Source organism: Nannobrachium achirus (genome assembly GCF_963921795.1).
Source record: "Nannobrachium achirus genome assembly, chromosome: 18".
Lineage (NCBI taxonomy): Eukaryota > Metazoa > Chordata > Actinopteri > Myctophiformes > Myctophidae > Nannobrachium > Nannobrachium achirus.
Window position 1 is genome coordinate 51,193,371 of NC_137825.1, and position 279,769 is coordinate 51,473,139.

General features: G+C 42.3%; 5 protein-coding genes across 10 annotated transcripts; 3 read left to right on the top strand and 2 right to left on the bottom strand.

Moving 5' to 3' along the window:
* The first annotated feature begins 45,253 nt into the window (after nt 1-45,253).
* On the top strand, nt 45,254-121,152 carry tmem94 (transmembrane protein 94). 2 transcript variants are annotated; one of them, XM_080747990.1, is made up of 33 exons: nt 45,254-45,388; nt 49,865-50,150; nt 50,829-50,982; nt 68,141-68,266; nt 69,700-69,827; nt 70,274-70,410; nt 71,540-71,748; nt 73,851-74,002; nt 75,557-75,659; nt 76,142-76,228; nt 77,038-77,154; nt 78,886-78,942; nt 81,748-81,852; nt 83,735-83,908; nt 87,033-87,266; nt 91,598-91,898; nt 93,807-93,980; nt 95,906-96,008; nt 96,905-97,113; nt 102,436-102,617; nt 103,800-103,935; nt 105,188-105,303; nt 106,941-107,040; nt 108,730-108,838; nt 110,346-110,535; nt 111,878-111,955; nt 112,827-112,912; nt 113,563-113,644; nt 114,933-115,081; nt 115,906-116,000; nt 116,753-116,846; nt 119,232-119,402; nt 121,014-121,152. In XM_080747990.1, exons 3-33 carry the CDS (start codon nt 50,959-50,961, stop codon nt 121,084-121,086), a joined length of 4,101 nt encoding a protein of 1,366 aa, XP_080604116.1. In that variant the 5' UTR covers nt 45,254-45,388; nt 49,865-50,150; nt 50,829-50,958; the 3' UTR covers nt 121,087-121,152. The 2 variants fall into 2 exon arrangements, with proteins under 2 accessions (XP_080604116.1, XP_080604117.1); XM_080747991.1 differs by lacking the exon at nt 78,886-78,942.
* Nucleotides 98,931-100,490, bottom strand: LOC308303817 (E3 ubiquitin-protein ligase TRIM47-like; the record flags this gene model as incomplete). The annotated part of the gene is made up of 2 exons (XM_080748316.1): nt 98,931-98,995; nt 99,278-100,490. 2 exons carry the CDS (start codon nt 100,488-100,490, stop codon nt 98,931-98,933), a joined length of 1,278 nt encoding a protein of 425 aa, XP_080604442.1.
* Nucleotides 121,153-126,091: 4,939 nt separating the features above from the next.
* tdrkh (tudor and KH domain containing) lies at nt 126,092-150,214 on the top strand. Of its 3 annotated transcripts, none has more exons than XR_013962976.1 (16): nt 126,092-126,156; nt 132,503-132,648; nt 133,339-133,430; nt 134,435-134,636; nt 136,624-136,763; nt 137,996-138,100; nt 138,659-138,890; nt 139,643-139,809; nt 140,648-140,823; nt 141,422-141,486; nt 142,185-142,336; nt 143,231-143,335; nt 145,088-145,142; nt 148,386-148,463; nt 149,342-149,550; nt 149,999-150,214. XR_013962976.1 is itself a non-coding variant. In XM_080747624.1 (15 exons), coding segments are annotated over exons 1-14 (1,695 nt in total). In that variant the 5' UTR covers nt 126,092-126,154; the 3' UTR covers nt 148,442-148,463; nt 149,342-149,749. The 3 variants fall into 3 exon arrangements, 1 of the variants encoding a protein (XP_080603750.1); XR_013962977.1 differs by having other exon boundaries at nt 137,996-138,094; XM_080747624.1 differs by lacking the exon at nt 149,999-150,214 and having other exon boundaries at nt 149,342-149,749.
* Nucleotides 150,215-152,351: 2,137 nt separating this feature from the next.
* On the top strand, nt 152,352-178,054 carry mbtd1 (mbt domain containing 1). Of its 3 annotated transcripts, none has more exons than XM_080747670.1 (17): nt 152,352-152,467; nt 156,016-156,220; nt 157,141-157,274; nt 157,630-157,744; nt 157,825-157,907; nt 158,922-159,039; nt 159,858-159,992; nt 161,459-161,547; nt 162,292-162,526; nt 165,911-165,966; nt 168,804-168,908; nt 170,340-170,487; nt 170,901-170,983; nt 172,015-172,249; nt 173,498-173,569; nt 175,499-175,651; nt 177,781-178,054. In XM_080747670.1, the coding sequence occupies exons 1-17, from the start codon at nt 152,447-152,449 to the stop codon at nt 177,897-177,899; spliced, it is 2,106 nt and encodes a 701-aa protein (XP_080603796.1). In that variant the 5' UTR covers nt 152,352-152,446; the 3' UTR covers nt 177,900-178,054. The 3 variants fall into 3 exon arrangements, with proteins under 3 accessions (XP_080603796.1, XP_080603798.1, XP_080603797.1); XM_080747671.1 differs by lacking the exon at nt 152,352-152,467 and adding an exon at nt 154,226-154,333; XM_080747672.1 differs by lacking the exon at nt 175,499-175,651.
* A 10,605-nt stretch (nt 178,055-188,659) lies between these two features.
* LOC308303250 (nucleoside diphosphate kinase A-like) lies at nt 188,660-193,171 on the bottom strand. The gene is made up of 5 exons (XM_080747578.1): nt 193,070-193,171; nt 191,414-191,543; nt 190,344-190,445; nt 189,637-189,749; nt 188,660-189,127 (listed from the first exon to the last, which is right to left on the bottom strand). The coding sequence occupies exons 2-5, from the start codon at nt 191,537-191,539 to the stop codon at nt 189,013-189,015; spliced, it is 456 nt and encodes a 151-aa protein (XP_080603704.1). The 5' UTR covers nt 191,540-191,543; nt 193,070-193,171; the 3' UTR covers nt 188,660-189,012.
* Nucleotides 193,172-279,769: the final 86,598 nt, after the last annotated feature.

The following is a 279,769-nucleotide window of genomic DNA, read 5'->3' on the forward strand; positions in this document are numbered from 1 at the left end:
TACATTTCTCATACCTGAGACAAGGTTTATTACACTGGTGGCAGCGGCGGGATCTTGTATCTTCCAAATTTAACACTTGGTAAAGTTAGCCCTTAGAATGCCGGAGGCAGACGATAACCCGTCACAAATGGAGAATAGAGGGTATGCACGGACCCGCCCCCCTAATCTAGACTGAGTGGCAAAACATTGAGCAGCATGGAGCATTAGAGTTTGGAAGTGCTAGTTGCAAATCACTCAATGGCCCTGCATACCACCTGTTTCTAATTTGCACATAATGCAGGAGGCAGCAGGATGTTGTGTTGTTGAAAACGAGTGCTTCCAAACTCTGACACTTGGAAAAATAAAAACCTGCACAGAATGTCTTGACAGAAAGTAGCTCATAACATGCCTATGGTGGATTTTTATGAAACAAAAACTTTGCAGATAGAAAGAGGATAATTCAAGCTTTCAGTATAGCCGCAATGTTGGTGAGTTAACTTTGTTTAATACAATCAGATAGGACTTTTCTGTTTGGATGTATGGGCTGTCAATGGCAGAAATGAGTTTTTTGCCACTCAGTAGGCGTTCCCACATAACTTCCAGCAACAGTGATGTCACGCGCATACCCTCTATAATGGGGAAGTTAATGAGAACGCACCTTCGACTAGTGCTAGTCACTCTGGGCGTCCTGCGGGTGGGCAGACCCCTCGTCCGGTCTTTATGCCTGAGACATTCACGGGAACAGGCCGTGAGTGGTCTGATTGGTCAGAACAGTTTGACTTAGCAGCTGAAGTGAATAATTGGGATGAGGGGCTCAAGCTCAAGTTCATGTCTCTCTTGCTGTCTGGGCGTGCCCGAGACATGTATAGTGGCTTGCCTGGGGAAGCTAAAAACAACTATGCACTGTTAAAAGCAGCTATGTCACGTTGTTTTGAGCCCTGTGACAGTGATGATTGGGGTAGGGCTAGTTTCACTTCCCGGCGTCGACGCCCAAACGAGACTGCCAGGGAGTTTGGTAATGCTTTGAGGAGGCTCGCAAATAGAGCCTACCCGTCAGCGGATGACCGTACCCGCGATATGTTGGCCAGAGACCAATTCATATTGCATCTAGCTACAGGTGACTTTCGGGTCAGTTTACGAGCCGCTAAGCCTAAAACATTAGAAGAAGCCATTGATTTGTCCTCCGAAATGGAGCTACTTAGAGATTTGGAACAGTGTCACGTGACTCCAGAGGCCAAAGTAATGGGTGTGTCAGTGGGAAAATCCAGCAGTGAGGAGCAGATGGGTGTCTTATTGGGGGTGGTGGAGGGATTAAGACAGGATGTTGCAAGTCTGCAAGCAACTGTTAAAAACATGCAATTCCCTCCAAGGGCACCTAAACCCTTGCAGCCCACAGAACACCCCGGTGGGGAACGTGGGCGTAGTGTGCCACCTAGTGGGGCCGCCAGCCAGGGGTACAGAGACAATGGAGGGGGATGTTGGGAATGTGGGTGTACCAAACACATCAGACGTAACTGTCCATACCTGCAGGGAAACTAGAGGGGGCAGGTACCGCAGGCCAACTGCCTGCCCCCGAACGCATTAAGACAACTGTGGCCGTTGCAGGTAATCATGGGAGTGCTGGGTATATTTCTGCAAAATTAGGAGGGGTTGACTCATGCCTATTAGTTGACAGTGGCGCAACATGCTCCGTGATTCCTAAAGAAATCTGGTTGAATATCACTAATGGAGGGGCAAAATTGGAGGGACACCAAGGGGAGGTCTCTACTGCAAATGGTGGGGGGATGGGAATTCTGGGGAAATGGCAAACTGTTTGTCAGTTTAATTCACTGGCAGTAGTTGCTGAGTTCTTAGTGGCTGATGTCCCATCTCAAGAAATCTTATTGGGATTTGACTTTCTCCACAAATATGGAGCTGTAGTGGATTTTGAAAAGAACGAATGTAGAATAATGGGCAAGTGTCTTCCCCTTATTCTGCCAGCAGACCTAGACAAACCCCAAGTCGTCACCATCCCGGTGGACACCGTAATTCCCCCCCGCAGTGAAACCATCATTGAAGGTAGAGTAGGAAGCATTGTGGGGTCTGGGCGAGAGGGGATGTTCGAGCCTAATGAATCTGTGTCCGAACATTGCAATGTTATGGTGGCCCGGGTGGTTTGTAGAGTAGAGCAGGGCTCCCTACCGGTCCGGGTCATCAATGTAACTGACGAGGCTCTCACTTTGAAGGGAGGGGTTTAAGTGGGTATGTTGCATACTAATGTTGAAGTGGGGACGAAGGCAGAACATTTGGGGATGGCGGATAAGGGAGGGGGCTTACCTGTACCCTGGTCCACAGACTCACTATTAGACCAGTTCGGGTTAAGACAGAAAGGTTTTGAGGCCCCAGAGTTGACAGTTATCCAGGATTTACTGCACCAGAATTTGGAAGCATTCAGTACGGGGGATAATGATTTGGGGAGAACTCACTGTATTGCACATCAGATTGACACCGGTGAGGAGAGGCCAGTGAGGTTGCCGCCACGGCGTGTCCCACTCCATTTACAACATGAAGTGTCAGGACAGGTGAAGCAGATGCTCGACAATAATATTATTCGTCCCTCTCACAGTCCCTGGGCAGCCCCTGTAGTTTTGGTTCGCAAGAAAGACGGAAGTCTACGCTTTTGCGTTGATTACCGCAAATTGAATGATTTGACTCGAAAAGATGCATACCCTTTGCCACGTATTGATGATGCCCTTGACATCTTGAGTAAGTCGTGTTGGTTTTCCACTCTCGATTTAGCCAGTGGGTACTGGCAGGTCGAGATGGATCCCCAAGACAGACCTAAAACGGCATTCACTACACGCCAAGGCCTTTTTGAGTTTAATGTTATGCCTTTTGGTTTGTGCAATAGTCCGGGCACATTTCAGAGATTAATGGACCTGGTGTTGGCCGATCTGCAGTGGGTAACTTCTTTGGTTTATTTGGACGACATTATTGTGTTTGGTCGAACCTTTCATGAACATGCTGCAAGGTTAGGAGAGGTGTTGACTAAATTACGGCAGGCAAATCTCAAAGTAAAACCAGCCAAGTGTAACCTATTTGCTACGCAGGTTAAATATTTGGGTCACATTATCTCTGAGCAGGGGGTGCAAGCTGATCCAGCCAAGGTGGATTGTGTGCGACAGTGGCCAGTGCCAAAGAACCAGACTGAGGTCAGAAGCTTTGTTGGGCTTGCGTCGTACTATAGAAGATTCATAAAAGGTTTTGCAGACATTGCTCGCCCTCTGCATCAACTTACCGAAAAGGGTAGACGGTTTAAATGGTCTGATGGCTGTCAGGCAGCCTTTGAGTCGTTAAAACTTAGCTTGATGTCAGCTCCTGTCCTTGCCTACCCTGACCCCCATAAACCATTCATTTTAGACACAGATGCTAGTGATACAGGCATCGGGGCGGTAATATCACAGGAAGAGGGAGGGCAGGAGCAGGTCATAGCTTATGCCAGTAGGGCGTTGTCCAAAGCAGAAAGGAAGTATGCAACCACCAAGAAAGAGTTGCTGAGCATGGTCATGTTTACTCAACACTTTAAACACTACTTATTGGGCAAAGAATTTGTGCTCAGGACGGACCATAACTCTCTGAGGTGGTTGCATAATTTTCAGGGAGTTGAAGGACAGCTAGCTAGGTGGTTAGAACAGTTGGCCAGGTTCCAGTATAAGATTGTGCATCGTCCAGGACGAGTACATTCTAATGCAGATGCACTCTCTAGGTTGCCTGCATTTATGCCAGATTGGGAGGCTCCAGTAACCCAAGCCATACGTGCAGTACATCAGGCTCGTCCCAAGGGGCCGCCAGTTTCAGAGGAGGGAGATGAGTTGGTGCAGGCTCAAAGAGAGGATGTTGAGTTACAGCAAATTATTGCTCTTAAGGGGGGGAAGAAGGAGTGTGTGCAGCCCCCTCGAGAGTTACAGAAGTTTGCACCAGTATGGTCACAGCTGCAGGTGCAAGGTGCTAGGTTGGTGAGGGTACCCCCTAGGAATACAGATGCAGCTAATCAGGTTCAAGTTGTTCTCCCTAGAGCTCTGGTGCCTAAAGTGTTGGAACAGTTGCACAATTCAGTTACAGCAGGCCATTTGGGGGTACAAAAGTTGCAAGCTAAAGTGAAGGACCGGTTCTATTGGCTGGGGTGGTTCGGGGATGTAAAACGATGGTGTCAGGAGTGTGTCGATTGTGGTTCCCAGAAAACATCCGGCCCACAACGGCGCGCCCCTCTCCAGACATCAGTGGCCTCCAGGCCATTCGAACGGGTGGCATTGGACATCTTGGGGCCACTGCCTGAAACTCCTAATAAGCATAAGTATATCTTGGTAATTGGGGATTACTTTTCCAAATGGACAGAGTCCTTTCCCCTCCCTAATCAGGAAGCTCAGACAGTGGCCAAGGTGTTGGTAGAGCAGTGGGTTTGTCGATTAGGGGCCCCGCGTACTATTCACACAGACCAAGCTCGGAACTTTGAGTCTAATTTGTTTAAGGAAGTGTGCCAGCTGTTAAAAATGCATAAAACTCGCACGTCACCTTACAGGCCAGAGTCTGATGGAATGGTTGAAAGGTTTAATAGGACATTAATATCCATGTTGGCTTTATTTGTGGAGGATAATCAGACGAATTGGGATGTGTTATTACCTTATGTAATGTTGGCATATAGGAGCAGTGTACACTCAAGTACAGAGTTCACACCCTACAAGGTTGTGTTTGGCCAGGAGATAATTCTCCCCGTAGATCTGATGTTGAATCTTGGTGGGGGGGAGAAGTTCTCTACAGCTAACGAATATGTTTCTAGGTTGGCTGACACACTGTCCACCGTGATAGGTGCAGTAAGGCGACACCAGGTCAGGGCCTCAGGTAGGCAGAAGGAAGCCTTTGACGTTAGGGTCAGGTGGCAGTATTATTCAGAGGGGGAGCTGGTATGGGTCCGGTCTAAGGCTAAAAAGAAAGGTGTCTGTCCGAAACTGCAAAGGCGGTTTAAGGGCCCTTATAAGGTCCTAGAGAGAGTGACAGAAGTGTTATATCGGCTAGTGTTAGTTGAGGGAGGACCAGAGGTTGTTTTGCACTTCAACCGACTCAAACCCTGTCCTTCCCCCTTACCAGAGAGAGATGACCAGAGACAGCAGACGGTGCCTGCACAACCGGGGACATCTGGTGGTGCTGGTTGGACCCGCTGGCAAACACCAAACTCTGCAGCAAGGTCGGGAGGGGGAGACACAGACACACAGCGGCCAGAGAGAGCAGCAGTCCCCAGTCAGGGGGTCGGGGAAAGAGAGCGACAGACAGGAGGAGCCCGGTTGGGAGACCAGCCTTCAGCAGAGCCAGGGGCGGCGACTCCAGGAACCAGCAGTCGTCAGGCCGTGGCAGGGCGAAGTATGAGACCCCCCTCGGTGGAGAATGTACAGACCCCCAGTCCGGGGGTTGGAGAAGGTTCGAGGGGGCGGCAGGTGCTATCATCCTCTCGTCAAGGACGACAAAGAAGGTTACCCGGGTGGGCCAGTGACTACGAGCTCTGGTGACTCGGGGACGAGTCTCCTTTAAGGGGGGGAAGAGTGTAGTGAACCTGCAGATGGGAGATGACGTAAGCAATGACAAGTGTCACTCACAGACTGATGGCACACACCGGACTTGAATGAGAGACGGAGCGCTGATCAGTCACGGGTGGACATGATTGCGTGGGGTGAAGGGACAATACAAAATGGTTTGTTCAGTACGACAGAGTCGTGTCTGGAGAGCGGAGCTCAGTCCACGTTAAAGAGGCTGCTAGCCTGCTGAGCTATATCAAGTGAACTTGCACTCACTACTGGGGGGTGGGTGCCGTTCGCACGCTGTTTAGGGCTGCCGGCGGTGAAGATAGTCAGTGGGTTTAGGGCCAGGTTCCTGCGTTAGGCAAGGCAAGAAGTTTGTAGCGGGGCTAATATAGGAGTGCTTTAAATCCGCTCTCCAGTTGGCGCGAGTGGTTTCCTATTGTTGACGGAGACTGCTCATACGGCGTTGGATGGCACTGACGCTGACTCCCACAACAATTGTCTAAAGCGGCCGTCCCACGCCAAGCTCAGACCCTGTGGGGGGTCTCCGACCATGGGAAAGTTAAGTACTGAATGTCAATGACTGAATAGGCTTATGAATTATGCGGCTGATGATGAATTGTAATGTTGATGAATTAATGGGGTTGAATTAATGCTGATGAAATGTGTTTAGGTTTTATGAATTAGACTGTGATATGGTTATGAATTCATGCTTTTAGAATATAGGACTATCTGCTGGCAGCTCTGGTATTAGGGGTGGGAATTAATTAACTGGGTTATGAAATTAATTGTGTGCATTGCGCTTTGTACCTTTTTGTAGTTTTATTGTTGTACCACTTTACTCTCTGGCTTGTGTTTAATAAAGTATCCTGGACGGGTAATTGTGACAATCTAAGTTCTGCCTCCTCATTAATATTTACAGTAGAAATATTCTGTGAATGGGCTCTTTACATTTCTCATACCTGAGACAAGGTTTATTACAGTACCATGTGATGTTGTTGTAGTTTATGTTGTTTGTGCTTCCAGCACCTTCAGAGACAAGAGGGAGAACCATTTCCAAGGATTTGACTTTGAGGAACAACTGAACAAGAAGGTAAGAGGATGCACATTGTAATTGTGTCGTTTTACTGTAGTAATGGGAAACGAGTTGTATTGTTTGATACGTTCTTCTACCCTTGGAGAGGACTGTCTTATTAGAGATTAGATTTGAAGAGCCACTATTTTCTACGCCTTGTTTTTAATACCAAGCAATTTATCATTACACATGAACCAACAGGGGGAAGTTGAGCAGTCCTGTAGGGAACCCAAAAGGAGGAAGATTGAGCACCAGGTTTGTTATGTTTGTTTTATTGCATCTTATAACTAATATACCATTTATTATCTTTGTTGTGTTTGGTGTTTGTTGAGTTTTTGATCACAAATGTAATACATTTGTAACCCAGTTAAGAAATGGTTTACTTTAAATGGTATTAAAACATTTAAATAATGTTTTGTTTAACAATGTTAAAAGCCTTTAAAAGGTGTGATGAGGTTTGGTTTAAAAACGTAATCTGTATTTCATAATTAATTCATTAGGAGTTTTGTTTTTGTTTTAAAAGCAATGTTTTCATGTTATGTTCTGTACCAGCATTTATGGGTTTAACATACTGCAGGGACAGCTTTGAGTGTAACACAGCCCGGACGAGTGAGAGGAGGGAGAGATCACGTGAGCGGAGGGAGGAGAGAGAGAGAGAGAGAACACAAGAGTGATTCTGCGACGTTCTGCATTGCGATATTTCTGGGTGTTTTGCTCTGCAGTAACCAGTGTTAGTTTTAAGTCCTGCGACGGTTTACACAGCCTTCTGAGAGGAGAGAAAACTACAAGACAAGAGGAAGTTCTGCACGAATTTCCAAGACTGTTTTTGTTGTGCAACAGTGCAAGCTGAAGCTAACGCTAAAGCTAACGCTAAGCTAACCAGCTCGTTGGTTTGGAGTCTGTTCATCACACATGAACAGACGTTTTCTAAACGCAGTCTAGTTTCCACGGTTGGACTGATTGAGAGTGGTGGCCTGTTGTTTGACTGGAGGACACAGAGAGGACGATCCAGATATAGCTTGAACAGCCGGAGTTTCACTCTATAGCTTTCTGGCAACGTGGGAGGAGAAGATGGTGTCTGGACTGTGTTGCTGACCTGCTGCTGACCTTGTGCCTGAGTGACTGTGTTTGGAGCATACAGGAACATTAAGGTATCATTCTTTTATTTCTGCTCACCGAGGAGCGAAGGGGCCATTGTGATTTGAGGCCACAACGCACACAAGCAACGACCAGGCCTGCAACTAAAAGGTTTTGGGGGGTTAACTAGTTACTGTTAGGTAGTAGTTAATGTTGCCGGCTTTTAGTGACTAGGTGTGAGTGTGAGAGTGTGTGTGTGGGCCCACAAATTATCTATTTGGTTTCTAAGTGACTGAAGGGTGACAACTAAAGGGTATTCTTTTTTGAATAGTAACTTTTGAGAAGGTTATATATTTTTTGCACTACATTATTGTGATTTATACCTGAAAGAAGAGGTTTATTGTTCACATTTCAAGGTTTTGAACCTAATGGTTTACATTTCATTTTATATTTCATTATTCTTATTTCTATTTTGCACAATCATTGCTAACTAAATCATTGAGAATTATTTTTCTACAACTGAGTTGTGTGAATTTATTGTGTGCCTTTTCTGGTATTTGAAGGGTCCATTTGGTTACTAGACTTTAAGTCAAGGATACTGGTTAAATACGAAGCTAAGTAATACTCATTTTATATTACTTTGAGGTTTAAAAGGCTTTAAAAAGGTAATTCATTGACATTGTGACTTTAAAAAACTGCATGTGCGTGTATTAGTTAAAAAGAGATCCAAGCTATTTAAAATTGAGTTAATCGGAGTTAAGTTAAATATATTTAAAAGAACTCAAAAGCCCTCCCCTTAATACCTGATCACAGGGTTTCCGCCACCGTTATATAGGCCGGGCGCCCCGCCCGGTCTGATATCGCCCCCGCCCGGCCAGACGTCCAGGGAAAATGATGCAAAATTCCTCCTAAAAGCGTACAGGCAGGCGACACGGCTCTGGAATGTGTTCAAGAATGTGCATGCATCCTGCCTCGCTGCGCTGTCTATCAGCGCACATTAACACCAGATAGATTTGTGTTACATAGTTGTTATTTTTTATTCTTTTGTGCTGTGCTGTATGGCTGCAGCGTGCAGAGCATACACCATACCCCTTTTTTGCAAAGAGACTTCACGTCGTCGTCATTAGACACACACACACACACACACACACACACACACTTGCAGAGAGAGGGAGAGCTATATTATTAGCCGACATGCTAACAGTGCCGCTATGTGTCCGATGGGACGCGATGCCAGATGAGAACCACAACAAAAAGTTTTCATCATCTTCACCTCCCAGCGAGTCAACAGTTTGCAAATGCGGATCCTACATGCTGCCTGCATTAACATTGGATATGTTTCTTTAGCCTACTTGAACGGGGCAATAGTGTTCCGTTTCTCTCTCTCGCTCTCTCTCTCTCTCCCCCCCAGTCCCTCCCGTACGAACGTTGTGCAGTGCAGGCTTGCTGGCGTGTGAGCTTGATGAAAACCGCTAATCTACAGGCTCACATTATGCAAAAAAAAGACGTGCATCCGGACGCGATGAGCGCTCAACTGCCTGCAACTAATTCAAAATCGCGCAATGCAACCCGTAAAGCGACATGCCTCATTGTGCGAACATGAAGTGACTGTTATGGAGAAACTAGTCTTTAGCTGTGAGTTTTCTCAATCCCCCAAAACAGGCACAGGAGTAGCGCTAGGTAGAGAGGCGCGTGTGTGTCTTTGTTTTCAAAGAGTCAGAACAAACTCCTGGGCTGGTGATCAACACTGCTTTTCCGACGTTTCCTCCCAACAGCGACACATATCCACACGTTACTGAGCTGCATGTGTGTCCAGCCTGCTTGCAAGTGTTTGTGTGTTAAGATAAACACATCTCCAACTCCGACCGTCTAACTTTGCTCAGCGTTGCCATGTTTTGTTTGTGAGAGAAACAAGCAATCAGGTCTATGCAAATAAAATGTATGTTTTTGTAGTGGAGTAAAGGTACAATATTTGGATCCGAAATTGTGGTGGAGTAGAAGGAATCAAAATACTGAAAACTGGAAATAGATAAAAAGTAAAGTACAAATACCTTGAAAATAATTAAGACACTTCTCTTTACTTCTTTAGGCCAAAAATGATAAATGTTCTCTTATTATTTTGAGGGCAAAAATAAGAATTAATATTAAAAATTAAGTGAATTAATTACTGGAATTAATTAATTAATTATCAAAAAAATTCGGCGCGAGATCCCCCCCTGGTCAAGACTTTTTCCTGCAGGAAACCCTGCCTGATCACAAGGGGACCGCTACACATTTAATGTAGTAACCTATGTGTTGATGGCATGTTCCATTCTTCCCCATTTTTAATTGATAACTATAAATATTACTATGTTGATGATCATCTTTTGTATTTTTTTGCCTTTTATGTTTCCACAATTCATATATTGTCTTTTCTGCATGTAATTTTACAGGTGAACGCAACAGTGGTAGTGTTGAAGGCCTTCTTTGTCCCTCTATCACGTGTAAGGTTTAACAGTGGACTGTTGGATGTAAAGGATGAACTGGTTCCATTGGATATTTCTAAAAAGGTAATTTGATTATACATTATATTGGTTGGTTGAGGCCTTATTACACCATATTGAACAATAGCAAAACAACACAGTGTCAATGCATTTTCATGTGTCCAGAGCTTTTATATCAATTGTTTTTGGTCAAGAGATTTGAGGTATTGGTGATAAAAGGAGATGGACAATAATAGTTGGATCAAATCAGTGAAGGAAATACATATTTTGTTGCCTATAATGATGTTAGAAGATTAACAGAAATCTGCTACCTCCAAGAAGAGACTGTACCACATGTATTTATGGATTTTTTTTGTAGGTTAAGGAGTTAAGCCCGTATCAGAGTGTACGGTGGAGAGATCTCCACCGCAAATTTTAGGTGGAAAGCTTTCCACCGCAAGTCAGAAAATAAGTGCAGGACATCATAGTCACGGGGCCCACGGTGAAGTCCTCCCCCGCCTCCCTCTGGTTCAGACGCAAACTCCGTTCAGGTCGACCAATCAGTGAATGGGGTGTAGAGCCTGTCTGTCTGATAGTAAAAACAGAGAGATGTGTTGGGACTCGCGGTGTAAAGCTCTCCACCGCGAGGAATGACGTAACGTTGTAGTTTCATGCCTCAAAAAGACTCGAAAAGACTACACCGCGGTGTAAAGCCTTCCACCGCCCAGGCGACTATGATGTCGGCTTTAAAATTGGGTGTTGTGGCAGTGTCCTCAAAGCCATCACCTGACAGAGATGTGAAACCACCCATAAAGGAAGAGAGTCTTTGTATGCCATGCACAAGATACACAAAAAGGTGAGAGCGATGATGATCCTAATGCTTGCTTGCGCTCAGAAAAGAGTGTCCTGACTGAATTATCATTTATTTTCCTCCTCCTAGACTGTGTCCCTCTTTGTAAAGAAGAGTCTTCACCAGAACAGAAGGAGCGGGGTTCCAGACTGATCCAGAAGGAACCAGAACCTCCACAGGTTAAAGAGGAACCGGAGGAGCTATTCCAAACACAAGAGAATGTCCCCTTAGAGGCTGATGGGACAATGTTGACATTACTAACAGTGAAAAGTGCAACTGATGAAAACAGAGAAACAGACCCTCCAGCCAGCACCTCCTACACACACAAACAAATGCAAGCTCGTGCAGATGACTGTGAAACATCACAAGCAATTAGTGATGCTCAGCTCTTCTCTTCACACAGTTCTGAATCTGATACTGAAGACAGTGATGAGTGGGAGGAGACCAGGGAAGCCCAGCCCATTTTAGACACACACAAATCACACAATACACAGCATGTGGAAGGACAAATACCGGCTATGAGCAATAAGCTTTTCCACGCTGTGAAATCATCAAAACATTGTCCGTCTACGAAGACTCATAGAGGGGTAAATCCCTTTGTATGTACATTTTGCAGCACCAGCTTTAGCAACAAATGTCTTCTGGAGCGGCACATGAGGGTTCATACTGGGGAAAGACCCTTTAGCTGTACAGTTTGTGGCAACTGCTTTAGTCGAAAGCCTAATCTGAAACAACACATGCTAATTCATACAGGGGGGAAACCCTTCAGCTGTACATTTTGTGACAGCAGCTTTACTCAAGCGGGTGGTCTGAAGCGGCACATGAGGATTCATACACAGGAAAAGCCCTATAGCTGTGAAATCTGTGGCAACAGCTTTAGTTTGAACTATAATCTGAAGATGCACATGCGGGTTCATACAGGGGAAAAACCCTTCAGCTGCACAGTCTGCGACAGCAGCTTTAGTGAAAATAGTAAACTGAAGCGGCACATGAGGGTTCATACAGTGGAAAAGCCCTTTAGCTGTACAGTTTGTGGCAAGAACTTTGTTCACGAGGGTAGTCTGAAGCAGCACATGGAGATTCATGCAGGGGAAATAGTCAAGAGGGTAATTTGAAGCAACACATGCTAATTCATACAGGGAAAAACCCTTTAGCTGCACAGTTTGTGACAGCAGCTTTAATTGTATTGGTTACTGTGAAGAAGCACATGATAATTCATAGCCTATACAGAAAAGCAAAAAATGTTTCCTGAAGATACACATGCAGATTCAAACAGGGGGGAACCCTAGTTGTACACTTTGTTGAAGCTTTCGTCTAAATAAAACTTTGAAGCAACATGCACATGAGGGTTCAGTTAGGGGTGAAGCCTTACAGTAAGCAGAAGCTTTGTCTTTTTCTGAACTGAAGTCTGGAAATTTGCATTACATTCGTTCTAATCACAGCATGACAAGCCACAGAGGCCACAGTGTGCCTCACCACAAGCAGAACTTTTGGTTCCTTTGATTCTATGCCTTGCCTAATTATACCTATTGCATATAGTTATACGCATGGGGGTTTTGAGCCACTGTGAATGAACCCAGTCAGCACTTCCTTTCTTATGTTTTAAATTGACAAGATAACAATGTCAATGTTTTCCACTTTTTACGATGTAAAATGTTTGCAATGTTTACAGTGTGTAGTAAGTGAATGGGTGAATGTGAGGAAAGTTTTCTTTTTTGCTTTCTTTTGAAAATAAAAGTTTGGAATCAGGATACTATATCCATTAATGTCTAACCTTTCAGGTCATCACCTTGAAAGGCTGTATAATTTCTTAATTCACAGTTGTGATAACATAAACATGGTCTAACATTGTGACTGGGTGGGAACAGCAATATTTCAATCATGATAGAGGCATTGGAGGTGGTGAGCTTAATGAAGAGATTATTATTTATTTATTTTTTGGTTCAAAAAAGTAGTTTTTCTAAAACATGATGTTGTAGGACAACATGCCTTGGCCTATGCAGAGCTGCTCCAATGTTTGGATGACAAAAGTGTGTCGCTTGTTATGCGGGCAGCGGCTGACGATGGATGCAAAGCGCTCATAATCCTCGCAGAGTACTATGCAAGCAAAGAGCCAGTGCCTTTCTATGAGTCCAGGACCAAGCTCAAAGGTGAGGACATCGAGAAGAGGCATGCGGCGGCAGCGGAGGAGGGCGACTGCGCCATGGCGAATCATACGCGGCCAAATGTGAAGAAGGCGGCTACTAGTACAGCGGATAATAGATGCAATCGTTCACTTAGTGTTACAAGCGTGAAAATTGGTACACATCATCTTTGGAGGCCACTCTTCGATTTAAGAAACCGGGCCACTTGAAAATCAAAGATGGCGGCCCCCGAATTCCAAGATGTCCGTCCAAAAACGTGGTTTTTCCTTTATAACTCCAAATGCATTGATGTTACGACCCATAAATGTATTAAAGTTGAATATAAAGTTGGACATTGCGGATATTTTGGTACCAAGTACATGTCTGTATCTATTTCATTTCTTGTGATACAGCATATAGGTTCACCTGAGTCCGTAAAAGTACCCAGCTCTTCTGCCCACGTGAGAGTCCCTAGTGGACTCTGATTGGTGCTCTTCTGCCCACGTGAGTCGCTAGTGGACTCTGATTGGTCCGTGAAAACTGTCATGGCGGAGTCAGACTTGACTCGAATTCTTTTAATAAACTATACAATAGTGCCGTTTCATTACGTTTTAATACCATTTTGCTCTAACGTAAACATGCAATCATATAATATGTTATGAGAAATAACGTATTTTTGCAATGTCACGCCACGTCGCCGTCGGGGGCTCTAAGCGCGTGTGTGTGTGTGTGTGTGTGTGTGTGTGTGTGTGTGTGTGTGTGTGTGTGTGTGACGTCAATAGGCTTTAGCCCGCCCCCGCAGAAGTAGAATGTCTCCTCGAAGGATCAGACTCTTTCCCTAAACGAAAACGTGAAACGTAGTGTGTGAAGAGTCTGACGCTTGCAGTCAGGCAATGTCAGTACACCCCTATGTGAAAATGTCCAAAGTGTCAATATTTTTGTAACCACCATTACTTTTCAGCACTGCTATAACCCTCTTGGGCATAGAGTTCACCAGAGCTTCACAGGTTGCCACTGGAACCCTCTTCCACTCCTCCATGACAACATCACAGAGCTGGTGGATGTTAGAGGCCTTGCACTCCTCCACCTTCCATTTGAGGATGCCCCACAGATGATCAATAGGGTTTAGGTCTGGAGACATGCTTGGCCAGTCCATCAACTTTACCCTCAGCTCCTTTATTAAGGCAGCGTCGTCTTGGAGGTGTGTTTGGGGTCGTTATCATGTTGGAATACTGCCCTGCGGCCCAGTTTCCGAAGGGAGGGGATCATGCTCTGCTTCAGTATGTCCCAGTACATTTTGCCATTCATAGTTCCCTCAATGAACTCATTACATTTTGTATGTCCCAGTACATTTTGCCATTCATGGTTCCCTCAATGAACTCATTGAGGGAACCATGAATGGCAAAATGTACTGGGACATAATGAAGCAGAGCATGATCCCCTCCCTTCGGAAACTGGGCCGCAAGGCAGTATTCCAACATGATAACAACCCCAAACACACCTCCAAGACGACGCTGCCTTAATAAAGGAGCGGAGGGTAAAGTTGATGGACTGGCCAAGCATGTCTCCAGACCTAAACCCTATTGATCATCTGTGGGGCAATGGGGCATCCTCAAATGGAAGGTGAAGTAGTGCAAGGTCTCAGTGGCAAACTGTGAAGCTCTGGTGAACTCCATGCCCAAGAGGGTTATAGCAGTGTTGAAAAGTAATGGTGGCCACAAAAATATTGACACTTGGGCTCAATTTGGACATTTTCACTTAGGCGTGTACTGACAGTCCTCCTTGAGAAGCTTCTCCTTTGAGGGTTCAGCAGAAGAAGAGTCCTGACTGAAGAGATCAGCTTTGTTTGTTTTTTTTAAGTGAAAAACCGTTCACTTGGTGATGTAAGCATGAAATTTGGTGCTCTTCAAATCCCACTCTTTTCAAAAAAGAGCTGGAGTGGACACGCAAAATTCCAATATTGCGGCCTCCGAAATCCAGATGTACGTCCGAAAACATGTATTTTCCTTTATAACTCTAAATGCATTGATTTTAAGACCCATAAACATATTAAAGTTGAATATAAAGTTGGGCATTGTGGATGTTTTGGTACCAAGTATGTATCTGTATCTATTACAGTTCTTGAGATACAGCATATAGGTACTTTTACGGACTCAGGTGTACCTATATGCTGTATCTCAAGAACTATAATACAGACATGTACTTGGTACCAAAATATCCGCAATGTCCAACTTTATATTCAACGTTAATACATTTATGGGTCGTAAAATCAATGCATTTGGAGTTATAAAGGAAAAAACACGTTTTTGGACGGACATCTTGGATTTCGGGGGCCGCCAACTTTGATTTTCAAGTGGCCCGGTTTCTTAAATCGAAGAGTGGCCTCCAAAGATGATGTGTACCAATTTTTACGCTTGTATCACCAAGTGAACGATTCTCCCAAAATACTGCTGTTAGCCGCTGTACTATACAGGTGACCGGCGGCGGTGTTACCGATGCAGTGTGCGAGGCCATATCGCAAAGATGTGTGATCACCAGCAGCAGTGGTGCGGCCACTGTCACAGTTCCACACACCGGTATTCAGCCTGCAGAAGTAGACGGCAGCGGCGCCAGCGAGACGACGTCCAGGCAGTCTCGGAGGGGTACAGCAGCAGCGGCGGGGGCGCACGCGGCGGCGGGGGCGCACGCGGCGGCGGGAGCGACGGCGGCGGCGGGAGCGACGGCGGCAGCAGTCGTGAGTACTCATTCCGAGTGAGTGACTGTGATGTCGGGCCAGGCGGGCTTCAACGAGGACATCGTGTTAAGAAGACGGGTCTGATGGTTGATACGAGAGCGACGTCTCACATCATCACAGACATTAAAAAGTTTAAGAGTTTCGACAAGTGTTTCCAGCCAAAGGTTCATTGCATGGAGTTGGCTGATGGTACGAGATGCAGGGTCAGGGGAATGGCTGAGAGCAGAGGTGATGCGCAGGTGACGCTGATCGACAGCAGGGGGCAACGTCACACAGCTACTTTGTGTCAAGCCTTGTATGGGAAGCTAAATCTGCCGTATATAGAAATAAATAAATACATGAATAAATGAGATTATAAAGACAGAAATGCAAAGTTAAATAAATAAATATGCAAAGAAATGTAAAAATGTATAATGAAATGTATATATTTTATGTAACATTTTATTTAATTATTTATTTATTTAAGCATTTATGTATTTATTTATATATATATTTATTCATGCATTTATTTATTTATGTATATATTTATTTGCATATATATATATTTATTTATTTATGCATTTATTTATGTATGTATTTATTTATGTATTTATTTATTTATTTATGCCTGTATTTCATTGTGTATTTCATGAACCGTATGTTAATGAGGGGGTGTGTCTTGCCCATTCAGGCATTTGCAATCAAACCCAGATTGATCAAACCCCTGACTAACCCTAATCCTAAAACCCTGGGTTTGTGTCGAAGTGTCCTTGATTGATTGAAGAGTTTATTAGCAGTTTGCAATAGAACAAAGTACAGTTTCATAACAGCACAAATCACTGGTACAAAGTCAACTAAAAGGAGATCCTAGTAAGCTTTACAGCTTATTTACATAGGAACCGCTTTATGTATCTCATATAACATTGAAAGACAGAAGGATAGAACAGGAGAACATCAATTACAAAAGCAGAAAAAAAAACAAGAGAAGGGGGCTTAGTCTCGAGTAGCAGCTGTGGTCTGAAGGTGACTTTTCAGATTAATTTTGAAGGAGGTTAGGGATTTGCAGTTTGCACTCCTTTAAGGCCTGTGGTGTTCCACATGCTGCTATACGCTTTGATTTGTTATTGGAAACTAGCCCTTACCCGTTCAAAGATATGAGCTCCGAAATGATGTGCAGTGTGTGGGTTATGGGATGTGCACTGTGCACACAGTATATGAGGGATGGAAAGTAACTTTAACTGGTGCTTGCATGCTAATATGTAGGAGCATCAATGTAAGAAATACCCGTTCCATTTAACAGCTACAGAGATACTGTGTACCGATCTGCATGATGTTTGGACAACATCTGTAACAGGGCCAGACCCCCCCCCCCCCCCCCCCCCGCCCCCCCGCCCGCCTGCTCACATTCCCCCCCCCCCCCCCCCCCCCGTGTGTGTGTGTGTGTGTGTGTGGGTTTGTGTGTGATTGTGCATAGGCTGAACAACAGCGCCCCTCCCTTAACATGTGTGGTCACAAAAGGTACTGTAGGCTAATATAGATACACCCTAAAAATGCGAATATACAGTATATGATTTGTGAAAGTGACAAACGGGCTTCACAGTTATGTCAGGTGTGTTCATATGCTGATGGTGATGCGATTTCAGATCAATTGCTCCAGCCACTGAGGAGAAACGCTGTTTCAGACAGACAGACAGACAGACAGACACTCACTCACTCAGACAGACAGACAGACACTCACTCAGACATTCGCAAAATTATAGTATAGATAAGAAAAAAAGTCCCCCCACTTCTGTGTTGCCTAAAACTGGAGGATTGATTCTGGGGTTTGGCTTGCAAAATATACACTGTGATGTTTCTCCCCTTTTAAACTAGCAAAATAAAAATATTCTCTTGCCATCTTGATCCACAATTAAGAATAATAGGATGTTCATGTTCAATATGTTTCAATATCTAAGTAGTTGGCTGGGTAGGTGCAACTTTTGTACACAAATGAGCTTGTTCAGATGGGTAACTTCAGTTAAATTTTTATTTCTACAAATGTATCTTCTTTGCAAATGTGCTGGTTTCATGTCAATATGTATTTTCATGTTCAGCACACCAGTCCTTAGGAGGTGCCAGCTGATGCAAACTTTTTTCTTTTCTTTTCTTTTTAATTCTTTTGTTTAATGTGTATTTTCAGACATTAGAACATCTATCATTGCCACCCCTGCAGTAACTCTGCAGACCCCCTAGGGCCCACAAGGTTATCAATCAACTGTTGATGACCTCTGCCCTATAACAATGATTACTATCAGAATATATTTGAACACAGACAATCACTGCATTTAAGCTATTAAACCCTATATACCGGTACTTACTTTACCAGTCAGGGTCTCTGAGGTCTCTAGGTCTGCCAAATATAGCTGATCTCCAGCTAGGACCACAATGGAAACAAGCCCTTATAACTTCTTGTGTTATCCTTGTAGCATCATTATATAACCGTACCACTGTAGGCTACTATTTTTCAAACTATCAATCAATATACAATTTAGGCATATCATACAGTAGTCTTACACAGAATGACTTATGAGTGCAGGATCATGTTAAATGACACAAAGCCTAGCGGTTCGTTTAAATGTATTTTATTTGTGTTATCAGTCCTCCTGGCATGTGGTAGATGGATGTAAAGTATCTTCAGGAGTCAATGGCCTTGGCCGCTGTGGCAGGGAATGCGAGTCCTTCGTAGAAAGGTAGACTCCTCCACTGGCTCTGGGGCATCTGCAAAAAAGGATAGGCAATTTTTAAGGCAAGCTTCCAGAATTTTGAAGCACATTTCCGTCTGCGTCACAGAAACAAAAGTTTGGTAGGCCAATCAGAGGCAGTTGGGGCTGGGTATAAAAACACAACAAAAAGAAGCCCTTGTGAGTTTTATATTATCGAAATCTGCACAGTAGTAGTACTTTGTTCAATATTTAGGTCCCCTCAATGAATAGAAATGAATGAGGACCATGACACCTGGTAGCAGACAATTGTGAAAGCAGTGGTCACTAGCTTAGAACTTAGATTTATCATCATTATCATGTCCTCTAAATGGCATAGGATTGGGGCTGAAGTTTCAAGAAAACTACCTTTTTGTGGTTTTCTATAAGTATTAGGTGAAGTATAGCCATACCGTATTCATTTCTGGTTGCCATCTACAGTATATGTCATTGACTGTAGGAGATGACACAATAGGATCTGCTTCTCACAGTCTGCTGCTGTAGTGTGTGCATCTGAACCCCATGTGGACCACCATGCATTGATCCTTGCACACATGGTTCTCCAAGAAAAACTGGGGGAAAGAGAGGAAATTTAAAAGGGTGCTTCACCCATGTTGGAATCACTTCTAATAATCACAACATATAATTAGGCTATTGGTCATGTCAATTCATAGGATTCAGAGGTGAGTTGAGCAATGTACAGTATACACATTTGAAAGTTATAAGAGGATAGATAAAATGACAAGAGTTTAGGCTTAAGCTGAAAGATGAGCAATGATCACTTACTTTGAACCTGTATGCCTTGTGTCTCATCATCTTGTAGTCAGTATTTGGAGGAAGACCAAGGATCTCACAGACCATTGCATCCAATTCATCTTCGCCAGTGTTGTCAGCCACCCTTAAAAATAAGATTTGATTGTGTTAACAAACACAACTTACTTTAATAGTTTATCCAGAGCATCGTTTCCCAAACAGTGGGTCACAAACCAATGTTATGTGTCATGACTCAAGTAAAAATCCTGTTCTCCTTTCTTACAAACCAGTAAGACTCCCTAATCGGGAGATAAGCGACCGTTGGTCGCTTATCTCCCGATGAGTGTGATGATGAAGACCAGTGTAATGGATGTTTCCGATGTTACAATATGCATAAAGTTGAATCGATGTGTTATGCCTACATGCAGGATAAGAATACACGTGATTCAAGATGTGATAACAGTGTTAAAATGCAGAAGCACAGGTTGATTAAATGTGTAACGCAGCAGACACAGACAGACAGGTGTGTTTAGTTTGAGGCTGCATTAGTTGCACCTAAGAGAGGGCAGATGAACTTTTATTATGAAAAGAAAAGCTGGACAGGAAGTGCTTGTTGTTGCCCCGGAAGTGCTTGTGTGCCTTTTGTATTTAAGGAGTGTCAATAAAACCATTGTCTCAGTTGTGAGTCACTGAGTTCCAGCAGAGCTGATGCCTCCCGTGTGTTCTGTAATATTTCCTCCGTCTGTTTTATTCACTTTGAGTATTTTTGGTCAAACGTGTACATCGCTGCAGTGCTAAACTTAACAGCTACAGTGTGGTGCTTTATGTGCAGCCATGCTCAAGCTCCCTCAGCCTTATATTCATTCAGCCCTATGTTCCCTCAGCCCTATGTTCCCTCATCCCAAAATAGGACCCTATGTTCCCTCAGCCCTATGTCCCCTCAGACCAAAAATAGACCCTATGTCCCCTCAGCCGGGACTAAAGGCCTGTCCATACTATGACCGAAACCGCCGTTTTCGGTCAAAAGGTCCTTTTCAACTATAAAATTTAATTCCTCGAAAGTTCTGGAATGCTTTTTCTAGTTAATAGTTCTGAAATTTGCACTACGAGATGTTGTCACTCGCCGAAATCATGTTCGGTTAAACGGCCAACGTGATTGGTCGGTTGGATCACGTGTGTGTCTCCCCCCCCCCCCCCCCCCCCCCCCCCCAAGCTACTGTACATTGGAAAGCCTGGTGACGCGAGGCTACTGTAGCCTACATTGCTTTTTTTTTGCTTTGCGACCTGCGAAAACTACTATACTGTGTGTGTGTGTGTGTGTGTGTGTGTGTGTGTGTGTGTGTTATTATTTCAATATGTTTCTCCTCGTCCATGCCCCTCATCCCCTGAACGAGAGTCTGATACAGGCCATCCTGGGGACTTGTCGTATTTAGCGGGCGGACATACCACCGACGGCTAGATGTGATCGCCTCCACCTCTGCCTCCTCTAACATTTCCTCCTACTCCATAACCTCCACAATACGTGCCACCGCTTCCAACTTCCAACGTGCCAACCGAACAGGAGCGAAGTATGAACATCCGACGCTTTTTTTTCGGAAAAGATAAAAAAATAAAAAAGTTTATTTTTCAACCGAAAAGTTCGGTTCTGTCGAAGTATGGAGATGCCTTTATGGGCAGTCCCCCATGGCATTGGTCCGACGTCTCATTGTTCTCAGCCCCATTCGTCCGATGCTGGTGAATGCTAACCTGCCGACACTGTTGAATGCTAACCTGGTGAATACTAACCTGGTGAATGCTGACCTGCCGACACTGGTGAATGCTGGCGAATGCTAACCTGGTGAATGCTGACCTGCCGAAGCTGGTGAATCTAACCTGGAGAATGCTAACCTGACGACACTGGTGAATGCTAACCTGGTGAATGCTAACCTGACAACACTGGTGAATGCTAAACTGGTGAATGATAACCCTAACCTCAGTAAAACTATGCCTAAACCTAACCCTGCAGGGGTAGCCAGATAAGTCAACCTCTTTCAAAGTCGAACCAGAGTCGTTTCCCAACGGGTCTGAGGCCTTAAACTAGATGCAGATTAGACTAAAATCAAATCTGTGCTTCTGGGGGTCCCTGGAACAAAAAAGTTTTCAATAGGGGTCCATCCGTGGAACAACCTATTTTGAGATGGGGGTCCATGGCCAAAAATACATTTTGGGGGTCCTTAACCACTGATAGGCACATTCTACAAATGTCTTCTAAATCATAACAATTTTCTGAAAAAAACTTATGTGGCCATCAGTGTTTCTCAAACTTTGTCATGTGAAGGACCCCCAGAATGATATGTATTTGGCTACGGACCCCCATCACAAAATATTTTGTTCCAGGGACCCCCAGAAGCAAATATTTGATTTTTGTCTATTCTGCATCTAGCTAAGGCCTCAGACCCGTTGGGAAACGAGTTTGGGGTCGACTTTGAAAGAGGTCGACTTTTCTGGCATTCCCTGCAGGATGTCAGACTTATGGGCAGTCCCCTAATAGGCCCTATGTTCCCTCAGCCCACACATTTTTCTTTACACCTGTGTTGATGGTAACCACAACATCAAATTATACGTGCACTGTTGAAAGCACATGTTCTGGGGGTACTTACACGTGTACATCATGTTGCAAGGGATTATCCGTTTTGGTTAGAACTGATTCATAACTTTGTATTTAACACAAAAAGTAGGCTAATAGCGACCATCAGGTCGCAGTTACTATCAAAACCTCCACCCGCTGTCTGTTAGTCAGTCAATCAGTCAGTCAGTCAGTCAGTCAGTCAGTCAGTCAGGCTGTCAGTCAGTCAGTCAGTCCGTCACACGTCACGTCACACTTTTGCCCTACTCATATCTCCGCCATCGTTGTCCCTATCCATGCCAAACTTTGTACACACACTCCTTGGCTGCCAAACCACAACCAGGACCCCTTGCCGCCGCCGCCAAAAAGTGCAAAAATGGGACGTCGGAACAATGAGACGTCGGACCAATGCCATGGCACTGTCTATTTTGGGCTGAGGGAACATAGGGCTGAGGGAACATAGGGTCTATTTTGGGGCTGAGGGAACATAGGGCTGAGGGAACATAGGGTCTATTTTGGAATTGAAGGAACATAGGGCTGGGGGAAGTATAGGGTTGAGGGAACATAGGGTCTAATAAATTGTTAGGGATTGAGGGAACATAGGGCTGAGGGAACACAGGGCTGAGGGAACATAGGGGTGAGGGAACATAGGGCTGAGGGAGCTTGAGCATGACCCCGATGAAACAAGTCCACACATGTTCACTTGTGTTTGCTAACAGCTAATGCTAACTTCATTCATAAATACAGTAGCTAACAGCTAGCACACTGTTTACACATGCGAAAACCCTGTTGGGAGAGAACAATCCAGACGTCGCCAGTGTTTGAGCATTGGATGTGATTCGGTGAGAGATATTTTGCTGTTGAAATGTTGCTGCTATAACTTAATGGTGTTGTGGGGAAATATATTATTTGATGGTTATTTTACTAAGTGACAAAAACGGGATTTAATCCTACTAAGATGCACTGTAAGAATTGTACACTACTTTGAATGGGAAATGTTACTAACCACTTCTTATGGTGAAAATGCATTTTAAAGGTGCATTACACATCTTTTGGCCTTAAATGGTAAATGACTAGAAGTGTTCTACTGACACTGTTGAACACAGTGAGAGTTTAATTTGCCTTTGGGTGCTGTATTATGATAGAAATACACTTCATGTGTGTTTATTTTGCACTAAGATGTTATTTTGAGTTCATGTTTGATGAGAGGTATTTGATATTTTTCTACATGATATACTGGTTAAACTGAAGCAGTTTAATTCATTTATTTTCTATCTAACCAGTTATTGGTTAAAAATATGCCAAGCATATGTGAATAATTAATTCTATAATTCATTAATTTAGGTTTAGAGTTAAATACTAAGTTCATGGAGTGTTTGCATTCAGCAATACTCAGTTGATATTGATATTAAAATGTTGTACAACGAGAAGAGAACAGAATAGAATTGAATAGAGATACAGAAGTTATTTAATTCATAAAGAATTAGATTATAGATTAAAAGACCTGTTTCAAATACAGGTCAGGTTTTTTGATGAGGTTGGAGATCCATGGAAACAGATGGCGGGCTACCCAGTTGATGATCCCAGGACCAAGACCGACATCAACCACAATCTGTGAGAGAGAGCAGACGGACTGTCTGTTGTGGTAGGATTGTGCCAGTCGCCCGACTGGTACTGACTGGAACACGCGTGATAACGAGTGCACTCCAACGAAAACTGACTGACTATTCCTGTCGTGAGGAGCGCAGGAACTGAACCAGACCTCTTGTCTGGCTCCGACCGGTTCCGACTGAACCATATGACCATTGAGTTGACTATTGAAGTGAACAGAGCTCTAAAACGGTGATAAGATCACTAAAGACATTTTTCTTCTCTTTTATTATTTTTGGGGGTTATTGTTTTGCCGGCTAATGTACCTTTGTTTAATTATTTCATGTGCACATATTTACAAATTGCTAAAAACTAAAAGGGTGCCCGTTGGTTACCCAAACAAAGCATACTGTGTCGTCTGATGTGTTGTGTGGTCATTGTACAATTATCTGTTAAACACTATCCCAACGGACCTAGATGTGTGATAGCCGCACCCCACCGTAATACGCTAGCCATAAATTATAACTTCCAGGAGAGGGCGGTAATATTCGGACGTTATGTCTCTCCTGGAGTTATAAGGCAGAGTCATATGGCTCTCGCTGGTTGAGCCCCAAAGTCCATACTAGGCTCAAAACATGTACAAATCAATAAGTTGCTCACCGAGTCGTCGAAACAGCTTTATATCTACCGGCCGGCACACTCGTTGGCATGTGTTAGTCCATATGTTTCTAATAAATTAATGTTTACTAAAACTTCACCGAGTCTCATCGCTTTCCTTGTTTTTGAACTGCTTGGGTAAAAATGGCCGAACATATCACGTGACGTTGATCGCCGTTGCGATTCGCTCATACTAGGACATGACGTTTTTGTATGCGAAAGTATTCCAACGTTCTGTAGTTCTGAAGCGTTCTGAAGGCGACGAGGAAACGTGAGTCTCGGAGAAGTTTTAGTAAACATTAATTTATTAGAAACATATGGACTAACACATGCCAACGAGTGTGCCGGCCGGTAGATATAAAGCTGTTTCGACGACTCTGTGAGCAACTTATTGATTTGTACATGTTTTGAGCCTAGTATGGACTTTGGGGCTCAACCAGCGAGAGCCATATGACTCTGCCTTATAACTCCAGGAGAGACATAACGTCCGAATATTACCGCCCTCTCCTGGAAGTTATAATTTATGGCTAGTAATACGCAGCGAGGGGTACAGGTGGGGGGTTACGTAAGCAATTTACCCCGAGTGAGAGGACATTATGCTCTCATAATGTCCGCAGTGAGGGTGTTATCGGACGAGGCGCAGCCGAGTCCGATAACACACTCACTCAGGACATTATGAGAGCATAATGTCCGACCCCGAGTGGTAAATAGCTTTTCTACCACTTTTTCCCGTATACATGAAAGAAAACACATAGTTGTAACTTGCAAGGATCTTAAGTTACAATCATTATTGCCTATAAAACTTCCGCGAGACAGCAGATAGTTCCACCAACAACATCTTCTACTCACCAACAGATGGCGCCAACTCCATACTAATCCATGCGTCTAGCTTACAGCTAAGCTAACGTCAGTTAAAAGCACCGTTCCGGCCGTAAATAGAGGCTGTTCGCTTCCAGAAAGGCATAGGTTCAGAGAAAAGGGGCTTTAAAGTTGGCGGATTGCATTGGATCCAAATAAATCGGCGACGATAGTACGCACGTTAGTAAACATAGGACCGCTGCGACCTTCATTTGTTGGTTGGGGGACTACCTCCTGAAGTCCCCGGATGTACACTGAGGCGCATTGATCTCGGACACACAACTTTGCGGCAGTTGTCCTCTCATAACCTCCGGAATTTAGCCAATCAGAATCCAGTATTTGAACACGTGACTCGAAAAAGTGGTAGAAACATGCATATATAAAAGTATATTTTAAGTATATTTTCTGGCCCGTTTTCACCCGTCAACACGGGTCCCCGACTCCCCGTAGGGTATCCACGGGTACCTGGCCCGTTGCAGGACTCTGCCACAACCCAGAATCACCACCCCAGTCACAGAGGGAGCTGCCCATAATTCAGGTGAGTCTTCTCCCCAGAGGTGTCAATATGGCAAGGTATGGCAGCTGCCATACCTTGGCTAAAAGGGAGAAAAAATAAATTAATCATGCCTGTTGCTAAGGTGTGGCAACATGACTGGTGTCTTGAACGCGCGCCTTTGTGCGTGTGCAAGACACCAGTCATGTTGCCACACCTTAGCTTTAGCTGAACTGATGCCACTGGTTCTCCCACTGGAAGAATGTTCCCAGTAACCTCCAGTGGAGGTGAAGTAAGGTGATGTCTCCTCCCTGTCTGCAGGGACACACGCACAATTACACACTTAAACCTTTCACATACCAGAAAAACATATTTTACATTCCTTCTCAGGTTTACTGCTACTGCGATTGATGTGATGAGTGATTAATGAACTGCATGGCATGATTTAAAGGAGCTCAGTGTCACGACATTTGGTGCTGTATCCTGACAGTCAGCAGCCACCCAAGAGAGAGGGAGGGTGGAGAAAGAGAAAGACTAAGTAATAACATTGTTATTCATGTATAACATATATATCATTTATGTCAATGTATTTGGGTGGGTGACGTGACGTAACGTTTTCGCTGTCCTCGGTGTCAAACATGTATAAATAAAAAATATATTTGTCAAAAACCTTCTGAATATTGTGCAGGACATTAAGCTTTATGTGAACTTACTCAAGATTAAAACATTTCATTCCTCATTTCTTCAGAATCTTCAACCAAACATGGCAAAACTCATATGGTGTGACTGTCCTGACCTTGTTTCTCAAAGTGGGAACTTGAATAAAACTAAGAAAAAGAATTGCTAAAAATCATTTGAAAATGAATTTAGGCTAAAAAAAATGTCTATTTTGAGCCTATATCTTTTCAAAGTCAAAGCATAATGTTTTCAGTCATTTCTGATCAAAAACATTTTGTCCCCCAACCCAAAATCATTTGGTGTGACACTAGTTTGGAAAAATTAAACAGGCAATTATTTGGACACCTATTGGCTAGAGAGGTCCTTCTTCTGTAAGGCTATTCAGCACTCCCAGCACAACTGCAAGACAGGTGTCTGAGGTGAGTTATGATTTTAACATTTTCATGAAATGCCATCTTGTTGAAACGTTCACAAACTCACCATTCTGGATGTCTTTTGGTGTGACACCTTTTCTTTAAAAAAAGCTTAAGTTATTTGAAGTTTTGGTCATATTTCCATGTAGATCTAGGCTGCTTTGTTATAGCTAGCATGCTGTTAGCATGCTAATGTGTACATAGTAGCCTCAAGGTAAACCTAAATGCAGAAAACAGTAATATGGTGTGACACTTAATCATATGGTGTGACAGGTCTGCTTGTCACGCCATATGACTTGATTGTCACACCATATGATTTATACTGTATTTAACTACAGATATAACAATAAATAACAAAGTTCCATGTTTCTTTTGTACATTTAAACATTTGTTTTAAACATTTTTACATAAAATGTAATTTAGCTTCATTCAGTGATACTTCAAATTCATCAGACAGAGCAGAAACCCCTTCACAGAAACCTTAACATATTGTTTCAATCTAAACAATATTTTCTCTTTGTCTTAAACTATACATTCCATTTTCTTTTGTCAGCTGGGAAATGACAAGTGCTGAGAGAACGAGAAAGTACAGGGAGAAACTAAACAATGACCCAGCAAGGAGAGAGGAGCCAAAGGGGCGAGACTGCATTTTCTAAGAAGAGCAGGAGGTTGTCTGTGGCATAGCAGAACCACAACAAGGCAGCCGGTTTGCTACCCTCACCAAATACGACTGGCTGATGTACAATACAGTCTAAATGTATAATCTAATCTGATCTAATACTTTTGTACTTTCACTCACTGGACTGGACAGTGGACAGTGTTAAGGTAGGACCCGAGACAAAACTAGCGAAAATAGCTGATCTACAAGCGCTCAACACGTTGTGCTTGTAGATCAGCTATTTTTGGAGTTGCGCAACCCAGCACTCTTTAGCTAGTGGAGATGTGGTGTAATGTCATGATTCCTAATTACATTTGTTCAACACAAAATGCTGTGTTCAAGTTCAGGAGACTTCGGAAAAAAGCAATTTACCTGAATGCTGAGTTCTGTTTCCACTAATTGGTGTTAATAAAATGTTGCCTTGGCTCCAAGTGTGGCTATGCGCCTTATTGTCTCTTTAGGATCCTTCTGCCGTGGGCCGGCAGAAGACTTAGGTGTGTGTAGCATTCCTGTGCACATCCTCATCATCCATCTACTACTACAATTCTTTCTTATCCCATGTTAAAGCCCTACAATAATATCCTGTTCAGAAATATTAAGGCCATGTTATCCTGGGTAATTGTTTAATCAATCAGTAAAGTTCAGTACTCACTAATAGGTAGGTTAAACACAGTTTGTTTTGACACATGAAGATATGATCATACGGTGTGACACTAAATCATTTGGTGTGACATTCCAAATAGTGAAAAATCATACCTTTATTAATGATTAAACCAAAAAAATGTTTATGCATTACATAGAGAATATTATCAGGAAGAGTCACAAATATTTGTGTAATTTTAGAGAAAGTTTTGACAGAATACATTTAAAATATGTTGTAAGATCATGAACATGGGCCTCACACAGAGTGTCGATTATGAAAAAAACATACAGATATAATTAATTTTCAAAAAACTATAGTGGATCACTGGTTAGTTATGATAAAGGACTTTGATAAAGTGAGTAACTTAAGAAAGATGTACTCCATTTTCATTTTATGAACAATTATTTTCATGTCACACCATATGACGATTTTAGGCACAAGTACAACAAACTGCTGAATAAAGTCTGATTCCAATAAAATATCTAAAAACAGAATGTATTTCCATAAGGTTGAGAGTGAGTAGAACAAAAGTAAATAACTTTTATGCCTGCAATTTAAAGTTTTTTTAAAAACACATTTTTTGGGGCGTCACGTCACTGACCCATTTACATTGTTGTCCTGCATCATTTACTTAGTGCAGCGCAGCAATCAGTTCGAAACACATACAAGAACAAGAAAAGCATGTTAAGGGAGGATAACACGGGAATCGGCTGTTTAAAAATTAGATTAATAGGATATACATCATGATATATATTCCTTTTCTCATTTTTTTCCAAACAAATTATAGGCAAATCTCTCAGTTGAACCATGTAAACAAATTAAAAAACATTGGTAGTCGACTAAAGACTCCCTTGATCAATTAGATGACTATTCGACTAATCAAGCCCTATGCAGTACATCCGCATCATTATCTTTATTAAAATCTGAGCCCCTATGCCCTTCATGCCCTAAGAATGATGCATTGCCAGGAGTCTCATTCTAGGGTTGGTCGAGGTCTCACAAATCACTAATAGTCAGGGGATATTTCAAAAAACGTAGAATAAATTCCTTGCCTATAAAGTTCTTCAATGTTTTTGTAAAGGTGTTTAGAAACACATCTCACAAAGATTGAAATTTGTGGTACCGTTAAAAAACAAAATCTGCTTTAAGTAGCATGTGCAGGTTAAACTAGGGGTTTTTCATGATTCTGAATCCATTGCAAGCATTTGTTTTCGCATGAAAAACACTCCTTGGGCCAAAAAATGGACCAACAAAAAATGGTTTGTGATGACCTGGAAAAGTGTCTATGCCCAAGGAGTTTTATAGGTATGGTTATTATAGAGGCTTTGCAGACGACAGTGTTACATAAGGACATGAGCAGATCTAGTTCTACCAACTAAACTGGTCTTTGTTTTTTTGGTTCTGTATTTGTTTCCAACAAGGGGCAGGGTTAAAGCGCTATCGGTGCTATAAGGTGACACACTTGACTCACACATGAATGAAAGGCATCCAGATTCCTAATCACCACAAGCTCCGAGCAGCAAGAGCAGAAAGCCTGCTGACACGCGAGGTCAACCAACCAACAGGTGGCTATGACAAGATCTTTGTGCGTTATAAAAAGTTTCATTTTTAGGCTGTCTTCATTTTGTCCTCATTCAAGCTTTGTGATTTCCATCCTCAGAAAACTGTCAGGAGGATGAATGATGCTGCACCTGATAGGAGGCCCCAAAAGCAACGCAAAGAGACCCGAAAAGCAGAGGACCCAGATCCTGATGCTGACCCAGATGCTGCACCTGATAGGAGGCCCCAAAAGCAACGCAAAGAGACCCGAAAAGCAGAGGACCCAGATTGTACTGAGAAGTTGGAAAAAGTCTTGAAAAAAGCCTGGAAACAACTACTACTATATGTTGTACAATGGGTAAGACAATTTGTGTGCTTGTGTGCAAATTGTGTTTTTATTTTTATTTTTATTTTGTTTCTCAATGTATGGTCCACAGACCACATGGACACTTACGGATCTGTAACCATTACCAATGGAACCAAATGGACCGTTGCGGGTTGTGAGGGTCTATTTGGTTCCATTTGTACTAACACAACGTAAAATTAGTGTAAAAGCTTTGAGCCTACATTAAAATGTAAAAAGAAATGTGTTACCTCCAAGCTATAAGGGTAATAATAATAATAATACACTTTATTTGTATAAACACTTTAACGGCAATCGGACACTGCATTCATGATTTGAGGTATTTTGTTCCAAAAATGTGTTTTACAAAAGTCGACCTGCTGGTGACGCTATAACAGGCCAATGTGAAAAGGGTGGCATTTTGTTCCTCGACCTAGTGGGAATGTGCGTGCAAAAAGTCACAGAAATTGCACGCTGCGTTTGAGGCATTTTGTTCAAAACGGACCAATCCAGCACACTTTGGAAGCCAAAGTTAGCCAATTAAAATGGACTATGAAATATTAGACAGATCTGAGAGAGAGAAATACTGTGTACTGATTTGCGTAAAAATTGGATAAAATCTGAAGGAGTAATATAAATAATGTTTTACATAAGTCGGTGGCGCTACAAAAGCAGTGGTGTAAAGTAACTAAGTACATTTACTTAAGTACTGTACTTAAGTACAGTTTTGAGGTATTTGTACTTTACTTGAGTATTTCCAGTTTTCATTACTTTTACTTCTACTCCACTACATCTCAGAGGCAAATATTGTACTTTTACTCCACTACATTTATTTGAAAACTTTAGTCACAAGTTACTTTGCAGATATAAATTATTATATTATTAAACCTACATTAATGCACCTAAGCCCTATTTTATACCTTGGCTATTTGAAAATAGCCGATCTACGACGCGTTGTGAGCTTGTAGATCTGCTTTTTTCAAACATTTTGTACTTTTACTTTTGGTACAAGTTCATTTTGATGCCAATACTTTTGTACTTTTACTCAAGCACATTTTGAATTCCAGACTTACTTGTAACAGAGTACATCTACATTACAGTATTGATACTTTTACTTAAGTACAAAATGTGAGTACTTTTTCCACCTCTGTATAAAAGGCAAATGTGAAAAATGCAGGGCAAAGGTTTGTCCTTGGCCTCTAGGCTGGAGTGCACATATACGTTTTCCACTGATCGGTGGAGTTAAAAGTAAAAATATAAAATCGACCTGTTATAGCGGCACTGTGAGGCTGAAGTGGCATTTCATCCTCTGCCTAATGGGAATGTGCGTGCCCAATTTCACCAAGATTGCACGCTGTGTTCATGATTTGACGCGTTTTGTTCAAAACGGACCAATCCTGCAAACTTGGAAGCCAATTTTAGCCAATCAGGATGGAATATGGAAAGTCGGACAGATTCATGTCGATCACATGACTGTAGAGATACTGTCTACTGATTTGCTTTTTGGACAAAATCCATGGGAGTAGTGTCCAAAAATGTGTTTTGCATCTGCCTCATGGTGGCACTAGAACAGGCCCATGTGAAAAATGTGGGCAGAGTGATAAATAAGAAATACACATAAAAGAAAGATAGAACTTTCACTAAAAATAGAAAAGAATAGGAATCCAGGAGGTGATGAGGTAGTATGTTCCTTGCAGCTTTATTCAGAGAAGCATCAAAAACAAAGTCCAGGATAGCATCAGAATCAAGTAGAAAGTCAGAGCAGTCAGAGAGAGTCCTCCGGCACTGGCTCACCTCACGGCTGCCAGGCCAATACTGAGTCCCTCATGTCAATTTAGTGTCAGGTTAAATACAGTATAGGAATACACAAATCATGGTCTGCTCAGACAGACAGATGGTTTGAACCGGAGGCAAGACATTGATCAAAGGACAACAATAGATCAAAGAAGTTTAGGCAAAGATACTGTAGGTGTGATCAGATACAATCAACGTCAAGACAGACAGATATGACACCTCAACATTCATTGTGAATCAAAGGATAGGCCTATGACACCTCCCGATGGAACAGCTGGCCACAGCTGCTGCTGTAGCCCTACTTTTAGCAGACTGAATGTCCAAAATAGTTTCACAGTTCATATTAATATAAATCAAAATACATACATTTGTTTAAACAGAAACCTATTTATCACAGAGGTTCTGAATTGGCATCCAGTGAGTGTGGCTGCACAGGTTACTTATAGCAGTGGTTCTTTCCTTAAAGAAGTGGTGCCTAGGAGGTTGACAATACTTCATTAGACCCCCTGGTGTGGTTCTTATGAGCAATTATATATTCAATTTCCTGGAGGCACCTTTGACACCTTGTGTGTCAAAAGTGCCCGGGGCTGGATTAACCATTGGGCCGGTGGGGCCGTTGCCAGGGGCCCTTGGCTCTCAGGGGCCCTTGGGGGAACTGGGCCGCGTGGTCATTGACAATTTACTCAAATTAAATGTATACGTTAATTACAAATCAAATGTGTGGGCCCTTCCTCTGTTGTCTACAGGTGCTTTCTGGTTCCACAGATGATCATCATGGCTTAAAATCCGAGCTGGGTAGTGCACGTCGGGAAGGAAGGGGGGTTATGGTGGAGGTTGGGAGGGCCCTAAAATGTTTTTGGCCAGGGGCCAATAATGGTCCATGAAAGTGCCGATCCAAAAACAGTGATTAAATGACATCATATAATCATCCCCTTTTACCATTCACCCAACACTGTGGGTGTGGCTAACTTCAGCTGGGTCACCACCCACCATGACAACCAGGCATACTTAATGAACTGGTGGGTGTGGCCACATAAAAACCTAATTTTAACTCTTTCTGTACACTTTTGGAAAAAAATCTTCCTCCTTGTATAATCATAATACTTGATAATCATGTTTTAGTCATGGCACTGCATCTTTAATGTGTCACTTTAGAAAATTGCAGATACCATGTATACACTTATCTTGGTCTGTTTACTGTTGATTGAGAAAACAATGTTAACATTAAGCTAAACATCTGGGGACCCCCCCAAAATAATTTGGGGACCCCCTGGGGGTCCCGACCTACAGGTTGAGAACCACTGACTTATAGCTTAGAAATAATACATAAGAAACGTATGTCTTGGTGGTTATAAGTACCATTAAGACACCTAAGGGCGAAAAGCGACCTCACCCTAAAGGGCAAGGACCAGTTACCATATGGAGATCCCTGATACCCATACAGTATTATGTAGATCCATGTATGGAGATATGGGCATATAGGTTGGATCGGCGGTTCTACAATAGAATGTTGTTTCATACTTTCAAACTGTTCGCAAAAATCTGAGCTATCCGTGTGCAAAGGTTGGAGTCTGTAGAACCAACCCTATGCTGTGAGACCCCAGACATGCCAACTCGGTTACTCGTTATGTGAAAGTCCTATGACCTCTATGACGCCTGACATCCAAATACAATCCCTTTTATGCCCATATATGGAGATCCCTGTCTGTAGAACCAACCATGTGCTGTGAGACCCCAGACATGCATCTGTGCGTGTCAGTCTCTCAGTCCTTGTCCCCTTTTATGGGCATATTGGTTGGATCTGCGGTTCTACTGAAAAATGTTGTTTTGTACAACTGTACATCAGGGATCTCCATATATGGGCATACCCGTTTCATAAATGCTAGTAACAACATATCAAAAGTCCTAAGAAATCCCAGTTGTGGAACATATTGAAAAAGCTGCTGAAAGTTTGTATCCCATTAACTTTAATATACAGGAAAAAAATATATAATAATCTGCTTTAAGTAGCATGTGAGGGGTCAAACTAGGGTTTTTTCATGGTTCTGAATCCATTGCAAGCATTTGTTTTGCACCAAAAACATCTAATCTTTCATTCCATGTCTCTGTTTCTACAGGTGTTTTCAGTCATTGCCTTTGCCAAAACAGCAGGCTACTCCGGGAGAACCCACTTGAAAATCAATTGCACAGCACACATTCCATTGATTACTGAAGCTGAGTTTGGTTACCCATTCAGGTAAAGCATTAGCCTATATGACATGCACTCAAAGACGTTATATATTATTCTAGTGAGTATACAACATCTTGCATTGATATTCACACAGTGGCAATCATTCCTCATCCTACTCCGGGGGGGGGGGGGGGGGGGGGGGTTGAGGTTTAGGCTTGCACTGTTGGCTCAACCAGTTTGCATGTACAGTATACAACAAGATCATGGCACCCTGTCACTCTCCACTGACTAGCATATGGTCTTTAAAGACTACCTTTAAAAGATTACATTCATTTGTTCTTCTATATCTCTATAACTTAAAATGAATTAAAAAAAAATAACATATGAGGACACTTATTCAGTTCAATGTAGGCCTTTGGCAAAGTGTTGAAATTATCTCAATGTTTTATTATGTGACAATAAATAAATAAATAAATAACCAACCACAAAACCAAGTTAAAATAAAAAATTGAAAAAAGAACGAGACCATTAGAGACAAAAGAGAGGAATTTAACACATCCATTTCTCGGATTTCAAATGCAGTGTCGTCTGGAACGGGTTTACAGGTTTACTCTTATTTCATTCACGATTCATGAAACCAGTGCTCTCTGTCCTCAATTCAATGAATTCTATAATGTTGACATTAATGAGCTTGATCTTGTAGCTTCTGGAGGTCTTTGACATGAACAAAGTCATAGTGGGACATGTCTCTGCCTCCAGGCTGCCACTACATCCCTACAAGCTGGCATACTGTGACGGCAGCCATAGTGATGATCGCCACCTCAAGGGCGACTTCTCCATCCCAGCAGAGTTTTTCCTGTGTATGGGAGTGATCACCTTCCTCTACTGCACTGTCACACTGGTCTTCTACATGTCGAAATGCTACAGTGGGACCCCAGTGAAGCCCATTGGGCTCATCGGTTTGGTATGGTAACACTTGCTATGCAACCCATGTCTATAATGCATTATAAACATATACATAAAAATACATAAAACGTCTTATGTACCGAAATGTATGTAAGGTCGGCAACCTTTGACATGAAGCCCCGTGTTTGTATTCATTTTAGTCAGTGTTAGTCAGCATTAGTCAGCATTAAGTATAGTTACAGTATAACACCACATACAAATAACATATTTCCAAAAGATTTACATTGTCCGTATGCAAAACCTTCTCCTTCTTTAGAAATATGTTTATTGCACTGTTCAGGATTTAATGACCAATAGATTTTTGGGGGAATATAAAGGGGCAATTCTCACCAGGGAAGAGAGCATTCCCCACTAGCTGAGTATCTTAAGATGGTTGGATGTGATGATAAGCTATAAGCTTAGTTGATCCTGGCGATAAGTTCTGAGTCGAGGAATGCTCTCTTCCCTGGTGAGAATTGCCCCTTTATATAGGGCTTGTTTGTGTATTGTATGACATCACGCCACATCATCAGCTGTGGACTGTGATGTCATCGTATCTCCATATATGGCCATCTCCGTATATGGAGATATAAGTCGTCCATGCCCAAGTATGGGCTGGTGAGGTCAGACTTTGTGTGATGCGTAGGTTATCTCCATATATGGAGATTCAACATTCCAGGTGTAACTATGGCTGCCCGTATGACGTGAGAGGTGGAGGTTGTGATATTTGTGGAGATCTCCCGATTAGGGAGTCTTACTGGTGCTTTTACTTAAGTACAACATGTGATTACTTTTTCCACCTCTAGATGTGAGTAATTTTTATTTGGTACTGTACATTTGGTACAGTATATTTTGATGCTCTTTGAGGGCAGTGAAGGATGGGAATGATGGTAAGGATGGGAATGTATACTTGATGTTATGGAGTGAGTTGCACAAGGAGGAGGCAACAACTGAAAATGTTCCATAACTACAGGCTCAGCTCCTGTGGAAGAAGTGCAGCAGTTGTACTGCTAATGAACAGCCTGCTGCTGGTGCTGCTCCTGAACAGCCTGCTGTTGTAGATCCAAAAACATTGGCATTATTTGACCAGGAACACACACACACACACACACACACACACACACACACACACACACACACACACGCACGCATGTGCCCCATGTGTAAGGAACATGTATTTGTGACTGGGTCACTAATACGAATTATGCAAAATATCAGGAAATACAGTAATAATGCTTTGGAAGGAAACAGAAAGCAAGTTTGTATACATTTTATCGCAGTATCATGCTATGTACAGTAGACTGTAGGACCTACAGTTTAGGTGTTCATTAAATCTATTTGATTGTGCCTAAAACCTTGAAAGATCATGAGGGTTACTACAGAACTGTTGTGCAACTGCATTGAGCTAATCTCAATGCAGGGTAATAGTAATAATGACATGGACCAAGTTATTACACAATCTCCATTAGTGTAACACATGCAATGCACTACATTTATGGTGTGAAATTGAAAAACAAAACTGCAAGAGAAAAAAGGCATGCGGGACCCCCCAAAAAGTCTCATGGCCGTGCACGACAAGTGTGAACCCATAAATTCATAGCTATTTAGATATTTGGCATAGATATGGTATTCAGTGTATCTGACACCTTGTATTGACTGATTCAGGTTCAGTTTTATTGTCACACATATCCATACAGGTACAGATACAATGAAATGCTTGTGCCAGGAGCACTCTCAGCCTTATTACACAAAGACATGGTCACAGTGACCGACAAGAGTGTGGACCCACATACCATGCAGGCCACACAAGACAAGCCCCAACAATGACAATACCATACAGTGTAACAGTGCACAGTTTAAAAATGCGTACAGTGCCCATGTTTACCTACGTTTCACTTTCATTCCTTCGTTGAGCAACCTGACTGCCTGGGCAAAAAATATATATATTACTGAAACGAGTGGTGTGCGATTTGATGCTCTGGTAAAGTTTTTTGGATGGGAGGAATGAGAACAGGGAATGGGCGGGATGGCTGCTATCTTTCAGGATGTTCTGAGTCTTTTTCTTGCGGCGTGTGGTATAGATTGTATGGAGCTGTGGCAATTCTGTTCTGATAATTTTAGCTGCTCGCTTCACAATCCTCTGCAGCTGTTTACCGTCCTGGACAGTCAAGTTACCAAACCACACTGTGATACAACCTGTCAGAACACTTTCTATGCCAAATCTCCTGAGGCGCCTCAGAAAGTACAGTCGCTGCTGTGCTTTCTTAATGATACCTTTGGTGTTTAGAGACCGTGTGAGTGTGTTTGTGATGTGTACACCCAGGAATTTGAAGCTGTCCACTATATCTACAGATGAACTGTTGATGGTTAAGGGACTGTGATTAACTTTTGACTTCCTAAAGTCAACGATGATTTCCTTAGTCTTACTGACATTTAGGGAGAGGTTGTTATTCTGGCACCATAGCTCTTCAATTTCCCTCCTATAGTCCCTCTCATCATCGTTGGATATTAATCCTATCACAGTGGTGTCATCTGCGAACTTGATGATGGTATTATTGCCACACCTGGCAACACAATAAAAGGTGAACAGACTGTACAACAGGGGACTGAGGCAGCAGCCCTGGGGCGCTCCAGTCCGGGTCAATATCTTAGATGAATGGTTATTTCCTATTCGCACAGATTGTGGCGTGCCTGTCAAAAAGTCAAACAGACAGTTACAGATACTACTGCCAAGACCAAGACCCCTAAGTTTCAACACCAGCTTAGATGGTACAATAGTGTTAAACGCAGAGCTATAATCAATAAACAGTAGTCTGACATAGGAGTTCTTGTTTTCGAGATGTTCCAAGGCAATGTGTAATGCGAGTGAAATAGCATCATCGACTGATCTATTAGAACAGTAAGCAAACTGTAGTGGATCAGTAGTAGCAGGAATAATATAGTAGTAGCAGGAATAATATGCATTTTTTTGCCATGTTGTGCAATAATATAGAACATTTTGATTGATCGCAATGCATCATACTGTATAATCGAATCGAATTCTTACCTGGTGAATCGAATCAAATCATGAGGGCAGTGCCAATGCACGCCTCTAATATATATATATATATATATATATATATATATATATATATATATATATATATATATATGTTACAGGACGTTTGGGTAACTCAGTACGTTCATTGTAAGAGCGCTTGTTTTGTCGTTCACCACCAGATGGCGACGACAGCCATTCACTAGTGAAGGCGCTGACGTCACTCGTTTGCGACTCTCTTTCTTTATTTACTAGCCTAGCTCGGCAGTGTTTAGCCATTAGCTTACTATGAGTTAGGGAGTGCTCCATTGTAGTCACTTGGACAGGGCGTTTATCGTGGGCTTGCCTAGGCCTTACGGCCTGGGCATAAATATAACGATTGCATTCACCACGGCTTCGTAACTCGCGCGGCCGGCCCTGGCCCGCTCTTCGCGGCCACTCGCGCCTGCGGCGCTCGGGGGCGAAGAGCAGGACCAAGGTCCGCTGGCCTTCGCGCCGCTTGCAATGTCGTGGACAATCGAGCGGCTCCGCCTGGAGGACGTTGTTGTGGCTCAAAGCGACCGCTTGTTCCGCCCCGTGCCGCACGACGAGTGCTCCGTTTCTCGACCGTACTGTTTCTCTATCAAACCGTGACATATATACTCACTGTTCCCTGTGTTTTCCATCAGATCATAATGGGTGTCTTTGCCTTCCTGTGGCTGGTGTGTTCGTCCATGTGGGCAAAGGGAGTGGTCGACATCAAGTGGGCCACCGACCCACATCGCTTGGCAGAGAGCTGCGTGGACGTGGTTCAAGGCTGCACGGCAGGAGACCCTCCATTACTGGGCCCCCTCTATACTTCTGTGGTAAGTATACAAATTGTGGACATTTATTATCATCTTCTTTTTATAATATACTGTATTCTTTTTATTATTATTATTAGTCAGGTTCATACAGATTCTTAAAATGATCCCTGGATAATCCCTGCCTAAAATGTCTAATAATAATACATTATAATTGCCCTCTATAAATAAAATGTAAAACATTTTGGATGTTGTATTCATTTTTAGAAATATATTTTACTCAAGGGGGACAATGCCTGTCACAAATCGATGATGTAATTTGTAGTTGTTTGCTCCAGCCCTATATGGAATTTTGGAATGTGTTAATATAATAATAAAATAAAATAAACTACTTAATACTTCCTGAGGTTAATATGAGCGTCAAAACAATAGTTTGAATATGAATATGTTTTATTAGCACATGCATTCCAGGTGTTGTCCCCCTTGAGTAAAAGATGAACTGTTTCTACAGTGTTTTTAATTTAAATGTTTAGTTATAGAGGGCAATTATAATGTATTAAGGCATATATGTCTTATTTTCCATGGGATCCTTTTAAGTGGGTTAGGATCCATGCCCAGATACCTGGGCTACTTCTCTAGTGACTGATGCCCATGGGCATTACACCAGAGGGATCTGACCTCTTTCCCCCAGAATTTGGCGCAACATGGGGAGGAAATGCATTGTACTATGCTGTCACCAAAATGTGGAACAGCCTACCAAAGTCCATAAAGGTTCTCAACAGCCTACCCAAACTCAAAATGTATCTAAAGACACAACAACACAGGGTTACATGTCAGCACTCCGACATATTGCCATTCCGACCACCAAAACCTTACCTTAACCCAGTAAAACTAACGCAGGTAAATGCTAACCTGGTGAAATGCTAACCTGACGACCCCGGTTGAATGCTAACTTGGTGAAATGCTAAGCTGCCGACACTGGTGAATGCTAACCTGGTGTGCCCCCCCCCCCCCCCCCCCCCCCCCCCCACACACACACACACACACACACACACTGTAGAAAAAGGGGAGATATAATGGACCGAAGTCAAGTTTCCTAATGTTTTGTGTGTAGTTTTAGTTTAACGCCTTTGAACAGTTGGTAGGTAATGGCATCCTCTGCCCCCACCTCTTTCTCTGTAATATGATGTTTGATGCTACAGATTTTTTATATATTTATATTTTTTAAGATATTCACACACTGTAAAATGTTGTTGGAACAGGTACATTTGGTTACTGTACATTTGTACAATGAACAGAGTTAATTAACATTTAGAATTTAACGGTGTATTCAACATATGACACCACCCAGTTATAGAAAATCACACTCATGTGAACTGAGCGGTGGAGGCTGTGTGTGTGTGTGTGTGTGTGTGTGTGTGTGTGTGTGTGTGTGTGTGTGTGTGTGTGTGTGTGTGTGTGTGTGTGTGTGTGCGTGCGTGCGTGCGTGCGTGCGTGCGTACGAGTGAGCCTGTCCTGAACAACAGCGCCCCTCCCCTAACATGTGTGGTCAGCAAAGGTAATGCAGACTCCATCAGACTCAGGCTACATACATGCACGCACGCATACCCACACACACAGCCACGTATAGGAGACGGTGTGACCACCGCTCAAAAATATGTTATTTGCAACAAGCTATCCACAAGTTTCCTGTGTCCCATGAGCCCTTGCGTGAAAGGTGGGCATCACTTCCTGCTCCTCAGCCGTTTCATTCTGACTGCTGTGAGCCTGTCACACCTGAATCACTGCAAGTTGATTCCTTGGTGCGTGAACAGCTGTGTGGAGGAAGTGGAGCACACATTTTTCCCCAGTAAGCTCACTGGGAAACTTGTGGATAGACAAGTCGGAATGTAGAAAGTATTATCTGGAACTTGTCTACATGTTGGATTACTAAACAAATCTGGGAACGTTTGTTCCCAGATCGAGCAGAGTTTACAGCGTGCCTAACAAAAATATCTGATCTACAAGTTCACAACGTGTCGCAGCGTGATGCGTTAGTGAGCTAGTTTATAATAAGGTATGTTTGGTGTATGACAAGAATTTATACTATAAAACAGTCATAACTATGAAAGCTACCGTGGCATGAAAAATGCCACGTGATTAAATTGAAATGTTGTTTTGTTCTGTGTTGTCTACTGAAGCCTAATCCACCATCTCTGTGCAGGCCTTTGGATTTCTTTGTGTGATCCTGTGGATATTGATGATTATTCACTCCTACTGCCAGAGAGGATGGGAGGAGGATGACAACTTGTGTGTGATTGCATGAGAACCAACTATATAAAGTCGCTGAGAGGCGATGAGATGGGCCATTGTCTATTGTCTGACTCTCTCCACAAACAAAAGGAAGAGTCGCTGGATCCAAAGTATGTGTTTTAAGGGGTTTAAACTTTAAAGCAACATAAAGAGCAAAGCAAAGTAATCACAGCGATCAAAACAATAAAGCAAAAATAAATAAGCAAATAAAGCGAATAAGCGCTGAACAAAAGAATTACAGTATATTATAATGGGCCTATGTATTTTCCAATTCATGGTATTGTTGTACGTGTTTTATGTCATTTTCACATGGATGTGTATATGGTTGATTATATAGGCTATATACTATTATAGCATACTCATGCTGTTGTTGGTTTTGTTATGGTTGGTTGTGTGATGTTGTTTTTACTTAAGTAATTTGCTCTATCTAATTAATATGGTAATGAGACTATGATTTAGCCTATCTTATTTGTTCCTCACTTAATGTTTAGTCACCCTGCTGAAGTCATAACATTTGTTTGTTTTTTCTTTTACTTTTGTCTTACTTTTTTCATGCATTAACAATAATAATAAAGGACAATCTAAACAATTAACTATATAGCCCAGTGTTTCTCAACATGAGAAAGGGGTCCAAATGGGCCTGGAACAAATGGAACCAAATGGAGGTTATGGAACCCCTTGTACGCTCAGAGTTGCTGGTGTCCAGTATCAAACCCAGGACCTTTCAAAGGCAAGCACTTCACTAGGCTAATGCGTTGCATCACATTATTACCCGGCTTGTTTGAATGCTTGATTCTGATTGGTCAGTTGCTGAAATCAGCGGTCTGTTATTTCTGGATAACAGACCGCTCCGCTCTATAACAGACCACTGTCTAATCAAAGACTCAGAGCACCTGCTGCAGTCAAGCTGCACTGCGTTAATCTTGTGCTGTATCCAATATGTCAGCCATGTAAACAAACACAGCGACATTTAGAACTAAACGTTGCTCTCAAGAATGTTTTTAAAAATATTTTAAGCGAGAAATAGACAACGTAGTGTCAGAAAATGGATTCTATCTAATCAGCACTTCCTTGTTTTCCAAGGCGACCGTGTCTCGCTAGGGGGGCGCCCAGCGCAACACTTGTGGAACACTTCCAGCCGTCTGTAAACAAGGAAATACTTTGTTTTGTTTTTTGTTTTGAGTCAAATTATTAATTTTATTTAGTAGCCGGGTAATAAGCGGGATAATGAATGGCTCCTTGGTGATATATAACATCCCTTCGGCCTGATAACTGGCGCCCCGGGAGTTATCAGTCCGTCGGTCTGTTATATATCGTCATTCACCACGGATCCATTCATTATCCCTTACATATAATGCCTCATTTGCATAACTAAACATATAATTTCAGAAGACTTGTAATTCAAATATTCTTAGTCTTGATGTAAAACTGGAAAAGTGTTGTAGCTATTAGTTTTTTTTACCCTATTCACCAGTAGTGTCTCGCCTTAAAACACTTAAAGTCACTTGCATTGCTCAAGCTAATTATATACCACTGTATACATTTCAGCTACACCGTCAGTTGACAGTATCAATTGCTTTGTTTTTGTTTAGGTTGAATGTGTAATTGTTAAAGCTATAGAAAACATGTCCTCAACATAAAGGACCCAGACAACAGAAAACAATTCTGGTATTTGAGGCAGAGTCCAGCAAAACTGTTGTCTGATTTGTTGTCACATTCTTAAGTAGTAATAACAATTAAGACAATATTAAATTATTAGCAGTGTAACGATACATTTAACAGTGATACAATACAGTAACTATTTAGCAAAGAAATTGAATGTGTGAATAGTGTAGGTTTTTTAAGGGAACATCTATTATTATGGATATAAATAAGTAGGCTAAACACTGATTCTCAAATACATGTACATTAGACCTATATTTCCATTTTGAGCTTGTATAGATCGGATATTTTCGAAACATTTTGATGAATCTTGAAAAATCTTCCCTGGCAGAAGATATTTTCAGGTAGGGGTCTGCAGAATGCACGTCAATTTGGGGGTCCTTGACATGAAAAGGTTTAGAACCACTGTTTTCAACAGGTCTGAAAATTACAAACTCAAACAGACCCGATTAAGTTGATGCCCAAGCCCATACCCACTCCACCCCGCCCCATTGATGTCTAGTGGTGATAAGTTGATTTAATGTCAGAGAAATGAAATAAGTACCTCCACAGTCCACAGAAGTATTGATAGATATATATATTTTTTATGATTGAGTCTGATGGAGTTCCACCATCTTTAGGCTGTAGGTATTCTTGACTTCATTCTCTCAACTTTATTTCTGTGAGTGATTTCCTGTGATTTCTGTGTGCAGCACTCACACACAGGTGTGACTGGTGCACCGACCCTCCTATAGTATTTTTTTGTTCTATATCTACTGCATAGTACTGTGTTCTATCTGTCTGTCATTCAATGTTCTGAGTTAAAGAGAAGGATCTCAACGGAAATAAGCATCGCCTCACATGAGTTTCCTTTTAGTTGACCTCGTATCAGTGAATGGTAGCCTATTGTCATGAAACTGTACCTTTTATGCACAACTTCTAATAAATAGATAAATAATCAATCAATCAAATTGTGAGCTCGGAGATCAGCTATTTTAAAATAGTGATTATAATGTCAAAACTTTTAAATTCATGTTGACACTATATTAACTAATTTAGTTGGGGACCCTGTGGAACCCTGCTGTGGGTCCCCGGACCCCACTTTGAGAACCTCTTCTGCTCTATGTGTCCTAGTGGGATTGCATATTAAGAAGTATCGCTGCATCTTAATATTTGACCAGGATCTGTTATAGTCTAGTAGTGAGGTTGAATACCTTTTCCATATGGGAGAAGTTTGTCTCACCACTCCCCATACGGGAGAGGAGGGTCCGAACAAATGCAAAAAGAGGATCACTCTGTAGGCTAGGACTTTTTAATAATTATATTTTCAATCATGCCTGCTGCTCCTGGTGTGTATTGAGTAGAGAAACTGTTTGGGTTTCCTTTTTTAAGTTTCACGATCAGTGCTTATAGTGCTCTGTCATATGCAGAGTCGAGGTCTGCTTGGCATAAGAGAAATTGGCAGATGGGACTGTTACTTTTGGGTGGTTACTTTTTATATACATATATTATACATTCTGGGTTGTTCCATTATGAAAAAAAATATCTATTAAAAGTGACAATAAATATGTTAAAAGCTTTATATAACACAAGGTTTAGGTAAAAAGTATATAATGTTGTGCCAATTGTGAGTTGACAGCTTCTCTCTGACCATGTCAGAGTGAAGCTGTGAATCAAGTCAGAAGATCCAGAACAGAAACACAGGCTTTGAGCAACTGAAGCTGCAGTGCTGCACTGTCACCCACAGAGGGCAGCATTGATCAGCGTACAGCTCTGCAAGAGACATAGGCCTACTGGGTGGTTTACATTACTCGTCCAGCTGCATTCAGGTGGTGAATAGGCATATATTTTTATATATATATATATATATATATATATATATATATATAATTACAGTCATAGAAAAGTACAATTCAGTTTTTCACTATTAGGCCTATATCCCCACACACACACACGCACGCACGCACGCACGCACGCACGCACACACACACACACACACACACACACACACACACACACACACACACACACACACACACATATAAATGCATAAAGATTGTGCTAGAGGTTTTGTTCTAAAATGCTCTTTTTAATAAGTTTCATAAGTAGGCTACACATTAATTCATTTACTCATTCCACGAGCTTTTCTTTTTTGTTTTACTTTTACAACTATTACTATTATTATTATTATTATTATTTTACCAAAGACAAACAAGAGAGGAACTCTCAAGAAGCAAGGTTAGGTTTCCAATTTCAAAATAGAGCTGAAGAACTTTGCTAGGCGATCTCGCCCCTCTCCTATCCACCAATCAAAACAGAGCAAACCTCCAATCCTCTCCAATGAGAGCACCGGAACACTGCTTTGCGTCAGCAAAACGCCCCGCCCCCCTGCCTGGGATCAGTAGCATTTCGAGGTTATGATCCGGTCGGGAGCGGAAACAACCTACGTCATGTTGTAGTCCTCAGACGGACTACACTTTGGCCGGAACTATCAAACCGAAACACGGGCCTACCCAAACACCTTGATACTGCGTATTTTTTTTTATTTCATTTATTTTATTTTTGAAAGGTTCTTTTGGTATACCCATCTTCTAGTCCAACTCGTAGCGACTGGCAAGAAAGACTACGCTTCTCGAGCATTTAAATAGGGATTGGGGAAACAAACAGGGGGGGACGGGGACCAAAACAAAGCGACGCCGCTTCCGCCTGTTTCCGGTTTAGGCCACGCCTAGACCGGATCACACGACCCCGTTGCAAACGAATACCAGGCTTTCCTTTCGTGGAAAGCCATGGTGACGCGAGGATAGGTTGCTCTTGCTTGGTTGCTCAAAGTATGAACGTAACATGGCTGTTCCGTGGGGTAGCGTCAGGCTGAGTGGATGTATGTCCGAGACACAGTAAAGTGAACATTAGAGGACATTTCCCCCAACGGTGAGTGTGGACTCATATTATTATATACAACTCGAGTTATTTATGAATAAAACTAGTGTAATTTTGCTGTTGCAGCCCACGACGCAGCATCTGCTTGTGACACGACCGACTCGTCTCCTCTGGCTAGCTTGTGCAAAGGCTACTATATAGCAAAATACTGAGTGGAGACCGTGGTGTTTGGAGTTGCTTCGACTGTCTCCGGTTTAAAGTGTCTTGACAGCTGTGTTGTATCATTTAAAGTGATGTTGGGTAAATCACACACACAGCCTCGTGCTGTCAGCCTTTCAAAGTTGGAGCAAATCACTCAAAACAGGACAGAAATCACTCGCTAGCTAAAGCTGGCAGGACAGCTATAACTAAGGCTAATGGTGCTTGCAAGCCATAAAGCTTGACCCTAGACAGGGAAAGTGACACCTCACCTCTCAGACAGCCACAATAATATCACTTTAAATCATGTCAATGTGACGGGCACTGGAGACGAAGTTAGCAGCAGTTGCCTGCAGAATGTCTATTATTTGGAACGCTTTAACTATTTAGAATGTGGTTTTGTAGACATGCATACATTGATTGATTGAAGACTTTATTAGAAGTTTGCTTAGGAAAAGGTACAGCTTCATGACAGTACAGTGGTACAAAGGTCAACTAGAAGTGTGGTTGCCTATTTATTACACATGGATTGTGTATTGAACTCAACTGCAATCAGAATCAGTGACATCACTGATGACATCACTGGATTGTGAATCCAAGATTGTACTCAATTACAATCAGAATAAATTACATCACTGATGACACCAGGAAAATATGAACAATAGGCTCATGGCAACCACACTAACAAAAACGATCAAAGACATTTTATTTACATAGGAAACCCTTAAAAAACCCTCATATAACATTGAATGACAGATATAACACAGTACTATAAAGTCTACAACTACTTTATTACTCTATTTTAAGTCTTTCGGTAGGGTGTTCCACAACCACATGTTAGTGGTATAGCAGGGGAGCACATTTGATCCTTTTTTAGAGCCAAATCTGGGTTTGAACGTGATCTGTGGAGCTGCCTCTGGTGTTGTGATTTTAAACATCTTTGACGTTTTGGAAGTATTTTGTCAGGTACATGGGTATCTTGGTGGTGTAGTGTATCTTGTACACCTGGGCCCATTGCAAGATGCTGTACTCTGTCAGTTACCGTGAGCCGCCCCACACTTAGAAAGTGATTAGCGGTAAGGTGAGCCCGAGAAGGAAGGTTAAAGGCCCACTTCACCTCTGGGACAACCCTGTCTTATTTTATTGTTGTTTGGGACACGATCAACACAATCCTGAGTTATTTTTTGTGTTCAATCTGTGTTTTTAGATATTTTGGTATTTCAGCATGTACTAGTGATGCATTTTGCATCATCAGTGATGCGTTTTGCATCATATGATTTAAGCAGGACCTTTATTTAGTTTGTTTTAAACTACATACATACACGTTGTGCCAATAGGGCAAGTCTTTGGTCTTAATTCTGTCATCTAAACAAGGCGTCACTGCTTGTGTTGTACAGTTTTTACAAGTATTGTGTTTAATATTACTAGCAATACCATACCATATTTACTCATCAGTTTCTTGGCCATGCAAAGGCATTTTAATTGATTAAGATGTTGTCTTTTTTTAGCTGAAACTCCTATTGTTCTCGTGTTTCTGTCTGGTGGTCTTTTTTTCTCCTCTGTTTGGCTGAGCACTGTCATCTCTGAGCCAATGGAGACTGCTGACTCTGGGGTTCAGTGGGTTTTTTTGTGTGTCAGAGCAGAGGACGCTGCTTATGTGGTCAGCCAGTGAGGCTACCATCAGTCCATCCTGGGCCCCTTGGTACCAGTGGCGTCAGTTCAGAAAAAGCTAAGGTATGGTAACATGACTGGTGTCGCGCGCGTACAGGCATGATGCATTTATTTTAAGAAGAACATTTAAAAATTTCCCCTGTTTCTACGGTTTCTTGGGCTGGATATGGCAGCCTGGAACGGTTCAAGTGCAGCTAAACTTGGCATGTTAGTAAACGTGGCGGTGCCACAATTAACAATAATGCATTGCACCTGTGCAGCCGACCTGCTGAACCTGGGAATATACCATTTTGTCAAGATGGGGAGAATACAAGTGTGGAGAATATAATTATAATACCTTGTTAAATTTTGCATTTGTAGTTATTTTACTGTAATTTAACAACATAATAACCAGCACAGATAGACAAAGAGACATTCACGGATTTATATTTAAAAGTAACTTTTATTTTCCCCCCCTGGACCCAGGGTATGGCAGCTGCGCATACCCCTGCCATACCCAATTGACGCCCCTGCTTGGTACCCAGTTTCAATGCAACTATTATGTTGCCACCTGGGTTCGCCTGGAGCAGGGGTGTCCAAAGTGCGGCCCGGGGGCCAAATGTGGCCCGATGACAAATATTATACGTCCCGCGGCTTCATTCCTAAATTGTGTTATAAACGGCCCGCCAGCACCGTCAAACAAGAATATTTTATAGTATAATTTGTCAGGATTCCTTGTTCCCGGTTGTCTCATTCTGAAGGGGTCAAAGAAAGGCTTATTGTACTTTTTTTTGGAGCGGTGAAAGCGATCCCAATAGACAGGTATGTCCGTGGGTATGTGGCTGGGTGGCTGGCTGGCCGTGTCCGTCCGTAGCCTGGCAATACCTTGAGTGGCCACACACAACACACTAGTTAAAGGAGGGGCGCTGTTTTGTGCAGGTCAGGCACACTCACCACTCACTCACAGGCACAGTTTACAGTTTAGGCATTTAGCAGACGCTGCTCAAATTCACCGCTCCACTTCGAACCAAGGTTTGATTTTTTTACCTTGCACGGCTGGTTACATTTGGTAATGTGATTTATTTGTGTTGTGTTTTGTTCAGAGCACACACCTGACAAAAGACCATTGATATTAAATATTGATAGTTAAATAAAATGTTGTAATTGCAATGCATATTGCAATTACAACATTGGGTGTTTTAATATTTTCTAATGTGGCCCCCTTTGAAAAAATCACACTCGTGTGAACTGAGCGGTTGTGTGTGTGTGTGTGTGTGTGTGTGTGTGTGTGTGTGTGTGTGTGTGTGTGTGTGTGCAACAGCGCCCCTCCCGTAACATGTGTGGTCAGAAAAGGTTACTGCAGGCTACGGACACGGAGACAGACAGACATACATACCCACACACACGGCCACGTATAGGAGCGTTGTGACCACCGCTCAAAAAGTTTGGACACCTCTGGCCTAGAGTCTCTTGTTATGTCAAGACTGCCTGAATGTGCTATAGAAGTAGATCAGACTGGTTTGGCAAAGGTGTGGATTGTGGAACCCAGTGGCAAAAAAGACATGCCACGTGCATTAACCTGACCCACATTTCAAGGGTCTGGCCTGGGCGCGGGCGGGTGTCTGTTTGCCTCTATAGTTATGTAATTCTTCTTTTCTTGTCTTTGAAGCATGTAGTTATGTGAGTGAGTGATTGATTGATTGAAGTATTTATTAGAAGTTTGCATAGGAAAAGCTACAGTTTCATGATAGTACAGTTCACTGGTACACGGTCAACTAAACGAATAAGCTTATGTAAACTGTGGCTTGTTTCCATTAAGATCCTTTTTTTAACTCATAACTTTGAATAACAGACAGATGGAACACAGTACTATGCAGAAGATACAGTATCATCAGATGCAAAAACAAAAGTCAGTTTCCCATTTCTTTAGTTTACACAGACCTTGACTCTTATTAGGTATGCTAACAATGAATCTAAAATGGACTAATTGCCGTTAAGAAATTATCCGATTAAAATAAACAATTATAATTAATCGTTTTATTTGATTTTTTTGAATGAAAATTATCTATTTGGTCCTAAAAAAACGCAGCTTATCAATTAATGAATTAATTAATCCCACACTCCTAATGCATTGTTATTGATCCTTTAAGCTGCACTGGTTCGGTAGTAGGGGGCAGACAAGGCAGCACTGAATGGTATGGTCCTCTTCTCATGCATCATATGGTCCTCTTTAAGGATGGGACGTTATGAAAATGTCGTATCATGATTATTGTGACTATTGCAATAATCAAAATCCATTATCACGGGGCGGAACATGTGCCAAAAAATAGCCGATCTATGTGAGTTTGTAGATCTGCTATTTTTTGGCAAAGACATTTGATAGATTGGGGAAAGAAAGACTGTATCAAGTACGTATATTATAAGTACCTTTTCTCAATTATAGAGGGTTTAAGTGGTACCAGATATGTAGCTCGGCAAATAAAAGGTGAAGTGAACCCAGTGCATGACGGAAGGACGATATCACGATAAATTAAATCTCCGCGATACGATTATCGTGAGTGTTTTCTATCACGCTAAACGATAATATCGCTTATTTTCCCATCCCTAGTCCTCTTCTCCACAAAACCGTATCGGTAATAATTTGCACTCTAAATATTCTTTTGCCCGTTTCATCCGCAGATCCATAAATGCACGTAATGAAGAGGACACCCACACTTTGGCCAGACCTGAACTACTACAGTTAATCTCTCCCAAGGGAAAAGAGCTCATCGTCTCCCACAGTTCCTGGGTTTCTCTTGTGGCGGCTCCTGCAGGTCGGAGTGTCCCTCCCATCAGACTGGCAGAGCAGGCTGGGAGAGAGGCGGTGCTGCCAGCCAGGACCGAGGCTGCTCCGTCTTCCTCCGTCCTCGGCCGGGAGGCGCGTGCAGCGGCTGACACCGACGGACGTTCCAGGAGGACCGCCCAGGTAGGGCAGGCTGTCACGATTACACATTTTAAGATGACGATTAATTAACCTTGCGTCACCCGACTTTCCACCTCGGAGGAAAGCCTGGTATTCGTTTACCGCGGGGCTGTGTGACAGCCACACTTTCGGTTCGCTTTGTTTTGGTCCCCGCTGTTTGTTTCCCCAATCCCTATTTAAATGCTCGAGAAGTGTAGTCTTGCCAGTCACTGCCAGTTGGACAAAAAAGATGGATATACCAAACAAACTTAAAAAAAAAGAAGAAAAAAAAGCGAAACTATGCCACATCAAGGGTAGGCCAGGCTAACGATTAATTGTCGCACAAAATAATTAACAATTTAATTTTTGGCATTGAACATTGGAACGTATGAATACAATACAGTTCATATTCATTTCTGTTTGGTTTTTAGGCTTCGTAATCACAAATTGGACAGGGCAGATAAACAAATAAACTACAAATAACTTAAATATTCAAAGAAATTACTGACATTTAATAATATTATACTTTCAAAAACCTAAAAAAATTGCAGAAACGGCTGATTTGCAAGCGTGTGACGTGTTGTAAGCTTGAAGACTTTTGGAAAATGTTTGAAAATGTATGATAATTTTTCGACTTAAAACCATGACGATTATGCAAAATAATGATCTCAAATAATTGCGACCATGTAATATTTGTGACAGGCCTACACCCAGGACGGTTCTGCGTGCCGTGTCCAGCTCGGAGAGTGAAGACTGGGCATTGAGAGAGGGCTCTCTGCCTGGTGTCGCTGGCCGCTAGCGGAGCAGAGCATGTGGAGTGCTCCCCGTCGCCATGGAGCAGCAGGATAAGAAGCAGGTGCGTGTGAGCCAGGGGTGTCGCTCCAAATTCTGGGCCCTGGGTACAAGGATTCACTGCGGGGCCCTGCACCAGTGTTGTTTTTGACAGCAAATTTGTATGTATATATTATATATATATATGTTTTTAAGATTTGTTTTTGGGCTTTTTAGGCCTTTATTTGATAGGACAGTAGACTGACAGGAAATGGGGAGAGAGATGGGGAATGACATGTGGCAAAGGTCGTCCGGATCGGGAATCGAACCAGCGACGCCAGCAGGCATCACAGCCTAGTATGTGGTATGCGCCTTGACCACTAGGCCAGCGGGCACCCCATTTGTATTTAGTTTTAGTCATAATCTTTTGAATAAAATGTCTTTTAGTTTGTCATAATTTAGTCACCTGAAAAGTTTTAGTTTTAGTCTAATTTTAGTCGACTAAATATCATATGATTTTAGGCGACTAAATCTACAGTTGATTTAGTCAACTAAAATGCATTTTGTCAGGCCTTGATGACATTGTAAGCTCACAACTTGTTGTGAGCTTGTAGATCCAGGGACCCCCCCAGAAGCAACATTTGAGTTAAACAAAAGTTCGCTTAAAAATACATTATATTCAAAGATTTGCACACATTTTCATGACTTTTCAAAAATAGCAGATCTACCTACGTGCTCGGTGCCGCGCTGCGAGCTTGTATATCTACTATTTTTCAATAGCTAAATAATTAAGGCCCTTCCACCTTGGGCCCTAGTAACTCAGTCCCACTCCCCCCCCTTGTGACGCCACTGTTGCTGAGAGCCATCTGTCGACATCTGCTAATGATGACTGCCATGTGCCCGGGGCGGCTGGGTGTTTATGAAACAGGTCTTGGCCCTTTGGGTTTTTTTGCCTAATCTGAGGAGTGCACTCTAGGGCTGTCACAATTATTACATAATCGTCTAATCGTGATTATTTGACATTATCGCAATTATTTTGTCATAATCGTCATAATCGTGAATGTTGAAAAATGTTAGAAATAGTGGAAATAGCAGATCTACAAGCTCACAACGCGTCGCATCGCGACGCGTTGTGAGCTTGTAGATCGGCTATTTCCACTATCAATGTTATTTTTTAAGTAGTAAGTTGTCAAATATGTCAGTAATGTATTTGTATATTTAGGTTATGTGTCATATCTACCATATGCAACTTCAAAGCCTAAAAGCCAAACAGAAATGTAATTATCAACGACAAATACACAATTAAATCGTTAATCGCCAATTATTTGAGTGACAATTAATCGTCATGTAAAATGTCATATCGTGACAGCCCTAGTGCACTCTGCTAATCGACAAATCGCACGGGGAACAGTGCTTGGCAATATTTCAGTATAGGGCGTGGTCTGTCCGGTGCCACTCAGAACCCATAGAGATTTACAACTAGTAAGACGCCTCAGGGCGACATGCCCTAAAGGGCGAGGTCGCGCCAATTCTTGGCCATCTGGCCAGTGATGTATATCGGACCAGTTACCCATATATGGAGACCCCTGCATGATAGTCAACAATGTGATGTCAGTACATGCCCATGTATGGCCAGGGGTCGACATTATAAATGGCCCGCTGGCCCGGATGTACGTTTTAGAACGACAGGGCCAGCAGAACTCACCAGGGACTTGCCCGTTGGGGCCAGCGAATTTAATGCCTTGAAAATAAAAGTGAAAACTAATTTCACATGTATTCCCTGTGGTACTGTGTTTTGTAATGATTTCTGTGAAATCGTCTCGTAATTACCGCTAAAATATAGCGTTGCGTGATTCCGATCAAAGACAGAGAAAAGTTGCCTTCTGCGTGCAGCATGCGTGCATACAGAAGCTGCAGTTAATAATACGTTCCAGGTCTAAATGGGTTAAAGCTGCACTATGTAACTTTCCTGTTGTACCCCGGATTTGAACCCGGGTTTCCGGTGCAAGTGATGCAATTTTCTTTTACCGCTGAGCTAATAGAGCCTTCGTGCTTGCTCAGGGGAGAACTAGCAGTTTTACCTGCAGGCCAAAATTCGGCTCAAACCACAAACGGGATAGCTTGACACATTATCTAAATGTCTCAATAGAAAAGCAGGGAGACCATATCGTCGTTGTCGGGTGGAAACCTTGTATGTCCAAAACCGTTCGTTTTTATCATTTAAAAAAGAATGTACTAAACCAGTGAAAACAGCCGATCTACAAGCACACAGCGCCTCGCGGTGCGTTGTGTGCTTGTAGATCTGCTGTTTTCACTACTTTTGTGCTTTACTTCGCGAAAAGACTTACACATTTGAAACTTCGAGATACGAGGTTTCTGCCCGACAGTGATGATATACTGTACAACCACCGCAATTGTGTAAGTTATATAGTACTAACACATTTTAGTAAGGTAAATGTTTATTCAAAGGTCGACGAAGATAGTGCCACCAAGCCAACACAAAGTTCTAGATTTGTGCAAGTGGTCATGGTATAAGGAAGATAAGCCAAGAGGTTATTGAAAAAATCCCCCATTCAACAGAGGTGATTAACGTTTTGAGAAAATGTGGCGATATTGAGAAATATTTTCCTGTGGTCAGTAAATTATTGCGATACCGCAAATAGTCTAATCAGGCAGCACTATATCGCAATATATATATATATATATATATATTATTTGTCCCAATGCTCCTACTGACACACACATGGATACAATGACACATCAGATACATTTTTGTTTCTTTTTTACTATTTTGAAAAACTAGTATTTGCATTAAAAATACTTCAAATAGACGATCTACATTGTCACGTTGTGAGCTTGTAGATCAGCTATTTATAAACGGTTTAAAAAAAAATCAAAGAGGTTTAGGGATAAGTAGGGCTGTCACGATTATAAGATTTTATATGACGATTAATTGTGACTCAGATAATTGCGATCAGCGATTTAATTGTGCTTTTGTCGTTGACAATTACATTTCTGTTTGGCTTGTAGGCTTTGAAGTTGCACATGGCATATATGACACATGACCTAAATATACAAAGAAATGACTGACATATTTGACAACTTTAATCTTAAAAAAGAATATTGATAGTGGAAATAGCCGATCTACAAGCTCACAACGCGTTGCATTGTGACGCGTTGTAAGCTTGTAGATCTGCTATTTCCACTACTTTTTGAAACCATATGAACATTTCTCAACATGCGCTTACGATTATGACGATTAATCAAAATAATTGCGATTGCCTCAAATAATTGCGAATAGACGATTATATGTAATAATTCTGACAGGCCTAGGGATTGTAAGGCATGGACAGAAATAGGGCCCGATGAGTATTCACTGTACTGGGTGATACAGATCTATAAATGTATAAGTGGAGCTTGCTTAAAGAGTAAACAAGACTCCTGCTTATTGTTTAAAATAGATGACCAAGAGGAAGGTCGTCATGAAGTTACGTGATATCGTCCTCCGTCATGCACTGGGATCAATTCACCTTTTATTTGCCGAGCTGCATATCCGGTACCACTTGAAACCCTCTATAATTGATAAAAGGTACTTATAACAGTACTTGATACAGTCTTTTTTTCACTCTCTAACAAATCTATTTGCCAAAAAACAGCCGATCTACAAGCTCACAACGCGTCGTGAGCTTGTAGATCGGCTATTTCTTCGCCCCAGGATAATGGATTTTGATTATCGCGATAATATTGTAAATCGCGATTTCTTTTGTCACAATAATCGCGACATGAATTGTTCATATCGTGCCATCCCTAGCATACGCGTGTAACCGGACCATTGCAACACTGCTCCTCCTCCTCCGTTTCTGTCATTTCAGATTAGTCATATGGAGAAAGGGTCAGTCGATCAAACCATTCTATAGTTAAACATAGATATTATGTAGGAGAACCTCACTGAGTCAGCAGCACGCCGCCACGCACAGGAATGGAAAAAAGAAAGATGGCCTGCCCTTTTCCAGTTATTGAATAAGTTCAACAATGAGGCCACCGCTTTTCCCTCTCTCTGTGTTCCACACACCTGTACGCAGCTTTCCATTTATGTAATCATTAACTCTCGGCAGTACAAGCTAGAACATGTCGCCGGTTGCCACACTGGCTCTCTTCCCCAGGGAAACATGAATGTCCTAGATGTCGTGGAGGTAGAGTAGAGGCTGCGCTTTCACTTTTCTGTGCGTGAATGACTTTGTTTAAGTATGTGTTTGTTTTGTGTTTGTCAGATCATATCTATTTAGAGGGGACGGTTCTCTATTCCGAAACCCCCCCTTTTCGAAACCCCCCCTTTTCGAAACCCCCCCTTTTCGAAGCCCCCCCTTTTCGAATTTTGATTTTCGGAAAGGGGGGGTTCCCGAATTGCGGTCGAGACCTCACCATTCCGAAAATCTGAATTTGAGCAGATTTATTCCACCAGCAGGGCTTAAAGTGAGCCGGAACGGCCGGAACCCCCGTCAACACTAGGGCTTTGCACATAAAGAGTGCTGCTGCATTATATCCTATATTAATTATATTATGGACGTATAATTGCAACATGTTGATAATAAAGTGAATAATAGGCCTATTAGTTATATGGACGTATAATATGCATGACGCACTGTGCGTCCTGTGCGTCTGGGAACACATTGCCAAATGGCACCAAAAAAAAAAAAAAAAAAAAAGGCCAAGCAGATCATCATCATAGATTCAAAGCTCCGCCTAAAAATAAACACGGAATGCATGCCAAACTATTGCGTGATGCCTGATCAATGGTTGTGAATGTGATAATCGATTTGGGTGCACGGTGGTCGCCCACAGTGAGTGCACCTGCTGGGCTGGCTGTGCTGCTCCTGCATTATTCAGTCTGAAAAGTCATCCAATAAACTGAAAAAAGACTACTATGTGAATTGTGAATAACTCTTTACCTATAGGCTACTGTGCTGCTACTGTGATGCATTTTGAAGGTCCATGAAGAAGTAATCCGTTATTTGGGGTGACGACAACCAGAATGCAGAATAGACTATCATTAAAGTTTGGCTGAGAATGTAATATGGTTTAAATGATCTAATGTAACTTTGAGAAGCGCAGAGCTGGTCAGAGTCAATCAGACCAGCTGCGGGACTGCTGCGCTAATTGGGTTGACTCGTTGACCTAGGCCTACTTGCGCTATTCGGTTTATAATTGAAAAATGGAAATGCATTGACAGTAGGCCTATTAATTCATTTATCAAAATATCAAAATTCATTAAATTTGTCCACACAGCAGTGTGGAAGGAAGACAGACAGACAGACAGACAGACAGACAGACAGACAGACAGATTTCATTTTCCCATTGCAATCATCTGGGGACCCCCCAAAATAATTTGGTTCCCAACCCACAGGTTGAGAACCACTGATAGGATAGCCCAGCTCCCAGTTACAGCAATGCACAAGCCAGATGACCCCTAGCTGGTGATTTTTTTCTCTCTTTTTCCCTGAGATAAAGGGTGACAATTACATTGCTAAGGCTAATCCTAAAAGAAAAACCTATCTTGCCTGTTTCTCCTTTCATTAAAGTAAATGGCACTGCTTATGTCTAACACATTTAGAGAGGTTCAGTTTTAACCTATTCTCTGAGGATGCAGGACACCGAGCTACGTTTAGCCTCTATGGGCAAATGCACTGCTTTCAAGGAAAAACAAACAAAGGTGTGAACTCCAGTCAATGAATCAATTAGCGCCGGTCATTATTTGCTTTCAAGGAAAAACAAATAATAGATGTGTGAATTGCGCCGGTCATTAGCTCCTGCTGTGCCATCAAACAAATATGGTACACCAATTAAGGATCAAAGCAAAGGCAATTGGTGGTGATCGAGGGTTTCGGTCTCGGGAGGTTTGAGTGTAGTTTTTGGTGTGGGGATTCGACCAGAGATGACATCTGCTAATTAGACTACAGTCTCACAGCTGAAAAAGGGAAATTGGTCTATCAGCTCATAGCGCTGCAGCGCACGGCGGTGCACAGACTTCGCCGATGCTCTGTGTGTGTGTGTGTGTGTGTGTGTGTGTGTGTGTGTGTGTGTGTGTGTGTGTGTGTGTGTGTGTGTGTGTGTGTGTGTGTGTGTGTGTGTGTGTGTGTGTGCGTGCGCGTGCGGTGCGTGCGTGCGTGCGTGTGTGTGAGTGAAGCATCTGCTGTTTGTATATTGTGAGTTGTTTGTCATAATTTAAATAAACGTGTTGACACAGGACAGTAAGCTACAGTAGGCTACAGTTCAGATGCAAGTCTAGCCTAGCCTATCCTATACTAAAATAACTGACCAAAGCATTGCTATGTGTTTACGTCAATGTTCATAGTGTCACCTGTAGCCTAACTGTAGGCCTACATCGGGGGGTTCAAAGTAGCCTATACTCAATCATGAACTTCACCTCTATAGGTCGGGAACAAAGTACTCAATCATTAACTTCACCTCTATAGGTCGGGAACAAAGTACTCAATCATTAATATACACCTCTATAGGTCGGGAACAAACTCAATCAATTAATTGAGAGGCCAATGAAAAAAATAGTATAAAAGGAGTCAATCAAACAATCAAATTTGTTTGAAGCAAGTGAGGCGAGGACGGCAAGACTGTGTCAGTTGAGATTAAACATTTAAATTAAAATAAAATAAAATATAGTAGCCTACAAATGGCTTATTTGCAAGTTGGGAACGCTAGAGGAGGGAAAGCCCTCATCATTGATGAATACCGTTATCTACGGAATAGAGAAATTATAGGGGAAAAGATTTACTGGAGGTGCACCCGTTGCAACATGTACGTCCATACCCGCTGGCTGGACGTCCACGCGGACCCACCAGCGGAGATAGTGGTGTTGAGGCCTCCGGGAGACCATGGGCACGCACCAGAGGCCGAACTGGTCCGCTGCACCGCCCTAATCGAGCGGATGCTTCAACGGGTGGCAGCGGACCCCACCATCCCTATCAAGCGCGTCTATGACGAGGCTGTGGCCCAAGCCGCTGCTGCTGAGCTGCGTTTCATGCCGCCCTGGAACTCGGTAAAGTCGCGGCTGGAGAGGCATCGGGCAGGCCTCATGCCCCCCATTCCAGCTACTGTCCAGGAGGTGCAGGTGGAGGGCGAATGGGCCCTAACATGGTCAGGCCACGAATTCCTGGCTAAACACCATCTCCAGCAGGGGTTCGTGGCGTTTGGGACCGAGGTCAACTACACCAAATTGAGCCAGTGTAACCAGGTTAGATCTGTTAAATTGAAATGTAGCCTAATAAATAATTTACAGAGTATTTCCATGATACTATAATGTCTAATTTATATCAGTATGAACAGTGGTGTAAATTAAAGCAACTAAGTATTAAGCAACTAAGTACAGTGTAGCCTACTTAAGTACACTTATGAAGTATTTGTACTTTACTTGAGTATTTCCAACTTCCAATAGCCTATTACATCTACTCCACTACATCTGGGACTTTGCAGATATAGCCTACATTAAAACATACATAAACCCTAGTTCAAGCTTTTTGAAAACAAGCTCATAATGCGACGCGTTGTGAGCTTGTATCTGCTATTTTCAAACATTCTGTACGTTTTGGTAGGCTACTTTATGTACATTTTGATGCCAATACTTTCATACTTTTACTCAAGTTCATTTTGAATTCTGGACTTTTACTTGTAACGGAGTAGCTACATCTACAGTGCAGTATTGATACTTTTATAAGTACAAAATGTGAGTACTTTTTCCACCTCTGAGTATGAATAGAAATACGGTTATTGTGTTGTTTCAGATATATATGGACGGCACATTTAAAACCTGTCCTCGGCCATTTTACCAAATGTGTGCCATACACGGCCTCTACTTGGGAAGGGTGGTCCCATTCATCTTCGTGTTGATGAGCGGCAAAACGACGGAGATGTACAGCGCCGTCCTCCGGCACGTCAAGAGGAGGGTTGCGCGCCTCACAGGGCGACCGTAAGTGTGTGTGTGTGTGTGTGTGTGTGTGTGTGTGTGTGTGTGTGTGTGTGTGTGTGTGTGTGTGTGTGTGTGTGTGTGTGTGTGTGTGTGTGGACCCTCATAGGCCTATTGTTGTATCTGCACCAATGTAAATATTTTGTTGAAACTATACTAGAATAATCTTTTTTCTCTCATCTATCATTTGTCTGTCTGTCTGTCTGTCTGTCTGTCTGTCTGTCTGTCTGTCTGTCTGTCTGTCTGTCTGTCCATGCGTCATCCCTCCATTCACACATAGATGGAACCCTACCAGAGTCTTAACTGACTATGAAATGGGCCTGATGAACGCCTTCCGCCAGGAGCTGCCAGCAACCAGAGTCACTGGCTGTTATTTCCACCTGTGCCAGAGCTTCTGGCGGAAAGTGCAGGACATTGGCCTTGCAGGTTAGTGATGGTGTATTAACACAACCCAACAAATAGACATTCTCTGTGATTTATTGACAGGATAAAGGACAAATGATTAAATGGATGTGTTGTATGTCAAGACTGTATGGTTATATGCAAATTAAATGTATAATAATGTTAAGAGATGTCATTTTGTTGTTGCCTGGCTAAGCCCAGTTGGCAGGAAAGATTCATAACAATATACTGCTTGCAAATCTGACTTATTGGATTTTAGCCAGTAATCAATAATTATTACTGACAAATAAAATAAACATTGATGATGATAATTATATTATTATTGTTATTATTACTATCATTAGTAGGCCTAGTAGTAGTAGTAGTAATTGTAGTAGTATCATAGTTCTAATAGTATTACTATTCATTCATTCTTGATTTGAAGCTTTTTGTTCTTTTGTAAACAAATATTAGTATCGAGCATTGAGTGCTTATGAAATTAGTATGATTTTAGTAGTAGGTTAACTTTTTAACTATTTCTTCACTTAATGTTTGCAGGTCCATATAGGCAGGACCAGAACCTCCGGGAGTGGGTGAGGAAGGTTATGGCCACTGGCTACCTCCCTGTTGCCCTCCTGAGGGTGAATTTCAGGGCCTTCACCAGGAGCCCAATGACCCGACGCCTTCTCCGCCAATATCCCACACTGGGTGACTTCATACAGTACCTGGAAGACACCTATGTGGGGGAACAGGCATTGTTCCCCCCCGATGTGTGGTGTGTGTACGGCCGCAACTCAGACTGCAGGAGCAACAATTGGGTGGAAGGTTAGATTTTTATTATTATTATTACTACTATCGATGTTGTTGTTATTCTTATTACTGTATGTTCTGTTTGCAATAGGACCTAACACTGATCAATGTGGAATGAAATGTCAATGGGCCATGTGCTATGTGTGCTTATGATTCTATGATTATTTCAGCATGGCATCACAGGTGGAATCTGCGGGTGGAGAGGCGCCGCCCCTCCCTCTGGGTCTTCATCCGCAAACTGAAGGATGAGCAGAGGACAGTGGAGTCAAATTGTCTCCATGCGGACCGCGGGGAGCAAGCACCGCCCCAGCGGAGAAAATGGCGGGTCATGGAGGAGAGGTTTGAGAGTTTCTTTATACAAAGAATAATGAAATAATAAAAGACTGTAGGCCTATATAGGTCCAGGGAGCAGGTGGAGGCTTTGGCCTATAGATGTATTGGTCATTTGAGGAGCATCCACAGGGGAGTTATACCTTATTGAACTTATTGTGCTCAACAAAAATGTTTTCACTTATTAATATTATATATTAATTAATTACTAATATTAATGATATAATGATTTTGTCAAACAGGCTTCGGAGGATCCGGAGGCAGTATACAGGAGGAGCAAGGACCCTGGACCAGTATTGGGAGGCAGTCCAATACTGCGTCCATAATTTTGTGTAGGCCTCTGCGATTTTTTCCCTTTTTTTTTTTAAATTTCTAATTGAATTTAAGTTTGTGTTTGGAATTGGAACAGCTGAATTCAAATCATTTGTATACATTAGACATTTTGAAATGGGACATTATGCAAATGAGTATACTTTAGTTAGTACAGTGGTTCTCAACCTTTTCAGGCCATGACCCCCTATACCCTGATGAGCTCTAAGAGTTGAGGCAGTACATTTTGTATAGGCCTAAGCCTAACACTGTTTTATTTGAAAATAGCAATTGCCCGGGTTAATTTAATAATTTCTGCCTCTAATATTTGATCATTTGGCCAATGTTTAATTTGTCATTTTAGAAGCATTGGAGTCCTTTTATTGTCATCAGAAATGTGCATTTATATACACTTAAACTTTATTTTGGTTTGTCTACTGTTGAGTGAGAAAACAATGTTGCACATTAAGTTAATCATCTGGGGACCCCCCAACTTAACCCTCAGGTTGCAGAACCACTGCTGTAGTAGCCTATAGGTAATTACTTTTGTTTCGTTATACATCTTGATGTCAAAACTTTTGTGTGTTTAATTATTATTGTTATTTAATTATTGTTATTTAAAACTGATGTCATCATAAATAAATATGCCATCTCAGCTGTTACAGAACACTTAACGCCTGGGCTTTGTTTAATTTATCGCAAGAAAGTGCTAATTTGGTTTGAAAAGTAGGCTATGAATGAAGAATGAATGAGTTGCATAAAACAAGTTCAAGAACAACGAAATTGGAGCAAACCTTTAATGTTAAGATAAACAATAAGTTACATTTATAAAAAAGTATAGATAGCCTATAAGTAAAAAAAAAAAAAAAGTCCCGTCTCACAGCTAATAGTGCCTGATGAGCGCATGCAGCTATATAACAAGCTGTTGTTTAAGCCTGTTGGGTCTTTTAAAACGCCTGTCAGAAGGCAGTAGTTCCAACAGTGGGATAGGTCTTTGAGGATGCTGCGGGTCTTCCTGAGAAGTAGCCTACATAACCGGAGAAATACAGGTAATTTCTGTGCTTTTCATCACTTGAAAGCAATAGCAGCCGCACCACATTGGCATCAGGCCGGAAAAAGTAGCTGCTGCATTGTGAGCTTGTAAAATGGCTATTTTCAAATGGCCATGTATGGTTGAAGTGGTTAGACTACTGTAAGTTTTGTATGCAAGCACAAACGCAAACATTCGTTTAGAATTAGGCTAAAGGAGAGAGAGAGAGAGAGAGAGAGAGAGAGAGAGAGAGAGGCGCGCGGCGCGTAATGAAGGTTGGGGAGGCTGAGCGCCTTCCCAAATGCTGCTGGGTTCCAAATGATATAACCTAATATAAAGTAGGCTACGGACGCAGCATTAGGCCTATATAGACGGCGGCGCTGAGAACAGCTGGCTGCACAAGCTTCAGTACAGTATCCTACACATTCACATCGCGTCGCTGTGACTGAGCTTGGAGATCTGCTATTCTCTGCACGCAACATCGTCGCGGGACGGAGATAAATTATGCTTGATCATGATGGGCTGCAGCTGATGTGATCATAGCCTACTCGAGCGCTTTCTAGTCTGTCTCTCCGTTCCCAGTGGAGGAAAACGTTGGCTACTCCGATTTTTTACTTAGGTAAAAGTATCAATAGCCTACTGCATTATTGAAATACTTTGTTACAAGTTAAAGTCCGGAATTCAAAATGCACTTGGGTAAAAGTAGGCTACGAAAGTGATGGCATCAAAATAGGCTCACAACGTGTCACAGCGCAGCGCGACGGGTTGTGAGCTTGTAGATTGGCTATTTTCAAATAAAGGCTAAAGGCACTATGTTTTATAATAGGCCTATAATAATTTACATCTACAAAGTAACTAGTAGCTATGTTTTCATATAATTGTAGTGGAGTAAAAATACAATATTTGGATCCGAGATGTTGTGGAATAGCCTATTGAAGAAAAAAAAAAGAAAAAAAAATAGCCTCCCCAAACGTTTGGCTCACCCGCCGCCTTGAGAGAGAGAGATGTTCTCTCATGCGAGAGAGAGAGGGCTACAGTCAGATATAAAGATAGTCTTATATAGGCTATATTCGGAATAGAGGGGTGCTATAGAAGAAGAGCAAACACCCCCATTTCGAATAATGGAAGTCAGTGTTCGGAAAGCGGGTGCGTTTTCATTTCGGAAAAGCGGGGCTTATATAACATTTGGAGACACCGCTATTTCGAAGAATGCAAGTCAATGTTCGGAATAGCGGGATTTCGGAATAGCGGGGTGAACCCCTATTTAGATCAGTGCCTCTCAAACTTTGACATTTCAAGGTCTCCCCTTAACTCTGACAGTGTACAAAAGGAACCAAATGGACCCTGACGGGTCCATTTGGTTCCATTTGTACACTGTCAGAGTTACAGACTTGTTTGGGTCAATTTAGACCCCTCTGAAAGAACCTGGAATCCACTTTGAGAAACACTGATTTAGATGACTGGACATGATGTGACCATCATATTGCGTAATGATTCCACGTGCCGGGAGATCAAGCGTGCAGAATTACGTTATGATCGCGGAGCCAATAGCTTGAATGTCTTTCCTATGCAGTGGCAGTCAGTATTTTTGTCTGCATTTATGGTTATGTGATCGCGGCAGAGTGCAGTTGTTGTGCAGAGCGTGATTGAGGTTAAGTGCAGAGAATCTGTACTTTTCTCCAGGCTCCCGTTTCACAATCTTTGTCAAGATATCGGGCGAGGGGGTTCAGTAAAGGACACTTGTGCTGCATTTCTTACCCTCTCTCTCTCTCTCTTTCTCTCTCTCTCGCTCTCTCTCTCTCTCTCTCTCTCTCTCTCTCGCATGCAGCTTCTTATATTCATGCTCCTCTTGCCCTTCTCTTGTTTGCCATCTTTCTCCTCTTTCTTTTTTTTTTTTTGAGTCCCAGGGTTTTTTTAGCTAATTATCTTTACCCCTTTTCACCCCAATTTAGTCGTTATACCAATTGATTCCTCCCCACACACGTTTCTGTGTTGTCACTGCTGTTGTATCCTACTGACTCACCTGCCAGTGAGGAGCCCCCACCAGGAGGACGTAGAGCCTTTGTCCTACTCCTCCCGCCCAACACTCCCTGCTGACAGGTGCCACCCCCAGCCCATAGGAATACATGCAATGACCAGTATCACCCTCCCCGTCCGGCTTCCCTCCCCCAATAGACCCTATTCACGGCTCGCCCACGCACGCGCACTCAGCAAATTTCTCAGCAACTTCCTGGTGCTGGTGCCAACAAATCATTATTTCGAACGGTAAAGTAAATTATAACACTTTGTGCCTTTTACTATCTTGTGTTCTTGATCATGCTAGCCGTATTTTATACTTTACTATTCGGAAATTGCATTACATTTGCGATTTCTGTGTTAACTCTGTGGGCTTGAATTCGGTCAATTGTGTTCGCACAGACGCCCGACATAGCCGGTTGCACCACATGGGATTCGAACCCACAACCTGCCAGGGTGGTGGGCAGGGACTTAACCACTGCGCCACCCGAGCGCCTTGTTTCTCCTCTCTTTCATACAATTTCCATCCCTCTCTTCGCTGGACCTTCGTCCCGCATCCCTACCTCACTGCAGGAATGCGCTTCGCTGGCAAAAAAAGTGGAACAAAGCCCTACTAGGGTAATACCGCACGGGGCCAGGTTGGCAGCGGTCCTCTTGTTTAAAAAGAGCCTCTTTGGCTTTCTCTCCCTCTTCTCTGTCCATCCTGCCTTTTTTCTATTTCAGCTGCTCTCCTCTCCTGTCCCCCCCCACCCTCTCCTCTCCCTCTCCCTCTCTCTGCCTCTCTCTGAGCCAGCTGCTGAGCTGAACTGAAATGAACCGGAGGTTTGTTTGGCCGCTGGATTTGGCGACCTGTGCAGGCACTATGTGGGGGTCCAGAGAGGAGAGGGAATTGGTTGAGGTCTGAAGCATCGTTGGCTGTTTTCCTGTCTATAGAAATGAGTCCTATGAAATGACTAAGCATTTTTGTTCTCCTACAGGGACAATGTTTAACCCATTTAGAACGGGTACACAGTATTATGTATCGTTATTTTATGCTTTAACTATTGAAAAATAGTAGATATACAAGCTCACAGCGCGGCACCGAGTGCCGCGCTGCGAGCTTGTAGATCTGCTATTTTTGAAAAATCGTGAAAATTCGAATTTTGACACGATTTTATGAGTGTCTTTTGAATCCTTCTAAAGGTTTTTTGAAAAACCTATGTTTCTATGTCAGCAATCTGGCTATAGCCACGTCAAAGAAAAGGTCCTTTTCGCTTAACTGGAGCTCAGTTAGTCTGTTCTTGAGAGACTACTATGTCAGTGGTTCTCAAACCTTTTCATGTGAAGGAGGCCCAAAATGATATGTATTTGGCCACGGACCTGCATCTCAAAAAAATCTAGTTCCAGGGACCACCCAGAAGCAAAATTTGAGTTACAAACTCACGTTCGCTTTAAAAATACACATATTCAAAGATTTGCACACATTTTTGTCACAGCTTTTTCAAAAATAGCAGATCTACAAGCTCGCAGTGCGGCACTCGGTGCCGCGCTGTGAGCTTGTATATCTGCTATTTTTCACTGGTTAAAGCAGTCAATAAGTCTAGGCCTAAATGGGTTAAAAAAAAATAATAATATATAAATATTCTCCTCGCACACTGTGGCTTTTAGCTCTGACGTGTGTTTAGTAATAGTGTTGAGAGAGAGAGAGAGAGAGAGCTAGAGGCGGAGGAAAGGCGAGGTTGTCATGGTGCTGAAGACAGGAGGCGGTTTCTTTGTCAGGAGAAAGAGGACGGTAAGTCGTTGTCTTGATGATGATGATGATGTTGTTTCCGCGGCCGCGTCTGTCAGCCTATTCTATTGGTCATCTTGGCAGGCGTGTCTGTCCGAGAAATGAGGCTGAGGTAAGCCTCCGGGCGCTGCTAAGTAAGTGCGCTTGTGGGCGAGGAGTGCATGTGCCTGTGTAATCCGCACGAGGCACGTGCTCGTGCTCTGCTTGTGGGTATATCCGAGGTCAGGTAGTGAGCGTGCGCTATTATGCTAAGACGGCTTAGGTTCCCTGTGTGTGTGTGTGTGTGTGTGTGTGTGTGTGTGTGTGTGTGTGTGTGTGTGTGTGTGTGTGTGTGTGTGTGTGTGTGTGTGTGTGTGTGTGTGTGTGTGTGTGTGTGTGTGTGTGTGTGTGTGTGTGTGTGTGTGTGTCTTTAAGTCAATCTTGAGGATTTTCTTTGTTCCTCTGGGGAATTGGGCTGTTATTACTAGTGTAGTGTAGGGATGGGACGATACGCGATATTATCATTTATCGTGACAAAAAAACACTCACGATAATCATATCGTGGAGATTTAATTTATCGTGAAATCGTCCTCCGTCATGCACTGGGATCAATTCACCTTTTATTTGCCGAGCTGCATATCCGGTATCACTTAAACCCTATAATTGGTAAAAGGTACTTATAATATACATACTTGATACAGTCTTCTTTTCACTCTCTATCAAATGTCTTTGCCAAAAAAAAACAAACAGACGATCTACAAGCTCACAACACGTCGCAACGCAACGCGTTGTGAGCTTGTAGGTCTCCTATTTTTTTGGCAAATGTTTCGCCCCAGCATAATGGATTTTCATTATCGCGATAATATCGTAAATCGTGATTTCTTTTGTCACAATAATCGTGATGTGACATTTTCATATGGTCCCATCCCTAGTGTAGTGTAGGAGCTGGGATGTGACGTTTGAAAGCTGAACCCTGAGAATGTGTGTGCGTGTGTGCGTATGTGTGTTTGTGTTCCGCGATACACATGTCATAGACGGAGGGGCATGAGAATGTAGGAAAGGCCTGCGTTCCTATTTACATTAGATAAGTGTCCCCCCTGCCCACCCATATGTTATCACTTAATTGCAGGCTAAACTATTTTCCCAGTATGGATAGATTATAGCCAGCCACATATCAGCATCAGTCAATCAGAAAGCATTACCGTATTTCGTATTTAATTGCTAGTTTGATTGCGACCGAAGGAACGGCACTCATGTCCGTGTCCGTGTACGCTTTTTTACAGTCTATGGGTTTGCCACTCTGACATCACGTTCTGACATCACTGTGATGTCACTAACAGAATCCCACATCGGCCACATACCACACATAACAGAATCCATATATGGGCGTAAGGAGATCCCTGTGATGCCAGGGGAATGAAATCCAAATTATGCCCATACATGGAGATCCCTCATATCTGTGCCACATCACTGTGACTCAGACTCATATATAAATATCCCTGTGATGCCAGGGGAACCAAATCCCTTTTATGCCCATTTATGGAGATCCCTGTGATTCCAGGGGAACCAAATCCCTTTCATGTGACTTTCACATAACGAATAACTGAGTAAGCATGTTTGGGCTCTCACAGCATATCTTCATATATGGGTACCAGGGGTCTCCATATATGGGTAACTGGTCTCCATATATACGTCTGATATATTAACTTAATCGTGGTACGTAATTGTTATTATTTATTTCCTGGACTGTCAACGTTAGATGTCTTGTGCACACTGCCATTAGGTCCACAGAAGTACCTACATACATTTTGTACTTTCTAATTTTCTAGTTTTATGCTTTTTGCAATATTAAACTTACATTTTATAATGGAAGTCATTGGTGCTCTGATTGAGCTGGAACATTTCCCAAAGTTTGAGTCATTAAATGCAATTGATTTAGGTAATAATACTGGATATGTTTTCTGTTAAAGTGTATTTGGACTCTATTTCAGTCAAATAAAAAGTTAACGATCACGCAAAAGTTTGGCATCCCCCCCTGTTGTAACTTGTAACTGATGCCCTTGGGGGTCCCCTGCCCTAAGACATTCCCACATTCAATTAACTAGAACAACAATGCGTTTCCGCTGACCCAAATCCTACATCCTGGAAAATATCCAAATATAGACAGCACTATTTCTTTAACGTAATCTTCATAACTTGGCTAAAACAATATTTAATGCTTTAACTATTGAATAATAGCAGATATCCAAGCTCGCTGCGCTGCAAGCTTGTAGATCTGCTATTCTTTTTTTTAAAAAATGTTTTAAATGTGATTTTCTTTCTTTTTTTTCTTTTTTTTTTAAGCGAATATTTGTAACTCAAATATTTGCTTCTGGGGGGTCCCTGGAACAACATATTTTGAGACGGGGGGGTCCGTGGCCAAATACATGTAATTTTGGGGGTCCTTGACATGAAAAAGTTTGAGAACCACTGATTTAGGAGACATTTATAGAATCGGGTCAAAAATATTCAAAGACGATTTTTCCAAAATGTATATCTGCTATTTTTTAATAGTTAAAGCATAAAATAACGGTTAAAGTGGTTCAATCTTAAGTGACACAGATTTGCGTTCAGGTCTAAATGATTACGTTGTTGGTGTGTTGCAGGAGGAGGGGGCTGTGATCGCGGGCCTGTCTACAGGCCAAGCCCTGACCACGCTCAGGGATCAGCTGACCAGTCTACTGGAACAGGATCAGAAGACCACATCTAGAGGCAGACGAGTCTCCTTACAGGTACACACACACACACACACACACACACACACACACACACACACACACACACACACACACACACACACACACACACACACACACACACAGAGGGGGGGGGGGGGAGGCTTTCTGTTTGCATGTTCTCCCCGTGTCCCCTAGGGCAGTGGTTCTCAACCTGTGGGTCGGGACTCCCAGGGGGGTCCTAAATTTATTTTGGGGGGTCCTCAGATGATTAACTTAATGTGAAACATTATTTTCTCACTCAAAGGTAAACAAACCAACATAAAGTTTAAGTGTATGGAGAGTATCTGCTCATTTCTAAATTGACAATTTAAGGACTTTTTAATACCTCTGAAATGACATATTAAACATTGAGCAAATGGTCAAATATTAGAGGTAGAAATTGTGAAAATAGCCGATCTACATGTTTGCGGGGGTGTTGTGAGCATGTAGATCTGCTATTTTCACAATAGAACCGTGTTATATAAAAAGTAATGCCTCAACTCTTAGTGCTCATCAGGGTGCGGGGGTCCCCAGATTAAATATGATTATTATTATTTTGGGGGTCACAGCCTGTAAAGGTTCAGAACCACTGCCCTAGGGTAGGTACTCTCACAAAAACATACTGTAATTGCGACCGTCAGGTCGCAGTTACTATCAAAACAGACAGACAGACAGTCAGTCACGTCACGTCACGTCACATCGCTCCTACAGATTTTGCCCTAAAATCATGCAAAGCGGTACACAGTATGTCTAGAGTCCTGTCATCAACATGGATCTGTCCCATTTAGCGCCACCATCAGGCCGATCTTTTTCGAACACATTTTTGGACACTGCCCCTACAGATTTTGCCCTAAAATCACACAAATTGGTACACAGTATGTGTACACTCATGTCATCCACATGGATCTGTCCCATTTAGTGGCCACCATCAGGCCGATTTTTTCAAACAAACTTTTGGACACTGCTGACCTGACGGTCGCTTATCTCCCGATTAGGGAGTCTTACTGGTCCTGGTTTCTATACTGCCTCCCCCTGGTCACTTCCTGCTCACTCCTCATGCACTGAAGGAAGCATGAGCTCAGTTCGGGGCTCTCCCCAGGTTGGCAGAGGGAGAGCAGCGCCCAGCTACAGCTTAGGTAATTGGCACTGGGGGGAAAAATGGGTTACGAAATCGTGGGATAAAAATGATAGAGAGAAAAACAGACACACACACACACACACACACACACACACACACACACACACACACACACACACACACACACCTAAATGATTAAATCAACTCTGCGTAAGCCTGCAAGGTATTCGAGGCTCGGATAAGTGGTACGCCAAGTGCAACACCCCCTTACTGTATCTCCCCTGCAGGGCTCTTCATCCAAATACCTAAAACACAGTTGTTACATAAGTCTCTGCTAAATCATAGTTTTCTGTTGTTTGTGTAACCATAGGAACGCTGGCTGAAGAGCTTCCTCTACCATGGCAACCGTCCCTCCTGTCTCCATTGGCCAGGAGCTGCCCTCACTCTACTGGTGGTACTGGGACTGGTCTGCTGCCCTGGGAGCCAGCCGCAGGGCAGGTGGGTCAGCTGAATGGAAATGTCTTTACATTAGCATTGAAAACCTATGAAAGCTGTGTCCCGGCTAAGAAAATGTTAAAAGACTCATCCGTGTGAATACCCACAATTCCATGCTGTATCGATGTTGTACCATAGGCGAGATAACAGGCAAAACAATGATCAAAATATCAATTCTTGTACAATTGTGTAGACTTCTTGTAAATTAAGTAATGCAGATGTTTATCAGTAATTTAACAAAATGAAACCAACACTAGAGAGTTTTCTTTTACGCTCTCAAGAGTTAAAGATCTACATTTGGTTACCAACACTCCATCATTTAGCCGGGGGCCACCTGGAACACCCTCCAGGCCCACTGGCTGAGAACCACTGACACAGACAATTGCCTCTGTGTGAATGGGCAAAATTGATCTTCTGGATCCTGTCCTGTCCGTCTCCTCTGCTCTCAGTACTGGCATGGAGCTGATGAACGCTGCCGCTCTTCTCCTGCTCCTGGTCCTCAACCTGCTGCTGGTCGGCCGCCAGGAGAAGCTGAAGAGGAGCGAGATGGTCAGACGCCTCAAGTTCATCATCGCACAGCTCAACGGTGAGTTGAGTCAACCCAATAGGATAGGTTTTGATCAACAGTTTTATAGGTCATTGCCCCCCAATCACCAAATGCAAATGATACACACACAATCCGCTAACGCTGACGAAGGCCTGCGTGCCAAAATGCATGTGTTTGGTAGACTGCTGAGGTCGTGATTTCGGCATGTTTCTCCTCCCATGACCCCTTTTGTTACTTGAACCAGATTCTGGACAGTATTTGTCATTGTTCCAATAATAATAAACGTTTGCATAAAGCAAGCTTTTGTCTACTTCCATGACCCATATTGATAAGAGTATAACATCGTTTCTGTTTAAGGCAGATGCCCTGTGCCAGGGCAGCGTTATCTCGCCCACAGACGAGTTAACTGCTGCCATGGTTACCAGGTAAACGGGCCGCGGTAGCGGGCCAGTGAGCGAAAACACTACATTTCCCATCATGCAACTCGGCCGCCAGCATCACAGAGTGTGTATTCTCCATAGGCTCCGGTTCTATGCTGATGCAAAGAAACGGCTTCATCTCGGAATCTGCTTCCAGAAGGCCGAGAGCCGCTCTTTTTCACAGCGACACTGGGCCGTGATGATAGGCCGCGGTTAGGATTTTAGTTTTGCGACCGAATGCAAACAAACTGACGTCCATTTTAAAATCGTCAGATTACACAACATGCACACGCACGTGGCTTCCGGGGCTCTTCAAAATAAGGCGTAAGTGAACGGCGGCTCTCTACAGCACATATCATTTTCAAAACAATAGCAGCCCATGTGTTAAGTATGTCTGGTTTTCAGGTGGGTGGTGACCCACCTGAAGTTAGCCACGCCCACAGCTGTTGTTTATGTATGGTAAAAAGGCCAGGGGATGTTTTGTGTCACTAAAGCGGTTTATTTCGAGTGGGCCTTTTGAGACCGAGGCTTTCAGCTTTCAGCAAGAAACCAAAAATACACAGGGCAGACATATTTGCATATTATAACCACACCTGGGGGTCTGTTAGAGAAACATTAACTCCATAGACATATACCAAACAGAAAAATTACAAATCTATGGCACCACCTGTTTAACGTTGTCTTGTTATATCTTCCTCCCCCCTCCCTCTCTTGTCGTCTTGCCCACCTTCCTCACTTCCACACTAAAGACTACACTTCAGGGTGTGCAGTCGAGGCCATACGGTGGTCTCCGTCGCTCTACCCCGACCTGTACACTCCCTCGTCCCCGTCCTGGTCCCTCCACTGGACATACCGAGACTCCCAACTGGTCAACCTGCCTGTCAGTCTGCTCGTGGAAGGGGACATTATCGCTCTAAGGCCCGGGCAAGAGGCGTTCGCTTCCCTCAGGGGCGTCAAGGTTGGCTCACTCACTCACTCACTCACTCACTCACTCACTCACTCACTCACTCACTCACTCACTCTCACACTCGCACATAGGGCTGTCACGATTATGACATTTTACATGACGATTAATTGGCACTCAAATAACGGCGATTAACGATTTAATTGTGTTTTTTGTCGTTGACAGTTACATTTCTGTTAGGCTTGTAGGCTTTGAAGTTGCGCATGGCAGATATGACACATAACCTAAAGATTTAATTTTGAAAATTGTTTGTGAGCTTGTAGATCTGCTATTTCCACTATTTTTGAAAATGTTTGAAAATATATGAACATTTTTCAACCTGTGAACGACTGTGACGATTATGATAAAAATAATTGCGATCATGTTAAATAATTGCGATTAGATTATTACAGTATGCAATAATTCAGGCTTTTGCAAATCCCGCCCCATTCTGCCCTGTTACTATGCTGGGACATTAACCCTGGGCAGATTGTTTTTATAGTGGCAGTGAATGGGATTTTTTTTTTTTCATAGCCTCATTATTGCAATTTAAAGTATCAAAGGAAAAACATCTAGGTGATATTAATAAAAAGGGAAGACAAAGGTACAGTAGTTACATTGCAAAACAGGGGGTTTCCCCGAAAATATATGTTTTAATTTGTTTAATCCCAGTGGGACAGAATCACTATTGCAGATTCTTTTATAGTGGAAGTGGATGGGATTTTTTTTTCCGTCATAGCCTCATTACAGCTATATAAAGTACCAAAAAAAACACATCTACGTGATATTAATAAAAAGGGAAGAAAAAGGTACAGTAATTACATAGCAAAACAGTAATTTTCCCCCGAAAATATATGTTTTAATTAGTTTAATCCTCTGGATCAGAGAGAGAATAGAAATAGAAAAAGAAGGCGCATTGCATCTTGGGTAGGAAGAGGAGAACTATAATCTGTTCTCCTCACATAATAGGCTGGCTTTTCGTAATTCTGCCCATTTAAAATATATGTACCCAATCGTAACTAGTTAGACCATTGATAAGGTCCATGTGAACTAGTTTGTTGAAGCTTATTCATTATGATGAGCGAGATCGCGCCGTACTGCCGCGGCCGTACTGGACGAAGGTCGTGCTCCGCACTGCGGACAGTTGCTGAAAGCCTGAAACAACATTCTCCACTGCACAAACTCCACCCCCGATAGCAAAAAGTGAATGGTTTTTTCTGGTTGGCCAGTCAGGGAGTCTCAGGGACCAATCAGAAGGCTGACAAACGGTGAATTGTGACAGGCCCACTCACACTGTCACTCACTTGCGAACTCACCCACTCACACGCTCTCTCTCTCTCTCTCTCTCTTTTGCCACTTTTCCACCGGGGTTGAACCAGTTCAGAGTGTTTCCACTGAAAATGAATTGGTTTCCGAACCGTAAAAGTTGGTTCGGAACTGGAACCCCCAAAATGGCCACCAGTTCAGTGAAAACACCAGGGTTCCAAGAATCTAGAATGAAACCAGTTCTAGAACCAAAGATAGTTTGGTGGAAAAGGGGGCCTTTGTGTGACTTACTCAAATCTATACAGTCCAGAGATCTACAAGCTCACAACACATTGCACAGCGATTAGGGATGGGAAGATAAGCAATATTATCGTGATAAAACAACATTCACAATAATCGTTTGGTGGAGATTTTATTCATCGTGAAATCGTCCTCCGTCATGCACTGGGATCAATTTACTTTTATTTGCCGAGCTGCATATCCGGTACCATTTTAAACCCTCTATTGGTAAAACGTACTTATAATATACGCACTTGATGCGGTCTTTTCTTCACCCTCTACCAAATCTCTTTGCCCAAAAAAAATAGCCGATCTACAAGCTCACCGATCGGCTATTTTTTTGGCAACTGTTCCGCCCCAGGATAATGGATGTTGGGGAGATTTTGATTACTACTTGATTATGGCGATAATATCGTAAATCGCGATTTCTTTGGTCACAATAATCGTGATATGACATTTTCATATCGTCCCATCCCTAACTGCGATGCGTCGAGAGCTGGTAGATTGGTTATTGTCAGTGCATAACTCAGGCTTTCGCTCGTCTCCTCCGTGTCCTCTGACTCTGTGCCCAGGATGACGAGCACATCGTTCTGGAGCCAGGAGACGTGTTCCCCCCGGTGTCGCCTCCTCCCTCGCCGCTGGCCAATGAAAAGAGAGGCCCCCAGAGCCCCCAGCAGCACCGGCTGTTCCGAGTCGTCCGCACACCAGTCCTGGACATTGTCAGGTTGGTGACTCGACTATGTTAGATGGATGTAAATTGTCAAATATTATAGTCAGAGATTGTGAAAATAGCAGATCTACATGCTCACAACGCCTCGCAACGAAAGTGTCCAAACAGTCAATGTTAGTCAGTGCTACACAAGTACAGTCACTTTGATTTGCAAGTTGTGCTGAATGCGAATTCTCAACCCAAAACATGATTTATTAGATTTTGGTGGCTTGTGTGGGACAACCAAGGCATGGATGTGTTTGTAATGACAAATAGTAACACATTCATGTAAAAAGAAATCACTTTTCCCTCAACAAATAGTGTAAAGGCGATAGGCTTATAGGCTCCACTCTATGCTATGAGAGCTGCTGGGAAAACTGGACAACAGGGGAATTTCTGCCTAATAGACCCCATGGACAGTAATTTTATTTTGGATCAATATACTGTAAGTAGGAAAATGAACCTAGACGTGATTTAGGGCGGAGTTGTCCTTTAAGAACTACTGGTTTGTGTTTTGTTGCTGTATTGCTGATTATTATGACGTGGCAATGTTCTTCTCTTCAGCGTATACTAAGCATAGGATAAAGAAAGGTTGGACTGAGCTGAGTGTGTTGGTTGGTAGAGAGTGTTAATTATTTCTCAAAAGTAATGCTTTTGGGTAAATGTTTTTTTGCGCATCGTCCAAATGATTCTCCAGACTTTGTTTTACCAAATCAAAGTGGTCAATGATTACAGACTTCCTTTGTCCTAAATCCTGGTCGTTTCTTGCACTCTGCATATCTCCAGTATAATATAATGTTTTACAACTAAAATCTGGTATTTTTCAGACACTGGCACGCCACTCAGACAGCGTGTGATGTCACATGCCAAACACCAACCTCACTAAAAAAGACAGGAATCAATTAGGAAGTGGAAGAATTAATTGGTTTAAACCAGGGGTCTTCAACAGGGGGTCCGGGACCCCTGGGGGGTCCTCAGAGTTACTACAGGGGGGTCGCCAAATCTTTGTGATAGGATCATTCTTTTAAATTAACAACTTGAACCCTCGCATCCCTATTCTGAGGAGAACTTGGCAGATAAAAAAGCTTGTAGATCAGCTATTTTCGGCAAATGGGTTTGGTGTAGATGGGAATGGGAGTGAAAGGTCAAGTTAACTAAAAACACGAATCCAACAGACTGATGACAGTGCTGTCAAACAAGTCTATGAATCTATCTATGAAATGTATGAAAATCAAATCTACCTCACACTTATAGACTTATCCTCACTTATAGATTCTTTTGACTGTTGTACTTCCGACTGTAGATGGGACAACTGTCACTATTTCTGCACGACGCTCTTTTGCTATGAAGTAGGGCATTAACCTAAGAAAAAAACAAACATAAAACTTTTAATATGGAGATTTCTGCCCGACAACAACGACATTCAAAGTTATAAACAGTAGCAGCCTGTACAATACCCCCTCTACAGTATGTAGTGAGGGTCCCTGCTTCAACTCTCTCTCAGCCAAGGGGCCCTTGGCCTGAAAACGTTGAAGACCCCTGGTTTAAACAATCTGTTTCTCTCAACAGGAAAAGTTTGGAGATGGCCCTGTCTCGGCCCATCACAGCTCTGGACAACGAGAGGTTCACTGTGCAGTCCGTCATGACCAAGATAACCTGTCCTGTTGTGCTGGTGAGCACTTAGATGAGTTTGAAAAAATGTTCCTTCTAGGGATGAGACGATAAGTGATTTTATCGTGATTAAAAAACACTCACGATAATCGTATCGTGGAGATTTAATTGATCGTGATATCGTCCTCCATCATGCACTGGGATCAATTCAGCTTTTATTTGCAGAGCTGCATATCCGGTACCATTTAATCCCTCTATAATGGTAAAAGGTACTTATAATATACGTACTTGATACAGTCTTTTTTTCACTCTATCAAATGTCTTTGCCAAAAAATAGCCGATCTACAAGCTCGCTTGTAGATCTTCTATTTTTTTGGCAAATATTCCGCCCTAGGATAATTGATTTTCATTATCGCAATAATATCGTAAATCGTGATTTATTTTGTCATAATAATCTAATTTTCATATCGTCCCATCCCTAATTCTTTCTGATAATTGGCATTGCGTGCTCTACCCGTTTTTAAAACAATCAATTTGCTTTAGGTGGCGTTTTTGGTGGTGAATATTGTCCGCTACTTCTGTGATGCACCCAACCTCACGCCTCCCTGTTTCAACTTTTTCCAGTTGCAGGTACAGACTGTTTATATATAAATTATATAGTTATATGGACAGTATACGCGCGTGTGTGTGTGTGTGTGTGTGGGCTGCAGCGATTAATCAATTAATCGTAATCAAATCGCTTATTCAATTAGTTGCCAACTAATTTAGTAATCGAATTGGCAACTAATCACTGGAATTTGTATTAATACCGTGCAGGAATATAGGATCAAGAACAACAAATATGACTCGAATATTTATTTTTAAATGACCTATTTGAAATGAGTACTGTTACCCAAATGTGTAGCTATTCTTCAATCAGTGTGCAGTCAGAAAAGGGTATTTATTTTTTGTCTTTTATTAGGAACCCAATCGGCAGCTGAGCAAAATGTAATAAATGATGTGTTTTAATGAATTATTCATCTTTAATGTCTTTTTTGTCAGTTAAAACATGTCTACAAGAAACTCAAATCGAATATATAAGGTAATAGCTAAACAAATGCCGCAATCTGATTAATCGATTAATCGATTATGAAAATAATTGTTAGTTGCAGCCTGTGTGTATGTGTGTGTGTGTGTGTGTGTGTGTGTGTGTGTGTGTGTGTGTGTGTGTGTGTGTGTGTGTGTGTGTGTGTGTGTGTGTGTGTGTGTGTGTGTGTGTGTGTGTGTGTGTGTGTGTGTGTGTGTGTGTGTGCGTGCGTGCGCGTGTGTGTGCGTGCGTGCGTGTGTGTGTGTGTGTGAAATAAATAGATAAATTACATTACTGTCAGTACTCGGTTTCAAATTAGGTTTAAAAAGAAGCTGAACGAGATCTACTGTAACTGTTTTTGTTTGTTTTTCAGTTGATGGGTGTTTTGCCGATCCTGCCTCTGGTCTTTCCTTTCATGTGGGTGCTGGTCAATGCTTACGGAGAGGCTCGCGTTCTAGCCGAGTCCAGCCGCGCCTCACCCACGGGCCTGGTGAGACAAAACACACTTAACACACACACACACACACACACACACACACTCACTCTCAATCCCTTGTAACTTTGTGTGCACTAACAGGAAGAGTGAGTTACAGTATAAGCTCCTAACAGAGAGAGGGTACATGCCCTTGTGTTGTAGCCTATGTCGTAACACAGTGGTTCTCAACATGTGGGTCGGGACCCCCCAAATGATTTGACCTCTTTCTGCAGCTCTGTGAAAAAAAGTAATCAGAGTAAATGTAATCCGAGTATGTCCGGGATTTTTTCACAATAGTATTTTCTTTCACTCAGGACAGAAAAATGACAATTGCGGGCATCGTTGCTTTTGTAATGGCCGTTAGAGAATTGCCATGTTCTGAACATTAACGTGATTTAAAAGGGGGAAATCTCGCTTTTGCGAACGCCCATCATTTCGACCGGAGGGTTAGCGACTCACTCCACGGAGGTTAAGGTTAGGGTGAGGGTTAGAGACGGGTGTCGAAAAGATGAGATGTAGTAACAGAAAAGTTAGATCAGAAGATAAGTGCACTTTTGTGCAGCAGCTTAAAGGACAACTCCACCCTAAATCACTTCTAGACTCATTTTCCTACTTATATTGATCCAAAATGACTGTCCATGGGGTCTATTATAGGCAGTTGTCCAGTTTCTCCAGCAGAACGCAGCAACTGTCATAGCATAGAGTGGAGCCTATAAGCCTATCGCTTTTACACTATTTGTTGTGTTCAAAAGTGATTTTCTTTTTCATGAATGTGTTACTAGTTGTCATTACAAACACATCCATGCCTTGGTTGTCCCACACAAGCCACCACAATCTCATAAATAATGTTTTGGGATGATCATTCGGCACAAGTGCCAATCAAAGTGACTTTACTGGCCAATCACAGGGCATCTTTTCCGGGACTTGGCAAAACACATAAAAAGCATAACATCTATTTAGCAAAGTGTGATGGCTTGTGTGGGACAACCAAGGCATGTATGTGTTTGTAATGACAACTAGTACCACATTCATGAAAAATAAAAACACTTTTGACCACAACAAATAGTGTAAAAGCAATAGGCGTATAGGCTCCAGGGGCATTTCAGCCTAATAGACAGTGGACAGTCATTTTGGATCAATATACGTAGGAAAATGAGCCTAGAAGTGATTTAGGGCAGAGTTGTCCTTTAACACTGCTCCCTACGAGGGAACAGGATCTCCCGGTCATGTGATACCCCGTTGCATTTCGGGAAATGGAGTGTTTCTCTTCACAGGCGGGTGCCTTGTACAGTAAACTTCAGTTTACTGTAAGACCCCTCCCCCCCTCCCCCCCCCCCGCGCGACACGTACATACATACATACATCAAAGAATTTGACGTGTTGACACGTCATGGGCATCTGCTTAATACCTCTAAAATTACAAACATTGGCCAAAATCGTCAAATATTAGAGGCAGAAATTGTTGAAAATAGACGATCTTTGTCGCGAGGCGTTGTGAGAAAGTTGATCTGCTATTTTCACAATAGAACCGTGTTATACAAAATGTAATGCCTCAACTCTTAGTGCTCGTAGGGTGGCGGGGTCCCCAGTTCAAATATGATTATTTTGGGGGTCGCGGCCTGAAAAGGTTGAGAACCGTTGTCGCAACGAACCGTCCACACAAACCACATCGCACACACACACACGGAGGAGACACAGAGAAGGGGTCTCCCTCTGTGTTTTAACTAGACTCTTCTCTCGCCCCAGCTTGCTAAGTTCTCTGAGGATACTCTAAGCAGCTACACGGAAGTGGTGTCCTCCCAGGTATAACCTCTCGCTGTCTCCCCCCCTCCCCCCCCCCCATCGCTCTCCCTCCGCTCGCTCACTCCCAGTGGTGGAAAGTAGCTTTTACTTAAGTGCCGTGCTTAAGTACATCTTGAGGTATTTGTGCTTTACTTGAGTGTTCCAATACTTTTGCTTCTACTCCGCCACTTATCGGATCTAAATGTTGTACTTCTTCTCCACTACAATTATTCTCTAATTTCAATCTAAAATATGAACACTTGTTGTAAAAAAAATCTAATTGTCAATTTTGAAGTGTTCTGGAATATTTCAAATTTTCCATAATTAAACTTTTACTCCACTACAATTATTTGAAAACTTTAATTACTTGCTACTTATTTTTATTATTATCACAAACGTACATTCACCACTTCTGTCGTATATACAATTCGACCATTTGAAAATAGCCGATCTACAAGCTCACAATGTGTCGTGTCGCGACACATCGTGAGCTTGTAGATGTGCTATTTTCAAGCGATTGTTGTACATTTGAAAACTTGAAATGGGACAATTCTGCACAACGAGTACTTTGATACATTTACAGTACATTTTGATGCCAATACTTTTGTACTTAATTCTGAACTTTTACTTGTAACACAGCAGTTCTACATTGCAGTATTGATACTTTTACTTAAGTAAAACATTTGAGTACTTTTTTCCACCACTGCTCACTCCCCCGCCCGCCCGCTCGCTCGCTCGCTCCCTCTCGCCAGTCGCTCGCTGCCCACACCCCCCACCCCCCCCCCCCCCCACCCCCTCCCACCTCCTCTGTGGAACCCTGTGCACAGCGCTCACTTTACCCTGTCCTCCATCTTATTGACAGTGGAAACCTTCATGGACATCTTTGATTATGATCACCACTTCGATTGTTCATCTGTCTATCCTCTCGTCTAGTTTTGTTTATTTATTTATTTTTGAGCGGTGCTAACCGCTCCTATGTCTGGCTATGTATGTATGTATGTATGTATGTATGTATGTATGCATGTGTGAGGACGGATCTCATGTATGGAGATACAGTTGTTTCCTGTTGAGATTGGCACATTTCACCCAGGTTTTTTCATCTCACTCACGCCCAGTGGTGTGATATGGATTTTAGAAGTGGTGCCCCTCTAAATTCGTGACGTGCGCGTGCTTGCACGTGAGGCGGCGAGGCGCGCGCGCGTGCAGCCAAATAAGTCTGGTCTCGCCGAGCCCAACCGAGCCCACGGCATCTCACCCCTGCTCACGCCACTTTTTCTGCTGACCTCACTCAGCAATAAACAGAACAAAAAAAATGTTTAAATAAAACAATTCACCGAAGGCAAGCAGTGATCACGCCATGATGTGCACTGCAATGTAGTTTCAAATGCACTGCATTGCAGGTGATTTTTGAGAGTGAAAAAATAAGTGTGACATGTGTGATCTGGGCAGCTTGCCCCAGGAAATGTGCCAAGCTCAATAGGGAACGACGGTAGCTGACATCATGGACAGAACGAAAAATGCATGTGTGTCTTGTTTGATACCACACAATTTTTTAAATATACCTGTTATTCTCATTCTTCATTGTATGGACTCTCTATGAACTTTTGGATGTGAGATTGCACAAATCATTCCTATCATCTTTGTCATGTTATTTTCACAAATCGGGACTGCCATTTTCTCACTTCTAAACTCACAGATTGTCTCAGATTGTAACTGAGCAAACCCAGTCGTGTAATCCCTTGCCTGCTAATCTTTGGTAATCTGAGAAAATTTGAAATCAATACAGTAAATCCCATTCTGTCTGTTGTTTCTGGTTATTGTATTGTTTCTACAGAACAATAAACTTGGGGAAGTGGCAGGCTAGAATGAATAAAGCAAGGATTGGACAGTGATGTCACAAATTGGAAGTGTCGCCTGTTACGCAACCCTTCTTTTCATCACTCGATGATGTTTCAACTGAAAATGTCACGAAAGAGAAATGTATCAGTTGAAATGCACATACCTTTTGTCAAGCAAAATGTACGCTTGATGAGTAAAGCGTAATTCATCAATCATGTGACAACATTGTGGTTTTTAGGTTCAAGCGAGTCTGAAGCATTTCCGCTTTATGGCGCTTAGTGGTGACGTTACTGACCTGTCCTTGGTATCTTTAACCACATAATACTGGTGTACCTAGTTTGGCCAAGTGTTCTAAACTGTATATAACATTTGTATTGTATTTTATTACAAAATAATTATAATGATAAAAAAAAGAAAACAAGGAGGCTATAGTTGCTATTTGTCATGAGACAAAGAACATAATATCTGCCAGATAAATGGTAATAGGTGTTTCTAAGAAGGGTTTTAGTGCAGTGGTTCCCAAACTTTTCAGCTCGGGACCCAAAAAGAGAAATGAGATGTTTGCCCAGGAACCAAACTAGTGAAAACAGCAGATCTACAAGTAGATCATGTAGATCGGCTATTTACAAGGGGAAAAAAGGGAGAGGAAATAATCAGGGAGCTGCCCTCGACTGTGTCATGACTGAGCAGTAATGTCATGGACTCCCATCACACAAAGCCAGGGAGAGCATAGCTGTGAGGGAATTTTGCCACAAATCATGAAAATCGTTTTTTGATGTTTGGCATAGTATGGGACTGGGTATTAGGTTTTCAAAACTCATCGCAAACAAGTTGGGCTCAACGCCTAGTGTGTGTGTTGTTTTTAACAGAGGGCGATGGTCTTACAGTGTGTGTGTGTGTGTGTGTGTGTGTGTGTGTGTGTGTGTGTGTGTGTGTGTGTGCGTGTGCGTGTGCGTGTGTGCGTGTGCGTGTGTGTACTGTACACAGGAAATGCTGCGTTCCGTGTGGAGACATCTGGTGAGCGTCTTGAAGGGAGAATCTCACACTCTCTGCTACACCTCCAGTCTGCTCCATATCCTGGGATCTGTCACTGTGAGTAGCGTCTACTAGGGCTGTCAACATCATGATGATTAACTGTCATTCAAATGATTGCGATAAACGATTGTGTTTTTGTCGTCGACAATTACATTTCCGTTTGGCTTTTAGGCTTTGAAGTTGCACATGGCAGATATGACGCATAACCTAACCCATTTAGGCCGTTTAAGTCCGATTTGAAAAAAGCCTTTAATAAAGACCTATGTCCGATTTGAAAATTACCAACTGTTTTACTAGAAAATATATTACTCAGCCTCTGTAGCAGCTAGAAACAAAATTCCAACACTATTTGATAGCTTATACCTTTGGCTTTTCATAGAAAAAAATATTTACATTTATTTTTACTGTACTACATACTGTACATGTACTGTAATACACTAAAAAGTGTTCCCGGCCTGAGGCACACTTTAATGTGTACCCGTCCAGAATGGGCTAAATATACAAAGAAATTACTTTTTACTTTAAAAAGAGCATTGAGGTTAATATTTTTGAAAATGTTTGAAAATATAATGTTATTAATATTGATGTATTGATAATTACTTGCACCAGCAGAGTGCGCAAGTACTGCGTTCTGTGTTTCTGTCGCGTATCTGTCTGTGTTTACCCCCGTAGCCAATCAGGGACCAGCATTCCTGGTGACGTCACCATAAACAAGTGCGACCGATATAAATAACAAGGCGCGCTCTGCTGGATTGGCCACGAGCGCACAAGACGCAAGTTGGCACCTTGACAGAGTGCAGTCTAGTTAATCACTGAATTACCACCAGTAAGACTCCCTAATCGGGAGATAAGCGACCGTAGGTGGCGCTAGAAGATGGCCATGTGAGAAATGAGGGGTGGGGTCTCCGCGTTGCCTTGGCGGACGAATAGGTACCGGCCCCGGCTCTCCCGGATGCTCCTAGCCCGAGTTACAGCATTTTATGTGAGCTGCAGTGGAGGGGGTCCTCCACTGGGGGCGCCACCACTTTTGCATCCATTCTGGAGCACCAGGAGTGGGTGGTCCCCGGGAATTCCCCGTGAGCAGCCCCGTTGGGGTGGTCATTTGGTCATTTTTGCACATTTGGTAATCTTTTACACCTGGGGGTCCCCCAGGGACCTGGGGGTCCCTGAAGCTCCGGGGGTCCTTGGAGGTTGTAGTTTGGCAGGTAAGGAGTGTGTGTGCAAAATTTGGCATGGATGGGGGCAACGGTTGTGGAGATATGAGCAGGGCAAAAGTGTGACGTGTGTGACGTGTGACGGAGAGACAGACAGACAGCCGGTGGAGGTTTTGGTAGTAAATGCGACCTACGGTCGCAACTACCAGTAAGACTCCCTAATCGGGAGATAAGCGACCGTAGGTGGCGCTAGAAGAGGGCCATGGGAGAAATGAGGGGTGGGGTCTCGGCGTTGCCTTGGCGGACGAATAGGTACCGGCCCCGGCTCTCCCGGATGCTCCTAGCCCGAGTTACAGCATTTTATGTGAGCTGCAGTGGAGGGGGTCCTCCACTGGGGGCGCCACCACTTTTGCATCCGTTCTGGAGCACCAGGAGTGGGTGGTCCCCGGGAATTCCCCGTGAGCAGCCCTTGTTGGGGTGGTCATTTGGTCATTTTTGCACATTTGGTAATTTTTTACACCTGGGGGTCCCCCAGGGACCTGGGGGTCCCTGAAGCTCCGGGGGTCCTTGGAGGTTGTAGTTTGGCAGGTAAAGAGTGTGTGTGCAAAATTTGGCATGGATGGGGGCAACGGTTGTGGAGATATGAGCAGGGCAAAAGTGTGACGTCGGACGGACGGACGGAGAGACAGACAGACAGACAGACAGACAGACAGCCGGTGGAGGTTTTGGTAGTAAATGCGACCTACGGTCGCAATTAACACACTGTACACATTGTGTGTCTGCAGGTGCTGTGCTGTGTAGACAAGCAGGGCATTCTGTCATGGCCAAACCCCAGTCCGGAGACGGTGCTCTTCTTCAGCGGGCGAGTGGAGCCTTCTCATGACAGCCAAGACGACCTTCAGGATGACCTGTCCATGAACTCCTTCTGCCGCATGGACGGGGATGATGACAGGGATGAGGTAATGCATGTGCCAGTGTACTATTAGTCAGGGAATGTTATCAGAATACCTGTCAAAGCTGGGAATAAATTCCTTACCAAACGATTTATTTGCCCATGTGTTCGTAAAGGTGTCTAGTAACTTATCTAACACAGATTGAAATTCAACATCCCTAGGAGAATCTTTGTCAGCTAGGGTAATTCTGGGTCTCATTCACTTACTATAGTATACACTATACTGTAAGGGGAAAAATGACTCCCAAAAAAATCAGCTTTAAGTAGCATTTGAGGGGTCTAACTAGGCGTTTTTAATTATTCTGAATCCATTGCAAGCATTTGTTTTGCACGAAAAACATTCCATGGGCCAAAAAAACAAACAAAAAACATACGACTGTGAAAAGTGATGACTCATCACTAAACCAACATTACCTCTAAAATGACAAATTAAACATTGGTCAAATTGTCAAATATTAGAGGCTGAAATTGTGAAAATAGCCGACCTAGATGTAGATCGGCTATTTTCACAATAGAACTGTGTTATACAAAATGTAATGCCATCAACTCTTAGTGCTCGTCAGTTCCCCAGTCCACAGTGTTTTTACTTCTTTATTGCACAGCTGCTCTGACATAACCAAAAGGCTCATTCTAAATAAGCCTTTTGGCTTCTTCCTCTCCTTGCGCAGTATTTTGTATCCTCAATATGTATTGTTCTATTTTTTATAATAATGCGTTAATAAACTAAACTGAACAGTTAAAATATGATTATTTTGGGGGTCGCGGCCTGACAAGGTTGAGAACCACTGACCTAGACAGTAGCCTAACAAAGAAGAGGAAGAGTAAAAATAAAGAAGGGGAGAAGGGTATGCTACTTTTCACGGATGAGCAATTGGAATGGAAGCCATAAGGTTTTTGTCTCATTCACTTTAATCCAAACTTAACTCATTGCATGCCAGGCCCGATAGTCCCGAGATTATTTCAATGTCTTTCCCTGCCAGGCCCGATAGTCCCGAGAATTTCCCGTTTTTGAAAAAAAAAAAATGTTTTGACCCCAAAAAATGTAGTAGGCATGATAGCAATCGCGAAATTGCATGTTTAACCCCCATAGCAACTAGGAATGTTACCGATCAATCGGCAATGGATCGGATCGGGCCGATCAAAGCGTGATCGGCGATAATCGGTGGTTTAGATCAAAAGGTAAATTCACCGATCCGATCCGATCGGTGCATCCGATCACTTGAGGCCATTTTGGGGTATTGATTTCCACAGTGCTGAAGGAATAATGAGTTACTGCTATGATAATAAATACATAGTAATGCTGGTAAATAACTATAAGGCAAATATATAAGTGAATTAATTAATTAAAGTTAAAACATTAACATTTAGAAAATATAAATAATATATAAATAATAACTTGATCGGATCGGTGATTGATCGGTATCGGGTGATCAAACTTTTGTGATCGGTGCTCGGTGATCGGTTCCAAAAAACCTGATCGGACCATCCCTAATAGCAACCCCATCTTTCAAACATGGCAGCCATCTTTGTTTACATTTTAGGAAAACATAATGGCTGCTATCTCATGAATGCCTGAATGGATTTCCATTCGGATTTTTTTGGTTGAAAGCTGTGAGCAATGTGGACACACGTGGTGCATTATCTAGGCATGGGTGTGCATGATCCGTGCACTATGAATTACATGGAAGTCTATGGCGACAGGGGCATATGAGAGTACGAAGGTATTGTTAAATGGCAGGGTATGTGTTAAAGGAATTAATTTAGGACACTCAATGTGACACACATAAGATAGAGAGAAAACAGGACCTCATTCAGAACAACATCTCAACTCCAAACAATTTAAAACAATATTGAACAAAACATATAGCACTATTTGTCCTCACTTTTAACGGTAAGGTCACACCTTTTTGTTTTGCTGGCAGAACAATCTTCATCCTCTCTGTGTTTTCTTGGCCAAATTTTCCGAACAGAAAAGGCATAGAGAAATGGGTCTATGACTGAACAGAACAAGGGGAAAATGTAAACCATTTTCGCTTCTTCTGTGAATCGTTCCACTCTATATGTCACATCAGGGTGCGAAGCATGAAGTAAAGCTCCCACTAATCCCACGATGGCAACAATCTGGTTTGGAATCCGGAGAACAAGGAAAGTTACGATGATCCTTGAGATCAGCTGGCTCGTTCGCTTGTTGCTGGTCAGAGCGGTCTCTTTCACCTTCCGGTACAGGCAGAGGTAGAAAGATGTCATGACTGAAAAAGGCACAATGAAACCCAAAGATAGCTCAACCAATATGGCAGCCAGAGTTTGCCCTTCCATCTGTGGTGGTCTATAGTGCAGATGAAACGTCCTTCCTTCATCACGCCAAAGGGGGCAACTGATGGCCATGTCAGAAAGCAAGACACCCCCCACAGTCCCACTAGCAGAGATCTCTCACCCTTTCTACCGATTTGCGCCCACATGCGATGATGAAGTACCTTCACAAAGCGCTGGATGCTCATCAGAGTTATGATGAAAATGTTGGCATAGAGGCTGCAAAAGGTCAGGAACGAGATGAACTTACAAACTCTGTAGTTTATCTCCCATATTCGTTAGTTTGACCACGATCCACACGGGCAGGGTGATCAGACACAGCAGGTCACAGCAAGCCAAGTTCAGCATCAAGAGATGAGTGAAGTTGTTCTTTTCCAGTTTGCGTAATAGAAGCACCAGCACGGCCACGTTCCCAGGAATACCCAGGACACCGCACAGGATCAAAAGAAGCGCTTGGTTCAGTTCTGCTGGTCTTGTGGTAGATTCCACTCGACTGGATGGTGTGGTTGGTGAAGTTAGGAAATGTGAGTTGTTGGAGATGAAAAGCTCTTCCATGTTGTTCTATGAAAAGTGTTGAAACCTATTTATTCCGGGAACGCATTATTACGCTTTATTTTATGCTTTTAACTATAAAAAAATTGCAGATTTACAAGCTCACAGCGCAGCACCGAGTGCCAAGACACAGCAACCAATGGGTGTGAAGAGGGGCATAACCATGGGCAGGACTTGACAAAGGGTGAATTCCTATGCACTCCACGTTTGGGTGTTTTTTGAAGTTGTCAAAACCGTTCTGATTGGTCATCCCTCCTGTCCATCATCAGGTCCAGGAAGCGGAGGCCCTCCTCTGCCTGCAGATGGAGTCTTCCATGCAGCTGGGGGAGGGGCCCGAGCCCAGCGAGACGTCCCACGACACGGCCCGCTCCTCCGACGTGCTGCGGCCGCGTCCGGTGGGGGCCCCGCACGCGGTCCACGCGCGCACCAAACACCACTCAGGGTCCAACGTCAGCTTCAGCCGCGACACCGAGGGCGGGGAGGAGGAGGAGGACCAGGAACAGGTAGCTCTTGCGCACACGCGCACACACGCACACACAAAAATATTTTCCCAGAATTCCTTGTTCCCTGTTGTCTTATTCTGAAGGGGTCAAAGAAAGGCTATTTTACCTTGCACGTCTGGTTACATGTGGTTATGTGAAATAAGGCTATTTGTGTTTTGTTCAGAGCACCCACCTGACAAAAGACCATTGGTATTAAATATTGATGATGATAGTTAAATAAAACCGTTGACTTTGTCATGGCCCAACCAAAAGTACATTATGTCAGGAGATATAGTTGGCCCCTGGGTGTTTTAATAGGTTTTAACATGGCCCCCTTTGAAAAAAGTTTGGACACCTCTGCATTAGTTGCGCTCCCTTTTTTCCGTCTTTCTTTTTTCCATCCCGTTCCTTTCTCTCATCACCCCAGTGTAAATTTTTCCAGCAAATTTTGATTTAGTCTTAGTCTTAGTCTTTTGAATAACACAACATTTAGCCTTATAGTGTGGTATGCTATGTCCAAAATACAGCTCCTGTAGGATTTTTGTGCCAAAATTGATTTTTCTGCAGATTTTGGTTCTATAGGGTCCAAACTATCAGAAAATGACGGGGGTCAAATTTTCTGACCCCTCCCTTATTTCCTGGGGGCGGGTCACTTCAGTTTTGGCCTTATTCGGCTATGTATTCCCAATTTCCCATAGGATCTTTTGCTAATATTGATTTGTGTGCTGTTTTGGCTTCTATAGGGACCAAACTATCAGAAAATGACGGGGGTCACATTTTCAGACCCCTCCCTCATTTCCTGGGGGCGGGTCACTTCAGTTTTGGCCTTATTCGGCTATGTATTCCCAATTTCCCATAGGATTTTTTTTGCTAAAATTGTTTTGTTTGCTGTTTTGGCTTCCATAGGGAACAAACTATCAGAAAATAACGGGGTTGAAATTTTCAGACCCCTCCCTCATTTCCTGGGGGCGGCTCACTTCAGTTTTGGCCCTATTCGGCTATGCATTCCAATTTCCCATAGGATTTTCCCCCTTTTTTTGTTTGCTAAAATTGTTTTGTTTGCTGTTTAGGCTGTTTAGGCAGAAAATGACAGGGTTCAAATTTTCACACCCCTCCCCCATTTCTTGAGGCGGCGAGGGGGGGAGGGGGGTTTCAGTTTTGGCCCTATTTGGCTCTATATTCCCATAGATTGTTGTTTTTCTTCTTTTCTGTCAGAAAATGAGGGGGTTCAGATTTTGCATTCAATTGAAGATGCCAGGGCAGAGCCCCTGTAGGAAGATCTTCCATGTGTCCCATAGCATGATCTGACGGAGGACGATTATTCTGTCAAAGTTCTTATTGTTGATGCCATGGGTGTGCTTCAAAACATGAAAAAGACAAAAAGCTGTCAGATCTTCAGGATGCATTCAACAAACGCATCATAACGATGATGCCTGGCTATGTTGAGGGTTGAGTTGTCTTTGATAGGTAATATTAGTTGTATATGGATCAGTCATTAAAAAATACGAAGTCTTCATCCAGAGATGAAGCTCACTATGTCCATCAAGGAACTCCTGACTGTGTGATCAACCAAGGAGAAGTTGACATGTGTTAACTTAGGACAGGGACTGCTTGAGTATTTCTCAAGGGACAGTTCTTTCATGCTCTTTGTCATATATGATACCTTCATCAAGGGATATGATTTTGAGGAGGTGCACACATCGAAGAGGCTGCTGATACCGATGTCCAATTGCCCTGAGCTCTGAGCTTCCACCAATTGAAGAGAATTGATGGAATTCAGAGAGTGGAGGGTATGTTCCAGTCAGGTGTCTTGCCCTCCCTGCTCCAAAGGCAATACTTGAGATCATCACATGTAGCTGCAAAGCAGGTTGCAAGGGACAGTCAGTCTCTGCAAGTGCTATGGCACTGGACTGGAAACTTTGCCAACAGTATAAAGGCCCATTCCCACTGGGCCAGATTAACATACGGTATAAAGAAATATAATTCCCCATTCAAGTGGATGGTAAGACACAGCTAAAAAATATCTGTGACAGATATTTTCTTTTATCTGTATCTTACCATCCACTTGAATGGAGAAAGATATTTTTGTATCTGTTTATCTGGCCCAGTGGGAATGAGACTTAAGGGAGGATATAGATAACATTGATGATGAATAGATCCTGTATTTGACAAGAATAATAACAGGTCAGAAGTATAAATGCTACCCCATCCTCCTCACTTGAACTGTTCCTACCTAAACTATTGAACAGCCTCGGAATATACTGTGAAGTTGTTTATAAAGTACTGTAAAGTACTCCCCCCAGGAAATGAGGGAGGGTCTGAAAATGTGTACCCTGTCATTTTCTGAGTTTGGTCCCTATAGAAGCCAAAACAACAATAGAAAAATAATATTTTAGCAAAACAATATATGGGAGATTGGGAAAACATAGTCGAATAGGGCCAAAACTGAAATGACCCTCACCCAGGAAATGAGGGAGGGGTCTGAAAATTTGAAACCCATAGTTTTCTGATGTTTGGTCCCTATAGAAGCCAAAAGAGCAAACAAATCAATTTTAGCAAAAAACTCCTATGGGAAATTGGGAAAACATAGCCGAATAGGGCCAAAATTGAAGTGACCCGCCCCCAGGAAATGAGGGAGGGGTCTGAAAATTTGACCCCCATCATTTTCTGATAGTTTGGTCCCTATAGAAGCCAAAACAGCAAAAAAATATCAATTTTGGCAAAAACATCCTTTGGGAAATTGGGAAAACAAGGCCGAATAGGGCCAAAACTGAAGTGACCCGCCCCCAGGAAATGAGGGGGGGCTCTGAAAATTTGACCCCCGTCATTTTCTGATAGTTTGGTCCCTATAGAAGCCAAAACGGCAAAAAAAATCAATTTGGGCAAAAAAATCCTATGGGAAATCGGGAAAACAAGGCCGAATAGGGCCAAAACTGAAGTGACCCGCCCCCAGGAAATGAGGGAGGGGTCTGAAAATTTGACCCCCGTCATTTTCTGATAGTTTGGTCCCTATAGAAGCCAAAACAGCAAAAAAATCAATTTTGGCAAAAAAATCCTACAGGAATACATAGCATACCACACTATTAGTCCTGTCTTAGTCCTCTGAAATTGTTTTAGTCTAGTCTTGGTCGACGAAATATCAAAATATTTTAGTCTTAGTTTTATCTTTTGGAATTAGTCTTAGTCTTTTAGGCTATACTAAGTCTTTGGGGCTAAATATAACCACATAACTCTGAACAAGTCATTGTCTGCTACTGCCTGTTACTTGGTCAAAATAAACCATACATACAAGATGTATTTGGCATTTCATTGCAGTTACATACCAGTGTTCATTTTTACAGCCATTAGTCTTAGACTTAGAATTCGTCTTAGTCCTAGTCTTTTGAATAACACAAATAATAGTCTTAGACTTAGTCTTCTGCAATTGTTTTAGTCTAGTCTAGTCTTATCGACAAAATATCAAAATCTTGTAGTCTTTTAGTCTTTTGGTCTTAGCCTAAAGGTGCCTCCACACCGAAAATACTACAGGAGACTTGTTCAAACTGTTCACAGACTGCAAAGAACTGCAAAGAACTGCAAAAAACTAAGCACATTGAATTTTCCAGCCGACTGTATACCGACTGTAATTACTGTACAGTTTTGCGCATGCGCACTGTGTTGCCATATCGGCTCGTTACAAGCGACTTTGATCCTGTTTTCCTATAATGTTTCTAGTTGTGGGTTACTTTTGTTTGGGCATGTTTCTGAATTGTAGTTGCTTATTTGGCCTTGCTTTCAACATTCTTTTCGAAAATAGCTAATGTAATAGAGCTCAATAGGTGAAACTGGACGCTTCTTTAGGCTTTGTTTTCATAGACCTGGTCGCTTGTTTAACTCACAGAATCTGGCAACCGGGGAGCAGAAGCGGAGATGCTTCCTGTCCCAGTGTTTTCTTCTCCTCACACCAAAACAACACACATCACTATTACTAGCGTTGCCTTGGAGTTGATTAGTATAGGAAATTGAGAGTTGAGATTGTGAATATGCTATTTAGTTAAAATGTGCAACAGGAAAATGTCTCTGGCTTATTTAGGCTTGGTTTTGCTGCAGCAGTAGCAAACTAATGGTCCATTTACAACTCGCTACAATTCACCGACGTCAAGGGGCGACTCAACAAAACTGAGCAAGTCCAGTCTTCCAGTTTTCCGTCGATAGCGTTCCCGACCCGCTGCCGAAAACCTACCGATGAGCTCCCGTTCGGCAACAGACGCTTTCCGCCGCTATCCGCCGCCGATTCGGCCACGAATCTGTTTGGTTAAAAGTGGCCTTTAGTCGACAAAATTAACACTGCGTCACCCATTTGTCTTTCCAAGGACCTGGGCTGCCCGGAGGCGGACGACTTTGTGTGCGACTACCACCTGGAGATGCTCAGCCTGTCGCAGGACCAGCAGAACCCCGTGAGCATCCAGTTCGACGACCTCTCCTGGCAGGGCCACCTGCCCTCGCTCAAGCCGCTGGGCCTCAACATCATGCTCAACCTGTGCAACGCCGGCGTCACGCAGCAGCTCTCCTGCTTCTCGGACCACCTGTCCAACCTGGCGCTGCAGGAGAGCCACGGCGCCGTGCTGCCCGTGCACGTGCCCTGGGGCCTGTGCGAGCTGTCCCGGCTCATAGGTGGGCGGACCAGTGTTGCCAGATGGGAAATGTTAGAATTATCGTACCCGGAGGCCCTGAACGCAAATCTGTGTCACTTTAGATTTGAACCACTTTAGACGTTATTTTATTTAACAAAACAAAAGAAATAGCAGATATACAAGCTCACAGTGCAGCGCCGAGTGCCACGCTGCGAGTTTGTAGATCTGCTATTTATTTATTTTTTTAAATTGCGATCATTTGTGCAAGTCTTTGAATATGTTTGACCTGATTCTATAAATATCTCTAAATCCTTCTTCTAAATCAGTGGTTCTCAAACTTTTTCATGACAAGGACCCCCAAAATTACATGTATTTGGACGTGGACCCCCATCTCAAAATATGCTGTTCCAGGGACCCCCCAGAAACAAATATTTGAGTTCATAGAGAAAAAGTCAGTCAGATTGACTAATTTCCTGACTTAAGAGTTTTCTTTTTTTAAATAAAATAATAATAATAATCATATTTGAACTGGGGACCCCCCCCCACCACCATGACATGCACTTGGAATTGTGCTTGCCAAAAATAATTTGCAGACTCCCCCCAACCCCCAGTTTGGGAACCACTGCTGTAACTAACGTTGTGGAAAGTCCCCCTCCAGTGCATTGTGCTTCCTGCTTTTCCACCATTTCAATCACTTTCACATGCACTTTGCTCCCCTCTGGTAGTTCAGTGTAAACACTGAGTCACAGTAGGAAATGAGAGTGCTCTTTGACTTGTAAGCCAAGAACTGCAGCCTGACACTGTGGCGTTTATTTTAGCTGTGTGATAGACTGTCGGATCCATCCATATCAAGTATCAAAAGTCTTTAGCTTAGCTTCCGCATTGACGTACATCGGGAATGACGCCCAGTCCTAATGGCATGGCACTTTTCTGGTTAGCACAGTTTTTATAATTTCATACTTCGTTATTCATACGCTTTTAGCAGTTCATTAATACATTAATAATTAATCGTTTGACTCCTACACACAGACTGAACACATTCTCTTTCTCGCACAGATACACAAATATATATATATACCGGTATGTGTATATATTATTTTTCAAAATATCTATAATATTTTAGAAAAATCTTGAAAATGTCTGCAACTCTTTGAATATATCATTTTCCAAGCAAACCTTTGTAACTCAAATCTTTGTTGCTACTGAGGGTCCCTGGAACAACATATTTTGAGATGGGGGTCCGCGGCCAAATAACTATAATTATTATAGAGTTAAAAAAAAAAAAAACCTTAGAAGGATTTAGAAGACATTTATAGGATCGGGTCAAAAATATTCAAATACCAAATTTTCAATATTTTTCAAAAATAGCAGATCTAGAAGCTTGCAGCGCGGCACTCGGTGCGTGGCACAGTGAGCTTGTATATCTGCTATTTTTCAATAGTTAAACCACAGAATAATGCTTAAAGTAATAATGCGTAATAATTAGGGGTGTGTATCCATCCCTTACAAGGCGATTCGATACGTATCCGATACATGGGCTACGATTCGATTCAGAGACGATACATCTTACATACAGAACGATTTGATTCGATACGATTCGGTGCAATTTCGATACGATTTCGATTTTGTGGAATTTTATGCGATTCGATACGATAAGATGCGATACGGTGTGATCTGATACATACGTTTAATGAAACATTCATTTTCCATTCAATTAAGAAGCTATAATCTATAAAGTAGCATTGCTGACCTTCAAATAATGGATATCTCATAAAAGACCAAGGAATAACAGAAAATTGTAAAGAAAGATGGATGACAAATCATTTTAGTATCATGTCATTGTTGTGTTCATTCTAAATAGACACAGACATGTATGCGTTCCAGGCCTTAAAGGGTTTTAAATGTCTAATTTCCATTTCCTGTGTGTGTGTGCGTGTGCGTGTGCCAGGCTTTACCCCCGGCGCGAGGGAGTTGTTTAAGCAGGAGAACCACCTTGCCTTGTACCAGCTGCCCTCCGGCGAAAAGAACAAGGAGTCGTGTCCGAGGCGCCTGCAGCACTTCATCAAACGGCAGCCTCCCATGTCCCACCTCATGTCCCTTTTTGTACGAGACTCCTCCTCCAGTGAGTAGGCACCACCCGTTTCCCCTAGAATGGAGTTGGAGCAGAGTGGAGGAGGTGGAAAGGACTTTGTGTGCGTTTGCAAACCGTGCCCTTCCAGGAGGTTTCTATAGCAGTGTTTCCCAACCTTTTTTCTGCATGGGCCCACTTTTCATGTCCCAAGAATCCATGGGCACACCAACATAATACGGGGGTGTGAATATCGTCACTGTCGGGAAGAAACCTTGTATCTCCCAAGTTTCAAATGTTTACATGTTTACAAAAACAACACACAGCAACAGTATCAGTGAGAATGGATGCAGTTAAGAGGTTAAGTAAGCCATTTACCATGAGAGGGAGTGGGTTGTTGGCTGATTTACCACTTTGCCTCGTGCCACAACCCTGAAATCAGCCAACAACCCACAACCCTCGAATGGTAAATTGCTTTTCTACCACTTCTACCATATAAATGAAAGAAAGCACAGTTGTAACTTGCAAGGTTATTTAGTTAACAATCATTAATTGTTTCAGCAACACAACAGTGCGCGGGGTCCATGAGCCAACTCAAGGTTGTTGACTGATTTACCACAGTTTTAAGCCAATCAGAATCCAGTATCTGAACATGTGACCACAAAAAGTGGTAGAAAAAAGGCCTTTCTATATAAACGAGTTTTTAATTTAGACTAAAAATTGTTACAGAACTAGCAAGTCTGAGGTCTCCTGGAAGGCTATTCCAGAGAGTGGGGGCCCTGACTGCAAAGGCCCCGTCACCTTTGGTCACTCTGTTTGACCAGGGAACCTCTAGAAGTGCCAGATCAGAGGACCTCAGTTGACGGACAGGCATGTGGGGTTCCAACAATGCAATCTTAAAATCAATTCTAAAAGTTACTGTCGGGCGGAAACCTTGTATCTTCAAGTTTCATATTTGTGCATTTTTTTGCAAAGTAAAGCACTGCTTCATCATATGGCCATCGCACAAAAGTAGTGAAAACAGCTGATCTACAAGCACACAGCGCCTCGCGGCGCGAGGCGTTGTGTGCTTGTAGATTGGCTGTTTTCACTAGTTTCGATCATTTTTAAAATGATGAATGCAAAACGAACGGTTTTGAACATACATGGTTTTCACCCGACAACGACGATATGGATCCTTTACTGATGTTGGAGTAGAGAGCTTTACAGTAGTCCAGCTGGAAAGTGGAGGTTGGGAGTGGAAAGAACTGTTCTGATTCTGTAAATATATTACGCACCACACTTTTTCATATATGGGGACATACAGTAAATGTCTGACTAGATTATTAAAACGGCTGTTTGTTTTGATTCCCTGCTCTGTTGGGGAATGTCCTGTGCCTACCTTCACCTGTTTCCAAAAAACAGTGAAATGTGAAATTTATGACTGGCAAATCCATATTATGAACAGTGTTGGATTTGTCAGCTTTGTTAACCCTCAAATACCTGGAACGCGCCTGCGTCAAATTAGATTTTAACCAATTTAACCATCATTTTATGCTTTAACTATTGAAAAATAGTAGATATACAAGCTCACAGCGTGGCACCGAGTGCCGCCCTGTGAGCTTGTAGATCTGCTATTTTAGAAAAATCGTGAAAATGTGTGCAAGTCTTTGAATATCTTTGATCCGATTCTAAATCCTTCCTCTAAATTAGTGGTCCTCAAACCTTTTCTTGTCAAGGACCCCCAAAATTACAGGTATTTGGCCGCAGACTCCCATCTTGTTCCAGGGACCACCCAGAAGCAAATATTTGAGTTACAAATGTTCGCTTTTAAATAGATATATTCAAAGATGGCAGATCTACAAGCTCGCAGCGCGGCACTCGGTGCCACGCTGTGAGCTTGTATATCTGCTATTTTTCAACAGTTAAAGTATTCAATAATTCTAGGCCTATAAATGGGTTAAAAGGAACAGGTAAATGCCTCCCCCTCTGTTCTACAGATAACGTCCAGATGCTGTCACACGGTTCGGCTGACCTCATCCTGGAGGCTTGCACTGACTTCTGGGACGGGTCGGACATTTACCCCCTGTCCGGTTCAGACAGGTAAGCTAAGCACAACAGGATAGATTTTGATGGGGGAACATACTAATCTACGTGCCTTTTTAGCTTGCATTCCTTACTGAGAAAAGTGTCTGTCACGGGTGCCAGTTGATGAGTGGATAGTGCATTGACCGTTATGTTTGCAACAATGTACCCAAGTTGGATTTCGGCTATACTGCGTTGCAGGCCCTTACCCCTGCGGTGTTCTCAATTTACTGACTGTACTATTCCATCGGTTTACAAGAAGTCCGAGAGGCTAAATCTCATTAAATTGTGGTCCGTGGCTCAAATGCCCAATAGGTAAAGGACCTTGAAAGGGGTTGAAAACCACTGATCTAAATAAAACTGCTCATTGTTTTTAGCGTGTTTTCCAACGGCGATCACGCGCGCGCTCAAGTGCCTACTTTTTGAAAAAATCACACCCAATGTGAAGTGAGCGGTGGTCGTGCTTGCATAACGTCTTCAATTGGTAATTGGTGATGTAATACAGGCTACACACACACGCACATTGCTATGGCAAAACGCTGAGGAAAAGTGGCTACAGATAGTGGCTAGAGATAATTGGTGATGTAATATGATGTAATATGGCTACGCACACACACATTGCTATGGCAAAACGCTGAGGAAAACACATTGCTATGGCAAAACGCTGAGGAAAAGTGGCTACAGATAGGTCTAGGATTTTGCAATATGATGTAATATGGCTAGTGGCTACTCACACACACAAATTGCTATGGCAAAACGCTGAGGAAAACACATTGCTATGGCAAAACGCTGAGGAAAAGTGGCTACAGACACACGTACAGCCACTTGTACGGCACAAAATGTGTTAAAATGAGAGAGGTTCCGCTGGCAACAATCCACTAACTATCATTTTACCCTATTCCTTTTTTTGGCAGAAAAAAGGTTCTGGACTTTTACCATCGTGCCTGCCTGTCGGGCTACTGCTCTGCCTTTGCCTACAAGCCCATGCAGGTGTGTCTGTCCAACAAGCTGAACGGGAAGTGCGTGGAGCTGGCCCCCGGCCCCTGCCTCTTCTCCGGGGTGGAGCTGCCCGCCACCACCCCCATCAAACACAGCTCCCGCAGGAACAGCTGGAGCTCGGACGGTAGGAAGGGGAAGGGGAAGGACCAGGGGTGTCGCGCCAAATTCTGGGCCCTTGGGTAGTGGGTACTTTGAACCCATTTAGGGCCTAGAATTATTGAATGCTTTAACCAGTGAAAAATAGCAGATATACAAGCTCACAGCGCGGCACCGAGTGCCGCGCTGCGAGCTTGTAGATCTGCTATTTTTGAAAAAAGTCGTGAAAATCTAAATGTGTGCAAATCTTTGAATATATGTATTTTCAAAGCGAACATTTGTAACTCAAATTTTGCTTCTGGGTGGTGCTTGGAACTAAATATTTTGAGATGGGGGTCTGTGGCCAAATACATATCATTTTGGGGGTCCTTCACATGAAAAGGTTTGAGAACCACTGGCATAGTAGTCTCTCAAGAACAGACTAACTAAGCTCCAGTTAAGTGAAAAGGACCTTTTCTTTGACGATGGCTGGCCAGATTGCTGACATAGAAATGGCGTGTTTGCAAAAAATCTTAGAAGGATTCAAAAGACACTTATAGAATCGGGTCAAAATTCTAATTTTCACGATTTTTCAAAAATAGCAGATCTACAAGCTCGCGCTGTGAGCTTGTATATCTGCTATTTTTCAATAGTTAAAGCATAAAATAATGATACACAATAATGTGTACCCGTTCTAAATGGGTTAACTATTGAAAAATAGCAGCTATACAAGCTCACAGCGCGGAGTGCCGCGCTGCAAGCTTGTAGATCTGCTATTTTTTTGAAAAACCTTGAAAATGTGTGCACATCTTTGAATATTTCAAATCCTCTGAAGGCTTTTTGAAAAACCTACGTTTCTATGTCAGTGGTGCTCAGACCTTTTAATGTGAAGGACCCCCAACATTATATGTATTTGGCCACGGACCCCCATCTCAAAATATTTAGTTCCAGGGACCCCCCAGATCTAAAATTTTCATTTTTAGAATTAGCATTAGCATTTTTAGCATTAGCATCTGTTGACATTAGCATTTTTAACATAAGCGGAAGTAGCGGTTAGCCTTAGCGGTTAGCCGTTGGGACTGTGGGACCACCCACCGAGTTTGAGACCAGTAATTACAGCTCGTCCCTATTGGCAGGAAAAAGTCCAAAGTCGTCATGGTAACGCGGATCGTCAAGAAAAGTAATAGCACACCATTCCTGGCCGAGCCGCACGTTTTGATGTATATATTGCGGGGGTGGCGTAAATTGTGCGGCAGTTATTACGACGTGCCGAAATTTGTGGGATCATTATTAACTACTAAGTATGGCGGATTACAATAAGTGTTTTGCCATTGCATGGCAGGCACACTTAATTAACTCATACCCTGCCAAACCCGAGGAACCCGAGAATTTCGCGATGTCCCTCCCTGCCACGCCCGAGGAACCCGAGAATTTCCGCCATTTTTTCAAAAAAAAAATTTTTTCAAAAAATGTTTTGGGACCCCAAAAACGTTAGTAGGCATGATAGCGATCGCGAAATTGCTTGTTTAACCCCCATACAACCCCCATACAACTCAGGTAGCAGACCTCCAAGCTCACAACAGTGTAAAACATAATGGCTGCTATCTCATGAATGCCTGAACGGATTTCCATTCGGATTTTTTTGTTTGAAAGCTGTGAGCAATGTGGACACACGTGGTGCATTATCTAGGCATGGGTGTGCATGATCCGTGCACTATGAATTACATGGAAGTCTATGGAGACGAATGGCAGTTAAAGAGTACGAAGGTATTGTTAAATGGCAGCATATGAGTTAAGTTTCTAGGGGTAATACTAGACTGCAAACTTTCTTGGAAGCCGCAGGTAAAATATGTAAGAACTAAATTATCAAGGAGCATTGCTGTGTTGGGGAAAGCTAAACGTTCCAAAACAGGAACAAAGGGTGTTGTAAACTAAGCACAAACAGAAAGGAAACTTGACTTTGGTCCATTATATATCCCCTTTAATAATACCAAATTGTATGTGTGTTTTATATCATTGTTATCGTTGATTTGTCACCTTTACAACGAGGTACAGCTTGTAAGCATTGGGCATTCGAGGCATGAGCTACACAGCCAAACGTGTGGGTACCGCCAACCAAGATTTTGCCAAAATGGCTTGCAATACTGTTCTGCTGGCATTTACTCTCGTTTTGGGCTTCCCTTTTTGCTTTCTTTTTTTTTGCTTTCCAAAACCTTTCCAAAAAGCAAAGATCAGCCTCTGCCCGATGCCTTCCGGGATGCCTTCCGTGTCCTGGATTTTGGCCTTGACGTTCCCAATGGTATCACTTGGCTCAACCTCCAGGATAATGGTCTTGTTGCCACTGAAGAGGGTCTTCACATAAATAATATGCACGTCTTCAAGAATGTCCTCTAGTTTGTCCCTCATCTTTGACACAGACGCGGTCACGCCTTCAAAGTCTCTCAGAGGACGGTTGCTGTAGAGGCTGTTAGATTCACTGGTCCTTGAGAGGGAGTTGTAACTGTGTAGAAAATGGACGTGATCCTCTGTGTGTGAGATCTGCTCCAGTTCAGCGTGTCTCCTCCTCAGCTCAGTGACCTCCTGCTCCACACGCTTCCTCAGTCCTTCAGAATGACTCACCTCGTGTTCCTGCCGGCCTCTGATCAGCTCCGTCACCTCAGCTCGTCTTCTCTCGATGGAAGAGATCATCCCCTTGAAGATGGCGCCACTGTCCTCCACTGCTCTATCAGCACGCTGATTGATGGATTCCACCTCCTGGTGAAGCTCCTTCACGTCCTTCCCTCTCTGCTGGATTTTCCGCTGACCCGTAACGAGCTCTTTCTGTTTCTCAGTCCTCTCTGCTGCAGCCGAGACAATATTGTGACCTTTGTGTTCTTCCACGAAGCACAGGGAACAGATGCACTGCTGATCGGTACGGCAGAAGAGCTTCATCACCTCGTTGTGATGAGAGCAGATGTTCCCCTGAAGCTCGCTGGAGGCTTTGACCAGCTTGTGTTTCTTAAAGGCAGGAGACTGATAGTGGGGCTGGATGTGAGCGTCACAGTAAGAGACCAGGCACTGAAGACAGGCCTTCACAGCTTTCCGTTTTCTCCCAGTGCAGACATCACAGGCCACATCTCCAGGTCCAGTGCAGACATCTCCAGGTCCAGCGTAGCAGTGATCAGGAGGAACATCTTGGAGTCCTGTCCTCGTCAGTCTCTCCAGCACCTCAGCCAACAAGTTGTTTTTCTTCAGAACAGGTCTTGGGATGAACGTCTGCCTGCACTCTGGACAACTGACTCTTTGATCGCCCTGACTCCAGTATCCCTCGATACACCTACTGCAGTAGTTGTGTCCACAGGGAACCGTCACTGGATCCCTCAGTAGATCCAGACAGATAGAACAGCAGAACTGATCCCGGTCCAGTTGAACTCCCTGCTGTGCCATTTTACAGTTGGCCGACTGACTGGCGCGTGTTTGTTTGTGTTTTGCGTGTGCACAGTTTACGAGGACCTTGAGCCTGTAGAACCTCTGAGGTCTTAACGAGACTCTTAGACCTGTCTAATCCTATAGGGAAGGTGGATATATTGAGGTCCTTTGGAGTTCTAGAACGCTGCTAGGATAAATATTCCAGTAGCTTAGTGACGTGTTCGGGTGTGAACCGGAGTCTGCCTCTGCCCTAACCGAAGGGCGTGTTTATATAAGTTAAGTTACGTTGCAGCAGTTCGGAATCTCCTTATGTGGAGCTGATTTCCTGACATCAGGCTGTTCCGGAGGAAATCGGCGCAAGCGCTGACTCATTGTGACATCACATCATAAAAGGCTCTGAGATCACGTACGCCACATGAGTCAACAAAAAATGCCATGGTTACGTATTCTGATGTTCCTATATGGGCATAAAAGGACACAGGCAAACATATGGTCAAAACGGCTCTTATGACAGCACGAAAGGTTCGGATTCTGATGTCTGACATCAGGATTTTCCGGAACTGGCACTGTGTCTGCATAGGTATAATGGGGTTTGCATTAAAGGGGGAACCGGCATTGTGTCTGCAACACAGTCGGAGGCACAGACACATACTCCATATATGGGCATAAATGGAAACAGGCAAACAGATGGTCAAAACGGGTCCTATGACAACAGGTATAATGTGGTTTGCATTAAAGGGGGAACCAGCACTGTGTCTGCAACACAGTCGGAGGCACAGACAGATACAGAGATCTCCATAATGGGCATAAAGGGACACAGACAAACAGATGGAGGAGGAGACAAACATAAGACAAGCAACAAAGAGTGTGACTGGGAGGACATCGATGATGCAGATTTAAATTACTTTACAGCTTTTGCGGAAGAGAACAAGGATCAGTAGTGGAGATCTGGGTTGGCTGAGGTGCAGACGGAGGAGACAAACATAAGACAAGCTAAATCAACAGCACAAGACTGAAAAAAAAACAAGTTCTCCAAAAAAACTCAAGCTGAATTCACTCTCCCGCTCCAAAAAAGAAAAAGAAAATAAACGAGACAAAGACAAACATAAGACAAGCAACAAAGCGTGGGACTGGGAGGATGACTTGAATGATGCAGATTTAAGCAGGCTGCATATTCTGCTTAAAGAGGAAACAAACAAAAAGCGACCGAGATCTCATATATGGGCATAAAATAGACGCAGATAAACAGATATCTCCATATATGGGCATATATGGGCATACAATGGACGCAGAATCACAAAGATGTCCATATACGGGCATAAAAGGGACACAGACAAACATATACAGAGATCTCCATATATGAGCATAAAATGGACGCAGATAGACAGATAACTCCATATATCCCTATTTACATCGTTCCCGAGTTGGCCAGGTTGCCGACTAGACGCTGGGCCGCCCGAAAATTTAATCCAAGTATCTCCTGTTTATTTCACGATAATCTTTTCTTTCAGTCAGAACCGCTTTTTAACAATTCTGGGCCACAGCGTTTGTGTAACGGCCGGTAGAAAAGGCCGCGTTTTGAACATGAAGTTGATTTAAAAGCTAGATTAGGAGAAAAATGCACTTTTGTGCACCAGCGTAACACTGCTCTGGATGAGGGAGACAGCACTTCCCAGTCACATGATACCGCACTGCATTTTGGGAAATGGAGTGTTTTTCGTCACCGCGGTAGTACAGTACAGTAGCTACAGTACAGTATAGTTTACTGTACAGCGCGGCAAAGGGCACACAGATGCCATCAAGGCCTGCCAAAATGCACTTTAGTCGACTAAATCAACTGTAGATTTAGTCTCCTATAAAATCTTATGATATTTAGTCGACTAAAATTAGACTAAAACGTAATACTTTTCAGGTGACTAAATTATGACTAAAACTAAATCTAAAAACAACACTGTCCTTGCAGAGGGCATCGGCGAGGGGCTGGAGCGGGAGGACTGCATCCAGGCGCTGAGCGGTCAGATCTTCATGGGCATGGTGTCCTCTCAGTTCCAGGCGCGCCTCGACACGGTGCGCCTCATCGACGCCCTGGTGACCGCCTGCATCCGCTTCGTCTACTTCTCCATGGAGGACGAGCTCCGCAGCAAGGTCTCTCTCACACACGCACGCACGCACACACACACACACACACACACACACACACACTAGGGCAGCGCTATTCAACCTGCGGCCCGTGGGCCACATGCAGCCCCTGCGGCATGTCTATGCGGCCCCTCATGCCCTCATGGTCATACCAATAAAAATATATTTTGTCTACTTTCAGTGTGGACAGAAGAATTCTGATGTATTTTTTTTGTTTCTCTCCAAAACCACTAGGAAACAATTTTTTCTTGTTCTATACAAGACATTTTTGCTGTTTTGTTTGTTTCAAAAGAAGACACTTAATCATTTCATCATTAGTCATTCCATGATAATATTTTTGTTCAATGAGGTTTGGATTTTCAGTGTAAAATCAGGCATGAAGACTCCATCAAGGCCAGGCCAAAATATGTTTTTGTTAACAAAATCAACTGTAGATTTAGTTGAAAAAGTTGAACATTTGACAGAAAGGAAAACATTACAGATGACAAATATATGACTAAATGATTATTCAAAAGATTGACTAAAACTAAATCAAAACTTCCTGTCAAAATCAACACAGACACACACACACACACACACACACACACACACACACACACACACACACACACACACACACACACACACACACACACACACACACCACAGACTTGTGCATGCACACAGTGATCTGAGGAGGTCATAATGGGTTGCCACTTTCACAAAAGTCACTTTCATTGCAAATGATGCATGTAGAAAATCCCTCTAAAGCATACATGGGCAACTGGCGGCTTAATTAGCAGCTTAATGACTACTAGTATTACATTTTTTTTTTTTTTTTTTTTTTTTGTATGTCCAATTATTTGTGTTTAGGTTCATAAAGTTAACATGAGTATAACTAAATGCATTTGACATTAAATCAAAATGTGAAATGTGACATTTCAGGATTCCAAAAGATTATTCAGGATTCCAATTCAAAAGAAGCAAAAATAGCCGATCTACAAGCTCAAAACGCGTTTTGAGCTTGTAGATCTGCTATTTTTGCTTCTTTTGTATGAGATACCAGAATGACAAAGTAGGACTTGGCAATATGTAATGTGGCCCTCTGGAGTGAGTGTGGAAATATAGTGGCCCTCTCCATCATTAAAGTTGCCCACCCCTGCTCTAAAGCTTGGTTTTAAACGGCGGTTCTATCCAACCCCCGTGCAGGTGTTTGCAGAGAAGATGGGTCTGGAGACAGGCTGGAACTGTCATATCTCCCTGACTCCCAACGGAGACAGCCCCTGTGAGGGACCGGTGCACTCCAGTCCTAGCCAGGGCTCCCTGCATGACGACCTGCACCACGGTAAACCAGAGTCCCACACACCAGACCTGAACGTAGGGCTGTCACAATTATTGCATAATCGTCTAATCGTGATTATTTGACATTATCGCAATTATTTTGTCATAATCGTCATAATCGTGAATGTTGAAAAATGTCAGAAATAGTGGAAATAGCAGATCTACAAGCTCACAGCGTTGTGAGCTTGTAGATCGGCTATTTCCACTATCAATGTTATTTTTTAGTAGTAAGTCAGTAATGTATTTGTGTGTTTAGGTTATGTATCATATCTGCCATATGCAACTTCAAAGCCTAAAAGCCAAACAGAAATGTAATTATCAACGACAAAAACACAATTAAATCGTTAATCGCCAATTATTTGAATGACAATTAATCGTCATGTAAAATGTCATATCGTGACAGCCCTACCTGAATGCAAATCTGTGTCACTCGAACCACTTTAACCACTATTTTATTGCTTTAACTATTGAAAAATAGCAGATATATACAAGGTCAGAGCGCGGCATTTTCACTATTTCTGCCTCTAATATTTGACTATTTGGCCAATGTTTAATTTGTCATTTCACAGGCATTAAAAAAAGTCCTTAAATCGTCACTTTAGACATTTCAATTTGCTATATTCTTAATACTTTGTTGGTTTGTTTACTGTTGAGTGAGAAAACAGTGTTGCACATTAAAGTGATCTCTGACTAATACGACAAATATGCCTTAATACATTATAATTGTCCTCTATAACTACAATGTAAAATTAAAAACACCTCAATTATTTTATTTCTTCTAGAAATAGCTAATCTTTCACTCAATAGGGGAAATGCCCGGCGCAAGTTGATGATGTCATAAATGTCAAGTGTGATCTATCCCTATGGAATTTATGGCATGCATGTGAAAATAAAAACAAACTTAATACTTCCTATGGTTAATATGAGCATCAAATCAATATTTCAAATGTGTTTGTGTTTTGTTTTTTTGCACATGCATGCCATAAAGATGACACATGACATTTATGACATCATCAACTTGCGACAGGCATTTCCCCTACTGAGTGAAAGATTAGCTATTTCTAGAAGAAATAAAATATTTAAGGTGTTTTTAATTTTACATTGTAGTTATAGAGGACAATTATAATGTATTAAGACATATTTGTCGTATTAGTCAGGGATCACTTTAAGTTAATCCTCTGGGGACCCCCCCCTGGGCCCACAGGTTGAGAACCACTGCTGTAGATGATGACGCGGTGTGTGTTTTGTGAGCGCAGATTCTCGAGACGAGGCAGAAGGGCCGCTGCTCCCTGAGGAGGAGCTCCAGTCTGACCTGGCCAGCTTCCAGCCCACAGACAGTGACGTTCCCAGCTTCCTGGAGGACTGCAACAGGGTGAGCGTGACCGACCGCTGTTGTTGAATGGCTTCACCCAGGGGCGTCACACCAAATTCTGGGCCCTGGGTACAAGAATTCACTCCGGTTCCCCCCATGAATGTTAACTATTGAAAAATAGCAGATATACAAGCTCACAGCGCGCTGCAAGCTTGTAGATCTGCTATTTTTGAAGAAAACATTTTTTTTTGAAAATGTGTACAAGAAACCTATGTTTCCATGTCAGTGATGCTCAAACTTTTTCATGTCAAGGACCCCCAAAATGATATGAATTTGGCCAGAAGCAAAATTTGAGTTACAAATGTTCGCTTAAAAAATTTTCACGACTTTTCAAAAAATAGCAGATCAAGCTCGCAGCGCGGCACTCGGTGCCGCGCTGTGAGCTTGTATATCTGCTATTTTTCAATAGTTAACATTCATGGGGGGCCCGCAGTGAATCCTTGTACCCAGGGCCCATAATTTGGTGTGACGCCCCTGGCTTCACCTCACGATGAGATGAGATATATATATATATACTTTATTAATCCCAGAGGGGAAATGGAATTGAATAGGGATGAAACGAAGCTTCACTACACAGAAGATGAATGTTTTTTTGTTTTTTTGTTATTAAATTCATTTTTGTGATGTGTCATTTAGACCGCTGGTTCCCAAACAGTGGGTCGGGACCCATTTGTGGGTCACGGACCAATTTCTTATGGGTCACAACACAATGGGAAATGGGAACAAACATGGAAACAAACACATCTAAGAAATTCCACAAATAAAATATAGTAATGAAGAAGTGAAAATAGCCTAGTTTGGGTCCCCGGCCGAATGTCTAATCACTCTTTTGGGTCACAGCTAAAATGTTTGGGAACCACTGATGTAAACCATATAGTACAGTATGTGCTTTTAACTTTTTTGGTGCCATGATTTTTTCTCTTCAATGTCCCGCGATGCCATGGTCTCCATAGACTTCCATGTAATTTATAGTGCACGGATCGTGCACGCCCATGCCTAGATGATGCACCACGTGTGTGCCCACTGTTCACAGTGGGCATTACTGACATATTTGACGACTTACTTTCCGCTTGGAAATCCGTTCAGGCATTCATGATTTATCAGCCATTATGTTTTCTTCAGATGTAAACAAACATGGCTGCCATGTTTGAAAGAATGGGTTGGTATGGGGGTTAAACATGCAATTTCGCGATCGCGATCATGCCTAACACATTTCTGGAGGTCCAAAAAACATTTTTGAAAAAAAAGATAAAAAAAAAAAAAAAAGAGTCTTCAAAAACGTCCCAAACTCGGGAAACTCGGGGTTGGCACAGCGGTGGTACTAATACAAACTCGGGAAACTCGGGGTTGGCACCATATGTGTTAACAGCTTGACCAAATGTGAATGCTTGTTTTTGTTCCGTGTTGAAAAGTTATGTCTTTGTGACTGCAGGTTCGGATCATCTGACCATAATTTTGTATTTCGTTAGCCTTTACCATGTTATGGTCTAAATTAATTCATGGTGTGTTCATTGAATGATAAAAGATAATCAACAGACCACACAGCTACGGTGGTACAGTTCCTACATTCTTGCAGTAATGAGCAGCTTTCTCTCTCAATGAAATCCTTCTACCCTTCATTGCCTTCCTCTCACCAGGCCAAGCTACCTCGTGGGATCCATCAAGTTCGTCCACATCTGAAGAACATCGATAACGTGCCTCTTTTAGTGCCGCTGTTCACTGACTGCACACCTGACAGTGAGTCTAAACGTTTTGAATGTTAATGTTATTTATTTATTTTTTATTTTTTTTCAATTTGAATTCATCAGGGTTGTCCTCTCTGTTTTTATATACCATTCCCACCAGGGACGCGCTGGCCATTTGGAAAAGCGGGACAACTCCCGAACGGCCGGTTCATTCCCGGCCGGTCCAGGCCGGCCATTAGGAAAAGATTTAAGATAAAATGTCGGCCTTCGTTCCATTTTGGGGGCTGGGCGGCCAACAAAGTAAATCGTCACTGTCGGGCAGAAACCTTGTATCTCCAAGTTTCAAATTTATAAATTTTTTCGCAAAGCAAAGCCCTGCTTCATCATACAAGGCCGTTGCACAAAAGTAGTGAAAACAGCCGATCTACAAGCACACAACGCCTCGCGGAGCGAGGCGTTGTGTGCTTGTAGATCGGCTGTTTTCACTAGTTTAAATCATTGTTAAAATGATAAATACAAAACAAACGGTTTTGGACATACAAGGTTTCCACTCGACAACAACAAAATATAAACTCATGTACAGTAATTGGCCCACTAGCTTGTCACTTGTCATGATCTGAAATGGCAAATCTTTGAGTAGCAGCAGCGCTATAGAGAGAGATCTCTCTCTCTATAAGGCCTTTACAACTTTTTTTCCCAGGCTGAATCAGGGGGCCCAGCACGTCCCTGTTTCCCACAGAATCTTGGGTATACAGTATTTACTAAAACAACATAAGACAAAACTGTGCAGACCTCCACCAAGGAGTCCATGAAGTGTTACCACATCCCCTTTGGGGGAAGTTTCAACTTCCATTTTTTTTGCCATGCCCCATTTTGGTCATTTAGTATCAAATGTAGATCAGTCCTACTCTACCTTGTAAATAAATAACGACAATTACAAAATGCTGTATCTCAACAACATGTTCCCAGTGCACCATAAAGTCGTTTTTCCAGATTTATTTTCCATTATTTCCAAATTAACATCCCTCACGATCAATAAAGGCCAACTATCTGTGTTTATAGTATCTGGCAGTGAAAACTAGATTGTAAAGTTTTATGAATGAACTGTGGTTGCATTTTTTTCTTTTCTTTGCAGTTCTTCAACTATCATGTAGCCATTGTTTATTTTAGCTATGAGTAAAAAAAAAATCACACCCGTGTGAACTGAGCGGTGGTCGTGGAGGCTGTGCAACAGCACTACTGGGTGGGTGCAGCGGGGTTAGTGTGCTTTACAATGCTGTAGTTTCTTCACACACTCTAATTTATTTGACCCTAAAACATTCAGTTTGTTAATAATAATAATAATACTTGACCACACATGCTGACCCACCCTTCCCCCCTGTGTGTGTGTGTGTGTGTGTGTGTGTGTGTGTGTGTGTGTGTGTGTGTGTGTGTGTGTGTGTGTGTGTGTGTGTGTGTGAGTGAGTGTGAGAACAACAGCGCCCCTCCCTTAACATATGTGGTCAGAAAAGGTACTGCATGCTTGAGGCTACATACACGGACGGCCGGAAGGACGGCCGGACGGACGGCCGGACGGATACCCACACACACGGCCACGTATAGGAGACGGTGTGACCACCGCTCAAAAAGACTACCAGTTAAATTGTGTCACCCGATTTAGCCCATTGTTTTTACCGCTGCAAAACCATCCAGAATCCCACGTATACGTGACATGTAGCGATGTAACGATGTGTGTCCACAGCAATGTGTGAAATGATGAAGATCATGCAGGAGAACCGAGAGGTCACATGCTGTCTGGGGAGCTCTGCCAATTTTCGTAACAGCTGCCTGTTTCTGCAGAGTGATCTCAGGTACGCACACGCACGCACGCACGCACGCACGCACGCACGCACGCACGCACGCACGCACACACACACACACACACACACACACACACACACACACACATACACACACACGGTACCACACACAGACATGTCCCTTAACAGCTGTTGTTTTGTTCACAGCATTTATAAATAGATTGTTCTTGATACATCACATGTCTATATGCAGTGGTGGAAAAAGTACTCCTATTCTTTTTACTTAAGTGAAAGTATCAATACAGCAATGTAGAAATACTCTGTTATAAGTAAAAGTCCGAAATTCAAAATGTGAGTATTGGTATCAAAATGTACTTAAAGTGCCAAAAGTTGAAAGTACTCGTTATGCAGAATATCCCATTTCACAGGATTCAAATGTATACAAAAATAAAATAAAAAATAGCAGCTCTACCAGCTCACCGCACGTCGGTCTTGTGAGCATGTACAGTAGATTGGCTCTTTTCAAATGGCCAAACATGTCTACAGAGCTGAAGTGGTTAATGCATGTTTTGTAATAATGATCAAAATCTATGAACTAACTGAATTAACTGCAGTGGTCAAGCAATTTTTAGTGGAGTAAAAGTACAACATTTGCCTCTGAGATGTAGTGGAGTAGAAGTAAAAGTACTGACAATTGGAAATGCTTTGGTAAAGTACAGAAATGCCTCAAAATTGTACCTAAGCATACTCCTCTTCAAAGCCAGATTGCAGTAACTACGTTTTTTGGACACACCAACTTAACCTATTTGCTGCGATTTTAAACATAGCTGAACTCGGCAACTGCCAAATTGTCCTTACCTTTTAACGTCGGCACGTGCACGCATCGTGCAAGATCTGTGTGCAGCTCATGTAGCAGGCACGTAGACTCGAGCACAGCTTTCGATTAAAAACATTCCATTACAGAAAAACTAATGGAAAAGCCGAGCTGTGCGTTATGGTCCTGCGTGGGCACGTTCGCGCACATAGCACACGATCTGTGCGCAGATGATATGCCATAACAGTTTCCAAATAAAATAAATTGTGTGAAAAAAGACCATTCTATGGCCGTGCAGCTCCTTCCTTTGTTTACATGCAAACCTATGGAAGCGGAGCTATGACGCGGCCTCAGACCGGATACGGAAACCTAGATCCGGTCAAAACAGTTATCCAGATTTAACATGAAACAAACCCGGAACTGTTAACCCATTTAGAACGGGTACACATTTTGTGTATCATTATTTTATGCTTTAACTATTGAAAAATAGCAGATATACAAGCTCACAGCGCGGCACCGAGTGCCGCGCTGCGAGCTCGTAGATCTGCTATTTTTGAAAAGTCGTGAACGTTAGAATTTTGACCCGATTCTATAAGTGTCTTTTGAATCCTTCTAATTTTAGGCCTAAATGGGTTAAGGGGACCCCGTTGGTGTTAAGGGGAGACCTTGAAATGTGAAAATCTGAGAAACAATGATATATGGCGCACAAACGGACCAGTCTACTCCTTTGTTTCTCCTCCCCAGCATTGCTCTGGAACCCCTGTACCCGTCGCGCTGCTCTTGGGAGACCTTTGGCTACGCCACCGGAGGAGGGTTCAGCGGAAACTCGGAGGGCCTGTCTCCTCTGGGCCTGTCGGGTCAGCTCAACACGCTGGGCTGTTCCGTCACCTTCCACCAGGGGGAGAGCGTCAGCATTGTCAAGCTCATAGAGCAGGTGAGGAACTTGCATTCCGTGTCACTCTAGATTTGAACCACTTTAAACATTATTTTATGCTATTAAATGAAAAATAGCAGATCTACAAGCTCAAAGTGTGGCACCGATGATTGGATCCAAGATGTAATGGAGTAGAAGTGAAAGTACTGGAAATTGGACATTCTCAAGTAAAGTACAAATATCTCAAAATTGTACTTGTAAGGTGTATTCCACTTTAAAAAAAAAAAACTTTTGGTCATTTTATCGTCTACTCAGGCTTTTGTGATCACCCTGGACAGTTTTTAATTTGCTTGATTCAAAATTTAGATATTTGATATTCATTTTATCAGACAGGGCCCATTCCTATACTAAACCATTTTAACTTCAAACTCCATTTTAACCATGATAGATTCATAAAAAAAAACACCTGTGTTTTTACGATAACCTTTTTCATTTATTTGTAATAATTGTTTGGGAAAATGGAAAAACAATTAAATTATTAAAAATAAATGAAAAAGGTTATCGAAAAAACACTGCCAGCTCACAAACTAGGAGTAGTTAGACTAGTATGGGTGTTTTTGATTAATCTATCATGGTTAAAATGGAATTTGAAGTTACAGTGGGTTTGTATAGGAATCTAGGAATGGGCCCTGGATTGGGAGTGTCTCGTAAAATGAATATCAAATATATAAATATTGAATCAAGCAAATTAATTTCACAAAAAAGTAGACGATACAATGACCAAAAGTTTTTTTGAAAGTGGAATATCCCTTTAACTCATTTAACGCTGATCCCGAGTATACTCGTGAAAAATACTCGAGTATTTAGAGTGCCGATCCCGAGTATACTCGCGTAAAATACTGTATATAGAGTAACGCCGGCACCCTTACCCTACGGTCCGTTGGAAAGTCCTGGCACGATTGGACTCGCCGATTCATCATCATCATCATCACGGATCCACGTGCACAAAATAGTAATCCCTTAACATGGAGGCCGACGGTGGATCTCATCTTTAATGTCCATTTTCTCCAAACAACACTTTTAAAGCCAAGGATGGCATTAGATTCTCGCTACAATAACGTAATAACAAAGGCAACGATCGGCCATTTTAGCAACGGCATGGGGTGACGATCGCTTCCATTGAATGACGTCATGACGTCAAACCGGAAGTGTTTACGCAATGGCCTTCTGGCCTTCAAAATAAGAGAATGGCAGCGTATGGAGCCTGCGAGAGGCACGCTGGACATTTAACCCGTTCATGTCTGGAGCACTAAATGGGTTAAGTACATTACCTGAGTAAATGTTATTTTTTTAATCTTACTTTACATCACTGCAAATCTGTTTACGATTGAATTGTTTCCAGGCACGACACACCACCTATGGCATCCGCAAGTGCTTCCTTTTCCTGCTGCAGTGCCAGCTTTGTCTAGTCATCATCCAGGTGAGAGATAAAACACTAAAGCTCATATCAAAGTATCAAACAATTAGCCTTATTCACGGCCCGCCCACTCAGCAAATTTCTCAGCAACTTCCTGGTGCTGACGTCAGTTTAGAAGGGGAAACTATAACAGAAATAGCTGGACTTAAAGCCAACAGATCATTATTTCGAACGGTAAAGTAAATTATAATGCTTTGTGCCTTTTACTATCTTGTGTTCTTGATCATGCTAGCCGTATTTTATACTTTACTATTCGGAAATTGCATGAAACTTGCGATTTCTGTGTTAACTCTATGGGCTTTTAGCAGGGTTTTACCCTTCAAAATGTGACTTCAGCACCAGGGGGATGCTGAGTGGGCGGGCAGTGAATAGGGCTAATATGGCACTTGAACTTGGAAAATACAAAAAAAGGGCTATAAATACTGGGTTTTGATTAACGCCATCTTGTAGCTGTTGGTGGCTGCTCAGATGGTTATGATGAGTTAGGGGATAGTAAGTATCTTCTCCAAAGGACACTTTAACACACAGATCCAGGCTAAATGGTGACCTTCTTGGGGGCAGCTACAGCTGCCCCCAAGATGGTCACCACAATTTCGAGTGCCATAAAGCTTGCCTTGTATAAATGATTTTCTATGTGTATATTGTAAGGATTAACAGCATTCTTTTGGATGGTATGGGGTATATCCTGTGACTGACTTAATTTAATTTATTTGGACCCATTTTGTGTGTCATTGACTAACTGAATGTTATAGACAACATAATGTTCTTTATATGTCACATAATGTATCACAAATATGCATGAATCATACATGTGTAAAAGCAGGTTTCAGGTCAGGTTTGAATAAGTGTGTCTTCTGTCTCTGCTGGTCTGTAGTTCCTAGCGTGTTTAGCTCAGCTCCCTCCTCCCATCAACACAACGGACATCCTCTGGCTGTCCTGCTTCAGCTGCCCACTGCTCAGGTAGCACACGTGCACACACACACACACACACACACACACACACACACACACACACGTGCACACACGCACCCGCACGTTTGTCTCTTTTTTCTTTCTTTATTATACTTACAGTATACCTTAAAGCAATCATTTCTCTTGTGAGGACCAGGGAAATTGTCCTCACAATGTGGCGACATTTGACACTCACAAGTATATTAACACACACACACGCACGCACGCACGCACGCACACACACACACAGACACACACACACAAAAGCATGCTCCTAATCAGAATTAATCACTGCCAACATGGGTTAATAATAATATCTAGAACTGCACTTTGTCGAGGTGCCAACTTGCGCCTTGTGCACAAGTTGGCATACTTGTGTGCCAGCAGAGTGCGCCATGAGGTGTGCTCACCACTGACATCACCAGGAATGCTGGTCCCTCATTCGCTGTTACTGACGACGTTGCCAGAAATGCTGGTCCCTGATTGGGCTAAAGCTTAAATGCACACACAGACACCGACGTACCTACAAACATACGCACCCGAACGCAGTACCAGCACACTCTGCTGGCGCAAGTAATAATGGGAATAATAAGCCGATGTGTTGTTTTGCTGTGCAGAGAAATGTCCTAACTAATGCTGTGTATGTGTTGTGTTGACAGTATGTCGTTTTTGGGGAAGCCTCCAGACAGTTCGGTCATGAACGTGGCCACGGGGAAGAACCTAGACTCCATTCCTAGGAAGGTAGGACAACCTTTATAATGGCTGCTGAGCTGGACCTTGCTTAATATGTTCTTCAGCTGCTGAAGGGTCCATAAGCACCACTTTTATTAAGTTGTTTATTATTAAAGGGATAGTTCACCTGGGGCGCCCGCTGGCCTGGTGGTCAAGGCGCATGCCACATACTAGGCTATGATGCCTGCTGGCGTCGCCGGTTCGATTCCCGATCCGGACGACCTTTGCCACATGTCATTCCCCATCTCTCTCCCCATTTCCTGTCAGTCTACTGTCCTATCAATAAAGGCATAAAAAGCCCAAAAACAAATCTTAAATTAAAAAAAGGGATAGTTCACTTAAAAAAATTCTTTCGATAACTCACCCCACAGAGACTTGAATGCATGGATATTTCTTTTCTTTTTCGTTTTTGTCGCATTCCTAAGCCAATAATTTGACGACCAGCAGTGGTTCCCTATGTAGACACAAAGAGTCTGCTTTGTTCCCTATGGAGACACAAAGAGCCTGCTTTGTTACCTATGGAGACACAAAGAGCCTGCTTTGTACCCTATGGAGACACAAAGAGCCCGCTTTGTTACCTATGGAGACACAAAGAGCCTGCTTTGTTACCTATGGAGACACAAAGAGCCTGCTTTGTTACCTATGGAGACACAAAGAGCCCGCTTTGTTACCTATGGAGACACAAAGAGCCTGCTTTGTTACCTATGTAGACACAAAGAGCCTGCTTTGTTACCTATGGAGACACAAAGAGCCTGCTTTGTTACCTATGTAGACACAAAGAGCCTGCTTTGTTACCTATGGAGACACAAAGAGCCTGCTTTGTTACCTATGGAGACACAAAGAGCCTGCTTTGTTACCTATGGAGACACAAAGAGCCTGCTTTGTTACCTATGTAGACACAAAGAGCCCGCTTTGTTACCTATGGAGACACAAAGAGCCCGCTTTGTTACCTATGTAGACACAAAGAGCCTGCTTTGTTACCTATGGAGACACAAAGAGCCTCCTCAAATTATTGGCTTAGGAATATGACAAAAACTAAAGAAAATGTATACATGAAAGTGTCCATGGGGTGAGTAATCAATAGGAGAAAAAAAAATACATTCTAACGGTGATCCCTTTAAGAGTGTTAATTTAACTTGGGGTGTAAAAAAATCTATTATTTACCCTCTGTGAGGTCAATTAACACTCACTGCACAGCACTGTACCTTTTTCCAAATTCAACGCCCTTTTGTTTTGTTTATTGTCTTCTTCATAACCGTTTGTCCGATAATGTTGCCATCATGTCTTCACTCCTCAGACGCAGAACTACTTCCTGGGATGTTTCCTGTTGAAGTTCGGCCTGACGATGTGTGCCTACCTGCTGGGCTTTGGCTTCACGCTGCAAGGCTTCTGTGAGAACATGAGCGGCAACACCACGTTCAACTGCTCTCACATACTCATAGCCAGGTAGGAATTACCCTCCTTCATTGGCAACTTAATTGCTGCTCTAGCATCCCTATTCTGGGGCAAACATTCAGGAAAAATAGCTGATGTATAAGTTCACAACATGTTGGTGTTGAGGTAAAAATGAGGGGACCATGTGTACTCTGTCAAGTAGGGTTTAAATGGTTAAATATCTATTTTGTGTTGTTATTGCTGCTACGATGTTAATGAGACAAAACCATAGAATTCAACTTATTGTGTACAAATCTCGAATCTATTAGTCTGCAAATGCAAGTTATAGATGTCTTTACAGTAACGATGATGTGCAAGATTTTACCTCTCAAGTCCTATATACTTAGTATGAGAAAATAACTGATCTGTGCACTTATAGATCTGCTATTTTCACTGTGGGACACCACTGTATAATGTAGGGATGGGACGATAATCATTATTATCGTTTATCGTGACAAAAAAACACTCACGATAATCGTATTGTTGAGATTTATATGTATCGTGAAATTATCCTCCGTCAAGCACTGGGATCAATTCACCTTTTACTTGCCGAGCTGCATATCCGGTACCACTTAAACCCTCTATAATTGCTAAAAACGGACCTGGAAATAACAAAATAGTGTTGCGACGTGTTGTGAGCTTGTAGATCTGCTATTCCTTTGGCAAATGTTCCGCCCAAGGTTATTGGATGTTGGGGATATTTTGATTATCACGATAATGTCGTAAATTGCGATTTCTTTGTTCACAATAATCCTGACGTGAAATGTTCATATCGTCCCATCCCTAGTGTGATGAATTAATACCATGACTATGTTGTGTGTGTCTTTTGAATGCAGCTCATCCGAGGACGCCCCCAAGTGGTTCACTCAGCTTTCTAATGGTCTGTTGCTTACTCAGAAGGTCATGGCGGGATTCCTGGCCTTGCACATAGGTAGGAACACGCACGCACGCACACACGCACACACACACACACATACACAGAGACAGCAAATTCTGACTGTAAAGGCATTTATAATAAAGGCCAACTGTGCTTTTTTTTTTTTTAACCCGAATCCTTTGAGAAGGGCATAAAAAAATGGATTAACGATTTTACTTAGGCTGGCAATTATTCTCAGCGCCATTCTCATATTTGAGAGTGAGCGCTGAGACAATGACACAGAATGCATTGGGAAGATTTGTATCAGATCTTTTTTCCCCACTCACAATAACAGGATTCAGATAAAAAATGTACTAACATTTTTCTTTGTCTTTAACCCATTTAGGCCTAGAATGATTTAATGCTTCTATTGAAAAATAGCAGATATACAAGCTCGAGCTTGTACGAGGCTACAAGCTTGTAGATCTGCTATTTTTGAAAAGTCTAGATGTTTTTTTTCTTTCTTTTTTTTTTGAGTCTTTGAATATATCTTTTTAAAAGTGAATATTTGTAACTAAAATATTTGCTTCTGGGTGATCCCTGGAACAACATATTTTGAGATGGGGGTCCTTGGCTAAATACATGTAATTTTGGGGGTCCTTGACATGAAAACGTTTGAGAACCACTGATTTAGAAGAAGGATTTAGAAGACATTTATAGAATCGGGTCAAACATTATTCAAAGAATTGCACAAATGTTTAATGGCTTAAAAATGGACTAACCTTTTTTCTTTGTCTTTAAAACCTGTCCCCGTCCGTTTGTTCCAGTGGTGCTCTCCCTGAGCTATGTGCACCGCTCTCAGCCCCTCTGGAAGAAGAGCCCCTTCAGCAACACATGGTGGTGCCTCTCTGTACCTGTGGTGTAAGTCATCATCTACTCTGTATACTGTAGGCAGTGAAAGTGTAGACCCACACCATCTGCTGGTTGTATAAAGAAGAAATAATGTAATCACCATTAAAGGGCCATTTCACCTCTGGGACAACCAGATCTTATTGTATTGTTGTTTGGGACACGATCAACACAATCCTGAGTTATTTTTTTGTGTTCAATCTGTGTTTTGAGATATTTTAGAATTTCAGAATGAATGATGATGCATTTTGCATCATATGATGCAGCATGATGAGTCATATGATGCAAAATGCATCATCGTTCATGCTGAAATACTAAAATATCTCAAAACACAGATTGAAGACCCTTTAATTTCCCCATAACGACACTTTTTGATTGTGTGTTAAAAAACAGTTAAAGCTTTTGCGAAACCATAATTTTGTCACAATTGAAGCACATGAGACATTAATTACAGCAGAATCGTCAGCAGCACATGGCCGATGCTTTTTATATACCCATATGTTTTAGTGCTGTTTTGTGTCACTAGTCGAAACAAACTAAAAATAAGATGGTGCAGTGCATTGCTTTTTCTTTTTTTTATCAGATCCAAAGCATTCAACAAGGCAAGTTTAAATACCCCCCTGCTTCATGTGTTGTGATAGTGGCAGCATCAACAAGACAGGCTTTGCAATCCGATTTGGGGAAAGAAATGCTAATTTAAATAATATTTCTATCATTAACACTTTCTTTTTTATTAAGATTTGTTTTGGGGCTTTTATGGGGCGCGACGTTGGTGTAGTGGTTAGTGCATATGCCCTTCGTGCGGAAGGTGAGTGGTTCAAACCCTGCCTAAGCCGACGTCAGCTAGGGGGGAAGACAACAGCCAGCCCCATGGCCTCCCCTAAGTAACAAGAAATCTTGTGAAATACAATGTTGTCAACCAATCATCAAGGATGATGATACACGAAAGAAGAAGAATGGGGCTTTTATGCCTTTATTGGATAGGAGGAAATGGGGGGGTAGAGATGGGGAGTGACTTGGGGCAAAGGTCATCCGGATCGGGAATCGAACCGGCGACGCCGCCAGGCATCCATGCCTATCTGGCAATGCCTAAGTGGTATGCGCCTGGACCAGTAGGCCAGTTAAAATAATTTTCAAAATTCAAACATTGACATAGTGTCCAATGTAACTGAAGAGGCACAACCCAATGTAACTCTGTCTGGTACAACCTGAAATGTGCACTAGATCAGTGGTTCTCAACCTTTTCAGGCCGTGACCCCCAAAATAATCATATTTTAACTGGGGACCCCCACCCAGACGAGCACTAAGAGTTGAGGCATTACATTTTGTATAACACGGTTTTATTGTGAAAATAGCAGATCTACATGCTCACAACGCCTCCGTTGTGAGCATGTTGATCAGCTATTTTCACAATTTCTGCCTCTAATATTTGACAATTTGGCCAATATTACATTTGTCATTTTATAGGTATTAAAAAGTCCTTCACTTTGGTAGCCGCGGCAGAACCCCCTGAACAGAGGTACTGCCGAAGAAATAAGCTATTTATTTACAAACATATGTATAAACATGTTTTCCCACATGATAACACACGTAATGGAGGGCTCAGTACGAGCGTGTATATTGATCCTAGAGGTCGGCGATCTTACTTTGGCGACGCGGAGGGGAGATCTCTTCCATTCGTTTACGTGCGGCGAAACAGCGAAAATAGCGATAGGGAAGCGGTGCCCGAGCGTGATTGAGACCGCGATCCAAGTACAGAAACATAGACGATTGTAATCCAGCCATTTTGGGTGTTGTTGTGGTCCATTGTCTGCTCCGTGGAGGGAGGGAGCAATTGGCCAGGCATGCATGCAGCCTGAATGTAAGTGAACGCTGCGGCCTGCTGGATGCTACGAGTAGCACACCCACTTGCAGAAAAGGAGTCAGGAGGATGTTAACCCTTTCAGATGGCTCCAAAAAGACACAGAGAAGAATGGCCGATCGTTTTTTTTTTGATTATTATCATTTATATCAAAAGTACGGGAATGTACGGGAATAGACGACCGGCGCACTGGGTGGTCCGGACAAGTACGGGCAAGTACGGCCAGGCTAACAAAGTGTTAAATTGTCACTTTAGAAATTTGCATATACCCTCTTTAAACTTCAACTTTATGTTGGTTTGTTTACTGTTGAGTGAGAAAACAATGTTGCACATAATCATCTGGGGACCCCCCAAAATAATTTGGGGACCCCCCTGGGGGTCCCGACCCACAGGTTGAGAACCACTGCATTAGATCATCAGTAACTTATAACAGCAGGGAGCAATCTCACGACGTTCCCTCTCTCTCTCCATCGCACACATTCCCGCTGTCATCTTTTCAGTCCATATCTATTGAATGCATGTCTTCTCTCGTACAGGTTGTTTGGGCAGTTGGTCCAGGCTACGGTGGACTACCACTTATGGCGTGACCAGAACAGCCGCATGACCTTCAGCATGGGGGACATTCCCTTGCAGGCCTGGCTGCTGGTGTCACTGTCCACACTACTGGTGGTGTTGGTCAATGAGCTAGTGAAGCTCAATGAGATACGGTAAGAAAGGACATATGCTTGCTGCTTGTTTCTGAGGGGCGGCATAGCTCAGGGGTAGAAAAAAACGTCATTAGAGCATTAAGGGTTCCCGAAGGGTTCCCAGTTCAAATCCGGGCTCCCCCTGAGTTAATCTCGAAGAGTCCTTGAGCAAGACTCTGAACCCCTAGTTGCTCCCGGTGAGCAGGTTGGTGCCTTGCATGGTTTCCTCCGCCATCGGTGTATGAATGTGTGTGTGAATGGGTGAATGACTGTAATGCACAATCTATGTAAAGCGCCTTGGATAAAAGTGCTATATAAATGCACCATTTATCATTTTTAAATGCACCATTTACGAGCGCTGTGTAGGGGTGGGCGATATGGTGATAAATATCGCTGAGACAATACAATGTCTCCACGATATGCCTTTTCAGAGATATCGTATATATCGTGATACAATGAGGGAGCCTTTAAGATCCTGTTGCATTGTTAATACAGAGATTCACTGCAGAATTAATTTAAACCTGCATTTTGGTCTAAATCAGTGGTTCTCAAACTTTACAAGGTCTCCCCTTAACTCTTGACAGTATACAAATGAAAGCAAATGGACCAAACCTCCCAAAAGTATATTTTTCTTTTAGTTATTGTTACCTTGTAGGTGGTTGTACTGTTAAGTAACTTGAAAAATAACCATAAAAAACAACATGAAAATAATCTAAACTGAAATATCTAAGGAACTATTAACATATATCAGTGTTAAATAGTCCTATTAAAAGTATTGCATATGGAAAGGCAGAATCCAAATGGTACTGTCCATGTTAACCCATACACAATGACAGTGTGGGGCTATCCCGCAGATTCATGAGCACCAGATGGTAGCGAGAAGGAAAGGGACAAAACTGAAGTCAAAGAGGTGATTGGTTTTAAGATCACAGAGAAAACATGAGATTGAGAGTGAGATTACAGGGGATTAGTTTTAAACGAGATCCTTCTATCCTTTTCTCTCAGCCTACAGTACATTGAAATGGGTTGATACACAGCCGGGATGGAAGGACGCTATGAACTAGAGTGATAATGCCGAGTAAATGTTTGATTTTTATTAAAATGTTATATAAAAAATCCATTTGTACATCTGTACAATCACACACATAAATGAGCACTGTAGGAAGAAAGTAAATGTCTCTGAAATATAGTTAAACACCCTGCCTAAAAGGAACATCCCAAATAAGACCGTTTAAGGTATTTTTTTTTTACGTTGGAAGCCCTCTGTATTTAATTTGTGGACATAATAAATAGCAAGCAAAGAAAACCTTCAATAATATCGCAGTTATAAAACACTATATGTACAGGATAGGGGCCTTCTCGCCTGTCTGAAGTGATAACTACCTCCTTCTCTGGCCTCCTGAAAGGTGAGTTTTCAGGGCAGTTTTGAAGGATGCCAGCGAGCTACATGTTTTAAGGCAGGTAGTCAAGGAATTCCACACCAGGGTGGCAGTGTTGTAGAAGGAGAATTTACCCCTTGTTCATATTTTGTCATCTTCAAGGGTTAGCCCTCAAGTTCAAGGTAATTGTTGATGGGCTCATCTTGTTTAAGGAGTCTTAGTAAAAATAGTTTTTCTCCTCTCTCCAATACAGGGTGCGAGTTCGCTACCAGAAGAGGCAGAAGCTCCAGTTTGAAACCAAGTTGGGAATGAACTCTCCGTTCTGATTGGTTTCTTGCAAGGGACTGAATCATGTGACTACACTGGGAACCAATAGGCGTTCTGGAAAAGAGGAAGTGGTCACTATACGTGACTCGTTTCAAAGGCACTTGACCCATTTCAACTCAAAAGCACTGTTAGGTGGAGTAGGTATCAACCAAATTGCATCGGTAGGGCTTCAAGATGCAAATATTTGAGATTATCAGTTTCTATTTTATTGAAAATTATCTATATATTATTTTATCATAGTAATTTATCTCTTCTTTTTTAAATAGAAAAGAGCCCAAAAAAGCTGTACATATTTATTTTATGAATCCAAGTTTGTTTTAAAGGCATGAGGAATGTTTTTTAAAGAGATTGTGCTCTTTCACCTTTATTCTTCCTCTTTGGGTTTGAGCACCCTGCATGGTCCTACTCATCCCGTGCTTCACCATTGTCTTGGAAATAGCGCCTCAAAGGAGGCATTTGCCTAGCTACCTTGGCCTCATTTAGGTTAATCTTGGTTCCATTGTGATCGTTTGTGCTCCTCTTGAGGACTTCTAGCTGTAGTGGTTTGTCCTCAAACAGCCACATTAGAACTCAGCGGAGCGATGTTAAAGGCCTCTCCATACTTCGACCGAAATGTTCGGTGAGTTGTGTTTTCCGACGTGCAAATTTCCGAACTCCCGTTCGGTCCAATGCTTTTCAGAAGTCCCGAGGGATATAATTTTATGGTAGAAAAGGACCTTTTGACCGAAAACGGCGGTTTCGGTCGAAGTATGGAGGGGCCTTAAGACTGTGACATGTTTTTTGTGTCCGCCAGAGACTGTCTGTCGGTCTGTTGTGTCTGTGAACAGCCAATCTCCGACACCTGTAGACTGATTGCCGTGAAACTTTGCACACCCAAATCAGCTAATGGTGGCGCTTTAACGGGCTGATTCACATTTTGGTCTACAACTTTTCAACCGTAGGTCGTACAATCAAAATCTGCCTTCTAAATTTTGCGGCCGCTGTGTAGGCAACCGGGCCTGGCAGGGAGACACTCTTAGGAGCACACTTTTTTTTTTCTTTTTTTTTTAAAGCTTGGCACAACAAGCAGGCTTCATTTAACTGACCTACTATTTATGAATGTAGTCACTACCATTCAAATGATTTAGTCTTTTATGTCCACCATGCAGGTCTGGCAGCAAAAGATAGGCAGATGAAGACGGTGTTGAATACAGTATGTGTGTAAGAATGACGTTTGTTATCGGCCTGACATGCATGTAGCTGCATATAGGAAAGGCCCCGGGTGAGAAGCTACCTCTTGCCTTTCAGGCAGCTTGATACCAGTTACAAAGAAGCATTTATGAGCTGGCAGGCCCTTTTCTAATCCAAAAAGTCCACCAAACTGATTCATACCCGAAAAACTGCCCGAAAACAACATTTCGACCAAACGGTTGGGTCTTCATCAGGTTAGTATGATTACAAGCGACCCTGGGCCCCTTATCTAGGCTTAACGCGTCACATGACCAGAGTAGTGACGCAATAGGGAAAGGTATGTAAAACAGCAAACACTTTATGCATCTAATACAGGGAAAGCTCCATGCCATATTTTGCAATAACTCCCATTAAACCAAGATACAAATAGAAGAGAACGGATATAAAGACTAAAGAACATGTTGGGCATACACGGTATTAGTACAAACAATCTCACTGCTGTGTTAAAACGGTCAACAGTGTAAAGTATTCAGTAAGAACCTGTTTGACTGTACACACCTTTCCCAGTTGCACCACTACTCTGCTTTGGTCGAAATGTGTCTTTGCAAAGTAAAATAGTTTTAGTATTTAGTATTTACTGCCATTAAAAAATGGCAACTTTCGGGGTTGACTGACGCGATTTTCTTACCTTTTAACGTGGGCGCGTGGGTGTCCATCGTGCACGACGGTGCACGGATCGTGCACGGTCCGCGTGCATGCAGTGGTCCGATCGCAACCACTAAGTTCACTCCACTAAGTTACAATATATTTGTCTTTGTCTCTTTTTTAACCCCATCTCCCACAAACTAACTGCTGAGCAAAGCCACAGCCATTTATGCTGTATAAGGAATGAAGATTAATTTAAATTTTATATGAAGGATTAAGTTTCATTTATCTAATTTGTATAAACCTATCAAAGGAATGTGCAGGAATGCCACTGCAAATCTTGTGCTTGTTTATTTGACAGTGAGAATTATTTAAACTGCTAGTACAGTGATCCTAGCAAGGCTTTAGCAGAATACTGTAGTGAACATTCTACTGAAAAGAAATGACAAGGTTACATCTGTGGTAATTGCGACCGTAGGTCGCACTTACTACAGAAAGCTCCACCAGGTGTCCGTGCGTCAGTCCGTCACACGTCAGACGTCACACTTTTGCCCTGCTCATATCTCCGCAACCGTTGCCCCGATCCATGCCAGATTTTGCACACACACTCCTTACCTGCCAAACTACAACCTCCAAGGACCCCCGGAGTTCCAGGGACCCCAGGTCCCTGGGGGACCCCCAGGTGTAAAAAAAATACCAAATGTGCAAAAATGACCAAATGACCACCCCCACGGGGCTGCTCACGGGGAATTCCTGGGGACCACCCACTCCTGCTACTCCAGAACGGATGCAAAAGTGGTGGCGCCCCGAGTGGAGGACCCCCTCCACTGCAGCTCGCATAAAATGCCCTAACTCGGCCTAGGAGCGTCCGGGAGAGCCGGGGCCGGTACCTATTCGTCCGCCAAGGCAACGCGGAGACCCCACCCCTCATTTCTCACATGGCCCTCTTCTAGCGAGACCTACGGTCGCTTATCTCCCGATTAGGGAGTCTTACTGGTAATATCACAGTATCCTGAAAGGTGCTTCGTATCGTCCAATTGCCTTCTCTTGCAGCCTGCCTGCCCTTTTCACCTTTAAACCTAGGGGGTCCTCAGAGTTACTACGGGGGGGGGGGGGCCCGCCAAATCTTTGTGCGATAGGATGATTATTTTAAATTGACAATTTGAACCCTCGCATCCCTATTCTGAGGAGAACTTAGGACAAAAATAAGCAGATATATTGAAAATTGAAAGATTGAAGATTGAAAATCTAGTAGTGCTGATCAGAGCACAAGCTTGGCCAATCATACATGTGTGTGTGTGACCGGATTGGGCCAATCAAATCTGAATGTTATTTTTGTGGCGCCCACATGGCAATTTGCATAGGATGCACATGGATAGCTAGTGATTTCAACCACATATTTCTATTAATATTAAAAACGTTGAATTTATCCCTTGACCAGCAGAAGCCAGTGTTTGTTTATTACCCTGATACGGATCCAAGTATCCTTCCTAGCCTGCAGCTTGTTCCATAAATGGCCAATGTCTGTAGCGTTCATTGTCTTCGCAATGAAACTAGCCTTCTCTGCTGTACTCCGATTGCATCTGATGTCACCAAGTACTGCCATACGAATTGGTTTACGTTGTCACCCACAGAACTTGGCTACCATGTGATTTGATATCACTGAACCCTCTTTGCACGAATGTTAAATGTATACTGAAACCAAGATGGCAAAAATCAAGGGTCTGACTCTGACATTAACCTCTTCTATTACTTGTACCCTAATCCCATTTTTGATTGTGTGCCCTCGTAAGCACACACGTTCAATCATATCTGTGTACATGGACTAGCTGAGGGAGAAACGGTTGAGAATGTGACGTAAAAGCACTGATTGGTAATCATGGTTTCCAAGGCACTAAAGCTGAGCTTGGTGAGGGGGAAAAAAAGATGGATGCATTTTTAACAGATACATTTACAATATGTTATGACACATTTCTCCTGGCCCCTGTTTTATGTTGGTTGATTTTACATACCGTAACTAGCATTCAGTCTACGCTGCATGAAAAATCACACCCGTGTGAACTGAGCGGTGGTCGTGGGGGGGGGGGGGGGTGGGGGGGGGGGTGCCTGTGTGTGTGGGGTGGGGGTGTGTGTGTGTGTGTATTGCAGTTGATGCTCAGGGCAGGCTAGACTCAACAGCACCTCTCTGGTCACCCAGGGTACTCAGGCTACACCAGAGGCTACATACAGACAGACCCACACACCAGAGGCTACATACAGACAGACACACACACCCACACACACGGCCACGCTATGGAGACGGTGTGACCACCGCTCAAAAAGAAATGATGGATTGCTCAATGTTATACATTATTTTACCGTTCTGTTATGGTTTGTTCGCTGCACACTGTGAATTGAATTCAGTTAAAGTGTGTGCCAACTAACTGCAGAGTTTTTCCTCACCCTGCTATGTAAATGTGACTCGGTTCTTCGCATCAGCCATTGACGTGTGGTTGATAACAGACATTCTTTTGATAACGTATCCATGCATATGCTCCGAGCAGAAACCTTCTGTCAGTGGATTTGGGAAAGAAGTTATAATGGACTATTTGGTTGTTCACAAGATACATTAAGGGTATATTTTGTATTTTTTTAAGATTGTCTGTAAAATTATTTCAGGTTTTTGCCTAATTTTGTTTGTGTATATCATTGATTACGTCATGTTAATAAATGTATTTTTTATTTATATGACTGATGTATCTATGTTGTGCTGTGGTGGTAAGCTCTGCGTGTCAAGAGAGATTAGACATTTGCCCAGGACCCCAACTAGTGAAAACAGCAGATCGCAGATTCGCTTTTTTCACTACTTCTTAATTATTTATTATATTTATGGAATTTCTTAGATTTGTTCGTTTTTAAAATGCATACACATCTTTTTTTTTTAAATATATATAAAAATTGAATTGAAATGCCGTATATAGATTTTTCTAAAATGTCTTTACTTATCTACAAGCTCACAATAGTTAATGTGGGAAAAGAATGGGATTTGTACTTGAGTCATGACCCATACAAATTGGTCCGTGACCCACAAATGGGTCCCCACCCATCGTTTGGGAAACCAGTCTGATTGGCCAGAGATGAGGAAGGGTCCAGTCTCTAGCCAATCGCAGCCGGTGTTGTGAACGAAGCATACCCTTGGTGCGTGATTTGCAAAGGGGGGCGTTCTGTTCTGTGGAAGACACTGACAGCGGTCGCAGGAGAGGAAAAGTCTACATGTAAGTATTTTAAAAGATATATTTATCCTTGGCGTCGTTAAATATACAATCAACGTCCGTGTTTCATTGACCTTGATCGTGGTGGTACCTCCTGGGGTCGGATCATTTTCTGTGCATCTCTAAACCAAGCATCATGCACTGTAGCTGTTAGCTGGACATGTTAGCACAGCACAGAATAGTTTGTGGTCGTTCGGAGACTGCGGGGACACCCACAAAATGAATGACACATTGACACAAACCAAATGACATAATCCTATTCACAGCTAGCACTCATCCAGTAACATAACGAAGGGGTTTATTTACATTTTGCACCCACATGCAGGCTGCAATCCCAGGCAAGATATGCCAGAAGCCATTGCTCTTCTGGCAAATTGGCAATTAAGAAGAATCCCCCTCAAATCGTTTACACCAATAACCTATGATTGTATTAAACGTCTAAATAAATGTACCGCCCACGCTCTGGTTTCTTGTAGGCCTATCCCTGTCAAATATGTTGAGCTTGGGCTGGAGGAACAACATTATTCTGACTCGAGGGAGATGCGAAATGTTTGTGGTGCACCGAATGGCATCTCTGGCTCTATGGCAATAAATTGGGTCCTTTTCCTTACTTCCTTTGCATGTTGCCCATGTTACTGATGAAGGCTCTGTTCCATTTAGTGTAAAAACAGTGGTTCTCAAACATTTTAATTTCAAGGGGTACTGCTATTCTGCATGTTGGCTCACTGGAAACACACTGCCAAGCCATTGGGTCTCAAAGTGGGGGTCCAGGGACCTCTTGGTTCCTTGAGAGGGTTTCCAATGTGTGTAACGGGTCCATTAGGTTCCATGTGTACACTCTCAGCGTTATGGGGGTCCTTGAAATGAAAAGGTTTGAGAACCACTGTGAGATGCTAAATGGAAGGGAGCCTTCATAAGTGTCAGTGTGAAGAAGGAACTCATTTCTTGACAATAATATGGCTTGCCATAGAGCCTATGTCAAGGATCAGATGTGGTATATTCTGTTCTACCAGCAAGGGCAGCTGCCTCAGTCTAAACAGCAGGCAGGTTGGGTCCTATATTTTTACTCTTGCTACTTTAGTCTGCAGCAGGGCTTCCTGCCAGGCTTGTGGAGTGGAGCGGAGTCTGCACCTGGACCCAGTATTCTTGACTCAAGTCATACCGCCATCTAATGTATGAACCTGAGCATTATAGGGGACTACAATTTACAACACACACGTATCTATCATTGCTATAGAGAGTGTGTGTTACTGTTACTTGAGTGTCAGTAATAATAATCCCAATAATGTTGCTATAGAGCAGGGGTCTTCAACAGGACCTAGGGGGTCCTCAGAGCTACTACAGGGGGTCCTCCAAATCTTTGTGAAACTTGAAACTTTTTTTTTCTCCCTTTTTCATAGTAATCTCCTTTTTCATATTAACCACTTAAACCATGTGTCAGCGTCCATATTCTGAGAACTTATTTTTGGCTATTCTGAGAAGCCAAAAATAGCAGATCTACAAGCTCTCTTGTGAGCTTGTAGATCGGCTATTATCGGCAAGGGGAAAGAAGAGCAGAGTGAAAGCTCAAGTTATTTAAGTATTGATGGTTCAAGTGGTTAACATCTGAAAAAAACAAATTGACATGAATCCTAAAATACACTGATTATTATGCTGTCAAACGATTAAACTATATGGAATCTATGATAAGGTTGTGGGGGTCCCTGCTTCATCTCTCTCTCAACTGAGGGGTCCTTGGCCTGAGAACGTTGAAGGCCCCTGCTATAGAGTGTTTGTTCAGTAACAGTGGTCTCTTACCTCTTTAGTTTAGTAATCCGAAATTCCAGTACATTTTCAAGTGGGTTGCCAATTATAGCCAATCAGGAGAGAGTACCTGTTTATCAGCTTCAATTCAAGTCTCTTAGTTGTGTGACTTGTCATCACCTCCAATTTCACTAGTTTATCCATAATTAATTTATCTGTATCCTAAAAGTGATTGGATAAAAATTGGTATCCTGACCTTAAAATTGATTTTATCAAAGACACAGAGACAAAAACTATACAGAGAGCTATTTAACACTTATTTTGATATATGGATATCACTTACTGCACCTTTGAAATAAATCATACTCCCAATCCTGTGTTATTTTTAAAGGGCTTTCTATCTGCCTGTAATGTTCTCTACTACTACCAAAAATATATAAAAAATGGTGTCCTCAAATCCCACTTTCCTCAACTCGTCCACCCTTACCTTTTGTTTTCTGGCATCTCCTTGTAACTATTCATGGCGTGTTCCACTGACCCTTTCCCCTGACAGAATGGTTCCAAAGAGAACAAATCAGCAGTGCAGTAGAAATAAAGTGTCAACCAAAAGAGGGCGATGTAACCTTTTTTTAATTATTATTATTGAATTTCAATTATTGTGTGACCATAGACAAAATGCAGTACACAATCATAGACTGTAAAAATATATATGGACAAAGCGAAGCCATTGGTTTCTATGCAGCGCAAATTACACATTTTGGGTCCTTGGCATGGGTGTCGCCATCATAGATTGTAAAGGCACCAGAGGATGCTATTGGCTGCCAACGGTCACGTGCAACCGCAAGGATACTTGGGAGAATGTGGTCGGAGCCTCCCGAAATACAGCACACGGAGAACAACACAGCCGGCTGGTATCAGCTTAGTTGGCCACGTCCCCCGCAACTTTATCATCAATTTTAACATAAATGGGACCGTATTTTCACAAAATGCATATGATGGTGATTGAAAGGCAATTTTTAACTAGTGATAGGAACCATAAAGTATTTATGAAAATGTTAATTAAGGTTAGAAAATGAATGGGGTCCAATGGAGAACAATTCTTTTTGCGATCGGCCGGGGGGGAAAACAGCGCAACTAGCGGCCAACCATAGGAAGTTTTAGTTCTGTATTGGAGTCATTTTAAATCGGCGGAACTATGCCCCTGTACACAATGCAAGTGCAACTCATCCATATCAACAAATTGTTAACTTAACCCAATGTTGCCCATTTAGGCAAGGTATGGTTTCACATTCTAAGCACTTTTTAATGTAAAATATCTCTTTAACCACTTAAGTCCTCAGTGGTCCTCAAACCTTTTTCATTACACCCTTTTCTTACATTTTCAAGATCCTTTGGAAATTGCAGATCTACCAGCTGTTAATGCTAGATAAACACATTTTGCTGGGGGCCCCTGGAACCCCCTCCACCCGAGACCCCACGTTTGATAACCATTGCTCTGTACTTAAACAGACAGTAAAACAAACCTGTCTGCTTGCTGGTGCTCTACAAGCCTCCAGCTCAAAAAGGGTGTCTCAGTTTGAACAGTAGTTGTTCCGGCTTGTGATAGAATCATAAAAGTAGAACAGGATACAGATTGTTCTGCAAACAGGCCGTCTGATCTGGTCTAGGCGTGGCCTAAACTGGAAACAAGCAGAAGAAGCGGTGTCGCTTTGTTTTGTTATCCCCATTTAAATGTTCCTGAAGTGTAGTCTTGCCAGTAGATACGAGTCAGACTAATACATTAAGCAAAACTAAAAATAAGCAAAACTACGCCACACCAAGGGGTTTTTTACTAGGCCCTAAAACTAAACTATGCCCATTTGTGTTAAAACTGTTTCCGGTTTGATCTTTCCGGCCAAAGTGTAGTCCTTTGACTACAACATGACGTAGGCTGTTTCCGCTCCCGACCGGATCAGAAACCCGAAAATGGTACTGATCCCGGGGACTGCCCATAAGTCCTACATCCCAATAGTCCTACATCTCATTAGTCCTAATTTGGTTAGGGTTAGGTTTTAGGGTTAAGTTTAGGCATAGTTTTACTGAGGTTTGGGTTAGGTTTAGGCATAGTTTTACTGAGTTTAGGTTTAGGTTTAGGCTTGGTATTTTCACCAGATTGGGACTAATGGGATGTAGGAACAATGAAATGTCGGACCAATGCCATGGCACCCTGATCTCAAGCTGCATCTCGTTTGAATGCTGCCAACATTTGCTATTATTTTTTTACTGAAACAGTTAGAACCTCGATCCAATAAGATCTGGGTAATTTTGTCCCAGGTCTTCCAAGATGGACGTGGGAGTGTCCAAGTCCCACATGTTCCTGCAGCGCAGCCCCAGAGCCCTCTTCTCCCAGTGAGACACGCCTCTGCATGCTGGTGGTGTTGTGTCCCGCTCGGTCCCTGGTTCTGAGCGGGCAAATGTTCACTTAAGTGTTGGATAACCTCCAGCTGGGGGTGGGCGATATGGTGACGATTATCGCTGAGACGATACAATGTCTCCACGATATGCCTTTTCAGAGCTATCGTATATAATGTGATACAATGAGGGAGCCTTATAAAAAAAATCCTGTTGAATTGTTAATACAGAGATTCATTGCAGAATTCATTTAAACCCGCATTTTTGGTCTAAATCAGTAGTTCTCAAACTTAACAATGTCAAGTCTCCCCTTAAAGGGTAAGACCACCCATTTTCAATATTGAACTATGTCATTAATATACCTTAGAGGAGTTGTGTGGAAATAGAAAAAAAGTCCCCCCCTTCTGTGTTGCCTAGAACTGGAGGATTGATGTTGGTGTTTGTATTGTAAATTACAACTTGATGACATCACACATTGTACTTTACAACCCCAAAATCAATCCTCCAGTTCTAGGCAACACAGAAGGGGGGGAACTTTTTTTCTATTTCCACACAACTCTAAGGTATATTAATGACATATTTCAATATTTAAAATGGGTGGTCTTCCCCTTTAACTCTGACAGTAAACAAATGAAACCAAATGGACCCGCAAGGGTCCATTTGGTTTCATTTGTAAACTGTCAGAGTTACATACTTGTAAGGGTCAATTTAGACCTCCCAAAAGGAACCCAGAGTCTCCCTGGACCCCACTTTGAGGACCACTGGTCTAAATGGTCTGTTACTCCTTTTTCTTTTAGTTACCTTGTAGATGGTTGTACTAACCATAAAAAAAACAACATGAAAAAGAATTGTGATAAGTTTGTGTATCGTGATACCGCTTGGGAAAATATCATAATATTGTATTTTTCCATATCGCCCACCCCTACCTCCAGCTCATTGTCTTGTCATACCCTGAGTTATAGTTAGAGCAGTATAATGATAAAAAGCCCTGTAAAGAATTGGGGCTGTATGCATCCTGTGCTTTTAATGGACTGACTGGAGGTTTCCCAACTCTGGTATTTAATGTGTGTGCTGCAGCTTTGGGGTTGTTGTCTCCTGCAGTCTGACTCAGGCTTGAGGTCGCCTAATTTTGGCTTGTCGCCTTTAAAGGCACCATAGCACTAAATGTCCAGTTGTTTTGTGTGTGTAGTGTGTGCTTCTGCCCTTGTATGTTGGTGACTGACATTTTGCCAATTGAAGAAGTACTGACGGAGGTACTTGAGTAAATTAAATTATATTTGACTGGCTAACTTAAATGTTTGATCTGTATGATGAATACTTTTTGGATGAAAAAAAGCCAGCAACAAATTAATAAGCTCTAGAGACTGATGCAGTCTGAGTGCAACGAAAAGACCTGCTTTTAAAGTGCGGGTGCCATGATTTCCCCCCCTCTAAAACATGATTATCAGGTATTATGATTATACTAGGAGGAAGATTTTTTCCAAAAAAGTGTACAGAAAGAGTTAAGATGATGTTTTTATGTGGCCACACCCACCAGTTCATTGGTATGCGTGGTTGTCATGGTGGGTGGTGACCCAGCTGAAGTTAGCCACACCCACGTATGTTGGGTGAATGGTAATTAGGGGAGGGGTTGATTCTGTGATGTAATAAGTGTCTGTGTTTTTGGACCGGCACATTTAACCCCACAAGGTGGCAGCCTCCAGCTAAAACCCAAATAGAAAGGCAATACATAATTGCTCATAACAACCACACCAGGGGGTCTAATGAAGTACTGTCAACCTCCTATAGACACATGAAAACCAGAAAAAGTACAAAACTATGGCACCGCCTCTTTAACACAGACTAAATTTGAAGTTGCTGAATATGCCCACAGGTTTTAGTAATTGAATAGTCATCTCAATCACGTTTGTATTGCAATGTGTGTTGTTGTGGACAATGTTACCATAATGTGAATGCTCCCATATCACTACAGGCATGGTCTTGACTGCTGATATTAATCAATTTTCGGATGTCTGTATGGTTTCAGAAAAGGTGTAATTAGCATTTACCATAATTGTTTGCTTAAATTAACATCATTTAGAGATTAATCAAATAATTGCAACGTTGGTTGCAGGCAGCCCTACTCACAACACATACTGAATGACGTTGATGTTTTTATGGTGGTCATTGGACAAACATTACAAGTGGAAGGTTACCCCCACATCTCTCCCCTCAGGTGGAGTCTTCCACAGCGGGTCATGGATGCAGTGAAGGAGAGCACCGCCATGAGCTCAGGCAAGATGGTGGCCCTGGCCGCGGGGCTCTCCGTCGGGGCCACCGTGGGCTACATCGTCTACAGACAACTTGGCAGCACCGACAACTGTGAGTTTATTCCCATTAACCCATCAAGGCTGGGAATGCATTATTACTTTAACCATTATGTTATGCTTTAGCTATTGAGAAATACCAGATCTACAAGTTCACGGTGCTGCACTGCAAGCTTGTACATCTGCTATTTTTGAAAAAATATTGAAAGATGTTCTTTGAATATTTTGACCCAAAGTGTCTTCTAAATCCTTCTTAGGTTTAAAAAAAAAACAAAACAAAAAAACGTGTGTTTCTATTTCAGTGGTTCTCAAACTTTTTCATGTCAAGGACCCCCAAAATGATATGTATTTGTCCACGGATCTCATCTCAAAATATTTAGTTCCAGGGACCCCCAGAAGCAAAATTTCTATTACAAATTACATTTTCACATCTTTTAAAAATAGCTAAAGTATAACATCATTTTATAGACCATGTCTTCTAAATCCTTCTGAGGTTTTTGAAAAACGTATGTGTCTATGAACAGTGGTGCGCAAACCGTCGAAAGACCCCCAAAATTGTATGTATGACACTGAGTGCCATGCTATGAGCTTGTATATTTGGTGTTATTGAATAGTCGAAGTATAAAACAAAGGTGAGTGGTTAAAATGTAAAGGGTTATTTGACGTCCTTAGTCATTAGATCGATGTTATTATTATTATGCCAAAGGATTAAATGCAGCTACTGCATTTGTTTTGTCATTGACAGCTCGAATGGTGAATGCTGAGGAGTCCAAGATGACGATTCCCATTGAAGTTTACAGAAATATTTGCAAATGCCAAGCCACATTTATGGATACGGTGAGTGGAAATGCTAAACAATTCTTGGAAGTGAGTTTAACAGACATTTGAAAGGTTCCTCTGCGGTCCTGTCTTTGGATCTTACACTTCACTTTAAAGCCCCCTTCCATTATTTTGAACATTTTCCCATGCCCATACATTAATTCCAGGGGCACCATAGACCAATAGTGGCCAATTATTTTTAGCCCCTTTTTCTCCCCAATTTAGTTATGCCAATGTATTCCTCCCCACACACACACTTCTGTGTTGTCACTGCAGTCGTATCCTACTGACTGACTGACTGACTGACTGACTGACTGACTGACTGACTGACTGCTAGTGAGGAGCCTCCACCAGGAGGATGCAGTGTAGACTCTATCAAGAGGAGTAGGAAGAAGGCCCCACTGACAGGTGCCACCCCAGCCCGTAGGATTACATGCAATGTCGCCCAGCCCTGCCCAGCTTCCCTCCCCCGAGCATAGGCCAAATCACCCTTTGTTGGCCTTCTGGTTGGTCCCTGACTGACCAACCAGCAGGCTCTATCTGCCTTGTCCCGCCCTGGTTCCGCCTTTTTTATGTTGAATTTGCTAAAACATAATTTTTGGAGAAATAAAAACATTTAAAAACATGCTGAGTCACTATACTGCCACTGAGCAGCTCCATTTTCGAACCCACAACCCCCGTAATGGTGGGCGCTACCCACGCACTTAACATAGACCTGTTTTGACAAATATATGATTTTCGCGTAAAAGAAAAAAAGTATTACAGTAAGCTGCCCTTCTTGAACCAGTACTTGACAGAATATTGCCAACTACTGTTCCTCTCGCTTTGAATTGACTGTGAGAATAAACCTGCTAATCCGTCTGGTTGCCGTAGCCGTTGCCTACAGTGTTTTCAAACCACCATGGTTTGAAACCGGGAGTAAGCTTTGCTGGAGGCAGTATTGGTGACTTGTGAGCTCTGTTACGCGCAGTGGCACTACTGTCGCTAACTCTGTTTTCTCCTCTTTCACTCACACATTTTAGGTGAGACAGAAATCTGGAGCTCATGTAAAGGTGCTTTCTGAGCTGGGCGAGCCGGGATCCCAGGCTGCTGTGTCCCTAGTGCTTCAAGGGTCCCCGGAACAGGTGCTGCTGGCCAGCTGTGTGTTGGAGAACTTGGCCATAGATTGTGAGCCAACGACTGAGACCTTAGTGGTGCCTCAAACTGCCTTTGGGCGGATCATAGGTAACTTAATCGAGATGACCGTGTTTTTTGGTTGAGTGAACTAAGATATCTAGACCAGGGTTTCCCAAAGTGGGTACCTGGACTGCCGTGATGCCTGTCCACTGTCCAGGGGTCTGTCCGGGGGCCTGTCCAGGGGTCTGTCCAGGGGTCTGTCCGGGGGCCTGTCCAGGGGTCTGTCCGGGGGTCCACATTTGGAATTCATCAATATCACTTCAGTTTAACCACTTAGACCCTCTATGCTTAGAAATCAGACCTGATTTGCACTGTACTTGATGAGTTCTTATCCATCTAGCCCAGGGATGTCAAACTCAAATACACAGTGGGCCAAACTGTAAAAAATTGTTCAAGTTGAGGGCCGGAATGGTTCATTGTTTATTTAAACGTGGACTTGCGCTCACGGGCCCTTGATACTCGCCGATGCATTAACAGTGCATTGTGGGACTTGTAATATTATGGTGGTGTGTGTGTAGCAGAGTGACTCGGCCTGATGGCCTCAAAAGTCTAATATCTTCCCCAGTCCATACGGATATCCCTTTGCTCTGATGGTTAAGATGTTGGACTTTCATGCGGGAGACCTTGGTTCGAATCCCAGGCGGTGCATGTGCAATATACCAGCGGGCCAATTCTAATCGTAATTAAATATCACATCCCGGGGGCCAAAGATAATTAATTCATGGGCCTGATTTGGCCCCCGGGCCTTGAGTTTGACATATGTGATCTAGCCCTACCTTCTTCACCAAAAATAGCTGAAACTTCTCCCCATCCTACTAATAAAGGAGCAAACTCACGCTCTAACGCTCTAACGCTCACGCTCTAACGCTCACGCTTATCTACGTTTATCTATTCACTCGCTTCAGCAACTGATCCCAAAGTTCACATGGTATTGGCCATTAGCATTATACCAACACTGACGGAGCCCGAATTTCATTTCTCCCAAATTAAAGCAGTTTAAATTAGCGTTTTCTTAACCACTTCTGTTGAACTCTGCTGTCTGTTGCCAGGGTTACGGTCCGTTCGTCCAGGCCATGGGATCTGTAGCCCCACACACACACCCCTTTCTCTCACAGTTAGGAATGTTTCTCTCTCTCTCTCTCTCTCTCTCTCTCTCTCACACACTTTCACCGGGTGCGTTTGACATATTTTGGAGCACATATCTTCGAACGGGTAAGGTCTAGTAATAGAGATTCTGCGGTTCAAGTGGTTAAATTGCACCTGCAAATCTGCAAAGCCCTTAAAAGTTTTTAGTTAGTTCTGATGAAAACGGATATTCCTCTGTGACATACTGTATTTTAGGGAGAAAGATTTGCATATTTACGTAGCGTAATATGATATGATATAAGATTCTTAAAGATGTGATTCAGTTCACTTGTTCCAACATTATAACGCCCGCTACCAACAACAAACTCATGCCTGTGATGGCATTTACTATTAGGGATGGGACGACAAGTGATTATTGTTTAGTGTTATAATCCGCTATTTTTTTTTAAATGTTCCGCCCTAGGGTATTGGATTTTGATTAGGAAGATAACATCATAAATCGCAATTTCTTTTGTCACAATAATCGTGATATGAAATTGTCATATCGTCCTAGGGCTGTCACAATTATTACATAATCGTCTAATCGTGATTATTTGACATTATCGCAATTATTTTGTCATAATCGTCATAATCGTGAATGTTGAAAAATGTCCGAAGTAGTGGAAATAGCAGATCTACAAGTAGATCGGCTATTATGTCAGTCATTTCTTTGTATATTTAGGTTATGTGTCATATCTACCATGTACAACTTCAAAGCCTACAAGCCAAACAGAAATGTAATTATCAACGACAAAAACACAATTAAATCGTTAATCGCCAATTATTTGAGTGACAATTAATCGTCATGTAAAATGTCATATCGTGACAGCCCTATATCGTCCCATCCCTAGCTTTCAACTAAATTCAGGTCTGCCTTGGTGCCACGTGGCCATACGTTGTCTTGTTTCAGGCCGTGGGGGCGAGTCTGTTAAGCTGATCTCAAGGACCACCGGGGCCAAAGTCATTTGTCCCAAGGACTCGGGACGGAGCCTGGAGGCCACAGGCAACGTCACCATCACCGGAACGCGCCAGGAAGTCAAACAGGCCAAGGTGAGAGAGACCCGACCGCTGCGATAAGTGAAGCTGTACTACCAATACTGGGCCTCTTGGATTATTTCTGCTGGGTCTGTGCAATTTGTATTGCTGTTCATTTGAAAATGAATGAACCCATTAACCCATTTAGGCCTAGGATTATTGACTGCTTTAACTACTGAAAAATAGCAGATATACAAGCTCACAGCGCGGCACCGAGTGCCGCGCTGCGAGCTTGTAGATCTGCTATTTTTGAAAAATCATGATTTTTCTTTTTGCAAGTCTTTGAATATATCTACTTAAAAGCTAACATTTGTAACTTTAATATTTGCTTCTGGGTGGTCCCTGGAACGACATATTTTGAGATGGGGGTCCGTGGCCAAATACATGTAATTTTGGGGGTCCTTGACCTGAAAAAGTTTGAGAACAGCATGATTTAGAAGAAGGATTTGGAAGTCGGGTCAAAGATCGGGTCAAATATATTCAAAGACTTGCACTCATTTTCACGATGTGCGGCACTCGGTGCCGCGCTGTGAGCTTGTATATCTGCTATTTTTCTAAAGTTAAAGCATAAAATAATGGTTAAAGTGGTTAAAATCGAACGCGACTTAGGGGCGTTCCAGGTATTTGAGAGTTAAGTCATTGACTGCTCTATCCCAAGTTTCCCGAGTTATTCACGTTGCTATGGGCCCGAGTTGGGGCCAAAATTGCATTACATTAGATGTTTTCTTTTTAGATGTTTTCTTCTTTTTTACTTCCTACTATCTACCTGGCATGATCGCGATAGCGAAAATACATGTTTGACCCCCCAAACCAACCCCATCTTTCATCTTTTCACGGCAGCCATGTTTGTTTACATGTGAAGAAAACATGATGGCTGCTGGCTGCAATCTCATGAATGCCTGAACGGATTTGTATGTACTATATTATACAGTATATATATTTATATTTATTTGGCCGTGGACCCCCATCTCAAAATATGTTTTTTTCCAGGGACCCCCAGATTTGAAGATTTGAGTTACAAAAGTTCAATTTAAACATATACTTATTCAAAGATTTCCAACGACCTTCATGGTTTTTTCAAGAATGGCAGATCTACAAGCTCATAGCACAGTAGAGCCTGTAGATCTAATGTATGAGCTTGTAGATCTACTGTTTATGAATAGCTTAAGTATGAAGTAATGTGGTTAAAAGTCTGGTGACACGCTTGTCACTAAATGGGTTAATTGATTCATGTTAACTATTTTCAGGAGATGATCCTAGAGAAAGTCAGGGAGGACCTGACGATGAGAAAGATGATCTCCCAAGCCTCTGCCCTCCGCCACAAGCGGGGACCCCGGGACCTCGAGGTACAGGTAGGGGTGGGCGATATGGTGATATTTGAGAAGTCTCCACATATGCCTTTTCAGGGATATGGTATAAATTGTGATACAATGAGGGAGCCTTATACAAAATCCTGATGAATTGTTAATACAGGGATTCATTGCGGAATGCATTTAAACCTACATTTTGGTCTAAATCAGTAGTTCTCAAACTTTAAAAATGTCAAGGTCTCCCCCTTAACTCTGACAGTATACAAATGAAACCAAATGGACCCTTACGGGTCCATTTGGTTTCATTTGTATACTGTCAGAGTTATATACTTGTAAGGGTCAATTTAGACCTCCCAAAAGGAACCCAGAGAGTCCCTGGACCCCACTTTGAGGACCACTGGTCTAAATGAACTGTTACTCCTTTTTTTCTTTTAGTTTTGTTTTTACCTTGTACAGTAAGTGGTTGTTGTCAAGTAACTTGGAAAAATAACCACAAAAACCAACATGAAAAATAACAGTGGTAAGATTGTGTATCGTGATACAGCTTGGAAGAATATCGTGATATTGTATGTTTTCCATATCGCCCACAACTACCTCCAGGTACAGATGCCACCGGTGGAGGAGGTGAAGCCGCTGGCGCTGAACAACAACGGTCCCTACGCCGTCAAAGCCGAGGAACAGGAGCACCTCGAGGCCAAAGGCGCCGATGCAGAATTTGACGTGACGCGTGACGACGAGGCAAAGGAGCTCCGGGTCCCAAATCTGGAGATAAACGCAGAGGAGTCCGATAGCGTGTCACCAGACTCGCTGTCTGACGTGTCCAAGTTTGAAAGTAAGCACAGGCTTATTTCCTCCTGATTAATGACTTGTTATTACTGTACAAAAGTTTGGACATTTTGGCTTCTCACACACTTAGTCAGCGGATATTAATAAAACCTGGGAATAAATTCCTTACCAAACAATTTCCACTCAAATGTGTTGTGAGGAAAGGTAAAGGTGTCTAGTAACATATCTAACAGAGTTTGAAATTCAAAATCCCTAGGAGAATCTTTGACAGCTAGGGTAACTTTGGGTCTCATTCACTTATAGTATAAAGGAAAGAATTTCTCCCAAAAGAATCTGCCTTCAGTGGGATTTGAGGGGTCTAACTAGGTTTTTCAATTATTATGAATGCATTGTTTTGCATGAAAAACATTCCTTTGGCTAAAAATGGACCCCACAATACGATGGTTTAGTGATGAGTCATCACTTTTCACAGTTTCTTGGGGTCCACATTTAGCCCAAGGAATATTTTTAGTGCAAAACAAATGCTTGCCATGGATTCAGAATAATTAAAAACACCTAGTTAGGCCCCTGGTGTTTTTAGCAGATAACGCATAGGCGTTGTGAGCTTTAGATCTGGAACTTGGTTTTTCCCCATCACACAAAGATTTGGAGGACCCCCTGTAGTAACTCTGAGGTCCCCCTAGGGGTCCCGGAACCCCTGTTGAAGACCCCTGTTCTACATAAATAAATGCTGAGTGCATACCGGTTGTCAGGGATTCTTCTACTGTAAGGTCACGTTTTGACTCTTATTGTGTTAAGTTCCCAGCCCGGACCTGAGCTTCCAGCCCGATGAGCACCTGGAGGTCTTTGTGTCCGCCTCGGAAAACCCAAGCCACTTCTGGATCCAGATCCTCGGGGTGCGCTCCCTTCAGCTGGACAAGTTGACCGAGGAGATGAACCGCTTTTACAGCAACGATAACCTGACTGTAAGGCCAAATCTTGCAGCCTGGGCATTCTGTTGAGGGAAACAATGTAGTGTATACACACACACACACACGCGCGAGCGATGGGACGATATGAAAATGTCATATCACGATTATTGTGACCTAAATAAATCGTAATTTTCGATATTATCGTGATAATCCAAATATCCTCAACATCCATCCTCCTGGGGCGGAACATATGCCAAAAAAATAGTCGATCTACGTTAAATCAGCTATTTTTTGGCAAAGAGATTTGGTAGAGGGTGTGGGAAAAAAGGACTGTATCAAGTATGTTATTTCCAGGTCTGTTTTATCAATTATAAAGGGTTTAAATGGGACCGGATATGCAGATCAGCAAATAAAAGTTGAATTGATCCCAGTGCATGACTGAGGACAATTTCACGATAAATTTAAATCTCCACAATACGATTATCATGAGTGTTTCTTATCACGATGAACGATAATAACGATTATCGTCCCATCCCTAACACACACACACACACACACACACAGAATTGTTAATGAATTTCATGCAATTAGATGCTTGTAAGGTTGAGATTTACTACTCCAGGAACCAAGTTCCATTATCCTTATCCACCTCTTCCCGCAAGACTTTACTGTAGCATTATCTGCGGGACACTTCCGGTTAACAGCAGACATGCAAGCTCACGTCGCGTCGCAGATGCAACCGTTGTGAGCTTGTAGATCACACTCGGCTGCGACGCCGGAAATGCCGCTCGCCTTCTGCGCAATGCACAATGGGATGTTGGAAAGTTGTGGATAATCTTAAGAATAAGGATTATCTTGAGTGTCTAAACAACCACGGTTTTATGTCCTCCAGGAGCAAAAGGTTGAGACCATTGTGGTGGGGGACATTGTGGCCGCCCCATATCGTAGAGAAGGCAAATGGAACCGAGCCAGGGTGCTGGGGGTCCTGCCCTCAGGCTTGGTGGATCTGTACTATGTGGATTTTGGAGACAACGGGGAACTACCCAGAGACTGCCTCCGCAGTATGAGGTAAAGACGTGGGGTGGGTTATAATCAATGTATAGGAGATGCAGAGGCCATGTAATGCAGTGTTGTTTTTGACAGCCAATTTTGATTTAGTTTAAGTCATAGTCGTTTGAATAAAATGCCATTTAGTTTTAGTCATAATTTAGTCTAATTTTAGTCTACTAAATATCATAAGATCTTAGGCGACTAAATCTACAGTTGCTTTAGTCAACTGAAATGTATTTTGGCAGGCCTTGATGGCATCATAATGACTGATTTTACACTTGTTTGAGTGCTGAAAATAGCAGATCTACAAGCTCACAAGGCGTCGCAGCGCGACCTGAGAGCAACCAAACATAAAATGACTCTTCTCCACTAGTCCCTCCCTTTTAGTCTTTTTAATGTTTTAGTCTAGTTTTTATTTTGTTGAAAAAATTGTCAATATATTTAGTCTTAGTTTTAGTCATCACTGCTTAGTTTTTATTACGTTTTTATTTAGTTTTCGTCAGTGAAAAAAACGCAGTCGACAGACATTTCTCGTCATAGTTTTAGTCGAGGAAATCAACACTGATGTAATGACTAAGTACAGAAATGACACAATTGTTCTGCGTTCACGTTTCAGGAGCGACTTCCTCAGTTTACCGTTCCAGGCCATCGAGTGCAGCTTAGCAGGGGTGAACCCAACAGGTAACCCACACACACACACACACACACACACACACACACACACACACACACACACACACACACACACACACACACACACACACACAGTTATTTTGCTGTTTATCAATCTAGATATTCAAACTACAGTTGTGCTCGTCGAAATTATTCAACCCCCTCTGAAAGAATTGTTCATTAGTGCCACTGTTCCTTTGACTTACAGTAGAACTTGTGAATTATGCTCAAAACTGTACTTTTTGAAACATTCAGTGTCTTTGCAATTGTTTTATAATATCCTTTTCCTTTTTTGTACAAAGCAATAATCTCTCCTCTGAACTTTTCTGACCATTCCTTAGATTTAGCCATGTTTCTAACTGCTCTAATCAAAGTCAACAAGTCAACAAACTTCTAGTCAGGACAGGTTGCACATCTGACGCAACTATTTAAGCCCTTGATTAGTCGATTGCAGTTGATTACAGATGTTTTCAGGTGTAATTAAGAGTTGAATAATTGAAAGTGAAAGTGGCATTGAAAGAGGCATTTGGCATTGAATTTGGAAAAAAACACACACCAAAGTTACTTTTGTTGAGCTATTTACATTGTTCTTGTATGGTGTATTTATTTCATTCAGTTGTCAGTTTGTGAATTTAGCCAATAACCCAGATTTGCAGAGGGGGGGTTGAATAATTTTGAGCACAAGCTTGTATCATTTATCTCCCCAGGAGAGGTGTGGACTGAGGAAGCCCTGGATGACTTTGACCGGCTGGCATATTGTGCCGAATGGAGACCCCTGCTGGCCAAACTGTGCAGCTACTCTCATTCCGAGGTCTCTTCCTGGCCCAGTGTCAAGCTCTATGACAACAACGAGGGCAAGGTCTGTTGATATACCTGTGTTATGTTACAACTCTGGGAGACCACTATCTGTTTAGCCATTTAGAACGGGTACACATTATTGTGTATCATTATTTTATGCTTTAACTATTGAAAAATAGCAGATATACAAGCTCGCAGTGAGCTTGTAGATCTGCTATTTTTGAAAATTAGAATTTTGACCAGATTCTATAAGTGTCTTTTGAATCCTATGATTTTTTGAAAAACCAAGTTTCTTTTTTTTTTTTTTTTTTTTTTTTGTTTGTTTATTTATTTGCACATTTTAAAAGAACAAAAACATTGAGACAAATTATATTGACTTGGGTTGTGCAGGTGAGATTTAAAAAACCCACTTGGGTTTATAAAGTAATCTCACCTAAGTTAACAGGATAATACAAAATAATCCTAAAATAAAAATAACAGATAACATAACAACACAAAATAATACAATAAATGAATATGCAGTATGAAAAGTAAATACATTTAATAAAATAATCTAGGTCAGCAATCTGGCGAGCCATCGTCAAAGAAAAGGTCCTTTTCACTTAAATGGAGCTCAGTTAGTCTGTTCTTGAGAGACTACTATGTCAGTGGTTCTCAAGCTTTTTCATGTCAAGGACCCCCAAAATGATTGGTATTTGGCCACGGACCCGCATCTCAAAATATTTAGTTCCAGTTTTTAAAAACATGTAAAAAATAGCTTTTTTGGGGAATGTTCTATGAACATATTTTGAAATAATAGTCAATAAACAAAATGTAAGAAACAAAAAAACAAAGGGACTCATAAAAATCTGTCTGCGACCCACAAATGGGTCGCGACCCAATGTTTGGGAAACAGTCTATATCGTTGCTCTTCATAGTATTTTGGCGTTCTGTCCTCTGTCTGTGTGTTCTCCAGGCTGTGGACTTGGGTGAGGAGCTCGTGCAGCTTGGCCACGCTGTGAGGTCCCAGGACATGGGGACCGTCGATGGGGACAACCTTGGCTGTCTTCAGAGAATGCTGGTGAGTGGACTGAACGTTGGCTCGCATTAGGGCATTCACGAATAGTGATTTTTAGTATTCTAATTATTCAACCTCTAAGTATTTGAATAGTCGAATATTCGACAGGACTGCCCAAACTGTCAAATATTAAGTCAGCAAGAGGCGAACATTGTGAAAATAGCCGATCTACATGCTCACAACGCCTCGCGTTGCGAGGCGTTGTGAGCATGTAGATCTGCTATTTTCACAATATTTATCTGCGGAACCGAGTCACATTAAATGTAATACCTACAATTCCAAGTGCTTGTCAGGGTGGGGGTCCCCAGTTCAAATATGTTTATATTGGGGGTCACGGCCTAAAAAGGTTTGAGAACCCCTGGTATAGAGCATTAACAAATTCATCCACCAGGGGCATTGACAGCTCATTCTTATGACTTCCTATCTAGCCAAGCTTTATAAACTATATTTGTTTTTAAAGAGAAAACAATTTAAAAAAAAAGTGAATATTCGACTTTGGTGAACAACGTCGAATAGTGACTTTGATATTGGAATATTCGAATATTTGGTGAATGCCCTAGCTCGCATTCTTCCTCTCATGTATCACAGGCTGTGAAAATGGGTAAGGATAACAGCCTGAAATTCCTGTTATGACAGACTCTTCCGCCTGCTGAAAACATTGTTGTAATGTTGTTGAACATTTAATTAATGTGTTTAATGAGTGCATATCTATCATTGGTTGATACTGTTTGATTGTGGTATCGCATGCACCTGCCACCGGAATGGCTTATAAAAACCCTGTAACCCCCTCACTCGCTCTCTTCATAATCCTCCAGTAAACGGTTACACAGCACGTCGTTGTCTGACTTTTATTACAGCGTTTCTTCTCCAAACGAAGAACACTATAATTGTCACTCCTCTAACGCCTCTCAAACCATTAACTTCTTCAGTGCCATATTTAAAGTGGGACCTCTTATATTGCCGGTTCACCAACAAAGGGTTAAAAAAATAGTGTGCACGCTGGTGCACACATTCGTGCACAGATCATGCACTATGCATGTGCATGCTTTTCACAGCTTTCAAACAAAAAAATCCGCTTGGAAATCCGTTCAGGCATTCAGGAGAAGGCAGCCCTTATGTTTTCTTCAAATGTAAACAAACATGGCTGCCATGTTTGAAAGATGGGGTTGGTATGGGGGTTAAACATGCAATTTCGCGATCGCGATCATGGCTAGTACACTGTTGGAGGTCCAATTTTTTTTTTTTCAAAAAAAAAAGACGTCCAGAAGACGTCTGGCAGGGAGGTCCATAGTTAAAAAGACATTTTTATTATAGAAAACGTCTTTTTTGGCAGGGTATGAGTTAAGGGTAAAGCCTCTCATTGTCATTTTAGATTGGAACCACTTTAACCATTATTATTATTGTGAAAACCGGCACATCTTGTATGTCCTTCTGTAACACCTCAATTTCATTGACATTGTGACATCACGTGACATCACCTCATCAAAGATCAAACTTTCAAATCAAACTGATTCCCAGATGATGCCCTGTTAGGGCAACCACACATAATCCCTTTTATGCCCATAAAAGGGGACAAGGACTGAGAGACGGATATTCCCAGATGATGCCCTGTTAGGGTCGCTTTTATTATTAGACCAGGGTTCCGCGGCCAAACACACAATTTTGGGGGTTCTTGACATGAGTAACAACAAAATAAACGACTACATTTGTAGAATCCACCTCAGATCTTAATCCTCATCTCCTGTTCTTCCTTAGGATGATGTGATGGGAGCAACGTCAGAGCTGAGTCTGTCCTGCATCAGTCTGTCAGGTGGGTTTTAACACAAACTGGTTAATGGAGAAGTTGATCCGTCTCCCAACGAAACCCCACAAACTTCTGACGCTGTTTTATTTTTGGTGTTGATGATTGATGACGTGCCGTGACAGAGTCGCCAGCAGCTGCTTAACTCATTTGCTGCGATGGCCGTGAATCCCGTAAAAATCCCGCTGTACGTCCCTGCCACGCCCGTGAATCCCGCCAATGTGCTTTTAAATGATGTAATGCTAAATTAGACTCTCCCACAGCTCCTCAAAAAGTTTTAGCCTTCTATCTTATAAGGAAACCAAAATATCACACATCAAAGTGAGTGTGTTTGAAAACAAGAGTGTAATAAATGTATAAATCTCAATAAAATCAACAGAGAAGGAACAGTGCTGGCAACCGCTGCAGCCTCCAGCACACAGAATGCGTCTTTTTTTTTTTCCAGGCTCTTTTTTTTTTTTTTTTTTTCCCTCACTCCAACATGCATCCATTCACACACACCCCCATTCCAACACCAATGCCCTTGCCCTACAATGGAAGTGTTGCCAGAAGTCAATCTGAATGGCACCATGTAGGAAGCCCCCCAAGCGGAGGCTAGCCAGCCAAGCCTATAGCAACAACTAAACAGTTCAGCTCGATGAGACCGTTCTTCATAAATCAAACAAAATCCCGTGACATTTTCACTTCAAAAGCCATAATCTGCTATGAGCCTCCACAACCCACAGCTTCATAACCCCACACACCACACTATTGTCCAGATTTGCAGCCAACTAGAGAGAGTTGGAAGCATCTCTGCCTCATGACTGCCTGAACCAAAATAAACCATCACAACAAATAGATAACACATCTGCACCTCACCTCACGTCAGCGGGGGTCCCCTCGACTACATCCCGATCACAAGGCACTGCTCGCGGCAGAGTATATGTCCCCCCGTGTCCTGGACTCCTGGTCAAGCAACCATGTCGTGTCCGGAGGCTGATTTGACCACAAACAACATCTCTATTCGCGTCGGTAAAACTTATAAGACATCCTCGTCGAGCGTTAGCCTTGTCTTCTCCGTGTCTGCACGCTAACAGATGGATCCCACCGGGAACAGTGGAGTAAGCAATCGCGACGATTCATTGAAAGTAAGTTGCTTTGTTTTCATCCAAAGTTTCTGTGCTTCCCGTGTCGGTGTCCCGTTCCCTGCACGCAACGTGCAGACTGAAAAGAAAGTGAATATCGATCCATCGTGGCGCTCCTGCATCTCCCCCTGAGTGTGATCAGCTGCAGCATGTGTATCGCACACAGCATTGTAATGTTGTAATGCGTTCTTCTTGATGTGATCAATAACTCTATGCTTGTGATCCGTTCTAATATCCGGTTATTTACACAATCACATACATAAACGTTTCCGCATCCGGTATAGAAACGGACCTGATCAGCAACTACATATGGCAACTGTACAGGGGCGTCAATTGGGTATGGCAGGGGTATGCAGCTGCCATGCCTTGGCTACAGGGGGAAATAATAAAATGTACTTTTCATTGTGCCTGTTGCTAAGGTATGGCAACATGTCATGTTGCCATACCTTACCTTTTTCTGAACTGACGCCACTGCAACTGCACACTAACGGATCCCAACAGATTCAATTCGGTGGAGCTTTATTGACATGAGAAAACGCAAGTGGTTTGTACTCGCCAAAGCAAGTGTCACAAATAAAATAAAAACATTTGAAAATGGGTAACATAATACAGTTGGAGGGGGTACCATTCCCACCTGCTTAGCAATATATATTTATATATATATATATATATAGATCTGCTATTATGTACATGTATGTGTATAGCCTACAGTATAGTTAGTGTGAGTGTGTGTGTGTGTGTGTGTGTGTGTGTGTGTGTGTGTGCGTGTGCGTGTGCGTGTGTGTGCATGTGTGTGTGAGGAGGTACTGCAGACCATCGTGGGCCAGTCCAATATAAAAAGCGTATTTCTCTTTGTGTGAAGTAAGACGCCCTAAGGGCAAGATGTGGCCTATTACAGCACTATTACACAATTCCAGTTATACACAATTACACTTATTACACTAGTACACTCATCTGATAAGTGCCTGAAGCCATAAAGACAGATATCAAGTGAGTTATTTCCTTGAAAAGAGAACATTCACAAAAACTTAAATAACTCCTTTTCATTTGATTTTCAAGCTCGGAAAATCAAAAAACAAGGTTTTTGAAATGGCTATAACTATAGAATGGTACATCGTAAATGCAAGATTATATTTTTTTCGTGAAACTACAGCTTGTCCTCTTCCATTTCCAGTAATGTATGACATGGTCGTGCAAACACAGAATTTAGGAAAAATCTAAATATAAAAAAAAATATTCATTATACAAAATGGCAGTAAAGCCATACAGTGCAATGTTAAAATGGCAGCAAATGAGTTAACATGTCCCAGCAGCCGCGGGAGATGAAGGCAGGGAAGAGGTTGTAGAAGGAGACCGTAGTTTTGTAGATCAGTGTGGTCATGCTGTGTTAGAGGATGTATAAAGCGGTACACAGTATCTCCAAAGTCATGACGTCAACATGGATCTGTCCCATTTCAGTGTTGTTTTTGACAGCACATTTTGATTTAGTTTTAGTCATAGTCTTTTGAATAAAATGTTGTTTAGTTTTAGTCATAATTTAGTCACCTGAAAAGTCTAATTTTAGGCGACTAAATCTACAGTTGATTTAGTCAACTGAAATGTATTTTGGCAGGCCTTGATGGCATCATAATAACTGGTTTTACACTTGGTTGTGTGCTGAAAATAGCAGATCTACAAGCTTGAAATGCATTGTGTGTGCTGAAAATAGCAGATCTACAAGCTTGAAATGCATTGTGAGCTTGTAGAGCGGCTATTTTCCTGCGAAAAGATTTGATATAGGCTAGAGAGGGAAAACATGTGAGGTGCCACATATAGACTCCTGGGGGACCCCGAACAACTATATGCTTTAAGTGGTTAATTGAATTGGATTGGATTCGATCAATTTGCTAGTCCTATAACAAAGCATCAATTTGGCTGATGACACAGACAAATTGAAACGATGGGGATAATGCCACAGTTCCAGCAGGTGAAACTTTTATAAACGATATCTCTGAAAAGCCATATCGTGGAGACATTGTATCGTCTCAATGATATTTATCACCATGTATGCTTTTGATTGCTGCGTTTCTCATGTGTACAGTATGGTAACTGTCATTTATAACTAAACTATTTCTCCTCATACCTCCAGAAGTTGCCTCAATCTCAGGAAGTGTTGATGACGTACTCGACGATGAGCTGCTCTAAGACCAAAGATATGAGTGTTAAGGTATTCAATAACCTCCTGATTAATATCATAATCCATCTAAACCAGGGGTCTTCAACAGGGGTTCTGGGACCCCTAGGGGGTCCTCAGAGTTATTACAGGGGGGTCCAAATCTTTGTTTGAAAGGAACTTTATTTTTTTCCACACTAACCACTTGAACCCTAGTATCCCTATTCTGTGCTTTGAACATTAGCCAAGAATAGCAGTTTTCTTTTTTTTGTAGAGGGAATGTTTAAAATACACATCATACCAACAACCTACACTGACGATAGTTCTGTCAAACAAGTCTAAGCTGTCTTAAGAAATCTATGAACATCTGCAACACCATTTTATACAATGCGTAGTGGGGGTCCCTGCTTCATCTCTCTCTCAGCTAAGGGGTCCTTGGCCTGAAAACGTTGAAGACCCCTGACCTACACATTATAGAGGTCAGGTGTCTTGTTTCTGTGTAAAGGTTAGGGCTGTCACGATATGACATTTTACATGACGATTAATTGTCACTCAAATAATTGGCGATTAACGATTTAATTGTGTATTTGTCGTTGATAATTACATTTCTGTTTGGCTTTTAGGCCTTGAAGTTGCATTATGGAAGATATGATACATAACCTAAATATACAAATACATTCCTGACATATTTGACAACTTACTACTTAAAAAATAACATTGATAGTGGAAATAGCCGATCTACAAGCTCACAACGCGTCGCGATGCGACGCGTTGTGAGCCTGTAGATCTGCTATTTCCACTATTTCTGACAATTTTCAACATTCACGATTATGACGATTATGACAAAATAATTGCGATAATGTCAAATAATCACGATTAGACGATTATGTAATAATTGTGACAGCCCTAATAAAGGTGTCTTCTCCCCTCAGCTTCCAGCACTATCCACTCCATCAGTATAAATGGGATGAAGTGACACCCCCCCCCCCCACAACCACGAATCCTCAAAGAAGCCTTACCTACTTGTTATATTTTGCCTTCCGTTTCTGTTCAGCCCGTTGCTGCTTTGAGTGCTTTGGTTCCAGTTTGTTCTTACAGCGTTGTGTTCTAAACATAATTCCAGTATCGTTTGTGTAAAGCAGTGGTTCTCAACCTGTGGGTCGGGACCCCCAGGGGGGTCCCCAAAATATTTTGGGGGGTCCCCAGATGATTAACTTAATGTGCAACATTGTTTTCTCACTCAACAGTAAACGAACCGACACAAAGTTTAAGTTTATAGAGGGTATCTGCACATTTCTAAAGTGACATTGTAAGGACTTTTTAATACCTCTAAAACGACAAATTAAACATTGGCCAAATAGTCAAATATTAGAGGCAGACATTGTGAAAATAGCCGATCTACATGCTCACAACGCCTCGCGTTGCGAGGCGTTGTGAGCATGTAGATCAGCTATTTTCACAATAGAACCGTGTTATACAAAATGTACTGCCTCAACTCTTAGTGCTTATAGGGTGAGGGGGGTCCCCAGTTAAAATATGATTATTTTGGGGGTCACGGCCAGAAAAGGTTGAGAACCACTGGTGTAAAGCACTGTGACGTGACTCACGTGAGCGATCGGAAACCAGAAGGCCATTGTTGAAAGGTGATGTTTTATGTTGTACGATTTGTTTTTATTTTTATATTTTGTAAATTGTAAATCAAATAGATTTAAAGACACATTTATAAGGCTTCGGATGCTACTCTTAACAACTACTGAACATTATATTCAGATATTGTTTGTCTGCTGCAGAGTTATATAATGATAAAGGCTTAAATGTCTTAAATATTGTTGTGAATAAAACACTAAAGCTCTATATACTACACCATAAGTGTATATTGATAAATAAAGTTGGAGAGAATAAAGTGCAATGTCTTTATTTCAGATCACTGTATACGGTATATAAAAATTGCAAAGCTTTACTGTATAGCATATCGTCGCTGTTGGATGGAAACCTCATGTTTATTATTTTCAACAAAGGAAAATAACCTGTGTTCCAATTTGTCCAATGTATTATGCTATGATTGATTGATTGAAGAATGTATTCATTATTATTATTTGCATAGAAAATGGTACAGGTTCATGTCAACTAAAAGGATAAGCTCAAATAAGCCTAGACTTATTTAAATTTAGATCCTTTTTTAACTCGTAACATTGAATGACAGACAGATAAAACACAGTACTAGGCTGAGAAAACAAGAAGGGGAAAAAAAACAGTCATAAAAACACGATGCAAAAATAAATGGTATATACAAATAGAAAGGTCAGAGGGAGGTAAGGTTAGGCTAAGTTTGCTGTTTCCAGTTACGAGTAGCAGCCGCCAGTTATGATTTTATATGCGAGCTCAATAATTATAAAAACCCCAAAACATACTTTCACTTTAAAATAGCTGACCTACAATGTAGAGGCACAAGGTTGTTTTATGATCTGCCTAGATGTTTGTTACATAAAGGGTATTATCCAAAGATAATGCATATTTTATTTATGACCATCGCCATTGCTGGGTTACTTCCACACTACACTACATCTCAGATCCAAATATTGTACTTGTACTCCACTACATTTATTTCAAAACTTTAGTTACTAGCCCTAGTAACTTTGTAGTTTTTGATCATTTAATACAAAACATTTGCTATTTTCATATATACATTTGAAGACTCGAAATGGGACATTCTGCACAATGAGTACTTTCTACTTTTGTTACTTTAATTTCATGTTATGCCAATAATTGATTGAAGTTTGCATAGGAAAAGGTACATACAGTTCACTGATACAAGGTTAACTAAAATGATGAACACCGCAAGAAAGCCTCCAGCCTTGTTTCAATTGGGGTCCTTTTTACTCAAGTATATTTTGAATCCAAGACTTTTAACTTGAACCAAAAAAAGTATTTCCACATTGCAGCATTGATACTTTTACTCAAGTAAGAAATGTGAGTACTTTTCCCCACCACTGAATGGTATGTGGTTCCCAAAATGTTCAGGTCGAGAAATTAGATGTTTGCCCAGGACCCAAACTAGTGATAACAGCAGATCTACAAGCTCACGACGCTTCGCATCGCGTTGTGAGCTTGTAGATCAGCTATTTTCACTACTTCTTAAAGGAGGAGTTTGCCACTTTTCAACCTATTTTCATATAATAGGTCCTCACATAATGTTCATAATAAAATTGCAACAAAAACCATAGTCTTGTGACGTCATAATTTGACAGATCTTTTTTAAACGATATTTTTGAAAAAATATCTTTGATTTGTATTATTGCGAGAACAACAGCTTCCACTTTAACATTGCAACTTTTCAGGAATAGAAAGCCTGCATTTTCTATTAGCTTGGATTCCTTGATGATGATGTCACAATACTATGGATTTCTGAACTTCCCACAGCTCTCCTAAGTCTAAAGAGACTTGGACCGAGTCGAATTTTATTTTTGCAATTTTATTATGAACATTAGTGAGGACCTATTATATGAAGAAGATAGGTTGAAAAGTGGTGAAGTAATCCTTTAAATATTTGTTTGGAATGTCTTAGATATTTATTTTATTCATTCATGAAATCACTTGCATTTTTTTATTTTATTCATGAAAATCTTAGCTTTTTAGGAAAATGTTTTGAAATCTACATATTGTATTTGTTTTCTTTTTTAAATGTAGGAAGTAAAAAATTAATGGACCCATAAAAATGTGTCCGTGACCCACAAATGGATCCGTTCCAGACCCACTCAGAGGGGACGGGCGTCCCAATGTTTTTGTTTTCTAAATCAATCGACGCCCCGCCCCCATCCCAGCCCCCGGGCCAATCACCAAAAAGTAGGTTACGCTTCGCGCGTGCGCGGAACAGCCGGAGCCGATTGTTGATATCCTGCTTTTGGGGCTTGTATTCGTTTTGAGACTCTTTAACCATTTTAAAAAAGCCAAATGCGTCCCCCAGTCTGAGTTTAGGGGGCTTTAACTCTCACCAGCCGGGCTCTGGTCAACCACACCGTCTTCTATATGAGGGGCTAATGGAGGACACAAGGGATTTGGTGAGTTAAAAACGGTGGAACATGAAAGGGCCGTGAGAGGCTCCGGGTTCAGGGTAGAGATGGGATTTATGGCTCTTTGAAGTGAACCGGATCTCTGGGAACCGTTCTTTCAGAGAGCCGTTCAAAAGACTCATGGCTCATTCTAGTTACTTGTTAATTTGTAGATTTTGATTATAAATTAATTACAAATAACTTCAACCATATGTACAACCCTATGTACATTTTATTTCGGACATATACAGCCTAGGTAGGCCTACATAACTGCCATTTGAAAATAGCAGATCTACAAGCTCACAATGCATTGTGAGCTTGTAGATCTGCTATTTTCAAATGATTTTTCTACATTTTATTCATTGGAAAACCTGTGAAACAGGACATTCTTCATAATGAATACTTTCTAGTTTCTACTAACTATTGGTACTTTGTACTTTAAATACATTTTGATACCAATAGGCTTTTGTACTTTCACTCAAGTGCATTAACATTCCAAACTTATACTTGTGGCAGAATATTTCCACATTGCATTATTTAGGGTGACCATATTCTGAAAATCCAAAAAGAGGACACTCTACCCGGCATATATATATATATATATATATATATATATATATATATATATATATATATATATATATAATTTTTCCCCCAATTTTCTTTTTCTATTACTAGTTTACCGCTCAATTATGCCCTATACCACTAATAGCCTATTATGTATTCAATTTTGAGGGGGTTCCAATTGGACCCTTTACAAATCTATTAATAGGCTAGAGATCCACTGATAAAGTATGCCTTTTGGCTCCTGTATGAACGTTCAGCTTTGTAACTAAATAAAAGAGAGGTAGCCCATTATTCAAACCGCCGTATCTTCTGCTTTACAAGGTTGTAGAAAAGATTCGTCAATTTAGTTAGCAGAAGAGCTCTCACCTCGCACAGACTGTCTTGTAAGCTACTTTGCAGTGTTATGGGCTTGAAGCAGAACTTTTATAATTGTAAATGCCTAAATGGACACAGAAAACTACCAGCTTTGCTGACAGAACGCTCTGCTTCTCAATGTTGGTCACTCGCACTTTTTGTGCATTTCATCAGTGATTGAAAGCCGCGGTCGTCGCGAGCACCTTCGCCTCGCCGATACGCATCCGTAGAGCCGTCTCCCGTCATTTTTAGACCAGGATTGAGGGAATAGCAGGCAAGATTCCTTCACCAATGTAAACACAGTTGCTGAGGGAGTGAGCATTAATAGCGTTTGCAGTTCGTTTGGCTCTGCGCTGCGCGATCTGCTGCAGAGCTCTGCTCTGCTCTGCCTCTGATCTGAAAGCGATACAGGCTGAGGGAGGGAGGGATCGCAGGCAGAGAGAGTAGTATGAATAATACACGTTCCGGGGTTAGTGCCTCTCACAGTGTGTTTCCAAAAGAACCATTGAACGTGCATTGTAAATGTCAGTGCTTAAACTGTGATATGCGCGAAACCCCGGACATTTGAAGGAATTTATAAAACCCCCCCGGACCGGCCGGACAGCCCCCTAAAAGAGGACATGTCCGGGCAAAAGAGGACGTATGGTCACCCTAGCATTATTGATACTTTTAGTAAAGAAATTGAGTACTTTTCCCACCAGGCCACCACTGTTCATTAGAAAGGAACGGCTCCCTACTGTGAACCGTTCATTTCAAAGAGCCGTTCAAAAGACTCGATCCGTTCGCGAGCATCCCACCTCTCGTTCAGGGAGGTTCTGCTGAGGCTAGCGTTCCTCCTTTGTTGTTATCCGTTAGCATGCTAGCGTTTGTGTAGCTACACAAGAATGAAACCGAAAGCTTGTTAAATTAAACCTCCCCCCTGAGGCCTAACGTAAATTAAAAAGCACGTTTTATGTAAGTTCCGTATGTGTCGGAGTGCGAGGTAATTTAAATTGTTCGCTATTTGCTTTATTTTACCCACAAACTGGAAGAACAGGTTTCCGCTAGATGGCTAGCTTTGCTAACGGTGGCTAGCACTGGAGGCTAAGTCTGATAAAGCCAAGGCCCCCCCCGTCTTCCTCATCAAGGTGCTTATCGGTTCTCTTGTTTGTGACTGTCTAGTTTACTGTAGAGATTACATGATGGCTGCGTGTCAGACTGCTGTTTGCTTGAGAAAGGATGCAACAACGATCAAAAAAACTGTCAGCTGTCCTGTGGTGCTCAGATGAGGAAATAGCTGCCACAAGTAGATAAATAATAGTGATGTCCAAGTAAACTCGTTTAATCGCGTTATGTTAATTGCGATTAATTATTTTAATTGCATTTAAATCGCACATTAATGTAGTTTAGCCATTTGGCCTAGGCTACACATAGTTTAGGATTTGTGCAACATTGTGTTCTCACCAAACAGTAAACAAACCGACATAATAGTATACAGTAAGTGTATCTGCACATTTCTGGTTACGATTCAATTACTTATTATTAATGCCTCTAAAATGAAAAGATTTGTTTTTGCATAAAGCCAGCATAGTTTTCCACTTCCATGTCAATAGGGGTATAAAAGGAGGAAAGACCTGAACAATATCCCTCTAAGGTTCATTGGCTACCACAGTAGATGAATAGCTGCCACAGTAGATAAATAATCAATATCATTAATGATGGTCCCAAGGACCAGATGGTCAATTATGCTCACGTCTTGTTCTGGCTAATTTATTTTTTTAGCATATTTATGAAGACTAGACTTTTACTGTTGGATAATTGTAATTTTTGTTTTTGTTTTTGTATTTGTGTGTGTGTGTGTGTGTGTGTGTGTGTGTGTGTGTGTGTGTGTGTGTGTGTGTGTGTGTCAACGTTTCTATTATGGCAGGGCTTGACATTAAGGCTTGTCCTGTTAACCGGGACAAGTAATAATTCCTTACGGACTTAAGTTAATTAAAAATCTACTTGAAAATCTACTTGTGGCTCTTGGTTTCACTTTTTCTGTGACGCTCCTAGCGGCAACAGTCCGCCATTCCGAAACACCGCTATTCCGAAGCAGGGTTAGGTTTAGGTTTAGGGTTAGGGTTAGGTTTAGGGTTAGGGGTAGGGTTAGGGTTAGTTAGGGTTAGGGTTAGGGTTAGGGTTAGGGTTAGGGGTAGGGTTAGGGTTAGAAGTCAACGTTCGGAATAGCGGTGTTTCGGAATGGCGGGGTGTAACCGCTCCTAGCAGCTTTGTGCTGTATGCAGACTGTGGACTGCCCATACTATGGAGTGGAGGGAGCAAGGGTGGTCGTTAGCAGTCCTTTTGTTTTTCATTCTATTTCAATGTCTTGAGTCCTATGCATGCATTTAAGCCGATCTACAAGCCGATCTACAAGCTCACAACGCATCGCGTTGAGCTTGTAGATCTGCTATTTCCACTAATTCTGTCATTTTTCAACATTCACGATTTTGCGATAATGTCAAATAATCACGATTAGACTATTATGTAATAATTGTGACAGCCCTAAGCTCAGCTATGTTGTTTGGAAAACTGCACAGATCTATGGGCAAACAATTATTGATTCCTTACACCACTGTTTAACCCATTTCCCCCCCTTAACTCTTCCATGTATAAAGGCGGAACGCACCTCACGTTCAGAGCGTAAGCGGAGAGACTCTTTCGGCATGTTTGACGGCTATGACAGCTGCAGCGAGGAGTCCACCACGAGTTCCAGCTCCGAGGACAGTGAAGACGAGGTGGTGCCCTCCATTCCTGCCACCCTGCCCATCATCAAGAATAATGGACAAGTGTATACCTACCCCGATGGCAAGGCTGGCATGGGTTAGTACAGTGGTTTTCAACTAGGGACTATGTAAACAATGAGGAAATTGTGGATCTAACAGGCTTACAAAGTGATGCCTTTTAAGCTTGTAGATCTGCTATTTCTGCTTTTTTTTAATATATATATATATTTGAAAATGTGTGAACATCGAAACGATTATGATGATTATGCAAATAGTAATCGTGATTATCTGAAATAATTGCCATTAGACGATTATGTAATAATTGTGACGGGCCCTTTTCTTCATATCAAGGAAGGACTATTTATTTTTCAGCATTTGAGCCGCAGAACACCGTTTGATGAGATTTAGCCTCTCAGACCCAAACCGTAGAATATCTTGTGGTCGTTGGATAAGAAGAATGTGTCCACAATTCCATGCTGTGTTGATGTTGGTAGTACCATAGGAGAGATCACGAGCACGCGTTCATCAAAATAACAATTCCCCTACATTCTCTAATTGTCTAGACCTCTTGTAAAGTAAGTAATGCAGATTTTGACAATAATTTAACTATTGAGAGTGTAAACGGGTTTCATTTTACGCTCTCAAGAGTTAAAGGAGCTATAGTCAACTTTTTCTTGAAAAACGGATGCTAAAATAAAAATAATGTTTCGAAAATATTTTATAAAAAAATAAGCTTCATATATGTGTTTCTATTCAAAAATGACCACAAAAGGCGTAAAATAATGATAGAATAATAATTTTGGCCATTGTCAGAGCGACACTATGTTTACATTCTAGTCTATAGACTACTAGGATGTAAACAAAATGTCGGCCCTACAATGAAAAAGTTGACTATAGCTCCTTTAAAGATTGGATGGATTTATATAATTCAGTGTAGTGGATACGTCATAGATTAACAATGTGTGCCAGATGATTATTACATTAATGTTTTTTTGTTTGTTTTCCTTTCCTGCACAGCCACCTGTGAGATGTGTGGGATGGTTGGCGTGCGAGACGCGTTCTACTCCAAAACAAAGCGCTTCTGTAGTGTATCCTGCTCCAGGAGCTTTTCTTCAAATTCCAAAAAAGCTAGCATCTTGGCAAGACTCCAGGTAAGTGTGCAAACTCAAGGTCACTGCATGTTTATGATTTGATGTGTTTATGTTGCATTATGTGCTTGTATACATATATACAAAAATGCAATAAAGACTTAGTGCAGTGTTTCTCAAACTTTCAAATTCCAAGGTCTCCCCTTAACTCTGACAGGGTACAAATGGAACCAAATGAACCCGTTAGGGTTCATTCCATTTGTACCCTGTCAGTTACAGACCTTGTATGGGTCAATTTAGACCCCCGTAAAGGAACCCACAGAGTCCTTGGAATCCACTTTGAGAACCACTGACTTAGTGGATCAAACTGTCTTCTTCCAGTATTGATGGTGGTGATTTGTGTTTTCCTTTCCCGAAGGGCAAACCACCGACAAAAAAGGCGAAGGTTTTACAGAAACAGCCCCTAATGGCGAAGCTGGCTGCATATGCCCAATACCAAGCAAGTCAACAGAACCAGGCCAAATCGAAAGCCGGTATGTTTGTAATAAAACAAGCAGTGCTGTCATGGTGGGGAAAATGCCTCCTACTTAACTCCATGTTTCATTTCTCCCAGTGGTCCCTGTTGAAATCTTTGAATGGGGCAAATACATCTGTAGCAATAACACGAGTGGTGCTCCAGTCAGCTGTTTCAAACATGTGAGTACAAGCTGCCGCTGGCAGCTAGGCCTGTCACGATGATTACATGGCCTAATCGCAATTATTTGAGATAATCACAATGATCTTTTTCATAACCGTTTCTGTGTCGAAAACATTTTCATATTTAAAACTTTATTATTATTATTATTATTATTTATTTTTTGAATAGTGGAAATGGCAGATCTAGAAGCTTGTAGATCAGGGTTCCCCAATAGGCGGCCCGCGGGCCATTTGCGGCCCGCGGGGGGCTACTGTCTGGCCCACACCAACCCCAGTAATAATGGTGGTGTAAGAGCAGCAACAACCCTAGTATATCGTCGTTGTCGGGTGGAAATCTCGTATCTCCAAATTTGTAAGTTCTTTCGCAAATCATAAAAGGCCATCGCACAAAAGTAGTGAAAACAGCAGATCTACAAGCACACAACGCCTCGCACCGCAAGGCGTTGTGTGCTTGTAGATCGGGTGTTTTCACTAGTTTAAAATCACTTTTAAAATGATAAATTCAAAACGAACGGTTTTGGACATACAAGATTTTCACCCGACAACGACGAAAACTGTTGCTGGAGTAGTGGGAACGCCACCGTTGCCCCCTGCAATGTTGTGGCCCTCGGCTTGGTACCCTAGACATAATTCGGCCCTTGGGGACAACTAATCGGGGAACCCTGTTGTAGATTGTCTATTTCCACTATTAATGTTTTCTTAAAAGTGTAAAGTTTAAATATGTCTGTCGTGTCTTTGTATAGTTAGGTTATTTGCCATATCTGCCCAGTGCAAGCCTAAAAGCCAACCGGAAATTGCATTTTTTATTCATATGTTCCAACGACGAACACAATCGCAATTAATTGTGTGACAATTAATCGTCGAGTGAAATGTCATAATTGTGACGGTCAGCGCTAGTACTGGGCTGGCAGCCCCTGGTGATTTATCGGGTAGATAAAAGTGACAATTCATTAACTGTTTAAAACCCTTTGGCCAACTACTTTCATTGGAATAAGCTTTGGCCTTGTGTCCCAGGCTCCTATGGGTTTATGCTGGGGAGACATAGAAGAAGGAGTTAGAGTTGAAGTCCTCAACACCGATAGCAACTTCTCCACTAAAGTCTACTGGATAGCGGGAATCATCAAGCTAGCAGGTAAGGCTAGATTTTTTTTTTATTACGTTTTTTTCCACCTGCACACAATGGATTGGTAAAAGACTTACTATTCTATCTCAAAACTTGAAAAGATTCGATTTTCACTCAATGGTTCTTTGAAGAAAAAAAAAAAAAAAAGATGGGTCAGGATGTCTATAACAGGACATGACATGTACAAAAAAAAGAAAGAAAAATGTGTATGTATATGAACAGTGATTGATACTACTGATATGGTGCATGTCGACTGATAAAGTATAAAAAAAAATGGTTCTATGAACCTTTGGTCAACTGAAGGGTTTAACCTATTTAGGCCTAGAATTATTCAGTGCTTTAACTATTGAAAAATAGCTGATATACAAGCTCACAGCGTGGCACCGAGTGCCATGCTTGCAAGCTTGTAGATCTGCTATTTTTGAAAAAAATCTTGTTTTTTTTTTAAAAGCGAACATTTGGAACAACATATTTTGAAATGGGAGTTTGCGGCCAGATACATGTAATTTTGGCGATCCTCGACATGAAAAAGTTTGAGAACCATTGATTTAGAAGAAGGGATTTAGAAGACATGTATAGAATCGGATCAAAAATATTCAAAGACTTTTTTTTTTTCACGATTTTTCAAAAAATAGCAGATCTACAAGCTCGCAGTGCCACACTGTGAGCTTGTATATCTGCTATCTTTTAATAGTTAAAGCTTTTAAGTGGTTAAATCTAAATGGGTTAAATAATGTTTCTCAAAGATTTCGTTTTTCTGTGTGAGGATGTAAATATTCAGAAGTTGTAAGTGTGTGAATGGATTTTGACTTCATATTCCCCTCCAGGGTTCAAGGCTCTCCTGCGGTATGAGGGCTTTGACAATGACTCCAGTAAGGACTTCTGGTGTAATCTGTGTGTTCCTGAGGTGCACCCGGTGGGGTGGTGTGCTTCCAGTGGCAAGCCCCTCGTACCTCCAAAATGTGAGTCTCATTCCAACTAGAGCCAGACTGATGCATCTGTTTTGGTCCATATGGTTATTAGACTTATTTTATCATATCGCCAATTATGCAGCCAATTTTTCAACTCTTTCAACTAGGGCTGTCACGATATGACATTTTACATGACGATTAATTGTCACTCAAATAATTGGCGATTAACGATTTAATTGTGTTTTTGTCGTTGATAATTACATTTCTGTTTGGCTTTTAGGCTTTGAAGTTGTACATGGTAGATATGACACATAACCTAAATATACGAAGAAATTACTGACATATTTGACAACTTACTACTTCAAAAATAACTTTGATAGTGGAAATAGACGATCTACAAGCTCACAACGCGTCGCAATGCGACGCGTTGTGAGCTTGTAGATCTGCTATTTCCACTATTTCGGAAATTTTTCAACATTCACGATTATGACAATAATTGAGATAATGTCAAATAATCACGATTAGACGATTATGTAATAATTGTGACAGCCCTACTTTCAACCTGATTTTTTCTAAAATAGCCGATCTACAAGCTCATTGCAACAAGTGCGCTTGTAGATCTGTTAGGACTTAATTTGTTTGCCGATAAATTAAATGTACATTTGTTTGCCGATAAATTAAATGTTAAATGTAAATCAAGTATTGTGGTTTAGGACTCTAAATTCGGGATTCAGGCCCAAAGAACTGCAGTAGCATCGTTTGGGCTCTAAATTCTATGCCTGTAGATGCAAACACACTATCGGTGTCAACTCTATTAAATGTAAAACTGTGCAGCAGTTAAACTTGAATAAGCTTAATCAGTCAATGGAATAGGTTTTTCACTTCATCCGAAGGGTCAGCTCGCCCATGCTGCTTGTCAGCTGATGTAAACACATATTATTGGACTAATCTGACATGATGGAGATAAAATGACTGAATTGTGTTGTTTTTGTGAAGACAATTTGAGGATAAAAGTGGCATTGATAGGATTGAGACATGTCCTCCATACCTACGGAATATACACAGCATACACACACATTTTGTAAGTAAGCTGATTGTATGAGGCTATTTTGAGAACAGAGAAAGGTCTTTGTCAGCAGATGTTTAATTTAGGCCCAACATAATATGCCGCAAGAGGCAGCATTTCCCATCTGGACCTCCCCAGGCAAAATCCATCCTGTGAAATAATCATCTATTGCACTGTTTCCCAAACAGTGGGTCATGACCCATTTGTGAGCCACGACTCGCGTGAAAATCCAATTTTCTTTTACTAATAGAGAGAGAGAGAGAGATCTCTCAAAAGACACATTTTATTTTTAGAAATAAAATAAATATGTCTTATACATTTTTAAACAAACACATCGAAGAAATTCCATGAATAAAGTGTAATTATAATTAAGGAGTAGTGGAAATGGCCAATTTACAAGCTCTCTGTGCAAAGTGCTGTGAGTACTAATTGTTGCTTATCTCCCTTGCAGCTATACAACATAAGTACTCGAACTGGAAAGCCTTTCTTGTGAAACGCCTCACTGGAGCCAAAACACTGCCACCTGATTTCACTGCCAAGGTCAGCGACACACACACACACACACACACACACACACACACACACACACACACACCATAAATCTGGAGCATCTATATGGATTTGTCGGAGCTTTGTTGGAGCTTTTTTCGAACCTTGGCTTGTACCGTGGGCATAATATAAAATATTGTCACTCTTTATCTCTTGCTTCTGTGCTCCTTGAGCAAAAAACTAAATGTGATTCCATTAACTCCCATAGACTGGTGATGAAACAAAGTAACAAAACTTGGCCTTGGCTTGGTGCATCATTTTGGGGAAGTGAAATTGCTCTCTTACAGTATGTAACAAATGTATAGGTCACCGATACTGGCGGACAATGTTTGAATAATGTTGAGACCTATTTTGCCTTACAATTAAAGTGAATGGACTAGCTATATAAGGTTCCTTGATCATAGAAACAACATATAAAGATTATTGATGACAGACTCCACCTTAGCCCGTAGCACTTGATCAATTCACCTTTTATTTGCCGAGCTGCATATCCGGTCCCATGCAAACCCTCTATAATTGGTCAAACGGACCTGGAAACGTACTTGATAGTCTTCTTATCTCTCTCTACCAAATCTCTTTACCAAAAAATAGCCGATCTCAATAGACAAGCTCTCAACGCGCCGTGAGCTTGTAGATCGGCTATTTTTTGGCAAATGACCTGCCCCAGGATAATGTTTTTTTTTTTGTTTAGTTTTTTCCCCACAATAATTGCGATTTATATCGTCCCATCCCTAGGTGCATGACAACATGCAGTTCCCCTTTAAGAAGCTGATGCGGGTGGAGGTGGTGGACAAGAACCACCTGTGCCGGACGCGGGTGGCGCTGGTGGAGCAGGTGATCGGGGGCCGCCTCCGGCTGGTCTACGAGGAGAGCCAGGACGGCTCGGACGACTTCTGGTGCCACATGTTCAGCCCCCTCATCCACAACATAGGCTGGTCCCGCAGCATCGGACACCGCTTCAAGCGATCCGGTAGGCGCGGGTGCTTGAAAACCATTAACACATGGGAAGCCAAGGTTTATAACATTTCTAGCTGTTGCTGCTGCCGTCGTTCACTTACGCTTTAATTTTGAAGAGCCTCGGAAGCTTTGTGCGTGTGCACGTGAGTGTCCACTGACGATTGAGGAGGATAATCCATTTGTTTACAAACGCTCGCGAAACTAAAATCCAAACCGGGGCAGACCATCGCGGTAAAGTGTCGCCGTGAAAACAATCAGATCTCTGCTTCCCTGGCGTTGTTTTCGTCTCATTCATAGATAAAGCCCTTCTTATGTTTCAAAGTAGAATGTAAAGCAATGTAAACTGCCTCCGCATTTTCTCCCCCTGTCTCCCTGCCTGCAGCTGCGGGGTGACGTAATGGACTCGGGTCATTCAGAGGGCAGCTGCAGGCACGCACAGTTAACTCTTCGTTGCCTCGTCTGTCAACGAGATAACTCCTTTTGGCAGGGGGACACCTAGTGGCCTTAACTCGTCACTGAACGAGTTTGGCTCCCAAGTTGTTAAGACCCGGAGTTATTTTGTCCTTTAAGCCAGGGGTCTTCAACAGGGGGTCCAGGACCCCTAGGGGGTCCTCAGAGTTACCGTATAATACCGAATATAAGACGATATTTTATTCTAGTAAACATTTCCTCAAAATGGGGGTTCGTATTATAATCAGGGATTAGTCTTTTACACCGGAGAGATACGTTATGTATCTTTCAGGACCTTTCCCTGCTCTCGTCACAGCCCCGCGAGCTCCTATGGTAATTACCGTACATGACATATTGCGCAGCGAAATTTGGACCTCGGTCATTTCACCTCCCGTTTTGGCAAAGTCGGATGGCTTTGGCATTGAACTTACCGGGGCACGTGCGTGTGCGTTGTTCTAGGGGGTCCTCCAATTTGTTTTTCCTTTTTTATATTAACCACTTGAACCCTAGTGTCCATATTCTGAGAACTTTAGCCAAAAATAGCAGATCTACAAGCTCACAACGCATTGCGCTGCGAGGCATTGTGATCTTGTAGATCAGCTATTTGGGGCAAAGAGCTTCGGTGTAGAGGGGAAAAGAGCAGATTAAGTACAGAGCAAAAGGTCATGTTAATTATTGACGGTTCAAGTGGTTAAATATCTGAAAACACAAATTGACATGATTACAAAATGCACTATTGATTGTGCTGTCAAAAGAAGAAACTATATGGAATCTATGAACAGGTTGTGGGGGTCCCTGCTTCATCTCGCTCTCAACTAAGGGGTCCTTGGCCTGAAAACGTCCCCCGCTTTACCCCCTGTTGCTCAAATAGTGAATAAATAATGGACCTTGATATGAGAATGGTTGAAAACCAATCCACTGTTGTATACCATAAATCTGACACCACATTGAAATCACCTTGTTGGAACAAAACTAAATTGCCATCCTGCAGTAACTTGCCTGTCCTGTCTTTTTCCATTCTGTGTTGTGGAGACGATGGTATTTAGCAGGCTGTGTGCTGTTGGCATGGTGCCACCTTTCTCTAAACCACCAGTCTCTTTCCCCACAGACGCACACAAGATCATGATTACCTGTCGTCATAGCAATCTTTATGTACAGATCAATCTAAAAAGGAAAAAAAAAAAATAGAATATTGTGTAAAATTAAATCTTGAAACTTAAATATATTGTTCTAGATATATTGCACATTCAGTGAATTATTCCAAACCTTTTTTGTCAAGATTTTGAATTTTGATGGAAATCATGGCATACAGCTCATGAATATCAAAAGTCCATATTTCAAAAATATTACAATATTACACGAGAACACTCAAAACAAGGATTCATAATAGAGAAATGTCAACCTTCTGAAGTCAGAGTTGCTAGAAGTCCAGTGAGAAGTTTCTGCAGTCAGTTATGATTTGGGGTGCTAGGGCATCTACAATGCTTTTTTACACAATATTCTATTTTCTTCTTTTTAGATTGTAACTTGTTAGCAATTCTTGGAACAAAGTTACAAAGTGATTTACATGAAACTGAAGATAATACAAACATGTAGCATGTATAAAATGAGCATGTAATTAAAAGTGCAGTGAGAAATGAGAACGTTAAAAATCTTGGAAAGACCCTTCTATAAAACGGTTATTTTAAAGAAGATGAAGAGTATATGTTAGTTTAGTTTCTACATTATTTCATTAGGATCGCTAGTTTTCTAAGTGTGTGTGTGTCATAATTTGAGACCTATGACATGTTAACAATATATTGTAAGTGAGCAATACCTTGACTAAATATACATTTTTATTTTTAATAGCTAATCTAATTTGACACACATACAATTTGGATTTAGCTAACTCCCCCTAGTGGCGAACCCAGATTAGGATTTAGCTAAATGGTACATTAAAGTTGAAGTCGATGTCATTTGATATCTACAGTCATAACTAGATCCTATTTTGGAGAGTAAAATGTAGCCTCCTTCAACCAATTTAGGCCTAGAATTATTTAAAGGAGCTATAGTCAACTTTTTCTTGAAAAACGGATGCTAAAATAAAAATAATGTTTCGAAAATATTTTATAAAAAAATAAGCTTCATATATGTGTTTCAATAAAAAAAATGACCACAAAAAGCGGAAAAATAATGATAACATAATCATTTTGGTCCTTTGTTTACATTTACAGGGTCCGAAAAATGTAAACAAAGGGCCAAAATGATTATTTTATCTTTATTTTTCCGCTTTTTGTGGTCATTTTTTAATTGAAACACATATATGAAGCTTATTTTTTTATAAAATATTTTCGAAACATTATTTTTATTCTAGCATCCGTTTTTCAAGAAAAAGTTGACTATAGCTCCTTTAACACTTTAACTATTGAAAAATAGCATATCTACAAGCTCACAGCTGCGAGCTTGTAGATCTTTTTTTTTTTTTCTTTCTGCAAGTCTTTGAATATATCTTTTTAAAAGTGAACATTTGTTGCAACTCAAATATTTGCTTCTGGGTGGTCCCTGGAACAACATATTTTGAGATGGGGTTTGCGGCCAAATACATGTAATTTTGGGGGTCCTTGACATGAAAAAGTTTGAGAATCACTGATTTACAAGAAGGATTTAGAAGATATTTATAGAAAGAAAGATAGTCAAAGACTTCAAAAATAGCAGATAGACAAGCTCACAGGGTGGCACTCCGTGCCACCCTGTGAGCTTGTCTATCTGCTATTTTTAATAGTTAAAGCATAAAATAATGGTTAACGTGGTTAAAATCTAAAGTGACACAGATTTGCGCGGTCTAAATGGGTTCAAATTGAAGTCCTGTCATTTGATATCCACAGTCATAACTAGATCCTATTTTGGAGAGGAAAATGTAGCCTCCTTTAACACAAGCATTGTAAATCTCTTGTTCATTGTTTTCCAGATGTGACCAAGAAGATGGAGGGTCAGGTTGATGCTCCATCACAATATTTCCAGAAGGTAAATTAATGTTTACACTTTCAAACTTTCACGAGTAATTCTCTTTTCTTTCTTTTCTTTTTTTTTTTTGAGCGGTGGTCACACCGTCTCCATAGCGTGGCCGTGTGTGTAGGTATGTTTGTATGTGGGTGGGTCTGTATGTAGCCTGATGAATGTGGTGTAGTACCTTTTATGACCACACATGTTAAGGGAGGGGCGCTGTTTTCAGGCCAGGCCAGGCACACGCACACACACACACACACACACACACACACACAGGGGGGAAGGGGGGAGGGGTTGGTGGGTAAGAGGGTGCTGTTGAGACTAGCCTGGGGGGGGGGGGGGAGGTGACAGAATTCATAGATCTAGAACACATCGAATTCATAGATATAGAACACAGAATATGTACAGTACAGTACAGGGGGGGAGGGGGGAGGGTTGGTGGGTAAACCGCCGCTCAGTTCACACGGGTGTGATTTTTTACATTTGAACAACTTAACTCTTACATTTGAACAACATTCCAAGCCTTTCGAGCATGTCATAATAGCCACACCTTTTCAATAATGGCAAGAATGGCATTTCTATGCAACACGTTAATGAGTTGCAGATCGGCTATATTTGTTGTACTTCATATGACAAAATAAACCTTACATGGTTAAAGGTATATATTCAGTGATTGTATTTCATTCAAATAAAAAATATACGTGTAGCGCCTGACACTGTGGTTCCCCTGACACATCACTGTGACATCACAGGTGACGTCACAGTGATGTCAGATACTCAGAGCAGGGATCTCCATACATGCGCATAAAAGGGATTCTGTTGGGGATCTCCACATATGGGCATAAAAGGGATTGTATCCCAGATGATGCCCTGTTAGGAGAACCACACTAACAGAATCCATATGGCCAAGACAGATGGCCTGACCTCGCCCTCCAGGCCAGGTTGCTTTTTGCCCTTAGGTGTCTTACTGGTTTCAGACCTGCCAACCCGTACGCATTTTGCGTACTTTGCACGCATTTTAAGTGTCAATACGCAGGTACGCTATTTCCCCTCATTGCTACGCAACTTTGGGGGATCTGCAGCGCACGCATCTGCAGCACACTATTGAAGTGAAACATTTTTGGTCCCTGCCGTGTAGTTCCTCCCAGGCACCACTTGATGTGTGTGTGAATGGGGCGCATGGCGCTGGGGAGCACTAGAACAGAAGGTATGCTCTTTTTTTGTCGTCAGAAGAAGAATTTAACCGGATGGAAAGCGGTTTGTTTTGGTTTCATGTCAGCATGTAATCAGCTGCTGTCGCCGCTCGGTTTGTACATATATCGGCGATATTAATCAGATTAGATAAACGGAGAATGGCCGTGTTGTGCGAGTCGTCGGAGTCGATGCAGTTGCACAGGGACAATTCGCCCCCCACAATGCTGCCTGTAGTATAACAGGTAATATATAAACGTACAATAATATTACACTATTAAATTGCGGTCGCCACCGCTACAGCTTGTTCTGTATGAAGCCCGTGTTATACTGTACTTCGTCATACGACGGTGTTGCACGCGAGCAAAGTCGGAAAACTTGTGACGCAGGTCGTAGTACAGTAAACTGGAACATACATTGACCATAATTGGGCTTTAGAGTAAATATCCATCTCTAAAGCTATCTCTAAATTAGCCCCATATAGAACCTCGGCTATCTCTAAATGAGTATGAATGAATGAATTAGGAGGACTATATGTATTGTCAAAAACATTAAAGGTGAACAAGTTATTTATCACCTGTGAATATATGAAGACATTAATGGTTTGTTAACAATGAGTAGCCTGTATCCTCTATGAATGAATATACAGACTAGACGGTATGTGATCTATACACAATGTAGGCCTATATATCAATGAATGAATGCACTAGAAACCTACATGAGTTGAATACTTTCAACTTCATGCAAATCATGCACAGAAAGGTGGTTTTATTTAGGCTGCTCAATTAACAATGTTTAACAAAGACACAGGTAAATATTTAAAGGTAAATAGCCTACCTGACAATGTAAAGCTATTTTGCTATTTGAATAACATGATTATGTTGATGTATGTTCATTCATTAAGTCACTGGTGAGACTGTTTTGCTAGTCTATTGTAAACTAACTCTGAGCAAGTGCAGTTAGTATATTTTATTAAAGATTTGTCAACAATATTGCCAAAGCAACATTACTGTATTGCCTGGTAATACTAGCCTACTTTTTCTCCAGACCAAATGGCATTTTTATTTAAAAGGTTGTTCTAACATCTTGCCCCACCCAAAAAGGTGCATGGAACCCCCCAAAATATACGCTGTTTTGTGCGGGAAAACAACAAAAATTGCACCGCGGGCGCCCATGAGTACTCAAAAAAATTTGCCAGGGTTGGCAGGTCTGTGGTTTGTATAAATTGTGTTCATTGTCTCACGATCAGTTTGAAAACATTTGGGTGGGTAATCTGTGTTGGCTTTGGACTGTCTTAGGCCATGGCTATACGGAGCTGGATTTTTCATATATCCCGGTTTTTCAGATATCCACATAGAAAAATATCTAGGTCCACACAAGAAAGAGGTCTAAAATAATCTGAGTCCCCAGACCTCCACTAGGGGGACAAGCACACACACAGTAAAGTCTTAAGAGATATCCGGGTACCGTGTCTACATGGATCCAGTGAATCGGATATTTTTCAATGTCTTCACTTATTTATCTGGTTTAAAAAATATCCAGCTTCGCGGCCGAAACAGCACAAAAGAAATTCTAGCTTCAGAAATATCCAGCTCTGTGTAGCCATGGCCTTAATGTGTATTGGAGTGAGAAGGGTTTGCTAACGCCTCTCTCTGCTCTACCAGGTGAAAGACGTGGACCAGAACGGGGAGTGGTTCAAGGACGGGATGAAACTCGAGGCCATCGATCCTCTCAATCTCTCAGCTATATGTGTAGCCACTGTAAGAAAGGTGAGCTGCTTTCACACTAAATGACTGTATAGGTGAGAGATGGCACCGCTAAAGAATTGCATGACATGGCATTTTAGAGCAGTGGTTCACAACCTTTCAGTTTACATTTAGTTTGACTCAGTTCCACAGATAAGTATTGTGAAAATAGCTGATCTACAAGCTCACGAGGCTTTGTGAGCTTGTCTATCTTCACAAAGTTTGCCTCTTTCTTATACTATTTTACAATACGATTGATTAAGTTTGATGCAGGAATGATCCTTTTAGGTATATACGCCTAAAATTTAAGTTGGTAGCGCTGTCGCCTCACAGCTAGAAGGTCCTGGGTTCGATTCCCGCCGGGGGACGCTGTGGGTGCTGGGGGCGTGTTCTCTCCTCCACGTCATCAGCACCCACACCCTAGGTGGGGTTGGGCCTTTCTGTGTGGAGTGCATGTTCTCCCTGTGTGTCCTAGGGTAGATACCCTCACAGAAATATGCAGTAATCCTGGTCTCAATAATGCCTCCCCCTGGCCAGCCGGGGTGCCTGGTGGAGGGGAAAGGAACTGGTTGGAATAACGCGTTCCTTCCTACGTCCATACCGGGGAAATCCCCCCTGTCAGGTGAAAAGAAACAACTTGGACTACTCATGCATTGAAGGAAGCATGAGGTCAGTCCGTTGTCTCCCCAGGCGCGGCAAAGAGAGAGCAGAGACCAGGATTACATTGCTTAGGCAATTGGCACTGTGTGAAAAAAATGGGTTACAAAATCGTGGGATAAAAATTATAGAAAAAAAAAGTTCTTAAAAGTCCTTAACACATCGGATGCCCACGTGGTGTCTACAAGTCAATTTCTTTGATGTCGCTGGAGGCCCACGACGCGTTTGACGCGTTGTACAGTAAACTATACTGTACTGTAGCTACTGCACTTGGCTACCGCGGTGATGAAACAAACTCCATTTCCCAACATGCAGCGCGCAATTACGTCACCCGGACGTGCTGTGTGTCTCGTTGACTTCCTGTTTAGCGGCTGCACAAAAATGCTGTTTTCTCCGGATTCTCTTCCTTTTTTCATTTTTTTCTCAAAACGGCAGCCTCTTCTACATGCCGTAACACAAACACTGTGGCTTAGAAATTATAAAAAACGGTCCTGACTGAAAGAAAAGATTTTCGCGAAATAAACAGGATATACTCGGATTACATTTACTCGGATTACTTTTCTCGCCAGTACTCTCACCGGTAGGTAAAATGACGCGTTGCCATGGGCACCAGCAAATTAAGACGTCAAAACCACGTGGGCATCCGATGTGTTAATTGTCACATCACTGTCATCTGGGGACCCTTCTCCCCACAGGTTGAGAACCACTGTTTTTGTTTCAGTCCGCTGTCATGACTCTTTGACGGCGACCCCCCACCCCTCCTCCATAGTGATTCAGTGTTCTGTCTGCTCTGTCCAGGTGTTGGCTGATGGGTACCTCATGATTGGGATAGACGGCTCGGAGGCGGTGGATGGATCAGACTGGTTCTGCTATCACTCCACGTCTCCTTCCATCTACCCTGTCGGCTTCTGTGAAATCAACGACATTGAACTCACGCCCCCTAGAGGTACAGATCTTTTCCCTTGATAACCCATTAAAGGAGAATTCCCGGACTAGTTTTATTTCCATAATCTGATGTTGTGATATCACAGAACGAGTGGTCATGTTTTTTTCTTCGTAATAGTAGACTATGGTAGCTCAAAGGAGACTTTGTATGAAAACACAGGAGAAAGAATCGCTTTGCAAGACTTGAGGAAGTACAAACACTGTGGACTTTATTATGTCATTGTTCACAAGGCTAAGTTTGTATTTTATTCGAGCGATACAAATAAGCGATTTAGTGTTTATCAGAAATGTCTTTATCAGAAACCTAATCTAATTGGAACTCGAAATGGCGAGTCTGTACTCTTGTCTGCGGCCTCCTGTTTTTGGCACAGCGTTTCTAAATGTACCAGTTTCACCCCTGATTCTGTCCCCCAGGGTACACTAAACTGCCATTTAAATGGTTTGACTACCTCAGAGAAACGGGTTCCATAGCTGCTCCTGTCAAGCTCTTTAACAAGGTATGTTTCATTAATATAGTCTTTATTTTTTAAGTCGCATCCTTTTTTTGAATTGCCTTGCCTCCAGTTCCCCTGTGAAGATGCCTTTAGTTAAAAGGTACATCAAACTAGGGCTGACATTTTACATGGCGATTCATTGTCACTAATTGCGATTAAAGATTTAATTGGGTTTTTGTCGTTGACAGTTACATTTCGGTTTGGCTTGTATCTTTCAAGTTGCACATGGCAGATATGACACATAACCTAAATATACAAAGAAACTACTGACATATTTGACAACTTTTTTATAACATTGATAGTGGAAATAGCCGATCTACAACTTGTAGCTCTGCTATTTCCACTTTTTTTTTTTTTTATATGTGAACATTTTTCAACATGGAAACGATTATGACGATCATGACAAAATAATTGCGATTATGTCAGATATTTGAGATTAGGCGATTATGTAACAATTGTGACAGGCCTACATCAAATCATTTATCAGAATCATTTGTGTTATCGGAATCTTCTTTTTTACAGCGTGTAAAATGATTGTATCTTGTATCTTCTTTTTGTATTCCTCTGCTAGGGCATTCACGAATAGAGATTTTTAGTATTCGAATTATTCGACCTCAAAGGATTCGAATAGTCGAATATTCGACAGGACTGGCCAAACTGTCAAATATTAAGTAAGCAAGAGGCGAACATTGTGAAAATAGCCGATCTACATGCTCACTTGCGAGGCGTTGTGAGCATGTAGATCTGCTATTTTCACAATATTTATCTGTGGAACCGAGTCACATTAAATGTAATAACTACAATTCCAAGTGCTTGTCAGGGTGGGGTCCCCAGTTCAAATATGTTTGAACTATCTATTTTTTAAAGAGAAAACAATAAAAAAAAATAAGCGAATATTCGACTTAGGTGAACAACGTCGAATAGTGACTTTGATATTCGAATATTCGAATATTTTGTGAATGCCCCGTTGTAAACAAATGATTGTGTCTTCGTTCCCTCTGCCATTTCTTCTTTTGTATTCCTCTGCATTCCAGGAAGTCCCAAATCACGGCTTCCGCCAGGGCATGAAGCTGGAGGCGGTGGACCTGATGGAGCCGCGGCTGGTGTGCGTGGGCACGGTGACGCGCATCGTCCACCGGCTGCTGCGCATCCACTTCGACGGCTGGGAGGACGAGTACGACCAATGGGTGGACTGCGAGTCGCCGGACCTCTACCCCGTGGGCTGGTGTCAGCTGACGGGCTACCAGCTCCAGCCCCCCGCCGCACAGAGTGAGCAGACGCACCGTGAACACACGCCAATGTTGTTTTTGACAACGAATTTTGATTTAGTTTTAGTCAGTCTTCTGAATACAATGTCATTTAGCTTTAGTCATAATTTAGTCACCTGAAAAGTTTTAGTCTAATTTTAGTCGACTAAATATCATACGTTTTTAGGCAACTAAATCTACTGTTGATTTAGTCAACTAAAATTTATTTTGGCAGGCCTTGATGGCAGCGTAATGACTGATTTTACACTTGGTTGCGTGCTGAAAATAGCAGATCTACAAGCTCACAACGCGTCGCGCTGCGACGCGTTGTGAGCTTGTAGATCAGCTATTTTCATCACACAACAACTGAGATCAACCAAACATAAAATGACTCTTCTCCACTAGTCCCTCCCTAACGTTTTAGTCTAGTTTTTATTTTGTTGACGAAATTGTCAATATATTTCATAGTTTTAGTCGACGAAATCAACACTGACACACTCGACGCATTTTCAGAAACTTGGCTGTAGGAATGGGACGATATGAAAAATGTCATATCTCGATTATTGTGACGAAAGAAATCGCCATTTACGATATCATCGCGATAATCACAATCCGTTATCCTGGGGCGGAACATTTTCCAAAAAAAATTCAGATCTACAAGCTCACCACACGTCGCGTTGTGACTCGTTGTGAGCTTGTAGATCGGCTATTTTTTTGGCAAGAGAGTGAAAAAAAGACTATCAAGTACATATATTATAAGTACCTTTTACCAATTATAGAGGATTTAAGTGGTACCGGATGTGCAGCTCGGCAAGTAAAAGATTAATTAAACCCAGTGCATGATGGAGGACGATATCACGATAAATGAAATCTCCACAATACAATTATCGTTTGTTTTTTATCACGATAAACGGTAATATCGTTTGTCGTCCCATCCCTACTTGGCTGTCGGGTGCAGTAAACTCAATTTACTGTCCCAACCTGGGAATCTTGAGAAATAGCTGTTGGTCCAGGCTGCCGCGCCACGAGAATCCTGAGAATTTAATTTGATGTAATTTGATGGACACGCCCACGTAAATCGTGGCGGACAACCTGGAAAGTTTTAATGAAAGTAGTCAATGACTTAATCTCTACATTGGAACCACTTTAACCCTGGCATTATAGGCAAAACGTAAGCAGAAAAAGAATATATTCATTTTGAGCTATTTTAAAATGGGTCTGGTTACACAAATGTAAGTCTTAGTACTTGATGTTTCTATTTCTCATTCAGGTACCAGAGATTTGACACCAACTGTGCCCAAACAGAAGAAAAAGGCCCAACAGTACAAGGGACAGAAGAAAAGTGAGTAATCGTTCCTATATTGTCAGTCCTAGCTTCATCTTTTACATCCAGTTTTTTCCCCCCACTTCCTCCTTTTCCCCATCCTTTTCTTGTCACCAGTTTCTCTGCAGGTGGACATTCATTTTAACTCTTCACTGGTCAGATTTTGTGTTTGGCGTGTATGTAATGTTTTTATCTAGCAGATTGACTTGTTACAGAATATTTTGGCATGTAGTGAAAGACATTTGTGATTTGGGCCCTTTTGGATTGAGTGGTTAATGTCACGTTTGACTAGCCTAGTTCCAGACCCTGAATCGCTAGCCACACCCCTTTAATTTTTTTGTTTCGGCGATTCAGGTCTAGAATCGCTCTCAATGAGGAGGCCTGCCTCGGTTGAAAATCCAAACGGGCGAATCAGCGTCGTGAATCAGCGTCTTGTGATCAGCGTGGGTGGGGGTTTCCCAGAACTCATGTGTGTTTCCAAGTACACCAGCGCCGCCGCCGTACCGTACCGCACATCGTGTCGCGGTAAAATGCGGTAAAATGCGATCGTATCGATCTCGCTATGAAACACCAGTAGCAGGCATGTTGTGTTTGATTACTAGTTCGTAGTGCTCCTATTCTGACTGTTTCTTTGGTTAGCAAGTAGCACTAGCAAGCAACAGGTTAGCCACTAGCCAGCCAGGCACACATAACAACACTATGTCATGTGTTGGTCGGTGAACCAATCGCTGAACAGTGCCTCATTTTGGCAACGCCCATCCCTGCAAACGCTGTGGGCGGAACTGACTTCAGACTGAATAATAAAGTGAAACGAAATGTCAATTCAGGCTGAGTGTCAGGCTAACGTTTGACACCAACGCAAAAATGTTTTGAATTTTTTTTTTATGTTCACACTTTAAAATGCACACACCAAACTAAGGTGCACTGATCTTTCAGCCTAAAAAGTGTCAGTATACTAAAGTAAAATCTGCATGGAGCATCTCCCAAACAGTTTGATGTTGTTGCTTTAGCTTTGCTCTTGGTATGCATCTGGCAGTCACAAGTACCAAGGGCTTATTCCCATGGGCTCAACATAATGATGGCATCGCTTACATTTTCACCTGAGGTCTAACCTTTTTTTATAATTTTTTTACCCATTTTAGGACAGGAACCCCTATTTGTAACTTTATCTTTCAGGACGGGGACCCCTTTTGTTTTTTGTTTTTGGGGGGGGAGGACAATGATGTCACTGAAAAGCTGCAGGTTCTCTGTCTACCGTCTCCCCTCTACTCTAACATTATGGGTAACCCATTCAAGTTGCAAACAAATTGTGACACGCATCATTTATTTAGAGAACAAGAAGATATATTGCCAAAGACAGTCATTTGGAAACACATTTTTATTTAAATCAATATTGTAAAAGTAGGCTAACTACAGTTGAATTGCAATGACTTCTATGGGCTGGCTTGCAGTACACCGTTCTCCCTTACCCGCTGTGTCGTCGCTGTCTCAATTGTGGGCGTGCATTTTATAGGAGCCCATGTGTCTGTCAGTGGTTCTCAACCTGGGGGTCCCCAAATTATTTTGGGGGGTCCCCAGATGATGATCTCAATGTTTTCTCACTCAACCGTAAACAAACCAACATACATTTTAAGTGTATAGACTCTAGAGTGTATCTGCACATTTCTAAAGTGACAAATTAGACATTGGCCAAATTGTCAAATATTCGTGGCAGAAATTGTGAAAATAGCCAATCTAGTTGCGAGGCGTTGTGAGCATTGTAGATCTGCTATTTTCACAATAGAACCGTGTTATACAAGATGTAATTCCTCAACTCTTAATGCTCGTCAGGGTGGGGGGCTCCCCAGTAAGAATATGATTATTTTGGGGGTCGCAGCCTGAAAAGATTGTAATCAACTTAAATCGTGCCCCCGGTAGCTTACCCCGAGTCTGGCTTGGTGTTTTCAGAGAGGAAGATTCCAGTGGGTCGACGGCCCTTCAGTCAGGCAGGCAGGAGGAGGAGCTTCTCGGGGGACGAAGAGCAGAGTCCGCCCCCTTACCCCGCCCAGGGTCCCACCCGGCCCCGGCCCCGCACCCACCTCCACCAAACCCACAAACCAGGTAAATGGCTCGACCTGTATTAAGTTGTCAAATAATGATGTCAGTCGTTTATTTGCATATTTATATCATATCTGCAGGGTTCCCACGGTTATGAGATTCCTGGAAATATTTTGAAATTAGAAAAATATTTTTCCAGTTCTGAAAAGGTTTTGGAATTGATCAAGGGTCCTGGAAAAAGTATCCATGCATTGTCTTTGGTTATTGATTTTGTTAATACCTCTGAAATGACAAATTAAACATTGGCCAAATTGTCAAATATTAGAGGCAGAAATTGTGAAAATATCAGATCTATGTGAGCATGTAGATCGGCTATTTTCACAATAAAACCGTGTTATACAAAATTCCTCTACTCTTAGTGCTCTTCAGGGTGCCGGGGTCCCCAGTTCAAATATGATTATTTCGGGGGTCACGGCCTGAAAAGGTTGAGAACCACTGGCATACACAACCTGTCTTTGGGCATTGCACATAGGAGTAAGCGACTTGTTATTGAGCTGAATTATTGTTATATAGTCCTGGAAATCGGGTTAAATATTCTGGAAAAGTTTTGGAAATTAATTGGTAAAGATGTGTGGGAACCCTGTATCTGCCATGTGCAACTTTCAAAGACTACAAGCCAAACAGAAACGTAACTCTCAACAACAAAAACAATATTAAATCGTTAATCTCAATTATTTGAGTGACAATTAATCGTTGTGTAAAATGTCATAATCGTGACAGAGGGTGCTGCTTGAAGAAGCGCTTTGTCAAAACCCCACAACGTAGGTTCCTCACTGTGGAGCTAGCTGTGTGGCTGCATGTTGCAACTGTTCAAACCCATTTAGGCCTGAACACATTATGACGCAATATTTTATGCTTTAAATATTAAAAAAAATAGCAGATATACACCGAGTGCCGCGCTGCGAGCTTGTAGATCTGCTATTTTTTGAAAAATGGTGAAAATTAGAATTTTGACCCGATTCTATAAGTGTCTTTTGAATCCTTCTAAGATTTTTGGAAAAAACCTATGTTTCTATGTCAGCAATCTGGCCAGCCATCGTCAAAGAAAAGGTCCTTTTCACTTAACTGGAGCTCAGTTAGTCTGTTCTTGAGAGACTACTATGTCAGTGGTTCTCAAACCTTTTCATTTGAAGGACCCCCAAAATGTATTTAGCCACGGAAAACCCATCTCAAAATATTTAGTTCCAGGGACCACCCAGAAGCAAAATTTGAGTTACAAACGTTCGCTTTGAAAATACATATATTCAAAGATTTGCACACATTTTCACGACTTTTTCAAAAATAGCAGATCTACAAGCTCGCAGCGCGGCACTCGGTGCCGCGCTGTGAGCTTGTATATCTGCTATTTTTTTTAATATTTAAAGCATAAAATATTGCGTCATAATGTGTTCAGGCCTAAATGGGTTAACTTGTTGAACGTAGGCTTGTTTTGATTCATGTTCTTCTGTTTTTTAGGCTCATCTAGGCTCATTTTCCTACTTTTATCTTCTTTCGTGTATTATCGTCCTTGATGATTGGTCGACGACATTTTTATTTCACAAGATTTCTCGTTACTTTTATCGATCCCAAATGACTGTCCATGGGGTCTATTAGGCAGAAATGCCCCTGTTGTCCAGTTTCCCCAGCAGAACCCAGCAGCCCTCGTAGCATACGGTACTTACAACTATTAAAGGAGTAGTTCACCCCAAAATGTTTTTTTTCCTATTGATTAGTCACGCCATGGAGACTAGAGTTCAATAATATTTTTAGTTTTTTGTCGCATTCGCAAGACAAAAATGTGATAACAATTAATTTACCCCCATTCGTTCCGGATGGGGACCCGTTTCGAAACGGGTCCCCATCCGGAATCAATGGGGGTAAATTTACTCAAATCAAATTTTTGTCTTAGGAATGTGACAAAAACCAAAACATATTATTGAACTCTAGTCTCCATGGCGTGACTAATCAATAGAAAATAAATCATTTGGGGGGTGAACTACTCCTTTAAGTAGGAAAATGATAGATGTTTTCTCTAGAGACCATTGTCATCTGCACGGAGCCTTCTTAGACTTTCTCAGAATGTTTATCATCTTACTCATCCTGTGCGTCGTTCCCTCACTCTTCTCTCTCTTCCTCCCCGTCCGCTGCCCCAGAGTCTCTGCTGCGGCTGAAGGAGGAGGCGACGGAGGTGGACGAGTTCACCTTCTCCCAGGGCATCTCCGACCAAGAGAGCAACGGCTCAGGCAGCTACTACATCAAACAGGAGCCCTAAAAGGTCAGAGTACCAGAGAACCGAGCAGGATGGAAAACGGGGGTCACGGTGCACCAATGGAGACCCCCAAAGTGACAGGATGGGGGGGGGGGGCGGCGGGAGGGGAAACAACAGTACACGTTCACCTCAGAAGAAACCCAACGCTCACAGACCAACACTGCACCTCTTCCATTGCAGGGGAGGAGGAGGAGGAGAGGCTTGTTTTATGCCTCTGAGAAAGGGCCTTCTCAAGAATTGATTTTATTTTATTTTTTCTAACCTCGTAACCGTGCGTGCACATACGCGACGCTCGATCTCTTCCTCGCGCCACCTACAGCAGGGGTCTTCAACAGGGGGTCCGGGACCCCTAGGGGGTCCTCAGAGATACTACAGGGGGTCCTCCAAATCTTTGAGTGATAGAAATGTTTTTTTTTGCTTATTTTTTTTATATTAACTTTATTTAACAACATTATTCTGAGAACTTTAGCCAAAAATAGCACATCTACAAGCTCACAACGCCTCGCAGCTTTGGTGTAGAGGGGAAAAAGAGCAGACTAAGTTCAAATTCAAGTTTCAAATTCTCGTTTATTAGGTAATGACGGCTCAAGTGGTTAAATATCTGAACACACAAATATACACGAATCCAAACTACATCGACGATTTTGCTGTCAAAAGATGAAACTATTTGTCTCAACTTGGGGGTCCTTGGCCTGAAAACGTTGAAGACCCCTGACCTACAGGGTTATGTGAGTGAGGGGTTGCTCTGTGCCTCTCCGAAAAAAAAGAAACAAACACCCGGGGAATGGTGCGTTACTGATGTCTGGGCATTCTCTTCAGTCGTACCGTCCCCGGGGGTGATTCCGCAGCGAGCGTCTTTCTCGCCTCTCCTTCCCCCCCCGAAAAGCCACCCAGACGAAGATGCATTAGACTTTCTGGTCCACACAAAAACCCCTCGTTTCCCTCGAGAGTCCTGCTTTAGACGTAGGTCCCGTCTCGACCTTCCATCCTGCCTCTGCCAACACTCTGACCCCCACACACCCGTCTGGGCCACGCACAGAGACCTGTAGAAACTGTGACAAAAAAAAAAACATTCATTGAGCCAGGTCTTTTTCGATTTCTTTTTTTCTTTTTTATCAGGTATGAGAGCCAGCTACTAACGTTACAGGCAGAATTCCCATTGACCTGGAGAGAACAGAGGGTGATTATGGAAAACGGAATGATGTACATTTTGATTATATTTTCCTTTTTTTTTTTTTTTTTTGAACAATTTTGCCAGGAGGACTTGCTTTGTTTATAGTACTTGAAGTCTTGATATATATATATATATTGCGTTTTTTTTTCTTTTTCTTCTGTTTTTATCAAGTGTTTTTTAGTTCATTGTCTTAAATGATTTACTTATTTTGTATTTTTCTTTTTGGTGGCTGGATGGGGTACTTAAAATGTGTGATGTTGTATGTATCAGAGTGATTATATTCAAAGTATGATGAGACCTATTCATATAGAACTACAGTATATAGCTATAACAGATGGGATTTAAAGAGAGTGGGTTTTGAATAGTACAGTGATGCTCAGCATTGGGCCCCCACCCCTTGTTGCCTTCTCTTCAAATACATTTAACACCTGGAGCACATTATGAATTAACTATTATTTTATGCTTTAACTATAAAAAAAATAGTAGATCTATTTTTTGAAAAATCTTGAAGATTTGAATATTTCTTCCTGATTCTATAAATCAGTGTTTCTCAAACCTTTACATGTCAAGGTCTCCCCTTAACTCTGACAGTGTACAAATGGAACCAAATGGACCCGTTAGGGTCCATTTGGTTCCATTTGTACACTGTCAGAGTTACAGTCTTGTATGGGTCCATTTAGACCCACAGAAAGGAACCCACATAGTCCCTGGAATCCACTTGAAGAAACACTGCTATAAATTTCTTCTAAATCCTAAGGTTTTTGAAAAACACATGTGGTTCTCAAACTTGCTGATCTACAAGCTTGCAGCGCGGCATTTAGGTGCTGCGCCGTGAGCTGGCATATCTGCTGTTTTCAATAGCTAAAATGTAACATAATTCCAGGTCGTAATGGGCTAAAAACAGGTTTGACATTTTCCCCAGCTGCACTTAATTATTCAAAAATATTACAGCACCTAGATATCATGATGCATTTAGCCACGTTCTCCCTGATTTTCAAAAATGTTGAAACCTTTACAACCCTTATAAAACAAAGTTTAAAAAGTCCAAATGAATCAACATCGAAAATTGCGGATCTACAAGCTCACAATGCTTTGCACGAAGACTCATTGCGAGCTTGTAGGTCAGCTATTTTCGCGTTCATCGTAAAATAGTGGTGTAAAATGTCCAGGGCGTAATTGGAACTCCTGTTAAAACCTGTCCTTTTAAATGTTCAAATACGTTTCTGAAAACTTTGGGAGAATTTCTCCTTTAAATCTTGCTTGTCTGCATCGTATTGCAGTGATCGACACGCATGTATGTGAGTGGCTTTTGACAAGCACACTCTGCACTTAGTTCTGTAAGACTCCAACCGGGTCGTTGGTGGATGTGTGGAATTACTGCATGTATTTCCACTTGTCCTCTGCTAAATTTAACTATTATTAGAAAACGCAGACAATTGGCAATCCTGTCTTAATGTTTACACATTTAGTAATAATGTTGGATTTGCTTGTTTACTGTGCAAATTTAGGCAGCTGTCACTCAGACCAAGCACAGTGTTTACTGTGGAAAAAAATGATCTACAATTATTCTGATATTTAAGGTTTATTTCTCCCTTTGTTTAAAAACTTTAATGGAGTCTTAGTTTGGGTGCAATTTAGGGATGGGACGATAAGCGATAATATCGTTTATCGTGATAAAAAAACACTCACGATAATCTTATCGTGGAGATTTAATTTATCGTGATATCGTCCACCGTCATGCACTGGGATCAATTCACCTTTTACTTGCCGAGCTGCATATCCGGTACCACTTAAACCCTCTATAATTGGTTAAAAGGTACTTATAATATACGTACTTGATAGTCTTTTTTTTTTCATTCTCTTTCAAATGTCTTTGCCAAAAAATAGCCAATCTACAAGCTTGAGCTTGTAGATCTGCTATTTTTTTTGGCAAATGTTCCGCTTCGGGATAATGAATTTTGATTATCGCGATATCCTAAATCGCAATTTCTTTTGTCACAATAACCATGATATGACATTTTCATATTGCCCCATCCCTAGTGCAATTCCCCCCTAAGTACTTAATCTATAAATGTGTTAAATAATATTGAGAACACCTAGTGAAGCTATAGATGGGTTAAAGGTAACATTTCAAGGGGTCCCAATAGCTGACCAGCAGAGTATATTGTATAGATCAGAAACCTTACTGGTATGATGGGGCACACTCTGACAAGTTATTTGATTCCCATTGTATCCAAACTTGCATACTCACTCATAGAAAGTTCTTTGGCCATGCATAGTATGCAAGTTGTGGCCGCCATGGGCAGATTATGCGAACACTGTCACTGATTGCACTACAGGAGTCAAACCAGTCAGACTTGCCTGTTGAAAATCAACCTTTACAATACTTCAGGTATCGGCTTTCGCAGCCGGATTTTACCGACTGTTTTGGACCATGTGTAAACATTCATACCCAGCGGAGGACGAAGGGGTCCAAAATAAAAGCTGGAGGCTCTTCTCACTCTGCATTTGTAATAAAATATATCGTCACTGTCGGGCAGAAACCTCTTATCTCCAAGTTTCAAATGTCTACGTTTTTTTTGCAAAGTAAAGCCCTGCTTCATCATACAAGGCCGTTCGCACAAAGGTAGTGAAAACAGTAGATCTACAAGCACACAACGCCTCGCACCATGAGGCACACAACGCCTCGCACCGCGAGGCGGTGTGCGCTTGTAGATCGGCTGTTTTCACCTGTTTAAATCATTTTTTAAATGATAAATGCAAAACGAAGAGTTTCCACCCGACAATGCCGATATGGTCGTAGAAAAGCATGGACGCTTGTCTACTTTGAGGGACGTAATGATCTCTTAACCAAGCGGTTGAGCGAAAACCGAACGGACAGATGCGTCAGACATTTACAATGATATGCAAAGCATTACTTTTGGTTTTCATCGCTTGGGTAGGTCTCTTGTCAGAGCCATATGGATGCAAACTCCGTTATTCAGTTGAGCCACAGAATAACATGTTTTATAGTCAGTAATAAGGGTACAAACGATGCACTGCTTTGCCATTACATTTGAAGGCAACATTCACACCGACAATGGGATCTAGAAGTTGCTTAAAGGTGATGCACCATGACATTTCACTTTTCCTATTTTAAAACCTTTTTTTGGGGTCCCACTAGCGCCTTCTATCCTCACAAAGTCCCATTTCTGACCGTTGTGTCTTTCTCTGGTTTTGAGAAGGCGACGGTTAAAAGTATCCCACGGGTTCTCAAAACAGGCTATCCAGATTTGCTGCCGATTGTGACGTCATCTGCCGATTGTCAAAAAAAGAGTTTTTAAAAAAAATCTTTTTTCAAAAAGATTTTTGGGGGGGTGGCGCAGTTCAGGCCAAAGGTGGTACTGCAGCTGAAATGCTCTGAGAGCCATTAAAAAATGAGAGAGGCTCTCTATTCAGGAGTGGTAATTTAGCCTCAAACCTTTTGAAAAACGTTTTTGGGACATAAACAATATGACATAAATACTTTTTAAATGCATGGTGTATCACCTTTAATACATAGATCATTCTTATTTTAGTCGGAACAGGTTCTTGCGGCTATGATGGAATGGAGCAAAAAAAATCCTGATTAGTTCGTAATTCTCTCTACTGCATGCCTACGTAGGACGACGAATCCACATTCTTTTGTTATTTACAGCTAGATTTATGCAGCTATTTATCTACTACCTCCTCATGCTAGGCAAGCTCAGCAAATATAAAGAGAACGTGTAAGCTAGGCAGTGTAATAGCATATGCAAACTATAACCTAAAATGTTCCACTTGAAAACTAGACACCAAACATGGACGTTTTTCACAGCACACAAAGTCCTCTAATTTGTTATGCAATAATAGTTCCCATATGTTTTTGTTATAAACGTCTTACACCCTCTTAATGACAAGATCACTACATTTAAATATAATTTACATAAGAGATGATTTAACTAAATTGTATTGTATAACTGTGATTTTGTGAGCTGGGGTTGATAAATGACAATATAGCATTGCTGTATATGGCCAAATACTATATTGAAAAGCATAATAGTTTTAAGCTATTCAGTGATGGCAAATGATACATAACTTGTCTTTATACCAGTAAGGTTCACAATTCAATTCTCAGGAAGCATTTTTTTGGAAACATGTTCTTGGTTATAACGCCTGATTTATGCTTTGGCGACAGTCATGCAACGTTTTGATTGATTAAAAAAAAAAAATCTATTTTCAACTGCGTCCCATTGACACTATTTATGTTGAAAATGTATTTTCTTTTCTTTTGGTATATATTTTTATTCAACAGCATGTCACTTGCCATGTCGTCGCCAAAAGATCGTTGCATTACAAGTCTGATCTAACTTCATAGGTTTGTGAAAAGCAACGCAAAGAAGACTTCTTTGCCGTGTCCTTTAAAAAAAGAGAGAAAAAAAGGTCTTATCTTGATTCCCATTTGATGTATGAATGTTTTTATTGCTTATTACTCCCACTGTTCTGTGTTGTGGCTTGATGATGTAGAAACACTTTGTGTTCAAACGTTCAAGGCTATGTGTAGTGAAGCTCTTCTCGTCGTCTTGCTTTGCTATAGATTTCTTTTCCACCGTTATTTCTAACGGGATTACAGATGAATCTGTTTTCTACCAGGTTCAATTTTTTTCTTTGTCTACAGCTTCATTGGATACACTAAACTAAACTAGAAGGCTATGGTTACAAGACCAAAATGAGCAATAAAAGTAGTGTCACAATCATCTAGGTTTCAGGTTAGAATTTAATTAAGTTAGGATTCATGTCCCTCCCTGATTTGGAAGGGGAGAATTGAGCGATTTAAACGATGGTCACAATCTTAATTTACTGACCAAACTGCATAATATCTTAGTACAAAAGAAAAGACTGTTCCATGGGCTAACTTTGCTGCTACCCTCTCCCAGATAACCCAAAATAATCAAACGCACAATCAACACTGTTTGCATTTATTATTTTTTTGTTACGGAAAAAAAAGGCTTCTTTTAAAGCCATTCTCATTTTCCCTCGTGAGTAGTCAATCTAAACATCCCCTTCTCAACTTGACTCCCAATCTATGATGAACATCTTTGCTTCCCCCACCCCTAAGATCTGTGAAAACTAGCAAGTGTAATGCAACATGCCAGTGGTTCTCAACCTGTGGGTCGGGACCCCCAGGGGGATCCCCAAATTATGTGGGGCGTCCCCAGATGATTAACTTAATGTGCAACATTGTTTTCTCACTCAACAGTAAACAAACCAACATAAAGTTAACGTGTATAAGAGGGTATATGCACATTCCTGAAAGTGACAATTGAAGGACTTTGTGATACCTCTAAAATGGCAAATTAAACATTGGCCAAATTGTTTAATATTAGAATAGAGGCAGAAATTGTGAAAATAGCCGATCTACATGCTCACGTGAGCATGTAGATCGGCTATTTTCACAATAGAACCGCGTTATACAAAATGTAATGCCTTAACTCTTAGTGCTCGTCGGGGTGGGGCTAGGGGGGGTGGGGGTCCCCAGTTAAAATTAGATTATTTTGCGGGTCGCGGCCTGGAAAGGTTGAGAACCGATGCAATACGCTACCACATTTCTTAGACGTAGCTCGTCATCGCAGGGTTAATATGTGGGGCATCGGCACCAGTTAGGACTGAGCGGGAAGCTTATATTTGGGACTGGGTGCGTTGGATCAACTGAATGCATGGTTGTTGGAGAAAAAAAAAGAAAAAGGAATAGAAAACATTGTGCTGATGTTGTTCTGAGCTTGTTTTTGTTGTAACTGTCATTGGTTGTTCCTTCTCGTCGATCTCCCCAGTCACGTCCCACACTCGGAACCAGAAGGATTGTCATGGAAGCAGTTCTGAACAATCCTTTTAGATCTGTACAGTAGTTGGGGCGAATCCGAAATTTTGACCGTGAGAGTACAGGTCCGTTTCTCAGTGGTTTTGTCAACCGTGAAGGTTAAATAACAAATTGAGCTCCCATGCCCCTCGCGAAAATGTGAGCAAAATGTCTCTGACAGCCGCTGAAAGTCTGGGTCTCATCCACTTACTATACACTGCTTTAATTGGCATGTGAGGGGTCAAACTACGGGTTTTTAATTATTCTGAATCCATTGCAAGCATTTGTTTTGCACGAAAAACATTCCTTGGGGCTAAAAACGGACCCCAAAAGACTGTGAAAAGTGGTGACTCATCATTAAACCAATGGATTCAGGATAATTAAAAAACCCTAGATTGACCCCTCACATGCCACTTAAAGCAGATTTTTTTGGGGGTATTCTTTTCCTTTATAGTATAGTGCAGGGTTCCCCAATAGGCGGCCCGCGGGCCATTTGTGGCCCGCGGGGGGCTACTGTCTGGACCCCACCAACCCCAGTAATAATGGTGGTATAAGAGCAGCAACAACACTAGTATATCGTCGTTGTCGGATGGAAATATCATATCTCCAAATTTGTACGTTCTTTCGCAAATCATACAAGGCCATCGCACAAAAGTAGTGAAAACAGCAGATCTACAAGCACACAACGCCTCGCACCGCGAGGCGTTGTGTGCTTGTAGATCGGCTGTTTTCACTAGTTTAAATAATTTTTAAAATTATGAGTGCAAAACGAACGTTTTTTGACATACAAGATTTTCACCCGACGACGACGATATCTGAACTGTCAACTGTCATGGGAGCTCAATTTGTTATTTAACCTTCATAGTTGACAAAACCACTGAGAAACGGACCTGTACTCTCACGGTCGCGGAAATATCGGATTCGCCCCAACTACAAGTGCCATGGACTAGATTGGGAGATAGTTATATTTTTATTTTTTTCTTGGATACTAACACGGGTCTTTTGTATGTGATAGCCCCAACTATATTCAACCATTATATCGTGGTGCTATATATATTTGATAAAAATGACTTATCGTATTGGGATGATTATTATTGTCAGAAACTGTTATTGTGTGAATTGAGAGGGTTAAGTTATGGTTCGAAATTTATTTTTGGATACAAATAAAAAAAATATATGTTCAGAATAGTTATAAATCTATTGAAATTATTAACACTGACCCTTGAGGTACATATTAGATTGCAGTTTAAAGTTTGTACATCTTTTTGATAGCGTCTATACACGTTTCCTTTCCTATGGTAAATTTGTGCTGTGATCAAGCTTTGATAGACTTTCTTGAATTTGTAAATAAAAATCAAACAATGGAACATTATTGGTCGTAACGATTGCTCATTTTGTTTACAAGCATTGCAAACTGTTTTCCGCATGGCTGTGAAAAGGTGTTTTTTGTAAGATCTAACTTTTACACTGAATAAAATTTCATTACTTGGAACGTACAGATTCTGTCCATTTCTAAATGGTTTAATTTTCAAACCTGTGCCTTTCGAAGGTCACAGGTGTAGGGCTGTCACGATTATGACATTTTACATGACGATTAATTGTCGCTCAAATACAATTACATTCCTGTTTGGCTTGTAGGCTTTGAAGTAGCACAAGGCAGATAGGGGTCCACCCTATGTTCCCCAGGTTCTGTTCCCCACTTACCCCCCAAAAAGGTTCTATGTTCCCCACCCACCCTCCCCACAAAAAAGGTTCTATATTCCGCTCATCAGATCTTACTGCTTCAGGTTGTCAGCAGAAGGGGTTTGGTGTACTGAAGTGCCAGGAGGGACAGGGTACCTGTTTCATTTTGTAGGAGAAGTGCAACTCTCTCAACCAAAAACAAGATCTACTGTATGTTCCCCACAAAAAAAATGTATGTTCCCCACTCAAATAGCAGGAAATGGTGGGACATCTTACCCAGGTGCCCAGATGTCTCCACTCTCCACCCCTAAGTGCCCACTCGTCCAAATGCCCACATGTCCCTATTACCCAGATGTCCAGGTGCCCACTCGTCCAGATGCCCATACATAACAAAAGTATGGTGTCCACATGTCCCTAGTACCCCTGTCCCACTAGTATTCGTAATCTCTCCCCATTATTGGGTGTTTTTTTAATACTTATAAAGGAATGTTTTCCTGCATTTTTGGATAAGTGGGGAACATAGAACATAGAATATTGTAAGTTGAGCGGGGAACATAGGACCTTTTTTGGATAAGCGGGGAACATAGAACCTTTTTTGGGGGGGTAAATGGGGAACCTGGGGAACATAGAACCTGGAGAACATAGGTGCGGTCCCGGCAGATATGACACATAACCTAAACATACAAAGAAATTACTGACATATTTGACAACTTTATACTTGAAAAAGATCATTGATAGCGGAAATAGACGATCTACAAGCTCGCATCGCGACGCGTTGTGAGCTTGTAGATCTGCTATTTCCACTATCTTTTAAATGTTTGAACATACATAAAGTAAACATGTTTCAACATGTAAACGATTATGACGATTATCACAAAAATAATCGCGATTATGTCAAATAATTGAGATTAGACAATTATGAAATAGTTGTGACAGCCCTACACAGGTGATGTGGTTCTCTTCCAAGCCTGCTGAGGAAAATGCCAGCCATTATCTGCTGGCCTTTGGCGTCCTTACCAGTTCATCCACAGGAGTAGCTGCAAATCTATTCTTAATCTCTTCAGATAAGGCCTGCACTAATGGTGCAGGTTAATACCAAGCATCAATCTGGCTCTTAAACTGTAGTGCATAGTCAACGGCACGCTGTCAGAACCTGCCCATCTAGTGTTTAATTGGAACAACACAGGAGGTTCAGTACAAGCAGGATTCGAGATAGTACTGATTATATCGGTTTAATCTATCTGGGTCTCTTCAAACGTAATCTTATAACGGGTGCCCAAAGGTAGAAAAGGCTGCACTGGTAGACCAGAAAAATGTGATATCGTCACTGTCTGGCCAAAACCTCCTAACTCAATTTGAGGTTTTAGATTTTTTTGCACAGCTGAGTGTTTGTTAACATATTGAACCAATGAAAAGTAGTAAAGAGTAACTCCACACTTTCTGCCAAACCAGCTAACTCCACCCGATTGGCCCTCTTTTTCATACATATGTGCTATTGAACACCCTTTATGTCTGTGTGTTGGTTAAAATAATATTGAACCAATGAAAAGTAGTAAAAAACCCTTCGGTCAAAACCTCCTAAATCCACTTGAGCTCCTTTTCCCCGAAAATGTCCATTTTGGAGTTAGGTTTCGGCCCGACAGCAGAGATGCACATTAAATCCAAATTATAGATCTGGCATCTGCCACTTGAATTAAAGAGACTTCAAAAAGGGCCCGTCAGCTTTAAACCACAATGTAACAGTTTTCAAGAGTGTTGCACAAATGTCAGTAGCATTACAAAGTTATACAATTAAAAAACCCTACGAAGTCCATTTCCCCCCCACTAGTTCCCATTCTAAATGAGTTTGTCTTATATCCAATGCCAGTGCCACCATTCCAGAGCCCCCTCAGGACCATTTATAGAAACATTTTCAGCACTAGGATAATACATTTTTAGTAGGTAGATCTTGTTGAGCTGGGCCATTTTAAAAGTAGTCAAAGAAGCGTGGGCACCCATGATCCTAATTGATCCCCATGTTGTCCATGCATGTGAAAGATAAAGCCACAAAGATGGGAATGAGTGCTTTTTTTATTGGAAACTTGTTCTCCATTAAACAAACATGACATACATTTTCTGTATACCTAGGGAATGCAAATGTTCATGGGGAAATGGAAGTCAGGAATGGAACCCGTACTGTTCATAAGGAATGGAACCAGCAATACACTGACAACAGGCCTACAAAGAGACCAATCAGGTACAGTATGATGATAAGGTACAACAGGAATGTGAGATGTCAAAAACACCGATTTACAAACTATCCCTTTTTCCTCCATCCTCCAATGTTGGTGGGGGAAACCAGGCTTGGAGGCAAGTGAACCAGTCCTTAACCAGTGTATAAGGTCAACGTCGTGGCCGGAGCAGGCTTAGTAGATCCAGTCGTGCGCGCAGGGTTTCCAGCTCACCAGCTCCTCTGGCTTGAACCACAGGCCGATTTCCTGCTTGGCACTCTCTACTGCGTCACTGCCGTGGCAGATGTTCCTGGACAAGCAAGGGGCAGAAGACAAAGAAACGAAGTGTTCATGGCGGTGTTGATTTTGGCTGCAAATTTTGATTTTGTTTTAGTCGTAGTCTATTGAATAAAATCTCATTTGGTTTTATACATTTTTTAGTCACCTAAAATGTTTTCGTGTTAAGTCTAGTTTTAGTCGACTAAATCTGCAGTTGATTTTGTGTCGACTAAAATGTATGTTTGCGGCGCCTTGATGGCGTCTTAATGCCTGATTTTACAGTTGTTTGCATGCTGAAAATAACCAAACGAAAAGACTTGTCTTTTGGTCTAGTTTTTATTTGTTGACAAAATTGTCAATATATTCAGTCTTAGTCATCATAGCTTAGTTTTTAGTTCTTATTTCGTTTTTTGTAAAAAAGGTACCGTAGTTGAAAATTATTCATCAGAGTTTTAGTCAATGAAATCAACACTGGTTCATGGCAACAATCGAGCCAAGAGATGAAGTGCCGGCATCTCAACGTTACTTTGTGGCCCTTACCTCCCGACTTGGATGCAGAAGTCTCCTCTGATGGTGCCTGGTTGGGACTCGGCAGGGTTGGTCTCACCCAACATCACCCTGCCAGTCTTCACTGCCCCCTTGCCTTCCCAAACCTGGAATTAAAACCACAAGGGAGATAGGAAATTAGCTTTTTAAACTTTTTATTTTTTAAGTCTATCATTTTGTCTAGGTTATTAACACATTTAGACCTGAACTTATCATTTTGTCTAGGTTATTAACACATTTAGACCTGAACGCAAATCTGTGATTTGAACCATTATTTTATGCTTAACTATTTAAAAAAAATAGCAGATGTACAAGCACCAGATGTACAAGCACAGTGTGGCACCAAGTGCCCTGCTGCGAACTTGTAGATCTGCTATTTTTGAAAAACATTTGTGCTTTGAATCTTTCAACATTTTTGACCCGATTCTATAAATGTCTTCTAAATCAGTAGTTCTCACAACTTTTAAGTCAAGGACCCCATCTCAAAATAGGTTGTTCCAGGGACCACCCAGAAGCAAATATTTGAGTTACTAATGTTTGCTTTTAAAAAGATAGTCCAAAAATGGCAGATCTACACGCTCGCAGAGCGGCACTCTGTGCTGCGCTGAGCTTGTATATCTATTTTTCAATAGTTAGACTTCTTCAGGCACCAAGTACCTCAAGGTTAACACCGCCCATCTATTTGTGTTTCCCCATCTTACCATGGCAACTACTGGGCCAGAGTGCATGTAGTCGACAAGGCCGGCGAAGAATGGTCTGTCCTTAAGGTCGTCATAGTGCTGCTTCAGGAGGTCTTCAGAGGCCTGTGACGGAGAGGAAACGAAAAACAAAAACTATTACCATCTTTAGACAAAATCCTCTACCAGCTGCACAGGGGAAGTACAAGTTAAACCACACATTTACCAGCATAGCCTAATAGCATCTCTCATAGCCCATTACGAGTAAAAAAGAAAAAGAAAAGATGCAACCTAAATAGGCCACATAATAGAAGTGAGAATGACTTGGCCACAAGCAACTCCTAGATGCCAGTTATGCCATCTTTCATCTACAGTTGCAATGCCAACCCTTGACAGCCCATTCATCCAAACAGAAGTCTGATCTGATAGACGTTTAACACTACAATATTCCAGCTGCAAGGAGCGCTTGGATAATCATATTTATTTTCTGACAAGTTAGTTTCATAAAAATCTGTAGACATGTTATGAGCTACTCAATACATTCCATGTAGGCAAGTTTGGGAAGCGCTCGTTGTCCTGCGTCGCACCCGTTTCAAAAGTGCACACAATGCAGGAAGCAGTAGGACGATTGAAAATGGATGCTTCCAAACTAGACATTTTGAAAACAATCACCTGCACAGAATTTGACACGTCTACTGTTACTTTTTATGAAAAAAAATTAAAAAGCAAATACAAAGGATTATTCAAGCTTTACATACAGCTGCAATATCGTCAAGTTTAATACAATCAGATCAGACTTCCTCATTTGGATGAATTGGTTGTTAAGGGGTTGGTATTGAAACTCTAGATGCCAGATAGCTGCGAGCAACTCTTAAATGCCGTTTTATCCAAGACTTGAACCTACAAGCCTCAAGGACAGACGCTTGCACGGCAGGATAACTGCTGACACTTGATGCTAAGAATGCTAATCTGGTCTCAGGGCTCTAGCGGTCTTAAGGTACTTCCAAGGACTCATGTGAATGACTTGCACGACAAATATAGCACGTAAAACATGTTAGCTTCTATATGATAACTTAAAAGCAGATTTCACTTACATGTGTCATTTTCAAGCCCACGAGTTTGAAGCCCTTCAACTCAAAACGCTTGATGATCTCTCCAACAAGTCCCCTGTGAACGCCATCAGGCTTGATGGCGATGAAGGTGCGTTCCTCGTCAGACATGATTCTGAAAAAAAAAAGAAAAATCAGAAAAGACACCAACGCATCCTGTATGAGGAAAAACGGGACCCCAATTTAAACAAGCTCAAAAACCTTCTTTTGGCATTTTTAATCCTTATAGTTGACCTTGTATCAGTGAACTCTGAAGTCTGAACTGAACTATCCTGTCCCTTTTCCTATGCAAACTTCTAAAGCATTCAATCAAAAACTGCTCACTCACGGTTGTTGAGCACATCTGGCACAGTCTGTCCTGGGCTGGCCAGATGCCCCCGACCCCATCACAAACCAAACTACATGAAGGTTAGGGTTACCCCCCCTGCTACTTGCACCACATTAGGATCACTGTCATGTCTTAAAGCCATCCGAGCAGGTTGTGTAAACCTTGATCCCTTGGTTGGTTGGGGGATGTCATTCAACCAGCCAGTGACCCAGTTTGCGCATGGGCGTGGGTTCAGCGCATGCGGAATGTGATCTTGGAGCGTTGACTGCTGCTGGTAATGACATGTAGCCCAGGACCACAACAAAAGAGGGACCACAACAAAGAGACCAACCAACCAAAGAGAAATTAGACGTTTGCCCAGGAGCCAAACTAGTGAAAACAGGGGATCTACAAGCTCCCAACTTGTCACTTCGTGCCACATTGTGAGCTTGTATTGTACATAGGCCTATGCAGTTTTCACTTTAACATTTGTTCCAATTAATGGATTTTTTTTAGCTTGTACATATGCAGTTTTCACATTTGTTCCAATTGAATTGATTGTCATTTATTAAAAAATATATACTTTTTAAAAAAAAACATTGCATTATTTTTCTTTTTTAATTCATGAAAATCTTAACTTTGGAAAATATTTGAAAATGTTCAAGACAAGTTAAAACATTTAGGAAGAACAAAAATAAGGGACCCACTAAAGTGTGTCCGCGACCCACAAATGGGTCCCGACCCAGTGTTTGGGAACCATTAGTTTGGCGCATGCGGAATGTGACATGTAGCACAGGCCACACAGCCCGACCGGCACACTCAGTGCACAGCCCTGACCAGCTGCACCGGCCACAGAGACAAGACCCCAGCCAGCTGAACTTGGCACTTGGCCATCATCTGTCAAAACTCTACGGTATGCGACAGGACAGTGAGTCATCAGGATCGATCACAAAAAGTTCCCACTAATAGTACCATTAGCCGGCGTTCTGGCCTAAATGGCACAGAACCACATGGTCCCTTTGTTAGCACGATAGGACACTATGCACTACTCCGTCGCTAAGGGTACAAATGGGAGAAGAGGTTATGTTGATGAGGTAGAACGATCAGAGCAAATAAAACGTTGCCACACAAGCACCTTTTGTTAAAAATCTGAAGTTTGCTCGTCATGCTAACGCTAAGGAAACACCCGACCAACAAAGGCTCTGCCAGACTGCCACGCAACCTGGGATCGTCGTTAAAGTTCGGAACAAGCGCCGTACAGTCAACGATGCGATCAAAAGTAAATGTGCACGAAGCGTCACGTATTGAATAAAAAGTTACATTTTTGACAGTACCTTTAACAGTGAGGCTCCGGTTGTACTTGAAGCGACGGTCCTGCTACTCCGGCTGACGTGGTAAGAAGACCCACTGAGTGTGCGCGCCTGCCTTTTATACCGGCAGGGCGGAGCTCGGCTGGCACAAAGGGCACTGGGCACTAGTCTAGCTTTTGTTTCCACAAACAAACCCACAGAAGACGGAAGCACAGATTTATGGCTCATAATTTGGATAGGCTATAATCTGGATATAATCTTGATATTGCTTTGAATAGGCTATATAGCTTTTGTGTTATTTGCCTGCAGCATGCATATAGCAGCTCTTGGTAGAGTAGGCCTGGCTATCAGTCTTTTTGTTCATATGTTTCTGTTGCTTTTTATTATTATAATTTTTTTACAAGATACTTGGGAACAGATGGGCAGCTTTAGCTCTTCTACTGTGCATTCTATTTTTCTCGAGCTCCCCCGCTCGCCAGTGTTGGACAGTAACTAGTTGCTGGTAATATATTACTGTACAATTATATACCCAGTAAGTAGTAGTGTAAGGGATTTACTCTGCCAAAATAGTAATATTATACCATATTACTTTGTAAAAAAAAAATAGCCTAGTTACATATTACTCTGGTTTTGTCGGCAGTCTTTTGAAAACATTTTGTTTAAAAGGTCAAGAGAGATTGCTGCTATATTTTACAGCCATTTTGGCTGATTGTTGACTCTTATTATGATTTATAAAAAATTAGATACAGTAAAGGAGCTGCATGGCTAAACAGATTGTGTTGTTGTACATCTTATACGGTACATTTACATTTTTTGCTGGTGGGGGGGGGGGGGGGGGGGAGCAATCTAATGTACCGGTAATATGTTAATATATTACTCTTGAGTTGATTCCAAGTATTAAGTAATATAATATAATTACTTTTTTAAGGAGTAATATGTAATAAGTAACATATTACTCTCCTATCTCATTAAAGGAGCTATAGTCAACTTTTTCTTGAAAAACGGATGCTAAAATAAAAATGTTTCGAAAATATTTTATAAAAAAATAAGCTTCATATATGTGTTTCTATTCAAAAATTACCACAAAAAGCATAAAATAATGATAAAATAATCATTTTGGCCATTGTCAGACGGACCGACACTTTGTTTACATTCTAGTCTATAGACTAGGATGTAAACAAAGTGTCGGCCCTACAATGAAAAAGTTGACTATAGCTCCTTTAAATTTGCTTTGCAAAGTGCATTGAACCCATTCACACTCCGATCGCAGAGGAAACAAGGCAGCGAAGCATCAACTTGCTCATTGGGAGCAGTTGGGTTCCGTCAGTGTCTTGCTCAAGGACACTTCGACAGTCGACACTAACCCTAACCCAGGGGAGGAATGAGGGATGAACCAGGAACCTTGCACCCTGGCCACAATAAGACTTCCGGTTGGTTCTAGCGGAAGTGGCGGAAGTGCTGTGTTTAACGGAAGTTGCGTCATGCGTTGAAATTCTCACGGCGGAAGTTGAACGGTCTCTGCTTCATATTGTCACCAGGCTTTTCTCTTCGCAGATGAGTAAGCCTGGCTGCGCGAGGCTATAGGAACCTTGTGATTCCAAAGCAGCTGCTCTACGTCCTGAGACACTTGTGGGTGGCCAGAGACTTTAGAAATGAAATGATGAAATTCAATTGCACATGATGCAAGTATTGACATCTGCTTTGTGTAATCCGTTTTACTTTTAGCTATATTTAACCTCACTTTCTCTTTTGGATTGCAATAGATAATATTAGCCCACAACAATTTGTTTCATTTTCCAATGGCTAGAAAGTGCCCCTGATTTCTCACATGGCCCTCTTCTACCGCCACCATCAGGCCGATTTTTGCAAAACACATTTTTGGACACTGCTCCTACAGATTTTGGCCTAAAATCATGCGAAGCAGTACACAGTATCTCAACATGGATCTGTCCCATTTCCCATATTCCCTACCGATTGGCTACGACTGCCTTCTAAAGTTTGTGTATGCGACGTGACGGTTGCTTATCTCCCGTTTAGGGAGTCTTCATGGTACAACTTGGTACAACTTGTCCTTGTAGACGCCCTGCGCCAAAACCATAGCTATACGGCCTAAATTCCTCTTCAGCTAATGATGATGAACCTACACTTGTCCCTGTGAGTCTGTTCAATGGGCCTGCTTTGCATGCGTGTGTGTGCATCTGCATGCGTGTGTGTGCATCTGCAGGAAGTTACAGACAAAAGTTCTCTCAGAAACGCAATGTGCATGCAAGAGTAGAGAGCCAGCTCTGTCAGAAGATCTGTTTTTTGTCAGTTGAAATGGGTTATAGGGTGTGGTGAATATGCCTAAAACTGTACTGCATACATGTAGAGTAGACACGTGACATGTCTGCCTACCCCTCACCCCCCTCCTCTCTCTTTCATACATGCACGCATGAACGCACACACACAGAGAGAGAGAGAGAGAGAGAGACACACACACACACACACACACTCAAGCACTCTGGCAACTTGTGCCTTTTAAAGGGAATTACAGAAATACATGTCAAGCTTATGAGTCTCATAGTATGGCTTAATTTAATTGCATATTGCGTAATGTTCTGCACAACATGTAAACACCATTAAGATGGCAGTATAATATCAAAGCCGCCAGAAACACTGCACATAACCACAGGGTGCTTCTCCGTTATCCATTGCAATGGAATTCCCACTTTGCCCACTTTATTCAGTGCAAATCGAGTGCAGCGCGTGTGTTCCCTATAACAGTACAAAAATATGGACCCACTAATTTACAGTACCGAATAAGACCGAATAAAGCCATAATAAGAAATAATGTTTTTGTAATTAGAAATAATATGTTTTTGCGACCGTCAGGTCGCATTTACTATCAAAAACTCCACCGGCTGTCTGTCTGTCCGTCTGTCACGTCACGTCACGTCACGTCACACCATCGTTGCCCTATCCATGTGAAATCTTCCACACACACTCCTTGCCTGCCAAACCACAACCTTCAGGACCCCCGGACCTCCACGGACCCCCAGGGACCCCCTGCCACCGCTAGTGCAAAAATCACCAAATCAATACCCCAACTGGCCTACTCACGGCGAATTCCCGGGGACCACCGACTCCTGCTGCTCTAACAGTCCTTCACCTTCATTGGTTTAACTTTGCCACGCCCCCTCCCCTCATTGGCCAAAACTTTATTTGGCTTTACTCATCAACCGTTTGTCGTACAAACTTGTGGGTGGTGTCAATTGACTTGATTAAGAGTCCTTAACCTTAATTGGTTTACCTTAGCCCTGCCCCCTCCTCTGGTTGGCCGAAACCTTACTTGCCTTTACTCATCAACCGTTTGTCGTACACACGTGTGGGTGGTGTCAATTGACTTGATTAACAGTCCTTCACCCTAATTGGTTTAACTTTGCCCCGCCCCCTCCTCTGATTGGCCCAAACTTTTTTTGGCTTTACTCATTAACTGTTTGTCGTACACACTTGTGGGTGCTGTCAATTAACTTCATTAACAGTCCTTCACCTTAATTGGTTTAACTTTGCCCCGCCCTCGCGGTGCGAGGCGTTGTGTGCTTGTAGATCGGCCGTTTTCACTAGTTTAAATCATTTTTAAAATGATGAACGCAAAACAAAAGGTTTTGGACATACAAGGTTTTCACCCGACAACGACGATATGTTCTAATCATTTAACACAGATCTTCTCAGGGTGCGCAACCTCCTTTCATGCAGTATGTCCAGTTTGTGACAGAGCCAAATATCAATTGCTAGATATCTAGAAACGCTCAGGAAGAAATCGCCGAGCGCTATAATCGCGGCCAGATCTCGCAGTGTTTTTCATACAAAACGAGCAAAACCTCGGCGAGCAGCCCGATCTTGCGGCAGATCGCCGTCTTTGTCGAGCCCTTATTCGATTTATAATTAGAACATAATGTAGGGATAATTAAGGTATAACTGTGTTTGTTTCTGTCTAATGAAAACATATCATTTCTGATTACAAACACAGTATTTCTTATTATGGCTTTATTCTGTCTTATTCTGTACTGTCAGTGTTGATTTTGTCAACTAAAACTATGACGAAAAATTTGTGTCGACTGCGTTTTTTTCACTGGCGAAAACTAAATAAAAACAAAATGAAAACTAAGCTGTGATGACTAAACCCATGAGACTAAATATATTGACAATTTCGTCAACAAAATAAAAACTAGACTAAAATGTTAGGGAGGGACTAGTGGAGAAGAGAGTCATTTTATTGCTCTCAGGTGTTGCTTGCTGAAAATAGCCGATCTACAAGCTGCGACGCGTTGTGAGCTTGTAGATCGGCTATTTTCAGCATGCAACCTAGTGTAAAATCAGTAATTACGATGCCATCAAGGCCTGCCAAAATACATTTTAGTTGACTAAATCAACTGTAGATTTAGTCAACTAAAATCTCATGATATTTAGTCGACTAAAATTAGACTAAAACTAAAACTTTTCAGGAGACTAAATTATGACTAAAACTAAATCAAAATGTCAAAAACAACACTGTAAATTAGGGTGGGACCGAAAATATTAGGCATATCGGTTCAAAACCAAATCTCCCTCCGAGATTCAATCCGCTTTGAAACATCACGTTTTCTCCCCTTGCTTCCTTGGCTGGCTGCCGCTGGTCTTAATGAATGCTGAGGCAGCAGAAGTGAGTGAGACTCCGCTGAGATAAAGTGTGCCTTTTTCCTTGCGGGCAGACTTGACCATTATGCAAGGCAGGCTCTTTTAGACTGGCGTGTTTGTGGCGGAGCCTCTTGTGATTAAGTATGATCATTATAGTTGGGTAGAGAGGAAGGAAGTGGAGTTATGCAAAGCCCCTCGTTGACACAGCACGCAAGACCATGTATAAAGCACAACTTGTATGAAAATGTTACTCACAGATCTATATGACTAATACAGGCACGTGCACACATAGACATCAAATGGGGCTTGAGCCCCTGCCCTTTTATCCATCTGTAAAAAGTGCCCTCTCCAGATCATGAATGCAGTTTTTACTATGGCGAATGACATGCAAATGCCCTCTTTCCAAGCTATACCTGAAGGCAGCATTCAAGAGAATTGCCTAGTCCAAACTCTCCTGAACTTGAATGCAGCAACTAATGTTGAAAGAATTGCCCTCTCTGTGTAGAAATCCATGCCGTACACACGCCACATCTCCAGTATTGACTGTGTTATGCTTTAGTTCAGTGTGGTATCAAGCACCGAAAATAGGTGATCTCCAAGCTCACAACGCGTCACGACGCGGTGTGAGCTTGGAGGTCTGCTATTTTCGATATTTTCACCAAAAAGGCCCTTTTAGAAATGTCAGCCCCTGCCTCTCTAACATTCTCTGCACGTCCCTGCATACATGCACACACACACGCACGCACGCACGCACGCACGCACGCACGCGCGCCGCGCGCACACACACACACACAGGTGTTCACACATCTTGTGCTCGACGACTCCCTTGACAATGAGATGATGCATCCCAAGGGGCTTCTCCTCTAATTAAAACTTCTAATTAAAACATCTCCCCATTGGAAGTCATACTGTATGTGTCTGCAGAAACAGGAACCACCTGCACCCTCTCCTAGGCGTGGGACGTTGATCGTTATTATCGTTATAAAAAAATACACACACACACACAGATTTACATTTATTGTGAACTTAGCCTCCGTCATACACTGGGATCAATTCACCTTTTATTTGCCGAGCTGCATATCCGGTACCATTTAAACCCTCTATAATTGGAGAAAACAGACCTGGAAATAACGTACTTGATAATGCAGTCTTTTTGGGAGCATATCGCTGTTACTTACTACATCTCATCTTTTCGACACCCGACTCTAACCCTCACCCTAACCTTAACCTCTGTGGAGTGAGTCGCTAACGCTCCAGTCGAAATGATGGGCGCTCGCAAAAGCGAGATTTCTCCGTCTTTTTTCCACAAATCTCTTAGCCAAAAAATAGTCAAGCTTACAACGCGTCACGTTGTAAGCTTGTGGATCGGCACATTTTTTGGCAAATGTTCTGCCCCCGGATAATGGATGTTGGAGATATACATAATATATATATATTTTTTCTCACAATAATCGTGATATGATTATTGTGATAATATCCTAACTTGTGACCAATTTCTTTGGTCACAGTAATCGTGACATGAAATGTTCATATCGTGCCATCCCCTACCCCCTCATCTCTCATCTTAGGGGCGACATAGCTGAATGGTTAGTGACCCCACCTGTGGAACCAGGGGTCTGCATCAATATGCCGACGGGACGGTATTCTGACACTAAAACTAACCCTAACTCTAACCCTGAACCTAACCTCAGTAACCGTGACGAGTAACTAACCTGCCGACGCTAGTCGGAACAGCGGCCCGTCGGCTTATTGAGCTGACCCCTGGAACCAGAGCCCCTGGTTGTCCCAGGTTCGATTCCAGGCCAGGGTAGCAATGTCGATGTGTGTCCCTGAGCAATTAAGACTCTTAACCCCTAATTTAGTCAGGGAATATTAACACATCTACTGCCTCTTAATCTGAAGGTTGCTTGGTGCCTCGGCGCCACGTCGTTTCCTCCGTCGGCCGCCGCTATTATTTTGAAGGGCCGGAAGGGGGTTGTTTTTGTTTTTTTGGATTATCACTTGACGGCAACGATTACGTCATCTAGTCACATGACAGTGTGCGACAAGAAGATGAAGATGGCTGCGCCCTGCCTTTTGCCTTGTTTACATTTAGATCTGCTGCAAAATGTCTCAAAATGGCTATTTTGTTTAAATGAAGTTTCTTTATGGGCCTCGCCATTGACTTAACATTGAGGAGCTTCACTTCGCGTGCACGCCCAACGTGCGTTGTAAACAAATCGCCGACATTACCGATGCGAGCGGGACCGGAGCGACATTAAGTAAGTAATAATATCTTTACTGTATATACAGTAAGATTCACAGTCCTCACCGTCAACGGCGCCATGGTATTAACCCTTTCAATGACAATCCTCACCGTCAACGGCGGCAGATGGGTTAATAAAAGCTCTGAATAAATTTGTTACCAAACGATTTCTTCACCAATGTGTTTGTAAAGGTGTCTAGTAACATATCTAACAAAGATTGAAATTCAACATCCCTAGCAAAATGTTTGACGCCAACTCCCCGGTAACGGAAGTAGCTAGTGGCTCTCCCAGAAGTAGCTAGAAGTTGCTAGGGGTGGGGTGCACGCGCGCTGCGCGCACGTGCACAGAAAAGCGCGTGCACGTGAACACATGCGTGTGCACGTTTTTGGGGTAATAATTCATTTTTTGTTTTTTTTTTGCACGGCGGCAGTAAGTTAACTCACTCAAACACTAGTGAGTGAGGCAGTGAGCTCTGCTGAGGCTTGTTTGTGTGTCACTGAGGAGCAGGCAAGCAGCAAATGGAGGCAGAGAGATGGAAAAGGAAGACAATTTGGGGTTTTATCTCTGGCTCCTGTCAACAATATGTGCCCCCAAATCAGCAGAAAAAGTAGCTAGATTTGTCTCTAGAAGCTTTTCACTAATTAAGTCTCTAGGGGGGTCTGGAAAGTAGCTAAATCTAGTGACAAATCCCCTAGGTTGGTAACACTGCTGCGTCTCATTCACTTACTATACTGTACTATAAGGCAAACAATTACCTCCAAAAATATGCTTTAAGTGGGATGTGAGGGATCTAACTAGGTGTTTTTAATTATTCTGAATCCATTGCAAGCATTTGTTTTACATAAAAAACATTCCTTGGGCCAACAATGGACCCCATACACCTGTGAAAAGTGATGACTCATCACTAAACCATCGTTCTTTGGGGGTGTTTTTTGCCCCAATGGATGTTTTTTGTGTAAAACAAATGCTTGCAATGGATTCAGAATAATTAAAAACACCTAGTTAGACCCCTTACATCAGGGGTGGGCAGCATTAATTTCCAGAGGGCCATACGGACCTCGATAAAGTGAGTGAAGGGCCACACATTGTACAATTTAATTGATACTTGAAACACATAACACATAACAATTATGTTCAAACTGCATGAATTTGGTAGACATGCCAAACTAACTTTACAATGAGGTCCTTTCACAACAAGACAGCTGTATCACGCTGGTGTACTCTGGCCTACAATAAAAAATATTATAGTTACATAATTTAATCTGCGTCAATGTCATATCAACTTTTAAATTAGCCTATAAATGTATACTGTATCTTATCTTATCTGATATGCACCTTGCACGTCTGCATAGGTCACTGATAAAAACACATTGCATTGTTATAAATATGGACTCAAGGTTGACTGTTTAACTGTTAAATAAATAAAAAACATTGACTACATACAGAGGTATGCATGCATGCTCAAATGGTAAATATAAAATTGGAGTCAAGTTAAATCAATGTTTCAAAACTATTAACATATACTGTAGCAAACTTTTAGAATGTAGTTTTTTACTCGTTTTTTTTTTTGGGGGGGGGGGGGGGGGGGGGGTAATTTAGTTTTTCTTTGAGGACTTCAAGGGCCTGATTGAGATGATCAAAGGGCCGGGTCCGGCCCCCGGGCAGCATGTTGCCCATGTGTGCCTTACATGCTACTTAAAGCATATTTTTGGGTGTCTTTTTCCCTTACAGAATAGTGTATAGTAAGTGAAAGAGACCCAGAATTACCCTAGCTGTCAAAGATTTTGCTAGGGATGTTGAATTTCAATCTTTGTTAGATATGTTACTAGACACCTTTGCAAACACATTGGTGAAGAAATCGTTTGGTAACACAAACATTTATACATTTATTCCCAGCTTTGTCAGGTATTCTGCTAAAAGACTAATTGCTCACGCGCTCCTTTGTGGGCAGCGAATCAGCTGGTTTGGGGCTGAAAATACTGAATTTCCCTCGCGGGAGGAAATAGGTATCTACCTCCCCTCATCTCATATCATCTCATCTCACCCCCTCTCCTCTCCTCCTCTCCTCTCCCAGACTCAGTGTGGTAAACAGTAATAGTAACATTCCCGGTGTATAATGCCAGGCCCTCCCAGCACTTCCTCTCCACAACATCCTCCAGCAGAGGATAGATACCCTCAGAGAAAAAACCAAATGGAGAGCTAATCCCTGAGCCTAATCTTCCGACTCTACACTGGCTTGCTTTCTACTCCCAGTCCTATTTTTACGAGGGCTTACAGCCAGGATTAGTCTGCCTTTTTTCTCTCTCTCTCTCTCTCTCTCTCTCTCTCTCTCTCTCTCTCGCCGCGCTGTTATTCAGAAGGACAACACTGTTGACGCTTAAGTGTTATTCAGATGACTCTACAAAGCTTGTTAGTTTGTGTTTGTGTCAGTGTGTGTGTGTGGCTCTGACTGTGCTGCTGCTGTTGTTGTTGTTTTTACTCCGCAGACCTCCTGGGGTCCGCCGGGGCGGGCACACAAGTAGCATAATTGGCAGGGGCGTCACAAGGGGGGTGGGTGGGGGGGGACTGAGTTACTAGGGCCCAAGGTGGAAGGGGCCTGTCTTTAGCTGTTGAAAAATAGCAGATCTACAAGCATACAGCGCGGCAAGCTTGTAGATGTGCTATTTTTGAAAGTCGTGAAAATGTGTGCAAATCTTTGAATATTATGTACTTTTCAAGTGAACATTTGTAACTCAAATTTTGCTTCTGGGGGGGTCCCTGGAACGAAATATTTTGAGATTGGGGTCCGTGGCCAAATACATATCATTTTGGGGGTCCTTCACATGAAAATATTTGAGCACCACTGACATACCGGTAGATACTTTGGTTTTTCAAAAAACCTTATAGAAGGATTTGAAATATTCAAACTCCGCTACATTTCTCAAGATTTTTCAAAAATATCAGATCTACAGAGCTTGTAGATCTGATATTTTTCAATAGTTAAAGCACAAAACGTGAGAGAATCCTTGTTCCCAGGGCCTAGAATTTTGTACGACACCCCTGATAATTGGCGTACACATCAGTTCAGCATTTTCCATTTTATTGAGCTACACATATTCTTTCTTTTTCTCTAGGACTCGTCGTTCAGAGAATGTGCTGCACATCAGCACTGTTGTATTTGTTGTGATACAATGGATCGTATCGCCGAGTGATTATTTTCCATTACGAGGCAGCCCTCCCAGATTGTAAAAAGGGGCGAGAGCATTCTGAAAATTGCACTGACTGGACATAAAATGATGTTGACAGAATATTTTGTCGGGTGAAAGGGTTGGTTTGAAGAGGTGTTGCCATAGTTTTGTACTTTTATTCTGTTTTGTACGTGTCTACGGAGTTAACATTGCTCTAATGGACCCCCAGGTGTGGTTATAATATGCGAATATGTCTTCCCTGCCTGTCAAAAGGCCAAATTGAAATACACTGATATAATGAGGTCATAATATCATCCCCTCCCCTTTTTACCATTCAGCAACATCTGTGGGTGTGGCTAACTTCAGCTGGGTCACCCCCCACCTGACAACCAGGCCTGTTTTGAAAAGAATCTTCCTCCAAGTATAATCATAGTACCTGATGATTAAGTTTGACGGCACCCCATCTTTAATGGTTCAAACCGCTCATCAGGAGAAGCAAATTACTGATTTCAGGTGTCGGATTCCTGTGACACATGGCCAGTGTTTTGGCCATACATGCAGCACACATGCACTTGCGCAAACACTTAATGCACCTGCAATCACATGCAGTGTTCTGCACACAAGCACACCAACTTATGTATAAGACTGGACTAAATTGCCTGAACTCTTGTCAACAATGGACAAATTGGACATGGTAATGTGCTACAAAGTAACTACAGTAGGATACCAGATAATCGTCAAACCTTAGCATCTGTAGACAAGCAAACGGTATACAGTACAGTACATCTATCTCTAGATAACATGGTATATGTGAAGACGTAACCAACATACATCTGCACAGCATGTTGATGACAGAGTGTTGTAGGGGACAGAGAGGGACAGATGTTGTTGATCTAAGCTGATCTTAGTTGATCTAAATGTGCGGGGAGGTGTCTAGGCCAGGGTGGCTTATATACTGGACATGTCAATTTAAAATGTAGGCATTTTAGTTGACACTCTTAATCCAGAGCAATGTATACATAGGAAATCAAATGCATAGAAATAGTCATCTAGATATGGGGTGCAATGCCCTTGATTGCCTTTTGTAGGCCATCACCAGTGTGTGGAATGTGATGCAGGCAATGACCAGAAGTCATGAAAATGGTTCAAGTTGTAGGGGCTTGAGTTGCAGTAGTCAAGCCTGGAGATGACTCAGGCTTGGATAATCAGCCGGGCAGACTCCTTATCTCAGGACAGAGTGATCCAGTGGCGTCAGTTCAGCAAAAGCTAAGGTACGGCAACATGACTGGTGTCGTGCAAGACACCAATCATGTTGCCATACCTTAGCAACAGGCATGATGAGTTCATTTTAAGAAGTACATTTTCTCTCAATGGTGCATTTATGTAGTGCCTTTATCCAGGGGGCTTTACATAGATTGTGCATTCCATTCACCCATTCTCACACACATTCATACACCGGTGGCGGAGGAAACCATTCAAGGCACCAACAGGTTGGTGCCTTGAATGGTTTCCTAAAGCCCCCTGGATAAAGGCGGTTACATGCTGCCATTCAGACATCCCCCCATTCAGACACTAACCCTATACCTAACCCTAACCTCAATGGAAGAGTTGCCACTCAGACAATTAGAAGTCAATGTCTGAATGGCAACATGTCTGAATGGAGAGCGTATACCCAACCGACTCACCGGGAGCAACTAGGGGTTCAGAGTCTTGCTCAAGGACACTTAAGCCCGTATCAGAGTCTACGGTGGAGACCTATCCACCGCAAATTTGAGGTGGAAAGCTTTCCACCTCAAGTCAGAAAATAAGTGCAGGCCATCATAGTCACGGCCCACGTGAAGTCCTTTACCCCGTCTAGACCGGTTCAGGTCGACCAATCAGTGAACGGGGTGTAGAGCCTGCCTGTCTGATAGTAAAAACAGAGAGATGTGTTGGGACTCACGGTCGAAAGCTCTCCACCATGAGGAATGATGTAACGTTGTAGTTTCATGACTCAAAAAGACTCGAAAAGACTACACCGCGGTGTAAAGGCTTCCACCGCGGACCCGACTATGATACGGGCTTTAGACAACTAACTCTTGGTGAGCCCGGGATCGAACTGGGAACCTTCCGGTTGCCAAGCGGCCACTCTACCCCTGCCGCACTCACTCACTCACTCACTCACTCACGCACACAGGCACGCTCTCAAGCATGCACGCTTGCTCACTCGAACAAACAAACAAATTAACAAACTGCTGCTTATTGCCAGCACATCAACTGACAGTCATATATCTATCATCCCACAGCTCAGTTCCATGCTATTGTGTTCCAGTGTCCAATATTGAAGATAAAAAGCAGTAATTCTTTACTCAGATTCACACTTTATGAACCCACTGACTGCCCTGAGAGGATTATTACAAGGCCAAGAATCATTATAGTAATATGCACCCATTGTTTGGGGATTACGCTTATGACGAGGCTCTTTCTAGTCCATTGACTCAGTGTGCTATATCAGTCTGACATGTGTTCAAAAGGGTAAAACCGCATCATTGGTATATCATTTTAAAGATTGCCGATCAACTAAAGATAATGTTTTGTTTGTTTTGTAGAATTTTGTTGATTTGTTTTTTTAAGCCTTCCGTGTAATTTGATAAGAGGTTTTCAAAGCTAGCAGCTCTCCATATTTAACTCATTGTTTCACCAATGTCTGTTTGAGAGATGTCATACTGGCGAGTGACTATGGGGGGCTCAAAGTGACATCAATGGAGCCAGGGGTAGTATATTGGCTCACCCTATTAGTCCATGGGCCATACGAGTTGTCGGTATCAAAAAGGTGGCAAAGGTTACCATGCATTTTTGAAAAGCTCTATATCTGTAGATTATATTTTGTATGATAACCCTTTCTTAGACACAGCTAAATTGGTGTTATCAGCCGCTAGAGTTGGTGTCCCATTAACTTTACATTACAGGAAAAAAAAGCTAAAAATTAATCTGCTTTAAGTAGCATAAGAGGGGTCAAACTAGGGGGTTTTCATGATGCTGAATCCATTGCAAGCATCTGTTTTGCACGAAAAACATTCCTGGGGCTAAAACAGCCCCCACAAAAGTGTAAAAAGTGATGACTCATCACTTTTCATCACTAAACCATAGTCTTGTGGGACAGTCTTTAGCCCAAGGAATGTCTTTTGTGCAAAAACAGATGCTTGCAATGGATTCAGCATCATGAAAACCCCCTAGTTCGACCCCTCTTATGCTACTTAAAGCAGATTAATTTTTAGCTTTTTTTCCTGTAATGTAAAGTTAATGGGACAACAACTCTAGTGGCTGATAACACCAATTTAGCTGTGTCTAAGAAAGGGTTATCATGCCAAAATATAATCTACAGATATAGAGCTTTTATAAAATGCATGGTAACCTTTGCCACCTTTTTGATACCGACAACTCGTATGGCCCATGGACTATATCGGTCATTGCCTGTTGCCCGACCCCCTGTCCAGGGGCGTCATTTGGGTATGGCAGGGGTATGCAGCTGCCATACCCTGGGTCCAGGGGGGAAATAAAAGTTACTTTTAAATATAAATACATGAATGTCTCTTTGTCTATCTGTGCTGGTTATTATGTTGTTAAAATACAGTAAAATAACTACAAATGCAAAATTGTACAAAATGGTCACTTCAACAAGGTATTATAATTATATTCTCCACATTTTTATTCATCTTGACAGAATGGTAAATTCCCAGGTTCCGCAGGTCAGCTGCACAGGTGCACTGCATTATTGTTAATTGTGGCACGTTTACTAACATTCCAAGCCCAAGCCCAAGCCATATCCAGCCCAAGAAAAGGTAGAAACAGGGGGGAAAAAAAGAAAATGTTCTTCTCAAAATGAATGAATCATGCCTGTTGATAAGGTATGGTAACATGACTTCGCGCGCGTTCAAGACACCAGTCATGTTGCCATACCTTAGCTTTTTCTGAACTGACTGCCCCTGTCCCACACTTTCAGGTCTAACATCACTGTATGAGGTGTTGCCAGTTCTTGCTTGTTAAGCGATACATTTGGGCATGTATTCATAGACCTGGTTGCTTGTTTCTCTCGCATATAACCTGGCAACACTGGTCTTAGCGGTGTTGCCAGGTCTTGCTTGTTAAGCGATACATTTGGCCATGTATTCATAGACCGTGTTGCTTGTTTCCCTCGCATATAATCTGGCAACACTGATCTTGCACAGCAGTAGAATGTTGAATTGGTCAAATCAGTCCAACTTTAGGACACGTTTTGTAATCTGTAGCCTTAATGCAAGACTCTCATATAGCCTACTGATAATGTAAAGTTTGCATGGCTTTAATTACAACTAACTTGGGACAATGGATGAACGTAATAAGGATTATGGTGTTGTTTGGCTGACTGTTGGGGTGGGTGACTGAATCTGATGGTGAGTTATGCCTAATCTTTTATATATGCAGTATCACCTGCCTGGCCGCCGTGCCAATTAATGTGATTATCATTTAAGATGAGATATGGCTGTACCATTGGTTGCTATGATGTGGTTTCAGAATCAGAAGCACTGCTGGTCGGTGTTGTTTGTTGTGATGTTGATTTGATGACGTGTGGCTATAGCTGGCAGGCATGGCTGTCTGTCTGTGCATCATCTGTATGTTTTGCTATGATTTCTCACATGATTTGAATTTCTTCACAAATGTGTTCATAAAGGTGTCTACTATCACCTCTGAACTTTGTCAAACCCAACTACCTTGACTTACTTTGTAGGAGCCAATCAAAGTTGGGGGTATCCCGAGGGGCCTAGGATTAAAGGGGGAAAAATGGCCAATATGAACGTATGAGATGTGTAATTAGGGTATTTTTGGGCTGGATTATTTTTGGGCTGATGAATCCATTCCAACCATTAGTTTTCAGTTACAATGACTCATTGGCCATAAAATAGGCCTATTTTGGCTAAGGCTTAGCCAATCATGTCATTCTCGAGTTCACCTGTGTCCTGTTAGCCCCTATGTTTTAAACCCTTTTGAGTGTTCCTTGTCAGATTGCACATGTTATACTGTTTGTCATGATGTGTGCTTACCCGCCTGATCTTGAATAGTTTTCATGAATTCAAACCCTACTCCAACCATTTTTTTGTATTGCCAATATTACCGTATGTCTCATGGACACACAAAAAGTAGGTGTGGCTTGTAAGCCCCGCTGTCAACCATGTGGGCCTGTCAATTATTTTCTTTCTTATGGCTGTCACGCTTGCTGTTACAGCAAGCGTTCAACCGAGTCAGAATCGCGTCAGGACACCGTAACCGGCAGCATTTTGCGCATGTGAAGCCTGAAAACTGTCTCCCCCTACCAGCAACAAAGTTTTACTCCACAGACCTCCTGGGGTTCGCCGGGCGAGCACACAAGTAGCATAATTGGCAGGGGCGTCACAAGGGGTGGGGGGTAAGTGGGACTGAGTTACTAGGGCCCTGCTTCATAGATCTGGTTTGCCAGGCTGGAAACCAGACAAATCTGCCAGTGTGAGAGAAAAAAAAGAGCCCTCTCAGTCTAAGATTAGTTAAATGTATATGTTTGTTTGTTTGTTTACACATTATCTTTGCTAATAATATGTTGTAGTCCATGTGTGTTTTCCGTCATTTAGGATTTGGTGGCACCCCTGTCTGAGGCTTCATTCACACTAAAGAGTGATATATCCTCCGTGTCGTTTGAGAATGAGAGGGGAAAGGTGGGTCCAATTCATTCTCTATGGAAGTCACATGGTTTCATGTCTCTTCCAAGCCTCTTGGCCAAGAGACAAGAAGATTCAAGCCAAGAGGCTTGGAAGAGACATGAAGCCATGTGACTTCCATAGAGAATGAATTGGACCCACACCTCCTCCCCTCATTCTCAAACGACACGGAGAGGAGATATGGCGTTACTGTTTGTAGGAAGCCCAAGGATTTATTAGAGCACTGTTTACCAAACAGTGGGTAGGGGGACCCATATGTGGGTCACGGAGAAATGTTTATGGGTCGCGAGGGACCGTTTCCTAAGTTTAAAAAAAAGTTTCAATAAAGAAATTCAAACGTTTCAATTCAAAACAATTCCAACATTTAAGTAATGAAATGGAAAAATCCAATAATTTCCATAAATACATTTAATAAAAGATTAAGAAGTAGTAGTGAAAATCTACAACCTCACAACGCGGTCGTGAGCTTGTACATCTGCTATTTTGTCTCTTTCTGTCATCTATCCAAATCATAGCCTCTTCTGTTTTTAGTTTTTTTGCTTGTAAATCTGCTGTTTTCACTAGTTTGAGTCCCAAGCAAATGTCTCATACTTGGGTCTTCAACAGGGGGTCCGGGATCCCAAGGGGGTCCTCAGAGTTACCACAGGGGGTCCTCCAAATCTTCGAGTGATAGAAAGTTTTTTTTCTCCTTTTCTATATTAACCACTTGAACCCTAGCGTCCATATTCGGAGAACTTTAGCCAAACATAGCAGATCTACAAGCTCACAACGCCTCGCAGCGCGAGGCGTTGTGAGCTTGTAGATCGTCTATTTTCGGCAAAGAGCTTTGGTGTAGAGGGGAAAAAGAGCAGACTAAGTAAGTACAGAGTGAAAGGTCAAGTTTATTAAGTATCTGAAAACACAAATTGAGATGAATCCAAAATGTACTGATGATTGTGCTGTCAAACAATTAAACTATATGGAAAAGGTTGTGGGGGTCCCTGGCCCCTGCTTCATCTCTCTCTCAACTAAGGGGTCCTTGGCCTGTCCCACGGCCCCCTGTTGAAGACCCCAAGCAACTAGGCTATAGCGTCCCTTCCAAGTGCCCTGTATTTTCTCAACCAGTGGCATATGAACTCGCATGAAAAACAGCTGAATTATTGATGCTGTCAGCGTCTGGCCTCAGCTTATAATAAACCCATCACCATTTGTCAGAGCTCCTTTTTACGGCTGAAAAGCTTGAAACTTTTATGTGGCCTCTAGAGTGTAGAGAGCCCATTCTGGAAGACTATGGGCCCGTGGAGCGGGCCGCCAGTTGCCTATTACGACCTCGCCGAAGTGTCTTATGTGAAACTGAGCAAATGGCATCATTATGTAATACCAGCTATAGTGGTATAGGGTTATTTTAAATCGAAGCATGACACCATGAGAGAGAGTTGAGAGAGAAGGGGTGGACCAGGGACGTGCAGAGAATGTTAGAGAGGCAGGGGCTGACATTTCTAAAAGGGCCTTTTGGTGAAAATATTGAAAATAGCAGACCTCCAAGCTCACTGCAGATGCTGCATTCAAGTTCAGGAGAGTTTGGACAAGGCAATTCTCTTGAATGCTGCCTTCGGGTATGGCATGGAAAGGGGACATTTGCATTTCTTTCACCATAGTAAAAACTGCATTCATGGTCTGGAGAGGGCACTTTTTACAGACCCCTTTCATGTCTACGTGTGCACATGCCTGGTGGGGACACACACGTGATATATGAATTCCACAGTTCTAGGATAGGCACCTGTGTCTTGATCAAATCGACGTCTGGCCAATCTCAGCGAGGTTTGCCTAGGACTGATGTGGGATCCTTAGAGAGAGAGAGAGAGAGAGAGAGAGAGAGCAAACCATTGGATCATTGGATTGCGTTGCTCGAAAGTCTCTAATCCTGACAAGCCTGCACAACATTCATTGCATAACCTCACGTCGGACTCCTTGGAGATAAGGTTAACATCGCCTCCCTGACAGCTCTCGGAAATTCTTAGCAGCAGCTATAGGTTCTCCACATCACGGAGGAGAGGAGGTCTCTGCACACAAATAAATGATGAGAGCATCGTCTGTTTATGTGGCCTACAACAGGAGTCCTCAGTATTGCCGTCATGCAGTTCTTGTTTGTCTGGTGCTATAGTTTATGATAATAAACAATGAACTTATTTTGTGAAACTCATACTATTGCCTGGCATAGCCTAATGGCCATCATGACTGAACCACGCCAACCACAAAAACCTGGCCAAAAACAATTGCTATAGAGTCTTTCGTTTCATAGTCAGTACATATCTCTGTTGTCGGGCCAAAACCTCCAAACTCCAAAATGTTAATTTTTGGGAAAATGAGTTCAAGTGGAGTTTGGAGGTTTTGACCAAAGGGCTTTTTACTACTTTCCATTGGTTCAATATTATTTTAACAGCCCTTCAATAGTGTTCAATAGCCCTGATTTATGCCAAAAACCTCAAAAATGGAGTTTAAGAGCTTTTGGCCAGACAGTGACGATATGAAAGATGATGACAACATGCCAAGCGTTGTTGCTCCCTACTGATGTATTGCTACCCTAGATCAGTGGTTTATAACCAGTGGTCCTTGAGGGGCTTTTCAGGCGGTCCCCAGCTAAATGATGAGGAGTTGGTAAACAAATGGACCCGTAGCTATAGATCTCTTAACTCTTGAGAGCGTAAAATGAAACCAAATGGGTCCCTTTTGGTTTCATTTTACGCTCTCGAGAGTGAAACTATTGTTAAACATCTGCATTACTTAATGAAAGAATTGTTATTTTGATCAGCAATTGCCTGTCTTCTCTCCTGGTAGCCTATACCAACATCAATATAGCATCATGGAAGTGTGGACACAATCTTATCCAACGACAACAAAAGTCTTGGATCTGAGAGTCTAAATGTCATGAAATGGTGGTCCGTGGCTCCAGGGTACAAGGATTCACTGCGGGCCCACCATGAATGTTAACTATTGAAAAATAGCAGATATACAAGCTCACAGCGCGGCACCGAGTGCCGCGCTGCGAGCTTGTAGATCTGCTATTTTTGAAAAACCGTGAAAATGTGTGCCAAGAAACCTATGTTTCCATGTCAGTGATGCTCAAACTTTTTCATGCGAAGGACCCCCCATCTCAAAACCCCCCCCAGAAGCAAAGTTTGAGTTACAAATGTTCACTTAAAAAATACATACATTCAAAGATTTGCGCACATTTTCACGACTTTTCAAAAATAGCAGATCTACAAGCTCGCAGCGCGGCACTCGGTGCCGCGCTGTGAGCTTGTATATCTGCTATTTTTCAATAGCTAAAGTTACTAGGGCCCCTCCACCTTGGGCCCTAGTAACTCAGTCCCACTTTCCTACCCCTTGTGACGCCCCTGCATGGCTCAAGTGCCGAATAAATAATGGTCCTTGATGTGAAAAGGGTTGAAAACCACTGCTCTAGGAAAGTGGTTCTCAACCTTGCAAATAATCATAGTTGAACTGGAGACCCCACAACTCTGACCAGCACTTGGAGTTGTAAGAGTTGAGGCATTACATTTTGTATAACATGGTTCAATTGTGAAAATAGCAGATCTACATGCTCACAACGCCTCGCGTTGCGAGGCGTTGTGAGCATGTAGATCTGCTATTTTTACAATTTCTGCCTCTAATATTTGACAATTTGGCCAATGTTTAATTTGACATTTTAGAGGTATTAAAAAGTCCTTAAATTGTCACTAAGAAATGTGCAGATACCCTTTCTATATACTTAAATGTTCTGTTGGTTTGTTTGCTGTTGAGCGAGAAAACAATGTTGCACGTTAAGTTAATCATCTGGGGACCCCCCAAAATAATTTTGAACCACTGCCCTAGATTACCAAGCAGGCACACACCACCACCTGCATGCAATGCATCAAACGGCACTCTCAGCCGAGTGCAGTTCCATTAATAGCCACAAGAGGGCACTCTGGTAGTGTGCCAGAAATGGCAAGAGACACTTCTACCGCAGAATCTCTCCCTGCTGCACTGTTTACCCAGTAGACAGTACTGTCAGTGGCTGTCAGTTGAACCAGTGAAGAATGAGAAGAAATGAGGGACATAGTCTACTCTAGATAGTCTGCTTACATCACTACACATGTCGCCTGTTAACTAATATTCTACGCTGGTGTATAGGCAGATAAATTAATTTGCAATTCCTCTAATCATTTTAATCTAAAGCAGAAAGCAGTGGTTCTCAAACCTTTTCATGTCAAGGACCCCCAAATTGACACTCATTAGCCCATGGACCCTCATTTGAAAAGATATGCCAAAAGAGATCCCTATAAGAGAAGATTTGTACGGCTCTAGCAGTGATTCCAGAGTCCAGACCATTTCAAGCACTATAGGCTATAGACCCCCATTGGCATTTCTATCTCTGAGACCCCAATTTATATTGTAAAAATCAATGTTAATTTAACTCGGAGAGTATGTAAATGGAACCAATAAGGTTCCTAACTATCATTTAGCTGGGGACCCCCTGGAACTCCCTGAAGGACCTCTGGGGGTCCCCGGACCCCACTTTGAGAACCAAACCAATAAGGTTCCTAACTATCATTTAGCTGGGGACCCCCTGGAACTCCCCGAAGGACCCCTGGGGGTCCCCGGACCCCACTTTGAGAACCAGTGAGCTAAGGCACCTGACTTGTGGACTAGACCAGTGGTTCTCAACCTTTTCAGGCCGCGACCCGCAAAATAATCATATTTTAACTGGTGACCCCCACCCTGACGAGCACTCAGAGTTGAAGCATTACATTTTGCATAACACGGTTCTAATGATCTACATGCTCACAACGCCTTGCGTTGCAAGGCGTTGTGAGCATGTAGAGCAGCTATTTTCACAATTTCTGCTGTAATATTTGACTTAATTTGTCATTTAGAGGTAGGCTATTTAAAAGTCCTTAAATTGTCATTGAAACATGCACACCCTCTATACACTTAAACATTGTTGTTGGTTTGTTTACTGTTGAGTGAGAAAACAATGTTGCACATTAAGTTAATCATCTGGGGACCCCCCCAAAATAATTTGGGGACCCCCCCCCCTGGGGGGTCCCGACCCACAGGTTGAGAACCACTGGACTAGACGAGAGATGATGCCTTCATTCTCCCATGCCCTCTCGGGTGGTTGTGGGGGTGCGTTGCATGCAGCTGGATTGCTAGAAAAAGCATGAAATAGATTTCTGTTCCATTTCCAATTATAAACGTTTCGCGGCGTCTAAAAAGGCTGTAGCATAAATAATTTAGGCCTAGAATTATTAAATGCTTTAGCTATTGAAAAATAGCAGATATACAAGCTCACAGCGCGGCACCGAGTGCCGCGCTGCGAGCTTGTAGATCTGCTATTTTTGAAAAAGTCGTGAAAATGTGTGCAAATCTTTGAATATATGTATTTTTAAAGCGAACGATTGTAACTCAAATTTTGCTTCTGGGTGGTCCCTGGAACTAAAAATGTTGAGATGCGGGTCTGTGGCCAAATACATATCATTTTGGGGGTCCTTCACATGAAAAGGTTTGAGAACCACTGACATAGTCTCTCAAGAACAGACTAACTGAGCTCCAGTTGAGTGAAAAGGACCTTTTCATTGACGATGGCTGGCCAGATTGCTGACATAGAACCATAGGTTTTTCAAAAAAACCTTAAGAATGATTCAAAAGACACTTATAGAATCGGGTAAAAATTCCAATTTTCATGATTTTTCTAAAATAGACAGCAAATATACAAGCTCGCAGCGCGGCACACCGTGAGCTTGTATATCTGCTATTTTTCAATAGCTAAAGCATAAAATAATAATACACTATAATGTGTACCCGTTCTAAATGGATAAACAATGGCGAGGGTGAGAGGAGGACGGGAGCTGGCGCATATCATTACACCTAGAGGAATGATCGATTTATGATAATATAAAACTGCTTCATATCATCACCGCAGTATTTATCGCTGTGTTTTCCCCCGCAGCTCTGACAGTGTCCCTCAGGTGAAGGAGTTTGCTGTAAACAACGTGTGATCATTTGTCTGTATGGCAAATGTGCGGGAGTCCACGTGTGGAGGCTTGAATCAAGGGAGCATGCGTGTGTGTGTGTGTGGGGTCCATGGTGCATGTTGGGCCTTGCTCAGACTGTCAGTGGCAGACAGAATCCCGCCCAATGTCCTATCCAGGAGTTTGTGTGCATTCTGAACAAATAGGAACGTGATTATTTCTTTCTTTCTTTCCTCTTTCTTTCTTTAAAAGAAATGTGCATTTATAGCACTTTATTCCAAAGCACTGTAGTAGGCCTACATAGATTTTTACATTTTATAACATTATTACATTCACCCTTTCACACACACACACACACACACACACACACACACACACACACACACACACACACACACATTCATATACCGATAGTGGAGGAAACCATGCAAGGCACCGACCTACTCATCGGGAGCAATTAGGGCTTCAGAGTCTTGCTCAAGGACTCTTCGACACTAACTCTGGGGGAGCCCGGGACCGAACTGGGAACTTGGCTTTGTGACGCACAAGGCGACATTCACACGCTCGCAAGCCCTTGTAAAAAGTGGTCGCAGGTGTTGTTGCTCTTCCGCTCTATGGGGTGGTGGGGTCCCTGGCTGACGTCGCAGTGACAGGAAGGCTGGCTATTTTCGGTGTTTGAACTAATCATAATCAAGTCAATACTGGAGAGGGCACTTCTTTCAACATAAGATGCTGCGTTCAAGTTCATGAAGATTTTGGAGAAGGCAATTCTATTGAATGCTGCCTTCAGGTATGGCATGGAAAGAGGGGCATTTGCATTTCTTTCACCATAGTAAAAACTGCATTCATGGTCTGGAGAGCCCCCTTTATTAAGGTCTATGTGCGCACATGCCTGACAGCAGGGGAGGACAGGGTGAATGATGCCCGGTCTGTCAGCGCCGCACCGCCATCTCTCCCTGCAACAACTTCATAATGTTATTATTGTGTCACATCAGTGCTGTCATCCCCCCACGCCCTCTGGCAGTTGTCAATGAAGCTAATGATCTGAAGTCTTTTACAACCCCATTCTCTCCTCCGCTCTGCTGCGCACTTACTGAGGCCCTAGGATGCAATGGGCTCTATGTGCCCCTTCCTTTACTTCCTTCACAGGTGTTACCAATAATACTGATTAAGGCTAGATTCTGGTCAAACAGGGGTGCTGATATTGTTTATGTTGGCTCAACTGGAAACACTGTACTACACCAGTGGTTCTCAGTGTCCATGCGGCGGTTTCAAATGGCCCCTTATGGGTCTGTAACTCTGAGAGTTTACAAATGGAACCAAATGGACCCGTACGGGTCCATTTGTCTAAAATGACAAATTAGACATTGGACAAATTGTCAAATATTAGAGGCAGACATTTGTTTTATTTTCACAATAGAACTGTGTTCTACAAAATGTTTAAGCCTCAACTCTGCTCGTCAGGGTTAAAATATGATTAGTTTGGGGGTCGTGGCCTGAAAAGGTGGAGAACCACCACTGCACTAAATAGACCAGAGCCTTCATTAGTATCATTGGTAACACCTGTAAAGGAAGTAAGGCCAGGGGCCCAATTTATTTCTCTATAGACGGGTTTCTGGTCCACATCACGTTTGATTCGGTACCAAAATTAGCCAATGAAACCAGGCTTAACCAGCGCTCCCCAAAACAACAGGTTTGGGGATTGGACGGACTGATTACATGATACAGTCACCTGTGCATTTAGTCTCAATGTTTGTAAACAAGAAACCCGTCTATACTGCTGTGCATAGAGCCTATCGGGGGTGGGACAGGTTTGTTTTTGTGCTTATGTGTGTGTGTGTGTGTGTGTGTGTGTGTGTGTGTGGTCTATTTAGCAGGGCCCCCCGCCCCTTCTATCTGCCCGACTAAGCATAGCTATCTTTCTATACGTCCCCCCATCGGAATGATGTATGGTGTGGTTGTGAGAAATCAATGCTCCTCTATTAGTAGTAATGCCTCTTCCCATCTTAGACCACTCATCACCCAACTTTCCTGGTGCGGGGGATGATGACAACGCACTTAACAGCGCACCACACACGGCCCGCTTTCCAAAAATGTTTTTATCAATGGCTCCAGAAAAAGCTTTGTTATATAGCCGTTGGATGTCTCGCAGGCTAGCCTGGCCATTTCCATTCCCTTTACAGCTCCGCTCGACATCTCCGAGCTCCTTAGAAGCTTTTTAGAGGTGCCTGGCATTTACAGCCTATTTAATTGGACTACAGGGTAGGCCCTACGCCAGTTTTTTTTTGAGAGAGAGAGAGAGAGAGAGAGAGAGAGAGAGAGAGAGAGAGAGAGAGAGAGAGAGAGAGAGAGAGAGAGAGAGAGAGAGAGAGAGAGAGAGAGAGAGAGAGAGAGAGAGAGAGAGAGAGAGAGAGAGAGAGAGAGAGCGAGCATGCACTTGGTTTTGCGTTTGTAGTGTTGTGAGCTTGTAGATCGGCTAATTCCACTATCAATGTTCTTTTTTAAGTATAAAGTTGTCAAATATGTCAGTAATTTCTTTGTATATTTAGGTTATGTGTCATATCTACCATGTGCAACTTCAAAGCCTACAAGCCAAACAGGAATGTAATTGTCAACGACAGAAACACAATTAAATCGTTAATCGCAATTATTTGAGTGACAATTAATCGTCATGTAAAATGTCATATTGTGACAGCCCTACTGGCGCATCCCTCCCTATTATGAATGGTGCTGTATGATGGCATGGAGGAAAGTGAAGTGAGACATTTATACGCCTGCCATCATCACTCCTCTAACTCCGTACATTACAGTTCACAGTGGTCAAGCGTGGGCGTACGCCTTTGATGACGGCAGGGCCTGGTGTGTACACACACACATCAGCGTGCGTTTCACACCTTAAGTGTTGTGTTATAGTACATACGCCCACCGCGCGAGTGCCGGGCTCGAGTCCTATATGATTTGTCAAGGACAGCGGAGGATGCCGAGGATGCCATTAATGGAACATTAGCCCCTCCTCACCTACGCATCCCCCCACTCGGCAAACCCCTGACTTTGTCTTCATTAGGCCCCCTGTGACAAGCTACCATCACCGGCTCAAAGTGGGCCATTACCGGCCCCCGGAACCACGCCATAGGACCCCTCAGCTCGGCGATAATAACGATCCGCTCCATGCCGACTACCCCCGGACTCCAGGAGGTGGAAGGAGAGTACAGTATGGCAGATGGCGGGGACGAGATTGTTAAGTTGTCTCATAAATGCTTTTTATGTGTACCTCCCCTTGCACTATAGCTGCACCCTGTCCTATTGTAACCACTTAAGAGGTTATTTGGCACCTGTGTTGTAAGGGGTCCACGTGCGCAGTGGAGTTAGTTCAGAAAAAGCTAAGGTATGGCAACATGACTGGTGGACACCAGTCATGTTTCCATACCTTAGCAACAGGCATGATATATTTATTTTAAGAAGTACATTTAAATTTTTCCCCTGTTTCTACAGTTTCTTGGGCTGGATATGGCAGCCTGGAACGGTTGTTCAAGTGCAGCTAAACTTGGCATGTTGATAATGAATTGCACCTGTGCAGCTGACCAGCGGAACCTGGGAATTTACTATTTTGTCAAGATGGGGAGAATATAATTATAATACCTTGTTAAAGTGACCATTTTGTGAAATTTAGCATTTGTAGTTATTTTACTGTAATTTAACAACATAATAACCAGAACAGATAGGCAAAGAGACATTCATGGATTTATATTTAAAAGTAACTTTTATTTTCCCCCCTGGGCCCGAGATATGGCAGCTGCATACCTCTGCCATACCCAATTGACACCCCTGTTTGGCACCTGTGTTGTAAGGGGTCCACGTGCGGTAACTGTCTGACTGTGTTGCACGAATGGGTTGCAATGACTATATTAATGACTTCCACGTGATCAATAATGAATTAAGCATGAATAATGGATAAGCGCACAACACGGCGTGGTCAAAGGACATCACCATTTATAATTCTCTAGCGACACAGTTATACAGGACCACTTCTTAATGTTAAATAATCAATTTATTAAATAATGTCAATGCTCGAATACACTGATTAATGCATATTATCCCACGCAAGATGAAAACCCAAGTATAGCCTTTTACAGTAAATATAATCCAATAATCTAAAAGAAATTGCCCACTTTTTAGTACTACAAGGAAAAGGTGATGGTAGACAAGAGGTGAAAAGATGGAAAGAGTTGATTTAGACTTCTGATACACTATAATCCTAACTCAACCAATGAATCTAATGTCAGCGGAGTTAACCATTTAAAGCGTATTTTTCTCTAACCTGAGCCTATATCCAAATCTCTCTATAGCCAGTCTACAAGCTCACAATGTTTCACAACGCAGCTAGTTGTGAGCTTGTAGATATTCTATTTTTGGACAATGTTCGCCCATTATGACATAATATGGTTGTTGTCTGGTGGAAACCTTGTATGTCCAAAACTGTTCGTTTTGTATTTATCATTTTAAAAATGAACCAAACTAGTGACAACAGCCGATCTACAAGCACACCGATCTACAAGCACACCGCGAGGCGTTGTGTGCTTGTAGATCTGCTGTTTTCGCTACGTTTGTGCGACGGCCTTGTGTGATGAAGCAGTGCTTTACTTTGCGAAAAACGTACAAATTTGAAAATTGGAGATATTTGAATATAGCAGATCTACAAGTTCACAATGTGTCGCATCACGACACATTGTGAGCTTGTAGTTTGTCTATTTAGAAATAGCCCGGGAAAGTTAAAGTACTTCGAAATTGTTCTTAAGCACAGCACCTGAGTAAATGTACTTGGTTACTTTACACCACTGTTATCAGGCTGAATGAAGACACGTTCCACAGTTTTCAACTCACTCAGTCTCTCTCTCTCTCTCTCTCTCTCTCTCTCTCTCTCTCTCTCTCTCTCTCTCTCTCTCTCTCTCTGAACATTCTCCCAGCCATTTCCTTGTCTCAACAGTCTCATCTCAAACTGTCAGCGTATACCGGCGGCGCGCAGCCCATTCCGAGAGATATATCAATGTTGTGGGAGAGATCTACGGCTCCGATACATCACACAAAGCCTCTGAATATTTTGTCAGACTGCTACAAAGCGAGATAAGCTTAGGTTAGACAAATATCAAGGCGGGCGAGAGATACGCCGCGTGTTTGGAATGTAAGAGACCAGCTAAGGACCGCAGACAGCTGCCATGTGTGAGAGAGATATCGATGCAGTGTTGATTTCGTTGACTAAAACTATGATAAAAACCTTTTTGTCGACTACCAAGGTTCAAGGTTGTACTGTACTTTATTGTTTTATTTGTACAGGTACAGTACATAAGAGTAAAACTTGATTTGGTTTGGCTTCCTTCAGACAATGCAACGGTATATACAATAGGCCTAACAGCAAACAAATCAAACATTTTAAAAGATAGTAGTAGAAATAATAATAATAATAATAAATATAGCTGCAAGCAGTGATAAAGTGCCAAGCCAGAAAAAAGTAGGAAAGCAAAAAAGCAGCAAGGGGGAAAAAAAGCAGGAAAAGCAAGAAAAGCAGTGTTTTTCCGAGAACAGGTCTCCGGCAGGTCAGGTAGGTTTTTTTGGCATCCTGGTGGCCAATGTAAAAAGGGCCCCACGTGTTCTTGGGCCTTTCGCCGCAATCAGACGCTGCATGCGTGATTTGAAGCATTTTGTTCCAAAAATTTGTTTTGCAAAAGTTGACCGCCTGGTGGCGCTATAACAGGCCAATGTGAGAAGGGTGGCATCTGTTCCTTGACCTAGTGGGAATGTGCGTCCAAACTTTCACGCAGGCTGTGTTCATGATTTTAGACGTTTTTGGCCACTTTATCACTGCTTGCAGCTATATGTATTATTATTACTAGAAGCTTGGGCGGCCGAGCATCTAGTCAGCGCCCTGGCCAACTCAGGAACAATGTAAATAGGGAATGAATGCCCCTCCCTTTAATGCAAACCCCATTATACCTGTTGTCATACGATCTGTTTTGACCATCTGTTTGCGTGTGTCCATTTATGCCCATATATGGAGATATCTGTCTGTCTACGTCCATTTTATGCCCATATATGGAGATCTCTGTAGGACCCGTTTTGACCATCTGTTTGCCTGTGTCCATTTATGCACATATATGGAGTTATCTGTCTGTCTGTGTCCATTTTATGCCCATATATGGAGATCTCTGTAGGACCCGTATTGACCATCTGTTTGCCTGTGTCCATTTATATATGGAGATATCTGTATCTGTCTGTCTCATCCATTTTATGCCCATATATGGACATCTATGCAGACACAGTGCCGGTTCCGGGAAACCCTGATGTCAGACAGAATCCGAACCTTTCGTGCCGGTTCCAGAAAATTGCGTATCAGGTCGGTTCGAGGCCGGGCGCTGCACTACCTGCTGCGACAGGGAACGCGCACATTTGAAATAGGGAATGAATGCCCCACAAACTCTGATGTCAGACATCAGCTCTGCATACGGGCATCCATTTTATGCCCATATATGGAGATCTCTGTGAATGCCCTACCCTTTAATGCAAACCCCATTATACCTGTTGTCATAATAGCCATTTTGACCATATGTTTACCCGGGTCCATTTATGCCCATATATGAACTCAAGAACACGTCATACTGATGACATTCAATACGTAACCATGGCATTTTTTGTTGACTCATGTGGCGTACGTGATGTCAGAGCCTTTTATGATGTGATGTCACAATGATTCAGCGCTTGCGCCGGTTTCCTCAGAAACAGCCTGATGTCAACAATCATCTCCGCATACGGAGTTTCCGAACGTTTCGCGCCGGTTCTGGAAAACCGCACATCGGGTCGGGCCGAAGCCGGGCACTGCACTCCGCGCCGCGGCGGGGAACGCGCATGCCGAATCTGAAGCCGGTGGGACGAACGGTTCTTGAGATACACGGATTACATCTACGCACGCTCACAGAGATTTGTCGCTGTTGTGATTAAACACAATGCAATCACACTTAGACAAATTCATTCTAGTTCTTGCTTTATTCCTGTGACCTCCTGCGATCTCTGTGGCCGCTATCTGAGACATCTACTGTCTGGTGGTTCAGGCGGTGTTTCTCAATAAGTTTCCATAAGTTTCTCAATAAGTTTCCATATGTTTTTCTAATGTTTCTCAGAAATATTGTTGCTGTACAAGTAGGCTCTATAGTTACGTGCAGAATGCAAGCATCTAACTTCCTGCCATCCTTAAGTTAGGAAGGATGGAAGCCGCGACCCAGATGTTTCCTGCACTGTGGTTGCACGTCGCTCCATCTCCTGTTCAACTTGCCTTGTATTTGTGAACCACAGCGAGCGTTTATTCAGAAAAGTTAACCAATGTATCTTTTGATGTTTCTTGATATGTAACCTTTTGTTCACCTTATCCCACGTGACTAACACTGGGAGTCTGGGACGAACTTCCTACTATGTACTGTATATAATATCTTGTCTGCTCAAAATGGCGGAAAATCTAAGGGCGGAGCACACAGACGTGTTGCTCTTGAGTCAAGGCACACGTGTAAGCAAGTTGCATGTCTTCAAGCCAAACAAGGCATGACTTATGCCCATGACTTATGCCCCCTTTGCTAACGCAAAGGGGGCAGGCTATGAGAGACGGGACTGGGAGTGTGTTGATTAAGAGACAGAGCTAGTTGCAATTTGAAGGACAAGACACAATATTCATTCAGCAATACTACACAGCAATATACCAAAAAGATGTAAGTGTTCCATATTTATATAAAAATTATATAACTGACTGACAGACAGACAGAAATGTTGTTTATTGATCCCTGTGTGGAAATTCAAATGTCATAGCGGCACCACAGTATGTTAGGCTTTTTGGAAAAACTGCATATACAGGTAAGAGAAGGATAATACTAGGAAATAAAATATCAGTAAAAATGTAACAAAGATAACGAATAAAATAGGTAGCCTAGACTTAAAATCTGATTTAACCATCTACACTTGGACTGACTGCGTACCTACAATATCATATCAGCATTTTGTCTAACTGTATGAGGTCCATGCCTGTTGATAAAAAAATATATTTTATATATAAATTGATATATGAATTATATTTTGGTGAACTTGTATATTAAAACCTAAAGGTTGACACTAAAGTATTCATATTACTAAGTAAATGTATTAGATCCTACCCATCTGCTGCAGCCTCTTTAATGCAGTACCAATGTTATTTATTTGGGGTTTTTAAATGATGACTTTCTCATTATATTCCATGGGTCAGACCCCTCATTTTTTGATATCGGTATCATTAGAGGTGGCAAAGGTTGCCTAATGATTTTTGCATTGCTACATGTCTGTAGTTTATTAAATTATAGCAATGTCAAAATAGTAGCTGATTACTTGTTTTCGGCTCGGCTCTTATATCTGATTAAAGTGGTATATTGAATAACTCAGCAACTAATGAGTCAATTTGGATGATTCTGCTATCAAAGTATATGTTTTCTGGGGTGTTCAGTTGATTTATGAGGTGAAGCAATTCAAGTTCAGTGTCATATGTTAAAGTTCAATGCCATTTTGGATCCAAAATTGTCATATTTTGGCCATGACTTATGTTGACCTTGACCTGAATAATACTCGTTTTCTAGCAAATAAACAACAAACTCAATTATTATTATTATTATTACCCCTATTATTATTATTACCCTTATTATTATTACCCGTTTTTGTTTTGTAATGATCACGATAATTACAAATGTTACGTCAGTAATATTCCAAGAATATGACATTTTGATGAACTACCCTACGGTTGGTATGAACTATACAATCTCTTCCTCATCAGAATGAATGAAATATCCCTAAGGTGAACTGAGGTGAACAATAGGGGTGCAGGAAAAAATCGATTCGAATTCGAATCGTGTTTCTAACATGGCAAGATTCAGAATCGATTCTCATTTTCCAAAAATCGATGATTTTTTTTATTACGATAATTTATTAGATATTATGTTGTGTTTGTATGAGTTAAAATAATGTGTGCAAGCATGAATAAATCAGACATGTTGTCTTGGATTTACCTTTGTTTGTTTACATTATTGCAATAAGTTGATCAAACCTTTACAATTATAAAAGTTACGTATAAATGTACTCTGCCTTCATGCCAAGCATCTATGGCAAAGGGCCATACAAATATGAGTTATTAAAAAAAGAATTGGTCAAGTCAAGTGGCTCAAATTGCCCCAGATCCAAGTCAAGTCTAATACTGTCAGTTTAAAGCTGCTAATAAAAAAATGCAAACATAGATTACGTCAATAATTTAGTTAAAAGAAAACTAACAAAAAGTGTCGGGCCTTTATTATTGTCAATAATAAAGGCAAGACGGCACACAATTATGCAACAATGATTCACAGAACTTTTAGAAATAAAGCAATGTATGAATGATTTGAACCTGGCTCTTGGGTCACTTGGTGGTCAGTAAAGAGAAACCGGCCTTATGATCTTTTTTCAAAAAGCGATTGTTCATAATTAAGAGATTTATTGGGTACAGCCCTAGTCAGGAAAGTGCACTATAAACAGAGGAGTTTCTGCCAATGTTTCGGTGCTGAGCACTTTCAGCATCAGCCAGAGGAACTTCCTGTGTTGGGGGGAGGTGGGCAGATCCAGGGACGTGCTGGCCATTGGGAAAAGCGGGACAACTCCCGAACGGCCGGTTCATTCCCGGCCGGTCCAGGCCAGCCATTAGGAAAAAATTTAAAATAAAATGTCGGCCCTCGTTCCATTTTGGTGGCTGGGCGGCCAACAAAGTAAATCGTCACTGTCGGGCAGAAACCTCGTATCTCCAAGTTTCACATTTATAATTTTTTTCGTAAAGCAAAGCCCTGCTTCACCATATAAGGCCGTTGCACAAAAGTAGTGAAAACAGCAGATCTACAAGCACACAACGCCTCGCGGTGCGAGGCGTTGTGTGCTTGTAGATCGGCTGTTTTCACTAGTTTAAATCATTTTTAAAATGATAAATACAAAACAAGCGGTTTTGGACATACAAGGTTTCCACCCAACAACGACAAAATATAACTCATGTAATTGGCCCACTGGCTTGTCACTTGTCATGATCTGAAATGGCAAATCTTTGAGTAGCAGCAGCGCTATAGAGAGAGATCTCTCTCTATAGCGCGCAATGAGGGCCTCTCCAACTCTTTTTCCCGGGCTGAATCAGGGGCCCAGCACGTCCCTGGGCAGATCGGTCCCCTCTGTTTCCAGGGCAGGAGAAGGGCTGTTCCCCCTGGGGCCAGGACCTTATCTGTTCCCCTGCCTATCTCTCATCTCACCACTCAGCCTCCACTGACTGATACACCCTGCTATTAGCCCCACACGTCCATTTGCCCTGCCCTCCCCCAGGCTAACTCGTTACTGTCATGTTTATTTGTTCATGACCTGGGTAAACAGCTTGTTTTTCATGCATGTTATGTTCCATAAACAGACACGCCACTTGTAATTCTCTGCCTGAAATAGTACATTACTGTACTACCCCCATATGTGATTTCAAACAGTACATCTTTAAGACCATGGCATCCTGCCAGCCATAGACCCTTGGAATCTCTATTACTTTGCAACCCAGGCCAGCTGTAGACATTGAGGCGTTACTGACTGACTCACTGACGGACAGGATCTGCCGGGTTTCATAATAAACTGCGACCTATGGTCGCAATGAGTGTCCCAGTCCTCGGTGGGTGACAATTCCCCTTTTGAATCATGATAGAAGGGCCCTGCCAACAAATCTGTTGACCTTCTAAGAATCTGCTGATGTGACGTTGTGTGTTGTCACCGTGATAATTGGAAAGATGGATCAAAGTCCCATTCTCACGCTACTGTTCAAAGCCACACAAAGTCAAGAAACCATTAAGTCATATACTTAAAGTTTAAAGTGCTTTATTAGCAACGAAGATTAAACATTTTTTACTTTAGGCTGAATAGGCTTCACTAGCCTGAACCTGAGCATAGCCTAGTTTAAAGTGCTTTATTAGCAATGAACATTGAACATTTTTACTTTAGGCTGAATAGGCTTCACTAGCCTAAACCTGAGCATAGCCTATTTTATGAACATTGAACATTTTTACTTTAGGCTGAATAGGCTTCACTATAGCCTAAACCTGAGCATAGCCTATTTTATAAAGTGTCTACTGTCTACAATCTACTGTCTTGACACTCGAACCAAAATTGTTCTATAGATCATAATCTACAAATTGGAAGTGAAAAATAAACTTTAACACAAATTTAAAATGAAAACCAAAAATTACATGTACACGGAACCCCACTATTAGGCAGAGCGTAGAGCGCACCACAGCCGCAGCGACTGCGAGCCGCCTCACAGAAGGTCCTTCGTGCCTCTCCCTCCTTTTGCTGTCTTTTCCTGTTTTATTTCATTCATTATTGTTAAATTCTGTGTTGAGGTTTGTGTGACAGACCTTTATGGGGCATTTGGTTAAATACGGAACAAACCGCGTTCCGTATTGGTTCAATACGGAACGCATCTTTTAATTGTCCAATGCGGAACGATTCCGTATTATACGGAACGGGTGGCAACCCTAACTTCAAGTCAAGTTTCACATGCTATATGTTGCACATTTCAGTTCTCTCAGTTCACTGTTTTCGGGTAACTTTCAGTCAGATGATTTGTGGTTTGTCTGAAAGTGTATTTTTAAGTTCAAATAAGGAAGGGAAACCACGTGACCGCCGGGAACGGCCATGACGCTCCCTGACGCTCTCCATGGGTGCCGGAACTCGCACCGAAAGGGCAATGAAATACGTGTGAAATACATGCCGTATGATTTCAGTTCCTTTTTTTTCCTTTTCTCAGTTCACTTTTTTCATCATTGTTTTTGCTAAAGGGACATGATACATAGTTAAAATATTGCTGACAGCGGTTTCAATTCCTTCTTTCTTTGTTTCGGCAGGAGAAATTCTTCATTGTAGCCTACTTGTAGCCTATTTGAGGAATTCCACCTCAAATAACCAATCACCATTTTGGTTCTGTTTAAATTAATATCAGATATCTAAATATAGGGATGGGTATCGTTCACCTTTGAATCGATACGATACCTTTTTCGATACCTGGGAATCGATACGATACCCTTTTCGATATTATTATTATAATTATTATTTGCCTTTTTCTATGGGCTATTTTAGACACCAAAATAGGTTATTAAGCCAGTTATTCAGCCATTTTCATGTCAAGTAGGCCTAGTAGTAGTAGTAGAGTAGTTGATGTGACTACTATTACTGTTATGGCTGCTATTGTATAATTCTATTGTTTGTCTACAATAGAATATACACATAATAATAAACATTATAGGCTATTGTCGGCTATTTTCCACAGTAACGAGTGTAGCCTACTAAAGCAGTCATTAAACTCTCAGTAGCCCAACTCTTACAGATGCGAATCATGCGACCGGCCAGGCGTGTGTTCAAGAGTATCGAAACGAGGTATCGTTTGTTTTTACGTGAACCAATACTCAATAGTATCGATGTCATGCGATTGATACCATTAAAAGTATCGCAGACAATACCCATCCCAATCTAAATATTGACTCAAGAAACGTATATTACTGTCTGAGGTTCACACAAAAGTCAGAGTAAACCTTTAAATGACATGTAGGCCTAACGTAAGATTTTTAGGGGACTTCCGCCTCCTATTACCTGGCCCAGTTAGTTACCAATAATTACCACCTTGGTTGTTGTATCCCCATGTGTAACGCCGTGTATCTTAACCAACAGACCAAAGGGATATCCCTTTGTACCAGGGGAGATACTAGACTTTTGAGGCCATCAGGCTGAGTCACTCTGCTACACGTGTTCAAAAGCTCAAGACCCAGGGCTTAATTAATGCCGGAGCTTGCCGGAGCTGGGCTCCGCCACCTGCCTCTTGCGCTCCGGTACCTGAAAGTGCGCTCCGCCACCTGCTTCTTGCGCTCTGGTACATCAAATGCGTCTACAGTCTATATAATGTTAAGTGGCGTGCCATGCCGTCGCATGAGGGCCTGCATGGTTATGGGGCAGTAAATACTTTATTCTGAAGGTAAAACCGGAAAAGGTAGTTGTTGTTGCTGCTGGTTACTTGTCGCATAGGCACAGCATTACGTCATCACCTCATGACCTCACCGGGGGGCTCTCTCCATTCCGACATGTCGCCACTCCGACAGTGACTTCTTATTATCGGAGTGGCAACACGTCCATAGAGGTTAAGGTTAATGTTAGGGATGTTCCTAGCGACTAATTTCACTGACGTGTAGACAACAATTTTGAAACCGAATATTCGACTATTCGAAAATTAATTGTTATTTTTTTTATTGTAATTTCACCCAGATAATAGCCAAAACTGAGCACACTTCGATCTATAAGGCAAACCTCATTTGAAAAAAGTATCAAGTGTATATAAAAGCCTTTTAAAATGTTATATAATATTGAAATCTTGCTTAAATTAATCAATTACATCATTGCGTGAATCTAGGTCAGATCAATAATTAGTGCATCAGTCACAGCTGCTTGCTACAACAGCTGACGTCTGACTGGAGTCGCTATAGCCTAGTAACTGAGCAACAGCTCTGCTTCAAAGTTTTCAAAGTCTTCAAAGTTAGCAACATAATGATATTCCTTTCTCAGCCAATGTATGATTAAGCATTCTCATTGGCTTGTTCTCACCTCAAAATATGGATTAATTCATGGACCGGATCACAGATGCAGCGTGCAGGGTATCCTACTCGAGGTAACGAGTGATTCACATCCAGTATCTTTACGATACACTTTGCTTTGCCATTAATTTACTTTATTTTCAAAGTTATGAATGATGGTGTGCAGGCAGCAGACAGTGTGGCTGCGTGCAGTGCCATGCACACTCACTGCAGGTCAGCGTCAGCGCGACCACTGACCACAGCGCAAAACAGTCAGACTGTGACACAGACAGTCATGCTCCGCAAATCAACCAAGGGAATGCTTAATTTGCTTGTTAAAAAGTAACATTTTATTAAGATAAGACAGTAATGTTGGCGCAGAATTTAAATGTTTAATAAAGTTAAAGGTGATACACCATGAAATTCCACTTTTCCTATTTTAAAACCTTTTTTTGGGGTCCCACTAGCACCTTCTATCCTCACAAAGTCCCATTTCTGACCGTTGTGTCTTTCTCTGGTTTTGAGCAGGCGAAGGTTAAAAGTATCCCACGGGTTCTCAAAACAGGCTATCCAGATTTGCTGCCGATTGTGACGTCATCTGACGATTGTGACGTCATCACAAAAAAAAATTAAAAAAAAAATGTTTTCAAAAGAAAATCTTTTTTCAAAAAAAAAATGTTTCAGTTCAGGCCAAAGGTGGTACTGCAGCTGAAATGCTCTGAGAGCCATTCAAAAATGAGAGAGGTTCTCTATTCAGGAGTGGTAATTTAGCCTCAAACCTTTTGAAAAACGTTTTTGGGACATAAACAATATGACATAAATACTTTTTAAATGCATGGTGTATCACCTTTAATATCTCAATAATTAATAATATATTTAATAGAATAATCGAATTGTATTTTCAAAACGAATAGTGGTTTACAAACCGTTTAGTCAGATAACCGAATACACGCGCACATCCCTAGTTAAAGGACCTACACCATGCTTTTAAAACTCTATTTTTGCCAGACCCATGAAATGGGTAGGCCTACATAAGCAAATGTCGGTCTGTCCGGGTTTTCTATATAAAGGGTATATATGATGATGACATGATGATGACATGCCTACAAAAGGCATGATGTCATAAATGATGATGACAGACAGGGGGTCTGGCACAACCAGGTTGACCTGGTCTAGTTTGTATAAATATATGCTCAAAATTGAGTCTTAGACAGGTTTTAACCCTCAACAAACACTCTGACCATTCCTTTTGTTATAGCTCTACTATAATGAGGCTCTCCAGCTGCAATACCAAAACGGCCTCTGTTTGCTCAGGGGCGCATCTAGTGGGGTTTTTCCACCCCTCCCCCTCCCCCCCCCCCCTCCTCTCCACTCCTCCCCGGACCCCACGTTGACAACAAATAATGTTAATATTGGGCCAATACAAAAATAGGATAATGTTGCAGCTCTGATTATAGCCTACTGTAGGCCTATGTTGTATGTTATAGGCCTACTGTCAAATGACACAGGGCGACCGTTGCTAGACCAGACATTACAGAAAGTTACATTAGACAATCAACCCCACCCGCATTGTATTTATGTATAATGTATAAAAGTGTATGAAATATAACAGCCCATAAACCATAAAACTGTCTCCGCGACTCACAAATGGGTCCCGACCCAGTGTTTGGGAAACAGAGGGAAGCATCCATTTCATAGTAAAGTCGACGTTCAGAATCGCTGAGCTATATTCTTCACTGCATACAACGTATCACTCACGGTAGAACAATGTTTATTTTGGCGATAATGAACCAAGGACATCATAGCCTAGTATAGAACAGTGGTTCCCAAACTTTTTGACCGCGAGCTCCGGTGTCTGGTCTCTCGGTCTGGTCGCTCGACCCGCTCCTCTTCCTCCTGGTTGGAGCGTTTTCATCCGCAGCGCAGCGGGCAGCAGCGGCCCCGTGTAGCCGGGGACAGTGAGGGGAGAGGCGGGGTGTTTTAGCCCACTCTAGCCGGGGACAGTGAAGGGAAGACCGGGGGTGTGTGTGCCCTCTGTAGCCGGGGATAGTGAGAGGAGAGGCGGGGTGTGGAGCTCTTTCTAGCCGGAGATAGTGAAGGGAGAGGCGGGGTGGCCAGCTCCCTCTAGCCGGGGACAGTGATAGAAGAGGCGGCGTGTTTAAGCTCTCTATAGAGAGGCGGGGTGTTTTAGCCCACTCTAGCCGGGGACAGTGAAGGGAAGACCGGGGGTGTGTGTGCCCTCTGTAGCCGGGGATAGTGAAAGGAGAGGCGGGGTGTGGAGCTCTTTCTAGCCGGAGATAGTGAAGGGAGGACCGGGGTGTTTTAGCTCACTCTAGCCGGGGACAGTGACAGAAGAGGCGGGCTGTGGAGCTCTCTCAAGCCGGGGACAGTGAGGGGAAGACCGGGGGTGGGACAGCGATAAAAGAGGCGGTCTATCACGGACACGGAGGAGGAGGGAAGGGGGTCCGACCGGCATGGACCCCCTGCGGGCCGGGGAGCAGCAGGAGGAGGAGGAGGCCAGCGGCGGCCGCTTAGCGGCGCTGGGACTCGGAGCGGCCGGGGAGGAGGGAGGCTCCATGGGCGGCGGGGACACCGTCTGCTCCCTGCCCGGGGAGAGAGACCTGGGCAACGGGGGAACCTATCCCCGGAGGCGCGGGCCGGGGCTGGTTTGTGGTTTGTGGCAAAGGAAAAGCCAAGCTTGATCTGGGCTAGGGTTTCGTAACTGTCCAAAATTAAATGGTAGGGTTTTCTTCACAGCCACAGGACCATCGCCATTAAAAATAGTCTTTTGTTTCCTTGATAGAAGGGACGAAGCTTAGGTCCTCGCAGTCTATAACGTCACATATATAGTGCGATCCAGGAACGTTAGACTTCTCCTTGGACATGTTGATAGCAAAGATGTTGATAGAATAAAAGAAGGAAATGACTCTGTCTACTATACAGGGAGGCAGAGTGAGAGAGCACTGAGTGAGCAGTAATGGCGGCCCCAGAACAGTAAGCCAGCTGCAGATGGAGGTGGAGGCTATGAAAATTAGAAACAAATGAGGGGCTGGGTTTACAACAGTAGCTCTGGTTTTTACCCGACGGGCGGGGGGGGGAACGCGTGTGACGTCACTCACATGCGTCAACTCTCAGAACAGCACTGTTCTGAGAACCCGTGAAAAGCTTTTCAACTCTGCCTTCCCAAAAACAGAGAAAGACACAATGGTCAGAAATAGGACTTTGTGAGGATAGAAGGTGCCAGTGGGACCCCAAAAAAAGGTTTTAAAATAGAAAAAGTGAAAATTCATGGTGTAGGTCTGGTTATCCGCGGAGGGCTTCGATTTCCGCGAAAAATTCCGTGATCGCGGAATCGCGGATTCCTGGGGGGACTACCTTATGCCCATACAGTATATGGAGTTCCCTGATGTCATCAATATTAATGATGCCCTGTTAGAGAGATCCCATGTGATGCCAGGGGGGGACAAATCCCTTTTATGCCCATATATGGAGATATGGAGATCCCTGTGATGCCAGGGGAACAAATCCCTTTTATGCCCATATATGGAGATCCCTGATGTGTCCACATCCCTGATGTCCACATCACTGTGGCACGACCTTGCCATTTTGGGGCGAGGTCACTTGTCGCCCTGAGGCATTTTACTTATTGCGACCGTCAGGGAGCAGTTTACTATGAAAACCTCCACCGGCCGTCCGTCCGTCCGTCCGTCCGTCACACCTTTGTGACCATCAACAAACGTCACACCTTTGTTGATGTTTAAATCGAAGAGTCTTGGTCAAATACTTCTGTTGGTTTCTGCACTGATCATTTATACAATTCAGCTGTGTTTGCTCGTGTCATCATGATGAGGTCATAAATCAGCCATGCCCAAATATAGATTTTACGGGTTTACATGCTTACTCAGTTATTCGTTATGTGAAAGTCCTATGACGTCTATGATATCTGACATCATCATACATACATTCCCTTTTATGCCCATAAATGGAGATCCCCTCTGTAGAACCAGCCACTGACATCACTGTAATGTCAGGGGAACCAAATCCCTTTTATGCCCATATATGGAGATCCCTGTGATGCCAGGGGAACCAAATCCCTTTTATGCCCATATATGGAGATATGGAGATCCCCGTGTTGCCAGGGTAACCAAATCCATTTTATGCCCATATATGGAGATCCCTGTGATGCCAGGGGAACCAAATCCCTTTTACGCCCATATATGGAGATCCCTTATGTCATCAATATTAAGCCCATATCTGTGAATATCTTTGGGTACCAGATGTCTCCATATATGGTTAAATGGTCCGATATACATCACTGGCCAGAAGACCAAGAAATGGTGCAACCTCGCCCTTTGCTTTTCTCCCTATAGGCATCTTACTGGTAGGTAGTTTAATGAGGAATGCAGTATGGTGGTAGGTAGGTAGTTAAGGCCTTTGATGTAAGATTTTCACTTTCTAGGATAACTATATTTGCTATTCCCAGATGATGCCCTTTTAGGGTACCCCTCATGCCCATATATGGAGATCCCCAGGCTTTACTAATTAACATAAGTTTTATGCCCATATATGGAGATCAGTGTCCCAATGTCATCAGATATATGGGCATAAATGGACACAGGCAAACTAGATGGGCTGTATGGATATCCAGATGTGTGATGTAAGTGTTTTATTCCAAATGTGGCACCCCACAGACATATTTCCAGAAACAAAATCCCTTTCATGCCCATATATGGAGATTTCTGATGTCATCAATCCCAGGCCCTGTAAAAAACATGGTTGCTATGGTATGAGCAACTTATGTCTCCATATATGGAGATTCAACTTCAATGAGTAACCATGGCAAACTGTCAACTGCCCGTATGTCTTGATAATTGGTAAAACAAACTTTTGGCCTATTTGTGGAGATAAGCGACCAACGGTCGCTTATCTCCCGATTAGGGAGTCTTACTGGTTAATTGTGTGTGTATGACCCATGATCACAATTCAGGGAAGTCCTTTGATAACTTCTCTCCACATTTTACAGGGAGTCACTGTCAGCAAACCTTACTTTGTGGCCCTTCAGTTTCATGATCGACATTCATCTGTCTACTATTGCTTGGTTTGGATTTCTACTGGCAGCAATTGCAATTCTAATTGGAATACTACACATGGGTAAGTATTGACTTTGTAAAATGGACTTAATTCTTTGTGGTGCATTTGTGGTTTCATCAATTAATTATTTTCTTTGTTTATTTCAGTAGGAAGACTACAGTACCTCAAAGAAAGGCAAATGGCATTCCTTGAAGATAATGTTAGAAAGAAACTACATTGAGTAGATGGAAGAATAAAAACCTTTCCCAGTTAATATGACAGCAATCTCCAAGTCTCAACTCTCAACATATATTTCAATATTTAATCTTCAAGGATCAGATTAGATACCCACAACAATGGACCCAGGAAGTTCCTTTCCAGTTAGATGACAAATTCTGCTGCACAGCCAAGTGGGACAGCTGTGGACTTCTGCTTACCGGACATTTTTTTTTCTGTTTCAATATTTGTATAGATTTTTTACATTACAATGACACATACTGTACGTAAGACAACACACACAATAGAATAAAACCAGATAAAAAATATATATATAAACCGCATGTTGTACAGAAATGTGGACACAAAAAGGTCTTGGGGACTTGTTTCCATCGTGGTCTATATGCATTAAATTTGTCAACATACAGTGGCATACAAAAATTAACACGATAATTCATGTCATCAACAAACAAACACTATATGTAGGAGATGGGAAAATTACATTGGGACTCTACTTGCTGTGTTGTTAAAAATTATAATTGATCAAAAATTGTTAGATGTGTTAACAAATATGGTGCCAACCCCGAGTTTCCCGAGTTTGTATTGGTACTAGTGCTGTGCCAACCCCGAGTTTCCCGAGTTTGGGAAAAAAAAAAAAAAAAAAAATCAATTTTTTTTTTTCAATTTTTTTTTTGGACCTCCAGAAATGTATGAGGCATGATCGCGATCGCGAAATTGCATGTTTAACCCCCATTCCAACCCATTCTTTCAAACATGGTAGCCATGTTTGTTTACTTCTGAAGAAAACATAATGGCTGATAAATCATGAATGCCTGAACGGATTTCCAAGCGGATTTTTTTGTTTGAAAGCTGTGAACAGCATCTACACACGTGGTGCATCATCTAGGCATGGGCGTGCACTTTTTACACACTTGCACAATTACATGGAAGTCTATGGTAACCATGGCAATGCGAGACATTGAAGAGAAAAAATCATTGCAACATAAGTGTTAATTGTTTTGTGTGTTGGAAGATTGTCTTCTGTTCAGCAGTTTTCTTTAAGGGTTACAATTTTCAATCTGTACAATATAAGTATTTTGTTCATATTTTGCCTAGGGTACCAGAATGGCGAGAAACGGTACAATGAATGAATGACAAATACAAAGGTTGTTTTTACGAGTGCCAAGAGCACTCATACAAGATAGGAAAGAAACCTCTCATTTTCAGTCTTTCACCTGGTGTTTTCATTCAGTATAGGGGACATTTATTTTAACACTTAAGTGTTACTTTTGAACTTTTAATTGAGCAGTTTTCAACATTACTTGGCTCTACTTGGGTAATATTTAATTCAAGTAACAATACTCACAGTATCCTAGACAAGTACTGTTACTTGTGTCGGATAGTTCCATATCCACCCCTGGTATAGATTGCAAACTTACTGTATAGGCTATCTCCATAGAGTTATGGGATATCTCACTCCATAACAACACAAAGGATGTTTGCAGTGGTGGAAAAAGTACACACGTTTTACTTAAGTTGAAAGTATCACTATCAATATCGCTATGTTGAAATTCAACAAGTTGAAATACAAGTAAAGTCCAGAATAAAAAAAATTACTTGGATAAAAGTGAAAAAGTATTGGTATCAAAATGTACTTACCGTAAAGTACCAAAAGTAAAAGTATACAGTCATTGTGCACAAGTTGTCTTAAAAATGTCTTAAAAATCTCTAAGAAAAATAGCAGATCTACAAGCTCACAATGTGTTGCGATGCGACGCATTGTGAGCTTGTAGATCTGCTATTTTCAAATGGCCAAAATGTATATAGGGCTGAAGGGGTTATGTTCTAGTTATCTTCAAATTAACTAGTAACCAAAAGTTTTCAGATAATTGTATTGTTGAGTAAAAGTACAATATTTGCCTCTGAGATGTAGTGGAAGAGAAGTAAAAGTACTGTAAATTGGAAATACTCCAGTAAAGTACAAATACCTCATACTTGTACTTAAAGTGATCCCTGACTAATACGACAAATATGTCTTAAAACATTATAATTGTCCTCTATAACTACAATGTAAAATTAAAAACACCTTAAATATTGTATTTCTTCTAGAAATAGCTAATCTTTCACTCAGTAGGGGAAATGCCTGTCGCAAGTTGATGATGTCATAAATGTCATGTGTCATTTTTATGGCATGCATGTGCAAAAAAACAAAACACAAACACATTTGAAATATTGATTTGATGCTCATATTAACCATAGGAAGTATTAAGTTTGTTTTTATTTTCACATGCATGCCATTAATTCCATAGGGATAGATCACACTTGACATTTATGACATCATCAACTTGCGACGGGCATTTCCCCTATTGAGTGAAAGATTAGCTATTTCTAGAAGAAATAAAATAATTGAGGTGTTTTTAATTTTACATTGTAGTTATAGAGGACAATTATAATGTATTAAGGCATATTTGTCATATTAGTCAGGGATCACTTTAAGCACAGCTATTACTTGGGTAAATGTTACTTTGCACCACTGCTTATTTGGTCGTCCTGGTTTGGCATCATTATTATTTCCCCTCGGAGCAAAGTGCCAAAAAAACATTGTGTACATTTGCAAGTCTGCACTCTCTGCCTGCCTGCGCGGCAGAGAGAACTTAGAGTGCCCTCCCACCACTAAATTGGATTTGTGAACTCGGCGCTCGCCGAGATCCACCCCTCATCGAATCAGAGCACCAGCCCACCCACAGTATTCCAAGCACACTTTTGGCCCTTGGGGCTGCGAAGCGTGTTGTTTACCACTGCAGCCCCGATGCTGCTTGTCATATGACAATCAATAACACCAGCCAGGCCCGATTAATTGTCTTCGACAGGCCGGGAGGCGAAGTCTATTGTTTCGGCCTATAACTCTCTTGACCCCACATGTCGACAGACTCGACAATCAAAATGTGTTTTACTCCTTTTGCATTTTTCTTCAAAACACACTTTTTGCTACCACTCCTATAGATATGATCCCAAAACACACAAATTGTTTCAGTCACTGAACTTCAAGACCTAGTGAAATCAAATATATGTTTTTCACACTTTTCGAGCATATCTGTAGCGATAATATGGCCATAAGCGAGTGCATTAACCCCAGTTTGTCAAAAGCTACACCCAGTGAGACGAGGCTAAGGTTAGGTGTGCGTTGTGCCTGCGCTCAGTAATGCATCTGCTGTCAGATTTCCATCCAAAATGTGTTTTTCTTTGCTTGTTACGAAGGACACCTGGCATTGGAAAAGCTGCAGAGCAGGGAGGTGGGTGGATCGAAATTAAAAAAGGGGGATAATAAACAAATAAATAAAAGAAGTACGATCCATTCGTAGAAAAACTTAATAAAAACAAATAACACTAATGTGCACTTTCTCCAAAAGATTGCATGATCCTAATTCTGGCCAGGCCTTGGGGATTTGACAGCATGGGCCCTACTTTCGTCCATATACTGTATAATCCCAAACCCCTAAACTTCTTTGCCTTTTTTTTTTTTTTTTTTACTATTTTGAAAAACATTTTTCAATAGTTCAAATAGCTGATCTAAAAGCTCACAACGTGTTGATGTAGCCTAGATCATCTATTTGAAGTATTTAATTTTTCTCCAAAATAGTAAAAAGAAAAGAAGAAGGCAAAGAAGTGTAGGGGTTTAGGGTTTAGCATGGATGAAAATAGAGCCCCATGTGAATGTTGTTCTGTGTTACACACACGCCTGTGTGCCTTTTACACACTGTTCATGTTGTTTGTGAAGTATGTAACTGATTCTACTGAGCGAGTACACTATGTTGTCTGCCTGCCTCTGGGCTGCTGTGGTAAAATGAGCCTACCCAGGGACGTGCAGAGAATGTTAGAGAGGCAGGGGCTGACATTTCTAAAGGGCCTTTTGGTGGAAGTATCGAAAATAGCAGACCTCCAAGCTCACAATGCGTCGCAGTGTGACGCGTTGTGATCTTGGAGGTCGACTATTTTCAGTGCTTGATACCACAATGAACTAAGCAAAATCAAGTCAATACTGGAGATGTGGCGTAACGGCATGGATTTCTACACAGAGAGGGCAATTCTTTCAACATAAGATGCTGCATTCAAGTTCAGGAGTTTGGACAAGACAATTCTCTTGAATGCTGCCTTCAGGTATGGCATGGAAAGGGGGGCATTTGCATTTCTTTCACCGCAGTAAAAACTGCATTCATGGTCTGGAGAGGGCACTTTTTACAGACAGATAAAAGGGCAGGGGCTCAAGCCCCCTTTGGTGTCTATGTGTGCACGTGCCTGAGCCTACCTCGAACTGACTAACTCTCACACCGTGGCCATCTTTGATCACATGACTACATGGGGTGGCAGCCTGCATTACAAACCATTGTATAGGCCTACAATGGAATGATGGTCCCAAAATGTGAGTTCTGTTCAACCAATTTCTTTTGACCAAATTGACAACTGGGCAGATGACAACATCAACAGATTAAATAGAAGGGTACATCCACAATATTCATGGTAGTTGGGTTGCAATGTTACTCTGTACAAAGACTTGCTACAGTATCTGTGCAGACTAGTGCTTGCTCTGCCATCATATTAACTTACTGTATCGTGATTTTTGCATAATAATCAGGAACAATCTAACAACAAATAGTTAACATGATGGTGGAGCAAGCACTGCACAAATATATCAAGTCTTTGAACACAGTAAGGTTGCCAACCTAACTTACCTTGAATATCGTTACCGTGGATTGCGGCCCGCGACCGCGGTCCCCCGCGGTCAGCCCGCGGGCCGGGTTGAGCTGGGCCAAGAAATGTACACTTTATTGGCGGGGCGGGTTGAGGCGGTCTCGTTCGGTCTATAATGCGCACCAAGTGTCCTTCTATGCTCGTCAGCCAAACTGGTCCGTGTCATGTAATTCTAATTAAGTCCATTACTTCCTGTAAGTAGACTTGAAAATAAAACCGTTGCCTAATCATATTATGGGAGTTTAACTATCTTATTTTGAAATCCACCGCTTGGGAGGAAGTGCTTCTGCTTTGTTAGTTTTTGGCTACTTGACACAGCCTATCTTCAGCTTAATGTAAACAGAACCCAGAACAACTCACGTGTGGACCAGTTTGGATTGTACAAGCTTTTTACTAAACTAAAGTTCATATTATGATATGAAACAATGCTCCTTTGACTTAAACAACGTACACCCTTTGAAAGTTTGATAAACTTTGCACCTCCGCAGCAGATATAGGTAAGGAGCTGGTTAATTACCTTTTGCAGGTTGGATGCTGTCGTGCTGCGGTGAGAGCGTAGATTGTAGGAAATAATATTTTCTCAACAAATTCTGTTGAGAGGCGTAGAGCTGTTGCTTTGGTGTCTCTGCGCGGTGCGCCAGTGACTAATAGGCTTGTGACTCGATCCTCATCTCTCTGTGATACAGTAGTTGTGTTCCGTGTGTATAGTCATACTCATACAGGAGTGTTATCAATTAAAATAAGCATGCATGTCGTCACTCGTCATGCCGTCATGTAGCTAATTAACGGTTCATTGCTTTTAAATGTTCGAACGATATATTTGTATGGCTCTCTTGCACTGCACTGTTAGGCTATGTGCTCTAAATCAGTGCTCAAAGTTTCTCCGTTCTGTTTTTGCACAGCTGCCTTAAAAATCCACATTCAAAGACGTATTTGACATGTATTTAATGACGGCGGGCCGCTGGCTGAGCTGGGCTGTGAAAATTGATGCGTTGTTGCGGGTTGGGCTGGGCTGGGTCAGATAATTAAAATTGCGGGGGCCCGCGGTCCATAAAAATCACTAGCCCGCGCATCACTACCGTGGATGTAATCAATCCAGTTACTGTAGCCCTCCTATTTAATCCTTTTGGGGATGTTGAAGTTATCATCTGCCCATTTGTCAATTTGGTCAAAAGAAATTGGTTGAACAGAACTCATATTTTGGGACCATGGCCCCATTGTTTACAATGATTTGTAATGCAGGCTGCCAACCCATGTGGTCATGGTCATGTGATCAAAGATGGCCGCTGTGTGAATAAGGTCTATGATCCAGAAAGAGTGAGTGGAGGAAGGTCAGGGGGAGATGATTTAATTTTAGACGGAAGTCTGGGGACAGTGCATGGCAGGGGCAACATACAGGCCCCTCTACGGGATCATCACGCATTCATTAGCCTACAACATACTCACCTTATGAATAAGTAAACGGGAGATGGATTGTCGGGGAGCGAATATGAAAACAGCTTGCCACATATCGTTGTTGTCGGGTGAAAACCTTGTATGTCCCAAACCGTTTGTTTTGTATTTATCATTTTAAAAATGATTTAAAGTGATAGTTCACCACCTATTTTTGACATAAAGCTCTATGAAATACTTGCCATTAAAATAGTGGTTACAAATGTATTAATTCATTACCAGAGTCCCGTGGTCAGAGTTCTGGTCAGTTTTAGATGAATATAAAGTAGTTCCGGTGATTTGGCAGGGGCTCATGGCCCAATCATTAAAAATAGATGAATCCACAAAACTAGTTTCATTTGTATTGTTGACCTATTTCTACCAAATAGACCAACTTTCGTTCAACTTTGACCCCTCTGTCACATGGTACTATTTTTTGTGTCCAGTATCACTACGCCGCTGCAACGTATTTCCCCAAAACGAGGTGCTTTGCAGTCAGCTGATCAGAACGAAACCTTGCTCTATGGTAGAAATAGGCCAACAATACAAATGACGCTAGTTTTGTGGATTAATCTATTTTCAATGATTGGGCCACGCCAAATGGCCCCCACCCCATTGGAACTACTTAATATTCATTAGAAACTGACCAGAACTCTGACCACGGGACTCTGGTAATCAATTAATACATTTTTAACCACTGTTTTAATGGCAAGTATTTCACACAGCTTTATGTCAAAAATAGGTGAACTATCACTTTAAACTAGTGAAAACAGCCGATCTACAAGCACACAACGCACCGTGAGGCGTTGTGTGCTTGTAGATCCGTTTTCACTACTTTCGTGCGACGGCCTTGTACGTCGATGAAGCAGGGCTTTACTTTGCGAAAGAACATACAAATTTGAAACTTAGGAGATACAAGGTTTCCACCCGACAACGACGATATATGAAAAGAGAGTATATAGAGATGAACAAAAAGTGTCTAACTATTGCAAGAGTGTGACAGAGAGGGAACGGGGAGCACAGCTAGCTCATTAGCGTGCAGGGAGGCACGGTGATGATGTGCACCAGGCAGGTTGGACGACGATACACAACGCTCGACTCCGTTGCGCGCCTCGATCGGCACCCGGGATGGCAAAGGAGGGCCTTGCATGATCACACGTTAAGCGGAATGAAAGTGCACCCGCGCGGGCTTGTTAGTATTCACCGCAGCCCATGTCCTTGTAACCGCGCGGAATTTAGTTTTTTTCTTTTTTTCTTTATCTTGTCGGAGGATCTCATCCATTATTTAGGATATACAGGCGTGAACTGACAGACGCTCCTCAATAATTCCTGGGGAGCTCGGCTGCCTCAGATGCTTTCTCGCCCTCTCCTATCCTTTCTCTCTCTCTCTCTGTATTATCTTGATCGCTCTTAGTCTTTACTATCCTCTTCTCTCCCTCTCTCTCTCTCTCTCTCTCTCTCTCTCTCTCTCTCTCTCTCTCTCTCTCTCCCGGTCGTGCTTTTTCTCGCTCCCTTCATCTCGCTTTATCGCTTGCTTTTTTTCCTCGGTGGGTTGGTTTCCTATATATTCCCCTAGTAGTAGTAGTAGGCTGGCCAGGGGTGTCCAGAATACGGTGCATTCTGGGCCCTGGGTACCACTACCAGGATTCACTGCGGGCCCCCCATGAATGTTCTTCATAGGGGTGTAACCCATTTAGACTGGGAACGCATTAGTACGCATTATTCTGTGCTTTAACTATTGAAAAATGGCAGATCTACAAGCTCACAGCGCGGCACCGAGCTTGTAGATCTGCTATTTTTGAAAAATCTTGAAAGTGTGTGTAAGTCCTTGAATATTTCAAATCAAATCAAATCCTTCTAAGGTTTTTTGAAAAACCTATGTTTTCTATGTTTCTAGGTGCTCAAACCTTTTCATGTGAAGGACCCCCAAAATTACATGCATTTGTCCACGGACCCCCGGTCTCAAAATATGTTGTTCCAGGGACCCCCCAGAAGCAAAATTTGAGTTACAAATGTTCGCTTAATACATACAGTATATTCAAAGGTTTGCAGTAGGAGCGAGATCATTTAGCGACCTACAACCGGGTCGCAACGTGGTCGGTAGTTTTCAGCGACCGGGTTGCTAAATTGAGCGACCGGGTCGCTAAATCAACCGACCGGCCCGGTAAATCACCGACCGCGCCGCTAAATCGACCGACCGGGTCGCTAAATCTACCGACCGGCCTGCAGTTTTAGGTCGGTAGATTTAGCGACCCGGTTGGTAGATCTAGCGACCCGGTCGGAAGATTTTGCGCCCTGGTCGGTCGATTTAGCGACCCGGTCGGTCGCTTTAGCGGCACGGTCGGAGATTTAGCGACCCGGTCGGGAGGTTGCGTCGGCAGGTTAGTTACTGAGGTAAGGTTACTGAGGTTAGGTTTAGGGTTAGGGTTAGGGTTAGGGTTAGTAGCCCGGTGGTCGGTGGATAAGCGACCACCGGTCGGTGGATTTACCTACCCAGTCGGTGGATTTAGCGTCCCGGTCCGTGGATTTAGCGACCCGGTCTGTGGATTTAGCGACCCGGTCCGTGGATTTAGCGTCCCGGTCGGTCGATTTAGCGACCCGGTCGGTCGCTTTAGCGGCGCGGTTGGTGATTTAGCGGCCTGGTCGGTTGATGACCACGTTGCAACCCGGTTGTAGGTCGCTAAATGATCTCGCTCTCTCTCAAGGTTTGAGCATGGATCAACCCCCCCCCCCCCCCTTGTGACGCACCTGCCTAGTAGTAGTAGGCTGGCCTCTCTCCCATCTCTGCTCTTCAACAAGCCTGTGTCGGGTTGAACCGGACAGGTGTTGGCATGCGGAGCGCTGGATATACACATATATGTACTTAGCCTGCGAGAGAGAGAGAGGGGGGGGGGGGGGGGGGGGACTGTGAGGTGGGGCAGTGTGTGAGGGAGATATAGGTTTGTTTGGAAATGCACACCGGGTGTGTGCTCAGTGTAGTGAGTGCAGTGGGCGGTGACGTTGTAGAGTGCACTCAGTGTGGCTTATGTACAAACGAGTTAAGGGGCAGCTGTGCACCATTTCAGTCTGAACTCTGAGGGAAAACCTTCTGAAAAGCAGCTGTTGCTAACGTAACATTGCTATTGAAAGGTAATTTAATTCATAACATTGGCCTACCTGCTGTTAGTTTACACGTTGATGCGTGTGTTACAACAAAGCCCAAAGGACCTATCAAGCCGCACATGGTGCATGTTGTTATCATTTCCTACGCCATTTTTCACCGTTGAGAAGCGCTCGAGACCGCCATGGAAATGAACCAATCAAAACACTGTGTTGACGCAACACACTCCAAAACCCCAAACTTCTGTGTCGGTCAGTGCGTGCACTCAGCACACCCGGGGCGCAGCATCGCACTGGATTTTCGAACGACAACGCACCAAGTGCACCAAATAAACCAGTGTTTCTCAAAAGTGGATTCCAGGGACTGTGCAGTCTGTGGGTTCCTTTAGGGCAGGGGTGGGCAATTATTTTTTTCCATGGGGCCACATGAACAACAGAAAATATTGTGGAGGGCCGCCAAAAGGCAGTGAAAACCTGGCATTCGGCATCGACTTTTCTTTTTTTAGCCACTTAAGCCATTTTTGATGGTTAAGGTAAGGCAGGTCGTTGACTTGTGACCAGTCTGACCACCTGCTTGTTATTGAGACAACATCCAATGATCACACACATGTGCTGATGTACACATTGCGTCCATAGGTACGTGAATAAAAAACTTCAAAGTAATGCAGCTTTAGTCTTTGCATGCAGGTAAAATTAGAAAATGTGTTTTCTTTTGTCATTTGCCATTTGTGAGTGAACCAAAGGGCCCCGGGCCGCACAATGCCCAGGTCTGCTTTAGGGGGTTCTAAATTGACCCATACAAGTCTGTAACTCTGACAGTGTACAAATGGAACCAAATGAACCCTAACGGGTTCATTTGGTTCCATTTGTACACTGTCAGAGTTAAGGGGAGACCTCGAGATTTGCAAGTTTGGGAAACACCGGAATAAACAAACGAAAAGATGGCACGCCAGTGCGCATTTTCGAACGCAGAGGAAAGGGGAGAGAGAGAGAGAGAGAGAGATAGAGAGAGGGAGGGGGGGAGAGAGAGAGAGAGAGAGAGAGAGAGAGAGAGAGAGGGAGACAGGAGAATGTGAAGTTGCCTCAGATGGATATGTGATGTAGAATCTTAAGTGGGTCCTCTTCGTTTGTTAATTTCCTCTCTCAAGCTGTTGTATTATTCATCATGTGCATGTCGTATGTACTGGACGTGTCTTGTTGCGTCCACCGTGTAACGTGGGCTTAGGGACCGTCATCGCACTTAGAATGACCCCCTCCCTCCCCCCAACACACACCCACGCACACACACACACGCGCTGCACTAGAAAGAAATCCACAATGGATGCGCGTCGCATTGATATTCTGTTGACTTGCTGATCTTTCATGTTTGAGACACAGATGAAGATTATCTGTGATAAGAATGTTGATCAGCGTAGGTTCACGAGGGATGATAATGTCGTGATGGATTTTGAACCACTGAGATCCCTTAGAGCAAACAGTGTGCGTGATAAAGGTGTTACTGCATAGCTGTATTTACATTTTAGATACATATAAAGTCCAGATGGTGACATTGCTTTTACCAACAGGTGGCAGTGTTGGTCTGGAGAGATGTCTATGGCGGTACTGATCCTCCTCTCTTTAGAGGTCTGTTTCCAATCATCTATATGTTTATGCTGACGTGTTTGGTTTTCTTTCTGAACATCTAGTGCAGTGTTTCAAGCATTTTCAATGGGCACACCTGAGCCTTCTCAGGGGCACACCAAAGGTCCCCAGGCACAGTGGTTGAGAAACACTGATCTAGTGACATTCTGAAGAATGAGAGGACTTTAACGTTGGCTGTGTGTGCTACAGTAAAATCCCCTAAAGTTAGCTTGTTTATGTTCACAAGTCACAGAATGATGTCATATAACTCAGTGGTTCTCAAGGGGTCCACCCTATGTTCCCCAGGTTCTATGTTCCCCACTTCTCCCCACAAAAAGGTTCTATGTTCCCCAGGTTCTATGTTCCACACTTCTCCCCACAAAAAGGTTCTATGTTCCACACTTCTCCCCACAAAAAGGTTCTATGTTCCCCAGGTTCTATGTTCCACACCCACCCTCCCCACAAAAAGGTTCTATGTTCCCCTCTCAACCAAAAAAAGGATCTACTGTATATTCCCCCAAAAAGTATATGTTCCCAACTCAAATGCAGGAAATGGTGGGACATCTGGGCACTAAGAACATGTGGGCAATCCTAATTTAGGTGCCCAGTTGCCCAGGTGCCCAGATGTCTCCATCCCTAAGTGCCCACTCGTCCATGTGCACACATGTCCCTATTGCCCAGATGTCCAGGTGCTCACTCGTCCAGATGCCCATGAGTCATAACAAAAGTATGGTGTCCAGATGTCCCTAGTGCCCCCTGTCCCATTAGTATTCATAATTTCTACCCATTATTGGGTGTTTTGAGTTGTTATTAATAATTAGAAATCGATGAATGTTTCCCGCATTTTTGGATGAGTGGGGAACATAGAACCTTTTTTAAGTTGAGCGGGTAACATAGAACCTTTTTTGTAGGGGTATAGTGTAGGGATGTGCGCGTGTATTCGGTTATCCGATTACACGGTTTGTAAACCACTATTCGTTTTGAAAATACAATTCGATTATTCTATGAAATATATTTTTAATTATTGAGATATTAACTTTATTAAACATTTAAATTCTGCGCCCATATTACTGTCTTGTCTTAATAAAATGTTACTTTTTAACAAGCAAATTAAGCATTCCCTTTATTGATTTGTGGAGCATGACTGTCTGTGTCACAATCTGACTGTCGCGCGCTGTGGTTAGTGCTCGCGCTGACCTGCAGTGAGTGTCCATGCCACTGCACGCAGCCACACACCAAGCAGGCTGTCCGCAGCGACGTGTATCTTAAAGATACTGGATGTGTATCACTCGTTACCTCGAGTAGGATAGCCTGCACGCTGCATCTGTGATCCGGTCCATGAATTAATCCATATTTTGGGGTGAGAACAAGCCAAGGAGAATGCTTAATCATACATAGGCTGAGAATGGAATACCATTATGTAGCTAACTTTGCAGAGAACAGAGCTGTTGCTCAGTTAGTATAGCGACTCCAGTCAGCAGCTGTTGTAGCGACCAAGCTGAGACTGATGCGCTAATTATTGATCTGACCTAGATTCACGCAATGACGTAATTGATTAATTTGAGCAAGATTTCAATATTATATTACATTTTAAAAGGCTTTTATATACTCTTGATACTTTTTTCAAACGAGGTTTGCCCTAATAGATCGAAGTGCTCAGTTTTGGCTATTTAAAACAACAATTAATTTTCGAGTAGTCGAATATTCGTTTACAAAATTGTCGTGTACACGTCAGTGAAATTAGTCGCTAGGAACATCCCTAGTATAGTGGGGAACATAGAAAAAGGTTCTATGTTTTGAACCTTTTTTTTGGGGGGGGGGGGGGGGGGGGGGGGGGGTATAAATGGGGAACATAGAACCTGGGGAACATAGAACCTGGGGAACATAGGTACAGCCCTGTTCTCAAACCAGCGGTCCGGGGACCACCAGTGGTCCTTGACCGGGTTCCAGTTGTTTCCACAGTTAGATAGATAGATAGATAGATAGATAGATACCTTTATTATCCCAAGGGGGAAAATCAGTTGCCCAGAGGCAGCACAGCAGTATAAGGTTATTTACAACGTTACAGAGAAGTATGAAAAAAGATAAAAAGAAGTACAGAGTACAGTAAGAGCAAGGTACATCAAGAAAGGGAACGAATAATATATATATATATATATATAAAGTGTCCTTAAGCACAACTATCAAAAATAGTAGTGTCCAAATCAAAAGTGACCATAGCAGTCAATGCTAGTTAGTGCAACAATTATCTCACTGTCATGTCAAACACAAGCAAAAATACTCAATGATGGAGATCATGTCACTAAATGATGGAGAGTTGGTTACCAAATGGACCCTTATAGATCTTTAACTCTGGAGAGCGTAAAATTAAACCAAATGGACCATTAACAGGTCCATTTGGTTTCATTTTACGCTCTCCAGAGTTAAATTATTGTTAAACAAGCATTACTTAATTTACAATAAGCCTACACAATTAGACAATGTAGAAGAATTGTTATTTTGACCGTTTGCCTGTTATCTCTCCTGTGGTATCAATGGTATCATGGAATTGTGGACAAAATCCAGCTATGACAAAATATTCCAAGTCTAAATGTCATCAAATGGTGGCCCGTGGCTCAAATATGCCCAATAAATAATGGACCTTGATATGAAAAACATAACTCTTTAAATGCACACTTTGTAGTCGAGTGTTTTCAATCCCGAGCGCGGGCGTGAAACGCATCAATGTTAATGGCGTGTTGTTGTTAGAGGCAGGACGGAGGGCGTGGCTCGTGTTGCGTACGGAGCATTACAGGAGGTAATGGATCTGGTGCCGCGGCACACCTGACACGCTCCGTTTATCAGACCCCATAGCTCATTGATTGGAAAGCCGCTTTACGCCGTGAACAATTAGCAAGGCAGCCATGGGAGAGACACATAACTCCATGCAGGGGTGTCACACCGAATCCTGGGCCCTGGGTACGAGGATTCACTGGCGGGCCCCCCATGAGCGTTTTTCACAGGGGGGGGGGGGGGGGGGTTTAACCCATTTCGACTGGGAACGCATTATTACGAATTATTTTGTGCTTTAGCTATTGAAAATAGCAGATATACAAGCTGCGAACTTGTAGATCTGCTATTTTTTTTTTTAATCGTGAAAGTTTGTGTCTTCGAATATTTAAAATCCTTCTAAGGTTTTTTGAAAAACCTATGTTTCTAATGTCAGTGTATTTGGCCACGGACCCCCATCTCAAAATATCTAGTTCCAGGGACCCCCCCAGAAGCAATTTGAGTTACAAATGTTCGCTTAAAAAATACACGTATTCACATTTTCACGACTTTTCAAAAATAGCAGATCTGCTGCGAGCTTGTAGATCTGCTATTTTTCAATAGCTAAAGTATAAAATAATTAAGGCCCCTCCACCTTGGGCCCTAGTAACTCAGTCCCACTTTCTCCCCCCTTGTGACGCCCCTGACTCCATGCAGTGATACGGTGCTAGCTATTGAACGTAGCTAGGGATTGTTAAGGCCAGTCCATACTGTCTCCGAAACCTAACCTTTCATCTGAGTGTTCCCACTTTCCGACGCGCAGCTTTCCCGAACTCTAATCCGGGGTAATGGTTTTCAGAAGTTCCGAGTGACGACATTTTGTAGTTGAACCGGACCTTTCCAACAAAAAAGTTCGGTTTCACACTGTAAAAAATAAAAAGTTGGGAAAACTCAAAATTTTAAGGCAACAAACTTCAGAAAACTTTTAAGTTTAGGGCAAATTAGAATTTTAAGTTAAGCAAAAATTATAAAAGCTGAGGCAACTTAAAATGTTAAGATAAACCAACTAAACCAATTTAAGCAAAACTTAAAGTTTTATGTTTGATTGTCTAACTTAAAAGTTTTCTGAAGTTTGTTGCCTTAACATTTTAAGTTTTCTCAACTTTTATTTTTTACAGCAGAGAGAGTATGGCCAGGCCTTTAAAATGAGGTGATGTCAAATGTCCATTGTTTTTTTGTTTTATTATTGCTACAGCTTGATCCAAACGATGATCATTTTTAAGCGACCTTTCAAAGTAAAGTCACACTGCGCTTGTCAGCCTCCGGCGATGTTGATGTTGTATCTGTAAAAAAGTAAGACCCATTTCAAGCCCGGTTTGCTCCTGCCTCATTTGCCAGTAACACACATCCCATCAACTGGAAAAACCATTCCACTCTCAAATAACTCCTGATGAGAAAATCTATCTCTTTCATCTAGTCTATTAACTTCCCTACAAGAGAGTGCGAATGGGCTGTCCAATTCCCGTTCTAAAATATTTTGCACTAATGCGCGCTGACACTTTGGTAAATAGATTTCTAAAATGCTCCCCATCGACCGTCGACTGCATTCGAGCGCCATTGTTCTGAAATGTTAATAGTAATAATAATGGCCGAGTATTGTTCAGCGGGAAGAATAGAAGTTAAACTGTTCTGTTGTGATATAAGATATGGGATTCATGAGTCCAACGAAGAGAAGAAAACAGATTGAAACATGCAGCATATGCTCAGTTTATGACTGCTGTGTGAATACAAAATAAGCTTTATACATTTTATGCAGTGCAAATGAGCTTATATCTTGAAGTACTTTGGAACAGGGACGTGCAGAGAATGTTAGAGAGGCAGGGGGCTGACATTTGTAAATGGGCCTTTTGGTGAAAAATAAATATCGAAAATAGCGGGTCTGCTATTTTCCATGCTTGATTTCTACACTTTTCTTGATTTCAACATAAGATGCTGCATTCAAGTTCAGGAGAGTTTGGACAAGACAATTCTCTTGAATGCTGCCTTCAGGTATGGCATGGAAAGAGGGGCATTTGCATTTCTTTCACCATAGTGAAAACTGCATTCATGGTCTGGAGAGTGCACTTTTTACAGACGGGTAAAAGGGCAGGGGCTTAAGCCCCCTTTGATGTATATGTGTGCACGTGCCTGCTTTGGAATTATTTTACTACAACTGCCTAACTTGAACTTGGCTGGATCACTCCAGCCAAGTTCCAGCCGGTATATACCCACTGCTTGTTTTATTAAGATAATATAATTAACCTTCCACTGCACTTCTGCCTCAACTATGCCTCTTGGGGTGTGTGTGTTTGTGCGTGCGTGCGTGCGTGCGTGCGTGCGTGCGTGCGTGCGTGTGCTTTGGGTGTTACCAGTGGTGGAAAAAGTAATCAAAATTTTCACTTAAGTAAAAGTATCAATACTGCAATGTAGAAATACTCTGTTACAAGTAAAAGTCCGGAATTCTAAATTTACTTAAAAGTACAAAATATTGGTATCAGTACTTAAAGTACCAAAGGTATAAGCACTCATTAGAATGTCCCATTTCAAGTTTAAAAAAAAATCTATTGAAAATAGTAGATCTACAAGCTCAGAATGCGTTGCACTAATCAAAATCTCCAACGTAACTTAAAAATGTCAAACAATCGTAGTGGAGTAAAAGCACAAGCACCAGATTTTGGTCCGAGATGTAGTGGAGTAAAAGTATCGTAAATTGGAAATACTCAAGCAAATTACAGATACCTCTGTACTTAAGTAACTGTACTTAAGTCAATCTGCTTAGTTACTTTACACCAGTGGTTCTCAACCTGTGGGTTCTTGGGACCCCCAGGGGGGTCCCCAGATGATTAACTTAATTTGCAATATTGTTTTCTCACTCAACAGTAAACAAACCAACATAAAGTTTAAGTGTATAAAGGGTATCTGCACATTTCTAAAGCGACAACTAAGGACTTTTTAATACCTCTAAAATGACAAATTAAACATTGGCCAAATTTTCAAATATTAGAGGCAGAGATTGTGCATGTAGATCTGCTATTTTCACAATAGAACCGTGTAAAAGGTTGAAAAGGTTGAGAACCACTGCTTTACACCACTGTGTGTTATAGGCAGCGCCTGGTTGCTTCATGGTGTGAAAGAAACCCATGGACCCCCAGGCTTCCATTGGTGTGAATTTCAGGCTATGATTCTCCGGCTGGGGCTGGGGCTTCGCAGCAGTAGATCCCCGCACAGTGTTCAGAGTCTGTCATGAATAAGTGATGACATGGTAATGCGCGGCAGCTCAGCACAAGAGACGGCTCTGCAGGACTTGATGATATTAGAATGCAATAAAAGGAAATCAGGTCAGGCCCCCACTGCCTCTGTTACTTCAAACTGCAAGGAGCCAAAATGTATAAAACCCGGTGTATGTTTTAGGTGTGGAAAGATACGGCGTGTACGCACACAACAGGAAACATCACTTTTACGCACATTAACTGCCAGGTAGTAAGTATATCGTCGTTGTCGCGTGGAAACCTTGTATGTCCAAAACCGTTCATTTTGTATTTATCATTTTAAAAATGAACTAAACTAGTGAAAATAGCAGATCTACAAGCACACAACGCCTCGCACCGCGAGGCGTTGTGTGCTTGTAGATCGGCTGTTTTCACTACTTTTGTGCGACAGCCTTGTATGATGAAGCAGGGCTCTACTTGGTGAAAAAACGTACAAATTTGAAACTTGGAGATACGAGGTTTCTGCCCGACAGTGACGATATGTATCTACTTTACTGCCACCGTTCTTACTCATCTTTCGAGATCCACTATCGCAATCACTGAAAACACCAAGTGGCGGTTAAGCGTTGGATTTGAAATTGCGTAGATTGACGTCAATGGCAGTCACTGGGCTCTATTTCGATTGTCTTAAGCACCAGCGTTTATGCCTGTACAGTAGCCGTGACAAATGCTGTTAGGCTGTTTTGAGTGGTCAAACAGCATAAGAGCTGGTACTTAAGACAATCCAAATACAGCCCAGTGTGTTAGAACTCCATGTACAGTACTGTTATGTGCTTGTTTCCTGATAAATCTCAATCCTGAAATTGTGCACATAATTATGTGCACAAGCCTAATACCCCGCTCTGTAACTTTCCGAATTGACCATCAATGGTTAATGCAAATTTGAGTGGTGCTTTACATTTGAAACCAGTGTGATGCAGCAGTTAAAAGGATCTACCTAAACCTCTATAAAGCATAAATGCGTATTCTTTTTACCTTATTTTCAATGGCAAGAGGAAGGCACCATGTGACCAGATGTAGACACAAGCTCTCGGGAGGGGCAGACGATCGTCTTTTCTTTCACCCGGAAAAGAGAAATTATAACCGCGATCATCCGTGCTTTAGCTATGGTCCATAGCAAAAGGCTTGTTGTTTTGACCAAAAGCGCAATCTGGGAAAAATGTAGTTGTTATGCCAATGAATTCCTCCCCCCACATTTCCGTGTTGTCACCGCTGTCGTATCTTACTGCACCTGCCAGTGAGGAGCCCCCACCGGGAGGATGTCGTAGAGCAGCTGGGTCTTTAAAGTTTTCAGGCCAGGGACCCCTTATTTGAGAGGGAGATGAAGCAGGGACCACCACAACCTTTTCATAGATTCCATATAGTTTCATTGTTTGACAGCAAAATCATCAATGTATTTTGGGTTCATGTTAAGGTGTGTTTCCAGATATGTAACCACTTGAACTGTCAATACTTAATAAGTTTGACCTTTCACTCTGTACTTTTCCCCCTCTACACCAGAGCTCGATCTACAAGCTTGTGGATCTGCTATTTTTTGGCTAAAGTTCTCAGAATATGGACAATAGGGTTCAAGTGGTTAATATACTTTAAAAAAGGAGAAAAAAAGGTTTTTTATCACACAAAGATATGGAGGACCCCCTGTAGTAACTCTGAGGACCCCCTAGGGGTCCCGGACCCCCTGTTGAAGACCCCTGTTGTAGAGCCTTCTTCCTACTCCTCCCACCCAACACTCCCCACTGACAGCCCACAGGAATACATGCAACTAGAAGCAGTGCTCTTCCGAGCACCAGGTCAGGTATGTTGTGAAAAACACAAATCGGCCTGTTATAGCACCAACATGAGGCTGATTTAAAAAGGAGTACTACTACTGTGCAACAATGTGTTTTGCACAAATCGGCCTGATGGTGGCGCTAGAACAGGGCCACGACCTCCGTGATGCATCCGAGCGCCCTTAGATGTGTGTTATTAAAGAGCCAGCAAAATGTATCTGAAAAGTAATATCTCACCAAGTAGCCAGCCATCGCTCACTGCTCCAGTAGCCTAAAAAAAAGCTATTCCCTGTGCTGCTGTGTTTCAGAACAAAGTAATCATGGGTTGAGTCGGGTCATTGAGAGACGCTTGTCAGAATCATATTCGCATGATCACAAATAATTAGGAGGTGCTAAAGTAAAATCATGATATTGTCGTTGTCGGGTGGGAACCTTGTATGTCCAAAACCGTCTGTATTGTATTTATCATTTCATACATGATTTAAATCTGTGAAAATAGACTACAAGCACACAAAGCCTCGTATCGCGAGACGTTGTGTGCTTGTTGGTTATTTTCACTAGTTTTGTGCGACAGGCAAGGCTTTACTTTAAGAAAAAAACGTACACATTTGGAACCCAATAATCTGGATCCCCCCTAGTGTACCTGTCTGCCTGTCTCTCCAGGTCTTTCGTAATAGCTGGGGACGAACTGGGAAAGTTTGTACACTTGGTGAAGAGTTTTAGATTTTTGGTATGGTGTTAGGTATGTGTATAAGGTTTTCAAAAAACATCGCAAACAAGTTGGGCTCGCCCCCTAGTGGTCTGTTTGCAATGAATCAAATATTAGATACATCAGGCACCATTCTCAAGTTGGTGTCCACGAGGTGCCAGGAGCTTATAAACATACCTAACACCATACCAAAAATCTGAAACTCTTCACCAATTGCACCAAATTGATGATTTTTTTACCAGTTCGTCCCCAGCTATAAGCAGACAATCCTCAGGTCAGGTTACACCAATGTTAATCATGGGTTCCCAGAAGTTTATTTTCTTTTACCACCAATATGTCAAGTGGACTCGTGCATGTCAAGCAAGTGAAATTGAAAGTGATTAAACAGAGAAATTAAAAGCTGATAGATACGGTCCCTTTCCTGATAGGATGAAATTGGTGACCCAGCAGAATAGTTTTTCCCGGTTTATTAAAGATCATAGAGAGGGAGAAGGAGTGTGAAAGACTGTAAAGTGTTACCGACTAAAGCACTAACCAAGCCAAAACAAACTAACCCTTTGGTCTTGGCACCTTCAGGAAAGTTTTTCATGCTGACCTTTATTTTCCTTTACAGCCGTATGCTGAGGTTTGATAAATGTATGCCGCGTGGGTGAGACACACACAACTTCATCTTACATTTCTAAAGCCCCCGGATCGTTGCCTGAAATCCTTTTGTTTGTGACTGACAACATTGTAAACACGCCGCCTATTTCAAGATGGGCTAGGTTGTACATAAAGTGTATGGAATGAGGCTGTAATGAAACGAGACAGAGACGGGAATGGAAGTGTGCATTTTGGCAGATGGTGTAACATTTTGGCAGATGGTGTAACAATAGGCACAGAAAGAAACAATATAGAAATGGAGGTGAGCAAACTAAACACGCAAAGCAGCCTAACATAAATGAGAGGAAGAGAGGACAAAAGGGAGCAGAATGGAACGATACCAGTCTGTGACAAGAAAGTATGAATATATGGATAAAGGTTGAATCTGCCAGGGAGGAGATTACAGTGCGTTTGCTGTGTAGTGTGAGGGGAGACAGTGTCCCGGCAGGTGCGTCACAAGGGGGGAGAGAATGGGACTGAGTTACTAGGGCCCAAGGTGGAGGGGCCTTAGTTATGTTATACTTTGGCTATTGAAAAATAGCAGATATACAAGCTCGCAGCGTGGCACCGAGTGCCGCGCTGCAAGCTTGTAGATCTGCTATTTTTTGAAAAATCGTGAACATTTGTGCAAATCTTTGAATATATGTATGTTTTAAGCGAACATTTGTAACTCAAATCTTGCTTCTGGTAGGGTCCTTGGAACTAAATCTTTTGAGATGGGGGTCCGTGGCCAAATACATATCATTTTGGGGGTCCTTCACATGAAAAGGTTTGAGCACCACTGACATAGAAACATACGTTTTTAAAAAAAACTTCAAAGACTTGCACACATTTTTGCGTTTTTTCAAAAATAGCAGATCTACAAGCTCACAGCGCGGCACCGAGTGCCGCGCTGTAAGCTTGTATATCTGCTATTTTTCAATAGTTAAAGCACAAAATAATGCAGTGAATCCTTGTACCCAGGGCCCGGAATTTGGTGCGACACCCCTGGTCCCATGCAGTCCTGCGAGGACCAGCAGGCGGCATTAGGAATTGTGCCAAGAAAGACTGAAACCCTCCAAGGAAGCAAGGGAAGCAGAAGAGGGGAGGCATGGGACGGGGGAGAGAAAGAGAGAATTCATAATTTACAGAGAGAAAGGCAGAAAGAGAAAGTTGCCGTGGCTTAAGAAAATGAAGAGGCATAAAAGAGACGTAAGGAGAAAGGAAGGGAGGACCCACACAGAAAGGTGGGAAGGTGAGGAGAGGAGTGCTGAAGCGTTGCGTCGACTACCAATGTTGGACAGAGTCGGCGAGGACACAGTATCACTCTGCGAGCCAAATATCTCTGGTAACTCCTCAGAAAACCAAGCTCCACTGTGAGGTTGATGTGTCCTGAAAGCGATAGATGCCCTTAAAGGACAACTCCACCCTAAATCACTTCTACTGGCTCATTTTCCTACTTATATTGATCCCAAAAGACTGTCCATGAGGTCTATTAGGCAGAAATGCCCCTGTTGTCCAGTTTCCCCAGCAGAATGCAGCAGCTGTCATAGCATAGAGTGGAGTCTATAAGCCTATCATTTTTACACTATTTGTTGTGTTCAAAAGTGATTTTCTTTTTCTTGAATGTGTTACTAGTTTTTTTGGATCAATATAAGTAGGAAAATTAGCCTAGAAGTGATTTAGGGTGGAGCTGTCCTTTAAGACTGACACATGTCGGGTCGGGGATTTGGCGGGTTGGACTTGGTAGAGAACAGTTTTGACAATGCGGTGAGCACCTTATATTGCATTTGTACATGTTTGGAGCAGAAAATGGACAGAAGGGCTCTGACAGCAGGGCTTCCCAGCTCGACGTTATAACTCTAGTAGAGAGTAAACGTCTTCAAAATAAAATACCTCTACAAGAGTTATGATTTGTGGCTACCTTAAAGGAGTAGTTCACCCCCAAAATGACTTTTTTTTTCCTAATTTGATTACAATAAATTTGCCCCCATTGATTCCAGATGGGGGATGGGTCCCCATCTGGAATCAAATGTACTAAAGTATAATAATTTTCTTGTCTCAGGAATGCAACAAATACAAAAAAATATGATTGAACTTAGATAGATCAAACATGGACAAATGACAGGCATTGCCCCTATTGAGTGCACAATTAACTATTTCTAAAATAAACATTTGTTTTTTTCTCCTTTTTTTATATTAACCACTTGAACTTTAGCCAAAAATAGCAGATCTACAAGCTCACAACGCCTCGCAGTGCGAGGTGTTGTGAGCTTGTAGATCGGCTATTTTCGGCAAAGTGCTTTGGTGTAGAGGGGAAAAAGAGCAGACTAAGTACAGAGTGAAAGGTCAAGTGTATTAAGTATTGACGGTTCAAGTGGTTCAATATCTGAAAACACAAATTGACATTAATCCAAAATACACTGATGATTGTGCTGTCAAACAATGAAACTATATGGAATCTATGAAAAGGTTGTGGGGGTCCCTGCTTCATCTCTCTCTCAACTAAGGGTCCTTGGCCTGAAAACGTTGAAGACCCCTTTAAGTTGTTTTTAATTTAGCATTTTAGTTATAGAGGACAATTATAATGCATTAAGGCATATTTGGCTTATCAGCCAGGGATCCTTAATATACATCTGTATACTCATAACTAATGATATTTCAGTGAACACTGCAGAAAAACCACTCAGAGTGGTTTAATTTAGCTCTCCTTTTCCCCAGAGGACTAGATGGGGAATTAAACAAAACAAATCGAGAAAAATGACAGAAAACAACCAGAGTCAGGGAACTGAGAGAACAATCTAATTGTATCGTGCAAGTTGTTATGGAGAGGGAGAGGGTTGAGATTGCTTTTCAATTAGCTGCCCAATAGCTTCACAGCATGTCCCCCGCTCAGTATTTACATGTGTTTATTAGGCAGCCTATCAGACGAAAGCCCATCAGCATAGCCCTCAGGCCTAATCCTATTGTATCCAAGATGGGAACAGAGCATAGAGTTATAATAAGAATAGAGAGGACACCAGATATCCCCGCCCGTCCACTTGCATTGAGTTGCTCACCCAGCGCATGAGGAGTTTTCACCCCTTCTTCCGGGTAGTAAAACCGTGACGTAGTGGGGCCACTGTGACGCATTTTTCGTCATAGTTTGTGTTCATGGACGCTCTGGGGCTCCAATTCATGAACGAGCACTTCCGGTATGAACGCGCGTCAATACAAAGAAGCCTAGATGCGCGTTCATGTTAGTGGCCCCAACTGCAGTACCTCAAAATGGCCACCATGTCCATTGCGCTTCAGGGCTCCACCAGGGTTCTGGGGGCTTGGAACAGAGGCACGTGCACACATATACATCAAACGGGGCTTGAGCCCCTGCCCTTTTATCCGCCTGTAAAAAGTGCCCTCTCCAGACCATGAATGCCGTTTTTACTATGGTGAAGCAAATGCAAATGCCCTCTTTCCATGCCATACCTGAAGGCAGCATTGCCTTCTCTCCTGAACTTGAATGCATCATCTTATGTTGAAAGAATCGCCCTCTCTATGTAGAAATCCATGCCGTTACGCCACATCTCCAGTATTGACTTGTTATGTTTAGTTCAGTGTGGTATCGCGCACCGAAAATAGCCGACCTCCAAGCTCACAACGCGTTGTGAGCTTGGATACCTCCTGCTATTTCCGATATTTACACCAAAAGTGCCCTTTTAGAAATTTCAGCCCCTGCCTCTCTAACATTCTCTGCACGTCCCTGGTATCCACAAGATGGGACCGTGGCAAGCCAACAACGCCACCGTCACAACCACCGCCAGTCTCTTCACAGCCCATCTCTTTCCTGCGAGTCATCACATTCATAACAACCAATTTCATACACTAATGACCTGACAGGCAATTAGGCAAATATTTGACCAATTAAGAGGATGGAAATGGGCTTGTGTCTCTCTGCGCTATAAGCCCTGTGCGTGTTTTGTCTGCGTGCTGAATGCTACAGTCATATTAGAATGCTCTAATCTTTTGCCTTTGGATGGTCAGGGTTAAATAGAAAGGACATGAATCTGGGACTACGCCTTATCCTTCTAAGCTTCCATATCGTCGTTGTCGGGTGAAAACCTTGTATGTCCAAAACCGTTCGTTTTGCATTTATGATTTTAACTGTTTCTGTGCCCCGGGCCACAAGGTGCTGCTAGATTGCCAGACATTTGTGTATACTGTAGGCCTTCCGTCGACACAGCCCGTAGTGCCTTGTGATTTCACTTAGCTAACACTTAGCCATTAGCTTCTTTATTTTTTAGAAGCCTGATCTGAAGCTATTTTAGTCGCAAAAAAACTTTGTCTTTGGTCTGGGAACACAATTCAGATAAAATGCTCTCTAAAGATGTGACTTTGTATTGGATTCGGCGGCGCGATGCGGCGGCGTTGCCCGATTACGGGCCGATGTAAACAGAGTCTCGGCCCCGGCCATGGATGGAAAATTAGACCGGGGCTTCGTTGAGGCCTCCGATTAATTAATTCATTTTATTAAATATCCCGGGCTAGTACAGGATAGGCACCCCGGAATCTGTCGCGCCGCCGACAGTATAGATTGAGTTTTTTTTGGGAGGCTCTAAACTTTTTTTTAAACCATTTTCAATGGAATAAATCGTCGGACCATCTAGGATCACTCGTTGGAAAGCGTAGGACGAGCCAAGACCACCCACATCTCTACAAGCAGCTCAGGGTAAGTAAAATAGCAAAGAAAATAAAAGCCGAACTTGTTCGGGATAGGCACAAAAAGGGTTAAAATGATTTAACCCATAAGTTCTGTTCGGGTCATTTTGATTTACTTTTGAAAGAAAAAGGTAGAAGTTTATATTTGTTCCACCTGAAACTCATTGGCCTTAAAGATTCTTCTGTGATAACATGTAAAAAAATATTTGTGGGTCATTTTGACCCGAGGGATATTTGGTTTAAAAAAACAATACTAATGTAATTTTTAACTTAACAAATCATCATCATACATTGACTTTGTCTCAATTCCAAACAATCCAAATGATAGAAATGGTAAGAGAAAGCGCTGTTCATTGTATCCTACAACAGCAGACAGGAAGACAGACTGCTTGCAGGAGGTGCAAGAAGCTCATAATGTGCCTCACATGCAGTCTGTGTTTGTGAAGCATGTGCTTTCTAGTGTATTATGTTATGTTATATTATTCATATGTGACATTAATGTGTGTTCCCATGTTCACATATGTGTTCAGCTCTTATTATACATGAATTTCAGCTATCAGTAAAAACACCTAGTTCTTTCAGTGTTTAATGTGATATAGCAAAGCATAAATGCAAACATTTACCATATATCATATGAATTGTTTGGAATTGAGACAAAGTCAATGTATGATGATGATTTGTTAAGTTAAAATTTATATTAGTGTTGTTTTTTTTTAAACCAAATATCCCCCGGGTCAAAATGACCCGAACAGAACGAAGGTGTAGTGAATCTGAACAGAACTTAAGGGTTAAACTAGTGAAAACAGCCGATCTACAGAACTTAAGGGTTAAACTAGTGAAAACAGCCGATCTACAAGCACACAAGCCTCGCACAGCTAGGCGTTGTGTGCTTGTAGATCTGCTGTTTCCACTACTTTTGTGCGACGGCCTTGTATGACGAAGCAGGGCTTTACTTTGCGAAAGAACGTCCAAATTGAAACTTGGAGATACGAGGTTTCCACCCGACGACGACGATATCTAGCTATTCCGTATGCTCCTTTTCTCCATGCCACGAGTGTGATCATTTCACAACCTCATGTTTGTAGATGTATTCTAAAGCGACAAGGCAAACGTATAATCGCAAGACACCGCGGACCTATCTCGGGACGCAGTAATGGCTCGGCAGCGCAAAGCATGGAACAAACGTTAATTCCTCACGAGGCTGTCGCCGGGCTCCGAGTCAATCATGTTCCTAATAACTCGTTTGTCTTCTCCGCAGATATATCAGCTATTAGTGTACTCATTCCGCTGAAACAAAAGTTATCAAGGAGGTCAAATTGGAGAGTACACACTGCGACTCACTCGCCGTCTCTCTCTCTCTCTCCCTCTCTCTCTCGCTCTCTCTCTCTCTCTCTCTCTCTCTCTCTCTCTCTCTCTCTTTCTCCTTCTCTTGTTAACCCTGTAAGGTCCGAATTAATTTCTACTTGCAAAAAAAAGAAAAGAAAAAAAACCTTCGGATGGTGTTGTAGGAGTCCTATTCAGAGGAAAATATAATGTTATTTAAAATATATACATTATGTTTTTGTAAGGTTTTATAGCCATAAATCATAAATCATTCTCTAATGTCCTTTGTTGGGATATTTTTCACAATAACAACATATGTACATGTTCTAGACATTCTAATGATCGCCAAACAAATTATTACATTCATTTTACATATGTTTTTGTGAGGAATAGCTTCAGTGAAAAAGTGAGATGTTGTTCGTCCAGACTCTGGAATGTCAGCCTCTCTGAGGGGTATTTATATGCAAATATCGTGGCCAATGGTATCGTAACACTAAACAATAGGATGCAATGGTGATATTTATGTGAAAAAAGAACAGGAAAACAAATGAATGATAAATGTGTCCAAAAAGCTACAGTGGGCCTTGCAGGGTTAAAGCTGTCAACGCGCAGCGCTCCCTCGCGTTAATCTCGTGCGCGCCGTGTTTGAGCGGAGAGGCGTTTATTTCCTCTGAACACACACGGGCTGAGTGACAGCAGCGTTTGTTAGACTGACAACGGTATTAGTCTGTCCCTGTCCTTATGGGCTTTCCACTGACACCAGTTAATGCCTGGGTGTTAGCTCGCCGATGTGATGCAACCCGACGCATATCGCCGTTGGCGGGTGGAAACCTTGCATTGCAATGATTTAAACAAGTGAAAATGGCCGATCTACAAGCACACAACGCCTCGCACCGCGAGGCGTTGTGTGCTTGTAGATCTGCTATTTTCCTTGGTTTTGCGCGGCAGTCTTGTATGATGAAGCAGGCCTTTACTTTACGAAAAAACATACAAATTTGAAACTTGGGAGATACAAGGTTTCTGCCCAACAGTGACGATATGCCAAGATAGGCGTATGCGCAGGCACGAAGGAACACGCACACACACACACACACACACACACTCGCGTGCGCGCTTCATCGAGTTTCTCTTGTGGCTGTGTAGACGCATGAGACTAATGCACCTCCACAAGGGTCGCAGGTAACGCAAACTGAATAAACGGAGTATGTTTATTTCCTGCAAACTTTCTACAAAACGCTACGGGTTTCCAAACACGTACGCTAGATTTCACCATACCCTTTTTTAATGGGCACCACGCGTTCTCCCAAAACACTGCAGCGTTCAGGGGTAATAGCGGAGTCCTCATACATAATACAGGCTGGAACGCCAAGGTGTGTTTGCAGCGGCTGAATAAATAGTTGATGTGCATATTTGAAACACTGGTTTGCTCTGAGCCTTGTTAATGAGTGTGTTTTGTGTGTGTGTGTGTGTGTGTGTGTGTGTGTGTGTGTGTGTGTGTGTGTGTGTGTGTGTGTGTGTGTGTGTGTGTGTGTGTGTGTGTGTGTGTGTGTGTGTGTGTGTGTGTGTGTGTGTGTGTCTGTGTGCGTGCGTGCGTGCGTGCGTGCGTGCGTGCGTGCGTGCGTGCGTGCGTGCGTGCGTGCGTGCGTGCGTGCGTGCGTGCGTGCGTGCGTGCGTGCGTGCGTGCGGGCGTGCGTGCGGGCGGGCGGGCGTGCGTGCGCGCGCGCGCGCGTGCGTGGGCTTCGGTGTTGCTTATTTAAACAACAGCCTCGGAGGATGGTAAACTGGGTACCAATTTAGGCTTGATGGCAAAACAGAGCCCTTTTTGAAATGTAGCCGATATTCAGAAGGGAACGACGGACTAAGCGCATTTGAACGAACGAACGAACGGAGGAATAAACCGAGCTAAAATCCTTCGGCAGGAGGGGACGAAAAAAAAAAAAACGAACGAAAAGAAAAGAGAACCTACTCTGTTACACTTAACCCGCGGACATGTATGGCATATTCAGCAGCGCGGCGGTGGGGGAGAAATGATGACACTTTTCCCCAAGCAAACCATATTCAAGTGACTGGAGATTAAAACCCATTTAGGCCTAGAATTATTTAATTATTTAGCTATTGAAAAATAGCAGATATACAAGCACACAGCGCGGCACCGAGTGCCGCGCTGCGAGCTTGTAGATCTGCTATTTTTGAAAAAGTCGTGAAAATGTGTGCAAATCTTTGAATATATGTATTTTCAAAGCAAACGTTTGTAACTCAGATTTTGCTTCTGGGGGGTCCCTGGAACTAAATATTTTGTGTTGGGGGTCCGAGGCCAAATACATGTCATTTTGGGGGTCCTTCTTATGAAAAGGTTGACACTGACAGAACCACTGACATAGTAGTCTCTCAAGAACAGACCAACTGAGCTGCAGTTGAGTGAAAAGGACCTTTTCTTTGACGATGGCTGGCCAGATTGCTGACATTGAAACAAAGGTTTTTCAAGAAAAACCTTAGAAGGATTCAAAAGACACTTATAGAATCGGGTCAAAATTCAAATTGTCATTGATTTTTCAAAAATAGCAGATCTACAAGCTCTGGAATCTGGTGCGACACCCCTGCACGGCATCATACATGTGATGGCGCACACTTTGTACCGGGATATTATAATGAGGTGCAGGTATTTAGAATAAATCAACCTTGAATGCAACGCAATCAGTCATTAGATTGGGCTCCGTAGCTGTACGAAAAAGAAAAAAAAAGGAAATGATTTTTACATTGCTGACATTAAATCATGGGAATCGGTCCCAGAACAACTTTTTAATAGCGCCTTTCAGCCTCGAATATTAATTATTCACAGCTATCTGTGCGTAGCTGAGTATGAATACTTCTTTCTCAGCAATATCTGCATGTTTCTCAGCCACACTTGCTGGATGCTTAAATAATGACCATAATGCGCCAAAAGTGTGCTTTAAAAAATGTTATTTCAACAAAGTTATTTCTCCCAGGCACCCTATTTCATCAGTGATTTGCTAGCCATTCACATGTGTGCATTTCCTAGTGAAACCAGTAGTGTAGCCTCTTGAACCCATTGCCCCCATTCAGTGGGCCTATAGCATAGTAATCAGCTGCCATTGGACTTTTCATCCATACATTACTCATATTACAGTATTACTGTATTACAACTTATTGTTACTCGTTTTTATAATTTTCCACCCTATACTTTAACATTACTAATATTACAGCACTACTCTCACTAAAACATCAGTAGAGTTTACATAGTTTGGAATATATTCATACCATTTTGCCTATCAATTGATGACACCTTGGTGAACAATTTCTCTATTCACTATATATGTTTTCAATGAGGTCTTGAGGCTCATTCACTATTCAGAAGGCAAAATTCCCACAGGCGGAGGTCTTTTTCAATCATCTTTTCCTAGGTAAATGATCACAGCAGGACTATTTGGTAAGAGAAATGTGATGTTTTACACTGCATTTGTGAATTTTCAGGGGTTAGCTGACATTTGGTGAGTCAAGAGTAGCCACAATCATTGTAGTTTTGTGTCCACAACTGTTCCAATTTGGGCATACATTTTAGGCGGATTTTTCCCCTGGACCCCCCTGGGGCTTAACAGGATAAGTGCCATGTTCATGGGCAACGCTAGTCAAAGTGTTATTCGGGAGTGTTTTTTGCAGGTTGGCATTTCACCAGGTTAGCATTCACCAGCGTTAGTTTTACTGAGGTTAGGTTAGAGAGAGTGTTTTCTGCTGGTGATTCAGTCAGAGTGTATCAAAGGGTGCGCTTGTAAATGCGCACCGGGTGTGGTTAGGGTTAGGGGTTATGGTTAGGTTTAGGCATATAGTTTTACTGAGGTTAAGGTTAGGGTTAGGGTTAGGGTTAGGTATAGTTTTACTGAGGTTAGGATTAGGGTTAGGTTTAGGCACTCACTACACTGAGCACACACCCGGTGCGCATTTCCGAACGCACCCTTTGATACGCTCGGACTGACACACCAGTAGAAAACACCATCCCGGTTAGGTTAGGGTTTGTGTGACTTCAATTTATTGCATTTAGGCAAAATCAATGCCTGAGGTACAATATAGAGAATTGTGCATTTGACATCTTGTTTTTAAAGAAAGAATGTTGCAATTTGTTTTAGATTGGGTTGGGTTCCCCTAGTTGATAAAATCCCACAGGTCATTGTGTAGTTTATGCCCTCTGGGTTTTATGTTTGTGTGCCAGAAGTGTTGGTTTTGATTCTGACCCCATACCAAGTTTTACTGAGGTTAGGGTTAGAGTTAAGGTTAGGTTTAGGTGTATTTCCGTCCCCCAGACTTTCGTCACCTCCGCGGAGCCAATCACAAGCTTCCGCTGCCCTAACCCAGCTGCTTTTTTGATACGCTCGGAATGAACGACCTACAAAAGACACTCTCCCTTACTTATTCACCCGACTTTGTCTATTTGATTGGCACAGAGCACGTTAACCAACATCCTTATCCACAAGTTTCCAACGTCCCATCGTGCATTGCGCTGTAGGTGGCAGGCAGTTTCGGCGCCGCAGCCGAGCCGAGTGTGATCTGCAAGCTCACAACGGTCGCATCTGCGACGTGCATGAGCATGTATGTCAGCTGTTCTCCGGATGTGTCTCACAACATAATTCTAAAGTAAATTCCCACGGAAACAGGTGGATAAAAATACAAGATGGAGGAGCAAGAATTTTGTTACAGGATCGTCCCTAGGTCGGTAACAAAAACAGGAACATTACATGACAAAATGCAATACAAATACACTACCAGGAAGACTCCCTAATCGGGAGATAAGCGACCGCCAGACAAACTTTAGAAGGCAATGGTAGCCAATCAGGAGGGAATATGGGAAATGGGACAGATCCATGTTGATGACATGACTTTAGAGATTATGTGTACCGATTTGCGTGATTTTAGGGCAAAATCTAGGAGCAGTGTCCAAAAATGTGTTTTGCAAGAATCTGCCTCATGGTGGCGCTAGAAGAGGGCCATGTGAGAAATGACGGGTGGTTGTGGTTTGGTAGCCAAGGAGTGTGTGTGCAAAGTTTGGCATGGATAGGGGCAACGGTGGCAGAGATATGAGTAGGGCAAAAGTGTGACGTGACAGACTGACAGACTAGAATGTAGCAAGAATGTTGTTACAGGATAGTCCCTAGATCAGTAACAAAAGCAGGAACATTACATGGCAAAATGCAATACAAATACACTATTAGAGAAGACAAGAAACAAAAGCAAGATACATTGCACATATCGGGTAAGACATTTTCACAGTCAGTTGGCAACTCTATCAAATATCCCGTTCTCAGTCGTTCTCAGTCACTCTCATCACTCGTGAAGAAATAATCCATCACTGTCCTGTGGTGGTTCTTATCTATACAGAATTGGCTTCCTTGTTCCTTTCAGGAAATAAGTGATAACTGCACTATAGCAGCGAGTTATTCCTCCACAAGTAAAGAGAAATGGAAGTGAATCGAGGCGGAAAGTAAAAACAATGTAGATCATGTTACAACTGTATTAGTGACTGCAGGGGTGGGCAACTTTGATGATGGAGAGGGCCACTATATTTTCACACTCACTCCAGAGGGCCACAATGCATATACAGGCAAAAATAGCTGATCAGATCAGCTATTTTTGCTATTTTTTTTTATTGGAATCCTGAATTATTTTGAGCTTTTCTTTTTAATTGGGATCCTGAAAAGTAAAAATTGTATGTAATTTCGAATGTATATGTTCAAAAAATATATGTTCTTCTGTTAACTTTACAAACTTAAATACAAATGCATTGGACATAAAAAAGACTAGTACTAGTCATTAAGCTACTAATAAAGACAGTAGTAATAATTAAAGCGGGTCATGTTTGCATGTTTGGAATTATAATAATAATATATATCAGTATTCCGATATTAACCAGTGGGCCGCATTAAGTGAAGGTGGGGGCCCAGTTGCCCATGTATGAGTTACTGTATAGAGTTGAGACTTGTGGGAGCGTTTCGCTGTTACTACGTGTCATCTTTTCGACACCCAAACCTAACCCTAACCCTAACCCTAACCTCCGTGGGGTGAGTCGCTAACCCTCCCGACGCTCCGTTGTCGAAATGATGACATGTAGTAGTAGCGAGATTTCACCAAGACTTACTCCCAAAACGCTGGATTGCCATGACATTTGCTGTGCACCTTCATAATGCTCCCCAGATGATAGTTTGAGTCCCTACTGATTTTAGTGAGCCACCCCAGCCTTTCCTCTAGTTCCATCCTTAGGCCAAAAGGTACTTGGTAGCTTTTTATTCCCCACTTGCCCATAAGTCAACTGGGCAGATTGCCATGAAATGTGCTGAATGCATTCATGCTCTCCCGAGGTATAACCAGGGACGTGCAGAGAATGTTAGAGAGGCAGGGGCTGACATTTCTAAAAGGGCCTTTTTGGTGAACATATTGAAAATAGCAAACCTCCAAGCTCACAACGCGTCGCAGCGTGGCACGTTGTGAGGCTTGGAGGTCGGCTATTTTCAGTACTTGATACGTCATTAAACTAAACAGAAAAAAGGAAATACTGGTGTAGAACATGGATTTCAACACAGTGAGGGCAATTCTTTCAACATAAGATGCTGCATTCAAGTTCAGGAGAGTTTGGACAAGGCAGTTCTCTTGAACGCTGCCAGGTATGGCATGGAAAGAGGGCATTTGCATTTCTTTCGCCATAGTAAAAACTGCATTCATGGTCTGGAGAGGGCACTTTTTACAGATGGATAAACGGGCAGGGGCTCAAGCCCCCTTTGATGTCTATGTGTGCACGTGCCTGGGTATAACCTTGCAGGTTTGGTTACCCCAATGTTTGTGTGAAAGAGAGGTTGAGCCATATATTATATTGTGTTCTCTAATTCTCTCTCTCTCTCTCTCTCTCTCTCTCTCTCTCTCTCTCTCTCTCTCTCTCTCTCTCCATCCTTTAATAATTAATTCGTAGTTGAGTTGAAGGCCATCAAATCGGTCCAAACCTAATTTGAGTTTGATGACACATTTCTCTCCATTGTATTTTTGCCTAATAGCATAAATAGAAAGCAGGCACTCAAGTGCTTTTCTTCTTTATCGAGACAGAAAGTAGATGAGGGACACAGGCAATCTATATCCATCTATACACACAGGGTGTTCTTAACTACTGTCCCTAGAGTCACCTATAACTTTACTTCCACATGCAGGGGCGTCACAAGTTGTGAAAACGTGTGCAAATCTTTGAATATATGTATTTTTTTAAGGGAACATTTGTAACTCAAATTTTGCTTCTGTGGGGTCCCTGGAACTAAATATTTTGAGATGGGGGTCCGTGGCCAAATACATATAATTTTGGGGGTCCTTCACATGAAAAAGTTTGAGCACCACTGACATAGAAACATAGGTTTTTCCCAAAACCTTAGAAGGAATTGAAATATTCAAAGACAAATTTTCAAGATTTTTCAAAAATACTCGCACTCGGTGCCACACTGTGAGCTTGTAGATCTGCTATTTTTCAATTGTGCGTTCCCAGTCTAAATGGGTTAAATCCCCTCCCCCTATGAAGAACATTCATGGGGGGCCCCGCAGTGAATCCTCGTACCCAGGGCCCAGGTGTGACACCCCTGTCCACATGCAGACGCTTTCCAGCAGCATGCGCGGCCGACGTTGGTCGACGCGGACAACGCGGCCGCCCCTCGTTCGCACCCGCTCCTCCATTTGTCTGCGCGTATTTATTTTAGCCTAAGCAGACAGCGTACCACGGTACCCCCCATGCGCTCCCCCAGCGTGCTCTCTTGAGTCAACACGGGTGATTGTTGAGGGGTTTCACCAACCCTCCAAGCAATTTGTTGCCGGGGATGAATTAATCTAATGAATTGTTGGGCTTGAGTCAATTAGATCGAAGGCTGCAATTCTTTGTCTTTCGTGTTTGGCGTGTCGTGCTAAGTGCATAGTACCTTGTCATGGCGATACCATTAACCCGCCCCCCTCCCCATGTCAGGGGAGGAGAAAGAGGATGAATATAAACTCGGCTCTCCTCTCTCACAGCAGCTCACTGCGACCAGCACAGTGCCTCGGTTTGCTTGTGGGTAGTGGTGGAAAAAAGTACTAAATGTCTTTACTTAAAGATATACCATGTAACTTTTTTTATAAAACAAATCTTAAAATTGTCCTAACTGTTAAATCGCTAAGGTTTTAGAACACCCACTCCGTTATTTTCAGCTTCTAAAGCCTTCTCTTTATATGTTTTCTATGATCCTGGCCGGGGACCGGATTTCGCGGCGAAATTACGTCATCTGCATCATCTGTATACGTTGTGTATACGTTGGCCAATCACATCGCGGATCATACACACATGATACACTACCGGCCAATCACAGCGTATCTGCCAATACCGCTACTGACCACTAGTTTAGCAACTTACACAGTATAGCTTTAAAGAACAACTTTGATTTTTTTTTTACAAGGGTTCATATTTTAGATTGTAATTGGAGAAAAGAAAAGATGAGTGTTAAAATGTCTGCATTTACTCCTTTATATTGTTTTAGCCATTTTAATGACTTTGATTTAAGTGGTTGGGGGCATGTGCAGGTGGCTAAATGTGTATAGACACAATAAGCCCATTCCCAAGACGCACCACAATCCTTCATGGGCTGATGTGACTTATGGGGGCTGGTAGTGTTACTGTAAAGAAATCGCCGGCTTATTGTGTCTAAAAACACATATTTAGCCACTTGCATGCATGCCCCCAACCACTGAAATCAAGGTCATTAAAATGGCTAAAACGATAGAAAGAAGTAAATGAAAACATTTAAACGCTCATCTTTCTCCAATTACAATCTAAAATGTGAACCCTTGTTGTAAAAAAACAAAGTTGTCCTTTAAGTAAAAACTGCAGTGTAGAATCACTCTCTTAGGAGTAAAGGCGCTTTGCTCTCCATTTGCGGATATCTGAAAAAAAGAAAGAAAAACCCGCTCCATTCCCATTGAAATGCATTGGCAGAATCCGCCCTTGAATAAAAGTGCGGTGTGACTGTGCCCTAACAAGTAAAAGTCTGGTCTAGTCTGTAATAAAAAATTCACTTCAGTAAAAGTAGGCTATAAAAATATTGGTATCAAAATGTAGGCCTACTTAAAGCACCAAAAGTAGAAAGTCATTAAGTAGAATGTCCCATTTCAAGTGACCTGGATTCAAGATCTACAAGCTCACAATACTCACATCGCGGCGCATTGTGAGCATGTAGATCTGCTATTTTTAAATGGGTGAAATGTAGTATAATATAGGTTTGAAGAGGGTAATGTATGTTTTGCAATCTACAAAGTAACAGTAACTAAAGTTTTCAAATCATTGTATTGAAGTAAAAGTACAACATTTGCCTCTGAGATGTAGTGGAGAGTAGAAGTAAAAGTATTGAAAATGGGATCACTGCATGTGGGTAAGGAGCTTGTGCATGGTCGTTAATGGTGATTGATGGTAATATGTGTGCAGCAGGGGTTTTGGGCTGCGGGACACGTTAATTAGTGTCAGGTCAGAGGTCAGACCGGCATATAAGTACGGCTGCAACTCACGATTCTTTTCTTAGCAATTATCCTTTTAGCTACAGTGACACGTGTGTGCTGGAGGTGCAAGCCAAGGTGCTTATTGTGTGTATTTGACTCCTTTGGCCACGTCCTCAAATACCTGTGTATCGCAAAAATATTTATATTTAGACCTTTTTTCATTAATTATATAAAGAAGTGTGTTCTTGCACTACATTGCAGGCGCAATGACACGTGTGACATGTGTGTCATCTGTGATTGCCCCAGGAAATGTGCCAAGCTCAATAGGGAACACCGGTACATATACTAGAAGTTCGGTCTATAGGCTCTAGCAGCTGATCCAAGGCATTCACGACACAGAAGTATTTTGAGGCTCGGTCGCTCGCTCAATCCAAACATGCACGCCTGGCGCACATACACACACACACACGGTCGTCACACGCACGCATTTCCAAAGAGAGATGTAGCTGAAAATGTGATACAGACACAGCGCGGACACTATAGTACATACACTACCCCACTTTGGGTCGCGAGATCCGCAAGCGACACATAGACGACTCAGGCACCAGAGTTGCAAACAAACACACACCGAGACACAGGCTCCATGTCATCATGGCGGCGACTCCTAGCCAATGAACGGTGGTCCCATAGGCTGGGAAGCTATAATGGGCATATAACATGTCACCATGGCGACGGGTCCTCTAGCGAATGAACTGAGTGAGAGCGGGTGCAATTGGGCGTGGAATGGGCGCGAAAGTGGGCGTCAGCTTTAGTGAGAATGTATAGATAGATAGATATGCTCTTGAATCCACGATGCAGAAGCGCAAAGCGCCAGCGAGCTGGCCAGACGTGTGGAGAACCGGGATGACTGGAAGCGACGATGTATAGGGCTCATCTGAGGACGACCTAGAGAGTGATCATTTTATGTATATAGGCCAACGCGGCGAAATGTAATTCATATTTTATAATCTACTAAATGAATTTGTCTGATTAGTCTGTCTAACCCCATAAGCCCCATTTTTATATAAATTGTTGTACAACGGGGTGATCAGGCAGATAGTGATCTACAGTACAAACTCTGCAATATAATCTTTTCATGTGTATTTATTATTCATTTAAATCAATATCTTTTATAATAAATGAAAGAGATTAGTATAACTGTTTAACACACACGCGCAGGCACACACACAGGCACGCAGGCTAGGGCTGTCACGATATGACATTTTACATGACGATTAATTGTCACTCAAATAATTGCCGATTAACGATTTAATTGTGTTTTTGTCGTTGATAATTACATTTCTGTTTGGCTTTTAGGCTTTGAAGTTGTACATGGTAGATATGACACATAACCTAAATATACAAAGAAATTACTGACATATTTGACAACTTTACTACTTAAAAAATAACTTGGATAGTGGAAATAGCCGATCTACAAGCTCACAACGCGTCGCGATGCGACGCGTTGTGAGCTTGTAGATCTGCTATTTCCACTATTTCGGACATTTTTCAACATTCACGATTATGACGATTATGACAAAATAATTGCGATAATGTCAAATAATCACGATTAGACGATTATGTAATAATTGTGACAGCCCTAACGCAGGCACGCCCGCACACACGCACGCACGTTCGCACGCACGCACGCGCACGCACACTAGTCCCCAAGCACCCGCTCGGTCAGTTCTTACCATTCTGGTAGCTTATCTTCAAGCTGCGGCACATTTGCTATGTCCTGACCTCTAAAGCCTGTATCATAGTCGGGTCCGCGGTGGAAGGCTTTACACCGCGGTGTAGTCTTTTCAAGTCTTTTTGAGTCATGAAACTACAACGTTACATCATTCCTCACGTTGGAGAGCTTTACACCGTGAGTCCCAACACATCTCTCTGTTTTTACTATCAGACAGACAGGCTCTACACCCCGTTCACTGATTGGTCAATCTAGACTAGTCAGTCACGGTGAATAGGACTCCACCGTGGCGTACTATGATGGCCTGCACTTATTTTCTGACTTGAGGTGGAAAGCTTTCCACCTCAAATTTGCGGTGGATAGCTCTCCACCGTACACTCTGATACGGGCTTAAGGCATTTCTCATACAGGGAGCGATGCAACATTACATTCTGTAGATGGAACAGAGAAAGCGATCCCTTCGGAGCACAATTACCAGCCTTACCACATGGCTTTAGCCAGTGCACGGACCGATAGAAGGCGTCTCGGCAGATTAGCTCTCCTGCAAACGTCCATTTATCCACATCTGGCTGCGAACAGAAAAGGTTAGGTTTCACCTCGACAAGTAAAGTAAATGTTTCTGGGGTTTTTATATAGACCGTGGGAACGAAGGGTACACTGTGATTTCCCCCACAGTATAGTCACCCCTTTAAACAGGGCCTGATATTCATTAAAGAGGTGGTGCCATAGTTTAGTACTTTTTCAGTTTTTTATGTGTCGTCTATGGAGTTAACATTACTCTAATAGACCCCCAGGTGTGGCTATAATAGGCAAATATGCCTTCCCTGTGTATTGTTGGTTGCTTCCTGAAAGCTGAAAGCCTCTGAGTCAAAAGGCCCAATTGAAATACACCGATATAATGACATCATAATATCATCCCCTCCCCTTTTTTACCATCCAACAACACTGTGGGTGTGGCTAACTTCAGCTGGGTCAGCACCCACCTGACTAGGTGTGCTGGCATACTTAATGAACTGGTGGGTGTGGCCACATAAAAAAACTAATTTTAACACTTTCTTTTTTGAAAAAAGTCTTTCTCCTTGTCTTTTAATTGTATGCTTCACTGTAGGGGGGGGGGGATTGGGGGAGAGAGAGATTCTACACGTGAAATATTATGTCTTATTCTTGCCTCATATTGAATTTTGTTATTCTGGACGTGTCTGTCTCTTTCTCCTTCTACGCCAGGGGTGGGCAACTTTGATGATGGTGAGGGCCACTATATTTCCATGCTCAAAACGCATCGCGCTGCGATGCGTTTTGAGCTTGTAGATCGGCTATTTTTGCTTCTTTTGAATTGGAATCCTGAATCATTTTTTGTTGTTTTTGAATTGGAATCCTGAAATGTAACATTTTTATCAAATTCCAGTTATATAGTCATGTTAACTTTATGAACCTAAATAAATACAAATCCATTGGACATAAAAAATACATTTTAATACTACTATACTAGTCATTAAGCTACTAATATTGACTGACGGAATTAAAGCAGGTCATGTTTGGAATTGTAACAGCTGAAATCAGTATTCTGGTATTAACCTGTGGGCCGCATTAAGTGAAGGTGGGGGCCGCATGTGGCCCCCGGGCCGCCAGTTGCCCATGTATGTTCTACGCTGTCCTTTAGGCTTTCTGACCCCTTTGAACTGCACATCAGTCCTACGGTGGCTCTCCATGCTCTGTTCTTGTACTTTCTGTCTCTCCACACGTGGAAAGAAAGAAATCTGCTCACATGACAGGCTTTTACACTAAGGTCTTAACACATCGGATGCCCACGTGGTGTCTACAAGTCAATTTCTTTGATGTCGCTGGAGGCCCACGACGCGTTTGACGCGTTGTACAGTAAACTATACTGTACTGTAGCTACTGCACTTGGCTACCGCGGTGATGAAACAAACTCCATTTCCCAACATGCAGCGCGCAATTACGTCACCCGGACGTGCTGTGTGTCTCGTTGACTTCCTGTTTAGCGGCTGCACAAAAATGCTGTTTTCTCCGGATTCTCTTCCTTTTTTCATTTTTTTCTCAAAACGGCAGCCTCTTCTACATGGCGTAACACAAACACTGTGGCTTAGAAATGATAAAAAACGGTCCTGACTGAAAGAAAAGATTTTCGCGAAATAAACAGGACATACTCGGATTACATTTACTCGGATTACTTTTCTCGCCAGTACTCTCGCCGGTAGGTAAAATGACGCGTTTGACGCGTTGCCATGGGCACCAGCAAATTAAGACATCAAAACCACGTGGGCGTCCGATGTGTTAACTACTTAAACCCCATATGGTCGAGCGGAGTAGTCCCCCAGGGCTCTAGAGCAGGGGTTCCCAAACGTTTTTTTTTTTTGTCTCAGGGCACCCCATAAATATTTTTTTTTAATCCGAGGCACCCCCTACATTATAATTTTCACTCCCCGCACCTTATATTTATAGCATATCGTCATTGTCGGTTGGAAACCTTGTATGTCCAAAACCTGTTCGTTTTGTGTTTATCATCTATAAAATGTACTAAACTAGTGAATGAGAGGCGTTGTGTGCTTGTACTGTAGATCGGCTGTTTTCACTAGTTTTGTGCGACAGTCTTGTATGATGAAGCAGGGCTTTGCTTTACCCAAAGACGTACACATTTGAAACTTGGAGAAGCAAGGTTTCTGCCCGACAGTGACGATATTTTAGTGATTATGTTGCGAGGAAAACATTGATATAATAGCCATTTTGGTTAGAACTGACTGAAAATGACATTGTACTTCAAGTTTAAAATGATACAAAATATTTTTTCAAGTGTCCAAATGAATTCCAAATATCATCAAATGATCTCGCGGCACCCCTGGACTGCCGTCGCGGCACCCCAGGGTGCCCCGTCACCCACTTTGAAAACCCCTGCTCTAGAGTATAGTGTAATTTCGTTCTTTTGTTATTGTGGTGATAGTTTTCACGGAAAATAGACGTTCGACAAGCTCAAATAGCGACCCAACGCAATATGAATGCCGGGGTTTAAGTGGTTAACTACTTAGTCCACTGTTTCCCAAGAAGCACTGGGTCGGGACCCGTTTGTGGGCCGCGGACACATTTTTATGGGTCTCATGAGATTTTTGGTTCTTAATTATTATTATTTCAAAACATTTTCTAAAAACATTACCAATAAAAGGAAATGTTTTCATGATGAAAAAAATAAGTTTCATGATTTTTTTAAAGTAAATTCATGATTAAATAAAATAAAAAGCTAAGAAATTCCATACTTTGAAAACAAAATGTAAAAGAAGTAGTGAAAATACAATCTTCAAGCTCTTGTAGATTGCCTATTTTCACTGGTTTGGGTCCCGGGAACGTGTCATTTCTCTTTTGGGTCACGGGCAAAAAAGTTTGGGAACCACTGACTTAGTCCATGATGTCACATGCATATCCTTATGCTTACGCATATGAGAGTGAACAGGGACGGACTGGGACTAAAATTCAGCCCTGGCATCTTGGCCAGACCAGCCCCCACAACCAACACGCGCGAAGATACTCTACCGGTCGAGGGCGGCACATATAAATACACAAGTGTTACATACCACAACTTTTACAGACAACAAACTACACAACTACACAATCCATAAATTGTATAAGTTAGCATACAGTTCTCACCACCAAACAGCGGAGTATGAACATGATTAGTGCCAAAATGTGTCAGAACTTTGGCTATTTTCTTTCTTTTTTTCTTTTTACACCAGCCCCCCCAGCCCCCTAGCCTACCAGCCCACCGGGCAAATGCCCTGTATGCCAGATGGCCAGCCCGCCCCTGAGAGTGAATCAGAAATGTCTATTTAAATATTTATTCACGTAAAACTTTCTTTTGTACCTTAGCCTTGTGATGTGTAGCTAATGATTGGTCATAAATTGACCATGTTTGCTAGTGTTAGTGATCATTTGCTCGCAACCTCCACTTCTCATTGTTGTTTTTGTTACGCAAGACACAAGACAGGATGCACAAAAGGAAAAGGCCAACGAATATTGACCAATCTTTCAAGCTAAGTAGTCATGTAGGTGCATTTTTAGACAGTGATGGGCTTGCTACTATACTGTAGGTCCTTGCTTTGGAAAGAAACAGAAATCTATGATTGCAATCGTTCAGTTTTATAGTAGTGCATACATTTTGTTCTTGTTATAAGTGTTCATTTAATGTAAATTAAACCCATCTGTTTGAGCTTAATACCCATACAGAAAGAACACGATCTGCTTATTTAGGATAGTAAATCACGTGAGGCTTCAACCTCAATAGGAGAGTGGGACATTAATGTTGCACAGGTGAGCAGTTACATGCACATTTTTGATATAACCACATGAACCCCATCATCCCCTGTTCTGGGGGGACGTTTTACCAGAGGAATACTCGGGAATATTAACATTGAGTTTCTTTTATTTATTATTACTGTGGTTGCCCCACACATATAGTTCTGGGGAAACTTTACTCTGGATTAACTTCTCCGCTGCCATTGGAAATTGATGGAAACCAGATTTTTTTTAGAGTTGCAGTTGGAATTCAATGGGGGAAAAGTGCAATTGGAATTCAATGGGGGAAAAGTGCTATTGGAATTCAATGGGAAAAGTGCTATTGGAATTCAATGGGGGAAAAGTGCTATTGGAATTCAATGGGGTAGTGGTACTATAGCTTGAGGATTGGTCTGGCTTCACATGACAGTTAACTTGCTGCAGAATATAGTCAAGTACAATTCTGAGATATTTGTACTTTACTTAAGTATTTCCAATTTCCAATACTTTTACTTCTACTCTACTACATCTCGGATCCAAATATTGTACTTTTACTCCACTACAATTATTTGAAAACTTTAGTTATTTGTTAATTTGCAGATATAATATTACCAGTAAGACTCTTAACAACTTGGGTGCCAAACTCGTTCAGTAACGAGTTAAGGCCACTAGGGGTCACCCTGCCAAAAGGAGTTGTCTCGTTCCTGAACGAGACAACAAGGGGTTAACTTCTACAGCTCTGCGTGCATGCTGCGTGCCCTGTGAATGACCCTAGTCCATACGTCACCCCGTAGCTCAGAGAGAGAGAGAGAAAATGGCCCGAGCTGGTTGCATTGATTTCCATTCTAGGCTGGAACATAAAAAGGGCTTTATCTATGAATGAGGTGAAAAGAACGCCAGGGAAGCAGAGATCTGATTGTTTTCACGGCGACACTTTACCGCGATGGTCGGCCGCGGTTTGGATTTTAGTTTCGCGAGCGTTTGTAAACAAATGGATTTTCTTCCTCAATCGTCAGCGGACACTCACGTGCACATGCACAAAGCTTCCGAGGCTCTTCAAAATAAAGCGTGAGTGAACGGCGGCAGCAGCAACAGCTAGAAATGTTAGAAACCTTAGCATCCCATGTGTTGAGGGCCTAGGCGGGACCTCGACCTTAAGGGCCGAGTGCCGCGCTGCGAGCTTGTAGATCTGCTATTTTTGAAAAGTCGTGAAAATGTTTGCAAATCTTTGAATATATGTACTTTTTTAAGCGGACATTTGTAACTCAAATTTTGCTTCTGTCCATGGGGTCCCTGGAACTAAATATTTTGAGATGCGGGTCCGTGGCCAAATACTTTCATCATTTTAGGGGTCCTTCACATGAAAAAGTTTGAGCACCACTGAAACAAAAAAATCAAACCTCGGTTCGAAGTGGAGCTGTGTGTGTGTGTGTGTGTGTGTGTGTGTGTGTGTGTGTGTGTGTGTGTGTGTGTGTGTGTGTGTGTGTGTGTGTGTGTGTGTGTGTGTGTGTGTGTGTGTGTGTGTGTGTGTGTGTGTGTGTGTGTGTGTGTGTGTGTGTGTGTGTGTGTGTGTGTGTGGTGCGGTCGCGCATGCGCAGATCCTGTTCAAACTCAACGGGACAGTTCTCACTTGACGGTGAGTGCATGCGCAGATCCTGTTCAAACTCAACGGGACAGTTCTCACTTGACGGTGAGTTTGATGGTGAGGACACACATTGCTGCCTATGGGGAGCTCTGTTCCACACAGCTCCAAAAACCTTTAGAAGGATTTGAAATATTCAAAGAACTGCCGCAATGAATTTCCACACACATACATCACCACGGGCCAAGAATGCAGGACCTGCCTTTCTTTCTTTCGGCAGGCTTCAAGAGCCGGGGAAAAAAGCCCATTGAGCAATTAAGCTTACATCACGAAATGTCTGATTGTCACAAGACGGCAATAACTACCCATCAGTATGAGGACAGATCCGTTCGGTGCCATCTGGCTAGCATATCGTCACTGTCGGGCAGAAACCTCGTAGTTTCAAATGTGTATGTTTTTTTTTCGCAAAGTAAAGCCCTGCTTCATCATACAAGGCCGTCGCGCAAAAGTAGTGAAAACAGCAGATCTACAAGCACACCACGCCTCGCACCGCGAGGCGTGGTGTGCTTGTAGATCGGCTGTTTTCACTAGTTTAGTTCAGTTTTTAAATGATGAATACAAAACGAACGGTTTTGGACATACACGGTTTCCACCCGACAACGACGATATATACTGTAGGTGCATCACAGCAAGAAGAAGCAAGAGCATGCCTCTTAAAAAAAATAATTGGTGCTGTGCAGTTGTCGGCATACGCAGGGTTTAACTCTCAGGGGCTATGATTCGAGCGAGGGGAAACTTTGATCAAGTACTTAGGTAGAAATGAAGAAAAGAAAAAGACCTATGCCTCACCAGGTGGTTGGCGAGTAAAAAAAGGATGTTTACACATTGGGAACAATTCAAAATGAGTTCCTTGATCTTCACCTCCATTGTCAGGGACTTGGCTTACAAGGTTTGATTTGATCACCTCCGCTTGCAGTTCTCCATAATGATGGGGTTGCACGTTTGCACTAGAGCAGTGTTTCTCAAACTTTTACTTTTCAAGGTCTTCCCCTTTAACTCTGACAGTTCGGAAATGGAACCGAATGGACTCGTTAAGGTCCATTTGGTTCCGATTGTATACTGTCAGAGTTACAGGCTTGAATGGGTCAATTTGGACCCCCATAAAGGAACCCACAGAGTCCCTGGAATCCACTTTGAGAAACACTGCACTGTGAGTAGTGGTTCCCAAATGAGGCACACTCTCGTGGTCAGGGACGTGCAGAGAATGTTAGAGAGGCAGGGGCTGACATTTCTAAAAGGGCCTTTTGGTGAAAACATAAAAAATAGCAGACCTCCAAGCTCACAACGCTTCGAGGTTGGCTATTTTTTATGCTTGATTTCTACATATTTCTTGATTTCAACATAGGCTAAGATGCTGCATTCAAGTTCAGGAGAGTTTGGATAAGGCAATTCTCTTGAATGCTGCCTTCAGGTATGATATGGAAAGAGGGCATTTGCATTTCTTTCACCATAGTAAAAACTGAATTCATTGTCTGGAAAGGGCACTTTTTTACAGACGGCTAAAAGCGCAGGGGCTCAAGTCCCCTTTGATGTCTATATGTGCACATGCCTGCTCGTGGTAGGTGTAGGCCCACGAGAGTTAGAGTTCTCAAATTCTGCCCGAACCCGACCATACCCGAACCCGACCGACATTTAGGGTAGGGTAGGGCCTAAAATGCATGCTAATTATTCGGGCCGGGTAGGGCCTCGGGCTCAATGAAAAAATAAAATATTTGTTTTTATTATTTTATTACTATTACTATATGATAGACCAGACCATAACCGACCCGACCCGACGTTTTCGGGCCAGGTAGGGCCTAACATGTATGCCAACTAGTAGGGCCGGGTAGGGCCTCGGGCCTGCCCAGTTAGGGCCCAGTTAGGGCCGGGCCTTAATTTTCAGGCCTGTTGAGAACTCTAACGAGAGTCCACACGTGCCTGGGCTTTTGTCGCTCACAACCACACATTATTACAATACATAAGATCTAAAAGATTATGAATTATCTATCTACAGTATAAATGCTCAAAATCTCTGTTTTGTGATTTGAATTGAGTTCGTCTGATCTCCGACTGATCATGGTCTGATCGACTTCATTTATCGATAGACCAAGAGTAGCTATATGGAATGGAAAGGTAATTGCTAAATACAAGGCACAAATATATAAGTATTGTTTCCATACGATCAATTATTTGCATTGCAAAACGATTCGATACCGATTACCGCATTTTAAAACGATACGATATTTTGCTTTTGCAAACGATATAGTAGATAAAAACGATTATGCCACGGACCACTAGTGATCTGTGGACCAATGGTTGAGAAACAGTGAGACCATGACTTATAATGGCGCTGCCAACAGGGATGGTTAATATTCAGGGGCACAGGCCATCATCCAAAGAGAGCTACAGCTTGCTCCATATGCGCACCGGTGCACAATGTGTGAGCCTTATCACCCAGCAAGCCTGGGAATAGGCTTCATGACTAGGGAGTTTTATTTGGCCAGTCAGGGAAACTAAAGTGTATATTTAAGGGAATCGCAAAACTGTGGAGGGGCCACAGCAGGCAATTAGACCTCTTTGTCCCACTAGGTGGAAGTGCAATACTTGCTGTGCTGAACCAACATAAGCATGTATTAACCCATTTGTAGCCGATCCCGAGAATACTCGTGAAAAATACTCGAGTACTCGGAGTGCCGATCCAGAGTATACTCGCGTAAAATACTGTATATAGAGTAACGCTGACACTCTTACCCTACGGTCCGTTGGAAAGTCCTGGCACGATTGGACTCGCCAATTCCTCATCATCGCG

Bases quoted from the DNA above. Each gene is read 5' to 3' on its own strand.
- tmem94 (XM_080747990.1), top strand. From the start codon at position 50,959: ATGGAGCAGCAGGATAAGAAGCAG. The intron at 70,411-71,539 runs GTGAGTTGAGTC...TCCACACTAAAG, and splicing joins CATCATCGCACAGCTCAACG to ACTACACTTCAGGGTGTGCA. The intron at 97,114-102,435 runs GTAGGAAGGGGA...CTGTCCTTGCAG, and splicing joins GAACAGCTGGAGCTCGGACG to AGGGCATCGGCGAGGGGCTG.
- tdrkh (XM_080747624.1), top strand. The intron at 138,891-139,642 runs GTAAGCACAGGC...TATTGTGTTAAG, and splicing joins TGACGTGTCCAAGTTTGAAA to TTCCCAGCCCGGACCTGAGC. The intron at 140,824-141,421 runs GTAAAGACGTGG...TTCACGTTTCAG, and splicing joins GACTGCCTCCGCAGTATGAG to GAGCGACTTCCTCAGTTTAC.
- mbtd1 (XM_080747670.1), top strand. From the start codon at position 152,447: ATGGAGGACACAAGGGATTTG. The intron at 157,275-157,629 runs GTAAGTGTGCAA...CCTTTCCCGAAG, and splicing joins GCATCTTGGCAAGACTCCAG to GGCAAACCACCGACAAAAAA. The intron at 159,040-159,857 runs GTAAGGCTAGAT...ATTCCCCTCCAG, and splicing joins GGGAATCATCAAGCTAGCAG to GGTTCAAGGCTCTCCTGCGG.
- LOC308303250 (XM_080747578.1), bottom strand. From the start codon at position 191,539: ATGTCTGACGAGGAACGCACCTTCATCGCCATCAAGCCTGATGGCGTT. The intron at 190,446-191,413 runs GTAAGTGAAATC...TCTCCGTCACAG, and splicing joins TGGGCTTGAAAATGACACAT to GCCTCTGAAGACCTCCTGAA. The intron at 189,128-189,636 runs GTAAGGGCCACA...TTGCTTGTCCAG, and splicing joins TTCTGCATCCAAGTCGGGAG to GAACATCTGCCACGGCAGTG.